We start from the raw sequence: 288,358 nt of genomic DNA on the forward strand, positions 1-288,358 counted from the left end.
AGGAGCACTGAGTGGGCACCGGTGTGAGGAGCACTGAGTGGGCACCGGTGTGAGGAGCACTCAGTGGGCACCGGTGTGAGGAGCACTGAGTGGGCACCGGAGTGAGGAGCTCAGAGCGGGCACCGGTGTGAGGAGCACTGAGTGAGCACCGGTGAGAGGAGCACTGAGCGGGCACCGGTGAGAGGAGCACTGAGTGGGCACCGGTGTGAGGAGCACTGAGTGGGCACCGGTGAGAGGAGCACTGAGTGGACACCGGTGAGAGGAGCACTGAGCGGGCACCGGTGAGAGGAGCACTGAGTGGACACCGGTGAGAGGAGCACTGAGTGGACACCGGTGTGAGGAGCACTGAGTGGGCACCGGTGTGAGGAGCACTGAGTGGGCACCGGTGTGAGGAGCACTGAGCGGGCACCGGTGAGAGGAGCACTGAGTGGGCACCGGTGAGAGGAGCACTGAGTGGGCACCGTTGTGAGGAGCACTGAGTGGGCACCGGTGTGAGGTGCACTCAGTGGGCACCGGTGAGAGGAGCACTGAGCGGGCACCGGTGTGAGGAGCACTGAGTGGGCACCAGTGTGAGGAGCACTGAGTGGGCACCGGTGTGAGGAGCACTCAGTGGGCACCGGTGTGAGGAGCACTGAGTGGGCACCGGTGTGAGGAGCACTGAGTGGGCACCGGTGTGAGGAGCACTGAGCGGGCACCGGTGAGAGGAGCACTGAGTGGGCACCGGTGAGAGGAGCACTGAGTGGGCACCGGTGTGAGGAGCACTGAGCGGGCACCGGTGTGAGGAGCACTGAGCGGGCACCGGTGTGAGGAGCACTGAGCGGGCACCGGTGTGAGGAGCACTGAGTGGGCACCGGTGTGAGGAGCACTGAGTGGGCACCGGTGAGAGGAGCACTGAGTGGGCACCGGTGAGAGGAGCACTGAGTGGGCACCGGTGTGAGGAGCACTGAGCGGGCACCGGTGTGAGGAGCACTGAGCGGGCACCGGTGTGAGGAGCACTGAGCGGGCACCGGTGTGAGGAGCACTGAGCGGGCACCGGTGTGAGGAGCACTGAGTGGGCACCGGTGTGAGGAGCACTGAGTGGGCACCAGTGTGAGGAGCACTGAGTGGGCACCGGTGAGAGGAGCACTGAGTGGGCACCGGTGTGAGGAGCACTGAGTGGGCACCGGTGTGAGGAGCACTGAGTGGGCACCGGTGTGAGGAGCACTGAGTGGGCACCGGTGAGAGGAGTACTGAGTGGGCACCGGTGTGAGGAGCACTGAGTGGGCACCGGTGAGAGGAGCACTGAGTGGGCACCGGTGTGAGGAGCACTGAGTGGGCACCGGTGAGAGGAGTACTGAGTGGGCACCGGTGTGAGGAGCACTGAGTGGGCACCGGTGTGAGGAGCACTGAGTGGGCACCGGTGTGAGGAGCACTGAGTGGGCACCGGTGTGAGGAGCACTGAGTGGGCACCGGTGTGAGGAGCACTGAGTGGGCACTGGTGAGAGGAGCACTGAGTGGGCACCAGTGTGAGGAGCACTGAGTGGGCAGCGGTGTGAGGAGCACTGAGTGGGCACCGGTGTGAGGAGCACTGAGTGGACACCGGTGAGAGGAGCACTGAGTGGGCACCGGTGAGAGGAGCACTGAGTGGGCACCGGTGTGAGGAGCACTGAGTGGGCAGCGGTGTGAGGAGCACTGAGTGGGCACCGGTGTGAGGAGCACTGAGTGGGCACCGGTGTGAGGAGCACTGAGTGGGCACCGGTGTGAGGAGCACTGAGCGGGCACCGGTGTGAGGAGCACTGAGTGGGCACCGGTGTGAGGAGCACTGAGTGGGCACCGGTGTGAGGAGCACTGAGTGGGCACCGGTGTGAGGAGCACTGAGCGGGCACCGGCGAGAGGAGCACTGAGTGGGCACCGGTGTGAGGAGCACTGAGTGAGCACCGGTGTGAGGAGCACTGAGTGGGCACCGGTGTGGGGAGCACTGAGTGGGCACCGGTGTGAGGAGCACTGAGTGGGCACCGGTGAGAGGAGCACTGAGTGGGCACCGGTGTGAGGAGCACTGAGTGGGCACCGGTGTGAGGAGCACTGAGTGGGCACCGGTGTGAGGAGCACTGAGCGGGCACCGGCGAGAGGAGCACTGAGTGGGCACCGGTGTGAGGAGCACTGAGTGAGCACCGGTGTGAGGAGCACTGAGTGGGCACCGGTGTGGGGAGCACTGAGTGGGCACCGGTGTGAGGAGCACTGAGTGGGCACCGGTGAGAGGAGCACTGAGTGGGCACCGGTGTGAGGAGCACTGAGTGGGCACCGGTGAGAGGAGCACTGAGTGGGCACCGGTGTGAGGAGCACTGAGTGGGCACCGGTGAGAGGAGCACTGAGTGGGCACCGGTGTGAGGAGCACTGAGTGGGCACCGGTGTGAGGAGCACTGAGTGGGCACCGGTGTGAGGAGCACTGAGCGGGCACCGGTGTGAGGAGCACTGAGTGGGCACCGGTGTGAGGAGCACTGAGTGGACACCGGTGAGAGGAGCACTGAGTGGGCACCGGTGTGAGGAGCACTGAGTGGGCACCGGTGTGAGGAGCACTGAGTGGGCACCGGTGTGAGGAGCACTGAGTGGGCACCGGTGTGAGGAGCACTGAGCGGGCACCGGTGTGAGGAGCACTGAGTGGGCACCGGTGTGAGGAGCACTGAGTGGGCACCGGTGTGAGGAGCACTGAGTGGGCACCGGTGTGAGGAGCACTGAGTGGGCACCGGTGTGAGGAGCACTGAGCGGGCACCGGCGAGAGGAGCACTGAGTGGGCACCGGTGTGAGGAGCACTGAGTGAGCACCGGTGTGAGGAGCACTGAGTGGGCACCGGTGTGGGGAGCACTGAGTGGGCACCGGTGTGAGGAGCACTGAGTGGGCACCGGTGAGAGGAGCACTGAGTGGGCACCGGTGTGAGGAGCACTGAGTGGGCACCGGTGAGAGGAGCACTGAGTGGGCACCGGTGTGAGGAGCACTGAGTGGGCACCGGTGAGAGGAGCACTGAGTGGGCACCGGTGTGAGGAGCACTGAGTGGGCACCGGTGTGAGGAGCACTGAGTGGGCACCGGTGTGAGGAGCACTGAGCGGGCACCGGTGTGAGGAGCACTGAGTGGGCACCGGTGTGAGGAGCACTGAGTGGACACCGGTGAGAGGAGCACTGAGTGGGCACCGGTGTGAGGAGCACTGAGTGGGCACCGGTGTGAGGAGCACTGAGTGGGCACCGGTGTGAGGAGCACTGAGTGGGCACCGGTGTGAGGAGCACTGAGTGGGCACCGGTGTGAGGAGCACTGAGCGGGCACCGGTGTGAGGAGCACTGAGTGGGCACCGGTGAGAGGAGCACTGAGTGGGCACCGGTGAGAGGAGCACTGAGTGGGCACCGGTGTGAGGAGCACTGAGTGGGCACCGGTGAGAGGAGCACTGAGTGGGCACCGGTGTGAGGAGCACTGAGTGGGCACCGGTGTGAGGAGCACTGAGTGGGCACCGGTGTGAGGAGCACTGAGTGGGCACCGGTGTGAGGAGCACTGAGCGGGCACCGGTGTGAGGAGCACTGAGTGGGCACCGGTGAGAGGAGCACTGAGTGGGCACCGGTGAGAGGAGCACTGAGTGGGCACCGGTGTGAGGAGCACTGAGTGGGCACCGGTGGGGTCACTATCTGTAGCTGGGGGAAATGGAAATCTGTCACAGCAAAATGTTCACTATTAAAATATGTCACACCTCATACATGTGAAGCCTCTGTCACGTTAATCTTCATAGTGGGCCTGTCCGCACCACCGCCCCATGTTCCCCTCTGCTCTCCCCATGCTTCCCCTCTGGGGCGCAGTGGTCCAAGATCAAAAGCACCCAATGCAGACCCCATTCGGAGAATGGGTGTGAGTGTGCTGACAGCAGAACGACAGGAGTCGGACTTCAGCAGCGCCTGAGGAGCACCAAAGCTTTCCTCATAGGGAATCATCATCACTCTCCTGTCTTGTATTGTGACCCGCTGACAATGCCGACACAGGCCCATCACCCTGGAGTGATGTTACATAGACCCGTGGAGGGGGAACAGGCTGGTCGGAAAGGGTCAGTATTAAGAGGAGGGGTGGTAGGGAAATTGGGGGGGGGAGGAAGATTGGAGGGAATGGAGGGAGGGAGTTTGGAGGAGAAAGGAGGGGCAAGAGATGGGGGGGAATGAATTGGGGGGGTGGGGGTTGTTGAGCTGACAGACACAGCCTCATCCTCGGAGAATCTGGAGGCGATGTGCGCCTCCCTGGTCCTCGCATGTCGGGTCCTCACCCCAGACGGTCCTCCATCCATCGGCTCCTCCACGGGCTCGAACTCCAGTCCCTCCTGGTGCACCTCCTCCTCGTTAGACGAGGCCATAAGTCCCTCCACCACCTCCTCCTCCAGCATGTCGCCCTGCTGCTGTGCTAGATTGTGGAAACACAGTAGACCACCACAAAGCGGGAGACCCTTTGGGGGTTTACTGCAGTTCACCACCACAGCGGTCAAGGCATCGTAACCGCATTTTCAGCATCCGATGCACTGCTCAACGGCAGCAAGGGTGGCAACGTGGGCCTCACTGTATCGGGTCTCTGCCTCGGCCTCAGGCCTCTGCACCAGAGTCATTAGCCATGTCTTCAGCAGGTATCCTTTGTCCCCCACAAGCCAGCCTGTCATCCTGGAGTGGTCCTCGAAGACACCAGTGATCTCTGAGTGCCCCAGGATGCAACTGTAATGCACTCTCCCAAGGTAGCAGGCACGCACATGAATGATTCTGATGTGGTGGTCACACATGATCTGAAAATTCAGTGAGTGGAACCCCTTCCTGTTAATATAGGGCACTCGCTGAAGACCCAGAGCATGCGTACCATCAATCGCCCATTGGACCTGGGCATCCCGGTGATGGTGGCGAATCCTACATCCCGGGCATCTTGGTAGCCTGGTCCAGGTCGAAGATGATGTATTCTGATTCCCAGGTGTACAGAGCATCCGTCACCTCTGGATGCACCACTGGCCTGAAGATTGAGAAATGACACACAGGGCCCTGCTTGAGCCATAGAATGATCTGGTGGGCATAGCGGTTGAAGGCTGTGGTGACTTTCACAGCCACTGGGTGTGGTTGTCCTCCTGCTCCACGGGGTTCCATACCCGCGTGGATGTGGCACAGGTGCCTCACGCTCTCTGCTGAAACAGAGTCTTCTGCGGCCCATGCTGTCCGTCAGCTCATTGAATGACCAATGATGCCTGTACACCTTTGGGCATCGCTGGCTTCCCCTTCTGGCTGACTCCTCAGCCTGATGGGCGGCGGGGTTTTCAGGGTGTGAGGCAGCCTCCTGCACATGTGGTGCACATGGGTTGCCGCCTCCAGCCTGCGTTGTTGCTGCTGCCTTCTGCAGCGTCTGCCCATCTCGGCTGCCATAAGCACAGAGGGGCTGCCTCTGCGGGATCGGCACCAGCAACATAGTTTTATCTGGAAGGAATTAGCAAAGGTGGGAGGCCGACAATCTATTAGGACTTCCATTCCGGGACCCTGAAATCTCCCAAGCCTCCCCCACCCTTACCGTGACTGTCCCGCCTTTTCTCAGAGTGCCATCCAACGAGCCAGTTGTGCTGGCAAATCCCACCCTGCACACACGCCCCAGCCAGGTCAGGAGCCCCTGGACCCCAGACCTCTGCCGGAAATATTAGGGAGGTCTTGCTCAGTTGTCATCTGCTCATCCAGACACTTATCCTTTCGCTGTGAGAGGATCCTCAGTGGTGAAGTCCTGCTCTTTAGAGTTTGATTGTTGGCAGCTGCCTCTCTGGTGCTGATGCTCCTCGAGTTCAGGCACAATGTTCAGGCATTAAAGTTTGCTGGACATGCAATGCACTAATCATCCTCTGAGGCATGGCACCCATGTCTTTGAGGAGGCACTTGAGAGTTCAGGAGAGCGAAGTGCTCTCACAACTAACAAGGCTAATTCCTCATTTGAAATAGTCTTCAGCTGTGAACCTAGAGGCTGCTCACAGTCTAAGGGGGTGAAATTCAGGAGAGAAGCCACAGCAGGGCTCTGTCCTGGAAGAGTTTGGTAGGTCAGATAGGATGCAGCTGTGGTTGACCCTGTTATTGGTCTCCATGATGTTTAAAGATGGATTGAAAGCCTCACAGACAACCCCCCCCCCCCCTCCCCCCCCCCCACCTCTCCCCCAGCCCAGGGATGATACCTGACCTGGAATGCATCAGCCCACCAACCAAGTCCAACCCCACTGAGGGTCCCCCACCCCCCCCCCCCCCCTCACCCCACCCCCCAAGCACAGGGTAGCAGCTCTGGTGCCTTTGAGCTACTCATTGCCTCACTTCCCCTCAGAAGCCATTGCGGCAGCAGCTTCACGTTTTTGAAAAGGAGCACTAAACGACGCCCGTGTGACTAGCCACTGGGGAGTTGGGTAATTGTTGGGAGGCCGCTGCATTCGGTTCAATCGGGCTAATGAGATTGAAATGCATGCAAATTAGGGTTTAGTGATATTTTTTCCATATTTGGCCGCAATCCAGAACTCACCATCGGGGGCAGGCCAGGTGAATCGCAAAATGGTTCATGCCCGGTGCAAATCTCAATTTTGCCCTCTCCCGCTGTTCACCCGGCACACCCCGATTCATGCATCGCAATAATTATATATTGCCAACGGAACCTTCTTTATATAAACAAAATGCGATTGTCCAAACTTTTACGATGCTTTAATTGTCCTTAAGTAGTCACAAAGCCTGGCTGTCTTTCAAACCAGGATTTTTAAAAACGTCACTGCAGCAGTCACACACTAACCCAGGTGTTTAGCCCTTACTGCACCAACTACACATAGTACAATATATCTGAAATGTCTGCACTCATCACAGTATTTTATACAAGTCTATTAACATGAGAAAATAAAACTAAATGTACATTTTACCTTGGCTAGTCATGTGGTATGATTAATGTTTATTCTGGCTCTAAAAACATCATCAAACATTGCTGTAAGAAGGTCATGGTGTTTCTAGCCTAAGGTGAGTACAGCTAGACCACTCAGGATCAAATTCTCTTTTTCAGAGTGTGTGAGCAGTTTGTTTCAGCACATGTCCCCTTTAAATTTCAATATGGTCACACAGGTACAGTAATTTAAAAAGGCCTGCATGGGGACTTTGGCCTGCTGCGCAGCCAGCACAAAGGAAACACTCCTCAGAATTAATATTGCTCCTAACAAATAATGCGCTGTAACTTGTTTAATTAGGAATTCTATTACCCAGAGTCTGTGACGATCTAACCATTCACTGGAAATATTACGAGCTGTGCAGTTTGCACTTAATAAAACTGAAAAACTATTCTTCCACCACTCCAGTCTGGGATTTTTTTTGTTTATCAAGGGACAAGCATTTATCAAATTACAGCATTGGAGCTCTCTCTCTTCCCCCCCCCCCCCCCCCCCCCACCCCCCCACCCCCCGGCCATTTAATTCCCTCAACTAATGTCCCCATTTCAGTCGCTGCTGCTGCTGATATGGATAATGGTCATGGGAATAGCTCAAGCACAGCGAATGACGCCACGCATATTTGCCCCTCAGGTGTCAAGATCCTACTCAGCCCTGTCCCAAAGAGCTACATATTCAAATGTATACGTGATTGAATCCCAGAGAAGTTTTCCTTCATATGTGGGATTAATGCACTACTTCTGAGGAGTTTTGGTTTGTGTAAATAAGGACATTCAGTGGCAGGAGGTCCCAGCGACTAGCGGAGAACGATTTAAGGTATTGGGCAAAAGAACTGGAGAATTTTTTTTTCAGTGAGTTGTTATGATCTGACCCGTAACCAGCGAGCAGAAATTGAATAAATACTTGGAAATTAGAAACTGAGTTGGAAATTAGAAACTGAGTTAAGAACAAGTCTGGGACTCACTGGTCGGCGCAACATCGAGGGCCGAAGGGCCTGTACTGCGCTGTAATGTTCTATGTTCTATGTTCTATGTCACCTGCTATGTGCATTATATGAGGAAGACGGTCACAGAACTATGCTGGCTGTTCAAACCTGACTTCCAGACATGACCTACCACAGGGATAGCCGTGTTATTTCTGAAGAATTTACCGCACCTTAATTTTTTATGCGACCTGCATTTTCCTAAGGCACTGGCATTGATGACATTTGCTGATTCACGCAGTCTTCAATCCACAGATGCATAAACATGATGGATGCCTTGTGTTCAGCAGAAATATTGTACTCACTTTTCCGGTGGAACGGAACCAACAGCATGATAGGGCACAGAACTTTAACCAGATGGCAGGCTTCCCAAAAGTGCAGGTTTCCTTGATGACACGCACATAGCTATCTGAGCTACCGACAGGCGCACATGGACATACACAAATCTGTTTTATTTCTTCATTGTGCAGGGAGCATCAGACGACAGAAACAGAATAACATTAGTTAACATGTTGTACCCTGCCTACAATGTTTTTGCTCCACAGATGCTATCAGACCTGCTGAGACTTTCCAGCATTTTCTGTTTTGGTTTCAGATTTCAGCATCTGTACTAATTGGCTTTCACTTTTGCTTTAATTTTGTGACAGTCCATTGGTGCCATCACTATTTCAAGGAGTGGGAGAGTAGGCTGCTAGGGAGCAAAAAAATGCCTGCTGGATTCTGGGAAAATGATACCATTGAAAAGTTCTGCATCTGAGGTGAAAGACAGACATAGCAAAGAAGATTCCTGCACTGAAAATCTGGTGGCATTGGCAGGCTGAAGCATTACAGATGTTACACCTCATTAGAAGTCCCCCCCATAAGACTGTTTTCCTCATCAACGTTCCCACAAGGGAATTCCCAAAATTGATACTTTTAAATTGTGGCAGAAGAAAATAAAACACAAAACAAAATGCAAAATCAGAAATGATAACAAATGCATAGACCAAGAGACAAGAAAATCTGAACTGGAACTGCAACCACCCCCCCCCCCCCCCCCCGCCCCTGCCTCATTTTAGGATTTCTTGAATTCTTGAATCTTCCTTCAATAATTCAGCAGACCAGTTCCCAGGATTAATTATACACCCATTCTATATCAGAGCTGATGTAAATTCAAAGAAAATCTGAAATACAGGGCGTTAATGTCCATATAATGTTCAAAGCCTCTGATAGGGATTTACTATACTTGCAGTACATGTTCTCTCAACAGCCCTCAATTTCCCCACGGAAAAGTGCTTTGTACATGGGCCTACAGGCCCAGTTTAATATTTTAAACTCAAATCTTGTTCCCAGAGAAAACCGGAACAGAAAACAGAGCCACACTAATTTAACTAAATATATTGTCATAATAATCTTTATTAGTGTCACAAGTAGACTTACATTAACACTGAAATGAAGTTACTGTGAAAATCCCCTAATCTCCACATTCTGGCGCCTGTTTGGGTACACTGAGGGAGAATTCAGAGTGTCCAATTCATCTAACAAGCACGTCTTTTGGGACTTGTGGGAGGAAACTGGAACACTTGGAGGAAACCCATGCAGACAGGTGGAGAACATGCAGACTCCACACAGCCAGTGACCAAGACGGCAATCGAACCCGGGTCCCTGGTGCTGTGCAGCAACAATGCCAACCACTGTGCTACCGTGCACCCATGTAGGTGGGGAACTTAAGTGATGATCTCTCCAGGAAATAAATTTCCCTAGTTCAACACACAGGAATCTGGTGAGCACACTTTCCACCTTTTTTCCCCCCCGATGTGGTACTATGTCCCAGAGAAATGTTGTTGAAAATGTCTCAATTCATGAAGCTTGTCCCCAATACGCTAAACGTCATATCCGTGTTGGGGGATGTCTAGTGCATAAGTGTGGTACGGCAGAGAATGAAACGTAAGTCATCTTGCATAAAGCTGTATGCTAAATGTCTGAAGGCTAATTACATATTATATATAATGTAGATGGTAAACAATGCTGCAGTTGCCATAGCTACAACTCTAACTGACTGCATCTGATGTTGAATACCTGCAAGATTTGAGATTCAGTGCAAAGTTAAATGGCACTGCCTTAAATGCATAACTGTTGGCTTAACTACTAACTTCAAAAGGATTTTCTATATGTATGATCAACCAGAAAAGGAATAACAGTATTATGTTCAATATGCCAGTTACTATTTTCCTTTCCTGGGTTAGGATGGGTAAGGTGAGTATGTAAGGGGAGAGGATGGTTGGTGGATAGGATGTTGAGATTGGTGGTCAGAAATCAGGTAGTGGGTGGGTCGTCAGAGTGTTGGGGAGAGTTGGGGGGGACGGGGGGGGGGGGGGGTCATTTGGATGCTCGGGAAGGAGTTCAGGAGTTAGGAGGTGTAATTAGGTGATGGGAGTTAGAAAATCCAATTCTTTATTGCAAAGTTGAGGTAACAGAAACAAGGCAATGTAGCTAGTGTGTGGAAAATTGACATTCGTCAACAATGTTAGTACAATGGCCCAGATCGTCTGGTCTCAGTGTACCCCGAAGATACACTACAGAATTCTTGGAAGTCTTAAGTTTGACCTTCCAATAGGCAATTCTCCTCCTCCCCAGGGCCTCTCGACAAAGTCTCCAATTCTGAGTTAATATGGATTACCTTTTATTTTGCGTCCAAAGCCAGCTGTCACTTTAATGGAACTCCACTTTTGATATTTCTGTGTGTTATGGAAAGGGGTCTGCAGGATGTCCCAGTAATATCAAGAAGACTGCAGAATGTAACATCACTTCTCTCTCAAGCTGCTTTGCTCAAGTTCGGAACCCTATCTCCATTACACTTTGGAATACATCGCACAGATAGAGAATTTTAATTGAAAAGAACTTCAAGTGTCATAGTATCCACTTTGGAAAAAAGATGGATAACCGTTTAAACCGTTTACTTCTTTGAGGAGGTAACAAGGACGTTAGACAAAGGAGAACCAGTGATTTATTTAGATTTCCAGAAGGCCTTTGACAAGTTGCCGCATAGGAGACTGTTAAATAAGTTAAAAGCCCATAGTGTTAAGGGTAAGATCCTGGCATCGATAGAGGATTGGCTGACTGTCAGAAGGCAGAGAGTGGGGGTAAAGGGGTCTTTTTCAGGATGGCAGCTGGTGACTAGGGATGTGCCTCAGGGGTCGGTGCTGGGACCGCAACTTTTCACAACATACATTAATGATCTGGAAGAAGGCACTGTTGCTAAGTTTGCAGATGATACAAAGATCTGTAGAGGGACAGGTAGTATTGAGGAAGCAAGAGGGCTGCAGAAGGATTTGGACAAGCTAGGAGAGTGGGCAATGAAGTGGCAAATGAAATACAATGCGGAAAGTGTGAGGTTATGCACTTTGGAAGGAGGAATTTAGGCATAGACTATTTTCTAAGTGGGGAAATTCTTAGGAAATCAGAAGTACAAAGGGACTAGGGAGTCCTTGTTCACGATTCTCAATGTTAATGTGCAGGTTCAGTCGGCAGTTAAGAAGGCAACTGCAATGTTAGCATTCATGTCAAGAGGGCTAGAATACAAGACCATGCATGTACTTCTGAGGCTGTATAAGGCTAGACCCGATTTGGAGTATTGTGAGCAGTTTTGGGCCCCGTATCTAAGGAAGGATGTGCTGGCCTTGGAAAGGGTCCAGAGGAGGTTCACAAGAATGATCCCTGGAATGAAGAGCTCATCGTATGAGGAATGGATAATAATAATAATAATCGCTTATTGTCACAAGTAGGCTTCAATGAAGCTACTGTGTAAAGCCCCTAGTTGCCACATTGCGGCGCCTGTTCGGGGAGGCCAGTACGGGAACTGAACCCACGCTGCTGGCCTTGTTCTGCCTTACAAGCCAGCTGTTTAACCCACTGTGCTGAGGACTCTTGGTCTGTACTCGTTGGAGTGTAGAAGGATGAGGGGGGATCTTATTGAAACTTACAAGATACTGCGAGGCCTGGATAGAGTGGACGTGGAGAGGATGTTTCCACTTGTAGGAAAAACTAGAACCAGAGGGCACCATCTCAGATCAAAGGGACGATCCTTTAAAACAGAGATGAGGAGGAATTTTTTCAGCCAGAGAGTGGTGAACCTGTGGAACTCTTTGCCGCAGAAAGCTGTGGAGGATGGATCACTGAGTGTCTTTAAGACAGAGATAAATAGGTTCTTGATTAATAAGGGGATCAGGGGTTATGGGAGAAGGCAGGAAAATGGGCATAAGAAAGTATGATTGAATGGCGGAGCAGACTCGATGGGCCCGAGTGGCCTAATTCTGCTCCTATGTCTTATGGTCTTAAAAAAAACTGTCTCCAGAAAAACAACCAGCTTACAACACCGCAACAGCACTGGAATTTCAAGACCACCAAAGGAATGTCAAAACATATATTTATTTTTTATCTTATATACTTTAACTCTTAACATTTCCACCTGCTCCATCGTGCACCTTGTTCTATTTTGCATGTTAGTGTTTGTATGTTATGAAATGAAAATGAAAATCGCTTATTGTCACAAGTAGGCTTCAAATGAAGTTACTGTGAAAAGCCCCTAGTCGCCACATTCCGGCGCCTGTTCGGGGAGGCTGTTACGGGAATTGAACCGTGCTGCTGGCCTGCTTTCAAAGCCAGCAATTTAGCCCTGTGCTAAACAGCCACTGTTACGGGATTCCAGTAATGTTTTTACCTTTTTAATAAGACTTAATACTTTTACCTGAGTGAGCTTTTAACAATAAAACTAACTCCTAACTTATCAATTCAGAGATCTGGCCGGCCTATTTTTTCATGATGCTTTACATATGGTCAAGCACATATTGAATTGAAACATCAAAATTTTCAAAAAATTCAAACTCTGTTATAACCAACCTCAGGGGTGACAAAGTGGGGACTTTGTTCATCCCTCTGGACTTGGTGATTACTCTTTAAATTTTAGTATTCACTGGAACCATCTTCCGTGCTGTATAGTCTCAACTGGTTGTGTAAAATACTTACATCAGTGTCCTTTCCCATAAATAACACAACTTTTCTCTTTGTATATAACATAACAAAACAAAGGATTGATTAGATTAACGTCTTGGTTTGGAAAATTGGCAACAATGAAGTATGTGGAAATGGAGATTTAAAAATCAGAGGATTTCATACCTTCACTGAGGAAGAAACTTCCATGTATCCGCATCAGCCAGCAATACAAGAGCAAGATAGTGCAACAGTTGCAAAGAATAAGGATTTAAAAATTAGCATTATTGGAATATGACATTATAAAAGATAAAGACAGGGCAGCACGGTGGCGCAGTGGGTTAGCCCTGCTGCCTCACGGCGCCGAAGTCCCAGGTTCGATCCCGGTTCTGGGTCACTGTCCTTGTGGAGTTTGCACATTCTCCCTGTGTTTGCGTGGATTTCGCCCCCACAACCCAAAGATGTGCAGGTTAGGTGGATTGGCCACGCTAAATTGCCCCTTAATTGGAAAAAATGAATTGGGTAGTCTAAATTTAAAAAAAAATAAAAGATTAAGGCCCCCTCCTGCATCATGTAGATAGATATTTTAACATACTGGATTGACATCCTTTACCCATAAACCCTTTCTTCATTATTTGTTATTTTCTTTTTCTTTTTGTCAATTTTCTTCCTGTTTTTCTATCCCGATGCTCATCAGCATCTTACCAAATGGACATTCTCATGTGTGAGCTGAGAAAACGCATGAAGCCAAACCTGATCCTCTTAGCTGATGCTCACATGCATTCACTTCAAGCATAGGCCAGGAGATAATGATCAGGAGCCAGAATCCTTCCTGATTTCACTCTCCTTAACTCAGAGTCACTGAGGCCAATTGTAACATTTCTACTGCCACTCTCAGCAGTTGGGTCAGAGACTATTTTATCTTTTGCGAATACATACACTTTAGTTTGGATACTAATCATTGAAGGATTATTTTCCTTCAATCACAATAATAAAATATTGAAAATGAACGAGGAGGAATGTTGGCATCAGCAAAGGCAAACTACACTCTGATCATTTTGGGCTTCCTCCAAATGCTATTTTTAAAAAGTTCAATACAAAGAGCTCAGGTCAACTTAGGGAAATTGAGTGAAACCATTGACTGGCTATTAAGAAATGGCTGAGTAACAAATCAACAGCGTATAACAAGAATTTTCTTTGATGATCAATATCATTTTGTAAATCTTAGCCATCCACCCAGAAAGATCCAAATATACTATAAGAGTTGAACGTCCACAAACATCCTCAGGAATTTAATTAAGCAGAACTCCTCTGTAAATCCGTGTTGACTATATAGTAAGCTACAGCTGCAGAGGTATAACTTGAACACATCTCCTTGTTACAACTTCCATTATATTCCTTGCTTAGATGTTAGACAAATGGGCCCATAGTTCCTTGGGTCATGCTATATTCATTTCTAATCTCAAGGATTATCTCCAGTGCCCAATTAATCTTTTGTGACTATATCCATGGCTATAGCTAAACATATTTCCTCCCCTGTCTCCCACAACACAATGGTATAATCTCAGCGACCAAACTCATATTACAGTCATCTTAAGGACAGTCCATGTATAATTTTTCTAATGCCCACCGTACACTGTTTCTGTTGACTTGAGGAAGTCATGTTTCATTCTTTCACATTATAAGTTGCCCTTCAAATTGAGGAAAATTATTTCTTTTGCTGTACTATTTCAATTGATGCGTAATTACTTGGCATCATTTTGCCTCCAGAGCGTTTCAGCTGTCTGTACAATGGGACGGCTGCGACCTTGGTGGTTTCCATGGCAACTCTACAGTAGTCATGTTTTAGTACTCTGAATATAAATCCTCACACATGTGAGAATTTGCTTCCCGAAGTAGACATATGCTTCCTGGTAAAACATATTGTTATAGAGTGTTATAGTAAGCATCTTCCTATTTGATTATGTATATGGATGTCTTTAGTAAGTGTGAGCATGTGCGGGTGACGCCATCCCGGCTTGCACGGATTTTCACTATTGCCACGAGGGGCCTGTGTATAGTTGTGTATAGCTGCCACTAGTTTCTGGATCCATGCTGTACTGTTATTTCAATATTTTTATAAGTAAAGAAGATTGAAGTTTCACAACGTGTTCAGCTACTTTTATGTGGTCAAGTTACCACAAATATAGTATTGATGTTTGTGATAATAAAGTGCTCCCGCATGCAAAGTAACTTCCTACATGCCTAACACAGAGCCAAGCCAATGTCATAAGGCAATAAGCTCAGGAACAAAAAATAGACTGGGGCTTCAAACATACCAAATATATCAAAGTGTAACTATGGGAGAAATGTGGGTCCATCAAGTGTCGACCGACTTTTAAAGAACAATGTTGGCAAAGTTCACTGAATTTTAAAGTATTGTTTGCTTTTCGGACGGAGAACAAGGAAAAGGGTTCTAATGATGAAGGTGAGCTTTGCCAATCTGTGTGAGCAAAACATTTGTTCATTAGCAGCCAGTGTGTGCATCAAAAAGTCAAAGGAGCTGAAAACCTAATTGCCAGATGCAAAGTAAAGCTCCCTTATTATTTGCACCAAATAACATGCCTTACCGTTGACCTCGGAAGAGCACTAACTACTGCATTCATATTTATTTTCCCTGCAGCTTACTTTCAATGAGAAAGCTCCAATATAATTTATGGATTCAGTGCAGACCCTCAACGTCAGGAATTCGGAAATCCAGCAAGCTGCATTCTTTACAGAATTTATAATCCAGTCAATGTTAGTTCTCACTACAGGAGGCACTTGTTCAGGGAGAAGGACAACTAGCCCTGGAATATCAAATGCAAGAAAAATATTATTTTATGTTCTACTGAGGACACTGGTTTGCTAGCTTCTGGGAAAAAATTCCAGGGCCATACTCCACCTTGTAAAGAGTTCAAACACTCAGGCCTTGATATTTAGGAGATGCGACACAGGAACCCTGTTTGTTGTGGTGGTGGGGGGGGGGCGGGGGGGGGGGGGGGAGTAGAGGAAGGAGAGGGGGATCCAAGAAAGGCAGAGGTCATACTGAAATTAAGGGCAGGATTATAATTTTTTTTTAAAAAGAACTGGTAGTCAGCCAGAATGACAGGCTGACTGGCTGAGGGTGAGAAAAATCTGAGTTAAGGGCCCCATCCAGAGACTATTAGGAACAAGCAATTGGCAAAGATGGTGGGCTTCAAGGAGAAGGGAAATAGCAACGGGCTAAAGAACCAGAGGGTTGTAAAAGGTCACAGGGCATGGTGGGAGGTCGCAGTCACACAAACAATCAGGAGCAAGGGAAAGATTCGCACCGCAGGTTTGAAGCTAATTGCACCAGAGGTTTTCTTGATGTATCGGGAGCGAGGGATGGAGGCGGAGCAGAGCTATAAAAAGCACCTACCTGTTTTAGACGGCTGTTCCTGCCTCTCTTTAGCTGCCAGGTTTCCCCAAGCCCTGGGAAATGTTGCCTGCCAGTGTTAAATTTAAATCAGATCTCCAATTACATTGAGAGCCTGATTTAAATATTATGATGATTTGTTCTACCTTTTCAGAGTAGCAGACATAGCACGCAACTAGCTAAATTCAAAATTCCAACAGGTGCAATGGATTGGGAAGGGTTGTGTTGCGTGATTTTTTAATTTTTACCTTCCATAAACACATGGGGGGAATTTATAAAGCCACTCCCCACCCCAATGTGTCAGCCAGTTTTGAGTGAGAGTTATGACAATGTAACCCAATCCAAAATCTATATGAGCTCACAATTCTTCTGGCAACACTGGCTTGTACTCAGGGGCAAGGATATATTTTCTCCACTCTTCCAGGGATCAGAAACTAACTGTAGCTGCTCCAGATAATGAAACACATACAGAAATAGAATTAAAGACTTTGGTGTCCATCTACCTTGGTATCGGAGCATACAATCACGTTACTACTGGAGAAGTTGGTTTTATGTTAGCTTCTCACAAGTATCATGTTGTAGTATATGGCAAAAAAGAAACACGTAACATTTTACAATGAAGATAGTGGAGTAGATTTCCTTTTTTGCTGTGTTGACATTGGGCATCAGCCAGGTGCGCATGCAGAAAGCAGATTTGATGGGACATCTTTCACAACTTTAACTGAATCTTCTGGAGTTTCTATTTATTTCAATTACATGTAATCTTTTCTACCAGATTTTCCTCGACTTTCTTCCAGACTGCACGAAACACCCATGTGAAACACAGTAAGCTTCACATTGTAACATAAAGAGGGCACATATTAGAGCACACACATTTGCCCGTTGCACTTAGTCAGTGTTATTACAATTATGCGGCTTTCCATTGAGGCTTTTCCCAATCTGGTTGATGTTCTGCAAATACAAAGCTGAAAAAAATAAATCTCTTATTAATAGCTTCCATCTCACTGAAGATAATTCAAACCAATCCACATCAAACAACCTGCTCTAAAAACTCTGCTCACATTTTGACAGCTGTGACAAATGCCACCACAGCAGCTGAGAAAATCCACAACATTCTAAACAATCAACAACATTCTAAGTAAAACAATCCACCACGTTCTAAAGAAAAAGTCAATTTGTCCTATCTCCCAATGTTATCAAATCTTCTTTAAAAATTCAGGATCTGGATATATTCACCAAAAATTATTCAGTTCTTCCATGGACCATACCCTTTCATTCAAATCCATCCATTGGCTTTTTGAAATATATTATTTACAGACAAAGAGACTAATAAACAAGGCCAAAAACATTACCTCTGCCCATATTTAGTAATAAGTGTTTCCAGTTTAAAAAAAAGGCTGTTTAAGTGATTGGATCTAGGTCGAAATCACTGAAGAAATTTTAATTTTGGCAACAAGTCCTTCAAACAAAGTAGTCAGACTTTTATGCATAATCACTCATTTTAGAAAGAAACCCGATTTGAAAACCGTGTCCACGCTTTGGTAGATGACTTGTTTTGAATTTTCTAGGTCACGGATCTTGGCATTTACCAATTACGCTTACAAATGTCCCATTAATTCAAAGTAAGACAGAAAGTTCTGAAAAATTGGGTAAATTCTGTTCAGAGAAGTGTGCTTGTGGCTTCAGATTGCCATAGAAACAAGGTGCAGGGATATAGGGAAAAGGCAAGGAAATGGCACCAAGTCATGGTGCTCATTTGGAGAGCCAATACTGGCACAAAAGGATAAATGCCTCCCTCTGTGCCGCAATAATTCCGTGGTTCTGTGAAAAGTTTGGGAGGCACGGTGGCAGAATGGTTAGCACTGCTGCTTCACAGCACCAGGAACCCAGGCTCGATTCTGACCTTGGGTGACTGTGTGGAGCTTGCACATTCTCCCCGTGTCTGCGTGGATTTCCTCTAGGTGCTCCACAATCCCACAGGCGAGGTGAATTGGCTATGCTAAATTGCTCCTTAGTGTCCAACGGTTAGGTAAGGTTATAGGGCAGTAGGCCTAGGTAGTGGTCCTTCAGAGAGTTGGTGCAGACTTGATAGGCCATGTGGCCTCCTTCTGCACTTTAGGGATTCTATGGGAGCTGAGAAGGGAGAGAAACACAATTAGAAACCCACTGAGTTGTCATATAGCAATTTATATCACTGAATAACAAAATAAATAAGAACGGAAGACCATATGACCAGTTGAGCCTACTCTGCCATTCAATATGATCATGGCTGATTTTTAGTTTCAACTCCATTTTCCTCGCTGCTGCTCATATTCCTGGATTATCTTGGAAAACAAAAATCTGTATATCACAGCATTAAATATATTCAATGATGGCACATCCATAACACTCTGGGGTAGAGAATTCTAAAGATTCACAAACATTGAACGAATAAATTTCTCCTCTCAGACCTAAATGATCAATTTCTTATCCTGAAACTGTACCCCTTGTTCTAGACTCCCCAGCCAAGGGAAACAAGTGTGCCAATATGTACCCAACCTCTTCATAATCTTGAATGTTTCAGTGAGATCACCTCTCATTCATCTGAATAACCGAGAATCTAGACCCAATTTAATCAACTCTCATCATAGGACTACTCTCTCACCCCAGAGTCAATCTAGTGACGCTTTGCTGTACTGCCTCCAATGCAAGTATATCCTTTCTTAAATATGGAGACCAAAATTGCAGAGTATTCCATGTATGGTTTCAACAAAGCCCTGCTAGGTGCCCACTAGCACTATGGGTCTATATGCAATTTGCTTTCCAAATTACTTGCTGTACCTGCATGCTTTTTGTGGTCCTGGTAGGCCTTATCTCCACTGATTCCACTTCCTGGTTTACTGAGCCAAGACATCTTTTGCATTAATGTCATTATTTCAGACCTTTATTATCAGGGCTATTCCTATTCCTTTCCCAGTTTGCTTCTCATGAACAAAGGAAAAGTTGCTGCTGCAAAGCAGGGAGAAAAGAGATGGAACACGTCTTCTATATTCTGTATGGAATGATGGAGAACAGAAGCAAATCTCCATGGGGGGAAACTGTTTTGTAAGTCGACCATTTTTAGGGGTTGTATACAAGGATCTTTGGTACTCTGGATCATCCAGGAGAAGGGAAACTACTGAGGTGTACCTTGCTGGTGATAATTGATCCGTACCTGGAAAACTCAAGTGTGGAATGATTGTCAAAGGACACTGGAATTTTTGACCTGGTGTGGGCAGAAATGGTGAACCATTACTGGACTGGAAGTGACTTTGAGACTGTCCCTTTAATGCTACATATCAGTCAGTAGCATGGCATAAAATAAAATAGCTTTGTAAGGCATATTCTGGATGTGTTTGTTAGTTAATGCAAGACTTAACTTTTGTTTTTAGTTTAATGTACCAGTTCCCTATTTAACATTTGATCTCTGCTGATTTTAGTTTGTTTGCCACAGTAAGAGTCTTAAGTGAAGTCTTGCCCTTTAGTTATTTTCGTTGGCATTGTGGGGACTCTTTTTTTTTAAAGTTATTGCTCTTGATGGGGGCTGCGACAGCTTAAATTACTTTCATTCACAAAACACACCAAACAGCACAATTGATCTGCACCTTGAAACTATTTCGAGTTTCTTATTATACTTCCTAATCAAGTGAAATAATACTCTCTGATGAAAGATCATTGACCTAAAATATTGATTCTTTCCTCTCCCCACACATGCTGGTGATTATTTCCAGCATCCACAGTATTTTGCTCAGTTAAACATTGGAACAAAACTGTAGGAAGTGGAAAGTGAAAGGACATATTCCAACATCAATTGGGCCAGTATTGGCATTTAATCTTATTCCTGGTTAGAGCACTGTGATGGCCCTATTTTCCAGAGGTATAGAATCATGTGGCAGGCAACGAAATGGAAAATACTGAATAATAAATATGGAAGAAAGTGTTACTGCTACCCGATGCCTAAGCCACAAGCCTGCATTAGTGCATTATGAGTCAGGTCATATTTCTACACTTTCAGTACTTCAGCAGATCATTCTTGCATCGCTGCCATTACAATTTTAATTGATTTGCCTTTTCAAAAAAAAATGCCATCAGCCTCCAGTCAAGCAGACCATAACTTAATTTGTTTCAGCCTGAAATGATACTACTAGCCTCCCTGTATATGTAATGTTAAAAGCTGAAGGGTCACTTTCAATTATTCAACATTAATAATGTAACATCTCAACGCACTTCAAAAGGTGAAGTCTAACAAGAAACAGCAGTAAAGGAAAGATTGAGATGTGAATGAAGGCTTGCTGTGAGAAATAAGTTTTAATGGGAGAGAGTAGCAAAGAGGAAGGGGTTTGGGGAGGGCATTCCAAAGTGTATGTCATCTTGGTTGTAGAGCTTTCAGCCTCTGTCTCACAGAAAGATATGAGGCAGAGGAATTGCAAATGAAGACAGACTAAGAAAAACAGGCAAAAACTAAGATGCGAAGGGTAGCACGGTGGCACAGTGGTTAGCACAGCTGCCTCACAACGCCGGGGTCCCAAGTTCGATCCCGGCTCTGGGTCACTGTCCGTGCGGAGTTTGCACATTCTCCCCGTGTTTGCGTGGATTTCACCCCCACAACCATAAGATGTGCAGGGTAGGTGGATTGGCCTCGCTAAATTCCCCCTTAATTGGAAAAAATTAATTGGGTACTCTAAACTTATAAAAGAAAAAAACTAAGATTCAGATAGGCACTGGTGACCTGGATAAGGAATTTCAAGTTGACCTCAGATTAAACAGGACATTGAGGTTCTCAACCATCAGTGAGCCATTAGGGAGGGGGATGGAATCAAGGACCAAGGCTCTGGGTTTAAAGGATATTAGGCTGGAAGGATATACAAATCCTAAATTAACAAAATGTATTGTCTGCATATAAACGGTCATAATTTTGGTACAATTATACTGAAAGAGTGAAAAAGAGGGTCTATGTTTAAACCTAACATGTTTCAAGTTTGAATGAAGCTTTGTTTTGGAAGGTTTTAATGCTACCACTTTGGGATGCTATTCATCATTAAAAACGCCCATTTTCATTTCTGCAATATTGCCATCTTTCGATTTTAAATCACCCACACTGCTGCCGACACCCATTAATGCTGGCTTCAACTACAAACTTTCTGCTACACCTTCATCAGTCTCTCAAGCTCTGGCTCCCTGTCCTATACACCTAACATTTGCCATCACCACAGATTCACCACTCCCAAATTGCTGATTTCTCTTACCTATTTACAAATCCCTCCACGGCAATGTTCCTCCGTATCTGCATAATCTTCTGCAACCCGACATCACTACTCGTAACCTCCCTTCCTCTGTTGAAATCTACTATGCAGTTTAAGTGTAGTCTCGTACACACTTTGAACTCAGTAGAAATTTAAGTTACATGTCTCGGGTGCGAAATGAAATCTTTTATTGTGTCTATTGATTATAATTGAGAGTTTGAGATCTTCTTGTGGTTACAAATCAAATGTTCTCAATAAAGCCCTTGCCAGCAGAAGTCTTTAAGAGATATAATCAACTTAGTAGTTTACAAACAGATTTAACTTTCAAAATACAGTAATGGTTTCTTGCTCAAAGCAAAACAGCTTGCGCAGACTTTAAGAGTTAGAGTGGAAATATGAAAACACAAAACAAGGATAGCAAGTAGTTAGGTAAAAGGTACAGCGTGATCATGGATGGAAAATGACTGCCCAGACTTCTATCGTTAAGGAAAATGTTATCAGTCTGATTCCATCTGTCCCTACCCATGTAGTGTGCTAATTGGCTTGGATGAATCTCAAATGCATTTGGTTGGTCAGTTGTCAATCATCAATATGCAACATAGCTGTAGATATGTTGCTTTTTAGATGATTGTCAGGTATTGGAATGTGACTTACTTTTAATCAGCTCTGGTTCTACTGGTTTTTCTGCTGACTGCTATATTATTCATATTCTGAACAATGGTGGATTCATGTTGTCACGGTGTTTATTTTGACCTTGATCAGATTATGGTACAGTTTAATACTTTTTTTTTAAATATGTTTTATTGAAAATTTTTCCCAAACAATTTTTCCCCTCTTACAAAGCAAACACAACAATAACAATACAGAAATTTTTAACAATACACAAGTAACAAAACCCCATTATCTTTGACCTAAACTAAATTAACCCCCCCCCCATCCCCCCTGCCCCCCCCCTTCCCCCTGCCCCCTGGGTTGCTGCTGCTGGTCATCTGTCTTCCCTCTAACGTTCCCCTAGGTAGTCGAGAAATGGCTGCCACCGCTTGGTGAACCCTTGAGCCGATCCTCTCAGGGCAAACTTTATCTGCTCCAGTTTAATGAACCCCGCCATATCATTTACCCAGGCCTCCAGTCCGGGGGGTTTCACCTCCTTCCACATGAGTAGGATCCTGCGCCGGGCTACTAGGGACGCAAAGGCCACAACGTCGGCCTCTTTCGCCTCCTGCACTCCCGGCTCTTCCGCAACTCCAAATAGAGCTAACCCCCAGCCTGGTTTGACCCGGGCCTTCACCACCCGCGAAATCACTCCCGTCACTCCCTTCCAATACCCTTCCAGTGCCGGGCACGCCCAAAACATATGTGCGTGGTTTGCCGGGCTCCCGCCACACCTCCCACATTTGTCCTCCACTCCAAAGAACCTGCTCAATCTTGCTCCCGTTATGTGTGCTCTATGTAGCACCTTAAATTGAATCAGGCTAAGCCTGGCACATGAGGAAGAAGAATTTACCCTGCTTAGGGCATCAGCCCACATACCCTCCTCTATCTCCTCCCCTAGTTCTTCTTCCCACTTTCCTTTTAGTTCGTCCACCGACTCCTCCCTCTCATCCCTCATCTCTCGGTAAATCTCTGACACCTTGCCCTCTCCGACCCACACCCCTGAAAGCACCCTGTCCTGTATCCCCTGTGTCGGGAGCAACGGAAATTCCCTCACCTGTTGTCTAGTAAACGCCCTCACCTGCATATATCTCAAGAAATTTCCCCGGGGCAACTTATACTTTTCCTCCAATGCTCCCAAGCTCGCAAAAGTCCCATCTATAAATAAATCTCCCACCCTCCTAATTCCCAACTGGTGCCAGCTCTGAAATCCTCCATCCATTCTTCCTGGGGCGAACCTATGGTTGTTCCTGATTGGGGACCCCACCAGGGCTCCCCGCACCCCTCTCTGTCGCCTCCACTGTCCCCAGATATTCAATGTTGCCGCCACCACCGGGTTCGTGGTAAACCTTTTAGGTGAGATCGGTAGCGGCGCCGTCACCAGCGCCTCTAAACTCGTCCCTTTACAGGACTTTCTCTCCAGTCTTTTCCACGCCGCTCCCTCACCCTCCATCATCCATTTACGTATCATTGCCACATTGGCGGCCCAATAGTAATCGCCCAAGTTCGGTAGTGCCAATCCTCCTCTGTCCCTACTACGCTGAAGGAACCCCCTCCTTACTCTCGGAACTTTCCCTGCCCACACGAAGCTCGTGATGCTCCTGTCTATTTTATTAAAAAAGGTCTTGGTGATTAGTATAGGGAGACATTGAAATACAAATAAGAACCTCGGGAGGACCATCATCTTAATTGCTTGCACCCTGCCCGCCAGCGATAGAGGCTGCATGTCCCACCTCTTGAAGTCCTCCTCCATTTGTTCTACCAACCGTGTCAGATTAAGTCTGTGCAAGGTTCCCCAGCTCCTAGCGATCTGAATCCCCAGGTATCGGAAGTTTCTTTCCACTTTCCTTACAGGCAAGCCTTCTATCTCTCTACTCTGGTCCCCTGGATGTATCACAAATAATTCACTCTTCCTCATGTTTAGCCTATACCCCGAGAAATCCCCGAACCCGCTCAAAATTCGCATAACCTCTATCATCCCCCCCGCTGGGTCCGACACGTATAACAATAGGTCATCCGCGTATAACGAGACTCGGTGTTCTTCTCCCCCTCTAATCACCCCTCTCCATTTCCTGGAGTCTCTCAACGCCATGGCCAGAGGTTCAATTGCCAACGCGAACAACAATGGAGACAGAGGGCATCCCTGTCTTGTTCCCCTATATAGTCGGAAATACTCCGATCTATGTCGACCTGTAACTACGCTTGCCGTTGGAGCCCCATAAAGAAGTCTAACCCAGCTAATAAACCCGTTCCCAAACCCAAACCTCCTTAACACTTCCCATAAATACTCCCACTCCACCCTATCAAATGCCTTCTCTGCGTCCATTGCCGCCACTATCTCTGCCTCCCCCTCCACTGGGGGCATCATTATCACCCCTAATAGTCGTCGCACGTTAACATTCAGTTGTCTCCCTTTTACGAACCCTGTCTGGTCTTCGTGCACCACCCCCGGGACACAGTCCTCTATCCTCGATGCCAGTACCTTTGCCAACAATTTGGCGTCCACGTTCAATAATGAAATGGGTCTATAGGACCCGCACTGCAACGGATCTTTATCCCTCTTCAAAATTAACGATATCGTCGCCTCCGACATCGTCGGGGGTAAAGTCCCCCCTTCCCTGGCCTCATTGAACGTCCTCACCATCAACGGGGCCAACAAGTCCACATATTTTCTGTAATATTCCACCGGGAACCCGTCTGGTCCCGGGGCCTTCCCTGCTTGCATGCTTCCCAGTCCCTTAATAACCTCGTCCACCCCAATCAGTGCCCCCAGGCCTACCACCCCCCGCTCCTCCACTTTCGGGAACCTCAATTGGTCCAGGAACTGCCGCATCCCCTCCTCTCCCTCTGGGGGTTGAGACCTATACAGTTCCTCATAGAAGGTCTTGAACGCCTCATTTATCTTTCCTGCCCTTCGCACCGTGTCTCCCCTTTTGTCTCTAATTCCTCCTATCTCCCTCGCTGCTGCCCTCTTTCGCAATTGATGAGCCAACAGGCGACTAGCCTTTTCCCCATATTCATACCTCCTCCCCTGTGCCTTCCTCCACAGTACCTCCGCCTTTCTGGTGGTCAGAAGGTCAAATTCCATCTGGAGTCGTCTCCTCTCCCTGTACAATTCCTCCTCCGGGATCTCTGCAAATTCCCTATCCACCCTTAAAATCTCCCCCAGTAATCTTTCCCTTTCCTTGGCCTCTGTTTTCCTTTTGTGGGCCCCAATGGAGATCAGCTCTCCTCTGGCCACCGCTTTTAGTGCTTCCCATACCACTCCCACAGGGACCTCGCCGTCATCATTAACCTCCAGGTATCTCTCAATACACCCCCGCACTCTTGCACACACTCCCTCATCCGCCATCAGTCCCACATCTAATCGCCAGAGTGTTCTCTGCTCCCTTTCCTCTCCTATTTCCAGGTCCACCCAATGTGTGGCATGATCCAAAACCGCTATGGCTGAGTACTCAGCTTCTTCCACCCTAGAGATCAACGACCTTCCCAAAACAAAAAAATCTATCCGGGAGTACACTTTATGGACATGGGAGAAGAAGGAAAACTCCCTAGCCCTAGGTCTAAGAAATCGCCATGGATCCACTCCCCCCATTTGGTCCATAAACCCCTTAAGTACCTTGGCCGCTGCCGGCCTTCTTCCGGTCCTTGAGCTGGATCTATCTATCCCCGGGTCCAGCACCGTATTAAAGTCCCCTCCTAAAATCAAGTTTCCTACCTCCAGGTCGGGTATACGCCCCAGCATCCGTCTCATAAATCCCGCATCGTCCCAGTTTGGGGCATACACATTAACCAACACTACCTCCATTCCCTCCAGCCTGCCACTCACCATTACGTATCTACCTCCGCTATCTGCTACGATGTTCTTTGCTTCAAATGCTACTCGTTTCCCCACCAAAATGGCCACCCCTCTATTCTTTGCGTCCAGTCCTGAGTGGAACACCTGTCCCACCCATCCTTTCCTTAACCTAACTTGGTCCGCCACCTTTAGGTGCGTCTCTTGGAGCATAACCACGTCTGCCCTTAGTCCTTTCAAATGCGCGAGCACTCGGGCCCTTTTTATCGGTCCGTTCAGGCCTCTCACGTTCCACGTGATCAGCCTCACTAGGGGGCTACCTGCCCCCCTCCCGTGTCGACTAGCCATTACCTTCTCTAGGCCAGTCCCATATCCCGCCTCCGCGCTCCCGCTCACTCCCCCAGCGTCGCACACCATCCCCGCCCACCCACTCTTTAGCCATTTCCTTCTGGATTTCCGCAGCAGCAACCCAGTTGTTCCCCCCTCCCTCCCCCCCCCCCCCCCCCCCGCTAGATCTCTTTCTAGCATGATTGCTCCCCCCATATTACTTCCGTAAGTCACCTGACTTCAACTGACCCCGGCTACTCCTGCTCACTCCTCGACCCCCCCGTGTGGGGAACTCCCATCCACCTTGCGCCTGTCTTCCCGCCTTATTCTTTCTGGCGCGGTAACATCCCTTTACCTGACCCGCCTCTTATGGCGCAGCTCCCTTTCCCCTCCCCTTCCCCATTCTCCAACTATGTCCCGTCTTTCCCCCCTCACCGGCGCCCACATTTCCCCAATGTCTCCCCCCTTCCCAATTTACTTCTCAATTAACTTCAACCATAACATTAACAATAACATTTCCTGCAGCATCAGTCCCTCAGTTCCGATCCAATTTCTCTTCTTTGATGAAGGTCCATGCTTCCTCCGCCGTCTCGAAATAATGGTGTCTCTCCTGATATGTGACCCATAGTCTTGCCGGCTGCAGCATCCCGAACTTCACCTTCCTTTTATGCAACACCTCTTTGGCTCGGTTGAAGCTCGCCCTCCTTCTCGCCACCTCCGCACTCCAATCCTGGTATACCCGTACCACTGCATTCTCCCATCTGCTACTCCGCACCTTTTTAGCCCATCTCAGGACCTCTTCTCTATCCTTAAGGCGGTAAAATCGCACGATTATCGCCCTGGGTGGTTCTCCCGCTTCTGGTCTTCTCGCCGGAATCCAATTTGCCCACTCCACCTCCAAGGGGCCCGTAGGGGCCTCAGCACCCATCAGTGAGCTCAGCATCGTACTTGCGTACGCTCCACAGTCCACTCCTTCCACACCCTCAGGGAGACCCAGTATCCGAAGGTTCTTCCTTCGCGCTCCGTTTTCTAGGGCCTCGATCCTTTCAGTACACTTTTTATGAAGTGCCTCGTGCGTCTGTGTCTTAACCGCCAGGCCCAGGATCTCGTCCTCAATATCTGTCACCTTCTGCTCCACCACGCGGAGCTCTGTCTCCTGGGTCTTTAGTGTCTCCTTGAGCCCCTCAATTGCCTGTAGCATCGGTGTCAGCACCTCCCTCTTCAGCAGCTCCACGCACCGTCTCACAATTTCATCCTGCTCAGGCCCCCATGTCGCCTGCGCTTTCTGACCCTTTGGTCGACGATTCCTCGCGCTGCAGCCGCCGCCGCCGCCGTTTTTTTCCTCCTTCGTTTGGGGGGGGGGGACTCCCTTCTCACACACCCCACACCGGGTTGCGTCGTCGAAAAATTCCCCGTTGGGGCTCTTAAAAGAGCCCGAAGGTCCGTCGGAGCTGGAGCCGCCGAAACGTGCGGCTAGCTAGGCATCACCGCAACCGGAAGTCCCTTCAGAGGCCTTGATGAGATCTTTTCACAGTTGTTCCCTCTGCTGCTAGAATTCACCTTTGATACAGGCCCTCAGGTCAGCTTGCAGCTTTAAGCTTGCCCTTCCCCCGCCTGCATGCTGGAAAAGACACTGTTTATCCTGCAGTTGCAGCCAAATCTTTTACTGTTTCTGCCGTGTCTGGCATCCAAGAGACATACCCTTCCTGGGGGACACTGTCGGGGGAATGTTGCAGCCTACTTCCCACACCGGGAAATGTCAAATGCCGTGGGGGCCCTGTAACGAGCCCAAAAGTCCGTTCCAAGCAGGAGCTACCGAATATGCGACCTAGCTCTGCATAGCCGCACCCGGAAGTCCAGTTTAATACTTTTAATGGAACTAATTTGAACTTCTTCGATTCTGTTCATTCGAACAATGGACAATTTATAATGTCAATTTAACTTTTTAGTAGAGATGTTGCATTTGTTTCCAGCTAGCCTGCGAATGTTTCAAATTCTGTGCTTTTGTTACTGCAAGCTGTGTGTTTTTGTAATCTAAGGTTATGCTTGAAGTCTTATATTGAAATCCATTCTAACATGGATTTCAAACTGGGCTTTAGTATTTACACCAAAATGGCTAAAGCAATGACCCTTTTACCTGTCAGAAATAGCTGGTTCTCTTCAGCAACGTTCCTCCGTATCTGCACAATCTTCTACAGCCCGACATCACTACTTGCAACCTCCCTTCCTCTCACAGATGTTCCTTAATGTTTACTCTTTAGAGTATCCAATTTTTTTTTTTCAACTAAGGGATAATTTAGCACGGCCAATTCACCTACCCTGCACATCTTTTTGGGTTGTGGGGGTGAGCCCCAAGCAGACATGGGGAGAATGTGCAAACACCACATGGACCTTAAATGTTTAATCTAACCTAACTGGTGAAATTTTTAGCCACCATGACCGTACAAACTAGAATTATGTTCTCAATCCTGCCCCCAACACTCTTTACCTTCCTGAAAGTCTACATCTTAAGTATGCCGATGGTCACCACCCAAATCTTCTGTAGTGCTTATTTCACACTGCACCTTTCCCAAGCGCACTGGAGTGGTTTCACTACATTAAAAATACAGTATAAAGCTAAGCTCACTCTTTGAAAGTAGTATCTCAGAATGCCTTTATATGCAATTGAACTAGAGTGCACAGCTGAGCATTTGAGGTATCTGGGAATTGAGTTGAGAAATATTAATGTTACTAATAAAGAGTACCATCTGATGACCGACTTATTGTGCAATAGCTGCATTATTCCAGCATTTACAATATCCTAGTGCACGTGATGGAAAATAGAATCTACACATAAAAGCAAAGGACAGAACTGTGAAAATATATTAAACCTTGTGCGTAATACGAGTATGAAAGGCTGCTCAGCTCAATGATAAAAAATAATTATTGCAGCAACAGATGCAGATACCTGTAAGCTATTATACATTGGAACATTAAATGATGGATTTGTATGCAGAGATCAGCAATTCAAAGTCATCTCTTACACTGACAATCACTGTTCGCAATTGGTCAAGAATATTGGTAGCGTATATGACATTACAGAATTGAATTTGTTACACATCTGAATCACTATCTTAGTCACCATGCACCTTGCTATTAGCATTCAGACTGTAAATGTTACAAGTTCCAATATCAAATACACATTTCTGAATCAGTAATAAAATAATATTGGATGATGCTTTTGATAATCTTTTACAGGGCGACACTGTAGCACAGCGGTTAGCACTGCTGCTTCACAGCGCCAGGGTCCCAGGTTTGATTCCCGCTTAGGGTCACTGTCTGTGCAGAGTCTGCACATTCTTCCCGCATGCGAGTTTCCTCTGGGTAATCCGGTTTCCTCCCACAAGTCCCGAAAGACGTGCTGTTAGGTGAATTGGACATTCTGAATTCTCCCTCGGTGTACCCGAACAGGCGCCGGAATGTGGCAACTAGGGGCTTTTCACAGAAACTTCATTGCCGTGTTAATGTAAGCCTAATTGTGACAACAATAATAGAGATTACATTAGCTAAATGGCGTTTCTTTTTTTAAAAAGGGCATTACTCCCTATGCTGAGATGGGGTGTTCTCGACATAGGCAGAAGGCAAAGATTGCGGTGCACAAAATTAATTTCCTGCTAATGGTTTTTTTTTTGTTTAAAGATTTCAAACTTTTTTTTTCATATTCCTTTATCAGAGTTACAAAGCCAAAGCTCTGTGGACAGGGGCAACCCCCTAATCCAGCTTCATGCCTGCTCCAAAAACCAATTCAAACTAAATCCAATGCATGGTGCCCCAAGAGTGACAAACCAGATCCGGGCATTACACCTGGCCTCACATTCATCTTAGCCAAAAAGCCAGGAAGCGATAGGTTTCAAACATAAACAATTTGGTTTCGGCCCTTTACTTTTGGAGGAGCAGAAAAAGAGCTATTTATTTTATTTGCCTCCAGTAAGTTCCCAACGTTTGAATAAAATATGAAACCTGTTTAATGAATCAGCAATACACTGTTGAGAGTCAAAACATAGAAAATAGAAGCAGGGGCAGGATATTCAGCCTTTCAAGCCTGCTCTGCCATTCATTATGATCATGGCTGATCATCAAGTTCAATACCCTGATCCCGCCTTCCTCCCATATCCCTTTAGCCCCAAGAGCTAGATCTAATTCCTTCTTGAAACTACACAACGTTTTGGCCTCAACTACTTTCTGTGGTAGCGGATTCCACACATTCGCCACTCTCTGGGTGAAGGACTTTCTCCTCACCATAGTCCTAAAATGTATTCCCCTTATCCTCAAACTATGACCCCTAGTTCTGGACTCCCCCCCCCCAACATCAGGAACATTCTTTTCTGAACCTACATGGTCTAATCCTGTTAGAACTTTATAAGTTTCTAGAGATCCCCCGCCCCCCCCCCCCCCCCCCACCCCACTCTTCTAAACTCCAATGAATATAATCCGAACTGATTGAGCCTCTCCTCATATGACAGCCCCACCATCCCAGGAATCAAAGCTGCAGAGACTGTATTTTTTTTTTGTTGCATTTAAACATTACTCATGGTCATTGCCTCAAAATGAAAAGCGGATCATCAGCCTTCAGCAAAAACATGCCTTTGCCAAAAGTTCAGCAACAACAAACAAATATTAAAGATGTGCAATTAGCCACTCTAATTAGGATTCCATATAGTCCTAAAATGTATTCCCCTTATCCTCAAACAAAGAATTTGCAAGAAAGTATTCTTAGCCACAAATGTTATTGCCCTTTTAAAAAGAAAATGGTCAAAAATGCTGTGGTAGTCATTGATCCCTTCAAACGAGATAGTAAAGAGGAAAGTTTGCAATGCTGACACTTAGGCAAGTGTAACCTTGCTAGCAGCAGTCAGCTTAATAGAGTGAAACATGACAAGCTTTAACAGCAACACTATCTTTTTGAATCATGTAAATATCTGGATGGATCAATTTGCTGTTTGGTGATAATTGTGCACAAAGATTATATGTAAATAATCGGAGTAAACATTACCAAAAATTACTGTTCTAGCTTTATTTTAATTGCGATTGCACAAAGATTTACACATATTATGTTCATGGCGGTGAATAAGTGTGTTCCTCCTGGGTTCCTCACAGGTCCTGTTGGTCTTTGGGGCAAGTGAAGAACTTTCATATTCCACCATCTGCGACAATGTTCAATTCATTCTACTCACTTTTAAATCACATTGCCTGGAGCACTTTACATGATTCAATGTCAATTTCTAATTAACCTGATCGATATTTTTTGGAAGTACCCCAGGCTCCGAAATTCTCACTAACAGTCACAGGATAAAACTGATTTGAAACAAACCGCAGCCAATCTCACGTACAAACATTAGAGAAACTGCTGCATCAGGAATAGAGCTGGGAGGCAGAAAATGGGTTATAACTGTGCAAAGGATTAGATGCCAGTTCTTGCATTGAGGATTTCAGAAGTGCTGGTCACATCAACAGATTCTGTTCAGTGCTGCTTTTTGGGCTGGGCTGCCATAAAGAGTGCTACCAAGCAGTAAATGGCTCCCCCAATCGTCAAAGCCATTGTAGTCCTGTATAGTAGTCGATCAGGGACACCTCGCTTCAGATGTACAGGCAAACCATCTGGCTTCTGGAAAACAAAGGATTGAAATTAACAGAAACCCCAACATGTAGATAAATTAACACCGCAATCGCACTCATTGAAAATGTCTTGCTCCCCAAAGTTACCACCAATGTCCTCTCCAAGTTGTGCGGTGCTCTGCAATGTGGAAGGTCCCACACAGGCTGAGTGCAAGTCACCCCTTTAAGCTACCATGTGTGTCCGGCCAAGTAAAAGTATTTAAAGGCCCCTTGCACAATAAAAAAAATTAGAGGGAACATTGAATACATCCTTTGGGAGTAACAACCAATGTAACACTGATGGTCCAACCAACTTTTACAGACAGATAAACACGAGAGTACTGCATTCCAGATAAATATTGGGGTATGGGGGAGGTGGGCAGGGCAGAGAAACCAACCAAAGTGTTAACATTCTGGTTAGATGATCGGCTTTGAAAATAGATTAATTGAATTTCTGGAGTTTGACAGAGGTGTAGAATCTGGAGGTATGTAAAACAAAGCCAATCTCGGTCTTCTATTGTCTCAGCTATAGGTGTTCTAGTTGCTGAAGAATTTGCTATTTCGTGATTCCATATATTGGTGTAAGTGTACCTATATAGTGGTTCATTTTGAGCAACGAATGGTGATCTATGCATAATTGTGGCCTCTTAATTTCAAAATTTGTGACACTAACAAATTGTAGGTGTAGTTAACAGAGAAGAACTGTACAAAATAAAGGAAGGCACCACTAAACATGTGGAAAGGACATGCAAGTGAAAAATAAATTTTAACATTGAGAAATGTGACATGGTGCATTTTGGTAGGAAGAATATCGAAATGGGTAGAGGAACAGAGAGATCTGAGGTCCAGATACAGTTTAACAATTCACAAATGGGGTTACGTCGTGGGACCAACCCCTTCACTTTTTTCGATCACCAGCCGAACGATACGGCGGGGAGAAAGCCCCCGCTGAGGCCGATCCCAGCCGACGGAAACAGGAGCGGAAAATCCTCCCCAATCTTTCAAACACATCATCCTTTTCAGTGATAAATTGATAGGAGATAAAACCTTTTTATGTAACAAGTAGTTTGGAGATGGATACACAAAGGGAATTGGATAAATACTTGGAGAAAAATAAAATTGCAAGGATATGGAGAAAGAGGAGAGTAGGGGTAACTGGGTTGCTCCTTGAAAGAGACCAAGCAGATTTAATGGGCTGAATGGTCGCCTTCTGTGCTGTATACATCTATGAATCTGAAAGCATAGGTAGTACAGATTAACAGGGTCACAATAAGCTAATAAAACACAAGTTTATTTTTCAAGGAACAGATTTGGAAAATAGAAAGTTAAATTTGCATAGAAACATATTTTTTTTCTATCGATGTGGGCATGGCTGGCTTGACCTGCATTTATTGCCCATCCAGTCAACGACATTGCTGTGGATCTGGCTTCACATTTAGGCCAGGCCAGATATGGACAGCAGATTTCCTTCCCTAAAGGATCCAGGTGGGATTTGTAAACAACAATTAGATTAGTGGGCCAGGTGGGATTTGTCTACAACAATCAACAATGGTTTAATTGGACTTTTAATTCCAGATTTATATTCAAATTTCACCATTTGCCCTGGTGACATTTGAACCTGGGCCCCCAGTGCATTACTGTGGGTCTTTGGATTATGAATCCAGTGATCATACCACTACGCCACTGGCTCCCCCATTCAGAATACTGTGCAGCTCTGGTCTCCATATTCCAAAAGTGATCGAGAGACATCGAAGATGATAACCATTTATGAGAATGATACAAGAACAGAGAGGCTATATCAATTAGGAAACTTAATAGGTTTGGGTTTTTTTCCCTCAAAAGAGATTGAAGGGTGAACCTATAGAGGTCTTTAAGATGATGAAAGCATATGCTAGGGTAGATTTTAGGGTTATAAAAACAAAATACTGCAGATGCTGGAAATCAGAAATAAAAACAGAAAATGCTGTAAAAACTCAGCAGGTCTGGCAGCACCTGTGGAGAGAGGAAAGAGTGTTAACGTTTTGAGTCCATATGATTCTCCTTCAGAGCAGATTTTAGGGTAGATTAGGGGGGCAGAAATGTAGCACAGTGGGTAGCACTGTTGCTTCACAGCTGCAGGGTCCCAGGTTCGATTCCCGGCTTGGGTCACGGGTGAGGTGCTGGTTTAGCACAGTGGGCTTAACAGCTGATTTATAATGCCGAACAAGGCCAACAGCGCAGGTTCAATTCCCGAACTGGGCACCCCGAACAGGCGCCAGAATGTGGCGACTAGGGGCTTTTCACAGTAACGTCATTGAAGCCTACGTGTCACAATAAGCAATTATTCTTATTCTGTCTGTGTGGAGTCTGCACGTTCTCCCTTTGTCTGCGTGGGTTTCCTCCCACAAGTCCCGAAATACGTGCTGTTAGGTGAAATGGATATCCTAAATTTTCCCTCAGTGTACCCAAACAGGCGCTGGAATGTGGCGACTAGGGGCTTTTCACAGTAACTCCATTGCAGTGTTAATGTAAGCCTACTTGTGACAAAAAAAATTTTTCTTTTTTTTTTTAAAAGTAGCATAATTTTATCGGTGGTTTTGTGGGGGAGAAAATGGGTAGAAGTAAGAAATAGCAAGGGAAAGCAGCCCGTTAGAAGAAATCCGCAGGCCCTCTAATAGCAATCGAAAAGTAATCTATAGTTCCTCTAATAGGGTGGCATGGTAGCAATGGTTAGCACTGTTGCTTCACCCAAGGACTTGGGGTCGATTCCCGGCTTGGGTCACTGTCTGCATGTTCTCCCCGCGTCTGCGTGGGTTTCCTCCGGGTGCTCCAGTTTCCTCCCACAAGTCCCAAAAAATGTGCTGGCGAGGTGAATTGGACATTCTGAAATCTCCCTGTGTACCCGAACAGGTGCCGGACTGTGACGACTAGGGGATTTTCACAGTAACTTCATTGCAGTGTAATGTAAGCCTACTCGTGACACTAATAAAATGTATTATTATTATTAGTAGTTGTTCCACAGTAGTACACAGTATAAACCAGGAAATGCTGGGAGCTTGTAAGAAAAGGTACGACAATAATCGTAATATGCAACACAGACTGGATTAATCAAATTGACAAGGATACCCTAGAGGCAGAGTTCATGGAGCATATAAGACATTGTTTTTTCGAACAATATTTTGTTGAACCAACCAGGAGCAGGCTATTTTGGATTTAGCATTGTGCAATGAGGTGGGATTAATTATTGATCTTGTCGCAAAGGATCCTCCAGGAAAGAGTGATCATTGCATGCTTGAATTTCAATTCAGTTGAGGGCAATAAACTGGAGTCTCACATTAGTGTTCTGGAGTTAAACAAAGGTAATTACATTGGCACGAGGACAGATTTGGCCCTCGTGGACGGGAAGACGACTAAAAGGTAGGACAATTGATGAGCAGGGGCAGACATTTAAGAGGATATTCAATTCCTCCCAACTAAAATATATTCCAGAGAGGAAAATGCATCTTTGGCTAAGCAAAAAAGTTGATAACACAAAAAGCCAAAACTAAGGCACAAGTTATTGCAAAAAGGTCAGTGGCAGGCTGGGGATTGAGAAACTTTAAAGACCAACAAACAGTTACCAAAAAAGTAATAAAAAGAGCAAAGGTAAATTTTGGGCAGCACAATAGCACAGTGGTTAGCACTATTGTTTCACAGCGCCAGGGTCCCAGATTCGATTCCCAGCTTTGGGAAGTCTGCACGTTCTCAGTGTCGCAACTGTATAGGCTATTGGTGAGACGGCTCTGGAGTACTGTGCATAGTTTCGGTCACCGTACTGGAGGAAGGATGTACATGCATTAGGCACAGTTCAGAGAAGGTGCACTAGATTGATTCCAGGGATGAAGGACTTGCCTTATGAAGAACGATTTCGCAGTTTAGGTTCATACTTGCTGAAGTTTAGAATAATGAGAGGAGATATAATGGAGGTAAATACAATGCTAAAAAGGATTGACAGGGTAGACGTAGAGTGGATGTTTCCCTTGGTTGCACATTCTAGAACAAGAGGCCATAGTTTTAGGTTAAGGGGTGGCAGACTTAAAACAGAAATGAGGAATTATTTCACTCAAAAGGTTGTCAATTTGTGAAATTCTCTACCCCAGTGTGCAGTGATGCTGAAACACTAAACAAATTTGCAGAGATAGACAGGTTTTTAATTAGTAGCAGGATGAAGGGTTATAGGGAGTGGGCAGGAAGGTGGAGACGGTAGCACAAGTGATTAGCACTGCGCCAGGGTCCCAGGTTTGATTCCTTGCTGGGTCACTGTCTGTGCAGAGTCTGCACTGCACATTCTCCCCTCGTCTGCGTGGGTTTCCTCTGGGTGCTCCAGTTTCCTCCCAGTCCAAAGACGTGCAAGTTAGGTGGATTGGCTATGATAAATTGGCCTTAGTGACCAAAAAGGTTAGGAGGGTTTATTGGGTTACGGGGATAGGTTGGAAGTGAGGGCTAAAGTGGATCGGTGCAGACTCGATGGGCCAAATGGCCTCCTTCTGCACTGTATGTTCTATGTTCTATGTGCCATGATCATATTGAATGGCGAAGGCTCGAAGGGCTAAATTGCCTACTCCTCCTCTTAGTTCTTGCGTTTCTTAAAACTACAATTAGAAATAAAGATAATCACTGATTAATCCAAGAGGAAATTCAGGAAAAACATTTTTCCAGAATGGTTAAAATAAGGAACTCATGACTAGAAGAGTAGTTGAGGCACCTAACAAAGACAGGTTAGATGAAGGGGGAAAAAAAGAGAAGAATATGTGGATGGAGTTAAGGGTGGGAGGAGGCTCGTGTGGAGCATGAACACAAGCGTAGACCAATTATACTGAATGGCCTGCTTCTGTGCTGTAAAGATTGGTGTTGCTCATTTTCTAGCCTTTCCCAATTGTCACCTTCTTTTACAATCTTTACATGATATTTCTAGCAGTGTCAAAACAAACTTACTCAGCAGTTGATAGAGGGCTTTGAATAAATCAGTACTGTGTGAAACCAGTTTCACTGGGAGTACTTACAGCAAAAAACTACTAAAATAAGCCTGGCACAAACTGTAAAAGAAAGTGCACTTAACAAGCCAAGAAGCAGGACTTCACAATCGTGTGGTGTTTACTGCCTGAAAGGGGTAGTTATTGGGACATCTCCATTTCTAAACAGAAATAAAACCAGCATCAAGGGGTTTTAGAACTCAATGTTACAATATAGGTTACAGCTTAAAACCAAAATATAAATTAGATGAGAACTCGCATATTCCCAAGAGACCTGTTTTGGTTCTGTCCAAGCCCAAATTCAATTTCATAGTATTTACAGTGCAGAAGGAGGCCATTCGGCCCATCGAGTCTGCACCGGCTCTTGGAAAGAGCACCCTACCCAAGGTACACACCTCCAGCCTATCCCCATAACCCAGTAACCCCACCCAACACTAAGGGCAATTTTAGACACTAAGGGCAATTTAGCATGGCCAATCCACCTAACCCGCACATCTTTGGACTGTGAGAGGAAACCGGAGCACCCGGAGGAAACCCACGCACACACTGGGAGGATGTGCAGACTCCGCACAGACAGTGACCCGAGCCGGGAATCGAACCTGGGACCCTGGAGCTGTGAAACAATTGTGCTACCCACAATGCTACCGTGCTGCCCTAATTTGTTGCCAATTATTTTGTCCTCCTACAATGCCTTCAGTTAATCGCCACTTTCATAATTCCCTCTGTTCACGGAGTGCGGCTTGAACCTGCAACCTTCTGACTCAGAGACCAGATGCACCCACTGAACCATAACAAACACCTATGGTTTACAACTACAAAGTGGATTGCAGCAAAAGCTCCATAAAAGATTTCTTTTAAAATAAGGAAAGAGCTGAACCTGGTGGGACCAGATGGTAGCAACTGTTGACATATATCCTGGTCACAAAATTGTAGCTTCTTCCTCAGCTCTATATTGCCTGATTGCTGTGTAGCACAATCCCACATCTGCATAGCTCAAAAGGAAGGTCATTATCACTATCTATTAACACAACAGTCACTTTTCACAGGTTGCTGGGTCTGAAGAAGAAAACATTTAAAGAGTTATTTCAGAATAATGATCATCTGTCTGCATCTCAAAAGGGAAAGAAAATAATTCTGTTGAATTTAGCCATGAGATTTTGGCAAATTAAAGTGTCAACATCGCAGGCAATTGAAGAGGAATTCAGCTATGGAGACTTCAGAGAACCCCCTACAGTTGTTCTTGAAGGCAGTCGTTGCTAAGTGGTGAAAAACTGTTTTCAGAAAAACAACAGTGCACAATGCCATGAGTTGACTGAAGAATGATTAAGGATCTGCAGAGGTTATTGGAACCTGTATTGTGCACACTGTTGAGATGGCATCCAGCTCAATGTAACAGTGATCTGTAATAGGTCTTTAGGCCTGATCTAGATTGAGTAATAAGAAGTTTATATTAAATCTCCTGCATTTCATTTGAACAAATGAGAGCAGAGGACAAGATAGATGTGTGGAAATACAGTACAGCCCTATTTACAGTTGTACAGCCCTATTTACAGTTGAAGTGCAGACACAGTACAGGGACATCCCATGTGATATGGCCAAAGGTTAAACTTAAAACATGAAGTTTAAAGAATTGTATTGTAACGTTAACTGCCCAAGTTTCCTTTCAAGTGGAAAAACATTTAATCACGTTTGCACAAAGAAGTCTTACAACAGCGGACATGTTTTTGTTATTTCTTTCAAAGCAACAAACGGACATCCTCAGAAACAATCGCCGCTCAACTAACTACAGCTAGAATTTCACAAACACCCAGGACAAAATGATAAACACCCAGGGTAAAAACCGGCCCATATCCAAGATAACTCCTCATCATTTACAAAACAGTTTGAATTCCTTAACAGACACAAGTAGATGTCCTTATCGATAGTCAAAACCATTTCAAAATTTGGATTCGTACCTGAAATATTTGCTGGAAATCAGGCACCTTATTCCGTCCTAAAAAGTGAACTCCTCCTTCCAATTCGGATACGGATTTTGTTGGAGTGGCAAAAATCAGAGAGGGGGTTTCTGTGGAAACCAGAGGCTTCAACCCCTACATGAATGATTAAAACAAACACCAATGTAAGACGTGACTACATATTTGGTATATTGAGCAATTTAAAACAAAAGACAACCCGATTCATTGGGGCAGGATGTCCAAGATTCTGTCTTCATGATCACATCAGCATATCATGGAGCTTTGTGAGGAGGGGTGGACACATGAAAATTTAAATCTATGTACCCATGAATTCACATGAAGTCAATGACACTAACAGAACAGAAGTTCTGATTTAGAGTTGATCCACCAATAGAGCAAAGAGGAGCCCTATCCAAACTCCAAAGGACAGCACAGTGGCTAGCACTGCTGCCTCAGTGCCAGGGTTCAATTTTGCATTGGGTGACTGTCTGTGTGGAGTTTGCACTTTCTCCCAGTATCTGCGTGGATTTCCTCCGGGTGCTCCGGTTTCCTCCCACAGCCCAAAGATGCACAGGTTGGATGGGGTTATGGGGTTACGGGGATAGGGCGGGGGAATGGGCCTAGGTAGGGTGCTCTTTCAGAAGGTCAGTGCAGACTCAATAGGCCGAGAGGCCTCCTGCCACACTGTTGGAATTCTATAATATGGCTCGAAGACCAACAAAGCAGAAGAGGACAAATTGAACGTAGCGGCATTGGAGCTGAAAGGGCTCCAGGCAGTGTCATTCAATAGGAATTACTCATTTTAATAGAAAACCGTTTGCATACACATAAAAACAGTACAGGCTAAAATAATAAGTCAAATGTATATTCCTACTTAATAAACATCCCTCTCTTAAGGAACTCTAACGAAGCAACATTTTGCCTGAAATTGAACTTTACATATAATAAAATTATATGAGCAGAGCGAAGATATAATTTTTGGATGAATACTTGAGATTTACTCTCTAGCTAAGGGGCAGCTATATTTCCTTAGCTATATAAAATTTAAAAAAATACATATAACAGTTACTTATCCTCATCTCTGCTTCCCTGATGCTAGAACAGGAACAGATCCAATGGCCCATGAAGCCATTCTGTTTTGTTAACCTTGGCAGCTCTTTCTTTTTAATCCCAACTCCTTCCCTTTGCTCCCATATTCAGAATACTCTCTTCCCGTACCAGCCTCCCCGAACAGGCGCCGGAATGTGGCGACTAGGGGCTTTTCACAGTAACTTCATTTGAAGCCTACTTGTGACAATAAGCGATTTATTTTCATTTTCATACTCCAAAAAGTAATTATTGTTTTAAATACTTAAAATCAACTTTGCATCTATAGCCTTTTTGCAGCAGTGCATTCCAGGGTTTCAAAATTTGAGGCTGAATTTGCCCTGAATTTACTTTTTATCAGTTTAGTTCCTATTTCAAGATCATCGCTGTTAGCACAGGGCGAACTCGCTGGCTTTGAAAGCAGACCGAGGCAGGCCAGCAGCACGGTTCGATTCCCGTAACAGCCTCCCCGAACAGGTGCCGGAATGTGGCGACTAGGGGCTTTTCCCAGTAACTTCATTTGAAGCCTACTTGATACAATAAGTGATTTTCATTTCATTTCATTCTTTGTTCTGAATTCCCCAACTAAAGAGAACAATCAACTCCTACCTCCACTGTCAAACAACAGCCTTTACAGACCCACGCTGGCTCTCTCAAATCATCTTACACATTTCTAAATTGGGTTTCAAAAATGTGGATTCTTTCCGCAGAAGAAATGAGCCATTTATCACATTGCAGAGCATTCCACCTTTAAAAGGAATGTTCCCAATGACATTTTCAAATTGAATTGAAGAGACTCAGTGAATCAGAGTTTATAACTCTGTTCATGGTTAAAAAAAAAGAAAATCTGGTGTTTCAAAGCTAGTTAAGCATTACCTATTTGTGTATTCTGATCTGTCATGTATATCCCCCCCCTCATATTCACTACACTATCTTGTCAAAACAAGCAAGATTGTAACATTCAGCATATGCACATCTACAGCAAGATGCCTCACATTTCTTTCAAAAATGCCCAGAAGATGCACCAGTTAAATGTTAGCATCTACTGTAGTCCGAATGACACATTAAGCATTGGTCTGGATTTTGTAATAGTGGCAACAGCATTCACCGTTAATACTCTTCTGAAACGGACAGCAATTTCTGGAGTCTGCACATACACAGTTAAAGGTGGAAATTCAGAAGCTGCAGTCAGTGATGCGATACTTTCCCAAAAGAAATGATGTTGGTGTCCCCAAAGACTACACTCAATTGGAAATTGCTGAACTGACAAAAGCTTGCCCTTTAAAACGCCATTAGTACCACTGTGAAAACTCTTGAAAGGTTAGGCCTTGCTGAATGAGGCCTCCCTGCATTTTTAACAGTATACCAAGTTCATTATTATGGAAGAGCTTTGCAGGTCCTAAAAAACTAACTTTACATTTGTTGAATGTCATTTTTCCCCCCCCATTATAACACATTTTTTAATTTTAACTTTTTGATAAAGTTGATGATTTTCAGCATCCACCATGTGTACAAACCAATAATTTATTTTGTTCTGTGCAAGAGAAATATTTAGTGTATTTTACCTTCTAGTTTACGGTCTGTGAGAATATTTCAATGTGATTGCCATGTTTACCCTGCTTGATTACTTCACTACCTTTGTCAAGGTGCCCGATTTCAAGAAGAAATCCATGCCACAGAATCCTTTCTGAGTAGCTTTCTTCAATAAGTGCCATCGCTTCGCTGCTGACTGCAAAATCCAGGCCATAATTTTCTTGTCACAGAATCAAAGAGATTTTATAGGCTCCTTGTTACATTAAATTTACACGTGCAGCACAAGGCTTTCATAGGCAATCATAGCTTTAACAGATTGCCAAATGCTTTTTCATTTTTAAAAAGCACATAAATGATTAAGATGACAACTATCCACAAGTTAATTAATATACTCCTAAAGAATAAAACCTGAATATCAAATGCATCTTTGCCATCTCATTGAATACATCTTTTGGTGCAACAGCAGCCCTGGAAACTATGAAGCGGGAACAAAATGTGTATTTTTTGCCTGACATCGTGCCTCGATATGGGAAGAGGATGCAGAATGGTGTAACGATCAAAATAAATGCAAAGGCTTTGCTGCACTTTAATTTTACAGTGCATCAAGACCCTTCAACATAAATATACAGCAAGGTGATCTTTCCTCAACAGTAAATATTCTGCTATTGTGTTAAAACTTCCAGAGCACGTTTACTCAAATCAAGGGAGATCCAAATCATAGGGATGAATAATGTCATAGAAATTGCTGAGACCATCGAGTGCGGTGCTCCTTCCTCAGGTGAATGAAGAGGACGGACGGACACACGCGCACACACAGATTCAAAGATGCCAGACAATGCTTGGAATGCGACCATTAGCAGGTGATTAAATCTTTACAGATCCAGAGATGGGGTAACCCCAGGTTAAAGAGGTGTGAATTGTCTCAAGCCAGGACAGTTGGTAGGATTTCGCAGGCCAGATAGTGGGGGATAAATGTAATGCAACATGAATCCCAGGTCCCGGTTGAGGCCGCACTCGCGTGCGGAACTTGGCTACAAGTTTCTGCTCGGCGATTCTGCGTTGTCGCGCGTCCTGAAGGCTGCCTTGGATAACGCTTACCCAGAGATCAGAGGCTGAATGCCCTTGACTGCTGAAGTGTTCCCCGACTGGACGGGAACATTCCTGCCTGGTGATTGTCGCACGATGTCCATTCATTCGTTGTCGCAGCGTCTGCATGGTCTCGCCAATGTACCACGCTTCGGGACATCCTTTCCTGCAGCGTATGAGGTAGACAACGTTGGCCCAGTCGCACGAGTATGTACCGCGTACCTGGTGGGTGGTGTTCTCACGTGTAATGGTGGTATCCAGGTCGATGATCTGGCACGTCTTGCAGAGATTGCCATGGCAGGGTTGTGTGGTTTCGTGGTCACTGTTCTGAAGGCTGAGTAGTTTGCTGCAAACAATGGTTTGTTTGAGGTTGCGCGGTTGTTTGAAGGCAAGTAGTGGGGGTGTGGGGATGACCTTGGCAAGATGTTAATCTTCATCGATGACGTGTTGAAGACTGTGAAGAAGATGTCGTAGTTTCTCCACTCCGTGAAAGTACTGGACTACGAAGGGTATTCTGTCGGTTGTGTCCCAGGTTTGTCTCCTGAGGAGGTCGGTGCGGTTTTTTGCTGTGGCGCGTTGGAATTGTTGATCGATGAGTCGAGCGCCATATCCCGTTCGTACGAGGGCACCTTTCAAAGTCTGTAGATGTCTGTTACGCTCCTCCTCGTCTGAGCAGATCCTGTGTATACGGAGAGCTTGTCCATAGGGGATGGCTTCTTTAATGTGTTTAGGGTGGAAGCTGGAGAAGTGAGCATCATTGAGGTTATCCGTGAGTTTGCGGTAAAGCGAAGTGCTGAGGTGACCGTCCTTGATGGAGACGAGTGTGTCCAAGAATGCAACTGATTTTGGAGAGTAGTCCATGGTGAGTCTGATGGTTGGATGGAACTTATTGATGTCATCGTGTAGTTGTTTCAGTGATTCTTCGCCCTGGGTCCAAAGGAAAAAAATGTCATTGATGTATCTGGTGTATAACGTTGGTTGAAGGTCCTGTGCGGTGAGTAGGTCTTGTTCAAACTTGTGCATGAAGATGTTGGCGTATTGGGGTGCGAATTTGGTCCCCATGGCTGTTCCGGCATCTGGATGAAGAACTTGTTGTCGAAGGTGAAGACGTTGCGATCCAGAATGAAGCGGATGAGTTGCAGAATTGTGTCTGGAGATTGGCAGTTGTCGGTGTTGAGTACTAAGGCTGTTGCAGCAATGCCGTCGTCACGGGGGATGCTGGTATAGAGTGCCGAGACGTCCATTGTGACGAGGAATGTTTCTAGTTTAACTGGTCCATGGGTGCTGAGTTTCTCCAGGAAGTCCGTCGTGTCGCGACAGAATCTGGGCGTACCTTGTACGATGGGTTTCAAGATGCCCTCGATGTAGCCAGAGAGGTTCTCACACAGGGTCCCATTGCCTGATACGATAGGACGGCCTGGTGTGTTGGCCTTGTGTATTTTCGGTAGGCAGTAGAGATCTCCAATGCGGGGAGTGCGGGGAGTACGTGGGATGAGAGCACGTAGGGTGCTCTGAAGATCTGGATCCAAGGTCTTGATCAGTCTGTTAAGTTGTCGGATGTGTTCCTTGGTCGGATCTGCGGGTAACTGTCTGTAGTGTTCTTGGTTGTTCAGTTGTCGGTATACTTCTTTGCAGTAGTCCGTTCTGTTCATAAGACCATAAGACAGAGGAGCGGAAGTAAGGCCATTCGGCCCATCGAGTCCACTCCATCATTCAATCATGGCTGATTTCAACTCCATTTACCCGCTCTCTCTCCATAGCCCTTAATTCCTCGAGAAATCAAGAATTTATCAACTTCTGTCTTAAAGACACTCAACGTCCCGGCCTCCACCGCCCTCTGTGGCAATGAATTCCAGACCTACCACTCTCTGGCTGAAGAAATTTCTCCTCATCTCTGTTCTGAAGTGACTCCCTTTTATTCTAAGGCTGTGCCCCCGGGTCCTAGTCTCCCCTGCTCATGGAAACACCTTCCCTACGTTCACCCTATCTAAGCCATTCATTATCTTGTAAGTTTCTATTAGATCGCCCCTCAACCTCCTAAACTCCAATGAATATAATCCCAGGATCCTCAGACATTCATCGTATGTTAGGCCTACCATTCCTGGGATCATCCGTGTGAATCTCCGCTGGACCCGCTCCAGTGCCAGTATGTCCTTCCTGAGGTGTGGGGCCCAAAATTGCTCACAGTATTCTAAATGGGGCCTAACTAATGCTTTATAAAGCTTCAGAAGTACATCCCTGCTTTTAGTCCAAGCCTCTTGAGATAAATGACAACATTGCATTTGCTTTCTTAATTACGGACTCAACCTGCAAGTTTACCTTTAGAGAATCCTGGACTAGGACTCCCAAGTCCCTTTGCACGTCAGCATTATGAATTTTGTCACCGTTTAGAAAATAGTCCATGCCTCTATTCTTTTTTCCCAAAGTGCAAGACCTCGCACTTGCCCACGTTGAATTTCATCAGCCATTTCTTGGACCACTCTCCTAAACTGTCTAAATCTTTCTGCAGCCTCCCCACCTCCTCCATTCTACCTGCCCGTCCACCTATCTTTGTATCATCGGCAAACTTAGCCAGAATGCCCCCAGTCCAGTCATCTAGATCGTTAATATATAAAGAGAACAGCTGTGGCCCCAACACTGAACCCTGCGGGACACCTCTCGTCACCGGTTATTCCTTACTAACAATGCAACCCCGCCCCCTTTGCCAATCTGCCTGTCCTTTCGATAGGACACATATCCTTGGACATTTCGATCTCAGCCCCAGTCCCCTTGCAGCCACGTCTCTGTGATGCCCACAACATCTTACCGGCCAATTTCAATGTGCGCAACAAGCTCATTTACCTTGTTCCGTATACTGCGGGCATTTAGGTACAACACCCTCAATCCTGCATTGACCATCTCACTTTTCACACTTGTCACCTTTTTTGCTCTGCCTGAGGGTGATGTTCTTTTATTTTGGTTCTCTTCAGTTATTGCACCTTCTAAGTTCACATTCTGGCTACCACCCCCCTGCCATACTAGTTAAATCCTCCCGAGTGAATCAAGCAAACCTCGCAGCCAGGATATTGGTGCCCCTCCAGTTTAGATGCAACCCATCCTCTTGTAAAGGTCCCAATTGCCCCGGAAGAGATCCCAATGGTCCAAAAATCTGAAACCCTCCCTCCTACACCACTGTTTAGCTGCACTATCCTATTTCTAGCCTCATTGGCACGTGGAACAGGGAGTAATCCTGAGATTACAACCCTAGAGGTCCTGCTTTTTAGTAGACTGCCCAACTCCCTGAACTCCTTCTGCAGCACCTCATCACTCGTCCTGCCTATGTGTAAAACCGGAATGCTGGAAGCGTCACAGATCTGCCACATCTCTCAGTTGGAGCACTGCACCCCGTTGAGTGACATTTAAGCACTAGTTAATTCATTTAAAATAGATACTTGAATTGTTAGATTGAGTTACAATTAACTATATGGCCCTGACGCTAGATTTGTACTGTAAAATTAATGATAAATACTAATCTCTGCCCTCAGGTTTAGTTACTCCTCTACCTAGTTTATTGATAAGTTTTAATTAGGTTTTTAAAAAAAAAAAAATCAAATTTAACAGATTTCCTACCAGCCAATCAGGTCACAGCTTTACTGTGATTTCTCTTCAGTTTCCCCCCCCCCCCCACACACAATTTGAAAAGGTATTTGTATCACTTACCTTCCCAGAATGCACTCTGGATCTCTCCCTGCAGATTAAGTTACAAAGTCAGAAGAAGAAAACAATACAAAAGGGAAAAAACACCTCCTCCCACTCTGCACCGAATTACCACACTGCTCCAATTGCCAAGTTCCAATTCCTACTCTGACTGTGTCGATTTCACCGGCTCCGTCAACTTCACCGTGCGCAAAGCTTACTGTGTGCGTGCTTTTTTGCCTGTCACTTATATAGAACCCAGGGAAACTAAGATGATTCACACTACTTAAGCTTCAAACAGAGGAATGCAATTTACACTTTTGCCACTAATCAGGCTTCAGGTGACAGAGATTATTGCCACTCAGCAATTAGGGGTGGGGGCAGCTTTAGCCAATCAGACACTAAGCTAGACACTGAACTTTGAACTGAAAAACAGGACAATTAAATTGAACTCTTACCTCTCTTGATTACCACACTGCTCTAGTTTCCAAACCGATGGAGACATAATCACAGCAGCTACTTATCAAATATGTCTCAATATTATAAATTCAGGAAATAAAGACCTAGTTAACTCAACTATCCCCTCATACAAGAAGTATATTCTGCCTTAAGTAAGGAGACCAAAACTATATACAGCTGTGGCCTCACCAAGGCCCTATATGAATGTAGGGGAATTCTTCACTCCAATATTCCAATCCCTTTACAATAAAGGCTGACGTACATGTACCTTCAGAATTGTTTCTAATACCTGAATGTTAACTTTCAGTGATTTACATACAGTAATGCAAATCCCTCTGAATACCAACATTTTCCGGTATCCTTCTGCACTGTAAATTCTATCACATTGTTTAAGAGATATTACTTTCCTGCTGAAATGGATAACTCGTGCTGCCCCACATTATATCTGTCATGATTTTGCCCACTCACAGAACATATACACATCCCTTTGCCACCTTTTTGCATCCTTCTCACAGGTTACTTCTCCACTTAACTTTGTATCGGCAGCACTCCATTCATTCTTCTAATTCACACAATCCTAAATCACCCAGTGGTTAGTACTGCTGCCTCACAGCGCCAGGGACCCGGGTTCAATTCCAACCTTGGGTGATCATCAGTGTAGAGTTTGCACATTTTCCTAACGTCTGCATGAGTTTCCTTCCGGTGCTCCGGTTTCCTCCCACCGTTCAAAGATATGTTGGATAATAGGTGGATTGGCCATGTTAAATTCCCCCTTAAGTGTCCAACGGCAAGGTGGGTTTATAGGGATAGGTAGGTGAGTGGGCCTAGGTGGGGTGCACTTTGAGAGTCGGTGCAGACTTGATGGGCCGTATTACCTCCTTCTGCACTGTAGGGATTCTATTCAGCCATCTGTAAAGTGCAAACATGGACAAGAGGCAAGTGCAAGACCAAGATGGTCTCACCAACTGTCCCCACTGGTGAGCAACCATCACTCTTCCGACACTCAAAATGCAAACCTAACCAGTTAGGACCTACCAGTGAAATAAATTTCAATTTTTACACCCTCAGGATATCCCAAAACATAGAGTCATTAGGATAATTTCAAGTGTAGTCACGGTTGTAAAGTTGGAAAATATGACAGCCAGGTTGCATGTAGCAAAATCCCCAAACCAACAATGAGGTAGATCAGTTTCAGTAATATTGATTACAAGATAAATTTTAGCCAGGGCCAGCCAAACTCATTCACCCTGGTGTGCATGGTTTTTCACCCAAGAGGGCAGGTAGAATTTTGGTTTAACCAAATGATGGCATCCTGGGCAGCCAGCACACACAATCTTGGTACAGCAGTGGAGGTACAGCCTCAATTTCTAAGCCCAAGTCTCTGCTGCTGAACTTGAAGCCACAACCTTCTGCATTAGGAGGTGAAAATTACTTCAACCTAGCTATCGGTGTCAGCAAGAATGGCAAAGCCAAGCCAGGGTACCCCCAGAACTGGCCATTCTTCCAGGGCCATCAATGTTAGAGTATCGCAGTGTGGAACTTTCCACAGTCTTGGACTGCTTTCTGGGGGGTTCACTAAAGTTTGGAGGTGGCAGAGGCCATAAAGGGCCAATGAGGAATGGCCACCGCCCAAAGCCTTCAGGGGCTCTATGTCTGACATGAAATCAATGGTGTAAATGTAACCCAAAGTTGTAAGTGCAGTGAGGCACCTCAGAGTGCCACATACTGCACTGAAAGAGACCGATCGGTTTTGCACTTCATGTATTGTGTTGGACTGCAATGTAATTTCGTAAATTCTCGGAGGGGGGGGGGGTCGGTCAGGTCAAGCCAAGGTGACCTTGATTGTGAGCACCGGTGGCGCCCTCGTTGACCGAGTCCCGTCTGTTTCCCGATCACTCTGTCCCCAGTAAAGAGGCAGAGGCCCCCCCCTCCAGCAAGGTCAAGCCGGGCACCCACATCGCGGCTTTTCACTGGGGGCCTCCTTCCCTTGCACCCTCCCGCTCTCCTCCGGCTCCTACCTGCGGGCAATAGGCGGCAGGCCCGGCCCCGCCGCTCAGCCTCTGCGTGATTCCGTTAAACTTGTAAAACATGGTTCTCTCCTTTAGCCTCTCCGGGCAGCTACTGCGACAAGAAAAACAGCTGCCTGGGGTCCGTCCCCCATCCGGTCGCCGCCGACGGACGTCATTACATGTGTCTTTGCGCCGCCTGTATGTTTCTTTTTTAAATAATAATAACCGCCCCTTTGCTGGCCGAAATCGGAGCTACTTATTTCCTAGAAATTTGATTTGACTTAAGGTGATGATTTTTTATTGTATTTATCCACTGAGGTGTGTTGAATCCAATAAATCTGAAGGAGAGGTGTCTGCAAGGTGAGTGGTTAATTGACAAGCTGCAGGGAAGTTGTTTGTATAAAGTGTGGGAGATGCACCACTACCACACACTTACTTTTCAGTGTGAGGCTTTTATAGTCGTCCATGAAAGTTCACAATCGAAGGAATTAAATCTGTTCCGAAAAAAAAAATGTTTGCCAAAGAATCGCAGAATGATTGCAGGACAGAAGGAGGCCATTCAGCCCGTCGTGTCTGTGCTGGCCCACCGAATGAACAATTCACCTGGTGCCATTGCCCTGGCTCCCACAGGCCTGCCATTCTTTCCCTTCTGATCTAATGATCCAATTTCCTGTTGAATGCCTCTGTTGAAAGTGCTTCCACCACTCTCTCAAGACAGTACGTTCCAGATCCCAGCCACCCGCTGCGTGAAAAAGTTTTACTTCATGTCGCCATTGCTTCTTGTGCCAGTTATCTTAAATCTGTGCCCTCTGGTCTTGATCCTTTCATGGGTGGGAATAGTTTGTCCCTCTCTGTCCAAACCCTTCATCATTTTGTATACTCCTATCAAATGTCCTCTCAAGTTCCTCCGCTCCAGGAATAGAATGCCAACTTTCCAATCTATCTATGTAACTGGAGTTCCTCATCCCTTGAATATTTCTCAAAATTGTTTCTGCAACCTTTTGAATGCCTTCACGTATTTCGCCAGAACTAGATGCAATAATCCTGTTGAGGCCAAACCAGTGTTTTGTACAGGTTTCACATAACTTACTTGCTTTTGTACACTATGCTTCTAGTGACAAAGCCCAGTATAATTTATTAATTGCTCTCTCAACCTGCTCTGCAACTTTCAGTGATTTATGCACATAGACACCCAGGTCCACTGCTCCTACACTCCCTTTAGAATTGTACCCTTTATTTTATATTGTCTCTCTGCATTTTTCCTACCAAAATTAATCACTCCACACTTCTCGGCATTACATTTTAACTTCTACTTGTCCCCTATTACACTGACCTGCCTATATCTTTTTAAAGTTTTACTCCTCATAGTTCACAATACTTCAAGTTTTGTATCATCTTGCAAATTTTGAAATTATGCTCAGTACACTAAGGTCAACATCATCAGCATTGATCAGGAACCACACTGTTCCTGGGGAACTCCACTATAAACCTTTCTCCTGTCTAAAAACTGTACACCACTGCACTTTGTTTCCGGTCATCAGCCAATTTCATATCCATGTTGCTACTGCCCCTTTTATTCCATGAGTCATAACGTTGTCCACATGTCTGTAATGTAGCACTTTAACAAACGCCTTTTGGAAGTCCAAATACACCGTATCCTCATCAACCTTCTCTGCTACCTTTTTAAATTCAGCAAGTTAATTAAACATGACTTGCCCTTAACAAATACATGCTAGCTTTCCTTAATTAATCTGCATTTGTCCAAGTGACTATTAGCTTTGTCTGAATTATCGGCCAGAATTATCCAGCTCCCCCCGTCACAGCTTTCCGTATGGTGGGGCCAGTGAGTCACTGAAATCGGCGTTCACATAGGCGGGACCGGAAGATCCTTCCAGTGCGAAGGATTAAAAAGTTTTGATCATCATGCCTGAAAGCTTCCCAACCATCAAGGCTAAAGTGACTAGGGTGTAGTTGATGGGCTTTCTTTTTGAACAAGTGCATAACTTTTACAATTTTCCAAGCCTCTGGCACCTGCCTGACTCCAGCAGAGGGCAGTAGAGCAGAGCTGCTGATTGGCTGTTGTGGGTAAAATTTGCATACGTCCGGTGCGGTCCCTCTAACTTGAAGATGGTTTGTGGAGGAGCTGTTGTCAAGTGAACTTAAACCCGAAACACTTCTTCAGTGTTTCCCTCCCTACTCCCTCCTCTAACCAAAAAAAAAAACAACCGCTGTAAAGATCAAGAGGAAGGCTTGAGGGCAGGTAGAAGTAGAAAGAAGTTGAACCGTGACGTCACAGCCTGCAGGTAAGGGATTGGCTGGTGACTGGTAAGTAGTTTTTATTTTATTTTCCCTCAGGTGTTATCGTGCGGGGCATAGAGGTTGCTGAGTGAGTGCTTGCTGAGAAAGGGAGTGAATAACAGGTAAGCTCTTTCTTTTTCTTTTTTTATCTAGAGGGGATGGCAGGGAAGGTAGTGCAATGTTGCTCCTGCAGAATGTTTGAGGTGAGGGACGCCGTCAGTGTCCCTGCTGATTTCATTTGTGGGAAGTGCACCCATCTCCAGCTCCTCAGAAACCGCATTAGGGAACTGGAGCTGGATGAACTTCGGATCATTCGGGAGGCAGAGGTGGTCATAGATAGAAGCTTCAGGGTTGTAGTTACTCCGAAGAATAAAGATAGATGGGTGACGGTGAGAGGGGCTGGGAGGAAGGAGTCAGTACAGGGATCCCCTGTGGTCGTTCCCCTTAGTAACACTTATACCGCTGTGGGTACTGTTGGGGGGGGGGGGGGGGACTTACCAGAGGTAAGCCATGGGGTACATGTCTCTGGCGCAGAGTCTGTCCCTATTGCTCAGAAGGGTTGGGGGGAGAGGAGCAGAGCATTAGTCATTGGAGACTCCATAGTTAGGGGGATAGATAGGAGATTCTGTGGGATCGAGAGAGACTCGCGGTTGGTGTGTTGCCTCCCAGGTGCCAGGGTCCGTGATGTCTCGGATCGTGTTTTGGGGATCCTTAAGGGGGAGGGGAGCAGCCCCAAGTCGTGGTCCACATAGGTACCAATGACATAGGTAGGAAAAGGGATAGGGATGTAAGGCAGGAATTCAGGGAGCTAGGGTGGAAACTTAGATCTAGGACAAACAGAGTTATTATCTCTGGGTTGTTACCCGTGCCACGTGCTAGCGAGACGAGGAATAGGGGGAGAGAGAAGTTGAACACGTGGCTACAGGGATGGTGCAGGAGGGAGGGTTTCAGATTTCTGAATAATTGGGGCTCATTCTGGGGTCGGTGGGACCTCTACAAACGGGATGGTCTACACCTGGACCAGAGGGGTACCAATATCCTGGGGGGGGAAAATTTGGTAATGCTCTTCGGGAGGGTTTAAACTAGTTCAGCAGGGGCTTGGGAACCTGAATTGTAGCTCCAGTATACAGGAGGTTGAGAGTAGTGAGGTCATGAGTAAGGTTTCATGGTTGCAGGAGTGTACCGGCAGGCAGGAAGGTGGTTTTAAGTGTGTCTTCTTCAATGCCAGGAGCATCCGAAATAAGGTGGGTGAACGTGCGGCATAGGTTGGTACATGGGACTTCGATGTTGTGGCCATTTCGGAGACATGGATAGAGCAGGGACAGGAATGGTTGTTGCAGGTGCCGGGGTTTAGATATTTCAGTAAGCTCAGGGAAGGTGGTAAAATAGGGGGAGGGGTGGCATTGTTAGCCAAAGACAGTATTACGGTGGCAGAAAGGACGTTTGATGAGGACTCATCTACTGAGGTAGTATGGGCTGAGATTAGAAACAGGAAAGGCGAAGTCACCCTGTTAGGGGTTTTCTATAGGCCTCCGAAAAGTTCCAGAGATGTAGAGGAAAGGATTGCAAAGATGCTTCTGGATAGGAGCGAAAGCAACAGGGTAATTGTTATGGGGGACTTTAGCTTTCCAAATATTGACTGGAAACGCTATAGTTTGAGTACTTTAGATGGGTCCGTTTTTGTCCAATGTGTGCAGGAGGGTTTCCTGACACAGTATGTAGATAGGCCAACGAGAGGCGAGGCCATTTTGGATTGGGTACTGGGTAATGAACCAGGACAGGTGTTAGATTTGGAGGTAGGTGAGCACTTTGTTGATAGTGATACACAATTCGATTACGTTTACTTCAGTGATGGAAAGGGATAGGTATATACCGCAGGGCAAGAGTTATATCTGGGGAAAGGCAATTATGATGCGATGAGGCAAGATGCATCGGATGGAGAGGAAAACTGCAGGGGATGGGCACAATGTAAATGTGGAACTTGTTCAAGGAACAGCTACTGCGTGTCCTTGATAAGTATGTATCTGTCAGGCAGGGAGGAAGTGGTCGAGCAAGGGAACCGTGGTTTACTAAAGCAGTCGAAACACTTGTCAAGAGGAAGAAGGAGGCTTATGTAAAGTTGAGGCATGAAGGTTCAGTTAGGGCGCTCGAGAGTTACAAGTTAGCTAGGAAGGACCGAAAGAGAGAGCTAAGAAGAGCCAGGAGGGGACATGAGAAATCTTTGGCAGATAGGATCAAGGATAACCCTAAAGCTTTCTATAGATATGTCAGGAATAAAAGAATGACTAGGGTAAGAGTAGGGCCAGTCAAGGACAGTCGCGGGAAGTTGTGCATGGAGTCCGAGGAGATAGGAGAGGTGCTAAATGAACATTTTTCGTCAGTATTCACACAGGAAAAAGATAGTGTTGTCGAGGAGAATACTGAGATTCAGGCTACTAGATTAGAAGGGCTTGAGGTCCATGAGGAGGAGGTGTTAGCCATTCTGGAAAGTGTGAAAATAGATAAGTCCTCTGGGCCGGATGGGATTTATCATAGGATTCTCTGGGAAGCTAGGGAGGAGATTGCTGAGCCTTTGGCTTTGATCTTTAAGTCATCTTTGTCTACAGGAATAGTGCCAGAAGACTGGAGGATAGCAAATGTTGTCCCCTTGTTCAAGAAGGGAATTAGAGACAACCCCGGTAACTATAGACCAGTGAGCCTTACTTCTGTTGTAGGCAAAATCTTGGAAAGGTTTATAAGAGATAGGATGGATAATCATCTGGAAAGGAAGAATTTGATTATAGATAGTCAACACGGTTTTGTGAAGGGTAGGTCGTGCCTCACAAACCTTATTGAATTCTTTGAGAAGGTGACCAAACAGGTGGATGAGGGTAAAGCAGTTGATGTGGTGTATATGGATTTCAGTAAAGCGTTTGATAAGGTTCCACACGGTAGGCTTCTGCAGAAAATACGGAGGCATGGGATTCAGGGTGCTTTAGCAGTTTGGATCAGAAATTGGCTAGCTGGAAGAAGACAAAGGGTGGTGGTTGATGGGAAATGTTCAGCCTGGAGTCCAGTTTCTAGTGGTGTACCACAAGGATCTGTTTTGGGGCCACTGCTGTTTGTCATTTTTATAAATGACCTGCAGGAGGGCGTAGAAGGATGGGTGAGTACATTTGCAGATGACACTAAAGTCGGTGGAGTTGTGGACAGTGCGGAAGGATGTTACAAGTTACAGAGGGACATAGATAAGCTGCAGCGCTGGGCTGAGAGGTGGAAAATGGAGTTTAATGCAGAAAAGTGTGAGGTGATTCATTTTGGAAGGAATAACAGGAATACAGAGTACTGGGCTAATGGTAAGATTCTTGGCAGTGTGGATGAGCAGAGAGATCTCGGTGTCCATATACATAGATCCCTGAAAGTTGCCACCCAGGTTGAGAGGGCTGTTAAGAAGGCGTATGGTGTGTTAGCTTTTATTGGTTTCGGAGCCATGAGGTCATGTTGCAGCTGTACAAAACCCTGGTGCGGCCGCATTTCGAGTATTGCATGCAATTCTGGTCATCACATTATAGGAAGGATGTGGAAGCATTGGAAAGGATGCAGAGGAGATTTACCAGAATGTTGCCTGGCATGGAGGGAAGATCTTATGAGGAAAGGCTGAGGGACTTGAGACTGTTTTCGTTGGAGAGAAGAAGGTTAAGAGGTCACTTAATTGAGGCATACAAGATGATCAGAGGATTGGATAGGGTGAACAGTGAGAGCCTTTTTCACTGGATGTTGATGTCTAGCACGAGGGGACATAGCTTTAAATTGAGGGGAGATAGATATAGGACAGATGTCAGAGGTAGGTTCTTTACTCAGAGAGTAGTAAGGGCGTGGAATGCCCTGCCTGCAACAGTAGTGGACTCGCCAACACCATGGGTAATCAAATGGTCATTTGATAGACATATGGATGCTAAGGGAATACTGTAGATGGGCCTTAGAGTGGTTTCACAGGTCGGCGCAACATCGAGGGCCGAAGGGCCTGTACTGCGCTGTAATGTTCTATGTTGTATGTTCTTGGGAAATTGGAAAATTATGGGTTTCTTCTGTGCAATACTTGAATCCAGGAATATTTAATACCCAGTCATGTCCTTCTTTGAGCCAGTTCTTTGTTATCAGCACAACATCATATTTTCACATAGTTATCTGCGTCTCCAACCCACCAATCGTATCAACCACACTGTGTGTTCACATACATGCGCTGAAACCCTTATTTAGACTTATCTTGCCTTATATGCTGAACCCACCTAATACCTTTATTGAAAAGTACGTATTCAGCATCAAATGGCAATACAATAATTGCTTCAGTTGACTTCATATTGTCAAGAATGTGAGAGGTGGGGCAGCACGGTGGCGCAGTGGTTAGCACTGCCATCTCATGGCGCCGAGGTCCCAGGTTCAGTCCCGGCTCTGGGTCATTGTCCGTGTGGAGTTTGCACCTTCTCCCCGTATTTGCGTGGGTTTCGCCCCTACAACCCAAAAGATGTGCAGGTTAGGTGGATTGGCCAGGCTAAAATTGCCCCTTAATTGGTAAAAATGAATTGGGTACCCTCAATTTAAAAAAAAAAAGAATGTGGGAGGTTAACGAGATTAACAGTGAACTTGAGATCAAAAGAAAATAGCAGAAAAGTGACAAGATTAGCAACAGTCTCGAGACATTGAGGTGCGAATAGCCATATGAGAAACATTGCTTACTAGGGATCAGTGGAGCGATACAAATTATATCTTCTAAAGGCAAGGAATTTGACCGAGGTAGACAGCCATATCCCCAGAGGGAAATATCAAAGAGATCGAACAGTATAACTGCTAACACCTTCACTGGGGAAGCAGGCTAGTTCTATCTAAGATCCAAGCCATGGAGGCCTTTTCCATCTATCATTTAGAGCCATGACAGTTTGCAGATATTCCCTCCAAAAGATGCCTTCGCTGAACCAGGAAGAGACCTTTTCCCAGACTTGATCACTTAAGCAGTATTGTGTGGTAACTATTAACTGGATTTGACCTATAGAGTTACTAAAATTGGATGTTGCTTGGAAAAAGGGGGATCTCAGTGAGTTCAGGGAATGTGGGTATATTTTGGGAACAACAGGTTACTTCAGAAAACACACGCTGCAGGATTCTCCATCGATGGGACCCTCCATTCCACGGGTTTCCCGATGATGTGGGGTGGCCACTATGGGATACCCCAGTGGCCAGCTGTGGGAACGAAGAATCCTCCTGGTGGGGGCTGGCATGCAGGAAACCGGGGTTGGCAGGACGGAGAATCCCGCCCAGGGTGCTTAGCTACTCATGTAATTCAGTGTCATAGTTGTATATTAGCCTCTTGCCATGTGTTTTTCTTTTATTTTACTTTAATAAATATTCATCATTAATTGTTGACAACGACTGGACTGGTTCCTCACTGTGTTGTACATCGTTCCTCATATTATTCCAAGCAAAAACACACCACAAAAAAAACAATGTTTCAAGTTAATCTTTGGAGTTTTGAGACTCTCGCAGGTAGCATCAGCAGGGTTTTTATATTTGTACGTAAACTCGGGGCAGCATGGTGGCGCAGTGGTTAGCACAGCTGCCGAAGACCCAGGTTCGATCCTGGTCCCGGGTCACTGGCTGTGTGGAGTTTGCACATTCTCCCCGTGTCTGCATGGGTCTCACCCCCACAACCCGAAGATATGCAGGAGAGGTGAATTGGTCATGCTAAACTGTACATTGATTGGATACTCTAAATTTAAAAAAAAATATTTGTACTTATACTCAATATACTTGTGCTTTTCGCAACTGTGCTTTTGGGATGATTATAAATAATCATATTTTCCAGTACAATTTGATGAAAACTGGAGAGTGAGCAATAATGTACTTGTCCAGAGCTTCTGAAGGGTACTTTTAAATAAAGGGGAGACGGTGGTGAGTTGGTAATGTCATTGAACTAGTAACCCAGAGGTCCAGGCTAATGCTCTGGGGACATAGATTCCAACCCCACCACAGCAGCTGGTGAAATGTAAATTCAATTGTAAAATCTGGAATATAAAGCTAGTCTCAATCATGTTGAGACTATCGCCGATTGTGGGAGAAAAAAAATCTGGTTCAATAATGTCCCTTAGTGAAGGAAATCTGTCATCCTTCCACAGTCTGACCTACATGTGACTCCAGACCCAAATAAATGTGTTTAATTCTTAGATGCCCACTGAAATGGCCGAGCAAGCCAGTCAGTTCAAGGCCAATTACAGATGGGAAACCTGCTCTTGTCAATGAAGCCCACAATCCCTGAAAGGAAGAATACACTTTTTAAATCTCCATTTCTGAGACTACGTGTTGACACCAACACAGAATCCGTGGACTTTTACGACAGAAAAACTGGAATTGCACCTGGACCGATTCCGTTACCATTGAGGGGCTAGCAGCCATGCTGCGTGGAACACAATCGATTCCAATGAAAAACGGTGTGGGATTCGCCAGGTCCATTATTGATACTCGGGAGGCTGACAAGCTGCAGCCGCACATGCACATTACACTCCCCACGTACTTTAAAAAAATATATTTTATTGAGGCATTTATATATTCACACAACAAACATAATCACAAATCAAAACAAACCAACAGGGCTGCAAATAACAAGCATAACAAAGTACCCCACCATCCCGCTTTCTGCTTTCCAGCTGCCCTGCCTCCTCCCCGCCTTCCCCTCTCACTGCTGATATCTTAACTATTCTAGAAGAAGTCGATAAACAGCAGCCACCTTCGGGCAAACCCCTCCACAGAATCCTCTAAGGTGAACTTTATTTTTTCTATCCTGAGAAACTTGTGATGGAGCATGCCCATACAGCTGATAGGTCAGCTGGGGCCAGATAGCACCCAGGGGGGTGTCATGGGGGGGGACACCTATACGATCTGTGGCACCATGTTCAAAGTGGGTTGTTAGCAGTGTGCGCAGCTGTATGGCTGTCTTGTCAGTTGCGGCAATGGTGTTCCGTGTCCGTCCACCCCGACCCCACAGCCCATCTCCTATCCAATCCCGCTACTCCCTCTGACGAATGTGATATAAAATAGTTACTTTAGAGATATTAGTTAATGTAATGTAGAAATAGGCCACTTTGATTCTGGTTAGTTCATAGACAAAGGATTTCAGACCGCATGGAAACAGCAGGAAGAGGTGTGTCTACGAGAGTGATGCTGGATAATAGGGGCCGGAGGAAGGGATTGGAAGTGAGCCAATCAGAATAGATCAAACAGGTCAGGAGGGATATAGGATGACCTATGGGCATCGTGTATGTGAAACTTGATGCCATTTGAATGTATCAGTACAGATTCCTTTGTTCCATATCCTCACTTGATTCCAGAAGTCCATGGAGCAGAATGTGCTTCGTGCTCTTGAGAATTGAGGAATGCTTGCAAGCTAAATAAAATAACTAATGTTATACCTGCAAATCCATCTCGACTTTTATTGAGGCCAGACTGACGGGTAAAGAAACCTGGGATTCAACATTTGGTGCCGTAAACCCGGGATTTCGCAGGACGGTCCTGACCAACTGCGAAATCAGAATTCGACTGATTATGAACAGGAGGATGGGGAAAAAAGGGCCCTCAATGTAAAGCTGGAAAATGACCACGCATTGATTTTTCCCCTCTTCTTATCGTCTGATTAGTCTGGTCACTCGCGATTGGTACAGAAAAATCGTCTCGACGAAATCACAGGTCAGTCTGGGGATTAGCATTTTAATTGATGGGATCTCATATTGTTAATTCGGCTTGGGTTAGGTTATGGGAGGTCGATGGGACATTTGAAATTGAAAATGGTTCACCTCCATGTGTGTTAATTCGGCTTGGGTTAGGTTATGGGAGGTCGATGGGACATTTGAAATTGAAAATGGTTCACCTCCATGTGTGTGTTAATTCGGCTTGGGTTAGGTTATGGGAGGTCGATGGGACATTTGAAATTGAAAATGGTTCACCTCCATGTGTGTGTTAATTCGGTTTGGGTTAGGTTATGGGAGGTCGATGAGACATTTGAAATTGAAAATGGTTCACCTCCATGTGTGAGTGTGTTAACTATATAGTTGATTAAGCTAAAATTGTACCCTTGGACTGTAGTGGCGAAAAACGCAGTTCCGAGGACTAGTTGAGATTGTGGGGAATGCTGCATATTGGTTGAAGCAGAAGTCTCTCAAAGGGTTAACAGCAGCAGGCAAAATCAAAAGACAGACAGTGCTTCTCACTCAGGCTTTGAGATAACAGCAGCAGCCTGTAGTGTAATCGGATACCTTTCCTTTGAGTCAGTGAACACCAGCAAAATTACGTTTTGAATTAATTAAAGGAAACCAGTGGGTTTCTCTACCTCTTTGATAAAAGTTATTATTTTCGAAGCAATTGATTGAAATTGCCAGAATCTTAAGTTTTACTTACTTGAAATAATGTTTATCTCATTTTATCAGGAGATTAATAGAAACTTAAAGGAGGTCACGGACAGCAGTTTAAAAAAGTGTAAATCTGGAGATGATAGTTGATTTTGCCAACATTTATGTGAATGTTAAAGAGAAAAAAAAACTTGTTAAAAGAAAAATTGTTAAGATAAAGAAATAATTAAGTTGTAAATGCTATACAAGTTTGTGTTAAGCAAATCGTAAATTTAGTTCTGAGTTGAGATCAGAGCTAAGCTTGCAAGTTGCAGTAATTCAATTTGAATTTTCAAACATTTTTAAGTTTTTTAAAAAACCACTGTTAAAACCTTTTCAACCAAGTAGAGACAGGAAAGGCACGGGTGAAACAAAAGATGAGCTACGTAGTTCAATGGCTGGCCTTGAATTGACAGAAAAAGATAAAATCAATAATTTAGAAAATGTTCACTAAAAGTTCCGACTGCACCTGTAGCATTGTCTGCACTAATTCCAGAACCACCAGAGTATAATAATTGATATCCAGTCATTGCTCCCCAGATTCCAAATATGCCAGTAACTCAAGCCCTTTTGGGTGATAGTGTGGGTCCTGATTTACCAACTTCACGATCAGTAGAACAAGAGGAGCTCTGTCCCACAAGCCCAGTTAGCTCTAGGACAAGAACTCGGACAGCGAGAGAGGGGCTTGACCCTCACCAGAAACAATTAAGCATACCACCTAAGTGTCTCCAAACTAAGGAGAAACCACAAGGTTCGGGAACAAAGGAACCTGCAATAGATGATTTGAAGAGAAAGAACTCCCCCTAGTGACAGGGAAAGACGTTGAAGTCTTGGAACAAAGGGGAAATAGCTAGAGTGCCCCCTGGTGAGATTCGGAGACAGTTGCCGATTAGGAAGATACCAAACCCACCCAAAGGGACCCTCAGCCCCTTTTTATGGCCCACCGAATGCATCAACAGCTTTACAACCGCAGCCCCCTCTGAGGGGCCATTGGTCTACTGGGAGAAGAGGACGAGGCAGATATAGAGGGAGCAATGCATGTTTTAATTGCGGCCGTGCAGATCACTGGCAACAGGAATGCCCCTTTAAAAGACAGGACAGGTGTGTGAGTATCCTATTTCTGAACCTGTGACAGTCACTTACGAGAATAAGTCTGCAGATCATCAGTTTGTAGTGACTAATGGATTGGACTGTAACTTGTTGGCCCGAGAGTTACTGTGTATCTTCCAGCTACAGCTAGAGTGCGGAGATGAGGGGGTAACGGTTACATCATGGAGGATGAGACAACAGTGCTATATTTCTATCACCCCCAGTGGTGGACGTTAGACGTTGAACAGTCACTGCATCACGTTACCCTGGCCTATGACAGAACTGGACGAAACAGGGAGTTGGAGGACAAATACCGGACATTAATTGAGACCGAATGGCCAGTCAAGGTTACAGCCACAGTCATGGGAAAAGAAGGTACAGCCGATTTTGTTACAATATCACCACAGTTATGGCCACAGTCAGCTTCGGTAAGCCCTCATATTACACGTCAGGTCCACGACCAGTACCATGCCAGGGATCTGGGACCTATGGTAAGGAGGGCAGTGGATCATTCAGATCCAACAGAGTACGCACTTCAAGTCATGCCGGACGGCACTACCATAAAATATTTTGAGGTCCCTGAAACGATTAACACTCGACTTCAGCATCACAGGGGACATGATGTGTTGGAATATGTCAATCCACAGGTCTGGGCGGAATACCCATCACAAGTGGGAAAGACAAATGTTACACCTATTAAGGTAACGATTAAGGACCATGTAAAGCTGCCTTCCATTCGGCAATACCCCCTGAAATCTCAAGCTGCTCCGTCAATAGATAAATTAATTCAAGAGCTGTTGAAACAGGGTATTTTGGTCCCTTGCCAATCAGAATGTAACACCCCCATACTTGCTGTGCCTAAACCAGCCAAACCAGACCAGTACCGATTAGTACAGGATTTACGTTCAATCAATGCCATTGCACAGCCGTTACATGCTCTCGTCCCTAACCCTGCCCACATACTGGCTCAAATTCCAGCTCAAGCCCGGGTCTTCGCCGTAATTGACCTTCAGCACGCCTTCTTTGCCCTCCCACTTGCGACTGAAAGTCAATATTTGTTTGCCTTCACTTACAATGGACAGCAGTATACCTGGACCCGACTGCCACAGGGGTTCGTCAACTCACCTACACTCTTCTCCAGATGTCTGCAGACCCAACTCCAGGCCTTGACATTGGAGCATGGTTCCACTCTAGTGCAGTATGTAGATGACATATTGGTGGCAAGTCCTGACGAGCCCAGTAATAGGGATGATGTGATCCAATTATTGAACCACCTATCCTCGTTGGGTTATGTTGTCTCACAAGCAAAGGTCTTGGTGGCTCAGAGAAAAGTTAAGTTCTTAGGAGTTTTACTTACAGCCACAGAAAGAAGTCTCGAACCCAGTAGGATTGAACCAATATGCCAATTCCCCGCCCCTACAATAGCCAAGGAGGTTTGTCATTGGCTGGGTATGGTGAATTATTGTCGGCAGTGGATACCAAACATCGCTGTCTATACAAAGCTGCTGACGCCTTACACTAGTGAAGAGGGGAACTTTACTCTCACCACCGAGGCACTCGGGACCTTCCGTTGCCTGAAGCAGGCCTTGTCACAAGCACCGGCCCTCGGTAGGTCCCTATACGACCGACCATTCCAGATATACTGTACTGTTCTGGAAGGATGTTCAACAGCGGTACTCACCCAGCAACATGGGGACAAGCACCGGCCCGTAGCATATTACTCTTCCAAACTCGACCCAGTGGCGTTGGGCCACCCTGTTTGCACCCAGATCTTGGCAGCGATATACAATAGTTTGCAGGCTGCTGCCAATATCACTCTCCAACAGGATATTACGGTGTATAGCTCCCACTCGGTAATCGCACTATTGGGGCAACTGCAGACTAAGCATCTTACCGCAGCTCGTCAGAATAGGTATGAGATATACCTTTTGAATAATCCACGTCTGACATTTAAATACTGTACCACTATCAATCCAGCCTGTTTTCTTAGCGGTCCCCCTGTCAATGAGGACGCGCCTGGTCACGACTGTTTAGCCTTGATTCAGGAAACTATAACAATAAGGGTGATATTCCATTAGAACAACCTGACATGATTATGTATGTTGATGGCAGTGCATTAGTAAGCCCCACTGGCCGGAGACTGTCCGGTTATGCAATCATAGATCAGGATGGTCTGATTCTAGAAGCGGCAGCTTTCCAGACCCCTTATTCAGCTCAACAAGCCGAACTTTTTGCCCTCACCCGTGCATGTATACTTGGGGGAGATCGTCGGGTAAATATTTACACTGACTCCCGATATGCTTTTGGGGTAGTTCATGACTTCGGACAACTCTGGAAGAATAGGGGATTCCTTACCTCGGCAGGCACAGAAATATCCAACCGGGGTTTAGTTAATGACCTACTGCAGGCCCTCCTTATGCCCGCGCAGATTTCCGTTATTAAATGCGCTGCCCACACGAATGGTAGGACCCCAGTTGACGTTGGTAATGAACGAGCAGATTGTGCAGCGCGGACAGCCGCGCAAATTCAGCAAGTGATGGTGCCTAAGATGTTAAGTCAGACTAAACGATCTACTATAAATATGTCTGCTTCTCACAAGTCAATGCCAACCATCCAAGACGTCAGAAGGTTACAGGAGGCGCTCCTGAGAGTGATAAACAAATGTGGAAACGGTTAGGTTGTACATATGATTCTGTTTCCTCTTTATGGACCACGCCAGCACATCAGACTTGTATGTCTGATGTACTGGCTTTATGGGTCATTGAATGTGTACACTTTGCAACTCATTGTGGGGCTCGAGGGACTAGTGATTTGTTGCTGGTCACTCGGTGGCACCCTAAAATGCAGGGGTTGGCCCAAAGTATCAGTAATCGGTGTTTGATTTGTCAGCAATATAACACCGGAAAAGGTATCCCTTGTGGGATGGGGCAAACCCCGTTGCCCAGTGGTCCCTTTGAGACGCTCCAAATGGATTACATTGAGTTGGAAAGGTGTCAATGTTATAAATATATTTTGGTCATTGTGGATGTGTTCAGCAGATGGGTCGAGGCGTATCCGACTATCGATAATAAAGCTGCTACTGTGGTTAAAGTCTTGATGCGGGAAATCATTCCCCGGTACGGTATACCAGCTCAGTTAAGTTCTAATAATGGGCCTCATTTTATTGGACAAATTAACAAGGAGTTTTGCTCCCAGTTGGGCATACGCCAGCAGTTACACTGTGCGTACAGACCGCAGGCGGCCGGGTTGGTTGAGAGACACAATCAGACCCTCAAAACTAAATTGGCTAAATTAAGAGCAGACACGGGACTGACATGGCTTAAGTTGCTCCCCGTTGCCCTCTTCCAGCTGCGGGTTACACCTGCGGGACCGGCCCGGCTCTCTCCTGCCGAGATTCTTTATGGCAGGCCTCTTAGAACTCCCTGGAGCCTGCAGGTTCCCAGACTGGTTCAGTTTCACCAGATGACTGAAGAGATGACCACCTATGTTCTAGCCCTCACACAAGTGCTCAAGGAACTCCATGGCCAGGTCCGCGCGGCTCACCAGCCATTGCCCCCAGTACCTAGCTCACTTTCAGTCCAGCCCGGCAGTTATGTCATGGTCAAAAATTGGACTAGGAAGGGGTCGGAGCCGCGATGGGACGGGCCCTTCCAAGTTCTCCTTACCACCCCCACAGCAGTTAAAGTGGAGGGGCGAAGTGCTTGGGTCCACCTACATCACTGTAAATTGAGTCCATCTCCACTACTGTAAAAGGTCGGATACTAACCTGCCTCCCTTCTCCAGTTCTATTTTACAGGTGTGGAGCATGATGGAGTGGCAACGCACCGTCTGTGTGATATTTGGCCTCACTTCGCTTGGTGTGTTATTGGCGATGAAAAGGGGAATATTATCTATATTTGTAGCCCCAACCAGTCTACAAGGATACATCACCTATGCAAAGGTGATGTTCTTCGCTGCCCCCATATACGAGGACATGGTATCGACTCATGGAAGGTTGTCAAAGTTAAGGAGAATGCAGGAGTCATGAAGCAGTTGCACCGGTCCCGGCGATGGGAAGGGAACATTATATGGACATTGCCTTGTTTTTGGAATACATGTAAATTCGATTTTGGATGTGTTAAGAGTGGTGCAATAAAGGTAACATCAGGCTGTCAGAAGAGCGTAGGAAGAGGCTATGAGAAAGTGAAAGGGACTAGAGAGAGGACGGGGCGTATGAGAAGGGAAGTACAGCTAGAACGTAGGTTACCGGGAGATACACTTAAGTTAGTTAAAGGCCAAACTGAGGGAAACCCGGGTAGTATGAATCTCTTCTACCAGATTTACCACCGCTTGTATGGACAGGGACGGGTTGTCTGCTACCCGAACCCCGCAGCGGTGTCTAGGTTATTTTCTGTTTCACCGCTTTGGGGCACTCCCCAAACGGTGGTTCATTGTCAGCATTCCGAGCCACTGCCCGAGCAGGTCACTCTTCCTTACGATCCGGGTTCAGCACCACCGGCTATTTGCCTTCCCCTTCCTCGGGATAATTCCCATTCACAGTACGATAGGCTGCAACGGTGGAGGGCGTACATACCTAGCCACTTCACTCCCAATAGGGATTCCCGGTCGTACGAGAATTGTTTCAGCAATGAAGGATACGGCTGTTTGCTGGTAGAGATGGACACGAATATAACATGTCTGTTCCCCACCTGTACGGACAGGAGGTGCCATATCACCCAGGCGTCTGGCCAATGCGTTTGTTACAACACCACTTGCGTTCCATTGAACGCCGGCCTCCAGCTCCTTTGTGGCTGGGCGAATGTCTCTCATATCACTGTTGGGACTAGGGCTTTCCGCATTGCTAGGCGGCCCGAATGGGCGTTTCAAAGTTGGATAAACTGGGCTACTGGGGGGTCCTTACGCAACCGATATGCTGATTGTGATGCTAGCCTGCACACGGAGCAAGGATACTACTTTTTATTTAATGGTACAGCGACCAATGTTTTGTCACCCCCATTTCCCCGCCGAATTGCTATAGGGACTCTAGTCCCTACCACAGTCCCCTGCCCTTCGGCGTGGAAGCTGCATAATCAGTTAGCACGTCGGGCAGTCTCTGCTGAATTTTGCGAGAACTGGAAAAAAAACTCAGGTTCTTGCACCCAACCGGGGCCACTCAGCCGGGTGGGGGATTCTGAGCGTATTGACACTAGGAGGTGTGGGGGGTTCCTTGGCTGTCAGTGATAGGAATTATTTTATTTGTGGCCTTACCATCTTGGGAAATGAAACCTTGGGAGCCCTCGGGGCAATAACCAAGGAATTGTCTCAGCTACGGTTGTTTGCAATGCAGAACCGGTATGCTCTTGACTATCTTCTGGCCCGTGAGGGTGGGGTATGCGCCATAGTGCAGGGCAAGTGTATCATGGGAGTTCAAGACTTGACCGCTAACATCACTAAATTTATGGATCGCATACGGGATCACCTGGACGGGATGCAGGATCCTGGTTCTTGCGGTAACTGGGGATTTGGAGGTTGGAAGGACTGGTTGATAAATATGGCCATGTATTTAGTGGTAGCTATCGGCTGCATCTTTGTGGGCCTGGCCATCCTTAAATGTGTGATGGGTAGAATGCGGGGTGCACTGGATCAGATCAACGCCCCTAAAAACTTAACTGTTAAAATCCATGAGGGTGAAGCAGATGAGGGGGGGCTAAGCCAGGAATTGGAAATGCAGCGACGGATCTTTTTAGATGAGGAACCGTAGCTATGGATTGGATAGTCCGGTTATCATGGAATGATAAAAGGAGGGAATGACGAATGTGATATAAAATAGTTACTTTAGAGATATTAGTTAATGTAATGTAGAAATAGGCCACTTTGATTCTGGTTAGTTCATAGACAAAGGATTTCAGACCGCATGGAAACAGCAGGAAGAGGTGTGTCTACGAGTGTGATGCTGGATAATAGGGGCCGGAGGAAGGGATTGGAAGTGAGCCAATCAGAATAGATCAAACAGGTCAGGAGGGATATAGGATGACCTATGGGCAACGTGTATGTGAAACTTGATGCCATTTGAATGTATCAGTACAGATTCCTTTGTTCCATATCCTCACTTGATTCCAGAAGTCCATGGAGCAGAATGTGCTTCGTGCTCCTGAGAATTGAGGAACGCTTGCAAGCTAAATAAAATAACTAATGTTATACCTGCAAATCCATCTCGACTTTTATTGAGGCCAGACTGACGGGTAAAGAAACCTGGGATTCAACACCTCCGGCCCTGGCAGAAGCCCCCCAGGCAGCGGCACAACTGTCAGCAAACTATGACAATGTTGGATACTTTCTGTACCCCCTCTCCCTCAGCAGCCGCTACGCCAGCTTCCCGATTTTTAAAAGCACAAGTGAACTGCGCTATCGGGAACTCGGCCCATCAGAGGCGGAGAATTGTGGAGGCTCCGGAGAATACTGGGTCAAACCTGCTAATGATGTGCAAACGGTGTCTACTATACATGCTTTCCGGAATGCATTGACGCCGCTGTCAAGGTGCTGGGGCATTGTGATTTGCCGTCAAATCGGCACCTGTGGCGATTTCAGCATCGGAATCGCCCAATCGCCTTTCCCGAATTCGGCGTCGGCTAACGGAGAATCCTGCCCCGTGTCTTGCATGGTAATATGTAATGTATTCTAAGCTGAGACCCCAGCACATAATCTAAGCTGATGTTTCAGAGCAGTGCTCTGTTGTTGAATATATCGGACTCGATTCAGCAGTCTCGCTGCGCCTGACTTGGTGTCAGGACGAGGCCATTGAATCTCGTGAGAGGCTTGCATGAAACGTCTCGCGAGATTCAACAAAATCCCGTGGCGCATCGCAATCTGGATCTCGCTGGCATGATCCAGGCGACATATTTAAATGAACCACTAGGCTCATTTAAATGTGAGCTCGCCCAATTCATCCAGGGCATGGGATTCACCGGCCTCGCCAGCGAGGCCTCAACTGAGCGCCGTTTGGTACTGGTTCACAAAGTCATGATGGTACGTCTGTGATGGGAGGAAGTTCGCTGCAGAGGTAAGGCCCCTGGGTGGTCAGGGACATGGCAGGATGGTACCTTGGAATGCCCCCTAAGGGTGCCTGACTGGCCGTGACCAGGTACCTGATTGCCCGCACCAGTGGTCGGGAGGGCGGGGGCTTCTCCATAAGAGGTGGTGTGAGGAGGGGCTCATGGACCCACAGAAGAGGTAAATTGAATGAATTGGGAGAGGGGTCCTGAGGTCGCGGTGGGGCAGAGAGGGGGGTCAAAAGATCAGGGCTGCCTTTAAAAATTGGTGCCCCTATCCGCGAGTAGTCTTTCTGCACTGATGAGCTCGCCAGTGCAAGGAATGTTTTAAAGAATGGCCTCGACGACGAGTTCCTCACCGAGGCCAAAAAAAATGGCAAAAGCGCCAAGAATCTCTCCGCTAAATGGGCCGTTCACCATACTTTAACTTGAGTCCACTGAATCGCCCCCATCATCTCTTGAATGAGCGTTAAACTAACTGGCCACATGAATGCAGATCCCAAGGCATTTTTTGAAGAAGAATAGGAGTTCTCTGAGTGTCTTGGATGGCATTAATCCTTCAGTCAACAGCAGGAAGGAGAGCTTGTAATAGATCTGTTCTCAGATTCAGTGGAGTCAGACATTCCCATACGTAGTCTGACTGTTGTACTCTTATGGGACTTGAGAGCGTAGACTGATCAAGATCGGTACACCAAGGAGCGTGTACATCACCAGCTCTGCTCACACCTACCTTAATTTGGTATGCGGAGTTCTATATCTGGCATAGAACCATAATTAATGTGTAACACGTGTTTCAGGTAGGCATCCTGGATGAGTAAATTTCAGCCGAGCCAGTATCATAAGAAAATAACAATACAGGTTAACAACGCCATAAATGTTCATTTAATGAGAAATAAGCTTTAAAAGTAGAGAGGTTTTTAAACTTGTATAGAACTTTGGTTAAACTGTATTGATTACTGTGTACAGATCTGGTCCCCAGAATACAAAAATATATCAAGACTCTGGAGAAGGTGCAAAAGTATTTACTTTTTTTTTAATTTAAAATTTTAGAATACCCAATTAATTTTTCCCAATTAAGGGGCAATCCACCTGGCTTGCACATCTTTGGGTTGTGGGGGTGAAACTTATGCAAACACAGGGAGAGTGTGCAAACTCCACATGGACAGTGACCCAGAGCCGGGATCGAACCTGGGACCTCGGCGCCGTGAGGCAGCAGTGCTAACCACGTGCAAAAATATTTACAAGCATGATACCATAACTGACATTTTAACAAATCGAAAAACCTGAGCTAGGGCTCTCTTTATTTTAAGAAAAGGCTGAGGGGTGACCTAATAGATGTCCTTAAAATTATGAAGATATTCAATAGGATAGATGTAAAAAATATGTTTTCCGTTGTGAGCAGTATAAAACTAGGGGCCATGAATGCAATATAATCACTAATAGATCCAATAAAGAGTTCAGGAGAAGTTACTATATCCAGTGAGTTGCTAAAATGTGGTGTTGTGTTATGTTATTGCTAGTAACATAAGCTGCCACTTGATGTAGGCTCTGCTGAAAGATACTCCAGACTCGGAGATAAGTTTTACTTATTTATTGAACGATTAACAATGCTCTTAAATGAGTTCAACACTCTACTAATCTGCCTCTAGTAACTCAGTCTATTCTGCTAACTATACAAGCTTGCTCTCGACCATGTGCTAGGGTGTGATGTTGCTGATAATCAATCCTGTCTTGCTCCCTTGGTTTCTGCCGGTGGAAGAGGCAGAGCCTGTGTGCCTTGTGTTTTTTATATGGGTCGTATAGTACCCCCTTGTGGTAATGCCACCTCTGGGTGTCCTGATTGCCCATTGGTTGCGTCCTGTTCTAATGACCCATTGGTTGCGTGTCTGCATGTCATGACATCTCTGGTGCTCCCTCTAGTGGTTATTTAGTTGTAGTGTATTTACATTAACCCCTTGTGTATATACAGTGATGCATATCACTACATCCCCTCTTTTTTCGTGTTACATATTTTCTGTACTTTGTTAAAGAAAATTGTAGAAAATAGGTAGATGAGTGATGACATGTACAAGTTGTGATGATATTGATGATTATACAATACCAATTAATATCTATGAGTCCAATCTTATGAATTTGTACGGTTGAGTTGCTTTCTTCTGTTGTCGAAGTGGGATGTCAATGTTGCCATTTCTTTGTTATCGTCGTCAGTGTTCTTGTGTTTAAGTAACCAAGAAGTCATCATGAGGTGTTCGAATGGTCGAATCACTTCGTTGTCTGATTTAGACTTTTTTTTTCTATGCTTGTGGTAGTGATTCTTTATGTCATCTTTCTTGAAAACTGGTTTGCTTGTTTGTAGTGGAGCAAACGTGAATTGGGGAGATTCGTTGTCATGCCGTGGTATGTTTGTACTCTTGCCATTGTTTTGCGCTGTGCTGTTACATTGTCCTTCATGTGCAGAGTTGTACCATGTCGTACAAGTTGTTGTTTTATTGTTGTTTTAGTCGTGCTTGTCGCGTTCAATGACTGTTCCGTGTGGATAATTCGAGTCATTCTCAAAGTTACTTGTGTCAGTGTCCTTTGTGGTATCTGATGCTTCATTGAGCGTTTCTTCTTGAAGATTATGAGAATGACCAGATGTTGCATTGGTCTTGGTGACATCACTCCTTTGTGGTTGATGTGATTCCTCTTTGATTCCTTGGTGCTCCTCTTCTGGTGTCATTTCTGGTTCACTTGAATCATCATCGGTTTCTTAATGCTCCTCGTCTGGAGTCAAAATCTTCAAATTTCATTTTCTTGTGGATAGGCTGAAGTGGATGAGGTTTTAATTGATGCGGTCTCACTGGACTCAAGAGCAGTTTCACTTTGATTGTTGAGTGCTTCTGTACATACGAGCTGAGATCTGTCAGTCTCGCTGTGATCTTGCACATCTTGTATGGGAATTGTGATTTCTTCGTCACTTGTCTCACATTCAGTGTCTTCTTGTTGGTTAAATGAGCTGGGTAGACTTTCATAGTCTGCTTCTGGTTGCTCAGGTAAGGTTGGTAGAACTTCATGGTCTTGTTCATGCATGGACTTCGCTATGGAGTCTTGAGTTGCTTCCATTGTGAAGTCTGTCAACGAGCTCTCTGTGGAGGCTTGTATCGCTCTCTCTGTAGAGTCTTTCATCACTCTCTGTGTGGAGTCGTGCAGTGGTCTTGCTGTGGAGTCTTCCATCGCTGTCTGTGTGAAATCGGGGACTCTTCGTGGTGCGTGGACCACTGGTTTGGTGTCAGGCTGCAGTAGAATCCTGTACTCGTACAGAAGTGTGCCCATCCCGCTGAAGACATCTGGGTACTGGGTCAGGATGTCGTTGATGCTGGCCTGAGGATCCGGATGAGACGGCGTCATGGTGTAGACCCGTCGAATGAGGTTCAGTTGCTTGCAGGCGTGCTCACCTAGCAGGGATGCCCTGTTTGGCTGAACAATCTCGAAGTGTAGGCTTGTCTGTATGTGTCGGTTGGACACTGTCAGGTGGCAGGACTCTAGTGCCTTAATTGCATTGCCAGTGTAGTCCTGGAGTTTGCAGGAAGCTGGAAGGAGCTTGGGAGCCTTCTTGATTCTCGTGAAGTCCGACTGCGAGGTCAGGTTGGCGGAGGCACTTGTGTGCAGTTTGGACTGGATGGAGTTTGGATTGGTTGACATCCATCACTGCATTCCATTTGTCCTCGAAATCCATGGCAAGGATTGACGGGACTTGCAATGTGCCCGGTGTGGCGTATTCGCTATTCGTGATGATGCCTACTCGGTATGCGTTATCCAGGTAGTTATCGTCTGGATCTGTAGCACTGCATTGATCAGAGTCATGCGTTTGGTGTCGCACACTCCTGATGCCAACGGAGTCGTTCAGTACTCGCTGTGTGGCATCGTTTTCTTCTTGTTCAATGAACAACCATCTTCTTTGGTTTCAGATTTGTCATTGTGCTCTTCGCTTCGGGTGGTGCAAACTGCTTGTTCCAGGGTGCTGCGGAGGTTATTTTCAAAGTCTGGTAGAAATTCATGCATGTTATGTCTTTCGAGGTGAAAGAATTGTGTTTTGTGGCTTTAAAACTCTTCTTTTTAATTTTCGGACATTTCCTCTTTAAGTGGGCGTGGTCCGGGGCCTCTGACGTCATGACGCTCGCGACGTCATGCATAGGACTCAATTGTGCATGCGCATGCGCACGCCGACGTTCCTTTACTGTGCGCTCTTTAGCGCAAAACACCGGTTTGCCAGTTTGGGTCTTTTAGGGAAGTGCGGATTGGTCAGACTGCACACGTGCAAGATGGCTGCCATTCAAAACTGCTGTCTTCTTCTGTTTCAACCCTACCTCTGCCTTGTGGTGAGTATTCGCGCCATTTTTACCGATTTTGTTCGTGTCCACCTTGCAGTGGCTGTCGAATTTGTCTAGGATGGTCTGGTATTTCGTTTTGTCCTGCCCTTCTGAGTATTGAAACGAGTTGAAGATCTCTGTCGCATGTTAACCTGCAGTGGTGAGTAGAAGAGCTATCTTCCGAGCAGCGGTCGTGCCATTCAGGTCGGATGCTTCCATGTATAGTTGGAATTTTTGTTTGAACGAACGCCAGCTAGCACTAAGATTACCAGTGGTCCTGAGTTGATGAGGAGCCTGAATCTTGTTCATCGTGCCTGGATTTGGTTGCTGGTTGTCTCTAACCTTGCTGAATTGAAGTAGGGAGATTGAGCAGTCACTCCTGTACCATGTTGTGTTATGTTGTTATGTTATTGCTAGTAACATAAGCTGCCACTTGATGTAGGCTCTGCTGAAAGATACTCCAGACTCGGAGATAAGTTTAACGTATTTATTGAACGATTAACAATGCTCTTAAATGAGTTCAACACTCTACTAATCTGCCTCTAGTAACTCAGTCTATTCTGCTAACTATACAAGCTTGCTCTCGACCATGTGCTAGGGTGTGATGTTGCTGATAATCAATCCTGTCTTGCTCTCTTGGTTTCTGCCGGTGGAAGAGGCAGAGCCTGTGTGCCTTGTGTTTTTTATATGGGTCGTGTAGTACCCCTTGTGGTAATGCCACCTCTGGGTGTCCTGATTGCCCATTGGTTGCGTCCTGTTCTAATGACCCATTGGTTGCGTGTCTGCATGTCATGACATCTCTAGTGCTCCCTCTAGTGGTTTCTTAGTTGTAGTGTATTTACATTAACCCCTTGTGTATATACAGTGATGCATATCACTACATGTGGGACCTGCTACCGTGCGGAATAGTTGAATCTAATTACATAGATAAATTGAAGAGGAAATCAGATAAGCACATGAGAAGAAAATAGAAGAATGTGCTGATTGGGTTAGATGGAAAAGGTGGGAGGAGGCTTGTGTGAAGAGAAAAGAAACCAGCATAGTCCAGTTAGGCCAAGTGGCCTGCTTCTGTGTTGTAAATTATATGTAATGACTCACACTGTCCAAAATCCACTTGTGTTATCATGCAACCTGGGGTTGTAACAAACCGCTCTGAAAAGGGTATTAGTGTCTTCTGCATGTGTACTTTGTCAGGTTCTCCAAAGGCAGGCTGAGCCAATTCTCCGTGATATGAGGATTGATATGAATCATTCAAGCAGTTTTATTTCAAAAACATAATGAAAAGAGCAACAGTTTTGATCAGATCAAACACATCTGTTCGTACATTGCCTTCTTTGCAGAATGATACAAAATAAAGAACTCAACACGACTCTCCATATCATTGCATTGTACTGCTTGAGTTTAAACTCGGGCTGCTTTAGCACAGTGGGCTGAACAGCTGGCTTGTAATGCAGAACAATGCCAGCTGCGTGGGTTCAATTCCCATACTGGCCTCCACGAACAGGCACCGGAATGTGGCGACTAGGGTCTTTTCACAGTAACTTCATTGAAGCCGACATGTGACAATAAGCGATTATTATTAAACATTTCCCAACTTACCTCCAGAATTTCTAAGCTATTTAATTTGTTAAAAGTTTTGAAAGCCTCCATTTATAAAAACACAACTACCTCCAAGCCTGATTCATAGAAACATCGAAAATAGGAGTAGGAGGAGGCCATTCAGCCCTTCGAGACTACTCCGCCATTCGGTAGCACAGTGGTTAGCACAGTTGCTTCACGGCTCCAGGGTCCCAAGTTTGATTCCTGGCTTGGGTCATTGTCTGTGCGGAGTCTGCATGTTCTCCCCGTGTCTGCGTGGTGCATGGGTTCCCTCCCACAGTCCAAAGATGTGCGGGTTAGGTGGATTGGCCATGCTAAATTGCCCTTAGTGTCCAAAAAGGTTAAGTGGGGGTTGCGGGGATAGGGTAGAGATGTGGGCTTGAGTAGGGTAAGGGCCAGTGCAGACTCGACCGGTCGAATGGCCTCCTTCTGCACAGTAAATTCTATGATTCTATGGTTCTGATCGTAGCTGATCATCCAATTCAATAGCCTAATCCCGCTTTCCCCGTATCCTTTGAACCCCTTCACCCTTAAGTGCTATATCTAACTGCTTCTTGAAACCATGCAATGTTTTGGCCTCAACTACTTCCTGTGGTAACAAACTCCATAGGTCGACCACTCTGGGTGAAGAAATTTCTCCTCATCTCTGTCCTGAATGGTCTACCCCATGTCCTCAGACTATGCTCCCTGGTTACCTACCATCGGTAACATCCTGCATCTACCCGGTCTGGTCCTGTCAGAACTTTATAGGTTTCTATGAGATTCCCCCTCATTCTTCTGAACTCCAGTGAATACAATCCTAACCAATTTAATCTCTTCACATAAGTCAGTCCTGCCTTCCCAGGAATCAGTCAGGTAAACCTTTGCTGCACTCTCTTCAGAGCAGAGCAAGAACATCCTTCCTCAGATAAGGAGACCAAACTGCACACAATATTCCAGGTGTGGCCTCACTAAGGCCCTGTATAATTGCAACAAGACATCCCTGCTCCTGTACTCAAATCCTCTCGCTATGAAGGCCAACATACCATCTGCCTTCTTTACCGCCTACTGTACCTGCATGCTTACCATCAGTGGCTGGTCCAATGTCAGCTTTAATCAAATGGACTACCCTGTACCCCTACAATTGAAGTGGAATCTACCAACCTAACTTGGCAAGGCGGTCCATGCCATTTTCATAGCTGCTGTAAATGAGAATGATTGCTAGAATGTTAAACTACCTTTCACTGTCTCCAGCATACTGTTTCGGATAGACACATGCAACTTAAGCTAGGCCATTCTGCCTTGCTGTCTTGTAAATTTAGCCACATGTGCAAAACATTTAATAAAATAATAATATGTTGAATATACCTTACCAAGGAAGCCCCACCTCAACCATGATAGTCAACTGGCCATTTATTTCACTGTTGTTTTGGGGAGCTTTGACTATGAAAGTTGGCCGTCACACTTGCCTACACAACAGTGCCTAGAATTTAGGAATAATTCATTGGTTGTGAAGTACTACGGATGTCTTGAGGATTTGAAAGATACTAAAAATGTGCAAGTCTTTCGTTTAGATTTTTAAAAAATGTATTCATTCAAAATGTTTTTGTAGTTGCACTCATCTAGAGAAAGTTTTCCATCGCGTTCTTCACTTGTGCCGTGTAAATACTGGAAATGTTTTGGGAGTCAAAGGTGAGTCATTTACCAGCAAATACCCAGATGCTGACCCACTCTTGTAGCCACAATATGAAGTTACTGTTAAAAGCCCCTCGTCGCCACATTCCGGTGCCTGTTCGGGTACACAGAGGGAGAATTCAAAATATCCAATTCACCTAACAGCATGTCTTTCGGGACTTGTGGGAGGAAACCGGAGCACCCGGAGGAAACCCATGCAGGCACAGGGAGAACATGCAGACTTTGCATAGACAGTGACCCAAGCCGGGAATCAAACCTTGGACCCTGGCGCTATGAAGCAACAGTGTTACCCACTGGGCTACCGTGCTATGCTGGTCCCGCTTTGTTTGTGATTAATGCTGACTGTGCCCCATCCCTGGCACCCCACCCTCACTTTTAAGGATGTTGAATTTGATCATGGCAATGTTATTAAACCTCATGGGGAGGTGGTTAGATGCTTCTTTGTTGCAAATTAGCATTGTGTTGCACTTGGGTGGCATGAATGTTACTTGCCATTTATAAACCATTTATTTGTTTTTATAAATTTAGAGTACCCAATTTTTTTTCCAATTGAGGGGCAATTTAGCGTGGCCAATCCACCTAACTTGCACATCTTTGGGTTGTGGGGGTGAGACTTACGCAGACACGGAGAATGTGCAAACTCCACACGGACAGTGACCCAGGGCCGGGATTCTAACCCGGGTCCTCAGCGCCGCAGTCCCAGTGCTAACCACTGCATCACATGCCGCCTACTATAAGCCATTTATAAGCCCAAGTCTGAATGTTGTTCACATTTTGCTACATGCAGACACAGACTGCTTCGCTATCTGAGGAGTTGAGAATGGAACTAAACACTGTAATCTTCAGTGATCATCCCCAATTCTGACTTTATGAAAGAGGGAACGTCATTGTTGAAACAACTAAAAAAGCCTTGGCCTGGAACATTACCTTGAATAATGCCTTCGCTAATATGCTGAGGTGATTGATCTTGAACAACCACAACCATCTCCCTTGGGGATAAAGATGATTACAACCAGTGGAGAGCTTTCCCTCAGATTCGCATTGACTGCAGTATTCCGCGGATCCTTGAGGCCACACTCAGCGAAATGGTGCCTTGATATTAATGGCAGTCATTCTCTCCTCACCTGTGGAATTCAGCTCTTTTGTCCAAGTTGCAGCAAAGCCTGCAATGAAGTCATAAGCTGAGTGATCTGACGAAAGCCAAACTGAGCACCGATGAGCATGCTATTGCTGTCTACGTGCCATTTGATAGCACTGTTGACGACATCTTTCATTACTTTGCTTATGATTGAGAGTAAACAGAAGGGGTGGTAAATGGCCAGATTGGATTTATTCTGTTGTTTGTCTTCAGTACATAACTAGGAAATTTTCCACATTGTCAGGTATCATAGCTGTACTGCAACAGCTCAACTAGAGGTGGGACTGGCTTTGTGCTGTGCAAGTCATCAGCACTGCCACCAACATGCTGTTGGGGCCTATAGCTTTTGCTACCTCTGGTGTGCATTATTTATTAGCATCACATGGGGTGAATCGATTTGGCTGAAGATTGGCTGATGTAAGGAAGCGGTCAGGATAGATCATCCAGCGTCTTTTGGCTGATAATGATTGAAAATGTTTCAGCTTTGGCTTTTGTGATCGTGCTGGGTTCTGCCATTGTTGAGGATGGGGACATTCATGGAGTCTCCTCCTCTAGTTTGCTATTTAATTGTCTGCCACCATTCATATTTTAAAGTGGCAGAACTGCAAAGCTTTAAGGACAATTAAAAAGCTGAACCATTATCATGCTGATTTTCACTAAAATATAACAATGTTTTGATTCAGCGTACCATGTCACTTCTCCCTGTACTTGGCAAACTGAGATTGGTGGAGTAGTGGATAATGTGGAGGGCTGTTGTAGGCTGCAAAGAGACATTGATAGGATGCAGAGCTGGGCTGAAAAGTGGCAGATGGAGCTTAACCATCAGTCTACATACAAAACCCCGCACCTGTATCTAAAGCCGTTCCCTCTCGCCAGCCCAAACTTCTCCTCCAGCACCCTCATGCTCGGAAAGCTCCCTTCCAGGAACAGATCCCCCATCCTCACAATTCCCGCCCTCCTCCGCAGTCGATACCCCCCGTCCATGTTCCCCAGCGCAAATCGGTGGTTGCAGCAGATTGGGGTCCACACCGATGCTCTTACCTCCCCTACATGCCTCCTCCACTGTCCCCAGATCCGAAGAGCTGCCACCACTATCGGGCTGGTGGAGTACCGTGCCGGCGAAAGCGGCAGAGGCACCGTGACCAGGGCTGCTAAGCTAGTGCCCCTGCATGAAGCAGCCTCCATCCGCTCCCAAACCAACCTCGCACCCACCATCCATTTCCTTATCATTGCTTTGTTGGCCGCCCAGTAATAGTTGCTGAAATTCAGCAATGCCAGCCCCCCTTCTCCTCTGTTCCTTTCAAGCATCACCCTCTTCACCCGCGGGGACTTCCCTGCCCATACAAATCCCAGAATAATTTTATTCAGCCTCTTAAAGAAGGACCGCAGGATAAAGATGAGGAGACACTGAAAGATAAACAAGAACCGCGGGATAATCGTCATCTTAACAGTCTGCACCCTCCCCGCCAATGACAGCGGGAGCGCATCCCACCTCCGGACCTCCTCCCTCACTCGTTCCACCAGTCGGGACAGGTTGAGCTTATGCAACTTGCCCCAGTCCCATGCCACCTGAATCCCCAAATATCGGAAATTCTCCCCAATTAGCCTGAACGGCAACCCCTTCAGCCTACTCGCCTGCCCCTCGCCTGAATTACAAACAACTCATTCTTAGCCATGTTCAGTTTGTATCCGGAGAACCGGCCAAATTCCCTCAGGGTTGCCATAATGCCGTCCATCCCCACCATTGGGTCCGATACATATAACAGCAGATTATCTGCGTATAGCGAGACTCTATGTTCCACTCCCCCCCGGACCAGCCCTTTCCAGCCCCAAGAAGTTCTCAGTGCAATTACCAGCGGCTCTATGGCCAGCGCAAACAGCAGTGGGGAGAGAGGGCAGCCCTGTCTTGTCCCACGGTGCAGTCTAAAGTAGTCCGATGTCATCCTGTTGGTCCTTACACTCGCCTCCGGGGCCTAATACAATAGCCTAACCCAGTCGATGAACCCCGCCCCGAACCTGAACGGTCCTAGTACCTCCCACAGATAATCCCACTCGACCCGGTCAAAAGCCTTTTCAGCATCCATGGCTACCACTATCTCTAACTCCCTACTCTCCGGGGCATCATGATCACATTGAGCAGCCTTCTTAGGTTGGCCATCAGCTGCCTTGCCTTTACAAACCCGGTTTGGTCCTCCACAATTACATCCGGTACACAGTCCTCAATTCTAGTCGCCAAAATATTGGCCAGTAACTTGGCGTCTACGTTGATCAAAGAGATCGGCCTGTATGACCCACAGACCTACGGGTCCTTATCCCATATCAGAATGAGTGAGATGGTGGCCTGCGACATCGTCGGGGGTAAACTCCCTATGTCCCTTGCCTCGTTAAAGACCCTGACCAGCACCGGCCCCACTATCCCGGCAAGATTTTTATAAAACTCCACCGGGTACCCGTCCGGCCCCGGGGCTTTACCCAACTGCATGACCTTCAGGCCCACCCCCCCCCAATACCTCTTCGATCCTGACCAGGGCCCCCAGTCCGTCCACCAACCCCCTCCCCACTCTTGGGAAGGTCTGTCCGTCCAGGAATCGCCTCATCCCCCCCCGGTCCCCTGGGTGGTTCCGAAGTGTACAGCTTCCTATAAAAGTCCCTAAAGACCTTGTTCAGCCCTGCCGGGTCACCCACTAGATTACCCTCCCCATCCACTAGCCTCCCTATTTCCCTAGCCGCTTCCCTCTTCCTTAGTTGTTGCGCAAGCATTCTACTGGCCTTCTCCCCATGCTCATAAATCGTGCCTTTTAACCTTCTAAGCTGCTCTTCAGCCTTGGCTATAGTCAGCACCCCAAATTCGGCCTGCAGCCTCTGTCGTTTCCTGAGTAACTCTGGCCTCGGGAATTCCACGTAACTCCTGTCCGTCCGTAGAATTTTCTTAATCAGTCGGTCCGTCTCTGCCCTATCTGTCCTGTCCCTGTACGCCCGGATTGAAATCAGCTCCCCTCTCACCACTGCCTTCAGTGCCTCCCAGAGCACCGCTGCCGAGACTTCTCCAGTATTGTTCACCTGCAGGTAATTCTGCATGCATTTCCTCAGCCTCTCGCACACCGCCTCGTCCACGAGTAATACAACTTCCAGCCTCCATGGTGGGCGCTGAAAGCTGTCCTTACAAAACTATAGGTCTACCCAGTGCGGAGCATGGTCCGATATGGCAATTGCCGAATATTCTGCCCCCACCATTCTGGCCAGCAGGTCCCTACTCACAACAAAGTAGTCAATTCGGGAATACACCTTGTGGATGTGGGAGTAGTACGAGAACTCCCTCGCCATCGGCTGGCTAAATCTCCACGGATCTGCTCCCCCCGTTTGCTCCATGAACCCTCTCAGTTCCTTTGCCATCTCTGGCAACCTGCCCGTTCTTGAACATGACCGGTCCAGGCTCGGGTCCAGGACTGTATTAAAGTCCCCGCCCATGATCAGCTTAAGCGAGTCCAAGTCAGGGATCTTCCCTAGCATCCTCCTAATAAAATCCACATCATCCCAATTAGGGGCATACACACTGACCAGGACTACTCTCACCCCATCGAGCTTACCCCTCACCATAACAAACCTGCCACCCCCACCCATGACTGGGCCCTCCACCTCAAATTGTACCCTTTTATTAATCAGGATCGCAACCCCCTTTGTCTTAGAATCAAGCCCCGAATGAAAGACCTGACTGACCCAGCCCTTCCTTAACCTAACCTGGTCTGCCACTTTCAGGTGCGTCTCCTGCAGCAAGACTATGTCCGCCTTCAGAACCCGCAGATGCGCAAACACGCGCGCCCTCTTCACTGGCCTGTTTAACCCTCTAACATTCCAGGTGATCAGCCTGGTTGGTGGGCACTTCGCCCCCCAATCCTTTGCCGATCAGCCATCCCCTTTCCTTGGCCAGCCCTCCAGCCATGTGTCGCGCTTCATCTGGCCCGCCTCCTGATCGGCTCCACCCATGACCTCCTCACTGTTGCCATGCCCAGTTTCCATCCCCGTCAGCAGAACGACTCCCCCCCCCCCCCGCGATTTGATCTTAGTTTCATACTAGTTCGGCACAACATCGTGGGCCGAAGGGCCTGTACTGTGCTGTACAGTTCTATGTTCTTATTTTATTTGACAATATGGATATTATTCTCTGTAAACAAGACAATATAATCAGGAATCTCATTTATCCCATCTTGGCTGATCCACCTGGATAAACTATGGGCAGGATTATCCTGCCTGCCAATGGCGTGTTTTCTGACAGCAGAGACAGTTCACCATTGGCCACTGGTGGGATGTTCCGGTCCTGCTGATGTTTACGGAATTTTGTGTGGCTAGCCCATCCTGCCCCGAGGCAATTGTTTTCGGCAGTCCGGAATATCCCATTGACAGGAAGGGCTGGAAAATCCCACCCTAAGATTCCATTTCATAACATTCAACAGTCCCTTAGATGAAGCCAAAATTTCTGCCTCCACTACCTTAACATCCTTTGCAAGCTTTTATTCATTCTGTGTAAAGGAGAACTTTCCGACCCAAGTTTACCTTTCAGTTATTTGAAATTGGGTTCCCTTACCCGACTGATGGCATACTTTTGAAGTTGAATGGAAATCAATTTCCCTGTATTAATCTTGAGCAGGTATTATAATTGCATTAATTAATGAAACAACTGCAGAAACATATGGAGAATATGCTTTGGAACGAGCCAGTTTCATAAAAAACATAAGCGTCTTCCCTCCCCTGTGGCAGAAGGGCACATATTCTCATAAGAAAACTCTATTTGAATAGAGGCAGCTTGTAATTCCTGACCTGCTGAAGCATTCACAGATCAAAGAGAAAGAGGTGAAGCCTACTGCCAAAAACAATGGCCTTTGGGGTTTAAAGTTGGCGCATTGAAGGTAATTTTGAGAGACATTGATTAATGGTTTTCTTTCCTGCTTTCTACTTGTCAGTAGATGCATTGCCTACTTGTTCAGTTGTGATTTGTTGCAGTTTTATGAATATGAAATTGGAGCCCATCTGGGGGTGAGGTGCCTGAAGTGCCACATGGAAGTGTGAAAGTGATGGAAAGAAAAAGTATACTACTATACAAATGTATTTTAATACCTAGCAGATCTGCTGTAGTATTGCCGTCAGAGGATAGGTTACTGCCTGGGGTACTAAGATGTGGAGATTGGAGGAGGGACGCACATCTCCATTGAAATAATTTAGAAAGAGGTATCTTGAGAATTCAGCCATTGGAGAAAATATCCTTTGATTTGTTCGAGGAAAACAAATAATTAGTGCTTCCCTTTCCCACTGCAGCTGAATAGTATGGCTGCATATTTAAAAGAACATAGAACATACAGTGCAGTAGGAGGCCATTCGGCCCATCAAGTCTGCACCGACCCACTTAAGCCCTCACTGCCACCCTATCCCCATAACCCAATAACCCCTCTTAACCTTTCTGGACACTAAGGGCAATAGAGCATGGCCAATCCACCTAACCTGCACGTCTTTGGACTGTGGGAGGAAACCGGAGCATCCGGAGGAAACCCACGTAGACACTGGGAGAACGTGCAGACTCCGCACAGACAGTGACCCAGCGGTCCACTTGTGCTACCGTGCTGCCCCCAAAAGTTTAATTATACAATATTGTCATTTTATGTATATATTTACGTTTAGCATATTAAAAATATTCTTACTTTAGACCCTGAACATTTTCATTTGTGATGAAAGATTTATGTCAAATATTTTGGTCTATTTGATTGCTTTGCATTTCGTTTTTCCTTTGGTCCGATTTTCATAACTCTTGATAATTGCAGAGTTCTGTCTGGTGCTTCTGAAAGATTGTTGACTTGTTTGAGTGATTTGATTTAATTTATTTTACTTCTTGGTCGATTTTAGGGTGTATAGTACTCCTAATTATAGAGTTCTGGTCAGTTCTAGTTTTAGTGTAACATCAAAGTGTCCTGCCAAAGTTTGATATTTGAAATGTGAAATCTAAGTGGAACACTAAGTGTGACTTGAAACCCATATGGTGCAAGTGTGAATATTCCTGAAAGATGCTACTAGTGGTGCAAGAGATCTCTGCAGGGAGACCAACTGCTGTCCCATTTGTATGGCTGACTGCACAGTATCAATATGTTCACCAGAGCCACAAACAAGTTGGTAGTGGACTTCTTGCTATAACTTTGTTGCAAGGAGTCCAAGGCATTCAGCAATTGCTAAGGGAAAGAAAGCCTTTTTCTTCGAAAATCCCTGACCATAAAGTCTACATTCTTGTCCTCCCCTTCAGCAGAGCTGAGATCTGAGCTGAACCTCCAACGAGGCATTTCCAAAGGTGTCCTGCTCCTGCTCACGTTTGCTCTGTCCGTGTCAGATTGACATGCTATCTGAAGTTACAACAATAAAGCTACAGTTTTTGCTTAAAAGCTTAGTTGAAAATCCACTTAAATTCATTCTCCAGTTCATACTAAATCATTTTAAAAAACACTAAAATTGAACTCCCACAGTATTTTGCACAAAGGCACAAGTTCCCTATTCTACTGAGAAAAATAGATGTCTGGAATTCAAAAGTAAACAAAAGCTGCAAAAATTGACATTGCATTTGAAGTCTCAGTTGTTTTCCATGTCGCACGCACACTGACAGCATATCTGTTTTTTTAAAACAGTAATCAATATAAATTAACCTGAATGAATGTTGAAATTTGTCTAGTAAATGGAAATGAAAATTGGGCAGTTTTGTGCCCAGGCTACCTATTAACTTTCCCACACACAGCCTCTTCTGCGCGCACACATTTTCTCATTTATGTCTCCTAAACATGTACCTGCCCTTATTCTTCCATGCACTTTGTCACCGTTACGCAGAAAACATCTTTCCCTCTTATACAGAACAATATCAAATACCTTTTCCATAATGATCTAAGAAATAGGAACAGGAGTAAACCATTTTGCCCCATGAGCCTGCTCCACTATTGAATATGAACATGGCTGAACTTCTGTGTTAACTCCACTCTCCTGCTCTATTCACATATCCCTTGATGCCATGCCAGCTTTCCCTAATTAATCCTCACTTTCCAAGTGACTGATAACTTTGTCCTGCCTTATCGTCTCTAAAGGTTTTCTAATCTAGGTAGCGACAAAGCTTTTAGAGGTGATAATCTAGGACAAATTTAACAGTCACTTGGACTAGTGTAGGTTCATTAGGGGAAGCTAGCGCAAATTTGTTTAAAGAAAATTGTGTTTTGATGAGACAACAGAGAGGGTCGGAGGTCTTGTGGCACAGTGGCACAGAACCAGAAGCTGGTCACTGGACCAGAAGCTTTGGGTACGGGACCAGCGGGGGGAGGGGTTGAGGGGGAGCACAGAACAAAAGGGAAGCAAAGGGAAGGTTGAGGTAGAGAAACAGAATGGACACAGGCCTCGGCATGCATGGAGCAGGGCAATGAACTGAGATGGCGCCGCAAACAGCCACTCAGGAGGGCATCAGGGTGAAGGGAGACCCCAGAGTGTAGGGGTCTACATAGTTGGCGGCCATGTTGGGTGCCCCCTGGACAGAGGGAAACCCTGGAGTGCTGGGCCCCCCCCCCCCTATCCCTCTGTCTCCCCCTATGTTCTGCCCCCCCCCCCCCCACTTTGTGCCAGGCGCTCCCTCTCCCCTGAGAGGTGCGCCTTGGCCCTCCTTTCTTTCTGCCTCCCGTGTTGATCATCCTCCTTTCTATGGTGGCTCCCCTCCCCGTACTTGCCCGACTCTGGCCCTGCTTTACCCTCCTCCTTCCACCACTTATCTCTCCCTCCTGTCTGCTTTTCTCACTCTCACTCCCCTTTCTCTGCTCTCCCTCATCACATTAAGAGAAGAGACGAGCCCGAGGCTGCACAGTCCCACGTAAAACAGAAAACACATGCATACAATTTGTGATATTATTGTCTCTGTTTGCGGTCTGTCCTCCACTCTTTGTTCCGATTCTTTTTTTACGCCCCTGCAGCTTTCATTGCTGTTGCGATTGTTCCTCCCCCAATTTATTTGATTTAACGAACTCGTCAGCCTCCGCTGGGGTGTTGAAGTACCGTTCCTTTCCCTTGAATGTTACCCAGAGTTTGGCCGGGAATAACGTCCCAAATCGCTCCCCACTTTTGTAGAGTGCTGATTCTGCTCTGTTTAACTCGGCCCTCTTTTTTGCCAGGTCCGCCCCAGTGTCTTGGTACACCCTTATGTTCTTCCTCTCGCACGTGCACGATTTCGGCTGACGGACCCACCTTAAGATTTTTTTCCAGTCCTGGAACCAGTGCAGCTTTGCGATAATTGCTCTGGGCTGCTGCCCGGCTTTGGGCCTGGGTCAAAGCAACCTGTGCACCCTGTCCATTTCTGAGGGTTTTGGAAAGCCTTCCCTCCCCACTAGCTTGCCCAGCATCTGGGTTATGTAGCCCGTTGGGTCTATGCCCTCTATCCCCTCTGACAAGCCCACTATTCTGACGTTCTGCCGTCTGGGCCTGTTTTTCAGGTCCTCCACTTTCCCTCTTAGGTTGCCCTGGGTCGTTACCAACCTTCTCACCTCGGTTTCCAGAGCTACGATCCTGCCGCTCTGGTCCGAGGTGGCATTCTCCAACTCCAGGATCGTTTTCTCCTGCACCTCTACCTTTCTTCCCAGGCCTTCGATGGTCCGCTGCATTTTGTTTGTCATCTCCGACACCACTTCCTTGATCATTGTGTGGAGCTCCGTCCTGATCGCTTCCTTTATGGCGTTTAGCTTCTCCATTGTTCCAGGCATATTCCCTTTGTGTGCCTTTCGCCTTTGGCTGGGTTTTGGTGGCCTTTTTAAGCCGACATTCTCGATAAATTGCCTCAGTTGGGTTTGTTTGGGAGGAGACCTTCCTGATGTGCCTGTGTTCATCACATCGCCGCCACGGGATGGTCTGCCTATCTCCGATGTCACTCTTTGCTTTCCCACTCTTTATGGTGAGCTCCCCCTCCACCGTGTTAATTGGCTGGGTCTGCCGCTCTTCGCGCTGTTCCTCACTCTCGGCTTGCCCCAAACTTGCCGTTTTCTGGACAGCCTTCTTCGAGGCGATGGCCAAGGTCGTGGGATGAGGGTGGAGCCATGCCCGAGAGTGGCTGTTTTTGGGGTAACGGACCAGCCAGAACTCCATATGGGGAAGAGGGCTGATGCCCTGGCTTTTTCTTCCTTAATCGCACGCCGGAGAATCTGCTCAACTGGCAGTCAATAGCACCACCCACAGTTGCTGGCTGGCTGGCAAACCTGTCGGAATTTCTCCACCTGGAGAATATTAAATACACCAGGGTCAGACCACAAAGCTTAGAGGCCATTCATCAGCCTGTTGCAAGACCTGTTCGAGGCCAATAGCGACTAAGAAGGGGGGGGGACACTGGAGACCCCAGGATGGTCAGGGTAAGTGCAGGGTGCTTCCTTGGCCTCCCTCTGGAATGCGGGCAGCTTGGCAATGCCCAGCTGGCACCTTGGGACTGCCACCCCTGGCACTGCCATGGTGCCCGGATGGCATTGCCAAGCCAGCAGGAGCACTGCCAGAAACCCACGCAGACGCGGGGGAGAATGTGCAAACTCCACACGGACAGTAACCTGGGGCCGGGATCGAATCCAGGTCCTCAGTGCAGCAGCGCTAACCACTGTGCCACGCGCCATCCCTAGAAAAGCTAAATGTTTGATGCAACATTTTTTGTCCAGAAATTACAAGAGCCAGACTTTGCTCTTTTGAATTTGAAACTTTCCCTGAAAGAAGCTTTTCACAGTCGTTCTCCAGCTTTTTAAAAATATAATTTGGAAAAGAAATCATGTTAGAAAATATGTGGTTTTAAATTATACAGTGAAAGACTCTTACTGATGGGGGAGGTACGGTGCCCCAGTGGTTAGCACTGCTGCCTCACAGCGCCAGGGACGCGGGTTCAATTCCGACCTCGGGTGACTGTGTGGAGTTTGCACGTTCTTCCCGTGTCTGCGTGGGTTTCTTCCGGGTGCTGCCACAGTCCAGAGATATGCAGGTCAGGTGGATTGGCCATGCTAAATTGCCCCAAAGTGTCCAAAGGTTAGGTAGGGTTACAGGGATGGGGCAGGAGATTGGGCCAAGGTAGTCTGCTCTTTCCGAGGGTCGGTGCAGACTCGAAGGTCGAATGGCCTCCTTCTGCACTGTAGGGATTCTATTCTATGATTCATGATAGGAAACATACACTCTGTATACATTCAGATTACTGCAGCAAGATATTTTTAGGTGTACAGTGATGGGTGTTAGAAAGTACCAGCTGTAAACCCATATCTTTGAATGAGTCCTTAAAGAGTCTTGATGAAAAAAGTCCAAAACATAAAATACAACTTTTTAAAAATTCATTCACAGGGTGTGGGTGACTCTGACAAGGTCAGCATTTATTGTCCATCCCTATTTGGTCTTGAGAAAGTGATAGTGAGGGTGGCACAATGGTGCAGTGGTTGGCACTGCTGCCTCACAGCGCCAAGGACCCGCGTTCGATCCCGACACCAGGGGCGTCATTCTCCGACCCCCCGCCGGGTCGGAGAATGGCCGTTGGCCGCCGTGAATCCCGCCCCCGCCGAAGTCTCCGGTACCGGAGATTGGGTGGGGGCGGGAATCGGGCCGCGCCGGTTGGCCGAAGTCCGGCCAAGAAATTGCCTGTCCCGCCGGCGTAAATCAAAGCTGGTATTTACCGGCGGGACCAGGCGGCGTGGGCGGGCTCCGGGGTCCTGGGGGGGGGCGCGGGGCGATCTGACCCCGGGGGGGTGCCCCCACGGTGGCCTGGACCGCGATCGGGGCCCACCGATCCGCGGGCGGGCCTGTGCCATGGGGGCACTCTTTCCCTTCCGCCTCCGCCACGGCCTCCACCATGGTGGAGGCGGAAGAGACTCTCCCCACTGCGCATGTCGGCCGCCGCTGACACTCCCGCGCACGCGCCGCATTTCCGCGCCAGCTGGTGGGGCAGCAAACGCCATTTCCGCAAGCTGGCGGGGCACCAAACGCCATTTCCGCCAGCTGGCGGGGCAGCAAACGCCATTTCCGCCAGCTGGTGGGGTGGAAATCACTCCGGCGCCGGCCTAGTCCCTCAATGTTGGGGCTCGGCCGTCAAAGATGCGGAGCATTCCGCACCTTTGGGCCGGCGCAATGCCCATCTGATTGGCGCCGTTTTTGGCGCCAGTCGGCGGACATCGCGCCGTTGGGGGAGAATTTCGCCCCAGGTTACTGTCCGTGTGGAGTGTGCACATTCTCTCCATGTCTGCATAGATCTCATCCCCACAAATCGAAGATCTGCAAGGTAGTTGGATTGGCCACGCTAAATTGCCCCTTTGGAAACATTTTTTCAAAAGAGAAAGTGATGGGGAGCTGACTTCTTGAAGGTACTCGCACATTGCTGTTCAGGACAAAATTTGACTCAATAATGATGAAGGAATCATGATATGTTCCCAAGTCAGGATGGTGTGTAACATGGAGGAGATCTTAGAGTTGATGGTGTTACCATGCGCCTCCTTCCCTTGTAGAGAGATCATAACAGTGAGAGGTTCTGTCGAAGAATCCTTAGAGAGTTGCTGAAGTGCTTCTTTATAAGTAAGTTTATTCATCTTATTGTTAAATATGTTTTATTGCTTGTTTGCTGCATTAGAAACCTATGCATAAGTCATACAGATGAGGAGGAAAAAAAATCACAGGTGATTAAAAACTTGAAGTGTGTTGAATGATTTGAGTGGGTCTCTTGATTTGCTTTCTGCGTTTTAAGAACTTTGCATAGAACTGATTTAGAATCAATAACCTTAAATTACAGTTGTTTTGTTTTGATATCAGTCAACACGTTGCTAATCAAGCACAAAATAACCATGCATGAAGATAACAGCCTGTCACTGAGTGCGACTAGACACAGGTGTGAACTTGGGAATTTGGTGATTGAGGGATTTCAAGGTTTAATTTTAAGGATTAACCTCTTTCTAAAGTCTAATCTAGTTTGCATTTAGAATTTAACTGCAATTAACTGCAATTTGTCTTTCCGTCTTAGCCATGGATATACAAGGTCTCTACTGGAGAGGCAGATACATATAGTCAATTAGATAGCTAGCTTGAATGGGCGTCATAATGACAAGGAATTGTGACTATGCGGGATCTACCTATAACTTCACCAGCGAAACAAACAAAATATTTCTATGTATAAAGAGGACTTGTTTTCTTTTTAAAAAAATAAGAAAAGACACTGAACAAAATAGTTGACATGAGTCATTCTCTGGGATTGTAAATTAACACTTTTCTGGAAATTTACAAAATCTACAGATCTACTGATATCTTGCTCACAGGATTCCACATCTGGGGATGTCAAGGTCCACTTCAAAAGGGACTCCATGTGCTGGACTTTAATTAACTCTAATTCTGGCAAGACAATGGGAACTGCTAACCAGCCAGATGCCCAAGAGACATTCAAAACCACTTGTGGAGGATGTAATACCCCATCTCCTGTTGGTTTCTACTATCTTGAAATGTGCCAAAGGTTTTTGAAATTAAAGATCAATAATGCAATTACTGTTCGACAATGTTGACTGCAAGACACGGTAATCAAATTCCCACTTGGTTATACAGACAGGAGGTTTAAGAATTGGTTTTGCCACACCAGAAACAAAGAGAGAAAAAGTAATCTGGGAGCAATAAGGAATCTCTCTCTCTCTCTCTCTCTCTGAAGTTAGGATTTGTTACAGCAAATGGAACTGTTACAGTGGGAATTACTCCAAAATTACATGTTGGAGGAATAGATTCCATCCGAGGTATTGATCTGGCTTGTGGAGATAGTAATGTGATGACAACTGCCTTGCAACAGGCAGTTACATAGAACATACAGTGCAGAAGGAGGCCACTCGGCCCATCGAGTCTGCACCGACCCATTTAAGCCCTCACTTCCACCCTATCCCCATAACCCAATAACCCCTCCATCCTTTTTGGTCACTATGGGCAATTTATCATGGCCAATCCACCTAACCTGCACGTCTTTGGACTGTGGGAGGAAACCGGAGCACCCGGAGAAAACCCACGCAGACACGGGGAGAACGTGCAGACTCCGCACAGACAGTGACCCAGCGGGGAATCGAACCTAGGACCCTGCCGCTGTGAAGCCTCAGTGCTTGCCACTTGTGCTACCGTGCAGTTGTTAATGATGATCTTACTTTAAAAATTTTTTTTTTCATTTTTCCAATTCAGGGCCAAATTAGCATGGCCAATCCACCTACCCTACACATCTTTGGGTTGTGGGGTGAAACCAACGCAGACACAGGAAGAATGTGCAAACTCCACACGGACAGTGACCCGGGGCCGGGATCGAACCTGGATCCTCGGCGTCGTGAGGCAGCAGTGCTAACCACTGTGCTACCGTGCCACCCGATCATGATGATCTTAACAAACGTTTGAAAACTACTGTGAAGAAAAATGAGACAGCGATTGCAGATAACAAGCAATTGAAGGAAAACCTGATTAACACAGAAAATCAACTTTGATTTATGAAAGAGGAGTTTGGGAACGAACAAAGGGAACTGATGAGAACAAATGAGAATCGCAGGGAAAATGGAACATTTGACTGAGGGCTTGAACTGTCTAAAGGATCAACTTGAAAAAGAAAACTTTGCAGAGGTGGCACAGTAGCACAGTGGTTAGCATTGTTGCTTCACAGCGCCAAGGTCCCAGGTTTGATTCCTGGCTTGGATCACTATCTTTGCAGAGTCTGCATCTACTCCCTGTGTCTGCATGGGTCTTCTCCGGGTGCTCCGGCTTCCTCCCACAAGTCCCGAAACACATGCTTGATAGGTGAATTGGACATTCTGAATTCTCCCTCTGTGTACCCGAACAGGCGCCGGAATGTGGCGACCAGGGGCTTTTCACAGTAACTTCATTGCAGTGTTAATGTAAGCCTACTTGTGACAATAAAGATTATTATTTTATTATCTTCAGTTCAAACTTTATAAACTGGGTAAACTTCAAGCATCAGAAATATTTATGAAGTATTGTGGAAAATGCCTTGAAGAAGAAAAGGAGATTTTGTGGGAAATCAGAATAATTGGTTGAATTAAAATTTAAAAACAAAACTTAATGAACTGTTTGAACTTCATTGTGAGAAGAACAATGAGATTTGTGAACTTCAAAATGGAGGAAATGAGGACGAAGGTGGATCGTATGGAGTGCTGCAATTCTAAAGTTGTTCCTGTGAATAAAAACTCATTGTTGAAAAGTGATCAAGTTAAGCAAAGAACTAATCCAAGTAATATTACTGATATATCAGAATCAGTACTGAACTACCAGCACAATTGGAAATTACATATTGTCAACGAGAAGTACTGAAATTGCAAAATGATCTTTCTGAGTCAATGACCACAGATTGAATTTAAAATGCTTGTGGGTGATACTGCACAAGATGTAATAGTTGGATGAAAAACAAGTGAACAAATTTGTCACAGACCATTCAAACTCTGCTGAGAACTGGACTGAGATAGTTAGAAATTATGCAAAAGCATTGAAGGGTTAGAACGAACAATGAAACTTCAGAGAGAGGAAGTGATTGACACAGCACAAACAGAATTGAAAATAATTTGTTTGAAATGGGACTGGGAGAACAACAAAATCACAAAAATCTCAAAGAACAAACAAAGCAAGAGTACGGTACTATTTTGAGTGAACATAAGAAGCATCTTAACAACATTAACAACATTCTTGAAACAGCTAAAAGAGATTTTGACAAGAGAAGAATAAAATGCAAATTTACCATTTGTGAATTTGAAAAGTGGGCGTTAGAATGGAACTATGCCTGCAAGCAATGAAAAGGACAATTGCACTGTGAATAAAATGAAACATTATTTTCTGGGTTGAAAATTGGAAATCAGAAGAAAAAGAAACACGAGACTTGAATATGATAATGTTACCATGTATAGATTCTGATGTTGTTAAACTTATTGGGCACGATTCAGCAGTCTTGAGTTAAGGTCCACTGAGTGGCAGATTTAGCGGAGTTTTCCTCAGCGCCTGCAGCACCAAGAAAATCCTCGCTTTTCAACGGCACTCACCATTTTTCTTTTAGCCTCTGGGAGATTCTCTCCGCTGAAGCTCTGCCAGCCGGGACGTTTTTTCACAGACCAGGCACCATTTTGGAAGGATGCCCCATTCTTCTTCCCCCCCCCCCCATTTTAGAACCTTCCCCCCTCGTCTCCTCAACCTTGGGAAGGCCCCTCGGTATCCCCCTCCTCCCTCACCGCCCTTCAAGCTGGTAAGGCCCCCGCAGGCCCGATCCCTGGCAGTGACAATCTGGCACCCGGGCACCTTGGCCCTTCCAGCCTGGTGCCCTGGCAATGCCCCTGCCAGCCTGACCGTGCCATGCTGGCATATTGGCAGTGCTCAGGTGGCACTGCCAGGGTCCCCAAGTAACGCTGTCAGGGTGCCAGGCTGGCAGTGCCAGGGTAAGGTCTCCCACATGCAGCCGTTGAGTCCCAGGTGCCAAGTAAATACGGGTTATTTAAATATGGTGATCTGGGCCCTGTCTGTTGAATTTCACACGACGTTTCCAGCGCCACAAATCTCAAAAGAGGCGTCTCGTGAGATTCAATGGCTTTGGCCCAACACCAAGTCGGCCTCTATGAGGCCGCTGAATTGCGCCAATTGACTTTGTTTTGGTTAAATCATTGTAATTACATAATCTGACATGTAATTGTGAACTAAGAAAACTGTACTTGTATAATGTAATAGATTATGTGTTCAGGTATTTGGCATGTTAATTTTGTCTAAAGCGAATATAATACCATGGTTATGAAGATTTCCTTCTTTCAAATAGGGAGTCTTTATGAAAACAAAGGTCATTTTAAGGGATGTATATTTGTATTGGTAAACATTAGAAACCAGATTTAGTATTAAGTTTGTTTAATTTTAATATTTCTGTGCCTGGAAGGGTAAAACCTATTGTTAGATTACTGCTTACAAAGATGTTTGTATGTATGGGGTTTGGTTAAGTTCCAACTGTATTTCTATTGTGCTTAGAGAGAGTTACATAGTGAAGAATAAATAAAAAGCATAAACATGTAGTGTTGCTAAGCAACTGGGGCTTTATAAGGTAGAGAAGCTTTAATATTTTAGTTTAACTAATTTGTGGGCAGCTGGGAAGATGGGTAGTGAGAGAGAAGGCAGCTCTGACAGCTCTGATAGAAGCATATGATTTTAGAAGGCTAAAGAAGGAACATCTTTCTCAGCCCTGCTAGAAGAAAAGCCATACTGTGGAGCAATGGTTAAAAAAACAGATGCTGAATTCTAAAGTCCAGCTAGTTAAGGAAACTAGAGAAATGAGAAGAAGTATCCAAATCATCTGGAATTAAGTGAACAGTAGACCAAGGTATTGTTCAGAAGAATTCATGGAAGAGTAAACAAAATATTCTGTGACAGACAATTGCAGTAACTAGATTTAAAGTGGGAAAGCAGAGACCTCCGATGTTAGAGGCTGGTTTAGCACAGGGCTAAAGAGCTGGCTTTTAAAGCAGATCAAGGCAGGCCAGCAGCACGGTTCAATTCCCGTACCGGCCTCCCCAAACAGGCGCCGGAATGTGGCGACTAAGGGCTTTTCACAGTAACTTCATTTGAAGCCTACTTATGACAATAAGCGATTTTCATTTCATTTTCATTTCATGTGAGAGCAAGTCACACAAAAGATAACTCCCACCAGCGTCCTGTTTTTTCAATCCTTTTTGCCCAATATTTGGAGATTCTTATGATCAAAACCAGCCTGCCAAACTGTGTAAAGAATTACTGGCAGAATTATGTCAAAACATTTGTAGAAAAAGCCTGCTGGAAAGGGGTCTCAGGCTAATAGTCCAGTGAGGGAGTCGGAGGGAGGGAAGATGGAGCACGCGGCTGCGCCCATCACAGTAGACACGCTGTCTGTGGTGATGGTGCAGGAGTATGGGAAGTTTGGGATACAAATGGACAAAGTGGGACAGCAGACTTCAGAGGTAGGTGCAATGTTCAGAGAATGTGCAAACTCCACATGGACAACGACCCAGGGCCAGGATTGAACCCGGCTCCTCAGCACCATAAGGCAGCAGTGCTAACCACTGCACCACTGTGCCTGATGCCATTTAAATACAATCTGGGAATTGAGCAGGAAAGCAATTGTGAGCAGTTTGCAAAGCAGTCAAGAAAAATAAATCCTAAAGGGGTTGGTGTAAAATCCTGTACTGGATTCACTGTTAAGAGTGGAAGAGAAGCTTTGTTTAAACGTGTCATTTGTAAAACTGGGACTGGATTTTGGAATGCAAACCGCTAAGGGAAAGCATTATTATTAAAACATGTTTTTGGGAGTGGAGTTTGGAAACTTTCATCTGGGGGGGGATTCTGAGGAGAAACCCATAGACACTGACTTAGTTTTAAGAGTGGAGTGGATATGTTTGACCACACTCATCTAGTGTGATTTATTGGGGCTTTTTATGTTAATAAGACCATTGTAGCTTATAGGAGCATTGTCAGAGGCTACATAATCAGCTGGCTTTCATGTGGGTGATCCCTCTCTTAATTACGGCTCAGCAAACACACACATACGTGGAGACAGCAACTCTCGGGTTAAGGTATATTTCTGCTGAGCTGAGTAGCCTGCATTTTGTGATTGTCTGTTCTTCCCAGGAATGTGATTAAGTCTGGTTGGTTTAAGTCCCATCGTGCTTTGCACACAATTCACAATTTCCAGTGCCCATACCCAGAAGTGTGTTGGCTGCTACTCAGGTTTATGTTTTTCTACTACTGATCCTGTCGGTCCTGTTCATTTAACAATCTAAGTATAGAAGTGTATGTTGACTTATATAATACTGTGTTTAAACATTTATCAATCTAAGTATAGAGGTGTATGCTGAATTATATAATACTGTGTCTTATTTACTTTAATCTAACAGTCTACCTCTAGCCCCCTTTCAAAGATGTAGTTGGTAATCCATGTTAATCTTTTAATCTGTGTATATTTAAGCTAATCGTATAATAATCCAAATTTATTATTTAATTTATTATTTTTTTATTTAATAAATGTATTATTATTGCCGCGCTGTAGCACAGTGGTTAGCACAACACTTCACAGCTCCAGGGCCCAGGTTGGATTCCCGGCTTGGGTCACTGTTTGTGCGGAGTCTGCACGTTCTCCCTGTGTCTGCGTGGGTTTCCTGCGGGTGCTCCAGTTTCCTGCCACAGTCCAAAAACGTGTTGTTAGGTGAATTGGACATTCTGAATTTTCCCTCTGTGTACCCGAACAGATGCCGGAGTGTGGCGACTAGGGGATTTTCACAGTAACTTCATTGCAGTGTTAATGTACTTGTGAGACTAATGAAGATTGTTATTATTTCCATAGTTAATAATTTTTTTTTTCTTGTTGTTATAACTCATGGGAGGTCCTGTCACTCTGTTCCTCCACCTTTTATAAAAACAAAATACAAGCTACGGTCTTTTGAGCCAGGGTTCCATTCCGGCATTCTCCCGTCCAATAATAACGAGAACTGGGATTGTAACACTAATAAACTTACCTTTCTTTAGATTCAATAAAATCTGGTTTGATTGGCTCCTGATGAATAAATAAATATATCTGGATTGGTGAAGGCATTATGGTGGAATTTTTTTTTTTTTTTAAACCTTTTGTTACAACCAACCAAGGGAGCCAGTTTACTCCTACTCACCCAGTCATAACACTGGTTTCTCTAGTGAGCAGTGCTGACTGGTCTCTATAGAGGGAGGATATGCTGTTCACCTGAGAAGTTGCATATTAAAGAGACTTCAGAAAAGAGCGTGCGAGTAGTGGGTCAGCAGGCTTCATGATGGTGCTAGCTCAGCTCTCGCTCCAGAGGGGACTAGCCGGTTCTGAGAACATCAGGTGTAACATCACAGGGAAAAAAGTAATTGATTGGCCTGTGAGTATTTTCTCATTTACTTTTAAAAACTTGGAGCATTTTATGAAGTGCAGGCTTTTATTACTAGTTGAAGGTTTATCATAGTTATTAAAGCTTGATCGATTGGCTGTTGAGCATTTCCTAAATGTCTTCACTGGAAAATTTCAATCAGGCTAAATAGAATATTTATTGAACTAATAAGAACATAAACATAGGACTAGACACACTAATAAAAATTTAATCAATAGAATAATTATTTAATTAACTAAACGCTATAAAATTGATAGGACAGGTGATGTGTTGCAGCTTCAGAAATGTGGGTGCTTGTGAACACCTGTTTGACCCAAGGCAAACATGTCTGCAGTAAGTTTCTGCGGCTGGAAGAACTTCAGTAATAGAGTTGCTGAGCTGGAGGCCGAGCTGCAGATACTGCAACACATCAGGGAAGGGGAATATTGCCTGAACACTTTGTTCCAGGAGACAGTCACAGCTCTTAGGATACGTCATCTGATTTGATCCATGGTTAGGGAGGGTATGACTGCGAGTAAGACAGGGAAGGGAATCACGAGAGTAGAGCTGGAGAATACTCTGCCTTTGCAATTGTCCACACATTTGAGGTTCTTGAGGCTTTTATGAACGAAAGCGGTGACTGCAGGTTGGATTAGGGAAATGACCGTGGCATTGTGGTACAGGAAGCTATTCAAGTGGGGAGAGTTCATTGGAATGGAGTGGTAGTAGAGGACAATATATACAAAGGGATAGACATAGTTCTCTGCAGCCAAGGGCAACAGTCCAGAAATCGGTGTTGCCTGCCCGGTGCCAGGGATCAGGACATCTGCTATGACTTGTGTAGGAGGGGCTAGATCCACTTGTTGTGGTCCATGGAGATATCAGCGGCATAGGCACAAAAAAGAAAGAGGTTCTGCTTAGAGAGTGTGAGCAGATGGGGGCTAAATTAAAAAGCAGAACCTCAAAGATAATCTGGATTATTACCTGTGCCATGAGCAAATTGGTGCAGGGTAAATGAGATTAGAGAGTTAAATGTGTGGCTCAAATTGTGGGAGAAATGAGTTTCAATTCCTGGGGCAATGGCCAGTACTAGGGAAAGTGGAATCTGTACCGTTGGGATTGTCTTCACCTGAACTGTGCTCGGAACAGTGTCCTAGCAACTCATAATACTAGGGTAGTAGAGAGGGCTTTGAACTAAATAGTGGAGGTGAGGGATAATGTGAGGGAAGATGTGATATATTAAAGAGAGAGGACAAGGGAAGAGAGAAAGGTAGCAATGAGGAAAGTAATCAGAATGTGGCAGGAAGAGATAGATTGTGCAAACCTAAGAGCCAGCACATAAAACTAGAGGTTGTGAGATTAATAAAAAGGATGAATTAAATGCAGTCTATCTGAATGCACGCAATGTTCACAACAAGGTAGCTGAAATGTAAGGAAACAGATATGGCCTAATTGCTCTTAAGGCTCTTCACCTGAGGAAGGAGCAGTGCTCCGAAAGCTGGTGTTTACAACAAACCTGGTGGACTTTAACCTGGTGTTGTAAGACCTCTTACTGTGCTCTTAAGGAGACATGGCTGCAGGGTGACCAAGGCTGGAAATTGAATGTTCAGGGAGATTCAAATTTTAGGGAGGATAGACAAAAAGGAAAATGAAGTGAGTTAACGCTGTTAATAAAAGATGAGATAAGTATATTAATGAGAGATAGTGAGAGATCAGAAGATCAAGGTGTAGAATTAGTTTAGGTGGAACTATGAAACAGCAAGGGGCAGCAAACATTCATCGGTGTTCATGGGGCACCAAATAGTAGTGGTCGTGTAGGACACGGTATAAATCAAAAATCTAGAGGTGCATGTAACAAAAATAATACAATAATCATGAGGGACTTCAATCTACATATAGACTAGCTCATGAACACGAATGCTGTGGAGGACAAATTCCTGAAATTGGTTTCCTAGAAGACCATGTTGAGGAACTAACTAGAGAATGGGCTATTTTAGATCTGGTATTGTTTCATGAAAAATGGATAATTAATAATCTTGTTGTAAAGGAGCCTTTAGGGAAGAGTATCATAGGACACAAGAATTTTACATAAAATGTGAAAGGAATGTAGTTCAATCTGAAACTAGGGTCATAAATCTAAAGAAATGAACCAACGAAGTTACCAAAGGCGCGTTGGCTGTGATAGATTGGAACTCTACATTAAAAGATATGATGGTAGACAGGCAATTGCTCGTATTTAACAAATTAATATATGGTTTACAACAAATTTACATTTCTTTAATGCACACACAGAAACCCAGCTGGAAAAGTGATCCAACCATGGGTAACAAGATATGTTGAGGACTGTATTAGATCAAAGGAAGAATTTTATAAAGTTGCCAAAAAAGTAGCAAGTTTGGGAGCATTTTAGAATTCAGTGAAGGATGACCAGGAATCTGATGAAGAGAAAATAGAATATGATAGTGAACTAGCACAAAGCATAAAAAGACACTGTAAGTGCTTCTGTATCAAAAAGCACTTTGCAATGGCAAATGTGAACCCATTGAAGTCAGAGATCAGAAAATTTATAATGGGAAATAAGGAAATGGCAGAGGAACTCAACAAATACCTTTTGTCGAGCTTCATGGAGGAAGATGCAAAAAACCTCTGAAATATTGCAGAAATTAATAGGAATGAAAGTTGATAAATCCCCTGGAGCTGATGATCTACATCTCAACGTGTTGAAAGAGGTGGCTGGAAAGATATTGAATGCATTGATGGTCATCTTCCAAAATTGTATACATTCTGGAACAGTTCCTGCAGATTGGAAGGTAGAAAGTGTAACCCTATATATTTAAGAAAGGGAATGGGGAGAGAAATTGAGGAACGACAGATCTGTTAGCCTGACATCAGTATCAGGGAAATGCTCGAATCTATTACAAAAGGATGTGATAACTGGGCTCTGAGAAAGTAATGGTCAGATTGGCAGAGTCAGCCTGGATTTATGAAAGGAAAATCTTGTTTGACAAATCTGTTGGTATTTTTTGAAGATGCAACTAGCAGAATAGATAAGGGAGAACCAGTGTATGTGTATTTACGTTTTCAGAATGCTTTTGATAAGGTCCCCCACAAGAAGTTAGGAAACAAAATTAGAGCGTGTGGGTTTGCGGGTAACATACTGGCACGGATTGAGGGTTGGTTAACGGACAGAAAGAGTAGGAATAAAAGGATCATTCTCAGGTTGGCAGGCTGTGACTAGTGGGGTACCGCTAGGGTCAGTGCTTGGGCACTGGCTATTCACAATATATATATCAATGATTTGGACGCGGAGTCAAATGTAATGCAGGAACTGGACCCGTATCTGGGAATCTCAGGACGGGACGTGTGTAGGATATGGGGATTTTCCAGATTTTGCGTCGGGGTGGTGGTGGGGAATGCTGCGGAATAGGATAATAATTAATACAAACTTAAAGCCAGGCTGATTTCCCGACCCAGCTGGGGCGAGAAGCAAAAGGGTTGAGGCCAGCTTCCACACCGTGAATCCCGATATGAGACAAATAAGGCCAGACCCAAAGAGCAAGGGATCACTGTGCAACAATCTGGATAAGCAGTGCACCAGAAGTAGCCCTCCAGCGCTTTGCGCAAAATAAATCTTTTAAATTTAAAAGTAAATGGGAAAATAACTAAGGGGGGCACACATATTTGTGATTGGGACTACCAATGGAATCCTGTAAATCAACCCTTTGTTAACGAAAGATATGAGACAGCAATAGTTCTAGGGATGTAGAGGAAAGGATGGCGAAGATGATTCTGGATATGAGCGAAAGTAACAGGGTAGTTATTATGGGAGATTTTAACTTTCCAAATATTGACTGGAAAAGATATAGTTCGAGTACAATAGATGGGTCGTTTTTTGTACAGTGTGTGCAGGAGGGTTTCCTGAAACAATATGTTGACAGGCCAACAAGAGGCGAGGCCACGTTGGATTTGGTTTTGGGTAATGAACCAGGCCAGGTGTTGGATTTGGAGGTAGGAGAGCACTTTGGGGACAGTGACCACAATTCGGTGACGTTTACGTTAATGATGGAAAGGGATAAGTATACACCGCAGGGCAAGAGTTATAGCTGGGGGAAGGGCAATTATGATGCCATTAGACGTGACTTGGGGGGGGATAAGGTGGAGAAGTAGGCTGCAAGTGTTGGGCACACTGGATAAGTGGGGCTTGTTCAAGGATCAGCTACTGCGTGTTCTTGATAAGTGTGTACCGGTCAGACAGGGAGGAAGGCGTCGAGCGAGGGAACCGTGGTTTACCAAGGAAGTGGAATCTCTTGTTAAGAGGAAGAAGGAGGCCTATGTGAAGATGAAGTGTGAAGTTTCGGTTGGGGCGATGGATAGTTACAAGGTAGCGAGGAAGGATCTAAAGAGAGAGCTAAGACGAGTAAGGAGGGGACATGAGAAGTATTTGGCAGGAAGGATCAAGGAAAACCCAAAAGCTTTCTATAGGTATGTCAGGAATAAGCGAATGACTAGGGAAAGAGTAGGACCAGTCAAGGACAGGGATGGGAAATTGTGTGTGGAGTCTGAAGAGATAGGCGAGATACTAAATGAATATTTTTCGTCAGTATTCACTCAGGAAAAAGATAATGTTGTGGAGGAGAATGCTGAGCCCCAGGCTAATAGAATAGATGGCATTGAGGTACGTAAGGAAGAGGTGTTGGCAATTCTGGACAGGCTGAAAATAGATAAGTCCCCGGGACCTGATGGGATTTATCCTAGGATTCTATGGGAGGCCAGGGAAGAGATTGCTGGACCTTTGGCTTTGATTTTTATGTCATCATTGGCTACAGGAATAGTGCCAGATGACTGGAGGACAGCAAATGTGGTCCCTTTGTTCAAAAAGGGGAGCAGAGACAACCCCGGCAACTATAGGCCGGTGAGCCTCACGTCTGTAGTGGGTAAAGTCTTGGAGGGGATTATAAGAGACAAGATTTATAATCATCTAGATAGGAATAATATGATCAGGGATAGTCAGCATGGCTTTGTGAAGGGTAGGTCATGCCTCACAAACCTTATTGAGTTCTTTGAGAAGGTGACTGAACAGGTAGACGAGGGTAGAGCAGTTGATGTGGTGTATATGGATTTCAGCAAAGCGTTTGATAAGGTTCCCCACGGTAGGCTATTGCAAAAAATACGGAGGCTGGGGATTGAGGGTGATTTAGAGATGTGGATCAGAAATTGGCTAGCTGAAAGACAGAGGGTGGTGGTTGATGGGAAATGTTCAGAATGGAGTACAGTCACAAGTGGAGTACCACAAGGATCTGTTCTGGGGCCGTTGCTGTTTGTCATTTTTATCAATGACCTAGAGGTAGGCGCAGAAGGGTGGGTGAGTAAATTTGCAGACGATACTAAAGTCGGTGGTGTTGTCGATAGTGTGGAAGGATGTAGCAGATTACAGAGGGATATAGATAAGCTGCAGAGCTGGGCCGAGAGGTGGCAAATGGAGTTTAATGTAGAGAAGTGTGAGGTGATTCACTTTGGAAGGAATAACAGGAATGCGGAATATTTGGCTAATGGTAAAGTTCTTGAAAGTGTGGATGAGCAGAGGGATCTAGGTGTCCATGTACATAGATCCCTGAAAGTTGCCACCCAGGTTGATAGGGTTGTGAAGAAGGCCTATGGAGTGTTGGCCTTTATTGGTAGAGGGATTGAGTTCCGGAGTCGGGAGGTCATGTTGCAGCTGTACAGAACTCTGGTACGGCCGCATTTGGAGTATTGCGTACAGTTCTGGTCACCGCATTATAGGAAGGACGTGGAGGCTTTGGAACGGGTGCAGAGGAGATTTACCAGGATGTTGCCTGGTATGGAGGGAAAATCTTATGAGGAAAGGCTGATGGACTTGAGGTTGTTTTCGTTGGAGAGAAGAAGGTTAAGAGGAGACTTAATAGAGGCATACAAAATGATCAGGGGGTTGGATAGGGTGCACAGTGAGAGCCTTCTCCCGCGGATGGATATGGCTGGCACGAGTGGACATAACTTTAAACTGAGGGGTAATAGATATAGGACAGAGGTCAGAGGTAGGTTCTTTACGCAAAGAGTAGTGAGGCCGTGGAATGCCCTACCTGCTACAGTGGTGAACTCGCCAACATTGAGGGCATTTAAAAGTTTATTGGATAAACATATGGATGATAATGGCATAGTGTAGGTCGGATGGCTTTTGTTTCGGTGCAACATCGTGGGCCGAAGGGCCTGTACTGCGCTGTATTGTTCTATGTTCTATGTTCTATGTTCAAATGGGGCTTGTACAGTAGTTTTCAGGGTTGGCGTGTTGCCAGCTTTGAATGCAGCTGGTTTTCAGGTCCTTCCGGATAAGAAGTCCGCTACCTATATTTCACAAAATTAGATGAAAATGTCAGCTGTGAGGAGGATGCAAAGAAGCTTCTTCAAGGAGATTTTGACAGCTTAAATGAGTGGATAAGAACATGGCAGACGGAATATAATGTGGAAAAGTTTGAATGTATCCACTTTGTTAGGATAAAACAAAAATGCAGAGTATTTCTTAAATGGTGAGAGATTGGAAAGTGTTGATATCCAAAGGAACCTTGGTGTCCTTGTTCATAAGGCACTGAAAGCTAACATGCTTTTTTTTAATTACTTTTTCTGAGTTACAAAGCCAGGGCTCAGAGTGTGGACAGGGGCGAACCCCCAATCCAGCTCCTTGCCTGCTCCAAAAAACAATTCAAATTCAAATTAAATCCAATTCATGGTCCCCACAAGAGAGACATACCAGATCTGACCTAAAAGGCAGAGTAGATACTACACTTGCTCTTAGCCAAAGGCCGAGAAGTAGTAAGCTGATCGGACGGAATATGGAATGTTGTCCTTTATTACAAGTGGATTTGACTATAGGAGCAAAGAAGTCTTGCTGCAATTGTATAGCGCATTAATAAGATTGCAATATAATGTACAGTTTTAGTCTTGCCTAAGGAAGGATCTACTTGCCATTGAGGGAGTGCGACCAAGGTTCACCAAACTGATTTCTGGGATGATGGGATTGATTGTTTTATGAGGAGGGATTAAGGAAACTGTGCCTGTGTTCTCCAGAGTTTAGAAGAATGAGAGGTGATCTCATTGAAACATACAAAGGCTCAACAGGGTAGATGCAGGAAGGATGTTTCCACTGGCTGAGGAGGTCGATAACCAGGGGACACAGTCTCAAATAGGCTTGAAATGAGACATTTCTTCGCTCAGGAGATGGTGAATCTTTGGAATTCTCTACCCCAGAGCTGAGGAGACTCAGTATTTGAATATGTTCAAGAGAGAGATCAATAGATTTCTAGATATTAAAGATACCATATGAAATGAGGATAATGTGGGAAAATGGCATTGAGGTAGACTATCAGCCATGAAATGGCGGACCTGGCTTGACGGGCCGAGTGGCCTACTTCTCCTGTGTTCCTATATTCCTTCCTAATTTATGAATACAGAGTTTCAGCCAGCCAGCTAAAAATGCAAAGAACTTTGCATATGATTTTGCTTAAGTTTGCTCATAAGATGGTGTGATGAGGAAATATATCAGAAGTTTGATGCCTGGTGTATGATGAACAGGAGGTGCAGGCAATCATTGAGGTGCCTTTTAGTGTGACCGAGGGTGAGTGCATCATTCAAAGGCAAAGAATGGAGTGACAGTGGGGGTGAGGATATAGTAGGCAACAGGAATAGTGGGAAAGTGAGGGGGAGGGGTTGTGAAGAGACTGGAGGAAGCATATATGACGAGAAGAGAGAAGAATGGGAAAGGAGTCAATGAGGGTCAAATTTTCCCTGTAATTTCCATCCCAGGTTAAAGCATGTCTCTGTAGCTTCTGTCTGAAAGGAAATAAGTGAAAAATAGAAGAGAATGGAGAGAAGCAAAAGGAAAAGAGCCAGTGAGCAGTGACAGAGACAAAGAACAGCCACATTAAACAACAGACAAACGAGAGAGTCCAAATTCTCTGACTTACTATATGCAATGCCACAGGTCATCAATCAATAATATATTGAAAAGATTTGTCTGAAATTCCCGTACTGATATTCCTGATTCCCACCGGAACATCAGTGGAAGATTAGCAAAGTCTCTCCAAAAAAATGGGATCCCCCCCCCCCCTCCCCAAAGTTATGGTGGGACTTTAGGATATGTCCTGTGGAAAATGTACCCCTCTGTGTCTGCACACACATCCTGTCAGCTGTACCATTATAAGTTCCAATGTCTCTGCTTATGATGGAAACTGCCTGAGGGGTGGTAGCAGAGTAATATGTTACTGGTCTCATCATCCATAGGCCTGGTCTAGTGTTGCAGAAACATGAGTTTAAATCTCGCCACAATGACTGGGAGAATTTAAATTCAGTCAATTCATAAATCTGGAATAAAATGCTAGTCTCATTAATTATCATGAAATGATCAGATGTCGGAAAAACCTATCTGCCTTAAAAGTGTCCTTGAGGGAAAGAAATCTGCCACCCTTAGCTGGTCTGGCCTATGAATGGCTCCAGATCTACAGCACTGTGGCTGACGCATAGCTGCCCTCTGAAATGTCCCAGCAAGACACTCAGTTGTACCAAACCACTACAGAGAAAAGCACCTATGTCAGATGGACTGCAGCAGTTCAAGAAGGTGGCTGACTGACCACTGCTCAAGGGCAACTAGGGATGGACAGCAAGTGTTGGCCTTGTCAGCCATGCTCACATCCTGAGAACCAGTTTTTAAAAAACATGACATGCTGTAATCAACCCTTCTCAAGTTTACACAGACCATTCCCACTATAAATGTAGCAATTCATAATAAGTTTATACAAATAAAGTAACGTTAAAATTATGTTTGCTTTAGTCTGCTCTCAGCCTACTAATCCCCCCCCCCCCCACCCCTGAAGATTAGAAAATAGTCCTGCCACCTCACTGTATCTATGGAAAGTTAGTATTGCAATTGAAATCGTGCATTTATAAGGTAATTTCCAAACTCTGAGAAGGAACTTTGTTTAACCTTCATACCAGATGTCAGTCAGAAAACTCCACAAATGCTCCAATTAAGAACTTATGTTTAAGAAGTGACCTTTCCTGAACCTGTTGGATCTACAGTTTTTTCAGTCCCACGTTGGTTCTTTCTTCCTGTGTTATCTATATCGTCCAAACTCGTCCCATATTTGATTTTAATCAAAAACCTGCGCATGTCCAGGTCACATATAAAGTACATGTCCTATAAAAATACAAACTCATTGGTTAAAGCTGCAGGAACGTTGTAGCAAATAATTTTAATACTTTAAAATAAATTTTCTGTATACATTGGAAAACAGAATATCAAGGACCAAAATAAGCAAATATCTTTCACATTAGTCTGAAACGGGCTCGGATTTGCCACAGCAGTCTGTGTGGCATTGTTAATTGGGGCTGAGGTCTACCGGAGCTTCCTCGCTGTTTGCTCACCTCAAGTCCACTGACCTGGCCACCCCCAGGTAGATCAGCAGCTTGAGGGGCCAGTCTGGAGCTACTGGCCCAGGACGAGCTCTGCTCCAATAATGAAGTGTTCACAGCCTCCAGTACAATCGAGCATGTCTTAATACCTTGGTCCTATTTCAATTGTATTTCAATTCCAGCAACTGTGAGGATCATTCCAAAATAACCTCCAAAGAAAACGTTAGGTCTTCAAATATTCGTCAAAAATACTATTTATTTAGCATGGTAGAAGTGCAGGGCCGTGCTGAAACCCCTACTTACTATCTGCAGGACCCTTTAACACTGGATTATTAGAAGAATTTACATTCAGCCTGTGTCTCAAATCAGGGAATCTGGACAGGCCTTTATGGCAGCCAAATGAGAGGTTGATAATCCTGGAGCAGGTGCTTTTGGGAGTATCAAAGTCTGTGCTCCATCTGCAGTTTGTATGTCTTTTTCATGTTGCCCTTTCTTTTATATATACATGCACCTCACTGTATCTATGGAAAGTGACATGTCCTTTGCAATGTTTGTGTTGCAATTGAAATCGTGTAATTGAAAGGTAATTTCGGCCGGCCTTGGGTGGTGTTCGTGTTTTTCTAACTTTCTGTTAAAGATCTTGCCCTTTATGCTGGAAAGAGATGAGTAATTCTTGTTGTTGTTCCTCAGCCAATCTCAAAAGATAAATCTGTAAGAGATGTTCCAGAGCTGTTGCCCCTCCAGGTTTAATTAATCGCTTGCATTGCCTATCCAATGGTGACTGCCGCTTCTGTTACCGCTCATTGAGGTTGCTGGATCCCTAACCGGACGATCGGGCGGTTTTTCAAATGTCTGGCTTCTGCTTTCGAATCTGACTCCAGGGACACAACGAATGCATTTTCTCGGTCACCCCAAGGATATTTGGGGGAAGGTTGGTTCCAGGTTGTCTCTTCCCATGTCCACTCCCACTCCCAATGTGCGCGACACCTGAGCACCAATCCATGCTCAGATGTTCAGCATAATTTGATGCCAATGAGCCGATCTGAAGAAAACATCACCTGATGGGCAGGTTGAAGTAGCTGAATGGCTTCCTTGAGGTCGCTGGGATTTAGGAACAAGCCAGCAGTATATATGAGAGCTCTGCATGGCACCTATGGTCATGCTACAGCTAGCCGAGGAACACTAGAAGCATCAGGAATCGTTAATTTCCAGCATGTTCGCCCCATACGAGTACACACGCGTACCAAAAATCATTTGATTCTTGTGTTATTCCTCTAAGCATCTGTTTCTTGCATGTCACCCAGCTCTTGACCAGCCCGAGACTGGAAGCTTCTTCTGCAAATACTCGGAATTTGACGAGACGTATAGTAGAGGCATTTGTTAGAAATACTTGATAGAAACTACTAAAATACAATTCCCCCTAAAGAATAAATACTTTCCCTTCTCCCTAACCTCTGAACTAAGCAGCTAATTCTGCGCCAGCTAACCCTAAGTGAAGCGTCGCTGTTAGTAAACATTTGCCCTAAGACTACAACTTACTGCCTGACCTCCTCCGCCGGCAGAACGGCTGCTATTGCCGGGGTGGCAGAGGTGCCGCTGAAATCAGCAGCCCTCCCAGTCTCTTCGTGTGTGTTTCCATTAAGTTTCGTGTTCACGTGTGCAGACTCCTCCTCGTACAGCCTTACCCCGAGGCCTGAATGCGTGGCCTTGGGTAAGTTTTAATTGGGTTCAGGGAACTGACAGCTTGAAATGACCTTTAGTATCTCCACTGAAAAGGCCAAACTGCCTAAAAAAAAGCAGGTTGGTGAGCTTTCCGGCGGCACCACTGCGAGGTGCTGCCACATTTATCAGCCCACTTTCCTGCTGGGACCTTCAATCTGCAGTGAATAGGGTTGAGCAAGGTTACATCCTAGCCTGCTCCACCACCCCGCACCTCAGCAAGTTGGCTGTGTGTGTTTACAAGCTCTGAGCCGCGAGGCTGATGGGATAAATCAAAATGTTTACCAATCCCTCAGGTCTCTCTGAGTGGCTTGTTTATATTTTTGTTCAACAGATGGGGAGTTTCAGACCTTTGCTGAGCTGACATTCGGTCGCGCCAACTTGATCATTTCTCCCAGGGTTAAAAGTCAGTTCATCATTTTGTAGTTAAACTGTGAATTTTGACCTGAGAGCATCTGTCCACGGCTGAGATCCTGCAGATCAGGTCTTGCAGCCATAAACGCCTCAGCCCGGATGGCTCAGTCAGTGGGGGTGAGGGGGGAGGAATTTCCCATTCACTCATACAATGTGGGAGGGGGGGGGGGGGGGAGGTCACAATCAAGTCTCCAGCCATTCGGCCCCTCTGGCCCGTGTCGTCCTTTCTCCTCCACAGAAACCACCTCCCCGGCTGCATCACTCGCATCAGTTGAGATATTCCAGTGATAAACTCCTGCCGCAGCGAGCCGACCTGAATTTCAGCTCGTGGTAACAGTGCACGAAGCTGTGGTAGATGAACGTGATGGGCAGCGCCAGCAGGACGATGCCGCTGACCACACACATCCCCCCGAGGATCCTGCCGGGGACGGTGAACGGGTACATGTCCCCGTACCCCACCGTGGTCATGGAGATGATCACCCACCAGCAGGACGCCGGGATGCTGGCGTAGGCGGGGTTTTTATCTTCCAGGTCCAGCCCGCTCTCCAACAACTGGGCCAGGGCGCCGAATATGGCCATGGCCACGCAAATGAACACCAGGAGCATGACCATCTCCCGGTAGCAGCGTTTCAGAGTCAAGCCCAGTGTCTGCAGGCCAATGAAGTGACGGGCAAGTTTGATCACCCAGAAAATCCTCATCATCCTCAGCACCCTGAGGGTCACCCCAGCCCGCTGGAGCTGCGAGTTCTCCCCGGTGAAGAAGGACATCAGCACCGAGATGTAATAGGGCGCGATAGCCAACAGGTCAATGATGTTCAGGGGCTTCCTCACGAAATCGCACTTGTTCTTGGAGACGAGAAACCTGACGATGCACTCGGCGGTGAACCAACCCATGCAGATCGCCTCGATTATCCTGGAGAGGCAAAACGAGAATAACAAAAGTAAAACAAGCAACGGGGACTGAAACACAACGAGATACATAACGATGTTTGGATGGAATGGCTAAGGAACAGAGAAGGCAATAGGTGAACTTGCATAACAACCACCCACGCAGCACCACCAATACCACTGAAACATGTACACAAGCGGCTCAGTGTTTACCCGCCATCGAGGGTGTCGTATCAGAGTGGCCAAATCTGGTGAAACATAAGAAGGGACACGGGACTGGGAGCGGGCGGGGCTGCTGGTGACCAGAACAGCGGGAGGCGTCTGGGGTTCACAGCTTGTCTTGTGGAGCCGCAATGTTATCACCTCTGTGCTGGCCGACTGCCCCCGCTCAAATCACCCAACTAACTGCGTGTCTCTCAGTCTCCCACAGGCTGTCCTGGAAATACAGCACAAAAGGCGTCCCTCAATCACGCTGGACAAATAGTCAAAAGAAGGGGCAATCCCTTTAACTGCGGGACAGTTGTCCGCCCCGATCAAAAGTATTCCGCTATCTCTGCCAGAGTACAGACTATTGAGAATAATAGTGCAGTACACAATATTTGATGGGTGTCCCTGTCCAGCAACTCTCCGCACAATCAAACCGGTATCAAATCAATCCGGTTCAGTCTGAGCGGGGGGCGAAGCGCCAGGAGCAGAGTGGCCTTCCTGATCGTAGGAACAGGTAGTTGGTATCTGAGCCTCACTGATTTGAAGAATTCCTTCCCCTCCTCCTCCTTTTCTAACCTCGGACTTCTCGCATTTCACCCAACTGTGCTTCTATCTCGGTCACCGTAACTTTTTTAAAAGGCGTGTTCCTTTTGTCCTGGGAAGAACACTTGGGACTGCTTGCAGTAAGAAAGAAACCTGAATTTAATTGCGACATCTGGCACGTCATACACGCCGTTAAATTTGTGATAAACTAGTTAGTCACGCTTACACTTTGATTCCATCCCCCATCAACAATTGGATTTGCTTTTACAGGGCAGATTCCTCTGTGTATTCCAGGAAATACATCAAATTTATAATGTCTAATCGCGAGCGATGTTAAAACTATACAATCAATAGTTTTTTTTAACAATCCCCTTAAAGCCCCACTTCACTATCAGTGAAGTCATTTTCAATTGAGGCCGCCCTAATGTGCCAACCAGGCTCCCCACACATAGATGACAGGATAATTTGTTTTAAGCATCCGTTGAGGGATATATATTGGACAGGACAGCGTCCGAACTCCCCCTCTCCTCTGGGAAACCTGTTCTAGGGAGCAGGAGAGCGCCTTCGTCTAAACTCTAACCGGGAAGGTGGCACATCCGACAGTGCAGAATAACCCAATCGGCAAATTTGCTCAGAGCAAGGAGCTAAAGACTGAATATTGGGTTGGCCACCCCGGTTTTCTTCAAAGGCCAGCGGGTCATTTATATCCACAGCTTCAATAGTGTAGCACTCCTTCAGTACCATCAGCTTTCATGGTGAGCTCAACCCTCTATGGTGGAACCTAGAGTCAAAACCTTCTCCTCAGAGGGGAGAGGGATATTCCTGAGCGGTAACTTTACATTAAATACGTGTTTTTCTCACCAACAGATTTTAAGCTAATTTGACATGGAGTGTGTCAGCGCATCTTAGCCAAATAGGAAAGGAGGTGCACTGAGAAAGTGTCTGACAATCACCTTGGAGACATTTGGAGTATATTTAATAACAGTGGGGGCATTACCGTCAGCCGCACATGGATTTTGCATCGGAGTAATTTGAAGGGCATAATAAGAAAATGTGTGGACTGCAATTAAGCAGCCGCGAAGCTTTGAATGTAGGTTGTTTTTTTAGCATTTTAATCATTAAGTACCGAGAGTTCTGTGGAGACAGTACTTGACAGTACTTTGGACCAGAGTGTCATTTAATCCTTGATGTTCAGAATGAAATAGGCTTCTGAGGTTTGACTTTACGCGTGTTTATTTGTTAGTTAAGCGGAAGGACTCGTGGCTGTGTTATATAAAAGGCAGGAACTTTGTTCTGCTTGGGAGCTTGGGATTGTCGCTGTTTACTGAGCATGTAAACAAGGATTGGAAGAGAACTGGTTGTGTGAACATGTTTTGTATGAAAAGGTTAATTGTTCGGGGGAGTGTACTTCTCTCCTGCGTCCAAATAGATCCCGAATTCCTCATTGAAATATATCAATTATATTTTTAAAAATTCACACAACCTCAATCCCATCCAATTAACATTCAACGTTGCACATTAAAAATCATTCCAGATCTCGCCCATGTTTGCAAGTTGCAGAATTAAGCGGAAACTTCCATCGATGCTGAGATCCAGTCCCCTGATGGACAGGCCACGGAAAAGCAACCCGCCTCCGATGAAAACGGGGCTCGATCCTGTAAAATCTGACGAGGAGAGATCCTCTGGCGGGTTCTGGCATGATTTGCTTTCATATCTGTCATTTGGGAAGGTGTGCGTGGAAGGGGAGATGTGCAGAGATGGAGAAAGAAACTTGCATTGTGTACCATCTTTGACGCCCCCACTCCCCTTCAGGTTTTTAGGTCAAATTATTTTTGTACCTGTCGTCAGGTAGGAAATGCAGCAGCCAAATTTGCAGAGGACATGGTCCCTAAATAGCAAAAAGTTCAGGGATAAATGGTGCCCCCCCCCCCCCCCCCCACACACGTTTCTTCAGATCGTTCACATCCACGTATCTCAAAAGTTGGCTCCTCCAACACTGCAGCACTCGCTCAGCAGGCACTGAAGTGTCAGTCCGGATTAGGCGCTCGAGTGTCTGGAGTGAGGTTTGCCCTGAGCCTACCTGCTTTCTGGCCTCGACGCCATTTAGCCAAGCTTTGAGGGAGATCTGTAAACAACCCACTCTTATTTGCACACGAATCTGACCAATCTAAATTTGCAACTGCAAGAACCCGAGCGATAAGTAAACCGAGGGAGTTGTGTTTTGTCAATTTTTGCTTTGTGGAACAAAAAACACCCTGAAAACAGACGCAAGGAGTACAGAGATAAACACGAGACAGAAAGACTTGGAGACCGCATTGGAGGACAAAGGACATTCACACCCATCGAGAAACTTAACACCATAATTTCAGAAGGAGTTATAGATACCCTGATGGTCCCATTAAATTCTCTGTGTACCTGTGCTCCTCCACACTGTTGTTCTCGGCTGTCTTCCAGTCTGGCAGTGTGCTGGCGCACAACACCACCATGGAAACGATGACGAACACCACGGACACGGTGGCCAGAATCTGGGCGGCCACAGACGAGGTGGGCTCCTCAAAAGTCCTCCTCATCCTATCCAGCCACTTCCTGTTGGACGGCGAGCTCTTTTTCAACTCCTTTTTCTTCTGCTTCCTCAGCTCTTCCTCCTCCTCGGAGTAGAAGGTGTAGGTGTCGGACATCCTGTCATCCAGGCGCCTCTGGCAGCAATATTCGAGGTGCGAGCGGTCCAGGCCCCAGTAAATTAACTCGTTGTAAAAGGACAGCTCGCACATGTGAGGGACGAAGCGGAGCTTCCCGTACTTGACGTAAAGCATGATGAAGCCAAACGCCTCGGAGTGCCTGTCAAAAAAATACTCGTTCCTCTCGTGATCATAGTCGTCGCACACCTCCAGCACCTCCTTCTCCGAGGCACAGCCGTGAAGCCTACTCACTCTCCTGAGGGGGAAGTCCTTGATCACGTCCTTGGGGAACGAATATCGGGTCCCCCCCACATTCAGGATCAGGGGTCCGCTTCCAAACTTCATCCTCGGGCGACCCCCGAAGCTGGCTGCACATTGGGCGGGGTGTGCATGGGCCCCCGCCGCTGGAGCATTGACTTGGGCAGCTCCCTCCCCCCCCTCCCCCCCCACCACCACTTTCCAAGGCTGACGAGGCGGGAAAGTTGTCAGTGGTGTGAAGTGGAGCTCCTGGCCGGGGTGGGGAGGGGAGCGATGCTGGAGAGTGGCGAGGCGCAGGTGCTGTGTGTTGGTCCTGTCTCGCTCTGCCTCTCTCTGTGCCTCTCTCTGCCTCAGCCCCACAGACTGGGTAGCGAGCAGGACTCCGACACTGGAATGACGCGCGAAAAGCTTCCACTAACCACAGCGCCCCTCCAACCAACAGCCTGCAGTCGACAGAGGAGAGAGAGACTGTGCAATCTCTGATCCGCGCTTTCACGTAATGCTACACCTCCAGCCTGACTGCCTTATTTGGACCAGTGAGTGTTTACAACTATTACCGAAACAAAGATGATCTGAATAAACAATGGGTACGCTTCCAACCCTTTCTGGAACAATTAATCGCGACCCGCTTAAAATTCTCTTTCAATAAAACCTATCTTCGCTCTGCTAGTCTTTGTTAAGACTTTCTTTTGCTTTTTCAGTTCAAACGCTATTTCAGTTGGAGCCGTGGAGGCAGAGCGAAAGTTAAGGCAGTCCTTTATACTCTCAACCGTCCCCTAATGTTACATCAGGCGCTTCATTCCCAGGACAAGGAAGAGGGAGAAAGCGCGCAGAGTCTCTGGACTGACACTGACTCAGTGCTGTGCGTTTCCCGGTGTCTCTGTCCCATTGTAGATTTCAGAAGTAATAGTCCAGCGTGATTTCTCTTTTGTAATCAAGTCGCAGACGGACAGAAGTTCTTCCCCTTTAGAGTCAGTAGACTAGGACGCAAATACAAGATGTAAATTATGCCCCAGAACAGTTGCTGAGAAATGGTTTTGCGCGGGCCAGCATTTCCGGAGTCATAGTAAAACACGAACTTAATTATTCAAAGTCCCCGGTTTTTTTTTTCAATTAAATCGACAATGGATTGGATGCATTCAGTGAATATGAGAAGGAGGACTCATTATGGGCACATCTCAAACCATCAGCGAATACTTTCCTGGAACAGACTGGAAGGGACGTTCCTGCTGCTCTGGCCAATCGATTTATGGCTGTTAGGTTTTTTATGATGTGGAGATTAGGTTTTTTATCGCTAGGGAAATACACCGACCATAGTTCCGATCTAATTTCCCATTGCAAACAAAAACATAGTTGCAATAAAACCGAAGAATAGATAGCAGGCAGTAATTGAAGGGACAGTCAGTTCAGATGCAAAGGAGCTGTCTTCAAAGCCATTCCACCCACCAAGTTCACTTCGAAGACAAGTAGTTGTCGAGACTTTCAATCCGGCCTCAGAATAATTTCAAATATGATGATCATTTTTTTCCGCAATGTAGTGCAAAGTACATTATTAAGAATTCAAAAGTTATACCTTTTGCCTTTAACATTACTAAGTCGAATCAGGAGTGCTCAATACCGTGCACTTAACACATTTGATACTTTCTGCGGTTGCGGTGCAATGGGAACGATGCGTGGACTACAGCAAAGTGTGAAAGCAGAGAATTGGCCACCCAATGCAACTGCCAAGCTACCCAGGCGACTTTGATCCTCCTGGCCTCTACAATCATACTAAAGCAGCAGAGTGGGGGCTTTAGCACAACCCCTCCTCCCCTGTAACCAAATTCATTAGTGTAGGTTGAGCTGTAAAGTGTGACCTCCAGACATATAGTGATGGGAAGTGGCTGATGCGATGGCTGCAAACACACCCAGATGTTGTAGTCCCCAAACTGGTGGTCTGTGGATGACATTTGGTCATTGGATGTACCCTGAAGCAGCATCAGCATTAGGCAGCAGAATCTAACAACCCAGCTGCCCTATTTAGCACAGCTAGTCAGTTTTCACCAGAGGGACTAATAAAAGGAGGCCTGGGCTGCACGGTGGCACAGTGGTTAGCACTGCTCCCTCACAGCGCCGAGGACCCGGGTTCAAATCCCGGCCCTGGGTCACTGTCTGTGTGGAGTTTGCACATTCTCCCTGTGTCTGCGTGGGTTTCACTCCTACAACCCAGAGATGTGCAGGGTAGGTGGATTGGCCACGCTAAATTGTCCTTTAATTGGAAAAAAATAATTTTGTACTGTAAATTTATTTTTAAAAATAAAATGAGGCCTAAACATAGCCTGATTCTTACCCTACTGCCCAGCATCCCACAGCTGGGAACAATCCAATCCAGTGACAAGAAAGTACAGAAGTCCGAAAGTCTAAATAATCAGTTTGGGATTTTTAAAGGCCTGGCATCATGATTTAACAGGGAAGAGTAAAGATTTATTTGACTCAAATGGAACAGGAGTCTTAAAATAAGTCAAGCGGGCCATCTCAAAGTGAATAGTAAAATTATGGTTCGGCCTCAACAGGAGTATTGCATCCAATTCTATCTTTGGAAAGATGTGAAGGCTTTGGAGAGGGGGCTGAAAAGGTTTTCGAGAGTGGCTGCAGGGATGAGGCAGTTAGTTCAGTTATGCGGATGATTTGGAGAAGCTGGGCATTTTCCTCTTCAGAGAAGAGAAGCTTGAGAGGAGATTTAATTGAGGTGTTCAAAATCCTGAGGTGCCCAGATGGAGAAGATAGGGGAAACTGTTCCCATTAGCAAACCAGGGAACATCGATTGGCAATATAACCAACATGAGGAAAATCTTTTTAATGCAGCGAATGGTTAGGATCCGGAATAGACTACCTGAGAGAGTGGAGGTGGCAGACACACTGGTGGCTTTCAAAACTGAATTGGCTAAGCAAGTGAACAGAAATAAATTGCTGGGCTGTGAAGAAGGATGGGGTTAGCTGTGTTGTTCTTGCAGAGACCCAGCAGGAACATTATTGGCTGAGTGATCTCTCTTTCTGCTGTTACCATTCTATTAGTCTATTGTCGAAGCAATTACTTTATATTTCCCAAAACTAGCTATCTCAAGCAGAAGGTAGCAGAGTTATCTGAAAAATACTCTCCTTTTCATCAATATAGCAATTTGTTGAGATTTTTAAAATGTTTGATCTAGAGTCTTCTAAATAGAAATGGGCAGCACGGTAGCCTTGTGGATAGCACAATTGCTTCACAGCTCCAGGGTCCCAGGTTCGATTCCCGGCTTGGGTCACTGTCTGTGTGGAGTCGGCACGTTCTCCCCGTGTGTGCGTGGGTTTCCTCCGGGTGCTCCGGTTTCCTCCCACAGTCCAAAGATGTGCGGGTTAGGTGGATTGGCCATGCTAAATTACCCTTAGTGTCCAAAATTGCCCTTAGTGTTGGGTTGGGTTATGGGGATATGGTGGAGGTGTGGACTTTGGTTAGGGTGCTCTTTCCAAGAGCCGGTGCAGACTCGATGGGCCGAATGGCCTCCTTCTGCACTGTAAATTCTATGTTCAAAGCATAAAGCATTAAATACAAGCTTTAGATTGCCAGTTTAAAGATAAAATTATTATTATTTTCACTGATACCTACTCATTCAGCCAAATCTCCCACATTTAACTACAGGTTGTGTTAAAACAATGAAATGCTATTGTAGATTACATACTTGGCCTCTTCTACAATAAATGTTTCTTTTTTTTTAGAAAGCATTTTATTGAAGCATTTGTTATTTTATCATTTTAACACTCTAAACAACTGAGCGGTCCGACACACGCAACAACCTCACAGTAACATACCCAACTTCCCCACGCCATATCCCCTGACTACCCGTATATTAGATTTCCGACCCGTATTCTTCACTGCCATGCCTCGCTTCCCCCTCCTCCGCCCCCCTTTCCCCACCCCCACCCCCTCTTCTGCTGATGGTCAGTTTTCCTTAAAGAAGTCGATGAACCTCCGAGCGAACCCCTGAATTGAACCCCTTAAGGCAAACTTAATCTTCTTTAGCCTGAGAAACCCTGCCATGTCACTAACCCACATGCCTGACTTTGGGGGCTCCGAGTCCGTCCATCCCAGCAAAATCCGTCTCCGGGCCACCAGGGAGGCAAAAGCCAAAACGTTGGCTCTCTCCCCTGCTGGGCTATGGGATCTTCCTACACTCCAAATATTGTCATCTCTGGACTCGGAATAACCCTCCCTTCCAGGACCTCTGACATGACATCTGAGAATCTCTGCCAAAATTCCCTCAGCTTCGGACACACCCAAAACATGTGTATGTGATTCGCCGGGCTTCCCCCACACCACCCACATCTGCCTTCGACCTCCTTGAAAAACCTGCTCATCTGCGCACAGTCATATCAGCCCTGTAGACCACCTTGAACTGGATCAGGCTCAGCCCGGCTCACGACGAGGATGAATTGACTCTCCCCAGGGCCTTTTCCCATAGTCCGACTTCCAACTCCCCCCCCCCCCCCCCCCAACTCGTCCTCCCACTTCCTCTTCACCTCCCCGATTGGGACACCTTCACACTCCATCAATTCTTTATATATTTCCAAGACCCTCCCCTCCCCAACCCCCGTTTTTGACATCACCTTATCCTGCAGTCCCCTTAGAGTGAGGTGAGGAATGTCTGGAACCTGCCTCCTGACAATGTCTCGTACCGGCAGGTACCGAAACCCGTTCCCACCCGGAAATTCAAACTCCTCCTCTAGCTCCTCCAGGCTCGGGAAACCCTCCTCAATGAAGAGAACCCCAAATCTCTGGATCGTTGCCCGCTGCCACCTCCTAAAGCCCCCGTCCAGGCCCTCTGGAGCAAACTGGTGGTTGTCACAGATCGGTGACCACACCGACGCCCCCTCCAGTCTCATGTGCTGCTTCCTTGCCCCCACACTCCCAGGGCTGCCACTACCACTGGGCTTGTGGAGTACCGAGCCGGCGAGAGCGGCAAAGGTGCCGTTAACAGAGCCTCCAGACTCGTGCCCTTACAAGATGCCGCCTCCACTTGCTCCCACGTCGACCCCTCCCCCACTACCCACTTCCTAACCATCGATATATATATTTTAAAAAAAATATTTAGAGTACCCAATTATATATTTTTTCCAATTAAGGGGCAAATTAGCATGGCCAATCCACCTAACTTGCTCATCTTTGGGTTGTGGGGGTGAAACCCATGCAGACATGGGGAGAATGTGCAAACTCCACACGGACAGTGACCCAGGGCCGGGATTCGAACCCGGGTCCTCAGCGCCGCAGTCCCAGTGCTATCCACCATCGATATATTAGCCGCCCATTAATAACTAATAACGTTCGGAAGGGTCAAGTCCCCCTCCCACGCCCCCATTCCAGAAGGACCTTCTTCACCCTCGGGGTCTTCCCAGTCCCTATAAAATCCAAGATCGCCTCGTTCATCTTCCTGAAAAATACCTTAGGGATGAAGATTGGGAGACACTGAAACACAAACAGTAATCTCGGGAGGACTGTCACCTTCACAGTCTGTACCCTCCCCGTCAATGATAGCGGGAGCACGTCCCAACTGTGGAAGTCCCCTTTCATTTGCTCGATCGTCCTGCCCAAATCTAACTTACGGAGCTGACCCCAGTCCCTTGCCACCTGGATCCCCAGGTACCTAAAACTCCTTCCCACCACTTGAAACGGCATCACCCTCAGTCTCCTCTCCTGCCCCCTTGCCTGGATCGTCAAGACCTCGCTCTTGCTCATGTTTAATTTGTAACCTGAGAACCGATCAAATTCCTCCAATATCCCCATAATTCCTGCAATTACCCCCAATGGGTCAGTTATGTAAAGAAACAAATCGTCCGCATAGAGCGAGACCCTATGCCCCACAGCCCCTCTCACTATCCCCCGTCAAATGTTCAATGACCTAAGCGCCATTGCCAAAGGCTCTATGGCCAGGGCAAACAGTAGTGGGGAGAGTGGACACCCCTGCCTTGTCCCCCTACACAGACTAAAATAATCTGACCGAACCCGGTTGGTCCTTACATTCGCCACCGATGCCTGATATAGTAACCGGACCCAATCCATGAATCCATGCCCGAACCCAAACCGTCCCAGGACATCCCATAGGTATTTCCATTCTACCCGATCAAAGGCTTTTTCTGCAGCCATGGTCACCACCACCTCGACCTTGCGCCCCTCCGCTGGCATTATTATCACGTTTCGGAGCCATCTAATATTGGACGTCAGGTGACGTCCCTTCACAAATCCCGTCTGGTCCTCCCCTATAACCCTTGGTCACAATCCTCCCTACATGTGGCCAAGATCTTTGCCAGCAATTTCGCATCCACATTTAAAAGGAAGATCGGCCTATTTGACCCACAACTCTCCGGATCCTTATTCTGCTTCAAAATAAGGGAAATCAAAGCCTGCGATAACATTGGGGGGGAGCACTCCCAACTCCTTAGACTCATTAAAAGCCTTCACCAGGAGCGGCCCCAGCAACCTAGAAAACCTTTTATAGAAATCAACCGGGTATCCATCAGGTCCCGGAGCCTTACCCGATTGCATCGCCCCCAACCCGTCTATCACCTCCCAGAGCCCAATTGGGGCTCCCAAGCCTTCCACCAACTCCTCGTCTATCCTTGGGAACTCCAGCCCCACCAAGGATCGCTTCATCCCCTCCTTCCGGCTGGGGCTTCTGATTTATATAATCTACTGTAAAATTCCTGAAACATGTCGTTCACCCCCGCCGGATCCACCACCACCTTCCCCCCTGTATCCTTTACTTTCCCAAACTCTCTCGCAGTCTCCTGTTTCCTCAGCTCATGCGCCAGCATCCTGCTGGCTTTTTCCCCATATTCATACACCGCCCCTTCACCCTCCTCAGCTGTCCCTCCGCCTTACCTGTGGACAGGGGCCCAAATTCCAGCTGCAGTCTCCGACGCCCCTTCAAAAGCCCGTCATCCGGAGACTCCGCATACCTCCTGTCCACCTGTAAGATTTTGCCTATCAGCCTGTCCAGCTCCGCCCGTCCAGCGGTCTCCTTATGGGCCCGAATTGAAATGAGTTCCCCCCTAATAACTGCCTTCAGTACCTCCCACACCACCCTTGCCAAGATCTCACCCGTGTCATTAATCCTTATGTAACCCTGAATGGCCTCCCTCACCTGCTCGCACACCTCATCCTCCGCTAGCAGCCCTACATTTAACCCCATTGCGGCCGCTGGGTCTTTCCTTTGCTAACTTGCAGGTCTACCCAGTGTGGGGCGTGGTCTGACACCATTATTGCTGAATATTCAGTATCCACCATCTCTGCCAGCAGCGTTTTGTCCAGCACGAAGAAGTCTATCCGGGGATACGCACATGGGAGTAGAATGAAAACTCCTTACTCCTTGGCCTCCCGAACCTCCACGGATCCAACCCCCGCCTCTCCCCCCTCCCCACCCACACCCCCACCCCTCACCCCCATGTGCTCCACGAACCCCTGCAGCTCATTTTCCATAGCTGACGCCTTTCCAGACCTGTGACTCGACCAATCCAGCCTCGGATCCAGGACCGTGTTAAAGTCTCCACCCATAATTAGTCGATGTGAATCCAGGTCCGGGATCTTCCCTAGCACCCTCCTAACAAACTCAACATCATTCCAATTTGGGGCGTGTATATTCACCAATACCAAAGCCATTCCCTCCAGCTTCCTCCTAACCATAATGAATCTACCCCCCGAGTCTGCCTCTATCTCCTCCACCTCGAATGCCACCCGTTTTTGACCTGGATTGCCACCCCCTTTATTTTGAAGACCAATCCTGAATGGAAAACCTGCACGACCCATCCCTTCCTCAACTTAATCTGGTCCCCCATCTTAAGATGTTTCTCCTGCAACATGGCCACGTCCACCTTCAGTTGACTCAAGTGCATGAACACATGGGCCTTTTTGACTGGCCCATTCAGTCCACGAACGTTCCACGTGGCCAGCCTAGTCGGGGGGGCACCCCGCACCCCTCCCCTGCCGATCAGCCATAACCTCTCTTAGGCCAGTCTTTGGCCCATGTCCCGCACCTTTCCTGGCCCGCCCTCAGGCAACTATCGCCATCAACCCTCCTCCTCCGCACCTTGAAAGTCCCCTCCCCGTCAGCAGTCTAGCCCCCCCCATCCCCGCCCAACCCACCCGTCCCCTCCCATCCCCACCCTTACATCAGTCTTCAGCCCACTCCCCACTTTGCTTCCTTGAACTAGCCCTCCCAGCAAGCCTGGCAGCCCCCGCCCCTGGCGCCTAGCATCTTACTGGTTCCCCGCCCCCCTGCTCTTCGTGCAAACATTCAAGACAAAGGCGAGAAGCAAAAACAAACAAACAATCCCTGCCAAGGTCCGAGTTCAAAGGCCCACCCCTCCTCCCTTAACAAAGTACGATATACCAGCCTAACCCCAAATAGAACCGAAAAAACGAAAAGAAACAAACAGAACATCCAAAATAAGTCAGAACATCGCAAATCAAAAGTTCAAAGTATTACAAAGCATGGCCCGGTTCCCCGCAGTCAAAGTTCAAGGTCCTCCTTCTCCGATCAGTTTATTCTCTTTCATAAAGTCTACTGCATTCTCCGCCGAGCCAAGGTACAGTTCCCGGCCCTCATAGGTCACCGGGTACAGCAGTCCAAACTTTATGCCCTTCTTATACAGGGCCGATTTGACCTTGTTGAAACTTGCTCCCCTCTTTGCGAGTTCTGCTCCCAGGTCCTGGTACATCCAGATCTCGACATCCTTCCATGTACACCTCCTCGTCTGCCTGGCCCACCTCATAATGCGGTCCTTGTCCAGGAACCGATGCAGCAGTACCACCATCGCCCTCAGGGGCTCACTCCCCAGGGGCTTGCACATTAACGCCCTATGGGCCCGGTCCACCTCCAACGGTCTTGATACATGATCAATGACCACGAAAGCGAGGTTGTAGTCCAACTGAAGGCTTTAATAAGCTAGATATTTCCCCCAGCAGCTCAGGTACAGAATGAAGGCTGCTGGGGCGGCACGGGTTCTTATACCCCGCCTAGCAAGGTGGAGCTATCATACATTCTAACCAATAGAAAGCATACAGTTTCCACCAATGGTGCTTTAGCCGATCAGGTACCATAATACCTATAATACCACATTCGCCCCCTGTTAAAAAGGAGTCCGGCGGGGGTGGGGGCCTGAAACTACAAAACATGGCAACGTGGTATAATTAGTTATGGAGGTACCGTAATACCTCAGTACACTGTTTAGTAACTATTTACAATTCTGATAGCTATGTACATTTGACGGTTTATATTTACAGTTTACAATTAAAATGAAGCAATCAGTCGATCGGGGGCCCTGGTCGTCCTCTGTGATCGTTGGAGCTTCGGTGGTGACTCCGGTGGATGCTCGGGCGTCTGTGACTCCGGGAACGTGGCTTTGATCTCCATGGCAGCTTCGGCACCCCTAGACGGCGCTGGTGGGGAAAACGGTTGACCTTGGAAGGGAGCGCCTGCAGGGGGCATCGGTGGGTGGGGGAGCCTAGACGGGGCTGGCAGAAGGACAGATCCTCCTGTAAGGTGCTGTGGTGGAGGGGAGGGTGGGACTGGTGGCTGGGATGTGCGTTGGGTTCCGGCGGGCGCCAGGTCCCGTAGGGAGACCGTATCTTGTCGGCCGTCGGGGTACGCCACGTAGGCGTACTGGGGGTTAGCATGGAGCAGATGGACCCTCTCGACCAACGGGTCCGACTTGTGCGCCCGCACGTGTTTTCGGAGCAGGATGGGTCAGGGTGCTGCCAGCCAGGTCGGGAGCGAGGTCCCAGAGGAGGACTCCCTAGGGAAGACAAGGAGACGTTCGTGGGGTGTCTGATTGGTGGTTGTACAAAGCAGTGACCGGATGGAGTGGAGGGCATCCGGGAGGACCTCTTGCCAACTGGAGCTTGGGAGGTTCCTGGACCGTAGGGCCAGTAGGATGGTCTTCCAGACCGTTCCGTTCCCCCTCTCTTCCTGTCCGTTACCCCGGGGGTTGTAACTGGTCATCCTGCTTGAGACGATGCCCTTGCTGAGCAGGAATTGACGCAGTTCGTCGCTCTTAAAGGAAGACCCCCTATCACTGTGTATGTAAGCGGGGAACCCGAACAGTGCAAAGATGCTATGGAGGGCCTTGATGACGGTGGTTGCGGTCATGTCGGGGCAGGGGATGGCGAATGGGAACCGGGAGAACTCGCCAATCATGTTCAGGAAGTATGTGTTGCAGACGGTAGAGGGGAGGGGGTCTTTGAAGTCCATGCTGAGGCGTTCAAAGGGATGGGAAGCCTTTATCAGGTGCACTTTCTCTGGTCAGTAGAAGTGCGGTTTGCACTCCGTGCAGATTTGGCAGTCCCTGGTGGCTGTCCTGACCTCCTCGATGGAGTAGGGCAGGTTGCGGGCCTTGACAAAATGGAAAAAGCGAGTGACCCCCAGGTGGCAGAGGTCCTCGTGGAGGGCTCGGAGGCGGTCCACTTGTGCGGTGGCACATGTGCCGCGGAACAGGGCATCAGGAGGCTCGTTTACCTTCCCGGGACGATACAAGATCTCGTAGTTGTAGGTGGAGAGTTCGATCCTCCACCGCAAGATCTTGTCGTTTTTTATCTTGCCCCGCTGTGCATTATCAAACATGAAAGCAACCGACTGTTGGTCCGTGAGGAGAGTGAATCTCCTGCTGGGCAGGTAATGCCTCCAATGTCGCACAGCTTCTACTATGGCCTGGGCCTCCTTTTCGACTGAGGAGTGGCGGATTTCGGAAGCATGCAGGGTACGAGAGAAGAAGGCCACGGGTCTGCCCGCTTGGTTGAGGGTGGCCGCCAGAGCTACGTCGGACGCATCGCTCTCGTCATGGAAGGGGAGGGACTCGTCGATGGCGCACAACGTGGCCTTTGCAATGTCTGCTTTGATGCGGCTGAAGGCCTGGCGGGTCTCTATCGACAGGGGAAAAGCTGTGGATTGGATCAGGGGACGGGCCTTGTCCGCGTAGTTGGGGACCCACGGCGTAGTAGGTCCCCTAGGCAACGTTTCAGGGCCTAGGAGCAGTGAGGGAGGGGGATCTCCATAAGGGGGCACATGCGTTCAGGGTCGGGGCCTATAACTCCATTTCGCACTACGTAGCCGAGGATGACTAGGCGGTCGGTGCTAAACACGCATTTATCCTTGTTGGATGTAAGGTTAAGGATTTTAGCGGTCTGGAGAAATTTTCGGAGGTTGGTGTCGTGGTCCTGCTGGTCATGGCCGCAGATGGTGACATTATCGAGATACGGGAATGTTGCCCGTAAACCGTACCGGTCAACCATTCGGTCCATCTCGCGCTGGAAGACCGAGACCCCGTTGGTGACACCGAAGGGAACCCTTAAGAAGTGATAGAGCCACCCATCTGCCTCGAAGGCAGTGTATTTGCGGTCACTAGTACGGTGGGGAGCTGGTGGTAGGCGGACTTGAGATCCACCGTGGAGAAGACCTTATAATGCGCGATCCTGTTTACCAGGTCGGATATGCGGGGGAGAGGGTACGTGTCCAGCTGCGTAAACCTGTTGATGGTCTGACTGTTATCAATGACCATCCTATGCTTCTCCCCGGTCTTTACCACCACTACTTGAGCTCTCCAGGGGCTGTTACTGGCTTCAATTACCCCTTCCCTCCGTAGCCTTTGGACCTCTGACCTAATAAAGATCCGGTCCTGGGCACTGTAGTGTCTGCTCCTGGTGGCGACGGGTTTACAATCCGGGGTGAGGTTCCCAAACAGGGAAGGCGGGCCGACCTTAAGGGTCGCGAGGCCGCAGACAGTAAGGGGGGTATAGGGCTGCTGAATTTGAAGGTTAGACTTTGAAGGTTACACTGGAAGTCTAAATCCAGGAGTGTAGTCGCACAGAAGTGGGGAAGGTCGTAGAGACAGAAATTTTTTAACTCCTTTCCCTGGAGTGTGAGGTTTGCTACACAAAACCCCTTTATCTCCACTGAGTGGGAACCGGAAGCCAGGGAGATTTTTTGATTAATGGGGTGGATGAGGAGAGAACAGCGCCTTACCGTGTCAGGGTGTATGAAGCTCTCCGTGCTCCCAGAGTCGATTAGGCAGGACGTCTCATGCCCGTTGATGAATACAGTCGGTGTAGCAGTTGAGAGTGTTCAGGGCCGAGACTGATCCAGGGTCACCGAGGCGAATTGCAGCAGTTGAGAGTTCTCTTCGGGCAGTGCGTGGTCAGCCGAGCTGGGGTCCTGGGGGTTCATCCAAGATAGCGGCTCCCATTGGTCGCACATGGCTGGGGGTGCACGAAATGGCGTCGCCCATCCCTCCAACGTGGTGTCCGCCGAACAAGATGACGGCGCCCGGGGTACGCACGGGGCCCATGGAGAAGTTTGTGGTTGCGGTCCGCATTCGCCACCGGAGACCGCGGCAACCGCACGGGTCTGGCATACCCCCACAAAATGGCCCTTTTTGCCGCATCCCTTGCAGGTGGATGCGCAGGCCGGGCAGCGCTGGCGGGGGTACTTGGCCTGCCCGCAAAAGCAGCAGCGAGGCCCCTCGGGGTTGCCAGGCCGCCTTGCAGCGCAGGCCTGTGGGGGAATGGGGGAAGTCTCGGGGTCGGCCGCGGAGGGGTTCCACGCTGCCCAGGGGGCTGCCGCGCGGTCGGGAACGTAAGCGCGGGCGTTCCTGGAGGCCACGTCCAGGGAGCCTGCAAGGGCCCGTGTCTCCCTGAGACCCAGGGTGTCCTTCTCTAACAGACGCTGGTGGATTTGTGAGGATAGCATACCTGCCACAAAAGCGTCCCAGACTAAGAGTTCCGTGTGTTCGCTCGCCGAAACCGGCGGGCAGCTGCAGCTTCTTCCCAACACCAGGAGTGCACGGTAGAATTCCTCCAGCGATTCCCCAGGGGTTTGTCGCCTTGTTGTAAGCAGGTGCCGGGCGTAGACCTGGTTTACCAGGCGAATATCGTGTCCTTTTAGCAGCATCATTGCTGCATCAAAGTTTTCCGCTTCCTCGATGAGGGTGTAAATCTCCGAGCTCACCCTTGAATGCAGAACGTGCAATTTCTGCTCTCCCGTGGGTGCGTTTTCGGCCGTCTCGAGATACCCTTTAAAGCACGCCAGCCAGTGCTTAAAGATCGCCGCTGAGTTCGCCGCGTGGGGGCTCAGTTGCAGACACTCCGGCTTGATTCGGAGCTCCATCCTTTCTTTTTAAAAAACTAGCTTATTAAATTGATGCACGATCAATGACCACTAAAGCGAGGTTGTAGTCCAACTGAAGGCTTTAATAAGCTAGATGTTTCCCCCAGCAGCTCAGGTACAGAATGAGGGCTGCTGTGGCGGCACGGGTTCTTATACCCCGCCTAGCAGGGCGGAGCTATCATATATTCTAACCAATAGAAAGCATGCAGTTTCCACCAATGGTGCTTTAGCCTATCAGGTACCGTAATACCTATAATACCACAGGTCTGTCGAATGCACCTTCTCCAAGCAGCTTCTTCAACATCTTCCCCACATATGCACCAGCGTCCGATCCTCTTCCCTCCGGCAGACTCACAATCCGAACAGTTCTCTCAGTCTTCCACTTTCTCCAGCAGTCACTTCTGCTGGCCTTTCAGCATCCCAATCTTGCTGCCACCGAGGTGGACTGCTCCTCATGTTCTGCCACCAACTCCTCCAGCCTCTGGATCGCCTGTCCCTGGGTCGTTAGTCTTGCCTCACGTGGTCAACCACGACCTTGATTGAGGCCCCCAGCCCCGGCCAGGTCCCCCCCACACTCCTTACGTTGTTGGGTGAACTTCTTGTTTCGGATGCTCACCAACTGGGCCATTGAACACTGAGCTGACGGGGCCGGACCCTGCGCATCCGCCATTTCCACATTCGATATCTGCTCCTCACTCGCCACCACCTTCTGGCTCCTCCTTTCCGATTTTTTTCTGGGCCGCAGTTCCATAAACTAGGGTCCCCTCCTTCTGTTCCTGCTACTACACCTTTACCTTATGAAATTCCTACAACAATCTGGCGTAAAAGCCACAAAAAGACTCCCATGAGCGGGAGCTGCCAAATGTGCGACCTTTCACTCCATGGCCGCCACTAGAAGTCAATAAATGGTGCTTTTAAGCCACTTTGTCCAAACTATCTTCCTTAGAGCTTACAATTGCTTCCTCTGAATTGATGGCCTGGGAAGTAACAATGCATCACTGCATGACAAATTTGGAGGAGATCATTAATGAGTCTGCACGTTCTCTCCGTGTCTGCGTGGGTTTCCTCCGGATGCTCCGGTTTCCTTCCACAGTCCAAAGATGTGCAGGCTAGGTGGATTGGCCATGCTAAACTGCCCTTAGTGTCCAAAAAGGTTAGGTATGGTTACTGGGTTACGGGGATAGGGTGGAAGTGTGGCTTAAGTAGGGTGCTCTTTCCAAGGGCCGGTGCAGACTCAATGGGCTGAATGGCCTCCTTCTGCACTGTAAATTCTATGATAATGATTTTGACCTAATCGCCAGTACAAAGACATGGTTGCAGAGTCAGGAACTGATTATTCCTGGATGAATGACTTTTCAAAGGCAACATTGAAAAGGAGGTGTAGTGTATTTAGCTCTGATAATAAAGGATGGGTTAACGACAGTGAAAAAAGAGGGATTGTAGTTCAGGAAATCTTGATATACAATCTATCTTAGTGAAGCTGTGAAACAACAAGGGTCAGGAAACACTATTGGAAGTAGTTTATTGTCCTCTGACAGTTGTTGTAGTGTTGAGAAGAATATAACTCAGGAAATTAGAGGCGCATGTAATAATGATAATGCAATAAGCATGCAGTATGCTAATCTTCATTTGGATTGACCAAACCAAATCTGCAGTGATAATCGTGAGGACAAGTTCATAGAATGCATTCAGGATAGTTTTCTGGATCAGTATGTTGTGGAATTAACCATGGACAAGTTACTCTAGGTCTGAGAAAGGGAATAGGGAAATCCCTGGGAATTACAGATCCATCAGTCTTACGTCTGTGGTGAGCAAAATCTGGAAAGGATTCTGAGAGATGGGATTTATGATTATTTAGAAAAACATAGTTTGATTAAAGATAGTCAGCATGGCTTTGTGAGGGGTAGGTCATGCCTCACAAGCCTCATTGAATTCTTCAATGACAAGACACATTGATGAAGGTCGGGCAGTGGATGTGGTGTATATGGATTTCAGTAAGGCATTTGATAAGGTTCCCCATGGTAGGCCCATTCAGAAAGTTAGGGTGCATGTGATACAGGGAAATTTGGCTGTCTGGATACAGAATTGGCTGGCCGAAAGAAGACAGCGAATGGAAAGTATTCCGCCTGGAGGTCGGTGACCAGTGGTGTCCCGCAAGGATCTGTTCTGGGACCTCTGCTTTTTGTGGTTTTTATAAATGACTTGGATGAGGAAGTGGAAGGGTGGGTTAGTAAGTTTGCCGATGACACGAAGGTTGGTGGAATTTTAGATAGTGTTGAGGGTTGTTGCAGGTTACAACAGGACATTGAAAGGATGCAGAGCTGGGCTGAGAAGTGGCAGATGGAGTTCAACCCTGATAGATGTGAAGTGATTCATTTTGGAAGGTCGAATTTGAATGCTGAATACAGGGTTAAAGGCAGGATTCTTGGAAGTGTGGAGGAACAGAGGGATCTTGGGGTCCACGTACATAGATCCCTCAAAGTTGCCATCCAGGTTGATAGGGTTGTTAAGAAGGCGTATGGTCTGTTGGCTTTCATTAACAGGGGGATTGAGTTTAAGAGCCGCAAGGTTTTGCTGCAGCTTTATAAAACCCTTGTTAGACCACACTTGGAATATTGTGTCCAGTTCTGGTCGCCTCATTATAGGAAGGATGTGGATGCTTTGGAGAGGGTACAGAGGAGATTCACCAGGATTCTGCCTGGACTGGAGGGCATGTCTTATGAGGAAAGGTTGAGGGAGCTACGGGTTTTCTCACTGGAGCGAAGAAGGAAAAGAGGTGACTTGATAGAGGTGTACAAGGTGATGAGAGGCATGGATAGAGTGGATAGCCAGAGACTTTTCCCCAGGGTGTAAATGGTTGTCATGAGGGGACATAATTTTAAGGTGATTGGAGGAAGCTATAGGGGAGATGTCAGAGGTAGGTTCTTTACACAGAGAGTGGTATGTGTGTGGAATGCACTGCCAGCAGAGGTGGTGGAGTCAGAGTCATTAGAGGCATTTGAGCGACACTTAGACAGGCACATGGACAGCAGTAAATTGAAGGGGTGTAGGTTAGGTTGATAGAACAAAGAACAAAGAAATGTACAGCACAGGAACAGGCCCTTCGGCCCTCCAAGCCCGTGCCGACCATGCTGCCCGACTAAACTACAATCTTCTGCACTTCCTGGGTCCGTATCCGTCTATTCCCATCCTATTCATGTATTTGTCAAGATGCCCCTTAAATGTCACTATCGTCCCTGCTTCCACCACCTCCTCCGGTAGCGAGTTCCAGGCACCCACTACCCTCTGTGTAAAAAACTTGCCTCGTACATCTACTCTAAACCTTGCCCCTCTCACCTTAAACCTATGCCCCCCTAGTAATTGACCCCTCTACCCTGGGGAAAAGCCTCTGACTATCCACTCTGTCTATGCCCCTCATAATTTTGTAGACCTCTATCAGGTTGCCCCTCAACCTCCGTCGTTCCAGTGAGAACAAACCAAGTTTATTCAACCGCTCCTCATAGCTAATGCCCTCCATAACAGGCAACATTCTGGTAAATCTCTTCTGCACCCTCTCTAAAGCCTCCACATCCTTCTGGTAGTGTGGCAACCAGAATTGAACACTATACTCCAAGTACACTATACTAACTAAGGTTGTATACAGCTGCAACATGACTTGCCAATTCTTATACTCAATGCCCCGGCCAATGAAGGCAAGCATGCTGTTGTGGAAAAAACTAGCCAACACTTCAAGGTTTCGCAAAGGTCTTTTATTATAACACGAAGTTCGTGGAGGGAGTTAGAGTGACCACCGTCCTTCTAATTGTCCCCACCTTACAAGAGTATAGCAGTACTTTATATGGTTTAATAAGCAATATTATGGAAAAACGAGGCATTCCTTTGATAAGCCCAGACACAGACAAGCGAGCAGAGTTAAACAACAGGCCTTGAATTCCCAGCCTAAGGACAATAATAATCGTCTACTCTGAGCAAAATGTGCAGCTGTGCACTTGTTTACATAGTCTGGCCTTCTGCCTATTACATGCAGAACCTCTTGACTGAAATAAAGCTAATATATCCATAATGCTTTGCCAAATGCCTATTGCCATGAAATATAGTCAAGCAGCCAGGTAAGAAGGAGTACTGGGTATTAAGGCAACTAATCTGACAACTAAAGTTCCTTCTACACATGCCGTATGCCTTCTTGACTACCTTTGCCACCTGTGTTGCCCCTTTCAGTGACCTGTGGACCTGTACTCCTAGATCTCTCTGACTTTCAATACTCTTGAGGGTTCTACCATTCACTGTATATTCCCTACCTGCATTAGACCTTCCAAAATGCATTACCTCACATTTGTCCGGATTAAACTCCATCTGCCATCTCTCTGCCCAAGTCTCCAAACAATCTAAATCCTGCTGTATCCTCTGACAGTCCTCATCGCTATCCGCAATTCCACCAACCTTTGTGTCGTCTGCAAACTTACTGATCAGACCAGTTACATTTTCCTCCAAATCATTTATATATACTACAAACAGCAAAGGTCCCAGCACTGATCCCTGCGGAACACCACTGGTCACAGCCCTCCAATTAGAAAAGCATCCTTCCATTGCTACTCTCTGCCTTCTATGAACTAGCCAGTTCTGTATCCACCTTGCCAGCTCACCCCTGATCCCGTGTGACTTCAATCTTAGTGTGATCTTCGATTAGGATAGATGATCGGCACAACATCGTGGGCTGAAGCGCCTGTACTGTGCTGTACTGTTCTATGCTCTATGGCTATATTGTGCATTCTCAAGAGGTTAATTAATAACCCTATAATAAATTATTATTATTCCAGTTGATGTTAGAACTGGACACGAATATTCCAGAATGAAACCCTGGCTAAAAATAACCTTTACTGTTTTAATATAAGACATGGAGGAACAAAATTATCGGCCCACTAACTAGTTTTAACAACAAGAAAAAAAACATGATTAAACATGAAAAGTTGGATTATTTTACAATACACCTTTACTCCCCCATTAGCTGAACAAATACGCATATATTTAAACCCTCACATGGATTACAAATTACATCTTAAACTACAATAATCCCAGTAACACATAAGTCATTTTCAAGCGTACAAGATGAATGTGGTCAAATACACTCTCCGCTCTGAACCCAAGTTAGTGTCTGTGGCTTTCTCCTTATAATCCCTCCAGATGAGTGTTTCCAAACTCCACTCCCAAAAACAGGTTTTCAAATCTTCTCTCATGATTATGCTTTCCTTTTAGCGGTTTGCATTCCAAAATCCAGCCCAAGTTATACAAATGGCACTTTTAATCAAAGTCACTTTTAACAGCGAATCCAGTCCAGGATTTTACACCAACCCCTTTAGGATTTCTTTGCCTTGACTGTTGTGAAAACTGCTCACAATTACTTTCACTCTCGGCTCACAGACTGTATTAAAAGACATCAAGGGCAGCACGGTGGCACAGAGGTTAGCACTGCTGCCTCATGACTCTGTGGACCCGGGTTCGATCCTGGCCCCGGGTCACTCTCTGTGTGGGGTTTGCGCTCAATGTCTGCATGGGTCTCAGCTCCACAACCCAAAGATGTCCAGGGTAGGTGGATTGACCACGCTAAATTACCCCTTAATTGGAAATTTAAAGAAAAATATATCACAAGTTTTATCTACCTCTGAAGTCTGCTGTCCCACTTTAAATCTAATTACTGCGAGTCTCTTTAACTCAGATCACTTTGCTTATTTTTCATTGAATTCCTCTGAACAATATCTTGGTCTCTGTACCTCAATATCTTGGAGCGGCAGGGTGGCATAGTGGTGAGCACTGCTGCCTCACAGCGCCAGGGACCCAGGTTCGACTCCAGACGGGGAGAGTCGACAAGCCAAAGATGATTCAAGTGAACCGGACGACACAGATTACATACTACATCGCTACCACAAGCATAAAAACAAGAGTCCAAATCAGGCAACAAAGTGATTTGACCACTTCTTGGTTCCTTCAGCACAGGGACACTGGCAGCATTCACAAGAACATGCCACCATCGCCATCACCACTTCACCAACAAAACAAGAAAGCCACTCGACCATATTAATTCATGAACTTTGGACTCATACATATTATTTGGTATTGTATAATCATCACTGTCATCATGACTTGTACATGTCATCACTTATCTACCTATTTTGTTCAATTTTCTTTAACACTGTACAGAAAATATGTAACATGAAAAAAGAGGGGATGTGGTAATCTGCATCACTGTAAATACACAAGGGGTTAATGTAGATACACTGGGACTGAATAAACACTAGAGAGAGCACCAGAGATATCATGACACACTGACATTCAGCCAATAGGTCAGTAAGATAGGACACGACCAATGGGCAGTCAAGACACACCCAGAGGTGACACTACCACAAGGGGACTACCCATATAAAAGCACAGGGCACACATGCTCTTTCCCTTTTCCACAGGCGACACTCAGAGAGACAGGGGCAGATCAGGAAGCATCACACCCACCGCATGGATTAGAGCAGACTGGTTAGTTAGATTGAGTTACCAGTAAGATCAGCAGGAGAGTCGAACTCAAATAGGAGAATTGTTAACTGTTCAATAAATGTGTTAAACCTATCTCCAAGTCTGAACCTTCCTTTGTCAGAGTATACATCAAGGAAGCAGCTTATGCTACATGAAGAAGCAGAACACAACAGGGTGATTGGCTGTGTGGAGTTTGCACATTCTCCCCAGTCTGTGCAGGTGCTCCGGTTTCCTCCCACAATCCAAAGTTGTGCAGGTTAGGTGGATTGGCCATTCTAAATTGTTCTTCAGTGTCCAAAGATGTGCAGATTAAGTGTGGTTACAGGGATGGGGCTGGGGAGTGGGCCCAGGTTAGGGTGTTCTTTCCGGTGGGTGGTGCAGACTCGATAGGTCACATGGCCTCCTTCTGCAATGTACGTATTCTATGGTTCTGTAGTTCTTTAAAAAAAAATAATGAATTTAGAGTACCCAATTATTTTTTTCCAATTAAGGGGCAATTTAGCGTGGCCAATCCACCTAACCTGCACATAGAACATAGAACAGTACAGCACAGAACAGGCCCTTCGGCCCTCGATGTTGTGCCGAGCATTGTCTGAAACCAAAATCAAGCTATCCTACTCCCTGTCATTCTGGTGTGCTCCATGTGCCTATCCAATAACCGCTTAAAAGTTCCTAAAGTGTCCGACTCCACTATCACAGCAGGCAAGTCCATTCCACACCCTAACCACTCTCCGAGTAAAGAACTTACCTCGGACATCCCTCCTATATCTCCCACCCTGAACCTTATAGTTATGCCCCCTTGTAACCATAAGACCGTAAGACATAGGAGCGGAAGTAAGGCCATTCGGCCCATCGAGTCCACTCCACCATTCAATCATGGCTGATTTCAACTCAATTTACCCGCTCTCTCTCCATAGCCCTTAATTCCTCGAGAAATCAAGAATTTATCAACTTCTGTCTTAAAGACACTCAACGTCCCGGCCTCCACCGCCCTCTGTGGCAATGAATTCCACAGACCCACCACTCTCTGGCTGAAGAAATTTCTCCTCATCTCTGTTCTAAAGTGACTCCCTTTTATTCTAAGGCTGTGCCCCCGGGTCCTCGTCTCCCCTGCTGATGGAAACAACTTCCCTACGTTCACCCTATCTAAGCCATTCATTATCTTGTAAGTTTCTATTAGATCTCCCCTCAACCCCCTAAACTCCAATGAATATAATCACAGGATCCTCAGACGTTCATTGTATGTTAGGCCTACCATTCCTGGGATCATCCGTGTGAATCTCCGCTGGACCCGCTCCAGTGCCAGTATGTCCTTCCTGAGGTGTGGGGCCCAAAATTGCTCACAGTATTCTAAATGGGGCCTAATTAATGCTTTATAAAGCTTCAGAAGTACATCTCTGCTTTTATATTCCAAGCCTCTTGAGATAAATGACAACATTGCATTTGCTTTCTTAATTACGGACTCAACCTGCAAGTTTACCTTGAGAGAATCCTGGACTAGGACTCCCAAGTCCCTTTGCACTTCAGCATTATGAATTTTGTCACCGTTTAGAAAATAGTCCATGCCTCCATTCTTTTTTCCAAAGTGCAAGACCTCGCATTTGCCCACGTTGAATTTCATCAGCCATTTCTTGGACCACTCTCCTAAACTGTCTAAATCTTTCTGCAGCCTCCCCACCTCCTCCATTCTACCTGCCCCTCCACCTATCTTTGTATCATCGGCAAACTTAGCCAGAATGCCCCCAGTCCCGTCATCTGGATCGTTAATATATAAAGAGAACAGCTGTGGCCCCAACACTGAACCCTGCGGGACACCACTCGTCACCGGTTGCCATTCCGAAAAATAACCTTTTATCCCAACTCTCTGCCTTCTGCCTGACAGCCAATCGTCAATCCATGTTAGTACCTTGCCTCGAATACCATGGGCCCTAATTTTACTCAGCAGTCTCCCGTGAGGCACCTTATCAAAGGCCTTTTGGAAGTCAAGATAGATAACATCCATTGGCTCTCCTTGGTCTAACCTATTTGTTATCTCTTCAAAGAACTCTAACAGGTTTGTCAGGCACGACCTCCCCTTACTAAATCCATGCTGACTTGTCCTAATCCGACCCTGCACTTCCAAGAATTTAGAAATCTCATCCTTAACAATGGATTCGAGAACCTTGCCAACAACCGAGGTTAGGCTAATTGGCCTATAATTTTCCATCTTTTTCCTTGTTCCCTTCTTGAACAGGGGGGTTACAACAGCAATTTTCCAATCCTCTGGGACTTTCCCTGACTCCAGTGACTTTTGAAAGATCATAACTAACGCCTCCACTATTTCTTCAGCTATCTCCTTTAGAACTCTAGGATGTAGCCCATCTGGGCCCAGAGATTTATCAATTTTTAGACCTCTTAGTTTCTCTAGCACTTTCTCCTTTGTGATGGCTACCATATCCAACTCTGCCCCCTGACTCTCCTGAATTGTTGGGATATTACTCATGTCTTCTACTGTGAAGACTGACGCAAAGTACTTATTTAGTTCCTCAGCTATTTCCTTGTCTCCCAACACTAGATTACCAGCGTCATTTTGGTGCGGCCCAATGTCTACTTTTGCCTCCCGTTTGTTTTTAATGTATTTAAAGAAACTTTGACTATCATTCCTAATGTTACTCGCTAGCCTACCTTCATATTTGATCCTCTCTTTCCTTATTTCTCTCTTTGTTATCCTCTGTTTGTTTTTGTAGCCTTCCCAATCTTCTGACTTCCCACTACTCTTTGCCACATTATAGGCTTTCTCTTTTGCTTTGATGCATTCCCTAACTTCCTTTGTCAGCCATGGCTGCCTAATCCCCCCTCTGATAAACTTTCTTTTCTTTGGGATGAACCTCTGTACTGTGTCCTCAATTACTCCCAGAAACTCCTGCCATTGCTGTCCTACTGTCTTTCTCACTAGGATTTGCTCCTAGTCGCTTTTCGTCAGTTCTTCCCTCATGCCCCTGTAGTTACCTTTATTTAACTGTAACATCTTTACATCTGATTCTACCTTCTTTCTTTCAAATTGCAGATTGAATTCTACCATATTATGATCACTGCCTCCTAAGTGTTCCCTTACTTTAAGATCTTTAATCAAGTCTGGCTCATTACATAACACTAAGTCCAGAATGGCCTGTTCCCTCGTAACAGCTACATCCACCCGAGGAAATAGTCTCTGAACATCCACTCTATCTATCCCCCTCATTATCTTATAAACCTCTATTAAGTCGCCTCTCATCCTCCTCCGCTCACATCTTTGGGTTGTGGGGGTGAAACCCACACAGACAAGGGGAGAATGTGCAAACTCCACACAGACATTGACCCAGGGCTGAGATCGAATCCGGGTCCTCAGCGCCGTAGGCAGCAGTTCTAACCACCTTGCCACCGTGCCGCACATGTTCTCTTAACTCCAGTTGTCTTAAACACTCTTTCTGTCCCAATTTCCTGGATATCTGGATTCTATCTTATTCGTTTGAAATTTTGCAATTCACTTGTTCTGACCAGCTTCTCCTAACAGAGTTGAATGCTGTTCACTCCTCAGCAAGCTGGCAATGCTCTGGCTTCCAGTTCAAACTAAGAACAAAGGAAGGTGACCGACCGCCTGTTGCTAAGCAATGCCCCTGCTACTGCATTTCATTTTTCATGCCACAGAAATACAGTTAGAAGTTAACCAAACCCCATACATACAAACACCTTTGTCCAGCATGAATCTAACTACAGATTCTACCCTCCACACAAATATTAAATTAAACCCACTCAGAATCATGGGCGGGATTCTCCGCGAACCGGCGGGGCGGGCAACTCCGGCACGAAGGAGTGGCGTGAACCACTCCGGCGTCGGGCCGCCCCGAAGGTGCCACACCTTATTCCGCACCTTCAGGGGCTAGGCCGGTGCCGGTATGGTTTGCGGCGCGCTGGCCGGCGCGGAAGGGGCTTGGCATCACGCCAACCTGCGCCGAAGGGCCTCCGCTGGCCGGCGCGAGTTGGCGCATGCGCAGGAGCGCCAGCTTGTGCTGACATCATCCCAGCGCATGAGCAGGGGTGTTCTTCTCCGTACCGGCCATCACGGACCGTTACACCGGCTGACACGGAGGAATAAAGTGCCCCCACGGCACAGGCCCGCCCACAGATCGGTGAGATCCAATCACGGGCCAGGCCACCGTGGGGGCACCTCCTGGGGCCAGGTCCTCCCTCGCCCCCCCCCCCCCCCTCCCCCGTGGACCCCGGAGGCCGCCCACGGAGCCAGGTCCCTCCAGTAAGTACCTGTTGTAATTTACACCAGTGGGACCGGCCATAAACAGGCGGCCACTCGGCCCATCGCGGGCCGGAGAATCGCCAGGGGGGCCGCTGCCAGCGGCCGCCGACCGGTGCGGCGCGATTCCCACCCTTGCCAAATCCCCGGCGCCGGAGAATTCGGCAGCCGGCGGGGGCGGGATTCACGCCGCCCCCCGCCGATTCTCCAACCCAGCTGGGGGTCAGAGAATCCCGCCCCATATCTTATTTCTAATGTATACAAACATAAATTCCTTAAAACTACCTTTGTTTTCCTAATAAAAAGGAGCTCTAAGGAATAGTCATTGCGACATGATAAAATCCTATATTGAGTTTGAGATGATTTATTTAAGTCTTAAGTTAGTGTCTTAAATGTGATCAAATCAAAATAATAGGTTTGAGTGGTGGGTAGGCTAATTTATATCGTAAAATTAGATTTTAAAATATGATGGTGGATCAGGAATAAGAAAAGTTTAAAGAATTAATTAATAATTTGCAAATATTATATATTTCTTTAAGGGTTAAAAACCCCGTGACTAACAAGAGAAGCTAAATATATTATAAAGTATAATTTGCGAGAAAGAGTAGTAAGCCTGAAGATCAGGAGGATTTTAGAATTCAGCACAAATTATAAATTTGTAATGGGGCTAAGACATCACATGATATTTTTATGAAATAAGTTTATATATGGTGGAGAGTATGATGCACTGGGGTACATTACTGAATGGGATGACATTGGATTGGAAATGGCAAACATTCAAATAATGCATGGATGAACTGCGACAATTGTTCATTCCTGTCTGGCGCAAAAATAAAATGGGAACGGTGACCAAACCATAGCTTACAAGGGAAATTAGAGATAGTATTAGATCCAAGGAAGAGGCATACAAATTGGCAGAAAAAAAACAGCAGACCTGAGGATTAGAAGCAGTTTAGAATTCAACAAAGGAGGACAAAGGGATTAATTAAGGGTAAAATAGAAGAGGAGAGTAAGCCTGCGGGGAACACAAAATCTTCTGTAAAGCTTCTGAAGTTATGTGAAGAGAAAACGATTGGTGAAGACAAATGTAAGTCCCTGATAGTCAGAATCAAGGAAATTTGTAATGGGCAACAAAGAAATGGCTGACCAACTAAATACATACTTTGGTTCTGTCTTCACAAAGGAGGACACAAACAATGTATTAGAAGTGGTTGGGGAACACCGTGTTTATTCAGAGAGAGAAACTGAAGGAAATCAATAATAGTAGGGAAATGGTGTTGGGGAAAATTGATAGGATTGAAGGCCAATAAACCCCCAGGGCCAGATAATCTACATCCAAGTGTACTTGATCCAAGTGGCCCTAGAAATAATGGATGCTTGTTTCCCCTCCTGCTAGATTCTATGGACTCTGGAACAGTTCCTACAGATTAGAGGGTAGCTAAAGTAACCTCACTATTTACAAAGTGTGGTCGACAGAAAACAGGGAATTATAGACCAGTCAACCTGATGTCAGGAGTAGAGAAAATGCTACAGTCCATTACAAAAGATTTAGTAACAGAGCACTTGGAAAACAGTGGCAGGATCGGACAGAGTCAGCATGGATGTACAAAAGGGAAATCATGCATGAAAATCGACTATAATTCTTCGAGGATCAACTAATAGAGTTGAAGGGGGGGCAGTGACTCCAGAAGGCTTTCAACAAGGTCCCACATAAGAGATTAGCGTGTAAAATTAAAGTGCATGGGATTGGGGGTCGTGTACTGAGATGGATAGAAAACTGGTTGGGAGACAGGACACAAAGATTAGGAATAAACTGATCTTTTTCCAAGTGGAAAGCAGTGACTAGTGGGGTACCACAGGATTCAGTCCTAGGACCCCAGCTATTCACAATGTATACTAAGGATTTAGATGAGGGAACTAAACGTAATATCTCCACTTTTGCAGATGACACAAAGCTGGATGGGAGAGTGAGCTGTGAGGAGGATACAGAGATTCTACAGTATTATTTGGCCAAGTTGAGTGAGTGGGCAAATGCATGGCCGATGCAGTATAATGTAGATAAATATGAGATTATCCACTTTGGAAGCAAAAACAGGAAAGTAGCTTATCATCTGAATGGTTATAGATTGAAATAGGGGAATGTGCAACAAGACCTGGGTGTCCTGTTCCACCAGTTGCTGAAAGTAAGCATGCAGGTACAGCAGGCGGTGAAAAAGGAAAATGGTATGTTCGCCTACGTAGCGAGAGAAGCAGGGATGTCTTGCTGCAGTTATATAGGGCCCTGGTGAGACCACACCTGCAATATTGTATGCAGTTTTAGTCTTCTTGGTGGCACGGTGGTGGAGTGGCTTGAGGTTTCCAAAAAGGAGCAGAATATATAATTGAAAATTATGAATTTAGAGGGCTATGGAGACAGGGCTGGGGAATGGGGCTAGCTCGGCAGCTCTTTCGGGAGCCAGTGCAAACACGATGGGCCGAATATCCTCCTTCTGTGATGTAAAATTCTATAATTCTAGGTAGGAACGCTACTCAATGGAATTTTATTAGGGCCTGTTTCTGTGCTGTATTGTTCTTTGTTCTTTATACAGCACTGAGTGCTGAGGGTTTTGGCCAAGGGTGGTATTATGACCGGTACAGGCTTGGAGGGGGGCTCTACTGTTCTTTGTTCACTCCTGTCCTGGGTCACTGTCTGTGTGGAGTTTGCACATTCTCCCTCTGTCTGCGTGGGTCTCATCCCCACAACCCAAAGATGTGCAGGTTAGGTGGATTGGTCATGTTAAATTTCCCCTTAATTCGAAAAAAATAATAATTGGGTACTCTAAATTATTTTAAAAGTTTTAGTCTCCTTATCTGTGTGGTGTTGGGTGTTCTGACACACAGATGAGCCAACACAGTTGTATATGGTACAACGCTTCTTTATTTAAACTCACTATTTACAGTTTGGTCTTTGCACTCTGCACGTGGGGGGCTCCCTGCTTTTGTTGATTCAACAGCTCTTTCTTGTTCCCTTCTCCCCAGACCAACTGACCACCAGGTGTCGTGCTCGTGCTTTTTATGTGGTTGGTGTTCTTGTCTGTGATTGGTTGTGGTGTTGTGTACTCTGATTTGCCTGTTAGTGTGTCCATCATGATGTATGTGTTTGAATATCATGACATCCCCCCTTTTTACAAAGATATGTGCCTACGTGGTAATAAATATGATCGTGACGTGAGTGCATCTAAGAGTGTGTGTGTGTCGTGTGCAGCATGTGCCTATGACGGAACTATGTACATGGGGCGATGTCGGGTGCGTCACATGAATCAAGTTGTACCATAACATAACAGAAATGCGAACGAGAGAAGAAGAAGAAAAAAAACTTGAACAGTTGTCCAGTCAGACGACATCTGGAACGATAAACAACAACAGGTTATCATGTAAAATCGTGGAACTTGTTAAACATATGAACGGTATTATAAGTCCAGTCTAATGGGTTTGCGACGAATTCGGGTTGACCGCCTCAAGGGTGGATCAAGAACCACCGGCTGCTGTGCAGGCATGGCCATGGGTGGCGATGGAAAGGGCGTGATGTGCGGCAGCTCCACAAAGTCATCCTCGGAAGCCTGTTGAGGATCTGGCGTGCTGTGTGGCTGTGAGCGTGGAAGTCGGCGAAGGGCGCGCCGATTGCGGCGACGCACGGAACCATCCGGCATGCGAACCAGGAACGAGCGGGGAGCCACTTGTCGGAGGACTTCGGCCGGTGCTGACCAGCCACCATACGGTTGATGGACGCGTACTTTGTCTCCGGAGGACAGGGGGGGCAGGTCCGTCACTCATGTGTCGTACCGACCTTTCTGGCGATCACGCTGCAGTTGCATGTTCCGAAGAACCGCCTCATGGTCTGTTGTCGGTGCCAGGACGGAAGGTACCGTCGTCCTGAGGGAGCGACCCATTAGTAGCTGCGCTGGCGAGAGGCCCATGGATAACGGGGCCGATCGATAGGCCAACAAGGCAAGGTTAAAGTCCGATCCGGCATCAGCCGCCTTGCACAGGAGCCGCTTTGCGATGTGGACACCCTTTTCAGCCTTCCCGTTCGATTGTGGATGCAGAGGGCTGGATGTCACATGAGTGAAACCATATGCTGCGGCAAAGGACGACCATTCACGGCTGGCAAAACAAGGTCCATTGTCTGACATGACAGTCCTTGGAATGCCATGGCGAGCAAACGTTTCCTTGCAGGCCCCAATGACTGCGGACGACGTCAGATCATAGAGAGGCATGACTTCCGGGTAGTTTGAGAAGTAGTCTATAATAACAATGTAATCTCTGCCGAGCGCGTGAAATAGGTCAACACCCACCTTCGCCCAGGGGGACGTCACCATCTCGTGTGGTAGAAGTGTTTCCGGAGGTTGCGCCGGCTGAAACCTCTGACAGGTTGTGCAGTTGAGCACCATGTTGGCTATGTCTTCATTAATACCCGGCCAATATACCGCCTCCCGGGCCCTTCGTCTGCATTTTTCGACGCCCAAGTGGCCTTCGTGTAGTTGATGAAGAATCATCTGGCGCACGCTGTGTGGAATGACGATTCTGTGCGATTTCATAAGGACCCCGTCTATATTGGTGAGATCATCCCGCACATTATAAAACTGGGGGCACTGCCCTTTTAGCCACCCTTCCGTCATGTGGCGCATCACTCGCTGCAGAAGGGGGTCAGTCGCCGTCTCTGCGCGTATGTGGGCCAGACTAGGATCATCAGCTGGCAGATTTGCTGCTGTCAGAGTCACGTGTGCCTCAATTTGGCGCACGAACCCCTCTGCATCTGGTGGTGTGCTCACTGCTCGGGAAAGAGTGTCCGCCACGATGAGTTCGTTCCCCGGAGTGTAGATCAGTTCAAAATCATACCTCCTGAGTTTAAGTAAGATGCGCTGGAGGCGAGGAGTCATGTCGTTCAGGTCTTTGTTAATGATGTTGACCAGGGGGCGGTGGTCAGTTTCGACCGTGAATCGTGGCAGGCCATACACATAGTCGTGGAACTTGTCCATTCCAGTTAACAAGCCCAGGCATTCTTTTTCGATTTGCGCGTAGCGCTGTTCGGTAGGGGTCATGGCTCGTGAGGCATACGCAACCGGGGCCCATGATGACGTGCTGTCTTTTTGCAGGAGTACCGCTCCAATACCAGATTGGCTGGCGTCTGTTGATATCTTTGTAGGGCGAGTCGTGTCAAAGAAGGCCAGCACTGGTGCCGTGACCAGTTTGTGCTTGAGCTCCTCCCATTCCCGCTGATGCGATTGGTGCCAGTTGAATTCCGTCGATTTTTTTACAAGATGGCGCATATTTGTTGTATGAGAAGCCAGGTTGGGAATGAACTTCCCAAGGAAGTTGACCATGCCCAGGAATCTTAAGACAGCCTTCTTGTCAGCCGGTCGTGGCATGGCTGTGATGGCGCTAACCTTGTCTGCATCGGGACGGACCCCGGACCTTGAGATGTGGTCCCCGAGGAATTTCAGCTCCGTCTGGCCGAAAGCACACTTCGCACGGTTGAGACGCAGGCCATTTTGTCGGATGCGGGTAAAGACACGTCGTAGACGATGCATGTGTTCCTGCGGAGTGGTGGACCAAATGATGATATCGTCCACATATACACGTACCCCTTCGATGCCTTCCATCATCTGCTGCATAATGCGGTGGAATACTTCAGATGCCGAAATGATGCCGAATGGCATCCGGTTGTAGCAGAATCTGCCAAAAGGGGTGTTGAATGTGCATAGTCTCCGGCTGGCCGGGTCCAGTTGGATCTGCCAGAATCCTTTGGACGCATCCAATTTAGTGAATATCTTGGCTCGCGCCATCTCGCTGGTGAGGTCTTCTCGTTTCGGGATGGGATAGTGTTCCCGCATGATGTTGTTGTTCAGATCTTTTGGATCTATACATATACGGAGCTCGCCAGAGGGCTTCTTTACACAGACCATGGAGCTGACCCATGGCGTGGGCTCCGTGACCTTGGATAGGACCCCTTGGTCCTGAAGAATCTGCAGTTGTGCCTTGAGGCGGTCTTTGAGAGGCGCAGGAACCCTGCAAGGTGCGTGAACGACAGGGATGGCGTCCGGTCTGAGTCGAATTTTGTACGTGTGTGGCAATGTCCCCATGCCTTCAAAAACCTCCTGGTTGTGAGCGAGGAGGGAATGGAGATTTGCGTGGAACTCAGCATCCGGGAAGTCGGATATCTCATCTGGAGAGAGAGACATAATACGCTGTACCAGGTGAAGGACCTTACACGCTTGTGCGCCCAGTAACGAGTCCTTTGATGAGCCAACAACTTCGAAGGGGAGTGTGGCCGTGTACCTCTTGTGAGTCACCTGTAGCTGGCAAGATCCTATGGACGGGATAACGTTCCCGTTATAGTCAACCATCTTAAGCCGGGATGGTGTGATGGGTGGTTTGACCTTCATGGCCTGGACTGCAGAGTAAGCAATCAGGTTGGCGGATGCGCCGGTGTCCAGACGGAAGGCGACGCGCGATCGGTTGACCGTCAGGGTGGCACACCACTCATCGGCTGGATTGATGGCATTGACCTTGTTGACATCAATGACGGAGACTCGGAATGCATCCTGGTCATCTGCATCACTTAACTGGAAGTCTTGATGCGTGGGCTGGACGGTCCTGACTCGTGTGCGAGGTTGTCGAGGATGCGCCGGATCCATGGGTTGAGGCGCACGACAGCGGGCTGCGTAGTGGCCCATCATGGCACATCTGTGGCACTGTCGGTTTTTTGCAGGACATTGCCCTTTTAAGTGTAGACCTCCACAATTGCTGCACGTCATGACGTCACGCGTTCGTTGCGCCACTGCGCATGCGCAGTGCGATCTTGCGGTGGGCGCGCCTGCGCAGTGCGTCCCTCGTTGTGGCCGTTATTTTTGGCGCGCACCTGCGCGGGAGACCGCGAAAAGCGCGAGAAGCGGCCGCTGTCGTCCGGGCCGTGGGTCGGGAAGTGATTGACGGCCTGGATGCGTTCGACGTCGTGGGTGGCCTGGCTTGCCGATTCGACGGCTGGGGACCCCCTCCGTGCCAGCTCGGACGCCTGAAATCGGGCAAAACGGCAGGTAGCATTTTCGTGGAGGACACAGGCTTCCACAGCAGACGCTAAGGTGAGGCTTTTCATTTTAAGAAGCTGCTGGCGTAGGCCACTAGAGGCAACGCCAAAAACAATCTGGTCCCTGATCATGGACTCTGTAGTGGTGCCGTAACCGCAGGACTGCGCTAGAATCCGGAGGTGCGTCAAAAAGGGTTGAAAAAGCTCCTCCTTACCTTGCAGGCGTTGCTGAAAGATGTATCTTTCAAAACTTTCATTTACTTCAACTTGAAAGTGCTGGTCCAGTTTGAGGATGACCGTGTCATATTTGGCCTGGTTTTCGCCTTCTTCGAACACCAGTGAGTTAAAAACATCGGTTGCGTGCGGGCCTGCGTAGAAGAGGAGCATTGCAATCTTCGAGTCATCCGAGACATTCTGTTTTTCGGTGGCACGGATGTACAGGTCAAATCGCTGCCTGTAGAGCTTCCAGTTGGTGCCTAGGTTCCCCGTGACTTGCATCGGCTGCGGTTTGCCGGTGTGGTCCATGTCCAGAATGGCAGGTTGGTAGGCAGGTATCGATCCACTCCTGTACCATGTGGTGTTGGGTGTTCTGACACACAGATGAGCCAACACAGTTGTATATGGTACAACGCTTCTTTATTTAAACTCACTATTTACAGTTTGGTCTTTGCACTCTGCACGTGGGGGGCTCCCTGCTTGTGGTGTTTCAACAGCTCTTTCTTGTTCCCTTCTCCCCAGACCAACTGACCACCAGGTGTCGTGCTCGTGCTTTTTATGTGGTTGGTGTTCTTGTCTGTGATTGGTTGTGGTGTTGTGTACTCTGATTTGCCTGTTAGTGTGTCCATCATGATGTATGTGTTTGAATATCATGACAATCTGAAGAAGGATATTCTTTCTATGGAGGGAGTGCAGTAAAGGTTTGCCAGACTGATTCCTGGGATGGTAGGACTGACGTATGAGGAGAGATTGAGTCGTCTAGGATTATATTCGCTCAAATTTAGAAGAATGAGGGGGGATCTCATAGAAACATATAACATTCTAATAGGATTAGACAGGGTAGATGCAGGAAGGACGTTCCCGATGGTGGAGAAGTACAGAACCAGGGGTTAAGTCTGAGGTAGATCATTAAAGACTGAGATGAGGAGAAATTTCTTTACCCAGAGAGTGGTGAGTCTATGGAATCCTCTACCACTGAAAATAACTGACACCAAAACATTGTCTGAATTCAAGAAGGAGTTACATATAGCTCTTGGGGATAAGGGATCAAAGGATATGGAGGGAAAATGGGAACAGGATGATCACCATTGACCATAAAGAATGCTGGAGCAGGCTTGAATGGCCAAATGGCCTCTACCTGCTCCTGTTTTCTATGTTTCTATATCATCATTCCTAATTCCTAAAATTTTAAAACTGGTCAATGACTATGTCTGGCTGTAACATTTGAATAATAGGAGCTAATCTGGTAGTACAAATAAATTTGCACATGATCACCCCAGAAGACATACTAATTGCGCTTGTGGACGACAGACCAAATTCAAAGGGAATTATACACAGCCAACTTAATAAGCCTTGCTAGCAGAGTCTTCTTGTCTGTTAGGACAAAGAGCCCTGCAACTTTCCTTTCAAATTCTTAATGGTTGGAACATTAACAATCTTAGGAACCCAGACAAAGGAATATACACCCTTTGTCAAAGCAGAAGTGGAAGTCATGTAACATGACCCTCCTCACCCCCCAGCTAGGCGAACCAGTTATACTGTCTTGCTGTACTGAAAATCAGTCTGCCATCATCCATCTATCAAGCAGTAACACAGAAACGGGGCTCTGTCCAGGAATACCTTTCCCCCATCTTCACTGTTTCTCCTGGAATATATGACTTTCTGCACTATCACCTGCAAGGCTAACTCATGTCTGCCTGCCAATCTCATTGTGGAAGTCATCTGCATTGGTAAAGTGAATTATCCAGCACCAGTTTTCAACCTGCCAACATCTGTGAAGGAATACACCATTGGATTTGATTCTGGACTCTTGGTCTACGTGAAAAAATAATTCTTTATTCTCTGGTCTTTGCCCTGTAAATCTTTTCTTCTCTATTCCTTGTTTATTGTATGAATGCACAGGGGACTACATGGCGATGCCCCCTCCTCTGTTTTGAGTGTGTGCAAATGAACAAACCCTCTGAGGGTCACCCTATCTTAAGTTTGCAATGACATTATTAATGGAAATTGAATCACACCAACACTGAGGGATTAGGAAATGTACAATCACTTATAAAGGGGAAATTAAAATCAAAGCCCCTTTATGTCCACAGATGCGTGGCGAGAGGAGAAAAGAGGGCTGTTTAAATTAAACACTCTCCTGTATGTAACAAATTGTTAAAGAAAGAGAAAATAAAATATGAAAGTAAGCTAGCAAAGGATATATAAGCAGATTATAAAAGCATTCACAGTATGTAAAATGAAGAGATTAGCGAAAGGATGGGTTCCTTAGAGACAGAAACAGGGAAAATTATAATGCGGAGAAATGACATTGCAGAAAAATTAAATTTATACTTCGTATCTGTCTTCACAGTGGAAAGAATATTCAGGAAGTAGGGGAAAACCAAGAACCCAGTGAGAATGAAGAATTCAGGGCAATTAATATTACTAAAGAAATAGTACTGGAGAAATTAATGTTCCTAAAAGCCAACAAATCCCCAGGGCCTGATTGCCTTCAGACAAGAGTTTTAAACAAGGTCTCCACAGAGTTACTAGATGCATTGACTTTGATTTTCCAGAATTTTCTGGAGTCTGGAATAATCCTCATGGATTGGAGGGCAGCAAACATAGCCCCAGTACTCAAGAAAGTGGGGAGAGAAAATTATGGAACTATAGGCAGCTAGCCTAACATCAGTAGTAGACATTTTGGAACCTGTTATTGGAGGCATGGTAATAGGGAATGCAGAAATCATAATATAATCAAGCATAGTCAATACAGGTTAATGAAAGGAAAACCTTTGGGTTGGACAGGGCCAAGATATTTTTAAAGTTGTAAGGAGCAGGATAGATAATTGGGAACTAGTGAATATAGCATGTTTGGATATCCAAACTGCATTAAATAAGATACATGGATTGAGGATTGGCTGATAGTCAGGAAACAAAAAGTAGGAATAAACAGGTTATTTGCCAGTTGTTCGGCTATAACTAGTGGGATATCCAAGATCAGTGCTTGGGTTACAGCTATTCATAATCTTCATCAATGACTTAGATGGGAAGATCCAGGGTGCGAATCTCCGGCGGCATTGGGCTCTCACTTGAGCGCAACGCGGCCGGTGAATGCCAGGAACGGCCTCCAGCGAGCCCCCTGACACTCCACGCACATCGCGGGATTATCCGGAGTCCCGCAGGATGTCGCCGTCGGAAACCCACCCGCCCCAAATGGGCATGACCGAATGGCGCTCATGGACATTGGTCGTAGACCTACTTAAGACCTACCTGCGCAGGATCCAGCAGCCTCCATCGAATCTTCGGCCTCCCCAGGGAGGCTGCAGCTGGGCGCCGATCAGTGCTGGACCACACAAATGTGGACCAAGCGGAACAGCACCCGGGGGATCTCCCAGGCCACCAGAGACCTCTGGGTGGTCAGGGTAAGTGCAGGGTGACCTCCTAGCACCTTGGCACTGCCCAGCTGGAACCATGGCACTGTCACCCTGGCACTGCCAAGGTTCCTGGACAGCACTGACAACTGGCAGAAGCATTGCCCAGTGGTCAGGGTGGCAGTGCAAGGGTGCCCAAGTGCCAGGGTGGCACTGCCAAGGACCGTGGGGGCCTTGCCCTTGAAATGAGGGTGGGGGGGGCTGAAGAGTGGGCGAGTGCAGGGCAGGTAAGTAGGGGCCTCCTTGAGGTTGGGGTGATGGGTGGGGGTACTGGAAGGGAGGGAGTGCTGTAAGAGAGCTTGAGGGAGTGAAGAGGGGGTATCCCCAGTGACCCCAGCGGGGTGTCCTCACTTGGGGGGGGTGTGGGGTACTGTCCATGTGTGTGGGGGGTGACATTGCCCATGGGTGGGAAGTGTGGGGGACCCACAAGCTCACTTAGCGATCGGGGCATCCTTTCAAAATGGTGGCCCGATCCCCAAGTTCAGCTCCCCAGTGCTAAAAAAAAATTCTAAGTGTCGGCTAAGCTGGTGAGAAACTCCCCAGTGCCCAAAAAAGTGACTAAGTGTCATTGAATGGCGGTGGGGAACACGTCAACAGTGCCAGTGGGAAACGTCCTGAAAAACCTGCCACAAATGAACTTAGACATTTTTTTGGGGAGAATCAGGCCCCAAGTATTAAGTATCCAAATCTACTAATAATGCAATGTTAAGTGGGAAGGTAAGCTGTGAGGAAGACACAAAGAGGCTGCAAAACTTAATAGACAGGTTTAATCAGTAAGCAAGAATATGGCAGGTGAAACCTTATATGAGGAACTGTGAAGATATCCATTTTGGAAGGAAAATTAGAAAAGCAAAATATTTTAAATTGTGAGAAACAGAGGGCGGGATTCTCTGATCCTGAGGCTAAGTGACGCCGTCGGAAACGCCGTCGCGTTTCTCGATGGCGATAACACGGCCTCAGGATCAGCAATCCTGGCCCCTACAGGGGGCCAGCACGGTACTGGACCAGTTCACGCCGCTTCAGCTGCTGATCCCGGCATCAACTAGTCGCCGCGGGATCCACGCATGCACAGTGGCACCGGCGCCAACGCGCGCATGCGCAGTGCCTCCCTTCTCCGCGCCGGCCCTGACGCAACATGGCGCAGGGCTACAGAGGCCGGCACAGAAGAAAGGAGGCCCCCAACCAGAGAGGCCGGCCCGCCGATTGGTGGGCCTTGATCGCCAGCCAGGCCACATCGGAGGACCCCCCCAGGGTCGGACCTCCCTCCCCGCACAGGCCGCCCCCCCCGACCCTTCCACGCCGTGTTCCCGCCGGCTGAGAGCAGGTGTGAATGGCGCCGGCGGGACTCGGGTTTTTTGACACAGCCGTTCGGCCCATCCCGGGCCGAGAATCGGCGGGGGGGCCCCCGTAGAGCGGCCCCCGACCGGCGCCACGCCAACCACGCCGGCGCCAATGACGCCCATTTTCTGCTCTGAGGACAATCACATCCCGGCGTCGGGGCGGCGTGCCGTGATTCGCGCCGGTCGCGGGGATTCTCCAGCCCGGCCCCGGGCTGAGAGAATCCCGCCCTGAGAGAGGGACCTCGGTGTCCCAGGAAGTTAGCATATCAGTACAGAAATTGGCAAACAAATAGTATTTATGTTTTATTACAATGGGTTTGGAGTATAAATGTATAGAAGTATTATTACAGTTACATAGGGCCTTGATGAGACTATGTCTGGAATGCTGTGTATAATTTGGTTTTCTTTGCTAAGGAATGATAAATTTGCCTTGAAGGGAATGCAATGAAGAACCAGACTGATTCTTAGGATGAGGTGAGATAGTCACGATGGTGCTTATATTCCCGAGAATTTAAATGGATGAAAGGCAATCGCAATGAAACATGTCAAATTCTTCGGGGGTTTGATAGGGTGGATTCCATAAGGTTGTCTCCCTGCTGTGGTCACACTCCACAGTCCAGAGTAAACAATCAGCATTTAGAACAGAGATGAGGAGAAATTTTGTCATCAAAGGGTGTACCTCTGAAACCCTGAACCCAGAGAGCAGTGGTTTCCCTCTTGTTGAGCATATTCAAGACAGAGATCGATAGATTTTTAGATAATCAGGAAACCTTGGAATATCTGGATAGCATGGGATGGAGAGTTGAGGTAAGGATCAACCATGATCTTAATGAATGGCAGAGCAGGAACATTGGGTTGAATGGTCCATTTGTGCCCCTATTTCTTGTATTCTTATGTTATAACCTAGGGTGATGCAGCTTTCGTGGCACTGTACACTGGAAAGAGGATCTGCACCCGGTGTGCTTCACAAATAGCTGTTAATAATTAAACATGGAATTAACCAAATTCATTGTAAACGTTGACATGCAAGTGGTACCTAACTGGAATTTGATATTGCATCATCACTACCAGAGTGATTTATGTGCCAGTGTACTTGACATTTTAACGTTCATTCCAAACGATATCACAATGATATTGCACTTACACCAGATTTTATGGTAACAATTCCATTAAAGTACATTTAAATAACTCAGACCACAGTCTTGAACGCTTCTTTAAAAAACAGAAATGTTTGAATTTATATTTTGGGAATTTTTATGCTTATCAGGGTTTAAGGGTTGCGGATGCTGACAAATGGAATGCTTTTAAACTTTGGCACTGACAGTCAACTTTGGGCACTCACATGTGCAATGTAAAGTTCATTTTGCTACAATCCAACAATATACTTAACTCAGAACCTCAGATGTACACAGCTGTCATGTCAGTAAAAATGTTTTATGAATCATCATGAATCGTAAATTGCCTGCTGTAGATTCATTTAGATTTTAAATTCAGCACGGTTCATTCTTATATTTTATGTCACTAGATTGACTGGCAAGACATTTAGGGCGCAATTTTCCAGAAAAATTTCCAAGTGTGGTAGCGAGTGGAAATTGCCAGAATTTCCCAGCGCTCGGCCCAGCGAGACCGGCAACGCAATTCAACGTTAATTAGTCCACTTAACGAGGCCTCACGGGCTCCTCATTGCAAATGAATGCTCACAGCTGATTCGCCAGGACCGCGCATGCCTGACCCCCACTAATAAGGTCGAGCAGCACTTGAGCTGCACTTGCTCAGCCAACCCCAGCCAGCTCGCAACAATAGCGCCAAGTAGACCGGTCCAAGATTCAGAGATGCTGACCTTGGGAGGATCCTAGAAGGAGTAGAGGCCAAGAGGGATGTCCTGTTCCCCTGAGGGTCCCGGAGGTTGAGCCACAGGGCAGCCAGTGCTGCCTGGGATGAGATGGCGGCAGCTGTGAGCTTGGGGATTGTGACTAGGAGGACTGGCCACCAGTGCAGGAAGAAGGTCAACGACCTACACAGGGCAGCACGAGTGAGTAGGCACCAACTTCCCCCACCTCCCTCCCCAAGGGAGCATCCACTGCCTAATTCCTCATGCGACCCCCAGCCCTCCCTCCGACCCCCCTCCCCCCTCAACACCCGTCCAACCCCTCCTTCACAACCCTCTCCCACCACTGTGAACAGCGTGTGTGGCTAACGATGTCCCCTCTGTGTCTCAGGAAAAGCTCTCCCATAACCATCGGGAGAGGGCCCAGACTGGCGGTGGGGTGCCGGACATAGGAATCCTCACCATCTTCGCGGAGTGTGCCCTGGAGGTGACTGGGGTGGCTGAGGACAGATCGGTCACCCACGCGGAGGCTGGTGCATGCCACAGAGGTGAGGAACCACGGGCTCCACCCGATTTCCTGTCAAACGTGAGTAGTGATTGTTTTACTGACTGACCCATCCCTCCCAGTGACCACATGTCTATTCTCCCGTAAGTCCTCCAGCTGACGGCGCAGGCTCATCCCTGGCGGCACCTCTCCTGACTCCAAGGAGAACGCCTCAGAGGAGAGCTCCAAGTATGCAACCGTGGTCGCGGCACAGCTCTCATCCCCACCCTCCACCAGCACAGATACACACACCTCGGTGGGACATGCTAGTGGACAGGCTTCTGGGGCACAATCGGTTAAGCACCACACCACTGATGATGCACATCAGGTGGAGGTAGGAACCCCCAGGCGAGACAGCAGTCTGAGGTCTGCTGGATCCCAGGACCCAGCTAAGTCCCAGACAGATGCTGAGCCTGTGGTACAGGGGTATGCGGAACTGATGGAGATGATAGGGAACAACCTAGGCATTCAGAAGGAGGTGTCAGCATCACCCCAGCAGATAAATTACTGTTTGGAGGAGTCCCAGAGGCTACAGGCGCAGGATATGGCGCCGGCAGTGCCTAGCAGCGAGGCCAACAATGCTTGGGTGATGACCACAGTGGAGAGCCTAGTGCATGACGTTGGTACCATTAGTGAATATGTCCAAGGCGTTGCGCAGTCGGTGACGGCCATGGCCGAGGGTCTCCGCAGAATGTCCATCTCCTGGCCAACCTTGATGAGGTTCTGTGGGATATGTCCCACTCTCATATGGGAATGGCTGAGGCACTACGGAGCATGGCCCAGTCACTGAGGAGCATTGCTGAGAGCGTCGACACTATGGTGCAGACCATGTGGAACCGCCAGGGCTGGCAGAGCCAGATGATGTCGGACCAGCTGGGGATTGAGAGTTGGGGGGAGGAGGGGGAGTGGCACCTTCAGGAGTGGGGTTTGTACACACATTAAATACATATTTTGCAAAACAATTATAATGCCTCTGTCGCTTCATTTTGCAATGCGGGCCGACCGCATCTGAAACATTTGTACCATGCCTGATCCTTTGCCCATCAGCCCAGCGCAACCCTACCCCCCCCCCCCCCCCGCCACCACCCCCCCCCCCACCCCCCACACCGCCCTCGTGGCGGTCCACCACCCCGGATGGTCCCCCACCTCAAGTCGAGCACTGGGGTGGCAATTCCAGCACCCCAGGCTCTTTGCCTGTGAGCAAAGATGGCTACTCACCTCCTCGGCTCTCCACAGAAGCCCTTCCGCCAGATTCACGTTTTTCAAAAGGAGCATCAGCGTGATCACCCATTGGGGAGGTCACTGAATGATGGGTGGCCATTGGATATGGGGTCGCTCTCGTTAATTGGGGCTTAAATGGTGATAATTGGTTTCTTGCCACGCTACGGCGAGATCCCGATTTCGCCTATCGGAACGGGCCGGTTGCATCTTAAACTGTTTGGCGCCTGGCACGGACCTCGTTTTTGGCCTCTCACACTATTCACCGACCTCGTTACGCTGGAGCGAGAGCGCAAGGTGACCGGAAAATCGTGCCCTTAGTTTTTTAACATCACTGCAAAAAATAAAATACGATGGACAAGAAGAAATCCGACCCTCGCCTTCTCATAGCAGCTAGAGGTGGGCAATTAAAGCTGGCTATCCCAGCAGTTCCCAGAGCCTCAGAATGTATGTTTAAAATTACTGCCTAGTTCTAGTTGACAATTTTTGTTTTGTTAAACAGATTCAAATGGTACAAATGGTTCAGAAATACAGTCATGTACCTACCATCTGATTGTTGTTTGCAATATTCTGCATTCTCACTTATCTCTATATATGGTTGGCAATCAGTGAATCCCATGCTATTGTTATTAGTTACAGAACCTATTCCCTGATGTTGCAGTTTATATTACTGTATAGTCCAGCCATGCTCTTCTTTGCCTGCCTCTTGAATATTACCATCAACTTTTCCAGAGAAAAACAACATCCAGTTCTTATGAATAATATGCCCCCAGGGCATATTTTGTTTTATCATACAATCAACCTCATCACTTCCATCTTTTAGGCCTTTTAGTTCATGGGCCCCCTCATTCATCATTCGTCCTGCCCAGTTAATTTCCAACGTGCACCTGAAGCATTGTGATTCAGATGTTTCCAATTATCATCTTACCTCAGCACTGACAGCCCAGTTTTCACATCTGTACAATATTATTTACTGCACATGTCACTTAAGGCTTCTACATCCTGTCACCAGTTTTATTTTACAGTTGCAGAGAAATCCATGCGTACTCTTAAATATTCCTTCTACAATTCTTACCCTCCATTTAGCCTCGTTTTTGCTTCAGCCATCTGATGTTTTTGGACCACCAAATTAAACAGTTTTATCCATTTGTTCCATTTTCATTTTGATCTAAAGAAGTTTACAGGACAGCAGGAGGCTGTTCAATCCATTGTGTCCACTCAAGCACAGTTCCACAGTGATGAATAATAGAGGATAAGCGAGACGAGAGATAATATGATCACTCAGGTTAAATTGTATCCCCTACATCATTTAGATTGTTGCCCATGTCAGTCTTTTCCTTCTGCCCCCCTTCTTCCCCAGTTGCATTTACCTGTTGTCAGTATATTGTTTTTAACTTAGCACTCTTAACAGTGGATTGTTTCAAGGATCAATGGATAACAAAGATACTAATTATATTGCTTTGTAATCATGAAGAAGGCCGTAAACAGTCTCAACAGAATGAGATAACTTTTTGGAAGGAAAATAGTTAGAAATTTCAGATAAGTCACGGATTGTCTAGGGGGAAAAGACAAGATACTCGGCACAGATAGACACAATACAAGAATACTTGAAGAAATGGTTACCGAATCCACTACATATCATTGCCACTAACTTTGGAGACAATAGGACTGTACCTAACGATTGATTAGTAGATAATATAAAACAAATCTTTAAGAAACAGATTTGGGCTGAGCCAGAGAATACAAGCCAGTGAACCTAATGTCTGTTCAATGTACAATGAATGAGAGGATTATGAAACACTGTTTAAGAAGGGAAGGAGGCAGAAGATAGGAAATTAGAGACCGGTTAACCTGACTTTGGTTGTTGGGAAGATTTTGGAGTCCATTATGAAGGATGCGACTGCCGGGTACTTGGAAGTGCTTGGTAAAATAGGACTGAGTCAACACAGCTTTGTCAAGGGCAGGTCATGCCTGAAAAGTCTGTTAGAGTTCTTTGAGAAGGTAACGAGGAAGCTAGACAAAGGAGAGTCAGTAGACGTGATCTATTTGGATTTCCAGAAGGCTTTTGTCAAGGTGACGTACAGGAGGCTGCTAAATAAAGTAAGAGTTCATGGTGTTCGGAGCAAGGTACTGGCATGGATAGAGGATTGGGTGACTGGCAGAAGGCAGAAAGTGGAGATAAAGGGGTGTTTTTAGGATAACAGCCGGTGACTCATGGTGTTCTGCAGGGACCACAACTACCCACGATATACATTAACGATCTGGAAGAAGTAACTGAGGGCAGTGTTGCTTAGTTTGCAGGTGATACAAAGATCTGTATAGGGACAGGTAGTGTTGAGGAAGTGGGAGGCTGCAGAAGGACGTGGACAAGCCAGGATAGTAGGCAAAGAAGTATCAGATGGAATACAATGTGGAAAAGTGTAAGGCTATGCACTTTGGTAGCAAGAATAGAAGCATAAACTATTTCCTAAATGGGAAAAGGCTTTGGAAATCTGAAATACAAAGTGACTTAGGTGTCCTAGTTCAGGATTCTCTTACAGTTAACATGCAGGTTCAGTTAACAGTTCAGAAGGCAAATGCAATGTTAGCATTCATTTTGAGAAGACTAGAATTTAGATTTAGATTTATTGTCACGTGCACAGAGATACAGTAAAAAGTATTGTTCTGCGTACAGTCCAGGCAGATCGTTCCATACATGAAAACATAGAACATACGATAAATACATGTGGATACATAATGAAAATACATAACCATAGACAGCGGGTTAAATATATGGTACATAGTACCACAACTGTAGAAAAGATGCGTAGAAAGATCAGTTCATACCTAAGAGGGCCATTCAGGAGTCTAAGCAGTGATGTACTGCTGAGGCTGTATACGGTTCTGGTCAGACTCTGTTTGGAATATTGTGAGAAGTTTTGGGCCCCGTATCTAAGGAAGGATGTGCTGGCCTTGGAGGGAGTCCTGAGGTGGTTCACAAGAAAGATCCCATCTTGTTGTTTGAGGAGCGGTTGAGGACTCTGGGTCTGTATTCAAAGGAGTTTAGAAGGATGACGGGGGATCTCATTGAAACTTACAGAATACTGAGAGGCCTAGATAGAGTGGATGTGTAGTGGCACAGTGGTTAGCACTACTGTCTCACAGCGCCAGAGATCGGGGTTCGATTCTGACCTCAGGTGGCTGTCTGTGTGGAGTTTGAACATTCTTCCCATGTCTGGGTGGGTGTCCTCCGGGTGCTCCTGTTTCCTCCCATGGTCCAAAGATGTGCAGGTTAGGTGGATTGGCTATTCTAAATTGCCCCTAGGTGGGGTTACGGGATAGGGTGGAAGAGCGGGTCTGGGTGGGGTGCTCTTTCAGTGGGTTGGTGCAGACTCGATGGACAGAATGGCCTCCTTCTGCACGGTAGGGATTCTATGATTCTATGATTCTAAGATGTTTCCACTAGTAGGAGAGACTAGAATCCATGGGCACAGTGTCAGAATGAAGGGACGATCCTTTAAAACTGAGGTGAGGGGAATTTCTTCAGCCAGAGGGTGGTGAATCTGTGGAACTCATTGCCGCAGGTGGCTGTGGAGGTCAAGTAACTGACTGTCTTTAAGACAGAGACATGATAGATTCTTGATTAATAAGGGAATTGGAGGTTACGGGAGATGGCAGGTGAATGGGGATGAGAAACATATCAGCCATGAATGATGGTAGCAGACCCGATGGGCTGACTGGCCTAAATCTGCTCCAAATCTTATGCTCTTATAGGCATGGTAAGAGAGGAGATCACATGGATTTTGAGATGGAGTTCTCACCTAACAAGCTTAGTGGAGCTCTTAATGTATCTTGTTGAAAGCAGAAATTCTGTAGATCAGATAAATATATGGAGTTATAGTCATAGGGCGGAACCTTACAAAAATGGCAAACTGAGAATGCCTGCCGACTCAGCTGGCAGGATCTCTCGCGGAATCTTACGCTCTTTGATAAAATAAACATAGTCGGTGTGGTTCATGCCGTCCCTCTGGTGAGGGGACACGTAGATCCAGGAACTGGCTCCACACAAAACAGGGCGCCATCTTTAAATGGCACCCCGAGCAGCGCTGCAGCCTAACGGCCCCCAGGCCACTTCTTGGAAGTCTCGCGGCTCTCCCTCCTCCCCCAACAGAGACTGTCTGCAGATCCCTCCCACCCTCCAGACGGAGATCACCGGATGGTTCCCAGCACCCCCTCCTCCATCCCTCAATGTCCCCTCTCCCTGAGACCTCTAAGATGTGGCCAGGGGGCCATTTGGCTGCAGCACTGCTCGGGACTCCCACTTAGCTGGTCATCCCGGACATGCAGGAAAAACTGGTGCCTGGTTTGTTCCTGAAGTAAGAGATGAGGCTCCACGAAAAATATGACTTGGAGCTCAAATCTATAAGGAGGCATCCCTTCGATCTGGTTCAAACAGTCCACGCCATTTGCTTTGGAATCTACCTCACATATACGCACCCCCCTCCCCACCCCGAAGGACTCCCACCAGGTTCCTCTGCTGGCACTGCCCCCGGCACCAGTTACCACTGGCAGGTATTGCCGGGCAGTGCCAACCGGACAGCGCTAACCTGTGCCAGGGGGCAGTACCAGGGCATTGCCCAGGCACTTAACCCCTGCGTCCCCAGATGGATCCCCTCAATTGCCTCACATCTGACCAGACTTGGAGTGAGGGGGAGGTTCTGGAGAGAGTGCTTGCTAATGACATGAAATTCCCGGGCTCCCACGGAGCAATTCTCACTACTCCAACGGAAAGGAGGTTGGGGTATGGGGGGGAATTTTAAAAGCCAATCCTGCCAGACAGAATCACGTATTTCCATTCTCTCTGGATTTTGACCCCTCACCGAGTTTCTTACGGACGGAGAGAGCGGGCTCAAAATTATCCCCATAGAGTTTTATAGCACAAGAGGCCCTTTGTCCCATCATAAAACACCTATCTATTCTCATGCCATTTTCCAGCATTTGATCCCCATAGCCTTGTAAGCTCTGACGTTTCAAGTGCTCATCTAAATGCTTCTTAAATGTTAAGGGTTCCTCCCTCTATCACCCTTTCAGGCAGTGAGTTCCATATTTCCACCATCCTCTTTTCCTCAAGTCCCCTCTAAATCTCCTGCCCATTATCTTAAATCTATCCCCACAAGTTATTGACCCCTCTACTAAGGGGAAACGTTCCTTCCTATCTATCCTATCTCAGTCCCTCATAATTTGTGCACCTCAATCATTACCCTCAGCCTTATCTGCTATAAAAAAAACCCAGCGCCAACCTAACCAGCATCCCTTCATAGCTGAAAAGCTCTAGCCCAGGCAAAATCCTGGTGAATCTTCTCTGCCCCCTCTCCAGTGCAATCACATCGTTCCTATAGTGTGGCAATCAGACGTGCACACAGTACTCTAGCTGTAACCTGACGAGCGTTTTATACAGCTCCATTTTAACGTCCCTGATCTTATGGCGTATACCTCAGCTAATAAAGACAAGTATCCCATATGCCTTCTAAACCACGTTCTCTACCTGTCCTGCTGTCGTCGGGGATCGCTGAACATGCACCCCAAGGTCTGGTCCTCTGTACTTCCTCGTGTCCTACTGTTGCCGAGTTAGTCCTCCCAAAATGCATCACTTTACACTTTTCAGAGTAAAATTCCATTTGCCATTGTTCTGCCCATCTGATCAGCCGATTTCTTATTGTCCTGTATTCTAAGGCTTTCTTCTTCGTTATTTACCATACTACCAACTTTCGTGCCATTTGTGAACTTATTGATCATATTTCCTACTTTCACACCTAGACCATTAAATGTACATGATAAACAGCAAGGGAACCAGCACCAATCCCTGTGATACATCACTGCTCACAGGCTTCCAGTCACAACAACAACATGCAACCTTCACCCTCTGGCTCCTGCCACTAAGTCAATTTTGGATCCAATATGCCAAATTGTCCTGGATCCCATGGGCTCTTACCTTGAATAGTCTCCCATGTGGAACCTTGTCAAAAGCCTTACTGAAGTCCATGTGGACTATATCAACTGCACTGCCCTCATCTAAACGCCTAGACACCTCTTCGGAAAATTATATCAAATTGATTAATCCTTGCCTCTCCAAATGGAGATTAATTCTGCCCCTCAGAATCTTTACAAATAATTCCCCTACCACTGATGTTAGACTCACTGGCCTGTAATTACCCGATTTATCCCTATTTCCCTTCTTGAATAATATTACCATATTAGTTGTTCCCAATACTATGGCAGCTCTCCTGTGGCCAGAGGGGATTTGAAAATTAGCGTCAGAGCCCCTGCATCTCCTTCCTAGCCTCATACAGCAGCGTGGGATACATCTTGTCAGGGCCTGGGGAATCATCCACTTTTAAGCCCACTAATACTTCCTCACTCCCAATGCTAATTTGTGCAATTATATCACAGTCCGCCCTCCCTGCTTTCTCTGCCTACATCATTCTTCTCCATAGTGAACACAGATGCAAAAGTCTCATTTAAAACCTTACCTACGTCTTCCAGCTCCACACACACATTACCACATTGGTCCCAAATGGGCCCTACATTCTCTGGTTACCCTCTTGCTCCTAAGATACTTACAGAACACTGTGGGAATTTCCTTTATTTTGCCCGCCAGTGTTTTTTCAAGCCCCTCTTCGTTCTCTTAATTTATTTTTTAAGTACCTCCCTGCGGGGCAGCACGATGGCGCAGTGGGTTAGCACTGCAGTCTCACGGCGCCAATGTCCTAGGTTCGATCCCGGCTCTGGGTCACTGTCCATGTGGAGTTTGCACATTCTCCCCGTGTTTGCGTGTGTTTCGCCCCCATAACCCAAAGATGTGCTAGGTAGGTGGGTTGAACATGCTAAAATTGCCCCTTAATTGGAAAAAATGAATTGGGTACTCTAATTTTTTTTTTTAAAGTCCCTCCCAGCACTTCCTTTCTCTGCTGGGGTTTGCTACAGCAAGTCTTTTGATTCCGTTTGACACAAGTGATTATTCCAAATGTGATAAAGCATGGAATAGGATGAAAATTGGTGAACAAAAGAGTAGTTAAGCCCGAAAAAGCAAAGGGTGGTTGTGAATGATAGAATCCCTACAGTGGAGAAGGAGGCCATTCAGCCCATCGAGTCTGCACTGACCCTCTGAAAGAGCACTCCACCCAAGTCCACTCACCCGCCCTATGCCAATAACCTCTTAACCTAACCTACACATCTTTGGACACTAAGGGCCAATTTAGCATTGCCAATCCACCTAAGATGTACATCTTTGGACTGTGGGAGGAAACGGGACCACCCGAAGCAAACCCATGCAGACACGGGGAGAAAGTGCAAACTCCGCACAGACAGTCACCAAGGCCGGACATGAACTCAGGCCTCTGGCACTGTGAGGCAGCAGTGCTAACCACTGTGCCACTATGCCACCCAGAGCTGCCAGCATGTCAAGTAATCACTAGTAGGTGCCACAGTGATCATTATTGGGCCCATTCCCACTTATAGTGTATAAAGATTATTCAATGCTGCAACAGAAACAAATCTGTCAAAATTTGCAGATTAGGCCAAATAGAGAAAGGGATTCAAACAATAGAGAATTGGCAAATTGATGACAAAACGTTGTTGGTAGATTGGGGTGATTGGTTAATGAGAAGCAAATTTGGATAAGGGCAATGTAATTAGACTCGGGAAGAGAAATAAACAAAGAGAATTGAAATAAATTAGCACAGAAATTCCAGCCTTTGGCCTGTGGACTACAAGCAATGGTGTAGCGGCGTGAGATTGGAATTTGAGGTGGAACCCAGATCTGCCAAGTTTACAAACCACTTTTATAAGTCCTTGAAAATTCAGGATGGGAGCCTGGCAGGCTCATTTACTGCCTACCCAGCTTATATGCTGTCAGGGTTTGGGGGTCATATGAAGAGGTATTCTGCCATGAACTCTTCATTGCACCATTTTACCACCCAGCAGTTCTCTCTCTCCTGTCGTGGGCATAAAATAGGCTCAAACATGTGATTCAGCCAAAATAATTGATCCCTCTGGAACCGATTACCCTGTACAGATAGCTAGTCCTTGCACTCCTTGTGGGGCACAATAGAATTTTTGAACTTTTCCTTTTTTGGCCCAATCAAGGCTTAAATCCCAGTTCCTTGGAACATTTGAGATTAAATTGCATAATGGGATAGGTGCCTCTGTCACACTTCTTCAAGCATTGATTAGAATAATTGTCTTCCCCAATTATTCTAATGACCATGTTCACTCAATTTGGACTGGGTTCTTATTAGTTCAAAGGTGCAGGAAGAAATTCTGTTCTGCTCCACTCTGCAATCTGATGGAATTTACAGAAGCTCTCTGCAATTGGCTGTAAGCCACAGATGCAACACCAGAAAGGAATCTCGAGAGAACTTGATGGATCACTCACTAATCCGAATGACACAGTCTATGGCAACTATAATATAAACTAATTGGATCTTGGATTGTAGAGCCAGAGTTATGGAGCACATTCTTAGGGGGTGATAATGGGGTAATTTTTAATTTTGCTGCCAGGGAGACTTCCGGTGGCGACATGTCGAAGAAGGTCGCTCATAAGGTAGCTCCTGCTAGAGTACTTGGTTTGTGGTTCTGTTCACCCGGTTCCCGGGGGTAATTGGTGGACAAATTAATCCCGTTTGAGTCTTTTGGGTGAAGATGTCAATATGCGCAAAAAAGAATATTGGAAAGAAAGGTGTGAGCGGTAGCCCTTGTGAGGAATTGAGCAAAGTGCGGAGTCCTGCTGGATTGAAGATAGCGGAGGCAAGCTCGTTGGGTGGAGCTGCACCTGTTGCAGTGGACAAGTGTGGAGGTAATGGCTGTCGAATTTGAAAGACAATTCAGCAAGCATTTCGAGAGGCAAGGGAGAGAAATGATGGAGACCCGCAAAAAATCAGTGGATGATGCATTGGTCCCGATAAAGGAGGCTTTGGGGAAGGCTTCGGAAATGGTGCAGGAGCATTGTGAGTTGTTGAAGGGTTGGAGGAGACACTGTTGCAACATAGCGATCAGCTGGCCTCGCTAGATGCCAAGCTGTGGAGGACAGGAACAAGAGCCTGGAGCAAGGCCGAGGATTTGGAGAATAGGTCGAGGCGGCAGAACCTCAGGATTGTGGAGTTGCCTAAGGGGGTGGATGGTCCGCGGTCAACTGAATATTTTGAGACGATGTTTATGACGTTGGTGGGGGGGGACCATATTCGCCCCACATTGTGCTGGACTGGGCCCATCAGTCACCCGGGTGAAACCACGAGCGAATGAGCCACAACGAGCAGTGATACCATGTTTTAACAGCTATCGGACGAAGGAGAGGGTCCTGAAGTGGGCCAAGGAGAATCGGGAGATTTGGTGGGAAGGCAGCAATATTCGGATATGCCAAGATGTCGTGGCAGGGGCGCCGAGATCCCGGGTTCGATCCCGGCTCTGGGTCACTGTCCATGTGGAGTTTGCACATTCTCCCCGTGTTTGCGTGGGTTTCGCCCCCACAACCCAAAGATGTGCAGGTTTGGCGGATTGGCCACGCTAAATTGCCCCTTAATTGGAAACAATGAATTGGGTACTCTAAATTTATTTTTAAATAGATGTCGTGACAGAATTGTCAAGGAGGCTGCCGGCCTTTAATAAGATGAATTCAGCATTTTTAAGAGTGGTGTGCTGTTTGTTGTGGTGTACCCAGTGAGGTCAAGGGTTACGCATACTGCCAAGGACCACTTCTTCGAGACAGCAGAGGAAGTGGAGGCTTACATTAAGGCTCAAGGACTTGGGCTGAATTAGTGGGTTTGCAAGAGACTTTGTTGGTGTTTGGGATGGGTTTGTATGGGGATGTTTGTTATAGAGATGTAAAGATGTATGATTTGTTCTATTTTCTCCCAGTTCTCCTTCCCCCTTTTTTCTTGTGTGTCCAGAGTTGTTGTTAATTGAAATTGATGCTGTTTGTTTGGGGTTTTTTCTTTTGGTTGTGCTCTTTTCCTTTTTTTTGTGGAGGGCATTTGTGGTTTAGAGGGAGTATTTGGTTAGGGAGAGGGGGAGGGGTGTGGGCTAGATTCGGGGTTGAGGGAGGGGTTGGGTGGGGGTTGGCTTTTGGCTGTGTTGTTGTGAGTTTTTCGTTTATCTATTACTTGATTGTTTATTTGTGTGAAGAGGGCCCTGGTGTGGGGGGAGAGGGTGCAGGTGGGGGGCTATCTCACTTGCATGCCAAGGTTGGCTAATGAATGGGAGCGAGGTGGGGGGAGGGGCTGCGGGTTGCTCAACCTGTTTATTACAGGTTTCGATGAGCGTGTGAATAGTGGGGGAAGGGGTTAGATGGGAAGGGTGTTGGGTTGAGAAGAAGTGGCTGAGGGATTTCTGGGATCGGAGGGGGGGGGGGAGGGGGAGTAGAGTGCTAACAGTGACTGGGGGTTGTTCTATGTTGGGTCCAATGTTCGATTCCCGGCTTGGGTCATTGTGCGGAGTCTGCACGTTCTCCCCGTGTCTGCGTGGGTTTCCTCCGGGGGCTCCGGTTTCCTCCCACAAGGCCCGAATGACGTGCTTGTTAGGTGAATTGGACATTCTGAATTCTCTCTCTGTGTACCCGAACAGGTGCTGGAATGTGCCGACAACGGAATTTGCACAGTAACTTCATTGTAATGTTAATGTTCGCCTAATGTGACACTAATAAAGATTATTAGATTATTATCAAGAGGATGAGGCTGGCTGCCATCTTGGTTGGGCTCTAGTTTTAGAATTATGGGGGATGGAGGAATAATTCCCTCACGGTGCAAATGGCTGACTTGAAGGGGCGGGGGGGGCGGTGCTGGTGAGAGACCTCTGGTTCGATTGGTTACATGGAATGTGTGGGAGGTGAGAGACCCAGTGAAGCGAGCAAGAGCTTTCTCGCATTTGGGGACTTTGAGGGCCGATGTGGTGCTTTTGCAAGAGACCCACCTGCGTGTGAGGCGCCAGATTAGGCACCGTAAGGATTGGGTGAGCCAGGTGTTCCACTTGGGCTTTGGCAGCAGATCCCAGGGGTGGTGATACCAATGAACAAAAGAATTTGGTTCCAGATGGGGAAGGTGGTAGCAGAGTAGAATGGTGCCGGATAACGTTAACGGGGCTTTAGAGATGTTTTACAAGAACCTCTATATGTTGGAGTTGCCGGGAGAGGAGTCGGATTTGCATGAATTTGAGGGGTTGGAGTGTCCTAAGCTAGAGGAAGAGGCCCAGGAAGGATTAGAGGAGCCATTGGAGATGGAGGTGGTCCGGAGAGCATTTGTGCATATGCAGTCGAGGAAGGGGCCGGGTTCTTGGTGGAATTTTATTAACGGTTTGCCGATTGACTGGTGCTGCTATAGGTGGAGATGTTTGAGGATTTGGTAGTGCGGGGATCTCTTCCAGAGACAATGATGCAAACGTCCATCTCGCTTCTGTTAAAGAAGTATAAGGACCTGGTGGAGTGTGGGTCATTCCACCTGATTTCTTCACTCAATGTAAATGCCAAGATTTTGGCCAAGGTTTTAGCAACGAAATTGGACGAGTGTCTCCCTCAGGTTATTAGGGAAAATCACACAGGGTTTCTGAAGGGGCATGGTGGCACAGTGGCTAGCACCGCTGACTCACGGCACCGAGGTCCCAGGTTCGATCCCGGCTCTGGGTCGCTGTCCGTGTGGAGTTTGCACATTCTCCCCGTGTTTGCGTGGGTTTCGCCCCCACAACCCAAAGATGTGCATGGTAGGTGAATTGGCCTTGCTAAATTGCCCCTTAATTTAAAAAATATATAATTTTGTCTCCGGCAGAAGGTAGAAAGCAGGGAGTTATTGTGGAGTTGGATACCGAGAAGATTATTGATAGGGTAGAATGGGCGTATCTGTTTGCGGTATTGGAACGGTTTGGGAGAGGGCCTAAATTTGTAGCGTGGGTCCGGTTGAAATACAAGGCACCCAAGTCAGCGTCCATACAAAGTAATTTGGGATATTTTCAGTTACACAGTTACACAGGGGAATGAGACAGTGGTGCCTTATGTCACCCCTCTTGTTTGGATTGGCAATTAACCATTGGCCATTGCCTTGAGGCCCTCGGGGTGGGGGGGGGGGGGGGCAGGGGGAGACACTGGGATGGAATGCAGGCCGTCCTTGTACGCCCGTTATCTTCTTTTGTATGTGATGGACCTTGAGGGGAGGCGGTGGCGTAGTGGTATTGTTAGACTAGTAATCCAGAGACCTAGACTATTACCCTGGGGTCCTGAGTTTGAATCCCATCATGGCAATTTTAATTAAATAAAAATCTGGAATTAAAAGTCTAATGATGACCACAAAACCATTAACGATTGTTGTAAAAACCCATTTGGTTCACGAATGTCCTTCAGGGAAGTAAATCTGCCGTCCTTACCCGGTCTGGCCTACATGTGACTCCAGACCCGTATAGCGATGCGGTTGAATCTTTATTTGGGTGGGGTGGAGGAATTACTTTTTCTTTTATTTGGGTAGGTAAAGAAGGCTTCAAATGAAGTTACTGTGAAAAGCCCCGAGTCGCCACATTCCGGCGCCTGTTCAGGGAGGCTGGTACGGGAATTGAACTTGCGCTGCTGGCCTGCCTTGGTCTGCTTTAAAAGCCAGCTATTTAGCCCTGTGCTAAACCAGCCCCATTTTCCTATGGGCTGCAGCAGTTACATTTGCGTGGATATATTACCATTTTGAATGGTATGAAAGTCTGACCACCTGGAGGCATTTATGGGAATTGGAATGTTAATACCCTTTGCTGTTGCCTATTTTTATAGAATTGGGACTCTAGTTTGAGAATATGTTCCTGTTCCTTCTGGCCCCAGATAAAATCTTTGAAAACAAAATGAAAATGGATCTTCTGAGTGAGGCCTCCAGGGGTTGATCTGGAGGTAGTAAAGTTGACATACCCATTGTTCCTGCGAGACCATGCAGACGCTGCGACAATGGATGAATGGACATCATGGGACAATCGCCAGGCAGGAATGTTCCCTTCCAGTCAGGGAACACTTCAGCAGTCAAGGGCATTCAGCCTCTGATCTTCAGGTAAGCGTTCTCCAAGTCGGCCTTCAGGACCGCGACAACGCAGAATCGCTGAGCAGAAACTGATAGCCAAGTTCCGCACACATGAGTACGGCCTCAATCGGGACCCTGGATTCATGTCGCATTACATTCATCCACCACCATCTGGCCTCAGCTTGCAAAATCCTACCAACTGTCGTGGCTTGAGACAATTCATACCTCTTTAAACTGTGATTATCCCTCTCTCTAGTCATACTGTCTGGACCTGTAAAGACTTAATTACCTGCAAAGACTCTCATTCAAAGTATCATCTTGCATCATTGACTTTATCTATATATGTGTTTGTGGAACCCACTTCTTCACTCACCCGATGAAGGAGCTGTGCTCCGAAAGCTAGTGATTCCAAGCAAACCTGGTGCTGTAAGATTTCTTACTGTCCTTGAAAATTGCAATTGGGATGTACAAATGTACAACAGACATACACATTTTTTAAAAGCTCGACTCCTCTTTGTTTGGGTGTGCTGAATGCTAATTTAAAGGCCCGTGAATGGATGCAGTAGGATAGCAACAGATTTTCAATTGTCGATCTCCTGGTTCCCAGGCTCAAAACGGGTGGTCAGCAGTTGGGAAGCTCCATTGTTGTATGGCGCACATGACAACTGGGGGGCCAGCAAATATCTGTTGTCATTCTTCCCTTTATTTCCAAAGTTTAAAAAAACAAACTTGTCACATTCTATGGCTTTGCAGCAGTTCATTGTTTTTTGTCTCTGCTAAAATCAATTTTTGCTGGAGCTGTTTTGTCAAGTACTATCGATTTCAACAACAAAAATAATTGCATTGTTGGCCCAGCTTTCACTATAAATGCACTATTCACTCTTATTAATTATTCAACCCTTTATAATACTTGTTTGTTAATGCAGGGTCAGTTAAAGGTGTACATGGATAGTTGCTCTGTTTGGCACTCCAGGACATTCTCTCTGGCAGGACAGAGTTGCCATGTTCAACGTTGCATGCACATCTGTGCAAAGACACGTAGGGAGGTGGCATGTAAAAGAAAGCCATGCAGCAGTTCCATTTTCTCAGCTCATGGCTTATCTGTAAACTTGTTGCCAGGAAACCTGTTGCACATTTTCTGCTGGCTCACGCCAATGACATTGCAACTTGTTTATTGCTGACCATAAATATTCAAAACACACACATTAGAGTTGTAATTTGCAATTGAAAGCCTTGAAGCACTAATTCCAAAAGGATTCAGACATGAACACTGTATCTTTGAAAACTTTGAGGACTTACAACAGGCATAGGGTGATCCCAACGCACTCCTGGCCAGCCTCCCATCTCACACCCTCAGTAAATCTAAAGTCATCCAAAATCCTAATGTCCATATCCTAACTCGGACCAAGACCTGTTCACCCATCATTCCTATGTTCATTGATCTACATTGGCTCCTGGTTAAGCAATACCTCTATTTTAAAATTCTCATATTTGCTTTCAAATCATTCCATGGTTGCGTCCCATCCTATCTCCATAGCCTACTCCACCCCCTTAACCCTCCACGTAGCCATACCAGGTGGACAGGTGGTCTGAGGTGCATTTATTTTAATGCGAGAAGTGTAGCAGATAAGGCAGATGAATTTAGTGTTTGGATTAGTACCTGGGAATATGATGTTATTGGTATTACTGAGACTTGGTTGAGGGATGGGCAAGACTGGCAACTAAATATCCCAGGGTATAGATGCTTCAGGAGGGATAGAGAGGGAGGTAAAAGGGGTGGAGGAGTTGCATTACTGGTCAGAGATGATATCACAGCTGTGAGTAAGGAGGGCACGATGGAGGATTCGAGCACTGAGGCAATATGGGTAGAGCTAAGAAATAGGGAGGGTGCAGTAACATTGTTGGGACTTTACTACAGGCCTCCCAAAAGCGAGCGTGAAGAAGAGGTACAAATATGTAGACAGATTATAGAAAAATGTAGGAGCAATAGGGTGGTCGTGATGGGAGATTTTAACTTTCCCAACATTGAATGGGACTCATGTAGTGTTGGAGGCGTAGATGGAGCAGAATTTGTAAGGAGCATCCAGGAGAGTTTTTTAGAGCAGTATGTAAATAGTCCAACTCAGGAAGGGGCCATACTGGACCTGGTATTCGGGAATGATCCCGGCCAGGTGGTTGAAGTTTCAGTCAGTGATTACTTTGGGAATAGCGATCACAATTCCCTAAGTTTTAGAGTACTCATGGACAAAGACGAGAGTGGTCCTAAAGGAAGAGTGCTAAATTGGGGAAAGGCCAAGTATAACAAAATTTGGCAGGAGCTAGGGAATGTGGATTGGGAGCAGCTGTTTAAGGGTAAATCCACATTTGAAATGTGGGAATCATTTAAGGAAAGGTTGATTAGAGTGCAGGACAGACATGTCCCTGTGAAAATGAGGGATAGAAATGGCAAGATTAGGGAACCATGGATGACGGGTGGAATTGTGAGACAAGCTAAAATGAAAAAGGAAGCATACATAAGATCTAGGCGACTTAAAACTGATGAAGCTTTGGAGGAAAGTAGGACAAATCTCAAGCGCGCAATAAAGAGGGCTAAAAGGGGTCATGAAATATCTTTGGCTAACAGGGTTAAGGAAAATCCCAAAGCCTTTTATTCATATATAAGGAGCAAGAGGGTAACTACAGAAAAGATTGGGCCACTCAAAGATAAAAGAGGGAATTTATGCGTGGAGTCAGAAGAAATGGGTGAGATTCTTAATGAGTACTTTGCATCGGTATTCACCAAGGAGAGGGACATGACGGATGTTGAGGCGAGGGATGGATGTTTAAATACTCTAGGTCAAGTCGGCATAAGGAAGGGGGAAGTTTTGGGTATTCTAAAAGGCATTAAGGTGGACAAGTCCCCAGGTCTGGATGGGATCTATCCCAGGTTACTGAGGGAAGCGAGGGACGAAATAGCTGGGGCCTTAACAGATATCTTTGTAGCATCCTTGAGCACGGGTGAGGTCCGGGAGACTGGAGAATTGCTAATGTTGTACCTTTGTTTAAGAAGGGTAGCAGGGATAATCCAGGGAATTATAGACCTGTGAGTTTGACGTCAGTGGTAGGCAAACTGTTGGAGAAGATACTGAGTGATAGGATCTATTCACATTTGGAAGAAAATAGACTTATCAGTGATAGGCAGCATGGTTTTGTGCAGGGAAGCTCATGTCTTACAAACCTAATCGAATTCTTTGAGGAAGTGACAAAGTTAATTGATGAGGGAAGGGCTGTAGATGTCATATACATGGACTTCAGTAAGGCGTTTGATAAAGTTTCCCATGGCAGGTTAATGGAAAAAGTGAAGTCGTATGGGGTTCAGGGTGTACTAGCTAGATGGATAAAGAACTGGCTGGGCAACAGGAGACAGAGAGTAGTGGTGGAAGGGAGTGTCGCAAAATGGAGAAAGGTGACTAGTGGTGTTCCACAGGGATCCGTGCTCGGACCACTGTTGTTTGTGATATACAGAAATGATCTGGACGAAGCTATAGGTGGTCTGATTAGCAAGTTTGCAGATGATACTAAGATTGGTGGAGTTGCAGATAGCGAGGAGGACTGTCAGAGAATACAGCAAAATATAGATAGATTGGAGAGTTGGGCAGAGAAATGGCAGATGGAGTTCAATCCAGGCAAATGCGAGGTGATGCATTTTGGAAGATCTAATTCAAGAGCGGACTATACGGTCAATGGAAGAGTCCTGGGGAAAATTGATGTACAGAGAGATCTGGGAGTTCATGTCCATTGTACCCTGAAGGTGGCAACGCAGGTCAATAGAGTGGTCAAGAAGGCATACAGCATGCTTGCCTTCTTTGGACGGGGTATTGAGTACAAGACTCGGCAGGTCATGTTACAGTTGTATAGGACTTTGGTTAGACCACGTTTGGAATACTGCATGCAGTTCTGGTCGCCACATTACTAGAAGGATGTGGATGCTTTAGAGAGGGTGCAGAGGCGGTTCACCAGGATGTTGCCTGGTATGGAGGGTGCTAGCTATGAAGAAAGGTTGAGTAGATTAGGATTGTTTTCGTTGGAAAGACAGAGGCTGAGGGGGGACCTGATTGAGGTCTACAAAATTATGAGAGGTATGGACAGGGTGGATAGCAACAAGCTTTTTCCAAGAGTGGGGGTGCCAATTACAAGGGGTCACGATTTCAAGGTGAGAGGGGGAAAGTTTCAGGGTGATGTACGTGGAAAGTTTTTTACGCAGAGGATGGTAGGTGCCTGGAACGCTTTGCCAGCAGAGGTGGTGGAGGCTGGCACAATTGCATCATTCAAGATGCATCTAGACAGATATATGAACGGGTGGGGAACAGAGGGAAGTAGATCCTTGGAAAATAGGCGACAGGTTTAGATAAAGGATCTGGATCGGCGCAGGCTGGGAGGGCCGAAGGGCCTGTTCCTGTGCTGTAATTTTATTTGTTCTTTTTTCTTTGTTCAGTTGCATGAACATTTGGGCTGGAATTCTCTGAAAATGGGGCTATGTCCCCACCCCCGCCGGAAAACGGGCGCAAATCACTCCAGACTTTTTTCAAAAAGTCCGGAGTGATTCTCCGACTTCAAGAGGGAAAGCAGGGCCCTGGCGTGCTCCCATGGAACAGGCGGAGCCACACAGGAAAAAGATAGGCCCACCCCCCCGGAACGTGCGAGCCCGCCGATCGGTAGCCCCCGATAGCGGGCCTAGCCGTCGTGGAGGCCTCCCCTCGGGTCTGAACACCCCACCTATCACACAACAGTGAAGCGGAATCTACAAAAATGGGTATACAAAAAGGATAAAATACACAACATCGAACAGGTATACATCCAAGAGTAATATAAGTAATATAGGGGCCCCTATGTTTGTGCCCCCAGTGGTCGAATGCCGCAACCGTACTGTTTGATTATGCACATTCTGCCCCCGGAACATAACAGGAGGTGTGTTTGGCGTCAACCGGGTGTGCCTGAGCATTGCTGTTACGGCCGCGCCCGTGCATGTTCCCAGTTCTCGTCCCTTCTGGTTCCCTCCTTGCCCTGTGTTTTGCTTGTTGTCCTCTCACCCTGCCATCCTCCCAGCCCCCCCCCCCCAACTCCTGCCATTGCGGCTCCCCTTCCCCTCCTCAGCGGGGGGCAAAATAGCAAATACCCTTGTGTAATTTACCAAAATTCACCGGGGCGGTTCCGGCAGATTGGAAAGCAGCAAATGTGATGCCACTGTTTAAAAAGGAGGTAGAGAAAAGGTGGGTAACTATAGACCGGGTAGCTTAACTTCTGGAATGGGGGAAATGCTTGAATCTATCATCAAGGAAGAAATAGCGAGACATCTGAATAGAAATTGTCTCATTGGGCTGTGCAAGATAGGTTCATGGAAGGCAGGTCATGTTTACCTAATTTAGTGGAATTCTTTGAGGACATTACCAATGCGGTGGACAATGGGGAACTGGTGGATGTGGTGTATCTGGATTTCCAGAAGACATTCAAGAAGGTGCCCCACAAAAGGCTGCTGCATAAGATAAAGGTGCATGGTGTTACGGGTAATGTATTAGCATAGACAGAGGATTGGTTAACTGACAGAAAGCAAAGAGTGGGGATATATAGGTGTTTTTCTGGTTGGAGATCAGTGGCTAGTGGTGTGCCTCAGGATCAGTGTTGGGTTTACAATTTACATAGACGATTTAAAGTGTAATGTGTCAATGTTCGCAAATGACACTAAGATGAATGGTAGAGCAAAGTGTGCAGAGGACACTTAAAACCTGCAGAGGGACATAGATAGTTTACGTGAGTGAGCAAGGGTCTGGTAGATGGAGTACAATGTTGGTAAATGTGAGTTCATCCATTTTGGTAGGAACAACAAAATGGACTATTATTTAAATGGTAAAAAATTGCAGCATGCTGCTGTGTAGAGGGACCTGGGTGTCCTTGTGCATGAATCGCAAAAAGTTGGTTTGCAGGTGCAGCAAGTAATTAAGAAGGCAAATGGAATGTTATCCTTCATTGCTAGACAGATGGAATTTAAAAGCAAGGAGGTTATGTTGCAGCTGTATAGGGTGCTGGTGAGGCCACACCTGGAGTACTGTGTACAGTTTTGGCCTCCTTACTTGAGAAAGGATGTACTGGCGCTGGAGATGGTGCAGTGCAGATTCACTAAGTTGATTCCGGAGTTGAGAGGATTAGCTGAAGAGGAGAGACTAAGTAGACTGGAACTATACTCATTGGAATTTAGAAGAATGAGGGGGAGTCTTATGGAAACGTATAAAATTGTGAAGGGAATAGATAAGCAGGGAGGTTGTTTCCACTGGTGGGTGAAACTAGAACTGGGGGAATAGCCTCAAAATAAGGGGGAGCAGATTTAGGACTGTGTTGAGGAGGAACTTCTTCACCCAAAGGGTTTTAAATTTGTGGACTTCCCTGCCCAGTGAAGCAGTTGAGGCTCCCTCGTTGAATCTTTCTAGATAATCCTTTATTGAAAGGAATTAAGGGTTATGACGAGCGGGCGGGAGGGTGGCACAGTGGTGCAGTGGTTAGCACTGCTACCTCACGGCACCGAGGACCTGGGTTCAATCCCAGCCCCAGGCCACTGTCCGTATGGAGTTTGCACATTCTCCCCGTGTCTGTATGGGTCTCACCCACACAACCCAAAGATGTGCAGGTTTAGGTGGATGGACCACGCTAAATTGCCCCATAATTGGAAAAAAATCATTGGATGCTCTAAATTCATTTTTTTAAATGGTGAGCAGTGGGGTAAGTAGAGCTGAGTCCATAAAATGATCAGCCATGATCTCATTGAATGGCGGAGCAGGCTCGCAGGCAGAAGGCCGACTCATGCTCCTAGTTTTATGTTTCCCCTTTCTTTTCTCCTTCCATTGTCCTTTTCACTCCTCCCTCCCTCCCCTTCTCCCTTCCTCCCCGATTTGTTGCTGGTCAGAAACAGATCTTGGAAAAGGCTCAAAGAAAATGACTGCGGATGCTGGAGTCTGAAACCAAAAAGAAAATGCTGGAAAATCTCAGCAGGTCTTGCAGCATCTGTAGGGAGAGAAAAGAACTAACGTTTTGAATCTGATGACTCTTTGTCAAAGCTAAAGACAGAGAAAGTGGGAAATATTTATACTGTGGAGTGAGAATGAAAGATGAGAGGATCACTCCACAGTATAAATATTTCCCACTTTCTCTGTCTATTAGCTTTGACAAAGAGTCATTGGTCTCGAAACATTAGTTCTTTTTTCCACCTATAGATGCTGCCAGACCGGCTGTGGTTTTCCAGCATTTTCTTTTTGGTCTTGGAATAGGCTGATGAATAGCCTCCATGTGTTGTGGAAACCTTCCTCCAATCCTCAAATGGCGAATTTTTGTTTTTCCAATTTAAAGTATTCTGCTAGGTCGGACATCCTGGGCGGGATTCTCCGACCCCCCCGCCGGGTCGGAGAATCGCCGGGGGCTGGCGTGAATCCCGCCCCCGCCGGTTGCCGAATTCTCCGGCACCGGATAGTCGGCGGGGGTGGGAATCGCGCCACGCCGGTTGGCAGGCACCCCCCGGTGATTCTCCGACCCGTGATAGGCCGAAGTCCCGCTGCTGGATTGCCTGTCCCGCCGGTGAGAATCAAACCACCTCTCTTACCGGCGGGACAAGGCGGCGCGGGCGGGCTCCGGGGTCCTGGGGGGGGCGCAGAGCGATCTGGCCCTGGGGGGTGCCTGCACGGTGGCCTGGCCCGCGATCGGGGCCCACCGATCCGCGGGCGGGCCTGTGCCGTGGGGGCACTCTTTTCCTTTCGCCTTCGCCATGGTCTCCACTATGGCGGAGGCAGAAGAGACCCCCTCCACTGCGCATGCGCGGGGATGCCGTGAGCGGCCGCTGACGCTCCCGCACATGCGCCACACGGCAAAGTCATTTCCGCACCAGCTGGCGGGGCACCAAAGGCCTTTCCCGCCAGCTGGCGGGGCGGAAATCAGTCCGGCGTGGGCCTAGCCCCTCAAGGTGAGTGCTCGGCCCCTCAAGATGCGGAGAATTCCGCACCTTTGGGGCGGCGCGATGACGGACTGATTCGCGCCGTTTTTGGCGCTGGTCGGCGGTCGGCGGACATCGCGCCGATTGCGGAGAATCCCGCCCCCTGTCTGCAGGCATTGGGTAGCGCTGCTGATTGTCAGCCGAGCAGGAGTAATGGCGGGCGATCAGGGAGGCAAAGGTTAGGGTGCCTGCCCCTCGCCCTGTAAAGAGTTCTGGCTGTTCTTGATACCCTGAAGACCGCCACTAGTCAGCTTGGCACCACCCTCCGCCTCACAATGTTGGACAAGACCTCGAAAAAGTCTGTCCAGTACCCGATGAGTCTGGGGCATGATCAGAATATGTGAATGTGGTTGGCTGGTCCTCCCTGCACCGTTCACATTTGTCCTCCACCTCCAGGAAGAACCCGCTCCTGCGTGTTCTGGTTACGTGCTGCCTATGCACTACCTTTAATTGTGTTAGGCTCAGCCCTGTGCCAGAGGAAGTGGAGTATGCCCTGTGCAGTGCTTCGATCCAGAGTCCTGTCTCCATGCCCAGTTCTTTCTCCCACTTCTCCCATATCTCGTCCAGTGGTGACTGTACCTCCTCCAGTAGTTGTCAGTACTTGCCCACCCAGCTGCTGTACCCGAGTTTGCCCGCAGTCAAAAAGTCTGTCCAGTAGGGAATGTCCTGGAAATTGGGGAAACATTGCTATCTCCTTGCAGAGGATGTTCCTTATCTGTATGTACCGGAGCTTGTTCCCTTTTGGGAGTTGGAGCTTATCTGTGTGTTCACCCAGGGTGGCTACTCTGCCATCTGTGTATAGTCCCCTAGCGTCAGTACCCCTTCACCCAGACTCCACTTTTTAAAGGAAGCGTCCATTGTCACGGGGGTGAATATATGGTTCTTGCAGATGGGGGCCATGGTGGGCTTTGCGACCAGACCAAAATAGTGTCTAATTTATTTCCATGTTCTCAATGTGCCCCCTACCACTGGGATTCTTGAGTATTTGACTGGAAGAAATGAGAGTGAGGCCATGGCCAATGCTCAGAGGGACATGCTCAGGAGCTCTCCTCTGTTTTTACCCACTCCATCCCCGGCTCGTTGACCCGTCCTCTTTTTCTGCGGTCGGGCCCAGTGGTTGAATAGGTGATTCGGGAGGGCCAGGCCCTCCCCGGTTCCTCCTTCTCTGTAGTACGTTCTTTTGGATCCTTGGGTTCTCCCCACTACAGATATGCCATGATTAATTTGTCGACTTTGGTGAATAAAGCCTTGAGGATGAAAATCGGGAGGGATCTGAACAGGAAGTGGAACCTAGGCAACACGTTCATCTTGCTTGTCTGCACTCTACTCACCAGGGAGAGCGGGAGCGAGTCCCATCTCCGAAGGCCCCTCTTTACCTCCTCTACCAGAACTGATAGGTTCCATTTGTGCATCCATGTTGAGTTGTGAGCCATTTGGTGCCCCAGGTATCGGAATTTGGTTTGTGCCAGCTTGAACGGCAACCTCCCCAGCTCTGGGACCCCCTCCTCGGCGTTCACAGGGATGATTTCGCTGTTGCTCAGGTTGGGTTTATAACCTGAGAAGGCTCCGAACTCTCTTTGGAGTTCCATTATTCTTCCTATGCTGGCTGGGGGGTTTGAGACGCAGAGGAGCAGGTCATTCGCATAGAGTGAGACTCTGTATTCCCTGTCACCCACTGGATGCCTCTCCACCCCTTCATCGCTCTAAGGGCGATAACCAGTGGCTCGATTGCCAGGAGAAATAACAGCGGGCATCCCTGCCTCATGCCTCTGTGAAACCGGAGTTATTCAGAGCTGGTGTTCCATAAAGGTGTTCAGTTCCCTTGCCATGACTGATTGCTTCCCTGATGTGGGGCTGTCCGTCCATGAGTCCTGTACGCAGTTGAAGTCGCTCCCCTCTTGATGAGTCCATGGGAGTCTAGGTCGGGTTTTCTGCCATGGTCTTTTTGATAAAGTTAGGGGCATATATATTCACAAGTACCACGGGTGCCCCTTCCAGGACACCTCTGACCATTACGTACCGTCCCCCTGCATCCGGCACCGTATTCGTCACTGAAAAGGTCATCCTCATACTGAACAGTATGGCCATCCCCCTAACCCTCATCCCGTAGCAATCTTGGTACGTCTGTCCTATCCAACTCTTTCTGAGCCACAGTCGGCCCTGCTCCCTCAGGAGGAAGGCGACGTCGGCCCCCAGGCTTTTCAGATGGGCGAAGACTCTGGATCTTTTCACTGGGCCGGTAAGTCCCCTGACATTCCAGGTGACTAGATGCCACAGACAAGCCAGATAATGAAAAAGAAAAGAAAAAGAACATCTTAGTGGTCCACGTGTGTCCAATACTGCTGTCTTCCTAACCCGTTTTTCTTAACAAATGAATCTGCTCCTCCCATCATGTTCAAGTAGTACTCCTTGTTGCCATGTGTCACCCAAAATCTTGCCGGGTACAGTATCCCGAACCGCACTTTGTTTTTCAATAGGGCCGCGCTTGGTCAGGTCGGCCCCAATGTCCTGATATATGTGGATTGTATGCCCTTCTCATTTGCAGGACCGCATGCCCCTCACCCAGTTCAGAATTCGCTCCTTGTCTTGGAATTGTTGAAGCTATCCAATGATCGCCCTTGGTGGTTCTCCTATTTTGAGTCTTTATCGGAGTGACCTATGGGCCCTGTCCACGTCTGAGGGTTTGGGGAAGCTGTCTCCCCTGACTAGCTTCCCTAGCATCAGTGCTACATAGTCCGTTGGGCTTCTGCCCTCTGTGCCCTCAGGTTCTGGGAACGGGATCAATTTTCCTGATCCTCCAACTCCCCTTGAACGTTCCCTCAGCCGCCACCAACCTTGCCACTTCTGTTTTGAGCGAGATGATCCAATCGCTCTAGTCAGTCGCCGCTCTTTCCAGTTTCCGCACCGTCGCCTCCTGGGTCACCGACCGCTGGTCCGTCCTCTCCAGCACCTCTTTGAAGGCGACCAAACGATTACTATGGCCACCTTCACGGTCACCATGAGGTCCTCCTTAATGGAGTCCCTAAGTTTTAGATGATCTTGTGCTAGGAGCTCCATCCACTGCCCCCTCGGTGGCGGGGCCGAGGTTTGCATTGGCGATCCCCCTCAGTCCGCCATGTCCTGTTCTGCTTCACTCCTCGTGTCCGCAGTCTGGGTATTTCTCTCCTGACTCTTGTCGCTCTTGCTATCTATTCTGCTTCTTGATGGATTTGAGGGCATTTCCACAGGTGATTGTTTGTTTTGGGTGAGGGTAGCTGGGGGGGTGGAGGGGGTGTGTTGGTGTAGTGGTCGATTTCCAGGTTAACAGACTGTAAGTTAAAAGGGTACGGCCCCCATCACCTCCTCCTCCTCGAGGTGACCAATGGCCCCCCGGCTATTCCGTGGGATCGGGTCCGGGAGGAGCTAGCCCCTGAGGCTCCCCCGCCATGTACCGCTGCCACTTCTGGCAGCCCTCACCCGTCCCGACCAGGGTCTCAATACTCGCAGCCATGGGGCACAGGGAGTGAACCACCTCCCTCTGGGACTGTGCCACATCACGCTGTGACTGTGCCATCACCTTCTGGATATGTGCCACATCAGCCAGTCACTGCACCGCCTCCTTCTGGGTCTGTGCTAATACGGCCAGTGCCCTGGCAATGCGCCAATGTACTCAGACATGGCCTGCTGTGACTGGGCTACGCTCTGGAGCGCTGTTGCAATGTTAAGGTGGCCCTGGTACATGGCTGTCTGTGATAGGGCAGCCTTTCCTGGGCCCCGGCCACCAGCCACACAGAATGTCTTCGGCCTTGGTCATCTTCGCCCCACAAGGCCTCCTCCGCAGAAGCCAGCCGTGCAGTGGTAGCCTCGGTGACATGCATGGTCAGCACCATCCCCTGCTTCTGCAGGCAGTTGGACTCCTCCAACTGCACCTGCAGGCACTGGATGGCTGCCGACATCCACTCAAGCAGTCACTGGCTCTGAGCCTGCATCTACTCTGTAGATGGGACGGCCCTTTCCAGAAGCCCAAAACCCATTCAGACGACAGGTAGTCCCTGTGGTCAGGTCGACTTCCAACCATCCGCCCTTTCAAGGGTTCTTACCTCCACCTGCTGTACCACTGCACGTGTGTGGTGCACACCAGATAATGCACCAGGAGCCTCTTTGCTAACATGCCCAACCGAGATGAGTGTCTCTGGGATGGTGAAGGGTGTTGGAGACTATTGCCATCCCTGGACTGGTGCTCCGGCGTGTCTTGGACTGCGGGTCGAGGACCCCCACCGCTATTCGTATCCTCATCTTCCTTGCTGCTCTCCTCCTGGGGTTGTGATTGTGGCCAGGGGTGAGGGACACCAGAAGGGCCTGCCTCATTACCAGGAGATCCTGCAAGACACAGGACAAGATGCATGATTGTACCGCGAGTTGGGGTGACAGGTGATAGTGGTGGATGGGGGGGGGGTTGATGTTGGGGGGGTGTGGGGGTGGAGGTGGTGGAAGGGTTGGTATGGGAGGGTGCGGTTGTGGGGGGGTTGGGGTGGTGGACGGAGTGGGGAACCACAACTCCACGGGGTCTCACTTGCTCGCCCGATGCCCACCTCTGCCTCGGTGACTGCCCTCTCCCTGGGCTCACCGATCAGTTCCATTGCCCACTGCTCTGCTGCGGTGAGGGGTTGCAGATCCAGCGGTCATCCTCCGGTCTCACGGCAGTTGTGGGCCGACTTCTCCAGGGGGGTGGAGACAAAAAAAACACAATGTTAGCCAGTCAGACGTATGCAGCACAGGGGTTGGGCAGCTAGTGGCCTTTGTGGCCAGGGCACCCAACCATGGTGGTGGTATGAATGCAGGCAGGTAGTGCAGGATTGGGGTTTGGTCACCCTCTGGATAGGTGGGGGGGAGGGGGTGGGGTTAGTGCCAGGGGCACAGTGCTGCCTACTCACCCTGGCCGCCCTGAGGAGGTTGTGCAGTTTCTTATGGCACTGCTGGCCGGTCCTGGCGGTGTTGCCCACGGTGCTCATGGCGTCTCCCACCTGCGCCCAGGCCCAGTGTACAGTGGCGGGTGGCAACCCCCTTCCCACCCGGGGTGCAGGGTAGCCCGTCTCTCCTCCATGGCATCCATCAGTGTCTCCAGTTCTGCGTCAGTGAAATGGGGTGCCGTTCTTCTTGCTGCCATCTTGTTGGCTGGGATGAGTGTGTGTGGGGAGTGGAGTGCCTATATGCGGCTGCAGCTTGTGAGCCTCTTGAGTGTCCATCCAGACTCCAGCGACTTGTGGTGGTCACCACTGATTGTATAATAGTTGTTATTCACAGTAATATGGTAAGGCTCCTGTACTACAGGTGCGGGGGTAGATCCCTGCCTGCTGGCTCCGCCCAATAGGTGGAGTATAAATGTGTGTGCACACCAAGCTGCTCCCATTCTGGTAGCATCTGCAGGAGGCCACACATCTCTGCGTAATAAAGCCTCGATTGCTCTCTACTCTCGTGTCGTCGTAATTGATAGTGCATCAATTTATTAAGCAGAGATATTACAGTGATGGAACTATGCATCAAGCCAGATCGCCTACAGCTGCACTAGCAAGCAGCCTATGCCACGTCGGCCTTCGACCACTGGCTAGCTTGCTTCGAAAGCTACCTCGAATCAGCGACTGAACAACCCTCGGACGCACAGAAGCTCCAGATCCTGTACTCACGGGTGAGCTCCGAGATTTTTCCCCTTATCCGGGATACGCCCAATTACCCTGAAGCTATGGAGCTTCTGAAAGGATACTATATCCGGACGATCAACAAACTCTATGCCAGGCACCTCCTGTCCACGAGGCCGCAACTCCCCGGTGAGTCATTAGACGATTTCTGGCGTGTCCTGCACATCCTGGCGAGGAACTGCGATTGCCAGGCAGTTTCGGCCGCTGAACATACAGAACTCTTAATCAGGGACGCTTTTGTTACGGGCATGGGGTCGGCGTACATCCGCCAGCGCCTATTAGAAGAGGGTACGCTCGACCTCGCGGCGACCAGGGAACTCGCGAACTTGCTAACGGTAGCCATCCGTAACGTACAGTCGTACGCCCCCGACCGCATGGCGCCCTCATGGACATCGTGAGCCCCACCAGCAGCCGCCTCCAGCCAACCCCAAGCCTGCGCGCGGGGCAGCCAGCCAACCCCGGGGGGGGCCCAAATGCTATTTCTGTGGGCAAGCAAAGCACCCCCGGCAGCGCTGCCTGGTGCGGAGTGCAATCTGCAAGACCTGGGATTAGTCTAACTCTAATGGGCAGCACGGTAGCCTTGTGGGTAGCACAATTGCTTCACAGCTCCAGGGTCCCAGGTTCGATTCCGGCTTGGGTCACTGTCTGTGCGGAGTCTGCGCATCCTCCCCGTGTGTGCGTGGGTTTCCTCCGGGTGCTCCGGTTTCCTCCCACAGTCCAAAGATGTGCAGGTTAGGTGGATTGGCCATGATAAATTGCCCTTAGTGTCCAAAATTGCCCTTGGTGTTGGGTGGGGTTACTGGGTTGTGGGGATAGGGTGGAGGTGTTGACCTTGAGTAGGGTGCTCTTTCCAAGAGCCGGTGCAGACCCGATGGGCCGAATGGCCTCCTTCAGCACTGTAAATTCTATGATAATCTATGATAATCTATGATAACCTGCGGGAAGAAGGGACATTTCGCTGCTGTGTGCCAGGCCCAGTCGATCGCTGCTGTATCTCGGCCCAGTGTTCCTGCACTCCCCACGTGCGACCCGTGGGCGCCGCCATCTTCCTCTCAGCAGACCACATGCGGCCTGTGGGCGGCGCCACCTTCATCTCAGCAGACCACGTGCGGCACGTGGGTGCCGCCATCTTTAGCACCGCCCGTCGTGGGCGCCACCATCTTCGCCTCCATTTTGGACTGCGCCTCAGGACCCCTGCTCATCGGGCACTTCATCTGGCCATTCATCGCCTGCCACCGCCGATGACGAGCCCGGGGCCTACCAACACCAGCCGCAGCTCGCCTCCATCACGCTCGACCAGTCCCGGCAGCACAACCTCGCAACCGCGACGATGACGGTGAAAGTCGATGGGCACAAGACATCTTGCCTTCTTGACTCCACGAGCACAGAAACCTTCATCCACCCCGCTGCAGTAAGGCGCTGCTCCCTCGTGGTACACCCCGTTACCCAGAGAATCTCCTGGCCTCCGGATCCCATTCCGTGGAAATCCAGGGGTACTGCATCGCCACCCTCACCGTCCAGGGCGTAGAGTTCAGCAACTTTCGGCTCTACGTCCTCCCCAACCTCTGCGCTGCCCTGTTACTCGGCCTGGACTTCCAGTGCAATCTCCAAAGTCTAACTCTAAAACTCGGCGGACCCCTACCACCCCTCACCGTATGCCGCCTCACACCGTATGCCGCCTCACGACCCTTAAGGTCGACCCACCTTCCCTGTTTGCAAACCTCACCCCGGATTGCAAACCCGTCGCCACCAGGAGCAGACGGTACAGCGCCCAGGACAGGACCTTCATCAGGTCGGCGGTCCAACGGCTGCTGCGGGAAGGCATCATTGAGGCCAGCAACAGCCCCTGGAGAGCCCAAGTGGTAGTTGCAAAGACTGGGGAGAAACACAGGATAGTCATTGATTACAGTCTGACCATCAATCGGTACAAGCAGCTCGACACGGACCCCTCCCACGCATATCTGATATGGTCAATCAGATTGCACAGTACCGGGTCTTCTCCACAGTGGACCTGAAATCTGCCTACCACCAGCTCCCCATCCGCAAGGCGGACCGCCCATACACTGCGTTCGAAGCAGACAGCCACCTTTACCACTTCCTTAGGGTTCCTTTCGGCATCACTAACAGCGTCTCGGTCTTCCAACGGGAGATGGACCGAATGGTTGACCGGTACGGACTGCGGGCCACCTTCCCGTACCTAGACAACATCACCATCTGCGGCCACGATCAGCAGGACCACGACGCTAACCTCTTCAAATTTCTCCACTCCGCTAAACTCCTTAACCTCACGTACAATAAGGAGAAGCGCGTGTTCCGCACCAATCGCTTAGCCATCCTTGGCTATGTTGTGGAAGTTGGAGTTCTAGGGCCTGACCCCGACCACATGTGCCCCCTCATGGAACTCCCCCTTCCCCACTGGCCCAAGGCCCTGAAACGATGCCTGGGGTTTTTCTCCTATTATGACCAGTGGGTCCCTAACTATGCGGACAAGTACCGCCCACTCATCCACTCCACAGTATTTCCCCTGACGGCTGAGGCCCGCCAGGCCTTTAACCGCATCAAGGCAGACATCGCCAAGGCCACAATGCACGCGGTCGACAAGACCCTCCCCTTTCAGGTCGAGAGCGATGCATCGGACGTCGCTCTGGCCGCCGCCCTCAACAGGCAGGCAGACCCATGGCATTCTTTTCCCACACCCTCCATGCCTCCGAAATTCAGCACTCCTCTGTAGAAAAGGAGGCCCAAGCCATCATGGAAGCTGTGCGGCATTGCAGGCATTACCTGGCCGGCAGGAGATTCACTCTCCTCAATGACCAACAGTCGGTTACCTTCATGTTTAATAACACACAGCGGGGCAAGATCAAAAATGATAAAATCTTAAGGTGGAGGATCGAGCTCTCCACCTACAATTACGAGATTTTGTATCGCCCCGGGAAGCTCAACGAGCCCCCCGATGCCCTATCCCGAGGTACATGTGCCAGCACACAAGTGGATTGACTCCGGGCCCTACACGATGGTCTTTGTCACCCAGGGATCACCCGGTTTTTTCACTTCATAAAGGCGCGCAACCTACCCTACTCCATTGCGGAGGTCAGGACCATCACCAGAGACTGCCAGGTGTGTGCGAGTGCAAACCGCACTTCTACCGGCCAGACCGAGCGCACCTGGTGAAGGCCTCCCGCCCCTTTGAGCGCCTCAGCATGGACTTCAAAGGGCCCCTCCCCTCCACCGACCGAAACACGTACTTCCTGAGCGTGGTCGATGAATACTCCCAATTCCCCTTCGTCATCCCATGCTCCGTTATGACGTCTGCCACGGTCATTAAAGCACTCCACAGCATCTTCGCCCTGTTCGGTTTCCCCGCTTACGTCCACAGCGACCGGGGGTCCTCCTTTATGAGTGATGAGCTGTGTCAGTTCATGCTCGGCAAAGGCGTCGCCTCAAGCAGGACGACCAACTACAACTTCCGGGGAAACGGGCAGGTGGAGAGGGAGAATGGGATCATCTGGAGGGCCGTCATGCTGGCCCTGCGGTCTAAAAATCTCCCGGTGTCCCGCTGGCAGGAGGTCCTCCCCGATGCCCTCCACTCCATCCGTTCACTACTCTGTACTGCGACTAACGAAACCCCCCATGAACGTCTCCTTGCCTTCCCTAGGAAGTCCTCCTCCGGGGTTTCGCTCCCAACGTGGCTGGCAGCTCCAGGACCTGTTCTCCTCCGCAAACACGTGCGGATCCACAAGGCAGACCCGTTGGTCGAAAGGGTACAACCTATCCATGCAAACCCGCAGTATGCCTACGTGGCGCACCCCGACGACCGCCAGGACACAGTCTCCCTCAGGGACCTGGCACCAGCTGGATCCCCACGCACGGCCCACCACCACCCGCCCCCAACCCCCTCCGATTGCCCCGGAGCCACTCACCCTCCCCCAGCGCACCTCACTACAGCCCCCGCCCCAGGATGATCCGTCCTCCCACTGGTTCCACCCGGGGATGAAGATGAGGACAACACCCTTCCGGAGTCACAGGTGACCAAGTCGGCACCTGCATCACCACCGGGACCGAGGCGCTCACAGTGGAGGATCAAGGCACCCAACCGGCTGAATTTGTAAATTTTCACCAAACTGTAAACTTAAAATTTTCTAAAACCTGTAAAAAAAATTCCTCCACCCCCGCTGGACTCTTTTTTTAACAGGGGGTGAATGTGGTAGTCACCATTGATGTATAATAGTTGTTATTAGAGGTAATACGGTAAGGCTCCTGTACTACAGGTACGGGGTAGATCCCTGCCTGCTGGCTCTGCCCAGCAGGCGGAGTATAAATGTGTGTGCACACCGAGCTGCTCCCATTCTGGTAGCAGCTGCAGGAGGCCACACATCTCTGCTTAATAAAGCCTCGATTACTCGCTACTCTCGTCTCATCGTAATTGATAGTGCATCACGACTCAGACACCGTTTTTCATTGGAATCGGCTGCGTTCCATGTGGCGCCGGTGCTAGCCCATTAACCTTTGATGAATTGCTCTGGGAATAGCACTACTTTTCCTGTCGTAGAACACCACCGATTTAGTACCGGCCTCAACATGTAGTTTCTGAAAGGAGAACCCCGCCAACAGAGTATTACATTTCTCTCCCAGTATCCAGATGCATATTTGGTTGTGAAACCCTTCTGGCTACTATTCTCCATACGAAAGTCTGCAGTGGCACCTATTATTTTTCTTCTGTTTTCCACCAGAGGACGTGCTGGAGGGTCAGGGGTTGAGGGCTCCTGAACCAAGGTATAACTGTACTATACTAATGACCCGAATCTGAGGTCTGGACAAACGGAGTGCAATTTTGCTGTAATATGTTGGTCCAGTGCCTGGACAAAATGTTGGGAGGAAATATGAGCCCCATATCTCATTACTGTACTGCAGATTATTATCATTTTCTCTTTCCCTCGCTCTTTTTCCCAGCTAATCTTGTTCTCTTGCTCGAAGTTAGCAACCAAATTCAAACTTTTGAATTTCTGCATGAGTGGATTGTTTAATTCCCCGATGACCAAACCATCACATTAATCAAAACCATTCTTGTTTAGCTGTATTTTGATCTGTACTTTCAGTTTTCATTATGACCAGATTAATGTCGCCACAGTGCATCATATCTACTGAGATTACAAGAACTGATTTCCGATTTCGTTACAGTTAGTGAGCAGAGGAAATCTTCCACATTATGTTATTTAAATGCCTCTTTTCAATTCTCAACCTCCATTTAACCTAATGTTGCTGCGCTGCAATTTTGTCTACTTTCTCTATTTCCATATTGTTCACTCTAAGATCAATTTTTAAGAGGCCCTCTTTCTTTTTGGTGGCCACTGACATCACCTTCTTGGAATTTATTTTCAATCCATGTTCCAAACTTGCTTGATTTACCTTTTTATGTCTTTCCAGTACCTGCAACCAGGACTGCACTGTCAGCATAGCTTAAACAGTTTATCAGTTTTCCATTGATCTCGAACCCAACTTCTAATCATCCAAACTGCAGAAAAAGAATTGCGTGGTGTAACAAATTCATGTTGCACTCCTTGTCTGATATTTGTCCAATTCTCTTAACTCATTCGCATCTCTTGCTGCTGTGTATTGTTCTCAGTAAAGATTCGGAATGGTTCTAATGGTCTTTCTCAAAAATCTAATCCTCTGAAATGCAGCTACTCAACTTAAAACTACCGTTGAAATATATATTTTCTTTAATGGCTTAATCAGTAAAATGGTGTGACACTCAGAGGTTGCGGAGGTGAGCTATTTAATCCCTGGGCTGGGCTGCATTATCAACAGTAGAAAAAACACTTGGTGTTAGTGCACTTTAGTTACCATCTAATGGCTCAGAAACAGATGGCTCTATGATGGCCTACAGTTGAGCAATATACTTCCACTCAATAGGTTCATGCATGAAGATGGTCCACTTGGGAAGACACTTGAAGAATTCCCACCTTCAGCATAAAAGGAAAGAGTTGAGTGAGGAGGTATTTTCCCACACTGGCCGACAAATGATCTTTTTCCAATTTTCTGGGACATACTATTCACCATTTTGGAGGGTAGCGCCATCTTATTCCTAGCTACGTAGGAAGGGAGGGAGCAACTCGAGAAAATTACAATCACTAGGGAAGTGGCACTTAACAAATTGCTGGAGCTGCAGGCTGACAAGCCCCCAGGCCTTGATGGATTTCATCCTGGGGTCTTAAAATAAGTGGCTGGTGAGATTGTTGATGCATTGGTTTTAATTTCCAAAATTCATTCGATTCAGGGAAGATTCCATTAGATTTGAAAATAGCTAATGTATCTTCTTTATTCAAAAAGGGAGGGAGGCAGAAAGCAGGAAATTGTAGCTTAACATCTGTCACAGAGGAAATGTTAGAAGCTATTATTAAAGATGTTATAACAGGGCACTTGGATAAATTCAATGTAATCAGGCAGAGACAACATGGTTTTGTGCAAGGGAAATCATGTTTAACCAATTTATTCGAGTTACTTGAAGAAGTAGCCGGTGCTGTGGATAAAGGGAACCAGTGGGTGTATTGTACTTAGATTTTAAGAAGGCATTTGATAAGGTGCCTCATCAAAAGTTATTGGGGGAAGTAAAAGCTAATTATGTCGGGCGTAACATATTGGTATGGATAGAAGATTGGCTAGCAAACAGGAAACAGAGAGTAGATATAAATGGGTTATTTTCTGATTGGCAGGGTGTGGTGAGTGGTACTACCATTACTATTGTGTGTTCTGATAATTAGCTAGATGTCAAACTTGAAACGCCGCAGTTGCACAGGGGTGAGTCAGGATGTCCCCAACAGAAGATGTTATTGCGGGAAGTTCCAACTCCATTGTGAAACCTGTTCAGTTTAACCCATTCTCCATTTGGGAGGTCGAAGCCTGGAATTTTCAACATCAGATCATCAGCCAAGTGCTGATTTTGGGGTGTGTTCTTGGTGTTGTGCCTTCCACAGGTCCGCAGCAGACCTGCCTAGCTTGGGCAGGTTGATCCAGAATTACCACCTTGAGATGAGGTATTTGCTGGCTGGATGGTTGATGTCTTCTATCATTGGAAGATCCGTATTTTTGTGCACCACATGAGTGGTGTGCCACAGGGATAAGTATTGAGGCCTCAACTCTTTACAATTTATATTGTGATAAATGTAAGAAATTGTTATATTTTATGTTTTATATTTGTTGCAGTAATATTATTTAGAAACAATTTTAAAATGCAAACAGCCAATATGTCTGCTAAAGGGGTTGTAAAATCATTGATTTTAACCATTTACATGTTTACAGATAGTGGGCTAATGGCATATTGTTGTGGGTTTTGGAGGATCCTGGGTTGAAGATAATTCATGAGGGATTGTATTTTGGTCCTGGCTAACTAGGTCATGGGACATCTTGTGGGAAGTGAAAGGAGAATGCCTTATGCTTAGGGTAGAGATAATGTAATTAAGAGGAGAAGCCATGCCTGTCTGTAGTTTCAGTTTGCCATAGGATTTTAAGTTTAACAGATGTGTCTTGAGTTGACTCCTAAAAGTATTCTCTCCGAGGTCTCGGCACAGAGGAAAACAAGTAAACCTGATTGTTAGCTTTATTTGTAAGTGGTCTTTGAATTATATCGGGTTACTTAATTGGAATATATATATAGTTGCAGGTGTAGGGAGTAAGTTAAAGTTTTCCTTTAATTTAAGAACTGTTTTAAATGTTAACTGTAGAGTTACTACTGTATTGCTAATGTGATCAATTTTCTGTTTAAATTAAAGTTTATTTTAACACAAAAGATACGTATTGGTCAGTGTTAACATTCCTGTGTGCAGTTACCTTTCCTCACTGTTTTACACATCACAAATAATCGGGTTCTCATCCGGGATCCTAACAAAATAAATGATTTGGATGAAGGGGCCAATGGTGTGGTTGCTAAATTTGCTGATGACACAAAGATAGGTGGGAAAGTAAGTTGTGAAGAAGACATAAGGAGGCTACAAAAGGATAGATATAGGTTAGATTTGTGGACAAAGATCTGGCAAATGCAGTATAACGTGGGAAAATGTGAGGTTGTTCATTTTGGCAGAATGAATAAAAAAGAGGTATATTTTCTAAACAGGAAGAGATTGCAGAGCTCTGAGGTGCAGAGGGATCTGGGTGTCCGAGTGCATGAATCACAAAAGGTTAGCATTCAAGTAATTGGCAAAGCTAATAGAGTGTCATTGCTTATTGCAAAATGAATTGAATACAAGAGTAGGGAGGTTATGCTTCAGTTATACAGAGCATTGGTGAGACCACATCTGGAGTACTGTGTACAGTATTATTCTCCTTTAAGGAGAATTTAAGGAAAGGCGTAAGTTCTTTAGAAGCAGATTAGAGAAGGTTTACTCCCTGCTCCCTCTCTAATTCCGATGTTCATATGTACATGTGTACATAGGAAATGGAAAAGGTGGCATGGTTGTCGGATCACATAGGCCTTTGGATTTCGGCGGCAGCGGTGCGCAGGGGCCTTCTGGGAGGTGAGTAGCGTATTTAAAAGCCTTACCTTTACAGGAGCAGCCCTTTGGATTTCGGCGGCAGCGCTGCGCAGGGGCCTTCTTGGAGGTGAGTAGTGTATTTAAAAGCCTTGCCTGGTCCCGTGTCTGTTCTTCTTTTCTGTTTTATTTGTTTTTATATAAGGCGGGAACCGGAAGTTCGACCCGCGGACCTCTGGGAAGTCCCCCCCCCCCCCCAACTAATAAATTCTGGTGGAGAGGAAACCCGAGACACTACACGTGTAGTGTCTCCCACCCGCCCTCCTCCTCTAACCTAATAATAAGACCCATTGGTGTAAGGTAAGTGCCATATTATATTATTATATTATTAGCATTGTGCAGGTCAAGGATCGGAGGTGGAGGAGCAGTCTCTGTCAGCGAGAGAACCTGAGAACATCTCAGACACTCAGAAGGTAAGAAGGTAAGTAAGTTATTTTTACTTTTATACCTTTTTTCAAATTGTATGTGTCGGGGGGAAACTAAAGTGACATCACAGAAAAGCTGTGGCCAGAGTGGCTGGTTGGGATTCTAACCTAAATTTTAAAAAAATTTGAGTATTTGGGAACTAATTAAACATAATAACTTAATAATAATTTAGAGGATATCTAAGCCAGAGATCGGAGAGTATTATAGTTAGCTATCGCATTTCTATTAGAAATCTAGTGCTAGGAAACAGATAGTTGACAGTAACTTTGAAATTTAAAAAAAAGTATTTTAAAAAAAAAGACAAATTTTAATTAATTGTCAGTTAGAGGGGTGCTGTGCTCTGACTGTGAGATGTGGCAGGTCCGGGAGACTTCCAGCGTCCCGGATGGCTTCATCTGCAGAAAGTGCACCCAACTGGAGCTCCTCACAGACCGCATGGTTCGGTTGGAGCAGCAATTGGATGCACTTAGGAGCATGCAGGTGGCGGAAAGCGTCATAGATCGCAGTTATATAAATGTGGTCACACCCAAGGTGCAGGCAGAGAAATGGGTGACCACCAGAAAGGGCAGGCAGTCAGTGCAGGAATCCCCTGTGGTTGTCCCCCTCTCGAACAGATATACCCCTTTGGATACTGTCGGGGGGTGATAGCCTATCAGGGGAAAACAGCAGCAGCCAGAGCAGTGGCCCCACGGCTGGCTCTGATGTTCAGAAGGGAGGGTCAAAGCGCAGAAGAGTAATAGTAATAGGGGACTCTATAGTCAGGGGCACAGATAGGCGCTTCTGTGGATGTGAAAGAGACTCCAGGATGGTATGTTGCCTCCCTGGTGCCAGGGTCCAGGATGTCTCCGAACGGGTAGAGGGAATCCTCAAGGGGGAGGGCAAACAGGCAGAGGTCGTTGTACATATTGGTACTAACGACATAGGCAGGAAGGGGCATGAGGTCCTGCAGCAGGAGTTCAGGGAGCTAGGCAGAAAGTTAAAAGACAGGACCTCGAGAGTGGTAATCTCGGGATTACTCCCTGTGCCACGTGCCAGTGAGGCTAGAAATAGGAAGATAGAGCAGATAAACACGTGGCTAAACAGCTGGTGTAGGAGGGAGGGTTTCCATTATCTGGACCACTGGGAGCTCTTCCGGGGCAGGTGTGACCTGTATAAGAAGGACGGGTTGCATCTAAACCGGAGAGGCATAAATATCCTGGCCGCGAGGTTTGCTAGTGTCACACGGGAGGGTTTAAACTAGTATGGCAGGGGGGTGGGCACGGGAGCAATAGGTCAGAAGGTGAGAGCATTGAGGGAGAACTAGGGAATAGGGACAGTGTGGCTCTGAGGCAGAGCAGACGGGGAGAAGTTGCTGAACACAGCGGGTCTGGTGGCCTGAAGTGCATATGTTTTAATGCAAGGAGCATTACGGGTAAGGCAGATGAACTTAGAGCTTGGATTACTACTTGGAACTATGATGTTGTTGCCATTACAGAGACCTGGTTGAGGGAAGGGCAGGATTGGCAGCTAAACGTTCCAGGATTTAGATGTTTCAGGCGGGATAGAGGGGGATGTAAAAGGGGAGGTGGAGTTGCGCTACTTGTTCGGGAGAATATCACAGCTATACTGCGAGAGGACACCTCAGAGGGCAGTGAGGCTATATGGGTAGAGATCAGGAATAAGAAGGGTGCAGTCACAATGTTGGGGGTATACTACAGGCCTCCCAACAGCCAGCGGGAGATAGAGGAGCAGATAGGTAGACAGATTTTGGAAAAGAGTAAAAACAACAGGGTTGTGGTGATGGGAGACTTCAACTTCCCCAATATTGACTGGGACTCACTTAGTGCCAGGGGCTTAGACGGGGCGGAGTTTGCAAGGAGCATCTAGGAGGGCTTCTTAAAACAATATGTAAACAGTCCAACTAGGGAAGGGGCGGTACTGGACCTGGTATTGGGGAATGAGCCCGGCCAGGTGGTAGATGTTTCAGTAGGGGAGCATTTCGGTAACAGTGACCACAATTCAGTAAGTTTTAAAGTACTGGTGGACAAGGATAAGAGTGGTCCGAGGATGAATGTGCTAAATTGGGGGAAGGCTAATTATAACAATATTAGGCGGGAACTGAAGAACATAGATTGGGGGCGGATGTTTGAGGGCAAATCAACATCTGACATGTGGGAGGCTTTCAAGTGTCAGTTGAAAGGAATACAGGACCGGCATGTTCCTGTGAGGAAGAAAGATAAATACGGCAATTTTCGGGAACCTTGGATGACGAGTGATATTGTAGGCCTCGTCAAAAAGAAAAAAGAGGCATTTGTCAGGGCTAAAAGGCTGGGAACAGACGAAGCCTGTGTGGCATATAAGGAAAGTAGGAAGGAACTTAAGCAAGGAGTCAGGAGGGCTAGAAGGGGTCACGAAAAGTCATTAGCAAATAGGGTTAAGGAAAATCCCAAGGCTTTTTACACGTACATAAAAAGCAAGAGGGTAGCCAGGGAAAGGGTTGGCCCACTGAAGGAGAGGCAAGGGAATCTATGTGTGGAGCCAGAGGAAATGGGCGAGGTACTAAATGAATACTTTGCATCAGTATTCACCAAAGAGAAGGAATTGGTAGATGTTGAGTCTGGAGAAGGGTGTGTAGATAGCCTGGGTCACATTGTGATCCAAAAAGACGAGGTGTTGGGTGTCTTAAAAAATATTAAGGTAGATAAGTCCCCAGGGCCTGATGGGATCTACCCCAGAATACTGAAGGAGGCTGGAGAGGAAATTGCTGAGGCCTTGACAGAAATCTTTGGATCCTCGCTGTCTTCAGGGGATGTCCCGGAGGACTGGAGAATAGCCAATGTTGTTCCTCTGTTTAAGAAGGGTAGCAAGGATAATCCCGGGAACTACAGGCCGGTGAGCCTTACGTCAGTGGTAGGGAAATTACTGGAGAGAATTCTTAGAGACAGGATCTACTCCCATTTGGAAGCAAATGGACGTATTAGTGAGAGGCAGCATGGTTTTGTGAAGGGGAGGCCGTGTCTCACTAACTTGATAGAGTTTTTCGAGGAGGTCACTAAGATGATTGATGCAGGTAGGGCAGTAGATGTTGTCCATCTGGACTTCAGTAAGGCCTTTGACAAGGTCCCTCATGGTAGACTAGTACAAAAGGTGAAGTCACACGGGATCAGGGGTGAACTGGCAAGGTGGATACAGAACTGGCTAGGCCATAGAAGGCAGAGGGTAGCAATGGAGGGATGCTTTTCTAATTGGAGGGCTGTGACCAGTGGTGTTCCACAGGGATCAGTGCTGGGACCTTTGCTCTTTGTAGTATATATAAATGATTTAGAGGAAAATGTAACTGGTCTGATTAGTAAGTTTGCAGACGACACAAAGGTTGGTGGAATTGCGGATAGCGATGAGGACTGTCTGAGGATACAGCAGGATTTAGATTGTCTGGAGACTTGGGCGGAGAGATGGCAGATGGAGTTTAATCCGGGCAAATGTGAGGTAATGAATTTTGGAAGGTCTAATGCAGGTAGGGAATATACAGTGAATGGTAGAACCCTCAAGAGTATTGAAAGTCAAAGAGATCTAGGAGTACAGGTCCACAGGTCATTGAAAGGGGCAACACAGGTGGAGAAGGTAGTCAAGAAGGCATACGGCATGCTTGCCTTCATTGGCCGGGGCATTGAGTATAAGAATTGGCAAGTCATGTTGCAGCTGTATAGAACCTTAGTTAGGCCACACTTGGAGTATAGTGTTCAATTCTGGTCGCCACACTACCAGAAGGATGTGGAGGCTTTAGAGAGGGTGCAGAAGAGATTTACCAGAATGTTGCCTGGTATGGAGGGCATAAGCTATGAGGAGCGGTTGAATAAACTCGGTTTGTTCTCACTGGAACGAAGGAGGTTGAGGGGCGACCTGATAGAGGTATACAAAATTATGAGGGGCATAGACAGAGTGGATAGTCAGAGGCTTTTCCCCAGGGTAGAGGGGTCAATTACTAGGGGGCATAGGTTTAAGGTGAGAGGGGCAAGGTTTAGAGTAGATGTACGAGGCAAGTTTTTTACGCAGAGGGTAGTGGGTACCTGGAACTCGCTACCGGAGGAGGTAGTGGAAGCAGGGACGATAGGGACATTTAAGGGGCATCTTGACAAATATATGAATAGGATGGGAATAGAAGGATACGGACCCAGGAAGTGTAGAAGATTGTAGTTTAGTCGGGCAGTATGGTCGGCACGGGCTTGGAGGGCCGAAGAGCCTGTTCCTGTGCTGTACATTTCTTTGTTCTTTGTTGTCTTGAATTCTACTTGACTTGAATTCTCCCTTGCTCAGAGGAAGTGTCTAACCTCTCACTGACCTCTAGATTATTGGACAAAGTTCAGAAACTTATTACATGCAGAATTGCTTGGAAAAGCCTCATCTATCATCCTGAGGACACAACTTCAGTGCTCTAACTCGCCATAGAACCACTTCCTTATTATTTCAGACTGTCTACATGAGTGAATGTAATTTACAGATAATAAAATAAACACATTACCCTGTGATGTTAATGATTCATTGCTCAATATCATACACTAGGCATATTCAACCGCATTCACAAGAATGGGGTGAAGGTTCCTTGGACAGTAATATCTTGAGTGTTCTAAGATGAAAGATATAAACAAGGAGCAATGAGAGATTCATGTAAGTAAGTCTAAAATAAACTGTGAAACAAATACAGATCCCCAAAACTAAATTCCATGCAATGTGGCAGATATGGAAATATGTTGTTCAACAGCCGCAATAGATGAAATATGCTCTTGGGAATAAAATAGAAAATAGTCAGGGAAAACTCACAAAGATAGATGTAGTTCTTGAGTGCTTTCGTACGTATTCCAATCATATGAGTAAAGTACAGACAAATGAGCAATGGCACATAAATAATATGTACCTGTGCACTCCAGGCAGAATTATTACTTTGGTGAGTTTTTTTATATCGCCAAAGTCTTTGAACATAGTAATCCTCACACTAAATGAAAGCATTAAGTCAATAGGAGCATATTCAAGAATGCTCTACAATATTTAGCATAGCTTATACATGCTAATAATAATAATAATCTTTATTAGTATCACAGTAGGCTTACATTAACACTGTAATGAAGTTACTGTGAAAAGCCCCTAGTCGCCACACTCTGGCGCCTGTTCGGGTACACAGAGGGAGAATTCAGAATGTCCAATTCACCTAACAGCACGTCTTTCGGGGCTTGTGGGAGGAAACCGGATCACCCGGAGGAAACCAACACAGATACGGAGAGAACATGTTGACTCTGCACGGACAGTGATCCAAGCCAGGAATCGAAACCCGGGTTCCTGGAGCTGTGAAGCAACGGTGCCAACCACTGTGCTACTGTGCCGCCCAATAAATATGATAGGCATAATCTTATGTAGCAATGAGCTACAGAGAAAATTGCAAAGACTATCTTGTTAAAGGTATAAAATGTAAAACCAAGTTAGAAGGGGGATGTGGGGGGGTGTATGCCATCTTATATAAAGGCATCACCATCCAAAATGCTTTTAAAAATGGAAAATAGGGACTTCTGGAATTGACAGAGGGAGATAAAGGGAATCATACTGAACGGGAAAGCTTCCGTGACTCTAATGATTCTGCTAAATCTTTGAAATTAAAGACAAATCTTATCAAATTGGCACTTGGAGAAGATTGGGCTCTCCGCAATTTTTCCCAGTGTTGAATAACCAACTCTCACGGACTCGGCTGATTCATGAGCAATGTCCAATTTGGTGAGATGTATTAGGACACTCGGTGCTCATACAACATACCAATGTCCGTCAGTACTTTTAGGACAGAAAGGGGAAAAAAAGACAATCGAATGGTATTAAACATTGAGGGAGCAAACCACCATCTTTGCGTCTGTTTTATGGTTGCACAAAGGGCACAATCATGATGGACACAGCATTTTGACAACCCGTGTTCATTCGATGTGTGTAATTGGGCCACTGTTCAATTTGATTTGACTTCTCTCTTCGGCAGATGTGGGGCAGGATTCTCCGACCCACCGGGGGGGGCGGTGTAAATCTCACCCGGCCGCCCCGCGATATTCACCGGCCCCCCAAAAATCCCGTCGATGTGAATCGCGCCGCGCGCCTCGGAGAATGTCGAGGACCAGCGCGATGCAATGGGCCCCGGAGCCGCCCTAATTCTCCGGGCCGGATAGGCCGAAGTCCCACCGGTTTGACAGCGGGTCACGCTGGCATAAATCAAACCAACTATTTAACGGCTTCAACCAGTCGTGCTGGATGACGCCGGCCGGCGCCGCGGTAGGGTTTGGCATGGGGCGGCCACCGGAGAAGTGACGGCATGGCCGCAAGTGGTGGGGGGGAGGTCACAGGCGCCGTTGGAGTGTGCGGGAGGGAGGAGGAAGGGGCTGGAGGGGGTGGGGGAGGGGCTGGGGCAGAGAGGGGGGGGTTGGGGAGGGTGCGTGATGGGCAGGGTGCGTGCCGGGGAGGAGAGGGGGGTGTGGTTGGGGAGGGTGCGTGCCGGGGAGGAGGGGGGGGGGGGTTTGGGGAGGGTGCGTGCCGGGGAGGAGAGGGGGGGGGCGGGAAGGTCGAGTAATGAAAAGGGTGCGTGCCGGGGTGGGGGTTGGGGGGGGAGGTGGGGGGGGGGGGGGTGGGGGTTGGGGAGGGTGCGTGCTGGGGAGGAAAGGGGGGTGGGTTGGGGAGGGTGCGTGCCGAAGAGGAGGGGGGGGTGGGTTGGGGAGGGTGCGTGCTGGGGAGGAGGGGGGGGGGGGGTTGGGGAGGGTGCGTGCCGGGGAGGAGAGGGGGATGGGTTGGGGAGGGTGCGTGCCGGAGAGGAGGGGGGGGTGGGTTGGGGAGGGTGCATGCCGGGGAGGAGGGGAGGGGTTTGGGGAGGGTGCGTGCCGGGGAGGAGAGGGGGATGGGTTGGGGAGGGTGCGTGCCGGAGAGGAGGGGGGGGTGGGTTGGGGAGGGTGCGTGCCGGAGAGGAGGGGGGTGGGGTGGGTTGGGGAGGGTGCGTGCCGGGGAGGAGGGGGGGGGGGGTTGGGGAGGGTGCGTGCCGGGGAGGAGGGGGGGGAGTTGGGGAGGGTGCGTGCCGGGGAGGAGGGGGGGGTGGGTTGGGGAGGGTGCGTGCCGGAGAGGAGGGGGGGTGGGTTGGGGAGGGTGCATGCCAAGGAGGAGGGGGGGGGGGGGGTTGGGAGGGTGCATGCCAAGGAGGAGGGGGGGGAGGTTGGGGAGGGTGCGTGCCGGGGAGGAGGGGGGTGGGGTGGGTTGGGGAGGGTGCGTGCCGGGGAGGAGGGGGGGTGGGTTGGGGAGGGTGCGTGCCAGAGAGGAGGGGGGGGTGGGTTGGGGAGGGTGCGTGCTGGGGTGGAGGGGGGGGTGGGTTGGGGAGGGTGCGTGCTGGGGAGGAGGGGGGGGTGGGTTGGGAGGGTGCGTGCCGGGGAGGAGAAAGGGGGGGGTCGGGGAGGGTGCGTGCCGGGGAGGGGACGGGGGAGGGGTGTTGGGGAGGGTGCGTGCCGGGGAGGGGATGGGGATGGGTTGGGGAGGGTGCGTGCCGGAGAGGAGGGGGGGGTGGGTTGGGGAGGGTGCGTGCCGGAGAGGAGGGGGGTGGGGTGGGTTGGGGAGGGTGCGTGCCGGGGAGGAGGGGGGGGGGGGTTGGGGAGGGTGCGTGCCGGGGAGGAGGGGGGGAGTTGGGGAGGGTGCGTGCCGGGGAGGAGGGGGGGGTGGGTTGGGGAGGGTGCGTGCCGGAGAGGAGGGGGGGTGGGTTGGGGAGGGTGCATGCCAAGGAGGAGGGGGGGGGGGGGTTGGGAGGGTGCATGCCAAGGAGGAGGGGGGGGGGTTGGGGAGGGTGCGTGCCGGGGAGGAGGGGGGTGGGGTGGGTTGGGGAGGGTGCGTGCCGGGGAGGAGGGGGGGTGGGTTGGGGAGGGTGCGTGCCAGAGAGGAGGGGGGGGTGGGTTGGGGAGGGTGCGTGCTGGGGTGGAGGGGGGGGTGGGTTGGGGAGGGTGCGTGCTGGGGAGGAGGGGGGGGTGGGTTGGGAGGGTGCGTGCCGGGGAGGAGAAAGGGGGGGGTCGGGGAGGGTGCGTGCCGGGGAGGGGACGGGGGAGGGGTGTTGGGGAGGGTGCGTGCCGGGGAGGGGATGGGGGTCGGGGAGGGTGCGTGCCGGGGAGGAGGGGGGGGTGGGTTGGGGAGGGTGCGTGCCGGGGAGGAGAAAGGGGGGGGTCGGGGAGGGTGCGTGCCGGGGAGGGGACGGGGGAGGGGTGTTGGGGAGGGTGTGTGCCGGGGAGGGGACGGGGAGGGGTGTTGGGGAGGGTGCGTGCCGGGGAGGAGAGGGGGGTTGGGTTGGGGAGGGTGTGTGCCGGGGAGGGGATGGGGGTTGGGGAGGGTGCGTGCCGGGGAGGGGATGGGGGTTGGGGAGGGTGCGTGCCGGGGAGGAGGGAGGGGGTGTTGGGTTGGGGAGGGTGTGTGCCGGGGAGGGGATGGGGGTTGGGGAGGGTGCGTGCCGGGGAGGAGAGGGGGGGTTGGGTTGGGGAGGGTGTGTGCCGGGGAGGGGATGGGGGTTGGGGAGGGTGCGTGCCGGGAGGAGAGTGGGGGTTGGGTTGGGGAGGGTGTGTGCCGGGGAGGGGATGGGGGTTGGGGAGGGTGCGTGCCGGGGAGGAGAGGGGGGGTTGGGTTGGGGAGGGTGCGTGCCGGGAGGAGAGGGGGGGTTGGGTTGGGGAGGGTGTGTGCCGGGGAGGGGATGGGGGTTGGGGAGGGTGCGTGCCGGGGAGGAGGGGGGGGGGGTGGGTTGGGAGGGCGAATGCCGGGGAGGGGACGGGGGAGGGGTGTTGGGGTGGGTGCGTGCCGGGGAGGAGAGGGGGGGTTGGGTTGGGGAGGGTGTGTGCCGGGGAGGAGAGGGGGGGTTGGGTTGGGGAGGGTGTGTGCCGGGGAGGGGATGGGGGTTGGGGAGGGTGCGTGCCGGGGAGGAGAGGGGGGGTTGGGTTGGGGAGGGTGCGTGCCGGGAGGAGAGGGGGGGTTGGGTTGGGGAGGGTGTGTGCCGGGGAGGGGATGGGGGTTGGGGAGGGTGCGTGCCGGGGAGGAGGGGGGGGGGGGGTGGGTTGGGAGGGCGAATGCCGGGGAGGGGACGGGGGAGGGGTGTTGGGGTGGGTGCGTGCCGGGGAGGAGAGGGGGGGTTGGGTTGGGGAGGGTGTGTGCCGGGGAGGGGATGGGGGTTGGGGAGGGTGCGTGCCGGGGAGGGGATGGGGGTTGGGGAGGGTGCGTGCCGGGGAGGAGAGGGGGGGTTGGGTTGGGGAGGGTGTGTGCCGGGGAGGGGATGGGGGTTGGGGAGGGTGCGTCCCGGGGAGGAGAGGGGGGGTTGGGTTGGGGAGGGTGTGTGCCGGGGAGGGGATGGGGGTTGGGGAGGGTGCGTGCCGGGGAGGAGAGGGGGGTTGGGGAGGGTGCGTGCCGGGGAGGAGAGGGGGGGTTGGGTTGGGAAGGGTGTGTGCCGGGGAGGGGATGGGGGTTGGGGAGGGTGCGTGCCGGGAGGAGAGGGGGGGTTGGGTTGGGGAGGGTGTGTGCCGGGGAGGGGATGGGGGTTGGGGAGGGTGCGTGCCGGGGAGGAGAGGGGGGGTTGGGTTGGAGAGGGTGTGTGCCGGGGAGGGGATTGGGGTTGGGGAGGGTGCGTGCCGGGGAGGAGAGGGGGGATTGGGTTGGGAAGGGTGTGTGCCGGGGAGGGGATGGGGGTTGGGGAGGGTGCGTCCCGGGGAGGGGATGGGGTTTGGGGAGGGTGCGTGCCGGGAGGAGAGGGGGGGTTGGGGAGGGTGTGTGCCGGGGAGGGGATGGGGGTTGGGGAGGGTGCGTGCCGGGAGGAGAGGGGGAGGGTTTGGAGACGGTGTGTGCCAGTGGGGGGGGTGTCCGCCTGGCCATATGCCAGCTGGCAACAGTTGAGACCATGCGGCCCATGGCATCTGGCGGCAGTGGGGGGGGAGGGTATGGGCAATGATGACATGTCGTCTATCCCCCCCCCCCCCCCCCACCCCCCACCCCCTGCAGGCCGTTATGATTGGTCATCACCCAGCGATGTTGGCCGCCGTGGCGGGAAACGTATTTCTACATGTTGCCCTGGGGGAGCTGGAGCAGGAGCGTGCCAGGGTGGCGGCGGAGGCTGCCGCAGAGGAGCGTGCCGCAGGGAGGCAGGTGGCTGCCGCCCAGGCTAGAGGGCCACCCGCACGGCAGGACAAGGAGGAGGAGGAGGAGGAGGTGGTGGTGGTTCCACGGTGACGGAGATGCCCGATGAGGCCCCGTGTGTACCGGCACCACCCGTCATACCAGGACCTCATGGACCGGGCATGCAGGAGGGGAATCTGGATGAGCCGGGAAACCGTGGCACACAACTGCCACCTGATGCCGCACCTGGGGGAGGACACACTCTCCCCGTGGCCGTCAAGAATACGGTGGCCCTGAACTTCTATTCACCACCAGTCATTCCAGGCACCGAGTGGGGACCTGTCTGGCATCTCGCAGGCATCGGTGCACCGGTGCATCCGTGCAGTGGCAGACGCCCTATATGCCATTGCGAACCGCTACATCCAGTTCCCCGTGCACCGGGCCAGCCAGGATGCCCGGGCAGCGGGCTTCGCTGCCGTGGCCAGGATGTCCATGGTCGCCGTGCGGCCACCTGGGGATAATAGGGCTGTATTCACGAATAGGAAGGGGACCCATTCCATGAATGTGCAGGTGGTCTGTGACCACCGCATGAGGACCCTGCACGTCTGCGCCCGGTACCCGGGCAGTGTACATGACTCATTCGTATTGGCACAATCTTTCATCCCCACCATGTTCGACGCACCCCCCCCCCCCCCCCCACCCCCCCACCCCCAGCTGAGGGGCTCATTGCTGGGCGACAGGAGTTACCCGTTGCGGTCGTGGCTGATGACGCCTATACGGAGGCCACAGACTGACGCGGAGAACCGCTACAACGATGCCCCATGCAGCGACCAGAGGTGTGATAGAGAGGTGCTTTGGGTTGCTGAAGTTGTGCTTCATGTGCCTGGACCGCTCTGGAGGGGCCCTCCAGTACCCGTCAGATAGGGTCGGCCGCATCGTTGTGGTCTGCTGCGCCCTGCACAACAGAGCCCAGCAGGGGGGGGCGGGAGAGAGAGAGAGATGTGCTGCAGGTAGAGGAGGGGGAAGGGGAGGAGCAGCAAGACGAGGTGCAGACCTCCCCAGATGAGGAGGATGGGGGCAATGGTCAGAACAGACGGGCTGGACATGGACGGGAGGCTGCCCACCGTTACCGGCTGGGCCAGCGGGCACAGGACAGGCTGATACCACCCGGTTCACGGACTAGGGGGGCGTGGGAATCGCCGAGTCTGGGCACAGACTGCACACTACGGCACCAGCCTACCACCCTCACCCCACCCACCCAACACCAACCACCCTCACCCCACCCACCCAACACCAACCACCCGCACCCCACCCGCATGCACACCACCCCTCCACTGCACATCCACCTGCGGCACAGCGGGCCCGGGCTCACACGGTCGCCGGTGGAAGCGTGTCTATTGCAGGCCATGGAGGATGATGACAACCCGCCCTTCGATGAGCTCCTGGCTCTATATCGTTGGACAATGTCTGACCCATGGCCACAGTACCACCCTTCACCCGGACCGTCTTTGCATGCGGCCGTGACACTGCAGCACACGGTCCCGTTGTCTGCCCGGGGGGGTTGGCGAGGGCGACTCGGGGGGAGGGGGGGCACACTCACCTGAGGCCGACGTTCTATCACCCCTCACACACCCACTGGCGCTCACCTCACACCACACCCCCGCACGCATCGGACAGAGCACAAAGGCAGCTTCTGTAGGTGTGAAAGTGATTTTAATAACAAACAGTTCATGCACGTGCCCTAGCCCCAGAACTAATCTGTGCCCTGCCCCCGTGCCAACTTACTCAGTGTCTGATTTTTTTTTGGCCTTACGGGCCCTATGACTATGTCTAGGTGGTTCCCCAGACAGTACAGCAGAACTGGAGGTAGACTCCTGTGATTCCTGCCCTCTGACTAGGGACCCCTTTGGCGCCCGTTTCCTGGGGCGGCCCGGCCTAGATGGACCAGGCTGCGGCTCGGGCGTTGGCGAGCCACCAGCCTGTCCCGCCCGTTGCCCACCAGATGCACCTGGGACGGAAGGGGGGAGTCTGACGTGTCGCGGTGTTCCAGGACCTCCCCTACAGGGGAACCCGGAACGGGCCCCAGCACCTCCGCCTCCCTCAGGGTGCCCGATGGCCCCCGGGCCTCTACATAGGTCGGGGATGCGAACGGACCGAGCACCCGACGCCTCCCCGACACCTGGCGCTGGCAGTCCTGGAGGCCCGCCTTGGTATCAACAAGGGTCTGCAAGTTTGCAGACATGGAGCTCAGGGAGTTGGCCATCCCTGTCTGTGTCTGGGCGATGCCAGCCAGCACCTGGGCAATGGCGCCGATGCCCTTAGCGATGGCCTGCAGAGACTGGGCCACGGCGTTGAGCACCTCTGCGATCTGCTGCTGGTTCTGGCTCATAGTGAGAGGGCAGCCATGTCCTGGGCCACAGACGCCACCTGTATGGAAAGCTCCACACCTTGCATACTGCGACCCATGACGGACTCCGTTGCCCCCATTGCCTCCACTGCGGACGCCACCCGTGCGGTGTCAGCCTGGGTGGCACACATGACGAGCACCACTACCTGCTCCTGCACGCTGGTGGTCTCCTCCACCTGCATCTGCAGCTGCCGCAAGCCGGCCGTCACCCCCTTGGTCCATGCCTGCATCGGGTCTATGGGTGGGTGTGGTAACTCCAGGAACCTGGGACCCATCTGGGCGGCAGATGGTTGCCTGCGCCGGGCTGCCCTCCGACTGCCCGGCCCCTCGGCTGCTCCTGCCTCCACCTGCTGTACAGGGACGGCTGTGTTGTGCGCACCAGTTAGTGTCCCAGATGCCCAACCGAGGTGAGTGTCTCTGCGATGGTGGAGGGTGTAGGAGATAGCAGTGGCGTAATGGCGTGCTCCTCATCCGACCCGAAGTCCGGAGTCCCCTGGAGTGGTAATTCCTGTCCATCTGTCCCCTGTATGTGTGTGTCGGGTGCATCAGTGTTCTGGGCGTCGCTGTCCTGTGTGTTAGGGTCCTGTGTGTTAGGGCCCTGTGCATTGGTGTGCTGTACGTCAGTGTCCTGGGCGTCAGTGTCCTGGGCACCAGTGTCCTGGGCGTCAGTGTCCTGGGCGTCAGTGTCCTGGGCGTCAGTGTCCTGGGCGTCAGTATCCTGGGCGTCAGTGGCCTGGGCGTCAGTGGCCTGGGCATCGGTGTCCTGGGCATCAGTATCCTGGGCGTCAGTGTCCTGGACGTCAGTGTCCTGGGCGTCAGTGTCCTGGGCGTCAGTGTCCTGGGCGTCAGTGTCCTGGGAGTCAGTATCCTGGGAGTCAGTATCCTGGGCGTCGGTGGCCTGGGCGTCGGTGTCCTGGGCATCAGTATCCTGGGCATCAGTGTCCTGGGCGTCAGTGTCCTGGGCGTCAGTGTCCTGGGCGTCAGTGTCCTGGGCGTCAGTGTCCTGGGCGTCAGTATCCTGGGCGTCAGTGTCCTGGGCGTCAGTGTCCTGGGCGTCAGTGTCCTGGGCGTCAGTGTCCTGGGCGTCAGTGTCCTGGGAGTCAGTGTCCTGGGAGTCAGTGTCCTGGGAGTCAGTGTCCTGGGCGTCAGTGTCCTGGGCGTCAGTGTCCTGGGCGTCAGTGTCCTGGGAGTCAGTGTCCTGGGCGTCAGTGTCCTGGGCGTCAGTGTCCTGGGCGTCAGTATCCTGGGCGTCAGTATCCTGGGCGTCAGTATCCTGGCCGTCAGTGTCCTGGGCGTCAGTATCCTGGGCGTCAGTGGCCTGGGCGTCAGTGTCCTGGCCGTCAGTGTCCTGGGCGTCAGTGTCCTGGGCGTCAGTGTCCTGGGCGTCAGTGCCCTGGGCGTCAGTGTCCTGGGCGTCAGTGTCCTGGGCGTCAGTGTCCTGGTCGTCAGTGTCCTGGGCGTCAGTGTCCTGGGCGTCAGTGTCCTGGGCGTCCTGGGTGGGTGTGTCCTGTATGTGGGTCTCCTGGGTGCTTGTGTCCCGTGCGTCAGTCTCCTGGGTTGGCTGCGACAGGGACCTGTTGCTGTGGCTGCCTTCCTCGTCGCTGGGTATGGCCCGCCCGCATCGCCGCACTCGCACTAGATGGGGGCGGCGTCGTATGCCTGATGGGCCGGGTCTGTCCCTGGCTCGTGGCCGCCCTGGGACGTCCTGGGGGCGGTCGGCATCCGCGGGGACGGATGGGTCGACGTTTGGTCCTACAATACACAATACAGCATACATGGTTAGACACGCAGACGGGGATAGGGGGCAGGGGGGAAGGGGGGATATGGGGGAAGGGCGGATATGGGGGAATATGGGGGAAGGGAAGATATGGGGGAAGGGGGGATATGGGGGAAGGGGATATGGGGAAAGGGAGGATATGGGGAGGGGGATAAGGGGGAAGGGGGGATATGGGAAAGGGGGGTATGGGTAAGGGGGATATGGGGGGGAAGGGGGTTATGGGGGGAGGGGGGAAATGGGGGAAGGGGGGGTATGGGAGATGGGGGAAAGGGGAAAGGGGGTAGGCAGTGGGGGGTCTCACTTGGTGGTGCGCCCCCGACCTCTGCATCTGCAACCTCCCGGTCCTCGGGTCCGCCTGCAAGTTCCAGGGCCCTGTCCTCATGGATGGTGAGTGGTTGCAGTTTGGGTGGACCCCCTCCGGTCCTCTCACGCTCCCGGTTGTTGTGAGCGCGCTTCTCCTGTGGGGAGCGGGAGGGTGGCAGGGATAATGGGCAACAGTGTTAGGCGGACATATACATGCGGACCAGCAGTTGTGTGTATGTTGGCAGAGGTTCACAACCCATCCTGCCAATGCAGCCTGCATGGGTGGGTGCAGCCATACCGATTGCACCTAGGGCTGTGCCGCCCATCGGAGCTGCCCTGACAAGGTCATTGACCTTCTTGTGACATTGGACGCCTGTCCTGGCTGTCACGGTCACGGCGCTGACGGCCTCTGCCACCTCCCTCCACAGCTGCCAGCTGAGGTTTGGTGCGACCCTGCGGCCGTGTCCGGGGTCCGGGGCCTCCCTCCTCTGCTCCACTGCGTCCAGAAGCGCCTCGATGTCCCGCTCCTGGAACCTCGGCGCTGCGCAGCGGGCGGCCATTTTGCCGGGTCTCCGGGGGGGGAGGGGCGTCTTTTGGGATGCGGCGCCACGCAACGTCAATGACGCCGCAACGGTATGCGGCCTTAGTTTGGGCCCATCCTAAACTGATCTCCTTCCTCTTGATGATGTATGGCATCTTCCCCAGCTTTCATCCCAACCTTCACCCTCGCGATGGTGTGTCCTGCCCCGGTGATTCACCTTGCTGTGTTTCCCAAGGTGAACACAAGTGACCAGGGAGAAGCAGATTTTATCCACTGTACCTGGGCCAACACTCATGGATAAGGCACTGCAAAGCACATTGCTAGCAAAATATGATTAATTGGATTGCAACTTACTTGGACATATGTAATACTGAAAGCTGTTAACTGGATAGCTACGCAAGGAACCTAACCTAATAGCCTTGTTGAGTTCATTTTAATCTTAAAGATTGAGTGGAAACCAGTAGTAAGTAGAATGCAATTGATGTTGAATTATTGTGAAATATTAAACTTATTACGATGTAAACTCTATTGGTTAATCTATATCTATCATGTACGTAGTATACTAAGGGTGATACGTGGCATAGTGGTTAGCACTACTGCCTCGCGGTGCCGAGGACTCTGGTTCGATCCCGGCTCTGGGTCACTGTCCATGTGGAGTTTGCACATTCTCCCCGTGTCTGTATGGGTCTCACCCCCACAACCCAAAGATGTGCAGGTTAGGTGGATTGGCCACGCTAAATTGCCCCTTAATGGAAAACAATTAATTGGGTACTTTAAATCTATTTTTAAAAGGTATTTAATATACCAGGCCCTTTCTGGGCCAGGTCATTGATCAAACCTCTTCCTCTCAAATGTGTAGTGTAGCCATTTCCTTGGCTTCCTGGCCAAGTCTCCTCCTTTAATGGTGTGGTTCCGGTTCCGCTTTGCTTGTTCGTTGTTTTATTGAGTGCCTTTTACAACCTCACAAACATGCTTTTCTTAGCCGTCTCAGTCACTGTGAAGCACTTGTGCGGTCGATGTTGTTATGTGGGGAATTCACAAACAGACCAGATGCTGTGATTGGTGTCAACTTTGGAGTACTGGGTTGTATAAGGCACATGCACACCATTCTGATGCAAAGGGCGCCGTCTAGTGGTTGGATGCCATATTGGTGAGGGATTAATGACGTACACCTAATGTGTCCCAGGTCTATGCAATGTAGGCAGATCATGTCATCAATCAGCGAGTAACACTGATCTGATACCAGCGCTGCCATTTTAGGGCCACAGGCATTCTCTCTTAACCTCACACACCTGTTCAACATGCAAGATTGAGGAGATGGGTTAAAGTGGGGGAGGAATAAGGGGCCCCAAACAGGGGGAGCTCCAGGGCCCATGATTCTTCTCTCTGATTCTGGTCGGCCTAATTACGCTCTCCACCTCACTCCCTGCAGCTCACTCACTCGATTTCCAAGCTGTCCTCCTCCGCAGTTTCATTTCATTCTTCGCCTGATGCTTCAACAAAAAAATTATTTTCTACCTTTTAGGGTCAAGGAAAACAAATTCTAACAACTCATGGATACCAACATCCCTGTAGAATGGTCTCCCCTTCACTTCCCTCTGACCCCACCATTAGACAAAGAATGTTAGAGCACAGGAACAGGCCCGTTGCCCCACCAACACTGCGCCGATCCAGATTCCTTATTTAGACCTACTGCTTCTTGCCCAAACAATCTGTATCCCTCCGTTCCCCATCCGTTCATGTGTCTATCAAGACATATCTTAAATGTTGCTCCGGTACCTGACTCCACCATCTGAACTGGCAACGCGTTCCAGGCACCCACCATCCTCTGCGTGTAAAACCTTCCCCCTACATCGCCCCTAAGCTTACCCCTCTCACCTTGAACCTGTGCCCCCTTGTAATTGAGTCTTTCACTCTGGAAAAAAGCTTCTGACTATCCGCCCTGTCTATACCTCTCGTAATTTTGTCGACCTCTATCAGGTCTCCCCTCAGCCTCCGTCTTTCCAACGAAAACAATCCGAGCTTAGTCAACCTCTCCTCATAGCTAACACCCCCCAGACCAGGCAACATCCTGACAAGCCTTCTTTGCACTCTCTCCAAATAATCCACGTCCTTCTGGTAGTGTGGCAGCCAGAACTGCACGCAACATTCCAAATGTGGCCTCACTAAAGTTTTATACAACTGTAACATGGCCTGCCAACTCTTGTACTCAATGCTCATGCCAATGAAGGCAAGCATGCCATATGCCCTCTTGACCACCTTGTCCACCTGCATTGCCACTTCCATGGAAATATGGACCTGAACGCCCAGATCCCTCTGTATGTCAATGCTCCTCAGGATTCTGCCATTTACTGTCTAATTCACCTGAATTTGATTCTCCAAAATACATCTCCTCACATTTGTCCGGATTGAACTCCATCTGCCATTTCTCTGCCCAACTCCCTATCTATCTATATTCTGCTGTATTATCTGACGGTCCTTTTCACTATCTGCAACTCCACCTATCTTAGTGTCATCTGCAAACTTGTTAATCAGACCACCTACATTTTCCTCCAGATCATTTATATATATTACAAACAACAGTGGTTCCAGCACTGATCCCTGTGGAACACCGCTAGTTACAGATCTCCATTCTGAAAAACTCCCTTCCACTGTTACTCTCTGTCTCCTGTTGCCAAGCCAGTTCTCTATCCACACCCCGGATCCCATGTGACTTTACCTTTTGTACCAGTCTGCCATAAGAGACCTTGTCAAACGCCTTATTAAAGTCCATGTAGACGACATCCACAGATTTTCCTCATCAATTCTATTATTAACCTTGTATTCACAATACCCTCTGACCTTTCCTTTCCTTGCCACTGAACGCTCTGTCCCTTTGCAAAGGATTCAGTTTTATCCTTGTATGCTCCCACCTCAATTAATTTTGAGCTCTGCATGATGTTGAATTCTTCCTTCTGTTGCACCTCTGTGCTTACTTCTTTGGCCAGGAGACCTTGCCCAATCAGTGGACCCTTCTACCTGCCTTCAATATTCTCCATCCACCTGGGCCCCTCTCTCTGACCTCTTACCCACTCTTTACAATCTCATGAGAACTGCCACCATGAAGTCAGCATTCTCAATTTCCCTGCTCCCCCCATTCATTCTGACCTGTCTCCCTCTGAACTTGCTGCCCACTGTTTACTCAGATCTAAATCTCACATAAACCTGCTGACAAGCTGTCATTGTCTGGTGCACCGACCTCTATCTCACAGAGGCTGAGCGCCAACTCTCTGACTCTTCCTTCTACCTTTCCCTGGGCCACTACCCGACCACCGATCATCAAGCCATTGTTTCCAGGACCGTCACTGATCTCATCTCCTCCAGAAATCTTCCCTCACAGCTTCCCATCTTGAGGTCCACCAACCTTGAACTTTGACTTCCTTCCCAAAATCTTCCCTGATTGACCCATTGCTTCAGGTGGTTCCTGCCCCACTAAACTAATTTATTTATTCTTATCTTGACTCTATTTCCCCCCTTGTCTAGTCTGTTACTATTTTGACGCCCTACATCATTTCAACAATTTCCAGTTTCCCGGTCCTAACTGCCTCCTCTTCACCACGGACGCCCACTCTCTCTAAACCGCCATGTCCCACCAAGAAGGCCTGAGGGCTCTTCCCCTGCTTACTTGGATGGAGGCCCACCCAGTCTCCACCCATCACCAACCTCTTCCACCTGGCTGAATTTGTTTTCTCATTGTTGCTCTGGGCATCAGCATGGGTCCTGCCATTTGTGCAGGAGATGTGTAAAATTTCTTCTTCGAGTCCTACACAGGCCTCGCCCTCAAATCTTTTTCTGATGCATTGATGACTGTATTCATTCCATTTCCTGCTCTTGCCTCGAATTCAAAAACTTCATCAACTTTACTTCCAGTTTCCTCCCTTCTCTCACCTTCAAATCATCCACTCTTCCCTTCCCTTCCTTGACTTCTCTGTCTCTATTTCTGGGAATATGCTATCAATATGCACTATGAACCCATTATTCACAAAGCTACTGTCACTTTCTCACACTCTGCTTCCAGTAAGGACTCCATACATTTTTTCCAGTTTCTCTGTCTCCACTGCATTAGTTCTGATGATGGTACCTTCCACAACAGCACTTCTGATATTCTTTTCATTTCTCTCAACCAAGAACCCCCCCCCCCCCCCACAACGGTGGCTCAGTGGTTAGCACTGCTGCCTCGCATGGTGGCGCAGTGGTTAGCATTGCTGCCTCATTACGCCGAGGTCCCAGGTTCGATCCCGGCTGTGGGTCACTGTCCGTGTGGAGTTTGCACATTCTCCCCGTGTGTGCGTGGGTTTCTCCCCCACAACCCAAAGATGTACAGGGTGGATGGATTGGTCACGCTAAATTGCTCCTTGATTGGAAACATTTGTGATTTTTGTGTTTAATTCTATAATTTCTGCTGCTGGTCTGGCCAACTCATTTCCCAAATTCGGCAGTACTTACAAATTTTTAGTTCTGATTGGCTGCTTATGATCTCATCCTTGATATACTTTCTGTGAAAGACGCCTCTTTCCTGCCGATAATGAACCTCCAGAATGCCAATCTTTCACATCTCTGATTCTTGTATTTATACCACATTGGCGCTGATCTCCTTCCATTGTCTGATTCTTGAAATCATCAGACACTTATCTCTTCCCCCATTGTAGGTGCAGGACACATGTGTTTACTGAGCCTTATTTCTCAATTGGGCTATGTGATTGTCTGCTCCCATCAAAGCTTGTAATTCCAGCAGAATCTCAAACAAGGAGTTAACCGATTGTTGTCCTTCACCACATCCTCCAGTGTGATGCCACTACCAAACGCATCTTCCCCTCCCCTATCACATTTATAGTAGAAATCTTGTGCTAGGAAACAGTTAGTTAACAGTAATTTTATAAAAATAATTTTTTTTTAACTTTTAATTTTAATTTACTAATTAATTGATGCAATGTCAGTTAGAGGGGTGCAGTGCTCTGACTGTGAGATGTGGCAGGTCCGGGAGGCTTCCAGCGTCCCGGATGGCTTCATCTGCAGAAAGTGCACCCAACTGGAGCTCCTCACAGACCGCATGGTTCGGTTGGAGCAGCAATTGGATGCACTTAGGAGCATGCAGGTGGCGGAAAGCGTCATAGATCGCAGTTATATAAATGTGGTCACACCCAAGGTGCAGGCAGAGAAATGGGTGACCACCAGAAAGGGCAGGCAGTCAGTGCAGGAATCCCCTGTGGTTGTCCCCCTCTCGAACAGGTATACCCCTTTGGATACTGTCGGGGGGGATAGCCTATCAGGGGAAAACAGCAGCAGCCAGAGCAGTGGCACCACGGCTGGCTCTGATGTTCAGAAGGGAGGGTCAAAGCGCAGAAGAGCAATAGTAATAGGGGACTCTATAGTCAGGGGCACAGATAGGCGCTTCTGTGGACGTGAAAGAGACTCCAGGATGGTATGTTGCCTCCCTGGTGCCAGGGTCCAGGATGTCTCCGAACGGGTAGAGGGCATCCTGAAGGGGGAGGGCAAACAGGCAGAGGTTGTTGTACATATTGGTACTAACGACATAGGCAGGAAGGGGCATGAGGTCCTGCAGCAGGAGTTCAGGGAGCTAGGCAGAAAGTTAAAAGACAGGACCTCTCGGGTTGTAATCTCGGGATTACTCCCTCTGCCATGTGCCAGTGAGGCTAGAAATAGGAAGATAGAGCAGCTAAACACGTGGCTAAACAGCTGGTGTAGGAGGGAGGGTTTCCATTATCTGGATCACTGGGAGCTCTTCCGGGGCAGGTGTGACCTATATAAGAAGGACAGGTTGCATCTAAACTGGAGAGGCATAAATATCCTGGCCGTGAGGTTTGCTAGTGTCACACGGGAGGGTTTAAACTAGTATGGCAGGGGGGTGGGCACGGGAGCAATAGGTCAGAAGGTGAGAGCATTGAGGGAGAACTAGGGAATAGGGACAGTGTGGCTCTGAGGCAGAGCAGACAGGGAGAAGTTGCTGAACACAGCGGGTCTGGTGGCCTGAAGTGCATTTGTTTTAATGCAAGAAGTATTACGGGTAAGGCAGATGAACTTAGAGCTTGGATTAGTACATAGAACATAGAACAATACAGCGCAGTATAGGCCCTTCGGCCCACGATGTTGCACTGAAACAAAAGCCATCTAACCTACACTATACCATTATCATCCATATGTTTATCCAATAAACTTTTAAATGCCCTCAATGTTGGCGAGTTCACTACTGTAGCAGGTAGGGCATTCCACGGCCTCACTACTCTTGGAACTATGATGTTGGTACTTGGAACTATGATGTTGTTGCCATTACAGAGACCTGGTTGAGGGAAGGGCAGGATTGGCAGCTAAACGTTCCAGGATTTAGATGTTTCAGGCGGGATAGAGGGGGATGTAAAAGGGGTGGCGGTGTTGCGCTACTGGTTAGGGAGGATATCACAGCTGTACTACGGGAGGACACCTCAGAGGGCAGTGAGGCTATATGGGTAGAGATCAGGAATAAGAAGGGTGCAGTCACAATGTTGGGGGTTTACTACAGGCCTCCCAACAGCCAGCGGGAGATAGAGGAGCAGATAGGTAGACAGATTTTGGAAAAGAGTAAAAACAACAGGGTTGTGGTGATGGGAGACTTCAATTTCCCCAATATTGACTGGGATTCACTTAGTGCCAGGGGCTTAGACCGGGCAGAGTTTGTAAGGACCATCCAGGAGGGCTTCTTAAAACAATATGTAGACAGTCCAACTAGGGAAGGGGCGGTACTGGACCTGGTATTGGGGAATGAGCCCGGCCAGGTGGTAGAAGTTTCAGTAGGGGAGCATTTCGGGAACAATGACCACAATTCAGTAAGTTTTAAAGTGCTGGTGGACAAGGATAAGAGTGGTCCTAGGGTGAATGTGCTAAATTGGGGGAAGGCTAATTATAACAATATTAGGCGGAAACTGAAGAACCTAGATTGGCGGCGGATGTTTGAGGGCAAATCAACATCTGACATGTGGGAGGCTTTCAAGTGTCAGTTGAAAGGAATTCAGGACTGGCATGTTCCTGTGAGGAAGAAGGATAAATACGGCAATTTTCGGGAACCTTGGATAACGAGAGATATTGTAGGCCTCGTCAAAAAGAAAAAGGAGGCATTTGTCAGGGCTAAAAGGCTGGGAACAGACGAAGCTTGTGTGGAATATAAGGAAAGTAGGAAGGAACTTAAGCAAGGAGTCAGGAGGGCTAGAAGGGGTCACGAAAAGTCATTGGCAAATAGGGTTAAGGAAAATCCCAAGGATTTTTACACGTACATAAAAAGCAAGAGGGTAGCCAGGGAAAGGGTTGGCCCACTGAAGGATAGGCAAGGAAATCTATGCGTGGAGCCAGAGGAAATGGGCGAGGTACTAAATGAATACTTTGCATCAGTATTCACCAAAGAGAAGGAATTGGTAGATGTTGAGTCTGGAGAAGGGTGTGTAGATAGCCTGGGTCACATTGAGATCCAAAAAGACAAGGTGTTGGGCGTCTTAAAAAATATTAAGGTAGATAAGTCCCCAGGGCCTGATGGGATCTACCCCAGAATACTGAAGGTGGCTGGAGAGGAAATTGCTGAGGCCTTGACAGAAATCTTTGGATCCTCACTGGCTTCAGGTGATGTCCCGGAGGACTGGAGAATAGCCAATGTTGTTCCTCTGTTTAAGAAGAGTAGCAAGGATAATCCAGGGAACTACAGGCCGGTGAGCCTTACTTCAGTGGTAGGGAAATTACTGGAGAGAATTCTTCGAGACAGGATCTACTCCCATTTGGAAGCAAATGGACGTATTAGTGAGAGACAGCATGGTTTTGTGAAGGGGACATCGTGTCTCACTAACTTGATAGAGTTTTTCGAGGAGGTCACAAAGATGATTGATGCAGGTAGGGCAGTGGATGTTGTCTATATGGACTTCAGTAAGGCCTTTGACAAGGTCCCTCATGGTAGACTAGTACAAAAGGTGAAGTCACACGGGATCAGGGGTGAGCTGGCAAGGTGGATACAGAACTGGCTAGGTCATAGAAGGCAGAGAGTAGCAATGGAAGGATGCTTTTCTAATTGGAGGGCTGTGACCAGTGGTGTTCCGCAGGGATCAGTGCTGGGACCTTTGCTGTTTGTAGTATATATAAATGATTTGGAGGAAAATGTAACTGGTCTGATTAGTAAGTTTGCAGATGACACAAAGATTGGTGGAATTGTGGATAGCGATGAGGACTGTCAGAGGATACAGCAGGATTTAGATTGTTTGGAGACTTGGGCGGAGAGATGGCAGATGGAGTTTAATCCAGACAAATGTGAGGTAATGCATTTTGGAAGGTCTAATGCAGGTAGGGAATATACAGTGAATGGTAGAACCCTCAAGAGTATTGAAAGTCAGAGAGATCTAGGAGTACAGGTCCACAGGTCACTGAAAGGGGCAACACAGGTGGAGAAGGTAGTCAAGAAGGCATACGGCATGCTTGTCTTCATTGGCCAGGGCATTGAGTATAAGAATTGGCAAGTCATGTTGCAGCTGTATACAACCTTAGTTAGGCCACACTTGGAGTATAGTGTTCAATTCTGGTTGCCACACTACCAGAAGGATGTAGAGGCTTTAGAGAGGGTGCAGAAGCGATTTACCAGAATGTTGCCTGGTATGGAGCGCATTAGCTGTGAGGAGCGGTTGAATAAACTCGGTTTGTTCTCACTGGAACGACAGACGTTGAGGGGCGACCTGATAGAGGTCTACAACATTATGAGGGGCATAGACAGAGTGGATAGACAGAGTCTTTTCCCCAGGGTAGAGGGGTCAATTACTAGGGGGCATAGGTTTAAGGTGAGAGGGGCAAGGTTTAGAGTAGATGTACGAGGCAAGTTTTTTACACAGAGGGTAGTGGGTGCCTGGAACTCGCTACCGGAGGAGGTGGTGGAAGCAGGGACGATAGTGACATTTAAGGGGCATCTTGACAAATACATGAATAGGATAGGAATAGAGGGATACGGACCCAGGAAGTGTAGAAGATTGTAGTTTAGTCGGGCAGCATGGTCGGCACGGGCTCGGAGGGCCGAAGGGCCTGTTCCTGTGCTGTACATTTCTTTGTTCTTTGTATTTTGGCTGGTTTAGCACACTGGACTAAATAGCTGGCTTGTAATGCTAACAAGGCCAGCAGTGCGGGTTCAATTCCTGTACCGGTCTCCCCAAACAGGTGCCGAAATGTGGTGACTAGGGGCTTTTCACAGTAACTTCATTGATGCCTACTTGTGACAATAAGCGATTATTATTATTATTATTTGAAGTGATCGTTCCCTCTGCGACACTCTGGTCCACATGTTAATCAACGGCGACAACTTGTCCCATTCCCACAGCACCTTCCCATGCAATAGGGCAGCACGGTCGCACAGTGGGTAGCACTGTTGCTTCACAGCTCCAGGGTCCGAGGATTGATTCCCGGCTTGGGTCACTGTCTGTGCGGAGTCTGCACATTCTCCCCTTGTCTGCGTGGGTTTCCTCCGGGTGCTCCGGTTTCCTCCCACAAGCCCCAAAAGACGTGCTGTTAGATCATTTGGACTTTCTAAATTCTCCCTCTGTGTACCTGAACTGGCGCCGGAATGGGGTGACTAGGGGCTTCACAGTAACTTCATTGTAGTGTTAATGTAAGCCGACTTGTGACAATACAGATTATTATTATTGTTAATCGTAAGAGGTGGGAGAGATTAACTGACAAATTAACTGACAAATCTCTCCTCATCATTTTAGGCCCCAAACACTCTTTGTAAGTCAAACAGCAATTTACTTGTGCTTCTTTGAATTTATTATGCAATATTCGCTGCTCTAAATATGATTTCTTCTACATTTGGGAGGCCAAACGAAGATTGATTGACCCCTTTATGGAATACCTCCTCCACTCAGTCTGCAAGCATTGTCCCGAGCGTGAGGTCGTCTCCATTTTGATTCTCCACTTTACTCTCCCATGGACATCTCCATCCTCAGCCTGTATCCAATGAAGCGCAAGCCAAGCTTATCTTTCAATGAGGTCCTCTCCAACCTTCTGGATTCAACACCGAGTTCAACAATTTTAGACGGTGGATTCTGCCCCTGGTCTTGTGTTTCACATTTATACTTTTGGACACACTTGTTTATTATTCTGCCATTCACACCCACTCTGGGAAAATCTTTTTTTTAAACTACAACCATTACCATGCCGTTTGCCTCATGGAATATTTTGTCAGTTAATCTCTCCCACCTTCCACCCTACCCCTTAAAAGCTGGTGGCAGCCACTTGCTTAAATTCTATTACTTTTCTATTATCGTTCAGTTCTGAAGAAAGATCCTTGGCATGAAGCTAAGCCCCAGATTTTCTGGTCTCCAGATCGTCAGAGACTGGATATTTGATCTCAAGTTGCCCGTCGGGACACATGGAAGACCCAGTGCATCCATTCCATGTGAATTGCCCGTGAAGTGTGATCTTCCATTCGGCAATTCCCTGCTCCCCAGAAACCCTCTGCAAAGGTCTCTGACTCTAACTCAGTGTTGGAGACTTTGGACAGTTCCGACATACTTAAAAGAATAGTTACCCAGGAAATGTTAGCCAGCAAAATCCTGGTGTAACTGCATAGTAACTTTACAACTGACCTTGCCCAATCACTCACAGTGACCCCCCCCCCCCCACCACCACCACCACCAACTCCCCCTTGTTTATAACACTTGTTTATACCTCTGACCCTTTCCACTACCCCAAACCCGACACAACTACCCCTCCCGACCCAACCTAACTACCCCTCCGACCTGACCTGATTAGCTGTCGACCTTGACAACCCGTCCTGACCTGACCCAACCTACTACCCACTCACCCACCTAACCACCTCGCCCATCTTGCCACCCCAACCGCAAGGAGAGGTGGTGGCGTAGTGATATTGTCGTTGGACTAGTAATGCTGTGGGGACCCGGGTTCTAATCCCACCATGGCAGATGGTGAAATTTGAATTTTTAAAAACCTGGAATTAAAAGTCTAAAATTGACCACAAAACCATTGTCGATTATCGTTAAAAACCCATCTGATTCATTGATGTCCTTTAGGAAGGGGAATTTATCGTCCTTAACTGGTCTGATCTACATGTGACTCCAGATCCACAGTGATGTAGTTGAATGCTCTCAGAAATGGGCAATAAATGCTGGCCCATATCCATGACGAATAAAAAAACGTACCCATCCCACTTACTCACACTACCACACTAAGCATTAATTCACTCACCCATTCACTAACCTTCATAGTGGGTAGTTAAACTTCACCTTACGGCAGTTCATCAAAAAAAGTGCATGGCCTCTGCACTGATCCTCATCGCTGATTCTCTTTGCTGCTCTTTCCATGGATTCCTGCGCGGGGGGAGTTCTTCTGCATCGTGGATCGGAAGGCTGGCCTTTTGTAGTGTATTCAGGTAAGTGGGCAGCATTTGATTCGATCCAGTCAGACACAGTCATTCCGATGCCGAGCGGAGGAATTGGGCCATATGTTCTATTTCACTCTCCACGGAAGCCACAAGCCCTATTGAGTATGTCCAGAATTTTCTGGTCTGAAATGGTCTTCTGGAGGCTGGTAAAGAAGCCATCAGGCAAGTTTTTTAAAAATGCTTACATTAATGGATAGGCAGTGGCTAATATTTAAGGAACAAATGTATGCATGGCAACAGTGCATACTGCGCCAGGGTCCCAGCTTCGATTCCCGACTGGGTCACTTTCTGTGCGGAGGTTGCCCGTTCTCCCCATGTCTGTGTGGGTTTCCTCCGGGTGCTCTGGTTTCCTCCCACTAGTCCCGAAAGCTAATTTGGACATTCTGAATTCTCCCTCAGTGTACCCGAACAGGCTCCAGAATGTGGCGACTAGGGGCTTTTCACAGTAACTTCATTGCAATGTAAGCCTACTTGTGACAATAAAGATTATAATGTTGTATTATAGTTATACATTGCTTTCCGGTGCAAAAACACAACAGGAAAAACATTCAACCATGGCTTACAAAAGAAAATAAGGACACTATTACATCCAAAGAGGAGTCTTAACAAATTGCTAGAAAAAGTCACAAACCTGGATATTGGGAGAAGTTCAGAATTCAGCAAAGGAGGACCAAGACATTGATTAAAAGGCGGAAAATAGAGTATGAGAGTAAAGTTGCAAGGAACATAAAAGCGGATTGTCAAAGCTTCTATAGTTATGTAAAAGGAAAAGGTTTGATGAAGACAAATATAGGTCCCTTACAGTTCAAAACAGGATAATTTATAATAGAGAACAAGGAAATTGCCTTGTCTGTCACAGCCACATCGGGTGTCATTTGTGACTTTAGTAAGAAGTCTCACTAAACCAGGTTAAAGTCCAACAGGTTTATTTGAAATCACAAGCTTTCGGAGCATTGCTTCTTCATCAGGTGAAGTGGTGGCAGGTTCATAAGCACAGCACTTATATGCAGAGACACAACTGCAAGACAATTGCAGATTAGAATGTGAAGAATGGTTGAAATGCAAGTCTTTTGTAAAATAAATTTAGAGCACCCAATTCTTTTTTCCAATTAAGGGTTAAGGGGCAATCTAGCTTGGCCAATCCACCTTAGCTGCTCAACCTTTTGGGTTGTGGGGATGAGACCCACGCAGATACGGGGAGAATGTGCAAACTCTACACGCCAAGATCGAACTCGGGTCCTCGGCGCCATGAGGCAGCAGTGCTAACCACTGCACCACCGTGCTGCCCTCAGAATGCGAGTCTTTACAGGTAAACAAGTCTTTACAGGTAAAAACAGTGTGAGTGTAGTGGGGGATAATCACAGGTAATCGAGGTGTGAATCATCTTAAGCCAGGACAGTTAGTAGGATTCTGCAAATCCGGGCAGTATGGTGGGGGTTACATGCTTGCCGATTCTGCATTGTTGTGTGTCTTGAAGGCCGCCTTGGAGAATGTTTACCTGAAGATCGGGGGCTGAATGTCCTTGACTGCTGAAGTATTCCCCGACGGGAAGGGAACACTCCTACCAGGTGATTGTTGCGCGGTGCCCGTTCATCCGTTGTGGTAGCGTCTGCATGGTCTCGTCGATCTACCCCGGCTCGGGACATCCTTTCCTGCAGCGTATGAGGTAGACTTGAGAGGCTATCACAAATTCAGGAACTTGGAGAGAAAAGGAAAGTTGGAGAAGGGATGGTAGTTTACAAGAACGGTGGGGTCAAGGATTAACTTTTTGAGGCAGGGTTGATGAGGTAAGTTTTAAAGAAGAGAGGGACAACACCTGAAGCGAGAGAACTAGAACATAAAATTCCATCCTTCAGTAAATTCAGCAAAAACTAGTGTTCCCCAATTAAAGCACACGTCAACGTCTTCACTAAAATTAACAAAGGAATTTCTTTTGCTTCTCACCAGATGTTGTCATTTACCCATTGAGCCACAGGAGGGAGCACGTCTGATCAATTCGCACCATATGTTCTTGCTGTTTGGAATTGCTATTTTTATGAACCAATATTTTTCTACTCGAATGTAATTATGATGGAATTATATTGATTCCAGTCTCCAAAGGCTACTACACCCAGACACCATGTTAAGTAATCCCAAATAGCGTTTTGTTATTAAATAGCTAACAAATTACTACTTATGTATTTGTTGTGTATAACACCTACCCCAATATAAAGTAGTTGGCCAAAACAATCAATACCCATCCTTGTTGTGCATGCAGCTAAAAAAGATCGTGAACTTAACACAGAGCTCTCAAGTTGGCCTTTGATCCAATGTTCAACAGCACAACAGCATGTCTACAGGCTGCCCAAAAAGGCCTTTGATACATTATTTAACATGCACAATATTCCATGCATTTGGACAGAGCTTTCAAGAAGGCCTGTAGGCAGTAAGATTCTGCATGTGTGCAAACTTTCCAAGGTACAATAGCTGGTACCTTAGCTGGTGTTGCTTTATTTTGCTACGTTATTTTACTTGAGTAAAGTCTGAAAAAAATGCAATATATGAGGCAAATTATTACTTCGGAACAAAAATTACAAGTGCTACTTTGCGATGATACTTTTGAGAAGGCGATAGCTGTAGTGAATTCACTTGGCTTTCCGCTAATGACTGCGTATGCCATCAAGAAGAACAAAAGTAAGATAAAGGCTAATTTTCTTACTCTTTGTTCGTGGGGTGTAGGCATCACTGGCTAAGCCAGCACTTATTGCTCTTCCCTAATTGCCCTTAAAAAGGTGGCAGGTGCCACCTTCTTGAACTGCTGCAGTCCATGAGGTGTAGCTACACCCACAGTGCTGTTAGGAAGGGGTCCAAGCCTGGAATTAGGAGAGGAAAGGGAGCAGAGAACACTCTGGCGATTAGATGTGGGACTGATGGCGGATGAGGGAGTGTGTGCAAGAGTGCGGGGGTGTATTGAGAGATACCTGGAGGTCAATAACGACGGCGAGGTCCCTGTGGGAGTGGTATGGGAAGCACTAAAAGCGGTGGTCAGAGAAGAGCTGATCTCCATTGGGGCCCACAAAAGGAAAACAGAGGCCAAGGGAAGGGAAAGATTACTGGGGGAGATTTTAAGGGTGGATAGGGAATTTGCAGAGACCCCGGAGGAGGAATTGTACAGGGAGAGGAGACGACTCCAGATGGAATTTGACCTTCTGACCACCAGAAAGGCGGAGGTACTGTGGAGGAAGGCACAGGGGAGGAGGTATGAATATGGGGAAAAGGCTAGTCGCCTGTTGGCTCATCAATTGCGAAAGAGGGCAGCAGCGAGGGAGATAGGAGGAATTAGAGACGAAAGGGGAGACACGGTGCGAAGGGCAGGAAAGATAAATGAGGTGTTCAAGACCTTCTATGAGGAACTGTATAGGTCTCAACCCCCAGAGGGAGAGGAGGGGATGCGGCAGTTCCTGGACCAATTGAGGTTCCCGAAAGTGGAGGAGCGGGGGGTGGTAGGCCTGGGGGCACCGATTGGGGTGGACGAGGTTATTAAGGGACTGGGAAGTATGCAAGCAGGGAAGGCCCCAGGACCAGACGGGTTCCCGGTGGAGTATTACAGAAAATATGTGGACTTGTTGGCCCCGTTGATGGTGAGGACGTTCAATGAGGCCAGGAAAGGGGGGACTCTACCCCCGACGATGTTGGAGGCGACGATATCGTTAATTTTGAAGAGGGATAAAGATCCGTTGCAGTGCGGGTCCTATAGACCCATTTCATTATTGAACGTGGACGCCAAATTGTTGGCAAAGGTACTGGCATCGAGGATAGAGGACTGTGTCCCGGGGGTGGTGCACGAAGACCAGACAGGGTTCGTAAAAGGGAGACAACTGAATGTTAACGTGCGACGACTATTAGGGGTGATAATGATGCCCCGAGTGGAGGGGGAGGCAGAGATAGTGGCGGCAATGGACGCAGAGAAGGCATTTGATAGGGTGGAGTGGGAGTATTTATGGGAAGTGTTAAGGAGGTTTGGGTTTGGGAACGGGTTTATTAGCTGGGTTAGACTTCTTTATGGGGCTCCAACGGCAAGCGTAGTTACAGGTCGACATAGATCGGGGTATTTCCGACTATATAGGGGAACAAGACAGGGATGCCCGCTGTCTCCATTGTTGTTCGCGTTGGCAATTGAACCTCTGGCCATGGCGTTGAGAGACTCCAGGAAATGGAGAGGGGTGATTAGAGGGGGAGAAGAACACCGAGTCTCGTTATACGCGGATGACCTATTGTTATACGTGTCGGACCCAGCGGGGGGGATGATAGAGGTTATGCGAATTTTGAGGGGGTTCGGGGATTTCTCGGGGTATAGGCTAAACATGGGGAAGAGTGAATTATTTGTGATACATCCAGGGGACCAGAGTAGAGAGATGGAAGGCTTGCCTCTAAGGAAAGTGGAAAGAAACTTCCGATACCTGGGGATTCAGATCGCTAGGAGGTGGGGAACCTTGCACAGACTTAATCTGACACGGTTGGTAGAACAAATGGAGGAGGACTTCAAGAGGTGGGACATGCAGCATCTATCGCTGGCGGGCAGGGTGCAAGCAATTAAGATGATGGTCCTCCCGAGGTTCTTATTTGTATTTCAATGTCTCCCTATACTAATCACCAAGACCTTTTTTAATAAAATAGACAGGAGCATCGCAAGCTTCGTGTGGGCAGGGAGGGTTCCGAGAGTAAGGAGGGGGTTCCTTCAGCGTAGTAGGGACAGAGGAGGATTGGCACTACCAAACTTGGGCGATTACTATTGGGCCGCCAATGTGGCAGTGATACGTAAATGGATGATGGAGGGTGAGGGAGCGGCGTGGGAAAGACTGGAGAGAAAGTCCTGTAAAGGGACAAGTTTAGAGGCGCTGGTGACGGCGCCGCTACCGATCTCACCTAAAAGGTTTACCACGAACCCGGTGGTGGCGGCAACATTGAATATCTGGGGACAGTGGAGGCGACAGAGAGGGGTGCGGGGAGCCCTGGTGGGGTCCCCAATCAGGAACAACCATAGGTTCGCCCCAGGAAGAATGGATGGAGGATTTCAGAGCTGGTACCAGTTGGGAATTAGGAGGGTGGGAGATTTATTTATAGATGGGACTTTTGCGAGCTTGGGAGCATTGGAGGAAAAGTATAAGTTGCCCCGGGGAAATTTCTTGAGATATATGCAGGTGAGGGCGTTTACTAGACAACAGGTGAGGGAATTTCCATTGCTCCCGACACAGGGGATACAGAACAGGGTGCTTTCAGGGGTGTGGGTCGGAGAGGGCAAGGTGTCAGAGATTTACCGAGAGATGAGGGAAGAGGGGGAGGAGTCGGTGGGCGAACTAAAAGGAAAGTGGGAAGAAGAACTAGGGGAGGAGATAGAGGAGGGTATGTGGGCTGATGCCCTAAGCAGGGTAAATTCCTCTTCCTCATGCGCCAGGCTTAGCCTGATTCAATTTCAGGTGCTACATAGAGCACACATAACGGGAGCAAGATTGAGCAGGTTCTTTGGAGTGGAGGACAAATGTGGGAGGTGTGGCGGGAGCCCAGCAAACCACGCACATATGTTTTGGGCGTGCCCGGCACTGGAAGGGTATTGGAAGGGAGTGACGGGAGTGATTTCGCGGGTGGTGAAGGCCCGGGTCAAACCAGGCTGGGGGTTAGCTCTATTTGGAGTTGCGGAAGAGCCGGGAGTGCAGGAGGCGAAAGAGGCCGACGTTGTGGCCTTTGCGTCCCTAGTAGCCCGACGCAGGATCCTACTCATGTGCAAGGAGGCGAAACCCCCCGGACTGGAGGCCTGGGTAAATGATATGGCGGGGTTCATTAAACTGGAGCAGATAAAGTTTGCCCTGAGAGGATCGGCTCAAGGGTTCACCAGGCGGTGGCAGCCATTTCTCGACTACCTAGGGGAACGTTAGAGGGAAGACAGATACCAGCAGCAGCAACCCAGGGGGAAGGGGGGGAGGGGGGAGGGGGGGGGGGTTTAGTTTAGTTTAGGTCAAAGATAAAGGGGTTTTGTTACTTGTGTATTGTTAAAAATTTCTGTATTGTTATTGTTGCGTTTGCTTTGTAAGAGGTGAAAAATTGTTGTTTGGGGAAAAAAATTTCAATAAAACATATTTTTTTAAAAAAGGAAGGGGTCCAAGGATTTTAATCAAGTGGACGGTGAAGAAATGGCAATATAATTCCAAGTGAGGATGGTGTGCGATTTGGATGGGAACTTGCAGGTAGTGGGAACTTGTCTCCCTAGATGTCACGGGCCTGGAATGTGCCTTCAAAGGAGCCTTGGTGAGTTGCTGCAATGCATCGTGTAGATAGTACACACTGCTGCTATTTGCGTGGCACGTTCTGGAGCACAAGTCTTCATAATTATTATCGGAATATTGTCAGGGGCATTGCCTTTTCAGTATCCAGTGCCTTCAGCCATTTATTGATATCATGTGGAGTGAACCTCAGAGGGCAGTGAGGCTATATAGGTAGAGATCAGGAATAAGAAGGGTGCAGTCACAATGTTGGGGGTATACTACAGGCCTCCCAACAGCCAGCGGGAGATAGAGGAGCAGATAGGTAGACAGATTTTGGAAAAGAGTAAAAACAACAGGGTTGTGGTGATGGGAGACTTCAACTTCCCCAATATTGACTGGGACTCACTTAGTGCCAGGGGCTTAGACGGGGCAGAGTTTGTAAGGAGCATTCAGGAGGGCTTCTTAAAACAATATGTAAACAGTCCAACTAGGGAAGGGGCGGTACTGGACCTGGTATTGGGGAATGAGCCCGGCCAGGTGGTAGATGTTTCAGTAGGGGAGCATTTCGGTAACAGTGACCACAATTCAGTAAGTTTTAAAGTACTGGTGGACAAGGATAAGAGTGGTCCGAGGATGAATTGCTAAATTGGGGGAAGGCTAATTATAACAATATTAGGCGGGACCTGAAGAACATAGATTGGGGGCGGATGTTTGAGGGCAAATCAACATCTGACATGTGGGAGGCTTTCAAGTGTCAGTTGAAAGGAATACAGGACAGGCATGTTCCTGTGAGGAAGAAAGATAAATACGGCAATTTTCGGGAACCTTGGATGACGAATGATATTGTAGGCCTCGTCAAAAAGAAAAAGGAGGCATTTGTCAGGGCTAAAAGGCTGGGAACAGACGAAGCCTGTGTGGCATATAAGGAAAGTAGGAAGGAACTTAAGCAAGGAGTCAGGAGGGCTAGAAGGGGTCATGAAAAGTCATTGGCAAATAGGGTTAAGGAAAATCCCAAGGCTTTTTACACTTACATAAAAAGCAAGAGGGTAGCCAGGGAAAGGGTTGGCCCACTGAAGGATAGGCAAGGGAATCTATGTGTGGAGCCAGAGGAAATGGGCGAGGTACTAAATGAATACTTTGCATCAGTATTCACCAAAGAGAAGGAATTGGTAGATGTTGAGTCTGGAGAAGGGGGTGTAGATAGCCTGGGTCACATTGTGATCCAAAAAGACGAGGTGTTGGGTGTCTTAAAAAATATTAAGGTAGATAAGTCCCCAGGGCCGGATGGGATCTACCCCAGAATACTGAAGGAGGCTGGAGAGGAAATTGCTGAGGCCTTGACAGAAATCTTTGGATCCTCGCTGTCTTCAGGGGATGTCCCGGAGGACTGGAGAATAGCCAATGTTGTTCCTCTGTTTAAGAAGGGTGGCAGGGATAATCCCGGGAACTACAGGCCGGTGAGCCTTACTTCAGTGGTAGGGAAATTACTGGAGAGAATTCTTCGAGACAGGATCTACTCCCATTTGGAAGCAAATGGACGTATTAGTGAGAGGCAGCACGGTTTTGTGAAGGGGAGGTCGTGTCTCACTAACTTGATCGAGTTTTTCGAGGAGGTCACTAAGATGATTGATGCAGGTAGGGCAGTAGATGTTGTCTATATGGACTTCAGTAAGGCCTTTGACAAGGTCCCTCATGGTAGACTAGTACAAAAGGTGAAGTCACATGGGATCAGGGGTGAACTGGCAAGGTGGATACAGAACTGGCTAGGCCATAGAAGGCAGAGGGTAGCAATGGAGGGATGCTTTTCTAATTGGAGGGCTGTGACCAGTGGTGTTCCACAGGGATCAGTGCTGGGACCTTTGCTCTTTGTAGTATATATAAATGATTTGGAGGAAAATGTAACTGGTCTGATTAGTAAGTTTGCAGACGACACAAAGGTTGGTGGAATTGCGGATAGCGATGAGGACTGTCTGAGGATACAGCAGGATTTAGATTGTCTGGAGACTTGGGCGGAGAGATGGCAGATGGAGTTTAACCTGGACAAATGTGAGGTAATGCATTTTGGAAGGGCTAATGCAGGTAGGGAATATACAGTGAATGGTAGAACCCTCAGGAGTATTGAAAGTCAAAGAGATCTAGGAGTACAGGTCCACAGATCACTGAAAGGGGCTACACAGGTGGAGAAGGTAGTCAAGAAGGCATACGGCATGCTTGCCTTCATTGGCCGGGGCATTGAGTATAAGAATTGGCAAGTCATGTTGCAGCTGTATAGAACCTTAGTTAGGCCACACTTGGAGTATAGTGTTCAATTCTGGTCGCCACACTACCAGAAGGATGTGGAGGCTTTAGAGAGGGTGCAGAAGAGATTTACCAGAATGTTGCCTGGTATGGAGGGCATAAGCTATGAGGAGCGATTGAATAAACTCGGTTTGTTCTCACTGGAACGAAGGAGGTTGAGGGGCGACCTGATAGAGGTATACAAAATTATGAGGGGCATAGACAGAGTGGATAGTCAGAGGCTTTTCCCCAGGGTAGAGGGGTCAATTACTAGGGGGCATAGGTTTAAGGTGAGAGGGGCAAAGTTTAGAGTAGATGTACGAGGCAAGTTTTTTACGCAGAGGGTAGTGGGTGCCTGGAACTCACTACCGGAGGAGGTAGTGGAGGCAGGGACGATAGGGACATTTAAGGGGCATCTTGACAAATATATGAATAGGATGGGAATAGAAGGATACGGACCCAGGAAGTGTAGAAGATTGTAGTTTAGTCGGGCAGTATGGTCGGCACGGGCTTGGAGGGCCGAAGGGCCTGTTCCTGTGCTGTACATTTCTTTGTTCTTTGTTCTTTGTTGAAGCGAATTGGCTGAAGACTGGCCTTGTTGATGCTGGAGACCTCAGGAGGAGGCCAAGATGGTTGCGAGTGCTTCAGCCTTGTTTTTTGCACTGATGTGCTGGGCTCCTCCATCATTGAGGGTGGGGATATTTGTGGAGCTTCCTCCTCCTGTAAGTTGTTTAATTGTCCACCAGCATTCATGACTGTGTGGCAGAACTTCAAAGCTTAGATCGGATTGTGGGACCGCTTAGCTCTGTCTATCACATGCTGCTTTCACTATTTGACATGCAAATCGTCCTGTGTTGTAGCTTCATCAGGTTGACACCTCATTTTTTGGTCTGCCTGTTTCTATTCCTGGCATACTCTCTTGCACTATTCATTGAACCAGGGTTGATCCTCCAGCTCGGTGGTAATGGTAAAGTGGGGAATGTGCTGGGACATGAAGTTGCAGATTGTAGTTGCATACAGTTCTGCTGATGGTCTATTGCTTCCATTGAATGCCCAGTTTTAAGTTGCTAACTCTAATTGAAATCTATCACATCTAGTGTGGTGGTGGTGCCACACATGTTGGATGGCATCAATGTAAAGATGGGACTCCATTTTCACAAGGACTGTGCGGTATCCACTCCTCCAGATACTGTGATACCGTCAAGGACAGCTCCATCTGTGACAAGTAGATCGCTGAGGACAAGGCCAAGCTTTTCTCTCTTGTTGGTTCCTCCACTTCCAGTTACAGACCCAGTCTAGCAGTGATGTCCTTTAGGCCTCGGTCCGCTCAGCCAGTAGTGGTGCTACCGAGCCACTCTCTGTGTTTCTTCCAGTTGGTGTGTAACATGGAGGAGTACTGATTCATAGCTGAGGGGGGGCTGTAGTTTGCAACCAGCAGGAAATTTCCTTGGCCATGTTTGACATAATTTCATGAGACTTCATGGGGTCCAAAGTCAATGTTTTGGGGTTTTTTTTAATATGCTTTTATTAAGAATTTTTTCTTTTTAAAAAAACAAAATATTTATTAAGAATTTTAACACAGTTTTTCACCCTTATAAACAACCCCTCCCCCGTAACACAAAGAAGGAAAGCGCACACAGCAAGACATGAACATGGTAAATCGATATGATACAGAGCTTTGTACATTGGATTCCTCCCGTACATGGCAGTTTTCCAGATCCTTCATGTATTTTCTTGCTCAAATACCCCCCAAACAAGCCCCCCTTCCCCTTCCCTCCCCCCCCCCCCCATGCAAGACATCGCCCCCCCTCCCGCCCCTGGGTTGCTGCTGCTGCTGACCGACCTTCCTCTAACGCTCCGCGAGATGGTCTAGGAACGGTTGCCACTGCCTGTCGAACCCCTGCGCAGACCCTCTCAAGGCGAATTTTATCCTCTCCAACTTGATAAACCCTGCCATATCATTTATCCATGCCTCCACGCTGGGGGGCTTCGCCTCTTTCCACATTAACAAGATCCTTCGCCGGGCTACTAGGGACGCAAAGGCCAGAATGCCGGCCTCTTTCGCCTCCTGCACTCCCGGCTCGTCCACTACTCCAAATAGTGCTAGCCCCCAGCTTGGCTTGACCCGGACTTTCACCACCTGAGATATTGCTCCCGCCACTCCTCTCCAGAACCCCTCCAGTGCCGGGCATGACCAAAACATATGGACATGGTTCGCCGGGCTCCCTGAGCACCTTCCACATCTGTCCTCCATCCCAAAGAACCTACTCAGCCTCGCCCCCGTCATATGCGCTCTATGAACCACCTTAAATTGTATCAGGCTAAGCCTGGCACACGAAGAAGAGGAATTAACCCTACTTAGGGCATCAGACCATAGCCCCTCCTCAATCTCCTCCCCCAGCTCCTCCTCCCATTTACCCTTCAGCTCCTCTACCAACGCCTCCCCCTCTTCTTTCATCTCCTGGTATATCGCCGACACCTTGCCCTCTCCGACCCATACACCCGAGATCACCCTGTCTTGAATCTCCTGTGCCGGGAGCAACGGGAATTCCCTCACCTGTCGCCTCACAAACGCCCTCACTTGCATGTACCTGAAAGCGTTTCCCGGGGGTAGCCCAAACTTCTCCTCCAGTGCCCCTAGGCTCGCATCGTCCCATCAATGAACAGGTCCCCCATTCTTCTAATCCCTGCTCGATGCCAGCTCTGAAACCCCCCGTCCATCCTTCCTGGGACAAACCGATGGTTGTCTCTGATTGGGGACCACACCGAGGCTCCCGTCGCACCCCTGTGCCGTCTCCACTGCCCCCAGATCTTTAGCGTTGCCGCCACCACCGGGCTCGTGGTGTACCTTGTCAGCGAGAGCGGCAGCGGTGCCGTCACCAGCGCCCCCAGGCTCGTTCCCTTGCAGGACGCCAACCTCTTCTACGCCACCCCCTCTCCCTCCATCTCCCACTTACGGATCATTGCCACGTTGGCTGCCCAATAGTAACCAGCCAAATTAGGCAACACCAACCCTCCTCTATCTCTGCTACGCTCCAGGAACCCCCTCCTTACCCGCGGGGTCTTGCTCGCTCATACAAATCCCATAATGCTCCTGCTTACTCTCTTAAAGAAGGCCTTAGTAATCACAATTGGGAGGCATTGGAATACAAAAAGAAATCTCGGGAGGACCACCATTTTAACCGACTGTACCCTACCCGCCAACGAGAGTGGCAACATATCCCACCTTTTAAAATCCTCCTCCATCTGTTCCACCAACCGTGTCAAATTAAGTTTGTGCAGTGCCCCCCAGCTCCTAGCTACCTGAATCCCCAAATATCGAAAGCTCCTTTCTGCCCTCCTCAATGGTAGGTCGTCTATCCCTCTTCCCTGATCCCCCGGATGGATCACAAAGAGCTCACTCTTCCCTACATTGAGCTTATAGCCCGAAAAATCTCCAAACTCCCGTCGGATCTGCATTACCTCCACCATCCCCTCCACTGGGTCCGTCACATACAGCAACAGGTCGTCTGCGTACAGCGACACTCGATGTTCCTCTCCCCTTCGAACCACCCCCTTCCATTTCCCTGAATCCCATATCGCCACGGCCAAAGGTTCAATTGCTAATGCAAACAGCAGAGGGGACAGGGGGCACCCCTGCCTCGTCCCTCGATACAGGCGGAAATACTCCGACCTCCGCCGGTTCGCGACCACGCTCGCCACTGGGGCTTTATACAGGAGCTTAACCCAACTAATAAACCCTCCCCCAAACCCAAACCTCCTCAACGCTTCCCAGAGTTACTCCCACTCTACCCGATCAAAGGCCTTCTCCGCGTCCATGGCTGTCACTATCTCCGCTTCTCCCTCCACCGATGGCATCATTATCACATTTAGGAGCCTTCGCACATTAGTATTTAACTGCCTACCCTTTACGAATCCCGTCTGGTCCTCGTGAATCACCCCCGGGACACAGTCCTCAATCCTCGTGGCCAACATTTTTGCCAGCAACTTGGCATCTACATTAAGGAGCGGGATCGGTCTATACGACCCACATTGCAGTGGGTCCTTATCCCGCTTCAAGATCAAAGAGATCGTCGCCTCCGACATTGTCGGGGGCAGGGTCCCCCCCTCCCTTCCTTCATTGAAGGTCCTTACCAGCAACGGGGCTAACAGGTCTACATATTTCCTATAAAACTCCACCGGGAACCCATCCGGCCCCAAGGCCTTCCCTGCCTGCATGCTCCCCAGTCCTTTAACCAGCTCCTCCACCCCAATTGGCGCCAAACCAGCCACCTCCTGCTCCTCCACCCTTGGGAACCGCAATTGGTCCAAGAATCGCCACATCCCCTCTTTTCCCCCTGGGGGCTGGGACCTATACAGTTCCTCGTAAAAGGCCTTAAAAGCCTCATTCACTTTCCCCGCACTCTGGCCCGTAGTTCCCCTGCCATCTTTGACTCCGCCTATTTCCCTCGCTGCCATCCTCGTACGGAGCTGATGTGCCAGCCCTGCCTTGGCCCGATTGAAGCCAGCTCTCCTCCTTGCCACCTCTGCGCTCCAATCCTGGTAAACTCGGATCACCGCGTTCTCCCATCTACTGCTCCGCTCCTTCTTGGCCCATCTCAGCACACTTTCTTTGTCCGCGAAGCGATGGAACCTTGCCCTTGGCGGCTCATCAGCCTTGAGTCTCCTCACCAGTACCCGGTGAGCCCCTTCCAGCTCCAGGGGGGTCGGAGAGGCCTCCGCTCCCATCAGCGCATGGAGCATCGTATTCACATACGCCCCGGCAGCAGCTCCCTCCACTCCTTCGGGAAGACCCAGAATCCGGAGGTTCTTCCTCCTCGATCTGTTCTCCAGGACCTCAATTCTCTCGACCCACCTCCTGTGCACTGCCTCGTGCGCCTCCATTTTTACCGCCAGGCCCAGGATCTCGTCCTCGTTGTCATTCATTTTATCTTTCACCTCACTAAGCTCCACCGCCTGGGTCTTCTGGGTCTCCTTCAGCCCCTCGATCGCCAATAGCATTGGCGCCAGCACCTCCTTTTTCAGCTCCTCCACACAGCGCTTAAGGAACTCCTGATGGTCCGGCCCCATGCTGCTCGCTCTCCGCCCTCCGCCATCTTGCTTTTTCCCACTCGATTTTGCCGCTGCTCCAGAGCCTCTTTTTTCGCCACTCCACCGCTGATCTCGGCCATATATCGTAAGGGGGGACCTTACTGCACCTTCCCACACGGGATCAATTCAAAAAAGTTCAGTTGGGGCTCCTCTGGAGAGCCCAAAAGTCCGTTGTCGCGGGAGCTGCCAAAACGTGCGACTTAGCTCCGCATCGCCGCAACTGGAAGTCCCAAAGTCAATGTTGAGGACTACCAAGGCAACTCTCTCCCAATTGTGTACCACTGTTCCACCACCTCTGGTGGGTCTGTCCTCTCAGTGGGACAGAACATTCCTAGGGATGGTGATAGTGGTGCCTGTACATTGTAAGGTATAATTCCATGAGTGTGACTATGTCAGGCTGTTGCTTACTGGTCCGTGGGACAGCTCTCCCATTTTTGGCACAAGATTCCAAATGTTAGTAAGGAGACATGTGGCCAGAATGCTACTCCTCTAAGTGCTATGAAGATTATCCATACCAGGTGCAGCATGTTAGAAAATATGGAATAATTATTGAGTGCACGTATCAAGGTCCAGAAACAAAGGAACATGCCTGTTACCACACTGACTACCACGGAAAGGCTAAGAATGTGTTTAGCAATCTGAAATAGCAAAAAAGGTGTAAGTAAAACAGTAAACCTTGAACAGTGTACGGCGCAAGGTCTTCTGTGAATCCATTCATGACTTCCATGGCTTTGATGAGCCAATTTAATTTGTTCACCAAGACTATGTGACTATGGCCAACAAGGTAGGATTTTCTGAAGTGAACCAAGATAACACTGAGTAGGTGCTGAAGTCCCACAGCAAAGCAATGGCCAATGAGGTGCTGATACAGCTTGAGCAAGCAGGGGAAAATGAAGGAGAGAAGGAAGCTTCACAAAGAGGTTGGCAGAGAGGAAACAAAGAGTAGGAATTAATGGGTCATTTTCAAATTGGCAGGCAGTAATTAGTGGGGTACCACAGGGATCGGTGCTGGGACCCCAGCTATTCACAATATATATTAATGATTTGGATGAGGGAACAAAATGGAACATCTCAAAGTTTGCAGAGGATACCAAGTTGGCTGGGAGGATGAACTGTGACGAGGATGCAGGGATCCTACAGCAAGATCTGGACAGGTTGGGTGAGTGGGCAAACTAATGGCAGATGCAGTATAATTTGGATAAGTGTGAGGTCATTCATTTTGGAAGCAAAAACAGGAAGGCAGATTACTACCTGAATGGTTGTAAATTGGGAGAGGAGAGTGTGCAGCGGGACCTGGGTGTCCTTGTGCACCAGTCGCTGAAGGTAAGCATGCAGGTGCAGCAGGCGGTAAAGAAGCCTAATGGAATGTTGGTCTTCATTGCGAGAGGTTTCGAGTATAGAAGCAGGGATGTGTTGCTGCAATTGTACAGGGCCTTGGTGAGGCCACACCTGGAGTATTGTGTGCAGTTTTGGTCTCCTTCTCTGAGGAAGGATGTTCTTGCTCTCGAGGGAGTGCAGCGAAAGTTTACCAGACTGATTCCAGGGATGACGGGACTGTCATATGGGGAGAGATTGACTAGGTTGGGATTGTTCTCGCTGGATTCAGAAGAATGAGGGGGGAATCTCATAGAGACTTATAAAATTCTAACAGGACTAGACAGGGTAGATGCAGGGAAGATGTTCCAATGATGGGTGTGTCCAGAACCAGGGGTCACAGTCTGAGGATTCAGGGTAAACCGTTTCGGACAGATATAAGGAAACATTTCATCATCCAAAGAGTGAAACAAAGAGTAGGGATTAATGGGTCCTTTTCAAATTGGTAGGCAGTAACTAGTGGGGTGAGCCTGTGGAATTTGTTACCACAGGAAGTAGTTGATGCTAAAACATTGAATATATTCAAGAGGTGGCTAGATACTTGGGGAGAATGGGATCAAAGGCTATGGGGAGAAAGCAGGATTCGGCTATTGAGTTGGATGATCAGCCATGATCCTGATGAATGGCAGAGCAGGCTCGAAGGGCCAAAAGGCCTCATACTGCTCCTATATTCTATGTATCTATGTACCTAAAGCAAGCAACTAATATTCCAGCACTTCGAAGGCTTTCAAGCTCAATGAAGGAGCACTAAAACATTTCCAAGATAATGATCCTGCTTTGGAAAGATGATCAGTTGAGAGACTGAAAGGGTCATCAGCTGCTACAGGATCTTGTACCAAGAATAACAAAGGTACAAGGTGCAGCAATCCATTCAAGCATTCTTCAAACCTGCAATTCACCAAACTGTTCAAGATGTACAAGTATTAAAATGTGAGACGAAAGAAAACCCTCCATATTCCATCTCCCAGTAACTCCCATCTCATTGACGGTGAGTTTTAATCACTTTTGTGTATTATGCATTGTGTCTTATTTATTTTGGCTTATAAATAATGTGGATTTCATGTTTATGTGACTTAATGGACCTAAAAATCCTGGGTTGGGAACGCAATCCCTGATATTACATGCATTTAGATCAAAAAACTTGCTTCATTGTAAATAGTTTCAATATAAAGTAATGGTATCCAGGTACATACTTGTTATCTAAAAGGGGGTACTCCTGTACTTAAGATCTTAGATTTTAAATGTAACATGGAAATCATAATTTAAGCAGCAATGATGTGCACTGGGCGTCCGGAGTACATTTTGTTCAAACATAGAACTAGCATGGCCATTAAAAGTAATGAAATTGTAAATGCGTTGAAAAGGATGTAAACATGAAGTCACTGAAAAGAAGTGCCAGAGCAATTCTCCCCTCAATAGATTTCAGCTGGGAAAGGACCCAATAAATTTCAAATTATATTTCATGGGATTTCTAAATGAAAATAGCAATGTAAAATTCTGCATTCCTCCTCAAAGCACCTGAAACATCTGAGCAGAACACCCCCATTGTGAGTAAATGCAAACTTTGAATTAATGACTAAATTTAAATGTGCCGTACCATTGCTGCTGGAAGATGCAATTTGTATTAGCAAGATGTAAATTGTTTCAAAGCATGTGAGTAAAAGGAGAAACAAAAGAAAGACTTGCATTTACATGGCGCCATACATTACCTCTGGATGTTCCAAACCATTTCATAGCCAATCAGGTTTTAAAGTACAGTCACTGTTGTAATGCAGGAAACACCAATAGAGAGTTCTATTGATCAGTTGTATTGTGATTGTGTGGTAAGTATTGAAATATGCTCGGAAGCAACAAGATTTATAAATAACAAGGTTTATAAAATGGAACCTCTGTCTTTTGGAGCCTGTGACGAATGTAGGAATTTCAGATCTATTGTGGTGTACGTATTTGGTGAAGTAAGGGTTAGAAGTCAGGTTAGAGTGTGTTTGACTGCTGTAGTCATGTTTTAAAATAAATCCTAGTTTGCAAGGCAAGTATATTTTAGGAGCCAGGGATGCAATTAACCATCGTAAAAAGCTTGGGCTAATAGTTTTGATTACAAGTATTCCCTGGGGAGTTAATTCATTTTCAACTTGGTGAGACCATGTCATTGCTGGTTGGAGCCAAGGCACCAGGCACCAGGCTTTTTGAGTAAGCAGTTTCTGTTCATTTCTGATTGCTGAAGCTGTCTGCACAGTGAAACAGTTCTACTCTCACTGTAAGTTAGTTAAAAGCACGTGGTACAGTGGTTAGCACTGCTGCCCATGGCGCTGAGGACCCGGGTTCGAAGGTTAAGTGGATTGGTCATGCTAAATTGCACCTTAGTTGGAAAAAAAATAATTCGGTACTCTAAATTTATTTTTTAAAAGTTAGTTAAAAGAGATTTCTTGTTGTTTAAGTAGGAATAAACATAGCATTAAGTAGTATTGTTTAAGGAGTAATTGTAAGCCATTTTCTGGTGTGATGTTAAATATTTTAATCCTGTGTTAGTAATATAGTTTGTTTTAATCTACCATATCCCTATTTCTCCGTGCAATCACTCCTGGAGTCAGGTATCAGGGGCGTCATTCTCCGACCCCCCGCCGGGTCGGAGAATGGCCGTTGGCCGCCGTGAATCCCGCCCCCGCCGAAGTCTCCGAAGGGAGAAAAGTCGGCGGGGCGTTAATGGCGCCGCTGCCGCGGAGAATGTCACGGGTCTGCGCAAGGCAGCCAATTTTCGGCCTGCCGATATTCTCCCTTCCGGATGGGCCGAAGTCCCGTCGACGTGATGACCGTTCACGTCGACGTGAATCAAACCTCCTTTTCATCGGCGTGACCCGGTGCTCCAGGCTCACGCCGACCAGCGAGGAGGTGAGTGACGGCCTGGGGGGTTGGCTCTGGGCAGGAAATGGCTTGGCCGCAGACTGATTGCCTGAGGAGAGGTGTGTCTCGGCTTGTGTGTGTGTGCCGCGGGGGGGGGGGGGGGGGGGGGGGGGGGTGGTTAGAGTAGGCTGGGCTCCGGGGGAGTGCCGGGAGGGGGTCCGTGCCGGGGTGGAGGTTGGGGGTTGTGGAGGGGGTCCGTGCCGGGGTGGAGGTTGGGGGGGGGGTCCGTGCTGGGGTGGAGGTTGGGGGTTGGGGAAGGGGTCCGTGCCGGGGTGGAGGTTGGGGAGGGGGTCCGTGCCGGGGTGGAGGTTGGGGAGGGGGTCCGTGCCGGGGTGGAGGTTGGGGAGGGGGTCCGTGCCGGGGTGGAGGTTGGGGGTTGTGGAGGGGGTCCGTGCCGGGGTGGAGGTTGGGGGGGGGTCCGTGCTGGGGTGGAGGTTGGGGGTTGGGGAGGGGGTCCGTGCCGGGGTGGAGGTTGGGGGTTGGGGAGGGGGTCCGTGCCGGGGTGGAGGTTGGGGGGGGGTCCGTGCTGGGGTGGAGGTTGGGGGTTGGGGAGGGGGTCCGTGCCGGGGTGGTGGTTGGGGGGGGGGTCCGTGCTGGGGTGGAGGTTGGGGGGGGGGTCCGTGCTGGGGTGGAGTTTGGGGGTTGGGGAGGGGGTCCGTGCCGGGGTGGAGTTTGGGGAGGGGGTCCGTGCTCGGGTGGAGGTTGGGGGTTGGGGAGGGGGTCCGTGCCGGGGTGGAGGTTGGGGGTTGGGGAGGGGGTCCGTGCCGGGGTGGAGGTTGGGGGGGGGGGCCGTGCTGGGGTGGAGGTTGGGGGGGGGTCCGTGCTGGGGTGGAGGTTGGGGGTTGGGGAGGGGGTCCGTGCCGGGGTGGAGGTTGGGGAGGGGGGCCGTGCCGGGGTGGAGGTTGGGGGGGGGTCCGTGCCGGGGTGGGTGATGGGAGGGCAAATGAGTTGGTCCACCTGGCCAGGTGCCAGCCTCCAACAGTTGGACCCATGCGGTCCATGCCACCTGGCTGGGGGGAGGAGGGGATATGGGCAATGATGACATGTCGTCGTTCCCCTCCCCCCCACCAGGCCGTCATGTTTTCAGACCATCCAGCAATGTTGGCCGCCGTGGTGGCAGCCGCTCATGTCTATGTTGCCCTGGATGAGGAGGAGGAGGAGGAGGAGGAGGAGCATGCCAGAGAGGCGGCGCAGGCTGCCGCAGAGGGGCAGGCGGCAGACGCCCAGGCTGGAGGGACACCTGACCGACAGGACGAGGAGGGGGAGGAGGACGTCGCGGCCCCACGGCAACGGAGGCACCCGAGGGCGCCCCGTGTGTACTGGCCCCGGCAGTCATACCAGGACCTCACGGACCGGGAATGCAGGAGGAGACTCCGGATGAGCCGGGAAACCGTGGCACACATCTGCCACCTGCTGGCACACCTGTCACCGCGTGGCACTGGCGGGGGACACCCTCTCCCCGTGTCCATCAAGGTTACGGTGGCCCTGAACTTTTATGCAACGGGGTCATTCCAGGCACCGAGTGGGGACCTGTCCGGCATATCGCAGACATCGGTGCATCGGTGCATCCGGGCAGTGACAGATGCCCTTTATGCCATGGCGCACCGCTACATCCGCTTCCCCGTGGACCGGGCCAGCCAAGATGCCCGGGCCGTGGGCTTCTCTGCCGTTGCCGGGTTCCCCATGGTCCAGGGCGCGATCGATGGGATGCACGTCGCCGTGCGGCCACCTGCAGATAACAGGGCCGTGTTCACTAATAGGAAGGGGACCTATTCGATGAACGTACAGGTGGTCTGCGACCACCGCATGATGATCCTGCACGTCTGCGCCCGTCACCCAGGCAGTGTACACGACTCATTCGTGTTGTCGCGGTCATCCATCCCCGGCATGTACGAGGGACGCCATCCCCGGCTGAGGGGCTGGTTGCTGGGCGACAGGGGCTACCCATTGCGATCGTGGCTGATGACGCCTATACGGAGGCCACGCAATGAGGCGGAGAACCGCTACAATGATGCCCATGTAGCGACAAGGGGAGTGATCGAGAGGTGCTTTGGCGTGCTGAAGATGCGTTTCAGGTGCCTGGACCTCTCTGGGGGCGCCCTCCAGTATCGGTCAGATAGGGTCGGCCGCATCATTGTGGTGTGCTGCGCCCTGCACAACATAGCCCAGCAGAGGGGCGATGTGCCGCAGGCAGAGGAGGGCGGAGTGGAGGAGCAGCAGGAAGAGGCCCAGTCCTCCCCAGATGAGGGGGATGGGGGCAATGGTCAGGGCAGACGGGGTAGACACAGACGGGTGGCTGTCCACCGTTACCGGCTGGCCCAGCGGGCACGGGACAGACTGATAGACGCCCGCTTCACTGACTAGATGGGCGTGGGAATCGGGTAGTATGGCCACAGACCGCACACCATGACAACAGCCGACCACCCACACCCCCCACCCATCCACCCACCCAGCACCCTCACCCCCCTCCCCAACCCCACACACCCCACCCGCATGCACACCATCCCCCACTCCCAATTGCCGATCCACCGGCGGCACAACGGGCCGGGCTCACCCAGTTGCGGGTGGACGCGTGTCTATCGCAGGCCATGGAGAATGATGACAACCCGCCTCCGATGAGCTCCTGGCTCTACATCGTTGGACTATGTCTGACCCATGGCCACAGTACCACCATCCACCCGGACCATCCCTGCATGCGGCTGTGACACTGCAGCGCACGGTCCCGTCCTCTGCCCGGGGGATGTTGATGGCGGCCCAGGGGGAAGGGGGCAGACTCACCTGGGGCTGAGGTAAGACCACCCCTCACACACACACTTGCGCTCAACGTACATGACACCCCCGCACACTTTGGACAGAGCACAAAGGCAGCTTCGGTAGGTGTAACATTGACTTTAATAACCAAAGGAGTTCATGCACGTGCCCTAGCGCCTAAAACTCATCTGTGCCCTGCACCCGTGCCAACTTACTCAGTGTCTAATTGTTTGGCCTTACGGGCCCTTTGACTACGTCTACGTGGTTCCCCAGACGGTACAGCAGAACTGGAGGTGGACTCCTGTGATTCCTGCCCTCTGACACTGGATCCCTTTGGCGGCCGTTTCCTGGGGCGTCCTGGCCTAGATGGGCCAGGCTGCGGCCCGGGCGACTGGGATGGCGAGCTGCCAGCCTGTCCTGCCCGTTGCCCACCCGATGCACCTGGGACGGAAGGTGGGGAGTCCGAGGTGTCGCGGTGTACCGGGACCTCCCCTACAGAGGGAGCCGGGACGGACCACACCACCTCCTCCTCCCTCGGGGTGCCCGATGGCCCCCAGGCCTCTACATGGGTGGGGGATGCGAACGGACTGGCCATCCGACGCGCCCCCGACATCTGGCGCTGCCAGTCCTGGAGGCCCGTGCTGGTATCGACAGGGGTCTGCAGGTTTGCAGCCATGGAGCCCAGGGGGTTGGCAAACCCTGTCTGTGACAGTGCGACGCCGGCTCGCACATGGCCACTGGCGCCGATGCCCTCAGCGATGGCCTGCTGAGACTGGGCCATGGCCTGCAGAGACTGGGCCATGGCCTGCAGAGACTGGGCTATGGCCTGCTGAGACTGGGCCATGGCCTGCTGAGACTGGGCTATGGCGTTGAGCGCCTCTGCCATCTGGCGCTGGCACTGGCTCATGGCCTCCTGTGAGAGGGCAGCCATTTCCTGGGCCACAGACGCCGCCTGCACGGAAGGCCCCAGGCCTCGCAAACCGTTCCCCATGTCTGACACCGTCGCACCCATTGCCGCCACCGCGGACGCCACCCGTGCGGTGTCAGCCTGGGTGGCACGCATGACCGGGACCACTCCCAGCTCCTGGACGCGGGTGGACTCCCCCACCTGCGACCGCAGCCGCCGCAAGCCACCCGTCACCCTATTCGCTCGTCTCCGTGTCGGTGGTTGCATCGGATCTATGTGTGGGTGTGGTAACTGCAGGAACCCGGGATCCATCTGGGCGGCAGATGTTCGCTTGGCCTGGGCTGCCCTCCGACCGCCCGGTCCCTCTGCTGCTCCTACCTCCACCTGCTGTACCGGGACGGCTGTGTTGTGCGCACCAGTGAGTGTACCAGACGCCTCATCACTAAAGTGCCCAACCGTGGTGAGTGTTTCTGCGATGGTGGAGGGTGTTGGTGACAGCAGTGGCGTTGTGTCGTGCTCTTCGTCCCACTCTGAGTCCATGGCACTTTGGGGTGGGGGTTCGTCTCCACCCATCCACTCTGAGTCACTGTCCGGTATTTCGTCTTCCCGGGTAGGGGTGTCCTGGGTAGTGCTGTCCCGGGTAGTGCTGTCCCAGGTAGTGCTGTCCCGGGTAGTGCTGTCCCGGGTAGTGGTGTCCCGGGTAGGGGTGTCCTGGGTAGTGGTGTCCCGGGTAGGGGTGTCCTGGATAGTGGTGTCCTGGGTAGTGGTGTCCTGGCTCGGATGTGACGGGGGCCTGTGGCTGCCCCCCTCATCGCTGGGTGGTCGCTCCTGCACGTGACGGGGGTGTCGTCTCCCTGTTGCTCCAGGTCTCTCCGTCTCCCGTGGTCTCCGAGGGGCATCCTGCGGGCGTCGCATGCTGGAGGGTTCGGGTCTCTCCGTCTCCCGTGGTCTCCGAGGGGCATCCTGCGGGCGTCACATGCTGGAGGGTTCGGGTCTCTCCGTCTCCCGTGGTCTCCGAGGGGCATCCTGCGGGCGTCGCATGCTGGAGGGTTCGGGTCTCTCCGTCTCCCGTGGTCTCCGAGGGGCATCCTGCGGGCGTCGCATGCTGGAGGGTTCGGGTCTCTCCGTCTCCCGTGGTCTCCGAGGGGCATCCTGCGGGCGTCGCATGCTGGAGGGTTCGGGTCTCTCCGTCTCCCGTGGTCTCCGAGGGGCATCCTGCGGGCGGTCTGCATCTGCGGGGATGGGTGCCTGGACGTTTGGTCCTGCGATACACAATGAAGCATGCATGGTTAGACATCAGGCAGTGATCAGGTGATACGGGGAGGGGGATATAGGGGAGGGGGGATATGGGGACGGGCTGTTGGTGGCTCACTTGCTCGTGGGGCCCCGACCTCTGCATCAGCAACCTCCCGGTCCTCAGGTCCGCCAGCCAGTTCCAGGGCCCTTTCCTCGTGTACGGTCAGTGGCCTCTCATCAGCGGGCCGTCCTCCAGTCCTCACATGCTCCCTATTGTTGTGTGCGCGCTTCTCCTGGGGGGGGGGGGGGGTGGCAGGGGTAAAAGGCAACAGTGTTAGGCAGGTATATGAATGCACGCCATCGGTTGCGCGTGCATTGCAGAGGTTAAGGTTAGGGCTGGATTCACTTGGGGATATGGGGGATATGGGGGAGGGGGGATATGGGGGAGGGGGGATATGGGGGAGGGGGGATATGGGGGATATGGGGGAGGGGGGAATATGGGGGATATGGTGGAGGGGGGATATGGGGGAGGGGGGATATGGGGGAGGGGGGATATGGGGGAGGGGGGATATGGGGGATATGGGGGAGGGGGGATATGTGGGAGGGGGGATATGGGGAGGGGGGGATATGGGGAATATGGGGGAGGGGGGATATGCGGGAGGGGGGAATATGGGGGATATGGGGGAGGGGGGATATGGGGGAGGGGGGATATGGGGGAGGGGGGAATATGGGGGATATGGGGGAGGGGGGATATGGGGGAGGGGGGATATGGGGGATATGGGGGAGGGGGGATATGTGGGAGGGGGATATGGGGGAGGGGGGGATATGGGGAATATGGGGGAGGGGGATATGGGGGATATGGGGGAGGGGGGATATGGGGGAGGGGGGAATATGGGGGATATGGGGGAGGGGGGAATATGGGGGATATGGGGGAGGGGGGATATGGGGGATATGGGGGAGGGGGGATATGGGGGAGGGGGGATATGTGGGAGGGGGGATATGGGGGAGGGGGGATATGGGGAATATGGGGGAGGGGGGATATGGGGGATATGGGGGAGGGGGGATATGGGGGAGGGGGGAATATGGGGGATATGGGGAGGGGGGATATGGGGGATATGGGGGAGGGGGGATATGGGGGAGGGGGGATATGGGGGATATGGGGGAGGGGGGATATGGGGGAGGGGGGGATATGGGGGAGGGGGGGATATGGGGGAGGGGGGATATGGGGGATATGGGGGAGGAGGGGATATGGGGGAGGGGGGATATGGGGGAGGGGGGCATTTGGGGGAGAGGGGATATGGGGGATATGGGGGACGCTCACCCTGCCTGCTCTGACGAGGTCGTTCACCTTCTTGTGGCACTGGGTGCCTGTCCGTGGTGTTAGGGCCACAGCGGTGACGGCCTCTGCCACCTCCCTCCACAGACGCCGGCTGTGGCGTGGGGCAACTCTGCGGCCGTGCCCGGGATACAGGGCGTCCCTCCTCTGCTCCACCGCATCCAGGAGCGCCTCCACATCGCGTGACTCGAACCTCGGGGCTGAGCGACGGCCAGCCATCAAGTCGGGTGTTGCGGTCGGCTGTTCCGGTCGGGTGGGGGGGAGCTGCGCGGCCTTATGAGCCGTCACGCCGTGCAGCGCGTATGACGCTGCACGGCGTGAACCACTGCGCAAGCGCGGATCCCGTTACATCGCTGCTAGCCCATTTCGGGCCGCAGACTATCGGCCCATTTTTATGACGTGACGCAAGTGGGATTTGCGCCGTTTTTTGCGCCGATCGGCGGAGTTTCCGCCGATAACGGAGAATTTCGCCCCAGTTTCCTCACCGTCTTATAAAATTAAAATAAGATATTGGGGTTTCAGTCCAGTATCCTAGCCATGGTTGGGGTCTGGTCTGGGATCGTAATAAGCCATGCAAAAGACATATTGAGCGGGATTCTACATTCCCCCAGCCGCATTTTTCTCAGCTGCGCACATTTGGGATTTCGCTGCTCCTGTCGCTTGTCAATGTGACTTCCCCTTGAAGCTGTGGGCAGTTGTACAGTTCTGGAGGGAAAAGAGAATCCCAACAGCTGGAGAATTCCGGCAATTATCTAATATGGCGTATGAAGTAAAGAGGTGCTGTTAAGGCAGTGGTTGCTGCAGTTGAGCTTGTGCTACATTCGAGCTTGTGCTACATTAGAAAGTATTTTGGTGAGGGTCCCCTGTTATATAAGAGGCAATGAAGGAAAACACAGGGCTTGGAAATAATAAAATAAAAATAAAAAACTCATGGAAATGCACAAGTTAGTCATTGCCTAAAAAAGATAAGCAAATGTTTCAATTGCGATGTTTCTTCACAATTCCTCTGATCTGGAGATGACTGCAAAGTGAAAATACACTGGGCGGAATTTGTTTAAAATGAATTTCTCACCGGTTTAGCCCACACTTTGAGGGCTGGATTCTCCGGTCGCCGGCACCAAAATCGCGTTCGGCAATCGGCCAGAGAATAAAAGTTCCCGACCAAACCAGGGGCGGCGCCGCTTTCGCGACGTTCTTCCCCCTCGAAAGCAGCGTACTCAGAGAGTACAGTGCACGACGCATCGACAGCCTCAGAACATTACCTGCTCCGACCGGCCGAGATCTGGACGGTGTCGGTTGCGTGTGGTCTCATCCCTCGGGAACCCGGCGTGGCGGCTGCGGACACAGTCCAGCACTGCCACAGTTGGGGGGGGGCGAACCGCAGGCAGGGGGGTATTTATCAGGGGCTAGGGGCACGGTGGGTGGGTAGTTGGAGGCACGCGAGCCGGCCTAAAGGGTGACACTATTTCACTGGCCAGGTCCATGAGCGGTCTCCGCTATGTAGCTCATCCCGGCCGCTGCAGGCCACTGCCGTGCGCATACGCGGTCACGGACCAGGCAATTCTCCGGGCCATATCAGCAGCTAGAGCCAGGTGCTCTACGCTGCCAGCATGCTAGCCCCTAGCCAAACGGAGGATCGGTGGCCGTTTTACGCCATTTTTTCTAAAACGGCACAGTTCTGACGCTGGTGTGGGAACATAGCGTCAGAATCGGAGAATCCAGTCCAGAATCTTTTTCAGCACTGGGGAGCTGAACTCAGAGATCGAACTCCCATTTTAAAAGGCTGCCCTGATCTCTATGTGAGCTTGTGGGTTCCCCCCACCCATAGGCAATGTCACCCCTCACACACATGGGCACTACCCCTCATTCCCCCCAAGTGAGGACACCCTACTATGGGGCCCCTGGGTGCCCCCCTCTTCAGGCCCCCCATGCACCTCGCAGGCATCCCCGTTCCAGGACCTCCAGCCATCACACTCCCAACCTCCCAGAGGCCCCTAAGTACCTGCACCCCCCCACCCTTCAAAACCCCCTCCACACTCCTTTCATGGGCATACCCCCCTCGGGCCCCGACCTTTGGTAGTGCCACCCTGGCACCCTTGCACTGGCATGCTGGAAGTGCTCTTGCCAGCATAGCAGTGTCACCTGGGAACCTTGGCAGTGCTAGCTGGGAGATCCCCAGGTGCCATTTCTCTTGGTCCACATTTGTGTGGACCAGCACTGAACGGCATCGGGCTGCAGCATCGCTGGAGAGACTGATAGATCCCGGGAGGCCCGTCAATCCCGGGTGAGCTCACGTCCCTTTTGGGCGGTATTCCGATTCCGACCTCATGGAACTTGGGTATATTCCACAAGGCATAAAGGCTGCCTGGATCCCACGGTAGGCCTCTCCCAGCATCTACCGACTGGTAGATCGTGCCCACAGTGTGATTTGTAGTAACTGTGCTTCTCTTCCAAGTTGGCATATTTGTGGACCTGCTTTGGGGGTCATAGTACATTACATTTCTGGTCTTTACATTATGCTTTGATTTGTCGGGGAGTTGCTGACAGATTGCAGACACTGTGACAGAGAGACCTTTGTGTCCAAAGCAAATCCATATTTTAATTTTAATTTTGGGGGAAATTTTAGGTTTTTTGCTTCATAATCACTTCAAAAAAGGGTGAGGTGACATTTTCAGCCTCCTGCCTTATTTTGCTGTTCTCTCAGCAGCCGGCCATCTCTTTTTCAAGGGGTAGCCAAAAGAGGCAAGCCTTGCATCTAGCCCCATCGCGCTGGAGTTGGACAGGCAGCAATCCTGAAGGTATTTGAAACAGAACATACTGGATAAGATCAGCAGGTCTGGCAGCTTCTGTTGGGAGAGAAACAGGGACCGGGATTTTCTGCTCGTGACCAGCAGGCATAATGGCAGACGGGAAGGGAAAATATCGTGGGAGATAAAAAGTAAATTTTCCCGTTGCGTTTCCTGCCGCACAATGTCGGGAAGGCCATTTGAATACATTAAAGTATCAAGAATGCTCATTATCAAGGCAGCTGACTGGAATCATGCCCCCAAGCTGGATCAAAAGACCACGCCAGCGTCCAATTAGACCAGTGTGCATCACAACCAGATAAAAGTGATGTGCACCTTTGAAACAACTACTCACTCATAACTTCAAGGTACGTTCCCTTACCTTGTGCTGTGCTCACCCCTCCGCAGACTCTGTGCTAGGCTTCAGCACATTCACTTCAGGGGGCTGTTTCAAGCAAGACCCCATATACAAGATCAGTGGGAAGGTGGGTGGATTCCCATGTGCTAGGAGTTAAAGGTTTGGCAGGGGGTGGGGAGAGAAATGACAGAAGCAAAGGAAGGTGCTGGAGGGAAAAGGCTTGACTGGAGTGGGGGGAGGAGATGACTGGGGAATGTTGATCACAGACACATGACTGGGGGTGTGCATGAAGACTCGAGGCAAAGAAATCACATGACCAGATAGTACAAAGAGTCAAGGGCAGCAGTCCCAAGGGAGTCCCAGACAGAATGGCAAGATGACTAACTAAAGAGATTGAGAGGACTGTCCTCGTACCAGTCCAGGGAGGGGAAGGCGTGTCAGTCCACTGTCAATAATGCCCAGTATGTTGTGCGAGGGCATGGTCAGTACCTCACAGTGGTCCAGAAGGTTTCTGCCATACCGAAGGCCCCAAAATAAGTAAGGGTAAGATCTACATGGGGCATCGGAACATCCACCTCAAACGGCTCACATGGGGTTATCAACCACTATAACAACAGGTTCCACAATTACAAGGGGAGGACTGAGCGTAATTGGAGGGTGAGGGAAACCTGAACTAATGCTCTTCCTAGGTGATGGGAGGGATTTCCACAGTCACATGGGGTGGGGGGAGGGTGGGCAAAGCTGTTCTGGTAATAAAACATGATGGCCATCATCTTGCAACCAAACGTATTGGAGTAGTGGAAAATGAAGAACAACCATGCTGGGGAGAGCTGTTCGGGCATCTCGGAGGAGTGTCTAACTGCACGAGGGCCGATTAAAGGGGCACCTATTTTAAATCTCTAATCCCAAATGAGGCCCACAGCTGAGACATGTTGGAGTATCGCTGCTACAACAGAGGCAATAATGAGCCATCAATGTAAAATTGAATTAATACAAGATTAATTTTAACTAGATCCAATTGTCGATCTCTGCACAATGGTCCTTTATTGCCCTCCATGGTCATAACTCCAAAAACAAGTGGGCACTTGGACAAGCAGGATAAGCTTTTTGGAAACCCCTCCTCAGGACCTCATTGTTGCCAGGTTCAATGATGTGACTCCCAGGCCCCAAAAAGAATCTCATCCCCTCACAAAACATGTGCCCTCATGTAAATCTGCAAATGATACAGCTGTTCAGTCCTTTGAATGAGTAATATGCAAACTGGAATAAATGCAGGCCTTTCAAGGGCCTGGCTAAGTCCATCTCAAAGCAATGATTGCTTTGGTTAATAGGTGCCCGTTTTGTAAACAAGCTCTTAAAACCACAACTACTCACTAGTCAGCAACCAAAGAAGAACCTTTGCAGACTGCTGATAACTCACGTTTTTATTTCAATGATCCAACCAAGAATGGAATGTGAAGAAAATGGAGGCTGCATTTAATGTTGCCTCCATCATTGCAAGGCTGGCAGGGCCATGGACAACTTCCAAGTATGAAATGAAATGAAAATGAAAATCGCTTATTGTCACAAGTAGGCTTCAAATGAAGCTACTGTGAAAAGCCCCTAGTCACCACATTCCGGCGCCTGTTCAGGGAGGCTGATATGGGAATTTAACCGTGCTGCTGGCCTGCCTTGGTCTGCTTTCAAAGCCAACGATTTAGCCCTGTGCCAAACAGGGCTAAATGGGCTTTTAGGTTGCAGACACTCAGGGATGACAGAGAGAACATGGAGATAAAGAAGAGGTGACACTTCTCCATGCGCATTTACATCCATCCTTGTACAGTACACCTTCACCTTTCTACAATGCAGATGAATTGGGGATGACATGAGCCTCCATCTTGCATAGGCAAGAATGAACACCATGGGCCGGGATTCTCCCCTACCCGGCGGGGCGGGGGAATCCGGTGTAATGGAGTGGCGGGAACCACTCCGGCGTCGCGCCACCCCAAAGGTGCGGACCTTTAGGGGCCAAGCCCTCACCTTGAGGGGCTAGGCCCACGCCGGAGTGATTTCCGCCCCGCCGGCTGGCGGGAAATGCCATTGGCGCCACGCCAGCCGGCGCTGAAAGGACTTCACTGGGCGACGCATGCGCGGGAGCGTCAGCGGACGTTCACGGCATCCCCGCGCATGCGCAGTGGAGGGGGTCTCTCCTGCCTCCGCCATAGTGGAGACCATGGTGAAGGCGGAAGAAAAAGAGTGCCCCCACGGCACAGGCCCGCCCGCCGATCGATGGGCCCCGATCGCGGGCCAGGCCACCGTGGGGGCACCCCCCGGGGCCGAATCGCCCCGCGCCCCCACCCCCAGGACCCCGGAGCCCGCCCGCGCCGTCTGCTCCCGCTGGTACGGTAGGTGGTTCAATCTATGCCGGCTGGTGAGGGTTGGCAGCGGCGGGACTTTGGCCCATCGCGGGCCGGGGGGAGCCCGCCAACTGGCGCGGCGTGATTCCCGCCCCTGCCAATTCTCTGGTGCCGGAGAATTCGGGACACGGCGGGGACGGGATTCATGCCAGCCCCCGGCGATTTTCTGACCCGGCGGGGGGTCAGAGAATCGCGCACCAGGTGTATCCACAATGCCTGTCAACAAGATGTCTCACACAAGCACTTCTTACATGGAGGGCGGCACATCTCTGATGTCGGAGAAGAGCTGAGAAGGGGCACACATCGAGATGGCTTCACACAACACGAATTGTAGGCATACAATGTAAGCTCAGTGATAAGTAGGGGGAGGGAACATTGCGATAAACCATCACACAACTCAGCACACACAAGAGAAGGCATGAAATGGGCTCAGTTGTATTTACACAGGTGGAAAGTATATACATGTGGTGAACACCCATGCCACCGTCGTACTCCTACTATTTCTTGAATCTCCTAACCCTGCCGCTACGTCTTGGTGCTTCCCCAACTTCCACAGCAGAGGTGGAGGCAGTCTGCTGACAGCTTGATGTCTGTGACGACTTTGGCGGGCGTCCAGGGGAGGGCCAAGACTTGGAGGGACCAGGCTGGCTTTGGACTCCTGCTGTGGAGCAGGTGTCACCTTCTCGGTCAGTGGAGCTGGAGGTTATGGGGTACAGGAAAAGGGAAATGGATCGGCCGGACACTCCCGAAGTCACCTGGGTGGATGGCCTTGGTGTGTCCAGTTGCTGGTCCCCATCCCTATGTGTGCACGAGGGTCTCCTGAGGAGAAAGAGCACTTGCAGTGAGAGTGAGGTGTACTAACCCCCTTTCATGTAGCCACTGATAGATCCCACCAATGTTTACGGCGATGATATGCAACTCCTAGTGCAATGCAGAACTGAAATCCAGAACGAAAATCTCCATGGCATCTGCCATCCTACTATTGTTAACTCTCTCTGCCCTGGCATGCCAGTGCAATGACTTCAGGCTGTACATGGAGGAACGCTCCATCTTATGTTTTTGTTATACCCCGCCTGATTACTACTGGCTGGGGAAGCTCAAACTCACTAAGGATTGTGGGATTGCCATTAGTCAGGTTATAACAGTTTTAATCTGTGGAATGCAGCTGAAAACTCTGCCTGACATTCTTTGCCTTTTGCTGCAGCTCCATCATCTGTCTAAAGACCAAGCCCGGAGGCTCGTCATCTGACCGAGACTCAGCAGAACCCAGGCCTCCAGCAGTCCTCCAAGTGCCTGTGACCTTGGATCCCCCTGCCCCCTCCTGCTGTGGACCAGAATCTGTGCTGTGCTCTCCAGATTGTGAGCTTGCTCTAGATCTAGGGCCCACCGAGTTTTGTGTCTCTGCGCTGATGGAGGGAGTGGGTAAGCGCTGTGATGGACCGTCATTTATTATGTCCTCGAAATCCTCATCCAAAGTGTCAAGAGGGTTGGCGATGAGGGGCTGGCTCTCAGTGTCCCGAGGATGCCTGGCGGAAGTGCTGATGAAAGAGAATAGAGATAATTAATGCATGGCATCGAAATACAATAAATAACATTGCACTCACAGTCTCGCCATCTAACGGATGTTGGTGGGTTCTGTAATTGATAATATGGGAAGATGTGTCATTTGAAACATGGAAGTCTGGCAATATCTGGTCTGAGAGAAACATGAGAGGATACAGGGAAAGATCCCACAAAGGGTTAACAGCAGCTGCAAAGAGCAGGATTGTAAAATGCAGATATCCTTGATCAAGCAGGCTTAGCAAACAAGACAAACAGGATTTTGAATGAAGCCAAAAACAATGGCTCACACCTTCATTGAAAGTAACTATCTGAGTGAGCAGCTGGAGAAGAATGGATGAGGTACAGTTGAATTTGGTGCTAATTCTAGGTGTGAAAATTTGCTAATACCAGGTAAATTAAAGAAAACTGGAGACTATCAGTCTACGAGAAACATAATTCAAAGCCAAAATCAAAGTCAAAATTATGAGCTGAGGACACAATTGGAAAATAAAATTATAGAAATGACAGGAATTAAAATTCACACCTCTATTGAAACCAAAGCATTTTGAACATCACAAAGGAAACAATGGAATCAGATCTATGAGATGATGTCATGTCAAAATGAATACTTAGTTGGATTAGAATGTTTAGATCAAAGATACTTTTTGCAATCAAAGTGAAAAACGTTACTTTACAATAAAGTCATAAAATCTAGATAACTGTTAGACAAATATATAAACCTAGAGACCAGAGCAGGAACTACGAGAATCAGAACTCAGCGGGAGAGAGAGAGAAGCAGAGAAGGAACAAGAGGAGCAAGCGGAGTCAGATTACAGTCAGCTCGGTCATGGGAAAGATAAGACACAGCAGCCGAGCTAAAATATCTAATACATCTAAGGAAGACTAGAATTTAAAGAGTCAGCTCAGAGATAGCCAGCAGAGCCAGCTCTCACCGCTCGGTACATGGGAAGGATAGGACACAGCAACCGAGTTAACCAGCGAATACATCGAAAGAAGACCAGATTTTAAAAAGAAGATTGATTGTCAAGTTGGGCCTGAAGGTCCCTTCAACCAACCAGAAGGATCCAGAAGCAAGATCGTGTTACCTTTCTGTAAAGACAGTAATTGCAGCTTTTAAAAGAAAAAATATAATAATAAAATAACTTAATTTAACCTGAAATAGTGGTTATCCCAAAGTCTACTTTACTTACTTAGCAATGCGAGAACCAGGATCGATGCTACTTAGTGGTAAGTAGATGAAATCTTCAGTGAAGGTATGGGTTATACCGGGGAATAACTTGAAAACATAGTTTGACCTGAATAGCACCCACTGAAGCCTGTATCAGAGTCGGAGAGTGAGAATCCCTGATCACCATTTAGAATGTCGACCCTTTTTGGTATAGGGGGACTTGTAAGAATAGTGGTGAGTTTTCAAAAACAGTTCTCGCTTGGGTGTATGTCGCAGCACTATCACCGCAGACACAGTTCCAGTCCTCTCTCGCCAGGTGGAGAGAACGCTCTTCATACTGGTTGAAGGCCCTGATCTCTGCCATGCTCCCACTGGTCCGGGACCTCTCCCTTTTATTATTGGTGAGCTTGGCTTATGTAAAGAGAGGTGAAGAGAGTGTGAGCATGAAGCATGCCAAGGCAGATGATAAGGATGGCAGTGTGTGGTCTGAGTGAAGCTGCCCTCAGGATGTGTACTCCAGGTGCACAGGATGTGAACCAAGATGGAGAGGTCAAGTTGTGTGTGGGTGAGTGAATGGTGATGTCCCTTGTGATGGAAGTGTGTGAGATCCCTTTGGAGTTTGATCCTGAAAATGTGTGAGGGACTTGTGAGACTGTGAGCTGAGGGGCATGAGAACGTTGTCTCATCCTGGCTGTGCGGATTAGGTCATTTGTCTGGTTTATGCACTGTATGGTCGATTTCCTTTGGGTGGAGTTGACGCTCACTATCATAGACACCTCTTCCCAAGGATGCTTCTTCCTTTTGTGGGCCTTCGCTGTCTCACAGCAGTCCTGGGCTTTAGGCATTGAAATATGCATGTTCAGGTCTAGTTTAAGCACAGCGCCCAGCGCAATAACCCACTGATGTCATGGCAGGGAGGGCGGACAATCAGGCAGAAACCCACTATTGCGGCCGGTGGAGAAAATGTTGCTTTCCCTGCCCGCCACTGCACTTAGTGTCTGCAGAGCAGAAAATTCTGCCCCTGGTTAAAGTTTCCGGTCAGTAATCCTTCGCCAGGGGGAGGCGGTGGCGCAGTGGTATTGTCACTGGACTAGTAATCCTTCGCCAGAACAGTTCGAAGAAAGGGTCATCGGCCTGAAACATTAACTCTGTTTCTCTCTCCACAGTTACTGACAGACCTCTTGAGCATTGAGTGTTCCCAGCATTTCCTGTTTATATTCCTGATGCTCGATCAATGACTCCAGAAGCGAGATTGGATGACAATTGAAGGCTTTATTGGACTAGCTGGGTTTCCCCCAGCAGTGCAGGTACAGAATGCAGCTGCTAGGGAGACACAGACTCTTATACTCCGCCTTACTGGGCGGAGCCAGCAGACAGGCGTCACCAATGATCTTCCTGCTCAGGTACCTCCCACAACAATGATCTTACGGCCAGGTAATGCCTCCAGTGCTGCACAGCTTCTACTATGGCCTGGGCCTCCTTTTCAACGGAGGAATGACGGATTTCTGAAGCCTGGAGCGTGCGTGAGAAGAAGGCCCGCTTGGTTGAGGGCGGCCGCCAGAGCTACGTCAGACCCGTCGCTCACGACTTCGAAGGGAAGAGATTCATCAATTGCGTGCATCGTGGCCTTTGCGATGTCCGCCTTTATGCGGCTGAAGGCCTGGGGGGCCTCTGCCGACAGGGGAAAACTGAGGATTGGATTAGTGGGCGGGCCTTGTCCGCATAATTGGGGACTCACTGGGCGTAATATGAAAAAAATCCCAGGCAGCGCTTCAGGGCCTTGGAGCAGTGGGGAGGGGAAACTCTATGAGGGGGCGCATGCGTTCGGGATCTGGGCCTATGACTCCATCATGCACTACGTAGCCAAGGATGGCTAGACGGCTGGTGCTGAACACACATTTGTCCTTGTTGTAGGTTAAGGGTTTTTGCGGTATGGAGGAATTTGCGGAGGTTAGTGTCGTGGTCCTGCTGGTCGTTGCCGCAGATGGTGACGTTGTCGAGGTACGGAAACGTGGCCCGCAAACCGTACCGGTCAACCATTCGGCCCATCTCCCGTTGGAAGACCAAGACTCCATTTGTGACACCGAAGGGAACCCTTAGGAAGTGGTAGAGTCGCCCATCTGCTTCAAATGCAGTGTACTTGTGGTCGGCCGGGCGGATGGGGAGCTAGTGGTAGGCAGATTTGAGGTCCACCGTGGAAAAGACCTTGTATTGTGCAATCTGATTGACCAAATCAGATATGCGGGGGAGAGGGTATGCGTCACGCTGCGTATACCTGTTGATAGTCTGACTATAATCGATGACCATCCTGTGCTTCTCCCCGGTCTATACAATCATTACTTGAGCTCTCCAGGGGCTGTTGCTAGCCTCGATAATATCTTCCTTCAGTAGGTGCTGGATTTCCAACCTAATGAAGGTCCGGTCCTGGGCACTGTACCGTCTGCTCCTGGTGGCGACGGGTTTGCAATCCAGGGTGAGGTTCGCAAAAAGGGAAGGCGGGTCAACCTTGAGGTTCGCGAGGCTGCAGACAGTGAGCGGGGGACAGTATAGGGCCACCGAATTTAAAGGTTAAGCTCTGGAGGTTGGATTCGAAGTCCAATCCCAGGAGCGTGGCAGCGCAGAGGTGAGGGTGGACTTAGAGTCGGAAATGTTTTAATTCTCTTCCCTGGACTGTAAGGTTCGCTACGCAGAACCCCTTGATCTCTACAGAGTGAGACCCGGAGGCCAGGGAGATTCTTTGGTTAACTGGGTGTATGGGAAGAGAACAGCACCTTACCGTGTTGGGGTGTATGAAGCTCTCTGTGCTCCCAGAGTCGATCAGGCAGGATGTTTTGCGCTCGTTGATGAGCACGGTCGTCGTCGCAGTCGAGAGCGTTCGGGGCCGAGACTGGTCCAGGGTCACCGAGGTAAAAGTTGAAGACTTTCCTTGGGTGGTGTGTAGTCATCCGAATCGGGGTCCTGAGACTCCAGCCAAGATGGCGGCGCCCGCGGGTCGTACATCGCTGGGGGTGGGCAAGATTGCGGCGCCCACGCGTCGCATGTGGTCCCTGGGGAACAAGATGGCGGCGCCCGGGGTCCGCACATGGCTCGGGAAAATGAAGATGGCGGCGCCCGCGGCCCGCACATGGCCGTGGAGAGAGTTGTGGTGGCGGCCCCAGTTCGCCCCCGGAGACAGCGGCGACCGCCCAGGCCTGGCATACCGCCACAAAATGGCCCTTTTTGCCACAACCTTTGCAGGTGGAGGAGCGGGCTGGGCAGCGCTGCCAGGGGTGCTTGGCTTGCACGCAAAAATAACAGCCGGGTCCCCGGGATTGCCTGGTAGCCGCGTGGCATGAGCTTGTGGGGGGATGGGGGATGCATCGGGGTCGGTCGCGGGTGTGTTCCACGCCGCCCAAGGGGCTGCCGCGCGGTCAGGGACGTACACGCGGGTGTTTTGGGAGGCCACATTCAGGGAGCTAGCAAGGGCCCGTGCCTCCTTGAGGCCTAGTCTCTCTTTCTCCAGCAGCCGCTGACGGATTTGGGAGGGCAGCATACCTGCAACGAATGCGACCCGGATGAAAAGTTCTGTGTGGTCGCTGGCTGAAACCTGCGGGCAGTCACAATTCCTACCCAGTACCAAGAGTGCGTGGAAGAATTCATCCAGCGATTCCCCCGGGATTTGTCGCCTTGTCACTAGCAGATGTTGGGCGTTAACCTAGTTTACTGGGCGAATGTAGTGTCCTTTCAACAGGGCCATCGCGGCCTCGAAATCGTCCGCATCCTTGATGAGGATGTAGATCTCCGGGCTCACCCTCAAGTGGAGAACTTGCAGTTTCTGGTCCTCCGTGGGTGCAGTTGTGGCCATCCTGAGGTACTGTTTGAAGCACGCCAACCAGTGTTTGTAGGTTGCCGCTGAGTTTGCCGCGTGGGGGCTGAGTTGCAGACACTCCGGCTTGATTCGGAGCTCCATTCTTTAAAATCTAGTCCAATAAATTGATGCTCGATTATTGACCCCAGAAGCGAGATTGGATGACAATTGAAGGCTTTATTGGACTAGATGTTTCCCCCAGCAGCGCAGGTACAGAATGCAGCTGCTAGGGAGACACAGACTCTTATACTCCGCCTTACTGGGAACCAGCAGGCAGGCTTCACCAATGATCTTCCTGTCTCAGTTACCTCCCACACCAATGATCTTACAGCCTCAAACTAGGTACCGTAATACCCCTAATACAGACTACCACAATTCCTAATCTCCGCATTTGCAGAACTTTATTCTTGCAATCTTGTGGAAAGTCTCTTTTCTCCCGCCCAGGTCACTTCCGTGTGGAATTTGCACAGTCTCCCCGTGTCTGCATGGGTCTCACCCCCACAACCCAAAGATGTGCAGGGTAGGTGGATTGGCCACTCTAAATTGCCCCTTAATTGGAAAAAAGAATTGGGTACTCTTAATTTTAAAAAACATTTTTAAAGTCTCTTTTCTGCTTTTGGGAGCTGTCAAGCCACGATCATGGGAATCTTCTGACTTTTGGTTTTGGACAAGAAGATCCCAACCAACATGGGGCTGCAGGTAACTAGCTTGAAATTGCTAACCTTCTTCTCCACCTCCTAACACTAGGGACCAGCCAAGTAGTGAGCCTGTACCAACTGGTCCATTCACATTCACAAGCAGCACGAGGTACTGATGCCTGGACAATTATGGTGCATTCAGGCATACTATACCTGTGGAAGAAAGCGAACAGGAAAATTGGCCTTGTTTTTGCCAGTGTAAATATTGATAGTAAACAGATTTATTGTTCACACAAGCACACTACATTCTATGAGATCATCTTTCGTTTATACTAGGCAGGAGCCTTGTGTCAAGCATCAGAATCATAAACACATCAAATTTAAAAAACATTTGATTTCTATTAAATGTTATTATTCTAACATTTTTATTGTTTATAAGTTGTTCTGTATTATTCTGTGAGAAGCTATCATTTTCAACCAGAATTTAGTGTGCTTCTTTGCCATATTAGCAGACAATCAAAAGACAATGATTCGGAGTAGTTGCTGAGGGCTAGTTTAGCTCAGCTGGCTTGACAGCTGGGTTGTGATGCAGAGAAAGGCCAATCGCGCAGGTTCAATTCCTGTACTGCCTGAGGTTATTCACGAAGGCCCTGCCTTCTCCAACTTGCCCCTTTCCTGAGGTGTGGTGATCCTCAGGTTAAATCACCACCAGTCGGCCTATGGTCATCTGGGACGACAGTAACTTTACTAATCGCAGTGGTTAAAGAAAATTGAAGAAGTTGTGGCTGTTTTCCTTGGAGAACAGTACGAAGTCTTACAACACCAGGTTAAAGTCCAACAGGTTTGTTTCGATGTCACTAGCTTTCGGAGCGCTGCTCCTTCCTCGGGTGAAGGAAGAGGTCTGTTCCAGAAACACATATATAGACAAATTCAAAGATGCCAAACAATGCTTGGAATGCAAGCATTAGCAGGTGATTAAATCTTTACAGATCCAGAGAGGTGTGAATTGTACCAAGCCATCTCAAAGTGGCTCAAAGTGGAGAGGATCTCCAGGAAGATCGCGCATATAGACACTGACATTAAGTTTCTACAAAGATGCAAGAAAGCAGACAAGATCCCGAAAGGGCTACAGATCACAAACCCACTCAAGTCGACCTACAACACAGACTACGTTGAGAGACTCTGCCGTCGCACCTCTCTCACACTCCTCAACCACCTCGTACGCCAGCTCTACAGCAGACGACGCAACCTGGAAACCAAGATAGAGGCCATATTCTCAACTTGCGCTCAGGATGCAGCAGACCAGCTGCGGAACACCGCCAAACAGATGAGACAACAATACTATGCCACCTATATGCATACCAAGAACAGAAAGCTTGAGAGACTTGGCATCACCACCGGCAGCAACCAAGCCACCCCCGGTGTCACAGTAGAAAACAATACAGGGAAATCTATTGTCAACTTGTCAGACTACACCCTTCAACCAGACGAAATCGAAGTCCTCAGCAGAGGGCTCAATTTCTGCACCACCACCAAAATGGACCCCATCAGTCTCGCGGCAGACACGGAGGAATTCATCAGGCGAATGAGGCTCCGGGAATTCTTCCACAGACCCCAAGGGGCCAACAGCGAACCCAAGCAGACTACCAATGAACTGGAACAGCAGACCGAGAGATCTGCGGTGCGGCAACCGAAGAGGAAAGAGTCGAATTGGACCCCTCCGGAAGGCCGCTGCCTTAGACTCGACATGTATGCTCAAGCCGTCAGGAGTCGCGTCAATGCCAGATTCATCAGTCGCATTCACAAGACAGCCCCGAACGTCACCCAAGCACAACACAATGCCATCCGCGCTCTCAAGACCAACCGCAGCATCGTCATCAAACCAGCAGACAAAGGAGGGGCCACTGTCATACTGAACAGAACGGACTACTGCAAAAAAGTATACCGACAACTGAACAACCAAGAACACTACAGACAGTTACCCGCAGATCCGACCAAGGAACACATCCGCCAACTTAACAGACTGATCAAGACCTTGGATCCAGATCTTCAGAGCACCCTACGTGCTCTCATCCCACGTACTCCCCGCATTGGAGATCTCTACTGCCTCCCGAAAATACATAAGGCCAACACACCAGGCCGCCCTATCGTTTCAGGCAATGGGACCCTGTGTGAGAGCCTCTCTGGCCACATCGAGGGCATCTTGAAACCCATCGTACAAGGTACACCCAGCTTCTGTCGCGACACGACGGACTTCCTACAGAAACTCAGCACCCATGGACCAGTTGAACCAGGAACATTCCTCGTCACAATGGACGTCTCGGCACTCTACACCAGCATCCCCCATGACGACGGCATTGCTGCAACAGCCTCAGTACTCAACACCGACAACTGCCAATCTCCAGACGCAATTCAGCAACTCATCCGCTTCATTCTGGATCACAACGTCTTCACCTTCGACAACAAGTTCTTCATCCAGACGCACGGAACAGCCATGGGGACCAAACTCGCACCCCAATACGCCAACATCCTCATGCACAAGTTTGAACAGGACCTACTCACCGCACAGGACCTTCAACCGATGTTATACACCAGATACATCGATGACATTTTTTTCCTTTGGACCCACGGCGAAGAATCACTGAAACGACTACACGATGACATTAATAAGTTCCATCCAACCATCAGACTCACCATGGACTACTCTCCAAAATCAGTTGCATTCTTGGACACACTCGTCTCCATCAAGGACGGTCACCTCAGCACTTCGCTTTACCGCAAACCTACGGATAGCCTCATGATGCTCCACTTCTCCAGCTTCCACCCTAAACACATTAAAGAAGCCATCCCCTATGGACAAGCGCTCCGTATACACAGGATCTGCTCAGACGAGGAGGAGCGTAACAGACATCTACAGACGTTGAAAGATGCCCTCGTACGAATGGGATATGGCACTCGACTCATCGATCGACAGTTCCAACGCGCCACAGCGAAAAAACTGGACCGACCTCCTCAGAAGACAAACATGGGACACAACCGACAGAATACCCTTCGTCGTCCAGTACTTCCCCGGAGCGGAGAAACTACGTCATCTTCTTCACAGCCTTCAACACGTCATTGATGACGATGAACATCTTGCCAAGGTCATCCCCACACCCCCACTACTTGCCTTCAAACAACCGCGCAACCTCAAACAAACCATTGTTTGCAGCAAACTACCCAGTCTTCAGAACAGTGACCACGACACCACACAACCCTGTCATGGCAATCTCTGCAAGACGTGCCAGATCATCGACATGGATACCACTATTGCACGTGAGAACACCACCCACCAGGTACGCGGTACATACTCGTGCGACTCGGCCAACGTTGTCTACCTCATACGCTGCAGGAAAGGATGTCCCGAAGCGTGGTACATTGGCGAGACCATGCAGACGCTGCGACAACGAATGAACGGACATCGCGCAACAATCACCAGGCAGGAATGTTCCCTTCCAGTCGGGGAACACTTCAGCAGTCAAGGGCATTCAGCCTCTGATCTCCGGGTAAGCGTTCTCCAAGGCAGCCTTCAGGACCCGCGACAATGCAGAATCGCCGAGCAGAAACTTATAGCCAAGTTCCGCACACATGAGTGCGGCCTCAACCGGGACCTGGGATTCATGTCGCATTACATTCATCCCCCACCATCTGGCCTGCGAAATCCTACCAACTGTCCTGGCTTGGTACAATTCACACCTCTTTAACCTGAGGTTACCCCATCTCTGGATCTGTAAAGATTTAATCACCTGCTAATGCTCGCAGTCCAAGCATTGTTTGGCATCTTTGAATTTGTCTATATATGTGTTTCTGGAACAGACCTCTTCATTCACCTGAGGAAGGAGCAGCGCTCCGAAAGCTAGTGACAGCGAAACAAACCTGTTGGACTTTAACCTGGTGTTGTAAGACTTCGTACTGTGCTCACCCCAGTCCAACGCCGGCATCTCCACATCATTCCTTGGAGAAGAGAAGGTGGAGAGGAGATTTAATCGAGGTATTCAAAATCATGAGGGCCCTAGACAGAGTAGAAAGGGAGAAACTGTTGCCATTGGTGGAAGAATGGAGATTTAAGGTAATTGGCACAAAAAATGGTGACTTGAGGGAAGAACTTTTTCGCACAGTAGGTGGTAAAGATTGGAATGCACTGCCTAAGAAGTGGTGGAGGCTGGTTCAATCGAGTCATTCAAAAGGTGCCTGTTATCTGAAAAGGGAGAATGTACAGAGTTATGGGAAAAAGTCGAGGGGGAATGGTACTTGATGAATTGCTCATTCGGAGAGTTGGTACACACGTGATAGGCCAAGTATTCTCCTTTTGTGACATAACAATTCTGTGATTGTGTGAAAAGATCACTTTGGGCACGATTCTCTCAAAGGGAAACAAAGTCCCCTAGCGAGTGCGCATGTTTCCCGGTGCTCGCAGTGCCGAGAAGTACATGGCTATTCATCGCGACTCGCGGTGAATAAGGGCCAAAATGGGGTGCGCACAGCCGAGGCCGCACATAGCCCGGTTTTGTACAGTGGGAGCTCTGCTTGCCGGAACCCCCCATTGTAGCAAGAGATCGGGTGCCATGTCGGGAACCCCCACCCCCACCCCCAATGAACATGCAAAAGAATCCAGTTTACAATGGGCTCTTATGATTTGGGACAATGTGAGCACACCCTTGATTCTCAGGCACTCAGACCACTTATGGGAGTGACCACCACTACTATACATTGGAGAGAATGCCTATTACCAACTCTAAACCTGAATCAATTCCAATTAATGGTATTTTTCTAAAAATTCAATTTTTTAAATGAAACTATGAATAGCATCGTCTTTTTAAAAGTGAAAATTATGGATTAAGTGATCTGAGCCCTCAATTACTGGGCTTCCTGCTAATACGGCTCTGTCACTTCAAGAATATACTAATGTATTTTTCGTCCCTCATCAGCCTCTAATCTATGTCACCTTTTATCTTCTTCACACCTGCTGCATTCTTTTTTTCAACATTGTATTTGTCGTGTTGGGTGTTCCGATACACAAATGAACCAACACGGTTGTAGATGGTACAACTCTGTTTTATTATTCTGTACAATAACAACTGTTAACTTCTGGCTGCGGTTCGTACTTCACCAGCTAACCTGTGGACCCAGCCCGAGCACTATCTTAGTGAGGCACCCAGCACATGGTGTATGTCTGAGTGGCACGCTGTGAGCTCTGTGCTCTGAGCTATCTCCTGGTAGAATGAGCGGGAACTGTGGTGTTCCCTGTTTTATAGTGCGTGTGCTCTCACTGGTGATTGGCTGTGATGTTGTGTGTGTGTTGGTTGGTCCAACTACCTGTCCATCAGTGTGTGTGTGTGATTGCACCATGATATGTTAATGTGGATATCATGACAGTATTCTTCTTTCACTGCTTCAAGCTTCAGCAATCTAAATTGAAACTCCTGTTCTTTTATCATTTTCTTCTGACTCTTTTTCCCTACTCTCCTGTTTGACAGCGACAGTTTTTTTCAACGGTTACGCTTACCAATTCAGTGAGTGTTTCACTCCTTATGTGACTGTAAAAGACAAAAGCAGACAAGTTTTCTTAGGTTTACTGAGAAGAAAAGATAATAGTATTTATTGTACTTAACATGGCCTAAGAAAAATAACAAAAACTCTCCAACTTACAGACACATGCACACACTCACATGCACTTAGGTTCACATATGTAAAAGTAGGCTACAAAGTGGGAGGATAGATTAAAGGATACTTTTAAGGTCCAATTAAGATTAAAGTGACATGGTTCTCGTCGGTTGATGATTTGAGTAGATGCAAGCTGTGCTAGGTAGTTCTTCTGGAGGGCGGCACGATGGCGCAGTGGTTTAGCACTGCTGCCTCATGATGCTGAGGACCTGGGTTCGATCCCAGCCCCGGGTCACTGTCCGTTTGGAGTTTGCACATTCCTCCCGTGTCTGCGTGGGTCTCACTCCCACAAACCGAAGATGTGCAGGGTAGGTGGATTGGCCATGCTAAATTGCCCCTTAATTGTAAAAAAATATAATTGGATATGCTAAATTTTGTTTTTTAATTTTTATAGGTAGTCCTTCTGGTTTTGGCATTGAGGCAGTTGGGGTTGAAGACAGACAATTTATCTGTTCTCCTTGAAAGAGCAGCTGCTAGGTTACATTCTTTAAAATTTCTGTCTGTGACACATGGCAATTCAAACAGCAGACAGGGTTTGAGCTTGCAAAATGGGTAGAGGCAGAGAACAAGGCAACAAAGGTCTTGTCACTTCAGCCTCTTTTCTGCTTCTGCTTATTCAACTGGTCCAGAGAAATCAATTCTTTCAACAAAACAAGTTAGCTGGCTAACTTTATCTCCAACTGACCAGTGACACAACTATGGTCATGGCTAATATATTCCAGGTGGATGATTTCATTTGATTAGATTATGGCTGAGGTGTATTCTTTTACAGCCAAAATTTATGGTCTGAGGTGATTAATGTGCATTAAGCAGTCCTCATCCAGATGTTTGTTGGGCATTCTGTGAATGGGTTAGGAGAGGATCTAATTCATACGCCTTCAAGGTGATTGTCTCTGTTGGACTTTTCTAAACAAGTTGAATCCACTTGGAATTTATTGTGAACAGGGATGCAAATTTTCAGCCATCTCAGAAACTGCAATATCAATTCACTGGCAGCTTAGACTTTGTAAAATCTGATCAGTGGTTTCCAGCAAGTTAATTCATAAAATCACTTTTTGCAAAGCATGGCTTTGTAACATTATGGCCTAAATGTTACACTCCCCCGCCGGAGGATGGGCTTCCTGCTGTGTTCCCATTGATCCTGACCTATGCTGGGGTGGGTGAGGCCTCGGATGGGTCGACCAGCCATGCCGCAATTGAGGCCCTTAAATGGCTAATTATCGAGCACTAAAACATCAAATCCCGTCCCACATTAATTTTTAAGTTGGAAGGAGCTCCCGGGTATGGAGGAAGCTGAAAAATAATCAAGTTCAGGCCTAGGGAGGGAAGGGTCGGGATGGAGTGATGTGTCTCTATTGGAAGTCCCTTTTAACTTCAGGAACTCACACTTCAATTAAGGTCCAATAGGTGCTGGACCTCCCTCCGCTGATGTCCCAATGCAACCCACCCCCCACCCCCGACTCTCCGCCAGCTCCTCCCCGGACCCTCTCCACCCTGACACTCCCAAACGTAGGTCTAGGGGTCCAGGAACTTCAAATCTGGAGACTGCTTGCAAGCCCAGTCCTGCCCACTGCAACTTCTGGCACTGCAGAGATTAGTGACCCGCCAGCCAATCTGATTGGCCAGCAGCACTCGAAGGTGGGACTTCCTCCTGAGCAAGTGGTGCAAGTCCTGCCTCCAGCCAATTAACTCTCGTTGGAGCGTCAAATCGATGCAGGACAGACATGGTCTGTGGGGTTGTGTTCCCCGCCGACTCATCCAACGGTGGGACAGGGAACCCCACCATCCAAGAAATCCTGCCTTTGTTTGCTGTTAGATGCCATGTAATCAGTTATTCTTTTGCTTGCTTTAAAAGTGGCTTTTGCCGTTTGTGTCAATGAAGGTCACTGGGTCAAAATCTTGGAATCCCCTTCCGAACAACATTGTGGGGGTCGCTACATCACATGGACTGTAGCAGTTCAGGAAGGCAGCTCACCACCACTTTCTCAAGAGCCATTCGGGATGGGCAATAAATGCCGGCCTAGCCAGTGACAGCCGCATTCCACGGACAAGTAAATAAAGCAATTTAATAGCTTCTCAATACCGCTGCTGCTGCTGCTACTGTTACATCTTTTTCCCCTTTTACTCGATATCGATATTTTTCAAACCTTTTTTCCAGGAGCCAATTTTTGGCAACTGGACAAACTTCAGGAGCCATGCCAGCTGGCCTTCGCGACCCCTGCTGGCCAACCTCTACAACACATGCCAACCGACCATCGTGACACATGCCAGCCGACCTTTGTGACACACACCATGTTTGGTTACCTTTTCGTGTGAAAGGGGAGCCTGCTTTGTCCTCACAATCTCACCTGAATCCGGTTCAAAGGAACAGAGGGCAACGTGCATATCAGGTGCAGACTTCAGCCAGTTTCTTTGTACCATGTTCATCTTTATGAAAACAGAAAATCCAACCTCACATATGTCAGTCGTCGTGAAGGACAATAGCAACACAATGCGTGTTTTACTCAGCACTGGATACTCCTGGGAGATACTACACCAGAATTCTGACAGCCTTGCGTGCGTTTGGTGCATTTTCTATGTGGTATTACAGGTAAGCTGCAGCAGTGTAGCCTTTTAATTTGGAGTCAGCACTAAGTTAATAACTGACTCTTGGGTCTCAACCTTGGAAGGAAATTTTCACCCACCACTTCACTTTCAAATTCTGAAACTTTTCTTGTTTGCCAGTACTTCCCTGCATATAATACACATGGGCTTTGCCTCCTTATCTGCATTGTCATAGTTGACAAAATCATACATAGATACATAAGAGGCTGGTTTAGCACACAGGGCTAAATAGCTGGCTTTTAAAGCAGACCAAGGCAGGCCAGCAGCACGGTTCAATTCCCGTACCAGCCTCCCCGAACAGGCGCCAGAATGTGGCGACTAGGGGCTTTTCACAGTAACTTCATTGAAGCCTACTTGTGCCAATAAGTGATATTCACATTCAGATACATAGAAGACGGGAGCAGGAGGAGGCCTTTTGGCCCTTCGAGCCTGCTCTGCCATTTATCACGATCATGGCTCATCATCCAACTCAATAGCCTAATCCTGCTTTCTCCCCATAACCTTTGTTCCCATTCACCCCAAGTGCTATATCTAGCCGCCTCTTGAATATATGTATTCAATGTTTCAGCGTCAATTACTTCATACCTCAATAAATCATCTTTATACTTCTTTGTTCTGAAGTTTCTTTTTTCAGGGTTGTTAACCAGAGGCCCTGGAACTCTTAACACTGCCACTGTTCTGTCCTACCGTGGACTCTCTTGTGCAGCTCTCACCAGCAGATTCTGCTGTGTGATCCTCTCTAATAGCTAAAGTGCCTATTTGAGTCTCTGTCCGTCTCTTACTTTAAAAAAAAGTTGATCTTCACAGTTCACTTGCCTTGCTTGTTAGCAGCTACAAAATTGATGCAACTCTGCTCCCTGCTTTGGTGGCAAAAGCATGTCCTTGGACGGCGCTCCACATCAATTCGACGCGCAAAGCATGTGACCTACTCTCTGCTGCCATTTCTGGCCGGAAGACTCCATGCGGCCTAATCTGAATCTTCATTTTAAAGGTCGCAGCGGCCGTAATTCTCCATGTAGATGCCGGTCAGGGCTGTTCGGAGCTTCTCCCACAATCGGGACCATTGTGGGAATGGCGGGACCGATCCTCCCAACCTGAGCCTGAGTTTTAAAAATCCTGCTCAAAATGCTTCCCTTCAATATTTTAGATTAACATTTTTTTGAGAATATCTTTTCTGACACCAATATAGAAGTTAATTTCTGAGGGTTGGCTCAGGATAATGAACAATATACCTTTAAATAAGTTGCCATAACAATGAGCTCCAAAGAACTTTCTTTGTTTATTGTAAAACAGCTGACCATTACAACAGAAGTCTTTATTTTCGGCTTCAACAAGGATTGTAAATAAACAACTGAATGGCCCAATACATAACAGTAATATAAAATATAATTTATGAACAATACATTTTACACTCCCCTATTGCTCAATGTAAAATGAACATGTGAAGCAACACTCTAAGGTAGAAAAGGAACACCTGCAGATTCAGGCCACAACAGGAGAAACAGCAAAATACAAACGACAGATGGAACAGAGAGACCGCAGCCACATGACCTTGCAGAAAGGTAGAATGTCCAGTAAATGAGGATACAATTCAGTAGCCAACAGCTCTGTAGTGAATATGTTTATTGGATCTAATTTGATCCAAGTTTTTAAGAAATTAATGACAAATGGCAACAGCTTCATCAACAATTTTATTTGCAAACCACCATATGTTTTTTAAAATAAATTTCAAGTACCCAATTCTTTTTTTTCCAATTAAGGGACAATTTAGCGTGGCCAATCCACCAAGCCTGCACATCGTTGGGTTGTGGGGGTGAGACCCACGCAGACACGGGGAGATTGTGCAAACTTCACACAGACAGTGACTCGGGGCCGGGATCAAACCCGGGTCCTCGGCGCCGTGAGGCAGCGGTGCTAACCACTGCGCCAATTTGCTGCCCCCAAGCCGCCATATGTTTAACAAAAAAGCTTGAACCAAATAGTCGATATGATTAGTTAGCAGTAGCATTTATTCCTATTAATCTGATGGAGAATACAGCCCTTGAAATTTTAATTTGTGCAATTCTTCATGCAAATGAGTTAATCGCAATGTATAGAGGTAAAAAATGAAGAAATTACAGTAAACTCTGTCCAGCTGTTTCTTTAAAGAATGGCTAATCCAGGCCAAGACTAAACCAACCATCTTTAAATTACATGATCTATAGTTAGCATTGTCATCATTACCTACTCTGCACCAGATTTGCAAGCCATTCTCAATCATCGATTCTGCCTACAAGAAGCTCAGCCTGCCCTTGAATGTTGCCAAAGCAACACTCATAACAAGTCACACCTGGTCAGCCAAATATTCGACCTGCCATCTCTGTGGAAGGCGAGACACTGGAATATGTTGAGTATTTCCTATAGCTTGGCACACACCTCTCGGAAAAGGCCACCATTGGTGAGGAAATCCAACACCACAGCAGCTGCTCCACTTTCGATAAAAATATGTCTACAAAAGTCCGAGTGTACGGAACAATTGTCGTCACTGCGCACCTATACTTCAGTGAGGCCTTGGCCGTGTATCAGTGACACATAAAAACGCCAGAGAAATTCCACCGGCAATGCCTCCACCGCATCCTTCAGTATCAATGAGAGGACCATTGAGCAAATGCTAGTGCCCTTCTGGAAGTCAACCACAAGCAGTCAGGCAACACTCCTTCAAAATCAACTTCGATCGAGTGGACTGGACACCATGTCTGGATAGCCAAAAACTGTTTTCCTCATCAGGTCCTGTTTTCACAACTATCAAAAAGCCAGTGTTCCAGGGGGGACAAACAAAATGCTTCAAAGACACTCTGAAGCTCCCCTTGAAGCAGGGACAGCAGCATTGACATTAATGACTGGGAGGAGCTTGCTACCAATCATTCAAAATGGCGACAACTTATCCATCAAGCGCAACATGCTTTGAGTCCCAACAAATTAATGATGATGCAGAGAGATGGCAGAGACTTTGGGTCCCACCACCTCGTGGGAAATTCTGCCCCTGTCACTGTGGGGCAGCAGTGCTAATCACTGTGCCACCCATTGTGGGTAAAGAATCAGTCATATGATGACCCAAGCCGGGAAGTCACTCCATCCTCGAATCGAGACACAGCTGACGACAAATGCGGCAGGAGAAACCCACTCAGCAGAAATGCATCCACAGTCACAAACCCAGTGGTCTTACTCCAGTGTAAGACTTTGTGGAGGAATGACAGTGCTTTCACTGTAACAAGGTTGGACACAGCACGGGGAAATCCAAACCCTAGGCATAAAACCTAAGGTTGCGGAATGTGTGTCAACATTCATTTCAAAGATTGTGATGGCATTCAAATGGCCGATCTTAGAGAAAGGCTATAAAACAGAAAATGCTGGATAAACTCAGCAGGTCTGGCAACATCTGTGGAGAGAGAAACAGAAACACAGTTAACGCTCAGTTCTGTGGAAGAGCCATATGGACTGGAAGTACCACAGATGCTGCCAGACCTGCTGTGTTCTTCCAGCATTTTCTGCTTTTATTTCAGATTTCCAACATCCGCAGTATTTTGCTTTTATATCAGAGAATGGTCAGTCGATTTCTAACAGTTCATAACATCAGCACTAACGTGCAACAACGGACACCTAGGGGGTGGGATGGCCCACGTTCACAGTCTAGTTGGATCAGTTTATGTACTGCTGCCGAAAGCACAATGAGACAGAGGTGAAAGAAATCTAGCTGTTGACATATGTGTGCTCTTTGAGGTTCTGTTTGGGAAGGTTTTGAAGTATAAGAGGTGTCTCTTATACTTCAAAACCTTATGGTTAAAAAGGAGATGAGTTAATTGGTTACCTTGCTCCAGGCCAAGATTGTGAAATTAAATTGGGCTAAATGAACAGTTACAACAGGATCATAGCAGTGAGCTCAGTCAATGAGAAACCTGAAGCAGCAGACAGGCACCAAGGTGGGAGGGTTCCTGCTGCTGTAGGAGTGTACCAGACATTCAGATAACACGTGCAAGGGCAAAGAGTTCACTGTTCATTCCCTGAGAACAAATAATTTACTGAAACATCTGGACAAATGAAAATATCCTCCACAACAAAGCGGGGGGCGGGGGGTGGAGGGGGGGGGGGCACTAGGGTTTACCCTAGTCTACAATGCAGAAGGAAAAAAATAGCTAGAGTAAAAAGAAAAGGGAAATTAACTGTCAGCCAACAACTTGATTTTACAACAAACCTACTGTGCAAGGACAGAGAAGCACGTTAAGAGAATCAGTGCCAGAATATTTGCATCATTCTTGAAACAGCGGGATTTTCCCTGAGAAAACCCAGGAGCAGGCGTAGAAAATGGTGTTCAGCCGCCTGATGCAACAGTGGGGTTTACGTCGTATCGTGCCCCTCACACAGCGTTAATTATTCATCCTTGGGGAACACGCCGTATCGCTGGTGGGTGGTGTCTTGGGTTCGCCCGCCACGCTGTGACAGTCACTCTCCTTAATTCCAGGCGTCATATTTACATGGTGCCCTGCACCGCGCTGGCACACTCTGCAGCTTAGGAAAGCTCCAAATAAAAAATGTCTTCCAAAGGCAGAACAAATGCTGCGCCCAAAACCTCATTCGAGCTGCTGTTGATCACGGTTGAGTCCTGCCGTGATGTCCTCTACCTCTGCTCTGCCCACAGGGCAGTCGCAGTGGTTGTCAGTGCCAAAGCCCTGAGAAGAGTTCAGCTATCCAGTGCAAGAAGAGGATGAATGATCTCCTCTGTTCCACCAGGGTAAGTCAACCACCTCATCACTCTCAACTCGTACACTCACAAGCCCATCACACATTCACGAGGGTCTCACTCGCTGCCATCTCAAGGAAGATCACCACTCACTGTCACACACCTTCAGATCTTCATCTGGCCTCATCTCCTCTGGAGCCTATGTACTTATCCTGTCCAGGGATCAACTCGCCAACCACACATTGCAGGCATCCTTATCACCTGCCCTCCCATGCATTTTCCTCACACTCTCGCCATCTGTCTTCATGCAGGACAAGTCGGCTCAGAATGAAAAGGAGGTCCCAGACCAGCAGAAGACTCACCGCGATCAAAGCTTGACAAATCCATGCAACTGGCCGGAGAGAATGTGAACTGTGCCTGCACTGATGGTGAGGTTTGCAGCGCTCACCGACATGAGGATCCTGCAGTACAGCATCCATCAGAAACCACACTGTGAGGGATGTCTCCTATTTCACAGTCCCCTGCCATGCAACAATTGTCTCACTTTTCTTTCGCAGACACCTCTGGAAAGCTGCTGAGGGCAGCCATGAGCCGAGGCTTCTACTTTAGCCCAGACAACAGATCCTGAGGACAGTACCTTTGAAGACCCATCACACCGCTCACCCACCCACACTCACCCACATTGTAAATGTGTTGGATTCCCAAATCACAGACAACAAAGACTTATAACAAAGTTCATTCACTAGCTTAGCAGCTACTACAACATTTGTGCTCGGTCCACATTACCTGTGATAAATCCTGTGCTCTCACCATCTGACCGCTTTTGTAGCCTTGTCATTGTGTTATCGTGTGACCACTCGGTCTACACACAGCCTCCAGCATTGCAGGGACACCTCGGTGGGATCTAGTTCCAAAGTAGTCCTGGGGTCACAATCTGGGAAGCACAGCGCATATTCTGATCCACAGCAGGTGGAGTTAGGGAAATCTCAGGACGCTGGCACTCTGAGAACCTCTGGAGGTTAGGAATCTGTTGAGTCCAAGTCAAATGACGAGTCTCTGGACTCAGTCTTAAACCAGTTGGTGGAGCTTCTGTGACAGTCAAGAAAATATCAGGAAGGGGTGTCACTTCTACTCCTCAGATTGATACACACAATGGAATTTATCCATCTTTAGTCTGAAGTGATAATGCCTTTATGCCAACACAACAAGGTCAACACTGGCAGTTTGGTGGTTACAGTGGAGACCTTGGTCCAGGACATGGATCCTCCACTGCCGCAGGAGCTGTACTCCATGGCTGTAGCCACTGGTTGCACTCACTAGTGTCAACGCAAGAGGCTGCGGGACACCTTCATCTCACCCATGTCGCTCCTTCTCAAGGAATCAGCCAGGGATCATTGGGCACCCATAAAAGAACCAGCAGCCAGGTTACTCCAGGAGTTTCTGACCGATCCAAACCCCATGAGCCCATCATCTCCAGCCCAAGGAGGGTGCACCTGCCCCACAGCAGGATACCCAAAGTAGGCCGGGGCCCTCCAGATTTCAGCCCTCCAGACAGCAGTCATCAAGGTCATCACAGAAAACAGGGCACAGCAGACTGCCTCCACCTGTGCTGTGGATGTCGGGGGAGCACCAGAAAGTAGCTGCAGGGTAAGGAAAATTCAAAGGTTGTATTTGCACAATGTAAGCATGGGTGGAACCATATGTATATCATGTCAACAAATGTAAATACACTCGCAATTATTTCATGTCTCCTCTTGTCTCTGCCTCCTTCTTCTGATGAGCTGTGTTAATGTTAATCACATGGGAAAACTTGGTTCCTGCACACACTAATGGTAATTGTCTCTATCCTGGTCCTCTCATCTACACAATGTGTTACCATCTGATACCAATGAGTGCCACATTTCAACCTCACCCTCCATATCAGTAATGTCTGCATCTTAATGCATTCTTGGCTGTGCACCATTGAGGCAGAGGTGTCCCCTAACTCATCTTCATTCTATGGGGAAGGTATGGTGTTGAAGGAGAGATGTGATAACACATGCAGAAGCTCATGTACCATCCAACTCCATCTGCCTGCTGTCTCTCAGCAGGCTTTCAATGATATGAGCCAAAGCACAGCTTGTGTGTGCTTCCCTCAGCCAAACAGGTGTCCGATGTTCCCACAGCCAATATGTTGATCTCAACAAAAAGTGGGAGCAGCTTGCCATCTCAAAGGGACTAAGCAATGACACAACTGTGTGCAGTCACAAAGACACCCAATCTTAAGCATCTCTGACTCTGTAGTTTTGACTATAGTGGGGATAAGGGTTTCATCACTAAGTTGGTTGACAGTAATATACGTCCTGTCGCCATGACACTCCAAGATAATGGAATTTCCAAATGGTGATCTCTGGAGGGCACAACAGCCTTTAGGCATGCCATGTGTTTCTGACAATGTATAGGAGAGCAAGAGCAATGGGATAGGAGCAAGTGTGTGATGACCCGAAACAGGGCACCTCATAAACATATATGTGAACCCTTGAGGGCTTCATGTTGTCTGATCATTTTGAACTTGCAACGGCAAGGTGTGGCCACGAGGACACATTGAGATGCCTTCTCTGATACACAACCAATGTCATGCAGGCACCATCTGCCACATCCTTTACAGGTAACCCTTGACCCTTTGTCCCCTGTGTGATACCTCAGAGATGTGAGGGATCTGGCACATATTTGCATGCTACTTATCATGGTCACACACCAGCTGCACACTGGGCGACTGGTAGCCTTTGCGGTTGATGTACTGGACTGCTTGTTGCCGGGGAGCTTTTTTGGGCACTAAGTGCAGCCGGTGGCATCCTGCATCTGTGGGAATCCAGAAATCTCAGCAAGGCCCAGTGCTTTTCTGCCCTGGCTTGTTTGATCACTATAAAAGGTTACAAAATTATGCACATTGCAAAAATGCTGCCACTTGGTCTTGAGGGTTCTGCATCTCCCTTTGGCAAGAAAGGTTTCTGTTGCATTCTTCTCCTTCTCTCATGTCTATCGGCAATAATTTGTTATAACTGTTTTTATTGGGTTTTTGAACAAAGTATATTTACCGTTATGTACACGGAATAAGAAATATATATATATTGTCATGTGAGAGTACCTTTAAGACATGGATGTTTAAGCAATGTACCTTTAAGAAAACAGTGATGTCAGAGAGCGGGTGGAGCTGAGGTCAGGTCAGCCATTTTGCAGTTTAGTTTTGCAGTTTGAAAAAGAGCTTGTGTGTGGCTGTGTGTTTCCAGAGAGCTGCAGTTTGTTTGAAAAGAGCTTGGGAGTGTCTGTGTTTGCAGTGAGCTGGATCTCTGCCATGAAAGACTATCTCTGGATCATTTGGGTGATTTAAACTCATAATAGTAAAGCCTTTAACCTGATGTGATTCTGTTTAAAGGTGTTAAGTCTCTTGGAAGTTTGAAGGAACATTTTGAGGAATTATTTACTGGTGCAATATTTTCTGAGTTATCTTTCAAGTAAGCGGTGTTAAGAGATCCAATGTTTATTTAAGATGTTAAGTTGAGTTCATGGAATAAGCATTGTTTTGTGTTTAAAAACCCACGTGTCCATAATTGTAATCCCACACCTAGGGAACAAGCCGTGTGCTAGGAAAAGCAACAAATACATTAAAGGGAGAGGTTGGTTGAACTCCATGATACATTTTGGGGTTCAGAAAATGCCTCAACCATAACAATTGGGGGTTCGAGGGGGATAAAAGTCTATCTATTGGATTGGCTTTTGTGAACTTAAAGACAGTGAAGGATTGTTGCTTTTCCGGTGTGGTATTTTAATTTAAGTGGGGAGAGTGTTGTGAACAATGGCTCTTTCAGAGGCTTAGAAGTTTTTGGGGGTGGAGAATGTCACACGTAGTACCTTACGGACAGAAACGAAAAGCAGACTGTTAGATTTGGCAAGAACATTGCAGTTAACATTACCTGACAAATGCGAAAAGATGAGGTAATTATGGCGGAGGTTAAGCATTTAAAGTTGCCTGAGATAGAGTTTGACTCATTGGAAATGGCAAAAATTCAGTTGCAAATTAAATAAATGGAACATGAGAAAGAATTAAAGCGGCTGGATTACGAGAATGAGAGAGAGGAAAAAGAAAGAGAAAGAGAGATAGAGGAAAAAGAAAAGGAGAGAGAAGAAAGGAGAAAAGAAAGAATAACCCTAGCAGAACAAAAAGAAAAAGAAAGGGAGAACAGATCAGGGAAAAAGATAAAGAGAGGGAGTTTGAACTTCAGAAAATGGCCATGAAACATGACAATCAGTTAAAATTGGCAGACATAAAGGGAAACATACAGTTGGATGATTGTGATGAGGACAGTGAGAAAGAGCGTCATAGTCGAAGGCTTGGTGGGAATCTATTAAAATATGTCCAAGCATTGCCAAGGTTTGACAAGAAGAAAGTGGAAGCCTTTTTCATTTAATTTGAGAAGGTAGCTAAACAAATGAAATGGCCACAGGACATGTGGGTGTTACTGATTCAAACAACGCTGGTAGGTAGAGCTAGTGAAGTGTTTGCATCACTACCGGAGGAGGAGGTATGAGGAGGTGAAAAAATCCATCTTAGGTGCATATGAACTAGTGCCTGAAGCCTACAGACAAAGGTTTAGAAATTTAAGGAAAGAATTTGGTCAAACATACATGGAGTTTGAAAGGGTCAAACAGAGTAATTTTGATAGGTGGATAAGGGTTTTGAAAATAGACCAAACGTATGAAGCTCTCAGAGAAATTATACTTTTGGAGGAGTTTAAAAATTCAATTCCTGATGTAGTGAGAACTCATGTGGAAGAACAGAGGGTTAAAACTGCGAGATTAGCAGCGGAAATGGCAGGTGATTATGAATTAGTTCATAAATCAAAGATTGGTTTCCGACATCAGTTTCAGCCGGTGAGGGATAGAAACTGGGGACATGAGAAATACTCAAGTGGTAAAGGTAAAGGTGATCTGATGAGAGACAATAAAGAGAGTGTACCTCAGATTAAAAAAGAAATCCAGGAGGGTGGAAAAGAAATGAAAAGTTTCAGATGTTTTCACTGTGATAAACTAGACCATGTAAAGTCACAGTGTTGGTGGTTGAAGAAAAGCACTGGGAAGGCTGATGTGGTAAAACAGGATAAGACAGTGGGGTTTGTTAGAGTGGTAAAGGAAAGCCCAAGGGAAGCGAAGGAGGTGCAAACAATTGTACAGCCTGTTCAAGAAGTAATTGTTAAGAAGGTGCCAGATGTCTTTAAAGAATTTACTTGTGTGGGTAAGGTTTACTCATGTGTATCAGGAGGAGCAGGTAAAGAAGTCACAATTTTAAGAGATTCAGGGGCTAGTCAATCTTTAATGGGAAGAAATGAGGAATTATGTAGTTTGGGAAGAATGTTGCCAGAAAAGGTGGTGATATGTGGAATTCAGGGTGAGAGGAGTAGCGTTCCATTATATAAGGTACAATTGGTAAGTCCAGTGAAGAGTGGTGAAGTGGTAGTAGGAGTAATAGATAAACTATCTTGTCCAGGAATACAGTTTATCTTGGGTAATGATATAGCTGGATCGCAGGTGGGAGTGATGCCTACTGTGGTCGATAAGCCTGTGGACAATCAGTCAACTGAAGTGTTGAAGGACAAATATCCTGTGATTTTTCTGGATTGCATAGTAACAAGGTCGCAAAGTCACAGGTTAAGACAAGAGGAGAAATCAAAGAGTGAAGATGAAATTGAAGTGCAATTATCAGAAATGATTTTTGATCAGATGGTTGAAAAAGAACAAGAACAGGTGGAGGATGAGGCTGATAGTTTTAGTTCAGGAAAATTGGCGGAGTTACAACAGAAAGATGTAGAAATAAAGCGGATATATCAGAAAGCATATACGGAAGAGGAATCTGAGAGTATACCAGAGTGTTATTACTGTAAAAATGATGTCTTGATGAAAAAATGGAGACCTGTACATATGCAGGCGGATGAAAAGTGGGCAGACGTTCATCAAGTAGTATTGCCGGTAGGGTATAGAAAGGAGGTGTTGCGAGTTGCACATGAGGTACCAGTGGGAGGTCATTTGGGAATAAGGAAAACTCAAGCTAAAATCCAGAAACATTTTTATTGGCCTGGACTACATAAAGATGCAGTTAAACTTTGTCAATCATATCACACATGTCAAGTGATAGGGAAACATCAAGCAGTGATAAAACCAGCACCCTTAATACCCATTCCAGCATTTGAGGAACCTTTTACGAGGGTCATAATTGATTGTGTGGGACGGCTTCCTAAAACAAAAAATGGGAATTAATATCTTTTGACTATAATGGATGTATCTACTAGGTTTCCAGAGGCCATTCCAGTACGTAATGTTACAGCTAAAAGGATTGTGGAGGAGTTGCTTAAATTCTTTACTAGATATGGACTACCCACAGAAATTCAATCGGATCAAGGATCGAATTTTACTTTAAAGTTATTCAAAGAAGTTATGGATAGCTTAGGGATAAAACAATTTAAATCAACTGCGTGCCATCCAGAATCACAGGGAGCGTTAGAAAGGTGGCATCAGACATTAAAGACAATATTGAGGGCGTATTGTCAAGATTATCCAGAGGTTTGGGATAAAGGAATTCCATTCGTATTGTTTGCAATTAGGGATGCACCTAATGAGTCTACCAAATTTAGTCCTTTTGAACTAATTTCTGGTCATGAGGTAAGGGGACCACTTAAATTGATTAAGGAAAAATTGGTGGGTGAGAAATTGGAAATTACACTATTGGATTACGTGTCAAATTTTAGGGAACAATTAAATAGAGCAGGTGAATTGGCGAGACAACATTTTAAAGTTGCACAAAATGTGATGAAACGGGTAGCGGACAAGAAATCCAAAGTTCGTAGTTTTGCCAATGGGGATAAAGTTTTAGTGTTGTTACCAGTGGTAGGGGAGCCTTTAAAAGCTAGGTTTTGTGGACCGTATCAGATTGAAAGGAAATTAAGTGAGTTGAATTATGTGGTAAAAACACCAGATAGAAGGAAGACTCACTGTGTGTGTCATGTGAATATGCTTAAAAGGTACTTTGAAAGGGAAGGAGAGAAAAAGGAGGTTTTAATGATTCTAACTCAAAGTGACGAACCAAATCCAGAGGACTGTGCATTTGACATACCTCAAATTAAATTGGAAAATGAGGAGGTTCTTAAAAATTGGGATGAATTGTTAAGTTACCTTCCAGAGGAAAAACAAACTGACCTGAAAGAGTTATTGATATCACATGGGCAAGTTTGTAGAGATAAATTGGGAAGTACTAAAATGGCTATACATGATGTAGATGTGGGAAATGCTGTTCCTATCAAACAACATCCATATAGACTTAATCCTTTAAAATTGGCACAGGTTAACAGAGAGATTGAGGGTATGCTGAAGAATGGCATAATGAAAGTGGGTTGCAGCCAATGGAGCTCACCCATAGTGATGGTACCTAAACCAGACGGTACCCACCGGTTGTGTGTGGACTATCGAAAGATGAATACAGTTACAAGAACGGACTCTTATCCTATCCCACGTTTGAAGGATTGCATTGAGAAAGTGGGACAATCAGCTTTTATTTCCAACTTCCAGACATGGAAAGAACATTTAAAACATCGTATGGAGTTCTTCGATCGACTTCAGGTAGCGGGTTTGGTGATGAGCCTAGCCGAAAGTGAATTTGGAGAAACCCGAATCACTTTCCTTGAGGAGTTTCCGATACACTCAAGACAAAGTGAGGCAATGCGATCTCTTAACATGAATGAATTTGATTGAACCTTTGTGCAAAAGTTTTGTGGCGTTATTACTCCACTGATGGACTTGCTAAAGAAACCTAAAAAATTTCAATGAGCAGCGGACTTTCAACAGGCATTTGACTGCCTGAAAGCTATGATCAACAATGCTCCTGTATTGGAGAATTGCAAGGGTCTCTGTGGTCAGATTGAACTAAAGTATCTGATTCTAAAGAGAAATGCCGAGGAGTAGAGGAATGGATGGATCGTGCAGAGACTTTGTTCAAAGAGACTGCCAATCAAGAAGGATTTCGGTTAGAGAAAGAAGAACAAAGAAAAATGGACTATATTATTATACCTGTTTGCGTGTGTTGTTTTTTAAAAAAAACGAAAAGGTATATTTACTGTGTGCATTTCTTAGTGGATGGTGCAAAAGTGAAAAATGAAACTATCTTGAAGTTGATGGTTTTTTTTTTTAGGGGGAGGTGTCATGTGAGAGTACCTTTAAGACATGGACGTTTAAGCAATGTACCTTTAAGAGAACAGTGATGTCAGAGAGTGGGTGGAACTGAGGTCAGGTCAGCCATTTTGCAGCTAAGCTTTGCAGTTTGAAAAAGAGCTTGTGTGTGTCTGTGTGTTTCCAGAGAGCTGCAGTTTGTTTGAAAAGAGCTTGGGAGTGTCTGTGTTTGCAGTGAGCTGGATCTCTGCCATGAAAGACTATCTCTGGATCATTTGGGTGATTTAAACTCATAATAGTAAAGCCTTTAACCTGATGTGATTCTGTTTAAAGGTGTTAAGTCTCTTGGAAGTTTGAAGGAACATTTTGAGGAATTATTTACTGTTGCAATATTTTCTGAGTTATCTTTCAAGTAAGGGGTGTTAAGAGATACAATGTTTATTTAAGATGTTAAGTTGAGTTCATGGAATAAGCATTGTTTTGTGTTGAAAAACCCACGTGTCCATAATTGTAATCCCACACCTAGGGAACAAGCCGTGTGCTCGGAAAAGCAACAAATACATTAAAGGGGGAGGTTGGTTGAACTCCATGATACATTTTGGGGTTCTGAAAACGCCTCGCCCATAACAATATATACATATATAGAAGAGAAGGGCACACCCAAACATACCCAAAAAAGTAATATTAAATAAAATAAAAAATAAAATAGAATAACTGGTAGGGTATTGTGCACCAGCTCAACAGCAGCAACTCTGTACAACTGGCAAAATTATTTACAACACATAAGTAGGCGACTGTTTGTGGGGGGGAGGGGGGGTGTTAGACTGGGGAGGTAAATATACATTTGGGTGCCGGAGAAACAATTACAGAGGGCAAGACTCGAATGGGTTTGGTGTTGGTGTTTTCACTTGCTTCTCCCGGACGGTTCTCGCTGCCGTTGTCGTCTTGCGCTCACCTCCGCTTCAGCCATTCCTCCCGTCCTTCGCCTGTATTCTCCTTGTTCTCTGTTCCTGGGATGCCAAGTTTGTTATCGTATCCCGTGCCCTCCTTCCGGCTGTCATTTCCCTGCCTCCCCCCCACCTCCCTGGTTCCCCGCTCTTGTTCCCTGTCCCTTCACTCTCCCCCCCCCCCCTCCTGTGGTTTGCCATTCTTTCCTCTTAGGTTTAGCTGTCCACCCCCCCCCCCCCCGTCCACCCCCCCCCCCCCCCCCCCCGTCCACCCCCGTCCACCCCCACTCCCAGTCTATCCCTCCCTCTCATGCTTTGGCTACTTTCCCATGATTCTTGGCTACCCGGCTATTCTTCTGATTGTTCATTGGCCACAAACTGGTCCCGGAACAATTGGGTGAATGGCTCCCACATTCTGTGGAAGCCGTCGTCTGGTCTATCGGCAGTAATGCAGGCAACGACAACACCATGCTCCATCTTCCTGATGGTCTCCTCATTGCAGTATCAAAGAGAGACATGGGAGAGTCAGCATTTGTTTCTAAAGGTCCACTTTTGGTCAAGGAAATGTCTGCAATTGTGACCTCAATGCATGTCTGTGCAGTCCAGAGGGTCCTGGCCCCTGAAATAATGCCCAGTGCATGCTGTGCATGAACATTCACCACAAACCTGCTGCCTTCACCCTCCCCTCACGCAACATGACCAACTGTCGACAGGTTCGGCCAGGCAACTGAGTGTTCTGCTTTCAGTTTAGGCTTTGGGATCATCGTGACCTGCATTCCAAGACCTGATCCCAGCCCCGGGTCACTGTCGGTTTGGAATTTGCACATTTTACCCATGCCTGCGTGGGTCTCACGCACACAACCCAAAGATGTGCCCCTTAATTGGAAAAAAAGAATTTGGCACTTTACATTTTTTTTTAAAACAGTAAAACCCCTGCTGGGGAGGCCTATAAACTGCTCAACCAGAATTTCCTGACCCTTGCTACTTTTAATCTTCACCAATACTGATTCTAATTCCTAATTTTCTAAGCCAACATGTTTTCGCACACATGGCATGTCATCCTTTCCTATCAGGTCTATTGTTTTGCTTTTTCCATGCTGCCTGTGATTTTGAAATGTTGCGTACCTTGGATTATTTATGTCCCAGCCTTAGTCACCTTGGAACCTGTCTCTGTAATAGCAATTGCATCTAAACTATATATCTCGATTTGTGCCATTAGTTCATCTATCTTATTACAGATGCTCCATAGATTCAGGTGAAGTGACTTCAAGTTTATCTTTTTACTACTATTCTTGCATAGACCTGACTCTCTGATGGACTATCACCATTAAATTCTTTGTCTCTTCCTGTCTCACTCAGTTCGCCTTAATGCACACTTTTTATTACCTCAACTTTTCTCGTTGGATTTCTAAACCTCCCTTCACCTGAACCATACTCCCCCATTGTTAGTTTAAAGCTAGTTTCCCTACTCTGACCATATTTGCTAGTGCAATCTTACGCCTGTCCTTACCTGTAACACTCGGCTTATCATTACCTGTTGCTACCCTGCACTATTGCTCTGTCTTTTTTATTTAACTTTCCAAATTTGCCCTCATGTGAACCATACTCCCACTATTTAGTTAAAGCGCTCTATGCAGCCTTCATTATACCACTCACCAACAGTTCAGATGAAGACCAGCCAATGGTACAGTTCCCTCTTTCCCCATTACTAATGCTGGTGGCCCATGATTCAAAACCCGTTTTCTCCTACTCCAATCTTTAAACCATACGTTCAACTCTCTGATTTTATTTACCCAGTGCCAATTTACTTGTTGCTCAGGCAGTAATCCAGGGATTACCACTTTTCCGGATTTTTAGATTTAGCCCCTAGCTGCCCATATTCTCTCAGCAGATAATCTTTCTGAGTTCCACCTATGTTTTTGCTATCCACATGCACCACTCCCACTCCAAGTTCCTCTCCAGTCTGGAAGAGATATCCTTAACTCCAGAGCCAGGCAGTAAATACGATCTTCAGGTCTCAGGCTCTTGGCTGCAGAGAATAGTATATATCTCCACCCCCCCCTCCCCTCCCTCCCCCCCAAAATACTGATCCTCCTACAATGACATTCCTTTTTCCTCTGCCCATTTTAATGGATCTCTGCACCACGATGCCATGGTCACTTTGTTCATCCAACCCACAGTATCTGCTGTCTACCACACAAGCTGCAAGAGCCTTAAACTTGTTGGACAATTGTAGGGCTGAGGTTCCAGCATTGTTACCTTCTGGGTCCTCATACCTGCCTCACTCACAGTTATACTCCCTGACCATGGACTAAATCAGACGCACCGAGCCTAAGGAGTGTAGCTGCCTCCTGAAACTAAATGCCCAGGTAATTTAGCCCTCCCTAATGCATTGCTGTGTCTGAAGCTCAGACCTGCAGCTCATCAGCTCTGATAAGAAATTCCTTGAGCTGCAAAAGCTGACTGCAGATGTGGTTGTGAGGATCACACAGGTGTCCACCAGCTCCCACATGCTACAGCTGCAACACAGCCATATTTATTGTGTTTCATTCAACTAATTAAGTTTATGTATAGAACTATCACTCAACTGTCATCTGTAGATATATTAAGCAGTTGAACCGGTTAAGCTCAAATTTAATGTGACACTTATATCTCCCCAGTCCTGGTTCAAACTACTGCCCCGTTTCAAGGGATAAAATCTTAGAAGTTAGCAACCAGTCACCTACCTGGTCACCTGATTAACACCGTTGAACCTTCAGCAGCTACTGGAAGCTGAAAAGGGTATAATAGTAGCACCTTCTTCCTCCTCTGCACCAAATTCATAAGTTAGCACTGGTTCTTTTCATCTCCATTCTAGATTCCCACTTTTTGTGCTCATAAAATCTATCTGTTTTTATGAAGGGTTAACGATTCATACCTAAATGCAACTGCTAAGTCAGCTTCCTGCTACATCAATGAAATCCTATTTAGGTAACAACTTATAAAAGGTTGTAAGGATAGCTCCAGCAATTAAAGGCCAGTCAGTTTAACATCAGGAGTGGACAAGCTTCTTGAAACAATTATTCAGGATAGAATTAATGCTCACATGGCAAAATATGGGTTGATTAGGAAGAACCAGCATGGATTTCTAAAGGGGAATTTGTGTTTAACTAACTTGCTGGAGTTTTGAAGGGGTAACAGAAATGGTCATTGAGGATAATGATGTTGATGTGGTGCACTTATACTTGGACTTTCAAAAGGCATTCTATACAGTGCCGCACAACAGACTTGTGAGAAAATGTTACTCTCATGGAATAAAAGGGACAGTAACAACATGGATACATAATTGGTTGAATAACAGGAAGGAAAATGTAATGCTGAATGCATATTTTTGAGACTGGAGGAAGGATTGTTGTGGTGTTCACAACCCAAAGATGTGCAGGGTAGGTGGATTGGTCACGCTATAATTGCCCCTTCATTGGATTTTTTTGAAAAACTTTCATTTTCAGTAGCTTGCAGTTTAAAAGTTCTAAGTCAGAATCTGACTGTTATTCCAAATTATAACTTGAGAAAACTTTACCAGATATATTACTCATCACACTCTGGCCTCATCAGTCTCCATTCTGTGCTTCCCTTTGACATCATGCTTATATAGGTGGATGTAATGTTGGTAGTAGCCGAACATCTGTCTAGTTGAAGAAGATGAACTTCTCTACTCTATCCAATTGCTAATTGGATAAATGATCTGTTTTAAAGTGCAAATTACTGCCTCCACACTTTAATATGTCAATCCCTGCTGTGTGCTGAATGAAAGGTTTGCTGTAGCCAATTGTTATCAAGTTTGAATCTCTTGAATTCTGACAGCACCCATAACTGTCTTCTCATTAGCAACAATCCCAATTGCACCGTCCTCCTGTCTCATCAACCTTCTCATCCAGCACCTCAACTGAGGGGCAACTTCTGGATCTTCAACTGACCCCATGCACCACTGCCACTTTGTTTTTTGTTGGTAGATCAAGTATCTGTCTGGACCTACATTACAACGGTGACTACAGCAGTACTTGATTGGTGGTAAGGCACTTTGAGACATCCAGTCGCCATGAATGCAAGTCTTTTTTCCCCACTTTGCCCTCCACAATGTCTAGTGACTTAGGTTATACCTGCTATCGATGGAGTGCAGCAGAGGCTCACTAGGCTGATACCGGGGTTTGCAGGACTGTCCTATGAGGAGAGGTTAGTTCGACTGTGCCTGTATTCACTAGAGTTTAGAAGGATGAGAGGAAATCTGATTGAAATGTATAAAATTCTAACAGGGCTGGACAGACTAAATGCAGGGAGAATGTTTCCCTTGGCTGGGGAATCCAGAACCAGGGGACACGGTCTCAGGATACGAGATAGACCATTTAGGATTGAGATTAGGAAAAATGTCTTCACTCAAAGGGTAATGAATCTGTAGAATTCTCTACCACAAACGGCTAAGTCATTGAATGTATTCAAGAAAGAGAGAGATCATTTTCTAGATTTTAATGGCATCGAGGGGTACGGGGATAAAGCAGGAATATGGCATTGAGATTGACGATCAGCCATCATCATATTGTATGGCGGAACAGGCTCGAAGGGCTGAATGGCCTTTCATGCTCCTAGTTTCTATGTTTCTAAACCTTTGCCAACCATGGCCTTATTGTGAATGATTGTAATGACACCTGGGCTTTGACTGAAATTTACTTCCTACTGAAGCCTCACTGCCTGAATGTATTTTGCACTGCCTACGCTCCCAAACCACTGAATTAGTGATAAGGCCCTTATCACAAGTTACAGATTGGCCACTTCCCCTACTATTCACCTGTTCCACCCCTCACTCCTCCTGAATTCTCCTTGTCTCGGCCCCTACAAGCTTGCATTCATATGTTCATTATTGACATTTTAATACAAGTAATAAGGTTGGAGCAGGTTGCACATTACCACTGTTATTAAACCAGGCAGAGGCATGTGAAAATGTAGTACATAAAGACTTTATCAATCGCCTTTCACCCTCCCTCAGTACACCCTGGGGCACTTTGCATCCAATTAAATGCTTTTGAAGTGTAGTGACTCTGATATGCTATACCGTACACAACTACACACATTAAAACAAAATTTGAAAAAATATCTAGGCAACATTAGGCAGAATGCAATTTATGTCAAAAGTAGAATACAAAATCTAGTTCTTATAGACTTATTTCTAAAAAACACCTTTACTTTTTTGAGCTCTCTATTGAAATCAATATAATATGAATTTGCATTTTGCATTGTCGCTAGGGGAGTTGACTAAAATCCACAAACATTAATCGTGGTGCACCCTGTGTAACAGCATGGTGACAGAGCGAATGAGCTGCACACACTGGGACATTCCCAAGCGATTTTGATATTGCAGTACAATTACAGATACCTAGCTTCAGATCATTTAATGAGGGTACCAGATCACCTGGACAACACTTCAAATTGACAAATATGGCAGTTGTACTCCAAAACTCACTTCGATCACAGGGCTTTCTGCAGGATTGTAGTTCCAACACAGCAGAGGTCGTGGCTTACTGTCTACTGCATGGCTCTCAACAAGTTTAACTTCAGAACCAATTCCTTGTGTTTGTTAAGTGCCAGCGAAAGGGAAGTGTGAAGGAACCTGCCATTCTCAACACAGTAAATGATCATGTTACTTACTGGTTACAATTTACATTTCTAATGTGATCTATTTCAGGAAATATCAACAAATAGAACCAGCGTGAATAATTTATACCGAACCCCTTGTCTTGCCAAATAAGATTGAGAGATAAAGGGTCATCTATTTTATGAAAAGATTGGAAGCAGAACCTTGTGGCTTAACCTTGGATGGTCCGATGAGAAGATGACAAGTGAGGGTGTCTAATTGCAAATTGAAAATGTTTTTAATCGTCCGATTTAACGGTAAATGTGCATTTATTCCAAAAATTGGAAGGTCACATGAAAGCAGTATTTAAAGAGGGGAAAAAACTGCACCGAGACAGTTCTCAGGACTGTCAATTCCAGTTGTTTATGACAATTCTTTAAGTCTAAATATAAGTTAACATATGCAATATGTAGAAAATGGTCTGTACAGGGCTTCTCCAAAAGTAAAAGAGGCTGCGTTTTTGTTTTACAAGTGACACGGTATTGAATAGAACATAGAACATACAGTGCAGAAGGAGGCCATTCGGCCCATCGTGTCTGCACCGACCCACTTAAGCCCTTACTTCCACCCTATCCCCGTAACCCAATAATCCCTCCTAATCTTTTTGGTCACTAAGGGCAATTTATCATGGCCAATCCACCTAACCTGCACGTCTTTGGACTGTGGAACACCCGGAGGAAACCCACGCAGACACGGGAGAACGTGCAGACTCCGCACAGACAGTGACCCAGCAGGGGATCGAACCTGGGACCCGGCGCTGTGAAGCCAGTGCTATCCACTTGTGCTCCGGGCTGCTCATACAAAATAGTCTTGGGTTTTACATAGTAAACCCATTACAAAATATATTAGTCACTCCTTGCACTACACACAATGAGAGGCGCCTATCCTTTCGCTTCAGTTGTTGGCTACTCATTTAAGACAACAGCTTGATCATAAAAGTTCCAATTTACAGGGGGTAGCACAGTGGCACAGTGGTTAGCATTGCTGCCTCATGGCGCTGAGGTCCCAGGTTCGATCCTGGCCCTGGCTCACTGTCCGTGTGGAGTTTGCACATTATCCCCGTGTTTGCGTGGGTTTCGCCCCCACAACCCAAAAGATGTGCAGTGTAGGTGGATTGGCCACGCTAAATTACCCCTTAATTGGAAAAAATGAATTGGGTACTGTAAAAAAAAAATTAAAGTTCCAATTTACTTACATCTGTACACCTACAACTCCCGCCATACTCGGACTTTCTGAAAGCTGCTCTTTATTGTTTGTTAAGAGTTGATTTGGGGTATAAGCTCAACATGGGGAAGAGCGAGCTGTTCGTGGTGCCCCCAGGAGACCAGGAAAGGGGGATTGGTGAGCTTCCGCTAAAAATGGCAGAATGAAGTTTTAGATACCTGGGGGTTCAGGTGGCTAGGAGCTGGGGGGCCCTGCATAAGCTCAATTTAACGAGGCCGGTGGAGCAAATGGAGGAGGAGTTCAAAAGGTGGGATATGCTGCCGCTCTCCCTGGCGGGTAGGGTGCAGTCGGTTAAAATGATGGTGCTCCCGAGGTTTTTGTTTTTGTTTCAGTGCCTCCCCATCCTGATCCCTAAGACCCTCTTTAAGCGGGTTAACAGGAGTATTATGGGGTTCATATGGGCGAAGAAGATCCCGAGGGTGAGAAGGGTGTTCTTGGAGTGGAGCATGGACAGGTGGGGTTAGCATTGCCAAACTTATGTGGATACTATTGGGCTGCCAATGTGACGATGATACGTAAGTGGGTAATGGAGGGGGAGGGGGAAGCATGGAAGAGGCTGGAGATGGCGTCCTGTGTGGGCACGAGCCTGGGGGCGCTGGTGACGGCACCGCTGCCGCTTCCTCCGATGAGGTGCACCACAAGCCTGGTGGTAACGGTGACCCTCAGAATCTGGGGGCAATGGAGACGTCACAGGGGGGAGGTGGGGGCTTCGGTGTGGCCCCCGATATGGGAGAACCATCGGTTTGTCACGGGGAAAATGGATGGGGGGTTCTTGAGTTGGCACAGGGCAGGTATTAGGAGGATGGGGGACCTGTTCATAGACGGGAACTTTGCGAGCCTTGGGGAGCTGGAGGAGAAATTCGGGCTCCCTCCTGGAAATGCGTTCAGATATATGCAGGTAAGGGCGTTCGTTAGGCGACAGGACCCTGTCCCCATAACCCAGTAACCCCACCCAACACCAAGGGCAATTTTGAACACTAAGGGCAATTTATCATGGCCAATCCACCTAACTATTGTTTACTGTTTAACGTTTATTTGTTTATTTATGCACTTTTGTTCTTGTTGTTTTATTGATTGTGTAAAGGGGGGGTTCTATTTTTCTGTTGTGATAATTTGTGAAAAATTTTGAATAAAAATTATTATTTTTTTAAATTTAAAAAAAGAGTTGATTTGGAATTTTAAAAATGAAATGAAATTTTAAGAAAAGGATGAAGAGAGAAGCATTTTCTTTTTGTATTGCTGAATGCGAAAACAATATCTGAAACATAAGCCTTGCCTCGTCTAGACTTCTTGGTAATCATGATTTCACAGAAACATTAATTTTAAAGGAATCTATAGAATATGTTTTTATGGACCTTAATGTGACAATTTAATTCTGACTCCCCCTCAGCCTTTTGATCACTATCGCAACATTTTAAATGTACACTAAAATATCATAATCCTGACTTTCTATCCATTTATATTCACTGTCAATGTGCATATATGATTTGTTGTGAACTGTTCGGGAATGAGTAAATCCAGATAACATAGCGAAGCGGCTTCTCAAACATAGAAAGGAGGAGCCAGCTGAAGTTGTATTTGTTGCCACTTGCTGCCATAAATGATGTCTAGTTAGATAGAACATTGTAGGGAGGCACTTGGCAATTCAGAAATGATTAGCTTTGACCTGAAGATAAAAACTTAGAGCTCGAAGCAAATTGCGAAATATGCTAAAATGTCATCATGTTACTTAAACTGGAAGGATCTCTGGTTTAAATGATTTGAAACATTCTATTCTACACTGTGTGAACTTAAATATGAGTTTAATTTAAAATACCCAAGGATGCTTGAGCAGCGGGTCAGCCATGTGCAATGGAATATCGAACATCAAGTACTCAAGAGACCAACTTCCTCACCCCAACCCCTCCCCAGAAACACCCATCTGTTGCTATCACAAGTTTTAACACAGCAAACTTTGCAGAGATGTCAATCGGTTGTGATTTTTAAAATTATTTTTTTCACATCGTATCCTTCTCCAAATCGGCTCTCTTATTCTGGTGGATGAACTGATACAATAGGAAGTCGGATGGTTTTTTTTTTCCCCCTCTCTCCCTCGCATTGCCTAATTATTTGGTAGCAAATGACCGCTGTTTCCCATTGACCTCGACCTTGGGTAACGTTGACCAGAATATAATCCCTCCAGAGACCATCCTGCCCGGCTCTCAGGAAACTGCCCCTTTTTAAATGTGTATTTAACGTGTTCATTGAAGGTGCTCCGTCCCGCATTAGTAAACCCAGCCCCAGAAGTCTGACCACAGTGATCATGGTTTCTGGGTCAGAGTTCACCCATCCTCTGGGTATTTCCTGCCACATCCCGCCGTCAAATTAACCAACCCCCGAACAGTCTTTCTCTGCAACATGTATTTGCGCACGGACAGCAACATCCTGTCTGTGGGGAAGGGCTAATGTCCCTGTTAAATGGTCCTGGCTGCTCCCAATTCAACCTGCTGCCCACCATGTCTGGTTGGAAGTGAGGACCATGTCTGGTTGGAAGTGAGGACTGTGATGCCAGCCGATTGAGAGAATGCAATGATTAACCCTCACTGGAAAACGTGTCAGAGTGCGATGTGTGCAAACTAACAATTATATTCAGAATGTCCATGTTATTACTGATGAATTTCTCTGCAGTGGTGTATGTTCTCTGTCAATGGGACGCAATAAATCTACTCTATTAAAGACTTGGCTCACAAGAAAGTCAGTCATTAATGTTCTGCATTTATGTTGATTTCTGAGACGCTGCACTGAACGGGCAGAGTTTTGTTTCATGCGATATGGGTGTCGCTGACAAAGCCAGCATTTATTGCCCCTCCCTAATTCCCTCGAGCTGAGTGCCATTTTTTTAAGAGTCAACCACATTGCTGAGGATCTGGAGTCACATGTCGGTCAGACCAAGTAAAGACGGCAGAGTTCCTTCCCTAAGGGACATTAGTTAACCAGATGGATTTTTACAACAACCAACAATGGTTTCATGGTCACCATTAGACTTTTAATTCCAGATTTCTTTGTTATTGAATTCAAGTTTCGCCATCTGCCGTGGCGGGATTCTAACCCGGGTCCCCAGAGTATTACCCTGGGTCTCTGTACTACTTGTCCAGTGACAATACCACCACACCATCATCATCCCCTAATGTATGCATGAGGTCACTTCTGATGGCTGGGCTGGGTAACTGCGCAGCCTGTACTGAACACGCCCCTAATGAAGCTCCTCTAGTTTGTCAGCCTCGGTGTCCCGTGGCACCTATCCTGCGAACACAACACAAACTGATGACGAAGACAGCGACCATCACTCGCTAACCACCACGGAGGAAGAAACAAATAGTTGGGAAAATGGACTTTGAAGAAAAGCTCTATCTCCCACACGCTTGTGGGCGTGAGTAATGGTCGCCCTGCAAGGTGATTAAAGAGCGATTGCAGAAACAAATGTAGAGCTGGGGGTGTTTAAGGAAACAGACCGAAGCTTGGGTTGCGTCTTATTTTCAAAAGGGAAAAGCAAAGTAGCTGCTGAAAATACATTGCAAAGTGTGCAGACAGGTAACCACCCAACCACTGTTAGGAAGAAAATGGGAGGTTTTGATGCCATGGGCCCTTCCGACAAAAATGGAGCTCCCATACCGAACGGTTTGACTATTTTGTGCAAGCAAACAAAATAGCAAAAGATGTTAGGATTCCCACATTCCTGAACATAATGGGATGAGAATCATGGGGCAGGATTCTCTGATCCTGAGGCTAAGTGTTGACGCCGTTGTAAATGCCGTCGCATTTCTCGACGGCGTCAACATGGCCTCAGGAGCAGCAATTCTGACCCTACTGGGGGCCAGCACGGCACTGGAGCGACCCATTCCGCTCCAGCTGCCGATCCCGGCGTCAGATGGGCGCCGCGGGTCTGCGCATGCGCAGTGGGACCGGGGCGATTTCTGCGCGTGTTTGGTGTCTCCCTTCTCTGCGCCGATCCCGACGCAACATGGCGTAGGGCTACAGGGGCTGGCGCGGAACAAAGGAGGGCCCCAGCCCGAGAGGCCGGCCTGCCGATCGGTGGGCCCCGATCGCAGGCCAGGCCACAGCGGAGGCCCCCCCCCAAGGGTCTGAACCCCCCCCCCCCCACAGGCCGCCCCCGGATCCTTCCACACCGTGGTCCCGCCGGGTAAGACCAGGTTAGAACAGCGCCGGCTGGACTCGGGTTTTTTTGTACGGCCGCTCGGCCCATCCCCCTACCGACGCTGCGCCGGCGGCAATGGTGCCGATTCTCTGCTCTCCGGAGAATCGCGTCCCGGCGTCGGGGCGGCGTGGCGCGATTCGCGCCGGTCGCGGCGATTCTCCGGCCCGACCCCGGGGTGATGGAATCCCGCCTATGTAATCTCCTCAGAAATTTAGTTCAACCAGAGAAGCTAGGCGCTAAGACATCGGAATAAATTGCAGAGATTCTGCAAGCACACTATTCACCAAAGCCTATAGTGATTGCAGAGCATTTCAGATTTCACAAGCGTAATCAAGAAGGGGAATCAACTGCCTAATTCCTGGCGGTATTAAAATGACTTGCAGAGTATTGTGAGTTTGCTGATGTATTAAATGATACAATTCGGGACAGACTGGTCTATGGTCTGAGAAGGGAGGCAATACAGAAACGGTTGCTAACCGAGAGTAACCTTACTCTGAAATAGGCCACGGGAAATGCTGTGCCGATGGAGATGGCAGAGTAAAGAAGCAACTTGCACTGAACACACCTCCTTAATAGAACTCCTTTAGTTTGTCAGCCTCCATGCCTCCTAGCATCAACACAGAAACTGTCGACAAGGATGGGATTGTCACCATCATCAGTAATGCTGGGGAAATGGTTGTTGTTGAATGAGTTGTATTCCTATACAAGAGTAGGGATTGATTTAGGCGTTTGGTCAATGGACCTTGTCAACCAGTTGCAATCCGTCTGAGGATTGTTGGAACTACTACGGAAGATTTGTTCCAAATTTGACGACCATTTTAAAACCGTTGCTGTGCGAAAACAAGAAGTGGAAGTGGTCAGATCAGTAGACCAATACATTCAGGCAAGCCAAGGCAGTGTTGCTCAAATCTGAAGTTCTGACTCATTTCGCTCCAAACCGATCTCTACAGTTAGCATGTCACACATTTCCTTACGGTGTTGGAGCAATGGTATACCACATCATGGTGTTAGGTGAAGAGACTTTTGCAGCCAGAACATTGAGCAAAGCTGTAAGTAACTACACACAAATCGAAAGAGAAACCACAGGAATTATCTTCGGAATAAAGATATTCCCCCAATTCTTGTATGGAAGTTCACACTATTTCTTTTAGGAAACATTTTATTGAGGCATTTATAAATTTAACATTTAACGTATTAACATTCTAAATAACAGAACGGTCCGACACACGCAGAAACCCCACAGTAACATATCCAACTTCCCCCGCCCTAACTCCTAACTACCCATATATTAGATTCCCTGCTCTTATTCGCCACTTCCATTCCTCCCCTTCCATTCCTCCCCCCCCCCCCTTCTGCTGACAGTCAGTTTTCCTTAAAGAAGTCGAACGGCTGCCACCTGCGAGCAAACCCCTGTATTGAACCCCTTAAGGCGAACTTAATCTTCTCCAGCCTGAGAAACTCTCCCATGTCACTGAACCCCGACTTTGGAGGCTCCGAGTCCCTCCATCCCAGCAAAATCCGTCTCCGGGCCACCAGGGAGGCAAAGGCCAAGACGTCAGCCTTTCTCCCCTCCTGGGCTCCCGCATCTTCCGACACTCCAAATATTGCCACCTCTGACTCGGAGTCACCCTCCCTTCCAGGACCTCTGACATGACATCTGCCAATCCCTGCCAAAATCCCCTCAGCTTCGGACACGCCTAAAATATGTGTACATGATTCGCCGGACTACCCCCCACCTCCTCCACCTCCTCAGAAAACCTACTTACCCGGGCCACAGTCATATGAGCCCTGTGGACCACTTTGAACTGGATCAGGCTCAGCCTGACGAGGATGCATTAATTCTTTTCAGGGCCTTCTCCCATAGCTCAACTCCCAACTTCCCCCCCCTCCCACCCATCTTCCCACTTCCTCTTCACCTCCCCGAGTGGGACCCCTTCAATTCCTTATATATTTCCGAGGCCCTCCCCAACCCCTGTTTTTGACATCACCTTATCCTGCAGTCCCCTTAGGGGGAGGCGAGGAAAGTCTGGAACCTGCCTCCCGACAAAGTCCCGTACCTGCAGGTATCGCAATTCGTTCCCACCCGGAAACTCAAACTCCTCCTCTAGCTCCTCCAGGCTCGGGAAACCCTCCTCAATGAAAAGGTCCCCAAAACTCTCAATCTCTGCCTGCTGCCACTCCCTAAAGCCCCCATCCAGCCCTCCCGTAGCAAACCGGTGATTGTCACAGATCGGTGCCCACACCGTTGCCCCCTCCAGTCTCATGTGCTGCCTCCATTGCCCCGACATTCTCAGGGCTGCCCCTTACCACTGGGCTTGTGGAGTACCTCGCCGGCGAGAACGGCAGAGGTGCAGTTACCAATGCCCCCAAACCCGTGACCTTGCACGATGCTGCCTCTACCTGCTCCCACACGACCCCTCCCCCACTACACACTTCCTAACCATTGAAATATTAGCCACCCAGTCATCAATCCTCCTCATCCTTCTCCTCCAAGTTGAAAGTCTCCTCCCCATTTTTTCCAATTAAGGGGCAATTTAGCTTTGCCAATCCACGTACCCTGCACATCGTTGGGTTGCGGGGCGATACCCACGCAAACACGGGGAGAATGTGCAAACTCCACACGGACAGTGACCCAGAGCCGGGATCGAACCTGGGACCTTGGCGCCATGAGGCAGCAGTGCTAACCACTGCACCACCGTGCAGTCCCTGTGGATTTGGATTCCTGAGCAATTAGTAAGTGATAACGGTCCATAGTTCATCTCTCAAGAATTTGAAAGTTTCTTGAAACACAACGATAGACAACATATTAGGTCTCCACTGTACCATCCTGCTATGAACAGACTAGTACAACGTTTCGAGCAAACAATGGCGCACACATTAAGGGCAACCAGGGAACAAGATTCATTGACCAAACGTCTAAATCAATTCCTACTCACGTATAGGAAGACGTATAGGAAGACTGCGCATTCAACAACAAAAATATCTCCAGCAATACTGATGATGATGAAGCAATAATTACATTTGGCATTCAACTTATTGAAACCTCAAAAGGTGAAATAAATAATTCAAAAGAAACAATAAGATAAGATCGAATGGCAGAAAACAAGGGGGCATTTTTTTTTCATGTATGGAATGACCTGTCTGGACACTATGCAGGAGAGCCTTCCACCAAGGATATGACGTTCTGGCTAGGAACTACTTTACAGGAGAGGATTCCTGCCACGATCATCAAACAGACAAGGCCTGTCTCGGATACCGTCCAGACCCAGGATAATGTCATTTGGAGGAGGCATGTGGACCAATTGTTAGCAGGAAGAACCGATCCTTCAGATAGAATCTGACCAGATATAACCCAAATTCATAGAATTCATAGAATTTACAATGCAGAAGGAGGCCATTCGGCCCATCGAGTCTGCACCGGCTCTTGGAAAGAGCACCCTACCCAAGGTCAACACCTCCACCCTATCCCCATAACCCAGTAACCCCACCCAACACTAATGGCAATTTTGGACACTAAGGGCAATTTATCATGGCCAATCCACCTAACCCGCACATCTTTGGACTGTGGGAGGAAACCAGAAAACCCGGAGGAAACCCACGCAGACACGGGGAGGATGTGCAGACTCCTCACAGACAGTGACCCAAGCCGGAATCGAACCTGGGACCCTGGAGCTGTGAAGCAATTGTGCTATCCACAATGCTACAGTGCTGCCCCGACTGTACAAGTTTCTGACCTGAACCTTCCTGAAACCCAGACACCGACAGAACTGGTTGAGAAAAACTATACCTCAATTTCAGACCAAGCACAGAGTTAATCTCTAGTTACAACGTTGACACCGGTCAAAACAACCAGTGATGATATTCATACAAAGTCGGAAATGCCAGAGGCTACAAGTAGCGCTAAGAAGCAGATGTCTGAGGCTCACTGGTAACCATTCAGAGAACAACGTTTCCCAAACCATCTGACTTATTGATTATTGTTGTTTGATTATTGTTCATGTTACACTTGTTTAAATTTGTTGATGACATTCGATTTAAAGGGGGAGAAAATGTTATGTATTTATGTTGATTTCTGAGAAGCAGCACTGAAGCTGCATTGAGCACTATAAATGCATGACGGCATGACATCGCTGGAAGTCACGTTACTGATCGCTAGCGTGGTTAACAGTGCAGAGTAAAGAAGCAGCCTTTACTGAACAGGCTTCGTTAATAAAGTTCCTATGGTTTGTCAGTCTCCATGTCTCCTAGCATCAATCCTGTGGAGACAATAATTAATAATACTCACTGCGACTTCCGGGTGCGGCTATGCAGAGCTAGGTCGCATATTCGGTAGCTCCCGCTTGGAACGGACTTTTGGGCTCTTTTACAGGGCCCCCACGGCATTTGTTTGACATTTCCCAGTGTGGCAAGAAGACTGCAACATTCCCCTGACAGTGTCCCCCAGGAATGTTATGTCTTTTGGCTACCAGACCCGGCAGAAACAGTAAAAGATTTGGCTGCAACAGGATAAACAGGGCCTCTTCCAGCATGCAGGCGGGGGAAGGGCAAGCTTAAAGCTGCAAACTGACCTGAGGGCCTTTATCAAAAGTGAATTCTAACAGCAGAGGGAACAACTGTGAAAAGATCTCACCAGGGCCACTGAAGAAGCGTGGACGAGGCTTCCGGTGGCGGCCATGGAGGAGTAGGTCGTGCATTCGGCAGCTCCCGTCTGGAACGGACTCTTAGACCTTTTTCAGGAGTTTCCACAGACATTTTGGGGCAGATTGGTGAAGCGAACACTGCCAAAAGGATTCCCTCTTGAGACTTCTGGTTGCGGCTATGCGGAGCTAAGTCGCACATTCGGCGGCTCCCGCAAAAACAGACTTTTGGGCTCTTTTCAGGGCCCCCAAGGGCACTTTTTCGACGTTTCCCGGTGTGGGAAGGAGTTAATAATAGCTCCCCATCAGTATATGGCTTTAACTAGGAGCGGGGTGACAAAAAAGGTGGTGGTGGATCAGAAGAAGGGAGGGAAGAAGGACAAAATGGCAGTGGGCGGAGACCAGGCAGCGTGGAGGCAGTGGGTGGAGGAGCA

At 48.2% G+C, this 288,358-nt stretch overlaps 2 protein-coding genes, 1 long non-coding RNA gene and 1 other non-coding gene across 5 annotated transcripts; 1 reads left to right on the forward strand and 3 right to left on the reverse strand.

Annotated features, from left to right (window-relative positions):
- Positions 1 to 31,358: 31,358 nt before the first annotated feature.
- Positions 31,359 to 48,918, reverse strand: cox7a2l (cytochrome c oxidase subunit 7A2 like). The gene is made up of 3 exons (XM_072510266.1): positions 48,758 to 48,918; positions 38,901 to 39,035; positions 31,359 to 31,964 (listed from the first exon to the last, which is right to left on the reverse strand). Exons 1-3 carry the CDS (start codon positions 48,827 to 48,829, stop codon positions 31,821 to 31,823), a joined length of 351 nt encoding a protein of 116 aa, XP_072366367.1. The 5' UTR covers positions 48,830 to 48,918; the 3' UTR covers positions 31,359 to 31,820.
- A 75-nt stretch (positions 48,919 to 48,993) lies between these two features.
- On the forward strand, positions 48,994 to 164,417 carry LOC140425974 (uncharacterized). The gene is made up of 3 exons (XR_011948106.1): positions 48,994 to 49,108; positions 51,104 to 51,168; positions 163,752 to 164,417. It is a non-coding gene; the product is annotated as an uncharacterized lncRNA (long non-coding RNA).
- LOC140430275 (U2 spliceosomal RNA) lies at positions 101,856 to 102,054 on the reverse strand. Its single transcript, XR_011949370.1, has one exon. It is a non-coding gene; the product is annotated as a U2 spliceosomal RNA (small nuclear RNA).
- kcng3 (potassium voltage-gated channel, subfamily G, member 3) lies at positions 104,468 to 112,153 on the reverse strand. Of its 2 annotated transcripts, none has more exons than XM_072510264.1 (2): positions 110,804 to 112,153; positions 104,468 to 107,693 (listed from the first exon to the last, which is right to left on the reverse strand). In XM_072510264.1, exons 1-2 carry the CDS (start codon positions 111,439 to 111,441, stop codon positions 107,048 to 107,050), a joined length of 1,284 nt encoding a protein of 427 aa, XP_072366365.1. In that variant the 5' UTR covers positions 111,442 to 112,153; the 3' UTR covers positions 104,468 to 107,047. The 2 variants fall into 2 exon arrangements, with proteins under 2 accessions (XP_072366365.1, XP_072366366.1); XM_072510265.1 differs by having other exon boundaries at positions 110,834 to 112,143.
- Positions 164,418 to 288,358: the final 123,941 nt, after the last annotated feature.

Source organism: Scyliorhinus torazame, chromosome 1 (genome assembly GCF_047496885.1).
Source record: "Scyliorhinus torazame isolate Kashiwa2021f chromosome 1, sScyTor2.1, whole genome shotgun sequence".
NCBI lineage: Eukaryota > Metazoa > Chordata > Chondrichthyes > Carcharhiniformes > Scyliorhinidae > Scyliorhinus > Scyliorhinus torazame.

Coding starts and splice junctions, on each gene's coding strand:
- cox7a2l (XM_072510266.1), bottom strand. CDS start 48,829: ATGTTTTACAAGTTTAACGGAATCACGCAGAGGCTGAGCGGCGGGGCC. Junction 39,036..48,757: donor CTGCCGCCTATTGCCCGCAG/GTAGGAGCCGGA, acceptor TCATTCATGTAG/GGGTTGAAGCCTCTGGTTTC. Junction 31,965..38,900: donor ATTTCCAGCAAATATTTCAG/GTACGAATCCAA, acceptor TTTGTTTTCCAG/AAGCCAGATGGTTTGCCTGT.
- kcng3 (XM_072510264.1), bottom strand. CDS start 111,441: ATGAAGTTTGGAAGCGGACCCCTGATCCTGAATGTGGGGGGGACCCGA. Junction 107,694..110,803: donor AATTTAATGGGACCATCAGG/GTATCTATAACT, acceptor TTGCCTCTCCAG/GATAATCGAGGCGATCTGCA.